The sequence below is a fragment of the Xenopus tropicalis genome, chromosome 4 (genome assembly GCF_000004195.4).
Source record: "Xenopus tropicalis strain Nigerian chromosome 4, UCB_Xtro_10.0, whole genome shotgun sequence".
Lineage (NCBI taxonomy): Eukaryota > Metazoa > Chordata > Amphibia > Anura > Pipidae > Xenopus > Xenopus tropicalis.
Window position 1 is genome coordinate 12,874,041 of NC_030680.2, and position 254,267 is coordinate 13,128,307.

At 46.3% G+C, this 254,267-nt stretch overlaps 9 protein-coding genes and 2 non-coding genes across 29 annotated transcripts; 6 read left to right on the forward strand and 5 right to left on the reverse strand.

The window, feature by feature from the left end:
- The first annotated feature begins 5,761 nt into the window (after positions 1-5,761).
- On the forward strand, positions 5,762-10,699 carry lto1. The gene is made up of 5 exons (NM_001130228.1): positions 5,762-5,838; positions 5,948-6,053; positions 7,625-7,695; positions 8,474-8,591; positions 9,523-10,699. Exons 1-5 carry the CDS (start codon positions 5,789-5,791, stop codon positions 9,589-9,591), a joined length of 414 nt encoding a protein of 137 aa, NP_001123700.1. The 5' UTR covers positions 5,762-5,788; the 3' UTR covers positions 9,592-10,699.
- A 7,055-nt stretch (positions 10,700-17,754) lies between these two features.
- Positions 17,755-55,638, forward strand: ckap5 (cytoskeleton associated protein 5). 6 transcript variants are annotated; one of them, XM_012962119.3, is made up of 46 exons: positions 17,755-17,869; positions 27,186-27,279; positions 27,738-27,931; positions 28,427-28,633; positions 28,730-28,901; positions 29,002-29,131; positions 31,120-31,223; positions 31,315-31,428; positions 31,569-31,673; positions 33,236-33,325; positions 33,407-33,571; positions 34,795-34,923; positions 35,116-35,307; positions 35,391-35,495; positions 35,597-35,707; positions 35,781-35,873; positions 35,960-36,145; positions 37,569-37,663; positions 37,952-38,009; positions 38,091-38,216; positions 38,297-38,439; positions 38,778-38,952; positions 39,280-39,393; positions 39,514-39,642; positions 39,748-39,942; positions 40,807-40,939; positions 41,031-41,116; positions 42,351-42,437; positions 43,000-43,125; positions 43,272-43,421; positions 43,571-43,774; positions 44,192-44,327; positions 45,030-45,223; positions 45,315-45,484; positions 45,595-45,618; positions 46,793-46,966; positions 47,138-47,258; positions 47,420-47,599; positions 48,081-48,268; positions 49,015-49,090; positions 50,480-50,668; positions 51,384-51,521; positions 52,603-52,686; positions 53,133-53,292; positions 53,660-53,814; positions 54,948-55,637. In XM_012962119.3, exons 2-46 carry the CDS (start codon positions 27,223-27,225, stop codon positions 55,185-55,187), a joined length of 6,204 nt encoding a protein of 2,067 aa, XP_012817573.2. In that variant the 5' UTR covers positions 17,755-17,869; positions 27,186-27,222; the 3' UTR covers positions 55,188-55,637. The 6 variants fall into 6 exon arrangements, with proteins under 6 accessions (XP_012817573.2, XP_012817570.2, XP_012817575.2 ...); XM_012962116.3 differs by having other exon boundaries at positions 17,756-17,869; positions 54,945-55,638; XM_012962117.3 differs by lacking the exon at positions 17,755-17,869 and adding an exon at positions 20,358-20,461 and having other exon boundaries at positions 54,945-55,638.
- LOC116410660 lies at positions 42,605-42,713 on the forward strand. Its single transcript, XR_004222574.1, has one exon. It is a non-coding gene; the product is annotated as a small nucleolar RNA SNORD67 (small nucleolar RNA).
- On the forward strand, positions 43,817-43,924 carry LOC116410661. The gene has a single exon (XR_004222575.1). It is a non-coding gene; the product is annotated as a small nucleolar RNA SNORD67 (small nucleolar RNA).
- Positions 55,639-58,859: 3,221 nt separating the features above from the next.
- Positions 58,860-74,499, reverse strand: f2 (coagulation factor II, thrombin). The gene is given in 14 exon segments (NM_001015797.1): positions 58,860-59,157; positions 60,950-61,020; positions 61,097-61,275; positions 61,465-61,638; positions 61,890-62,057; positions 62,485-62,611; positions 62,997-63,101; positions 65,093-65,395; positions 66,234-66,364; positions 66,676-66,787; positions 67,403-67,453; positions 67,899-67,923; positions 72,149-72,309; positions 74,387-74,499. Coding segments are annotated over 14 exon segments (1,824 nt in total). The 5' UTR covers positions 74,460-74,499; the 3' UTR covers positions 58,860-59,013.
- Positions 74,500-79,528: 5,029 nt separating this feature from the next.
- znf408 (zinc finger protein 408) lies at positions 79,529-86,732 on the reverse strand. Of its 3 annotated transcripts, XM_031900475.1 has the most exons (6): positions 86,657-86,732; positions 86,413-86,512; positions 85,274-85,491; positions 85,147-85,184; positions 83,646-84,178; positions 79,529-81,993 (listed from the first exon to the last, which is right to left on the reverse strand). In XM_031900475.1, the coding sequence occupies exons 3-6, from the start codon at positions 85,484-85,486 to the stop codon at positions 80,480-80,482; spliced, it is 2,298 nt and encodes a 765-aa protein (XP_031756335.1). In that variant the 5' UTR covers positions 85,487-85,491; positions 86,413-86,512; positions 86,657-86,732; the 3' UTR covers positions 79,529-80,479. The 3 variants fall into 3 exon arrangements, with proteins under 3 accessions (XP_031756335.1, XP_004913447.1, XP_002934125.2); XM_004913390.4 differs by lacking the exons at positions 86,413-86,512; positions 86,657-86,732 and adding an exon at positions 86,166-86,221; XM_002934079.5 differs by lacking the exons at positions 86,413-86,512; positions 86,657-86,732 and adding an exon at positions 86,085-86,172.
- Positions 86,733-86,785: 53 nt separating this feature from the next.
- On the forward strand, positions 86,786-107,116 carry arhgap1 (Rho GTPase activating protein 1). Of its 2 annotated transcripts, none has more exons than XM_031900037.1 (13): positions 86,786-86,935; positions 91,487-91,630; positions 91,726-91,821; positions 100,481-100,568; positions 100,967-101,098; positions 101,233-101,319; positions 101,770-101,868; positions 101,971-102,078; positions 102,160-102,236; positions 102,669-102,746; positions 102,908-103,036; positions 103,601-103,698; positions 103,931-107,116. In XM_031900037.1, exons 2-13 carry the CDS (start codon positions 91,495-91,497, stop codon positions 104,108-104,110), a joined length of 1,308 nt encoding a protein of 435 aa, XP_031755897.1. In that variant the 5' UTR covers positions 86,786-86,935; positions 91,487-91,494; the 3' UTR covers positions 104,111-107,116.
- Positions 107,117-111,444: 4,328 nt separating this feature from the next.
- On the reverse strand, positions 111,445-116,731 carry LOC100497319 (SPRY domain-containing SOCS box protein 3). 3 transcript variants are annotated; one of them, XM_002934099.5, is made up of 5 exons: positions 116,625-116,731; positions 114,348-114,520; positions 113,933-114,064; positions 112,929-113,119; positions 111,445-112,453 (listed from the first exon to the last, which is right to left on the reverse strand). In XM_002934099.5, the coding sequence occupies exons 1-5, from the start codon at positions 116,660-116,662 to the stop codon at positions 112,220-112,222; spliced, it is 768 nt and encodes a 255-aa protein (XP_002934145.1). In that variant the 5' UTR covers positions 116,663-116,731; the 3' UTR covers positions 111,445-112,219. The 3 variants fall into 3 exon arrangements, with proteins under 3 accessions (XP_002934145.1, XP_004913445.1, XP_031756336.1); XM_004913388.4 differs by having other exon boundaries at positions 116,612-116,726; XM_031900476.1 differs by lacking the exon at positions 116,625-116,731 and adding an exon at positions 114,643-116,134.
- Positions 116,732-123,342: 6,611 nt separating this feature from the next.
- On the reverse strand, positions 123,343-150,018 carry atg13 (autophagy related 13). Of its 4 annotated transcripts, XM_012960476.3 has the most exons (19): positions 149,743-150,018; positions 146,988-147,105; positions 138,857-138,938; positions 135,448-135,528; positions 135,117-135,236; positions 134,173-134,219; positions 133,509-133,649; positions 133,218-133,258; positions 132,343-132,439; positions 131,820-131,918; positions 130,164-130,254; positions 129,284-129,382; positions 128,552-128,662; positions 127,072-127,199; positions 126,872-126,992; positions 126,484-126,561; positions 125,850-125,957; positions 124,572-124,697; positions 123,343-124,249 (listed from the first exon to the last, which is right to left on the reverse strand). In XM_012960476.3, the coding sequence occupies exons 3-19, from the start codon at positions 138,923-138,925 to the stop codon at positions 124,175-124,177; spliced, it is 1,632 nt and encodes a 543-aa protein (XP_012815930.1). In that variant the 5' UTR covers positions 138,926-138,938; positions 146,988-147,105; positions 149,743-150,018; the 3' UTR covers positions 123,343-124,174. The 4 variants fall into 4 exon arrangements, with proteins under 4 accessions (XP_012815930.1, XP_012815931.1, XP_012815932.1 ...); XM_012960477.3 differs by lacking the exon at positions 131,820-131,918; NM_001102950.1 differs by lacking the exon at positions 129,284-129,382 and having other exon boundaries at positions 123,473-124,249; positions 149,743-149,902.
- A 1,960-nt stretch (positions 150,019-151,978) lies between these two features.
- On the reverse strand, positions 151,979-156,426 carry harbi1 (harbinger transposase derived 1). 4 transcript variants are annotated; one of them, XM_004913384.4, is made up of 4 exons: positions 156,337-156,423; positions 155,807-155,920; positions 153,510-154,217; positions 151,979-152,615 (listed from the first exon to the last, which is right to left on the reverse strand). In XM_004913384.4, the coding sequence occupies exons 3-4, from the start codon at positions 154,177-154,179 to the stop codon at positions 152,242-152,244; spliced, it is 1,044 nt and encodes a 347-aa protein (XP_004913441.2). In that variant the 5' UTR covers positions 154,180-154,217; positions 155,807-155,920; positions 156,337-156,423; the 3' UTR covers positions 151,979-152,241. The 4 variants fall into 4 exon arrangements, with proteins under 4 accessions (XP_004913441.2, XP_031756338.1, XP_002934124.2 ...); XM_031900478.1 differs by lacking the exon at positions 156,337-156,423 and adding an exon at positions 156,225-156,288; XM_002934078.5 differs by lacking the exon at positions 155,807-155,920 and having other exon boundaries at positions 156,337-156,426.
- A 53-nt stretch (positions 156,427-156,479) lies between these two features.
- ambra1 (autophagy/beclin-1 regulator 1) lies at positions 156,480-217,835 on the forward strand. 3 transcript variants are annotated; one of them, XM_004913387.4, is made up of 19 exons: positions 156,480-156,717; positions 164,150-164,366; positions 165,516-165,574; positions 166,305-166,488; positions 168,565-168,737; positions 171,261-171,327; positions 173,005-174,497; positions 186,471-186,557; positions 187,679-187,855; positions 190,963-191,043; positions 191,333-191,433; positions 198,054-198,164; positions 198,294-198,482; positions 198,564-198,718; positions 209,053-209,192; positions 211,197-211,286; positions 212,146-212,336; positions 213,327-213,431; positions 214,149-217,835. In XM_004913387.4, the coding sequence occupies exons 2-19, from the start codon at positions 164,232-164,234 to the stop codon at positions 214,520-214,522; spliced, it is 3,912 nt and encodes a 1,303-aa protein (XP_004913444.1). In that variant the 5' UTR covers positions 156,480-156,717; positions 164,150-164,231; the 3' UTR covers positions 214,523-217,835. The 3 variants fall into 3 exon arrangements, with proteins under 3 accessions (XP_004913444.1, XP_004913443.1, XP_002934144.2); XM_004913386.4 differs by having other exon boundaries at positions 156,481-156,717; positions 213,324-213,431; XM_002934098.5 differs by having other exon boundaries at positions 156,481-156,717; positions 213,324-213,418; positions 214,149-214,467.
- The last annotated feature ends 36,432 nt before the right edge of the window (positions 217,836-254,267 follow it).

Below are 254,267 nucleotides of genomic sequence, written 5' to 3' on the forward strand. Positions count from 1 at the left end.
ATAATAATATAATATATTATATATTATATAAATATGATGGTAACTGTCTCTTTAGTTCATTCTATATGGGTTGGCCCATGTATGGCTACCTTAAATTCACAGCTTTTCAGTACATATAAATGGCTTTAAAAACGGAAAGAAATGTAGGAACACGGCATGTACCATGTAACCACGGATATGTATAAAATGGGCCAAAAATAAACAGCCAGAAATTTAGCAGAAACCGGCTTCAAAAGCAAATTCTTCAGCCAACGTCCTGCACTCGGTCTTCAAAGCAGCGAGAGAGTCGTCACTTCTGCCTGTGTGATACCCAAAAGAAGTCATCCAGGTGATTTGACAAATACCTGGCGCTAATGCCTTTTGTAAGGCAGCCTTTTAGCTCTCCTTTATCCTCACAATGCCCCGCATAGTTACGGCAGATTAAGGAAACCAGTTGAGCATTTAAGATATCCACTTGCCGAGCGTTTAGCTCTGAGCTGAGGCCGCCGCGAGATTAAACACACGGACATCTGATCCTGTAATCTGAGGACACCATCTTGGGAGGGTTTGGGCAGATAAAAGGGCTTGCGATTGTTTTGTAAAAGTAATTGTACAATGTAAAGCCGCCCTTAAACGCGTCAGGGTCAGAGAGGACACAAAAGCAAAGAGTATTGACATGTTGAGAACATTCTCTTGGCACCCAAAGGGCTCAGGGCAAAATGTAATTAGGGGATAAAATTGCTTCCTAAATAGAATGTGTTATTAACAATGAATTCCCATTCTGCCGTATGCTAAAGCTTACAATACGCAGCCTGATAACAGGTATCTATACTTTCACACCCAGTTGGCAGCTTTTTGGGCTCAGTATGGGGGCCCTTCTCGTGGTTTAAAAACCCTACTGGACGAGAACTGCATTTGCACGTGGTCCTTATGGGTTGCCATAGGCCCCAATTATGATCCAATCACTGACCTGGCGACTGAATAATCATATCATCCCAATATGGTTTTGCCTGTTGGTGCCTAATTCTAGTCAAGTTCTGCCAACCTTGCTGCTCAAATTGCTGCTGAAATGATTAAAAAATGATTATAAAATAATAGAAATACCAATTTCACATTGTCTGTGGACCCTTTAACCTGTTTCTGGCAGTAATAAGGCTTTTGACAATGGACAGACATACTGTATATTTCCATGCTTCGTAACAACTTTACCAAATCATTTACTTTTTCACCTGAAATAATGATTTTTTCTGCATTTTTCCTTATTTCCTTTTTTCTACAGTCCATTAAAAGAGTGAAGGATGGAGGAGGGGTGGGGGAACCATGATGAAAGTAAAGCCTACCTCTTAAGCTTTGTGCTATTTTTCTTTTGCATTGTTTTGTGTGTGTGGCCGGCATTCCTTCCTTTAAACAATAAACGGCTTAAAAGAGGCAAATTAGGGTTTGCAGCTTACAGCATACCACACTAGAGTCAGCTTGTTATTTCTTTATTTATCGATTTTACCCCCAATTGATATTAGGGCCATGGCAAATGAGGAGGTTTGTCTCCGGCAGGATATAAATCTCCTGAAATCACTATCCTTTTCTCTATCATTTGAATTGCCCAAGTAAAACACAATACTCACAGTAATTTGGCTTAGTCACTGGAAAATGCGTTGTCTCATTTATCCTTCCATTTCTGTACCCATCAAATCCCGAACATGGAAAAAAATAGGTCTTGATCTTCATCATTGTGGATCAAACCTGCAGGGACGACAAGACATTTGCTCACACATCAGGCCGTTATGAATAAGGCAAACTATGAACATAATAATGATAATATTCTCCTTTATTTTGGGGCCCTCCGGACCATTTACCAACTGTGCCAAACAAAAAAGAAACATAAAAAAGTAGCATTTAGGTAATGTATGAACTTAGCCAGAGTTCGCTCTGACCTTTACAGTGATTTCAAGCCACAGAAATACCATGACACTTAATACTTATTTGAAAGAACTGGGGCACCCCCTAGTGGTGACATGTAGTAAGTGCCAGGCTGCAGAGTGTAAACCAACACAAAGACCATTACTTCCAATAACATCTCTTGGTCACTGGGTTGGTAACAGAATATTATTCTGCCTTAGGTGCAGCAAGACAAATAGAATACAAGGTTGCTGTTGCTTTGGACCCATTTGTTAGAATTCTATCACATTGAAACTGAGGGTTTCCATCTTTTCTGTAAAAAAAAAAATACAGGCCTTCCTTTATTTGTATCTTTCTTCCCTATTAATAACATTGGCATCTAGGGTCAGTCTTACAGGCTTGACCTATAAAATAAGAGCTAGGTCAACATTATGTGACACAATAAAGGAGATCAGAAAATGTCTGATCTGCCCCAACCCACAACCTTCTCCCTGGACTTTCCCTCCTTCGCCCAATTTCTGATACACTCAGCCCTGCACTTACCCACATATTTAACTTTTCATTATCCTCCCTTGATCCCAGCTCTCCCACCATATCTACTGGTTCTTTATATTCCCACCAACATCTTCCCCTGAACCTCAGGTTTCACTCACAGTCAACTTACCAATCACCTACACAGGCACAGCACAGATCCAAACCCATCCCAAACCCTGGAGCTTTCATGTTCACAGTGGTGCCTATATACAACCTGGAAAGAGGCTGAACTGATTTTCTTCTGGTTAGGAAAAACATTAGAAACCTCAGATAACTTTTCTCACGCCTTCCCTACCCAGAAGAACATCAGATCAGCCTCTTTCTTTCTCCTGACAACGTCCTCGACTACAGCATGTTCGGAAAGTGACCAGCAGGTGGCGCTGTTGTAACACAATGCATTCATATGAACTGTACTTTTAACCCATAATATCTTGAAATAAAAAATAATAATAATAATAATGAATATAAATTGCAAATGTACTTAGAATAGCACACTCATAAATTTTACATTGACTTATTATAAAGGTTTACTTATCCTTTAACACTAAAGCTCCTTCCTATATCTCTGCTCTGATCTCAAAATACACTCCTTTCCGCAACCTACACTTTGCTTCTGACCTTGGCCTCTCTTTCCCTCTCATCACTTCATCCCATTCCCAACGGTAACACGTCTCTCAAGCTTCGGCCTGTCTCTGCAACTCCCTACTATAAGTTATCGGACTCTCTCCTTTCTTCCTAAACTGCAAATGATCCCTAAAGACCCACTTGTGTAGAGCAGCATAATCAATGCATCTGGATCAATCAGGAATTAACTTATTATTATTATTATTATTAATGACCAATTGTTTTTCTCTTCCTTATGTTTTAGATGTACACTAACACCTTTAGATTGTCAGCTTGTTTTAGCAGAAATAAAAACTATTGATTACATACAACAAAAAGGGCCTCCCAGTCTTTGGGGATCATTTACAGATCCCCCTGACACATGCAAGAACACCAAGGGGAGAAAAAAGGGTGATGATGCTCTAAATGTGACACACAAGTTAGGGGACAGGTGGGGGGCTTAAGACACCTCCTGTCTGCCCCCGCATTAATACATGGTGCATTTGTAGCTGTGCTTCACTTTGGATCAGTGGCAATTCTATCTGCAGAGCAAGGTGCAAAAAACATGTTTTATATTAATGTGTTTATTTCAGTCTCAATGTCCATTTTCAACATTTACAGCCAATATTTGTTCTGTTGAACAGCTTTCTTCTTTAAATCCAAAGAAATGATCTTTAAAGGGTTTGAAATGGAAAGTGCAGCCACTAAGCCTCACCACTAGATGTCAGCGTTGGGGAAAGAAAGAAGAATGCATAAGTCTTGTATCTTTCTATAGGAGACATTTTCAGTTCTTGTATCAAACACATATGGACTCTGCACAAAATTAATTTGATGTAGGGGCAATATTTGTTCCCCAGGTTAAGTACATACCACCTTTTCGGTATAGACAAAACATTTGACCAAACACCTCGAAGCCACGCCCCCAAACACCAAGCACAAATAACGATTGGAATGGCAGCAACAGCAATAAAGAAGCATTTTATGCCTGACCCCGTGGCCCCCCGCACTTCATGGCATTTTTCAAGGCCACATCACGCTATGTGACAATTAATAATTCCAAGATAACATATTCCTGCATGCGTTCCTCCAGCTGGCACAGGGCTTTGCAGGGTCTGATGAGCCAGAGGGACACCGGGAGAAAACCAAGTGGGCCCCACCCATACGGCATGGGCATGCTCATGAGGGGAAGCAAATGTTAAGATGGAGCCCAGGAGGTTGTGAGGGGGTTGCCACCTTTCTCTTTAGATATAGATGGGACATCGGGAGGGGTGTCAATGATATATAGGGGCGGGACATGATGTAGCGAGATGTGATTGGCCATATTTCACGCCAATCCTACCCCGTTTCCAGATGTCTAAAAACCAAGCAGGCAGCTATGAACTGGGCAGCCCATCTAAAAACCGGACCCCAGGCCCTTCCCATTGCAGCCCCAAAGGGCCACTGCTGTCCCAGTCCAATACTGGGGCTTTGGCTGTGGGTGTCCTGGTTCCAAATGCAGAGTTGGACTGGGGGGGTTCAGGGCCCACCAGAGCTGCTGCCCCAGAGGTCCTGCACCCCCCAAGGTGCCCCCACTGGCCACGTCCCCCGCAGGGGCCCCCGTCCGACGTCCTTCCCTGAGCGCGTGTAAAGGTGGCCATACACGGGCCAATTGTAGCTGCCAATATCGGTCCCATAGACCAACTCGGCAGCTTATCGGCCCGTGTAGGGGCACAAACGACAGACCTGCCCGACCGATATCTGGCCTGAAATCGGGCAGATATTGATCGGGTAGGTTAAAAAATTTAGTTGGATCGGGGACCGGCGTTCTAATTCAATTGTCGCCAAACAACTGAATTAGCCTAAATTCACCCGATATCGCCCACCCGTAGGTTTTAACCTGTCGGACTGGGGGGTAAAGGGCCCACCCCACTCCCACCCCAGGGGCCCTACAGGTGCCCCCCTAACCCCCCTTGCAGGGCCCTCCACCTGACGTCCTCCCCTGAGCTCGTACATTTAATGCGTCAGGGGAGGAGCAGTCTGGCAGGGGGGTCGGGTCTGGGCCGCCGGGGCCCACCGTGATTTTTCCCAGTGTCCCGACACCCCAGTCTGACCCTGTTAACCCGTATGGCCACCGTAAGTGAAACATGTTAAGGGAGGACACCCGCGGCTGGGGGAATGGCAACAGGGTCCCGACGGCCCAGTCCAACCCTGTGTAAATGCCCTCTGAATCCCACCATAAGGCCACAGTCACACCTGGAATACCGCCCACTTCTCTCTGCCCGCAAAAACACCACAGACACTGTGCGTCACTATGGCCTCACCAACATTGCGGTCCCACAAGCTGAAAGCAGGGAATTCCCATTTAAACTTAGAAACTCTTTCCAACTATGCACCCACCCTGTTTTCTATTCATAATCCCTGTATATTATCTAACACAAATGACAGGGCAATGGTAGAGTTACATTAAAACCTTGTTAGTGCATTACCCCAGAGCTAATCTCCCATTCGCACCTCAGGTCTTGTAGTTACTCATTATTACTTATTATTACTTATTATCACGCTTTTCCCGCGTTCTAAGACGATGCTGCGTCACAAGCAGTAGCCATAGCAACCTGCGAAACAGGAAGTGCGCTTTACAGGCGCCATCTTGGTGCTCTCACGCAGCGGCTAGGCCAGCGCTCTTCCTATTTGCTTGTGGGAGGCGGATGTGGTGTGACGTAATTCCGGAATTTCTTTCAGAGGCTGATTTCGCTGAGCTAGGGTTGTGTGTGCGGCGTGAGAGGGACAGAGAGCAGTAATGGAAGGGACAGACGACCTGTTTGATGACATTATTATGTGCGAGCAGAGGTGCGGCCTGTGTTATGTTTACTTACCGATGTGCAGCTGCAGGCAGAGGAAGTTCAAGTTTGAAATGTATCATTATGTGGTTGTGCGAGTGACTTGGGTTCCTTTGCAGGTACCGCGGGGAGGGGTATGAGGAAGGGTTGGCGGAAGGAAACAGTGCGGGAGAGTCAGAGGGCAAGCAGTATGGAGCTGTCTATGGAGCAAGAATGGGATCGGAGGTGTGTATAATTATATACTATTAAATATATATATGTGTGTGTGTGTGTGATTCACAGGATACCCCCATTCATAGTGTAAATCGGTGCTACTAAAAAATAAGTAGTGACACTGGTTAAAGGATGCCATGTATTAAAGGAGAAGGAAAGGCTAATAAAGAGTTAATCCCAAGCTGCAGGCATACCTTCAGTTCTCTCAATAGTGCCCTTAAGTCTCCCCATACAGAGAAAAAAAAACGCTGAGCTGGGTAGAGAAGATTCCCATAATGCATCACTCCCTCAAGACTTGGCGGCTTGTTAATGCAGGCGACGCATGCGCACACAGCAGGAGCGGCCGGTTGCCATGGCGACGCAGCGTCGGCGAACTCTGTGACAAGCAGATGGGGGGAGCGGGGCGGCAGAGGGTTTGTGGAGCTTGGGGGGTTTGTGGTGGGAGCGGCGGAAGCTTTGTGGCGGGAGAGGCGGAGGCTTTGTGGCGGGAGCGGCGGGGGCTTTGTGGCGGGAGCGGCGGGGGCTTTGTGGCGGGAGCGGCGGGGGCTTTGTGGCGGGAGCAGCGGGGGCTTTGTGGCGGGAGCGGCGGGGGCTTTGTGGCGGGAGCGGCGGAGGCTTTGTGGCGGGAGTGGGGAGGGGCGGAGGCTTTGTGGCGGGAGTGGGGAGCGGCAGAGGCTTTGTGGCGGGGAGCGGCGGAGGCTTTGTGGCGGGAGTGGGGAGCGGCGGGGGCTTTGTGGTGGGGAGCGGCGGAGGCTTTGTGGCGGGAGTGGGGAGCGGCAGAGGCTTTGTGGCGGGGAGCGGCGGAGGCTTTGTGGCGGGAGTGGGGAGCGGCGGAGGCTTTGTGGCGGGAGTGGGGAGCGGCGGAGGCTTTGTGGCGGGAGTGGGGAGCGGCGGAGGCTTTGTGGCGGGAGTGGGGAGCGGCGGAGGCTTTGTGGCGGGAGTGGGGAGCGGCAGAGGCTTTGTGGCGGGGAGCGGCGGAGGCTTTGTGGCGGGAGTGGGGAGCGGCGGGGGCTTTGTGGTGGGGAGCGGCGGAGGCTTTGTGGCGGGAGTGGGGAGCGGCAGAGGCTTTGTGGCGGGGAGCGGCGGAGGCTTTGTGGCGGGAGTGGGGAGCGGCGGAGGCTTTGTGGCGGGAGTGGGGAGCGGCGGAGGCTTTGTGGCGGGAGTGAGGAGCGGCGGAGGCTTTGTGGCGGGAGCGGGGAGCGGCGGAGGCTTTGTGGCGGGAGCGGGGAGCGGCGGAGGCTTTGTGGCGGGAGCGGGGAGCGGCGGAGGCTTTGTGGCGGGAGCGGGGAGCGGAGGGGGGGCTGGCTTGTGCTTTTCAGCCCATACAGACAAGATGGCGGGCGCCGTTCACTGAAACAAGTATGTAGGTTCTAGTATGTGTATCTCTGTAAATCTTTCATTAGGCAAGCCAGGAATATGGCGTTTTTACACAGCAATAGTAGTACTATTTAATAGCGTGCTTAATAGATTTTGACTTTCCTTCTCCTTTAATGCAAAGGCGATTGCTCCACAAAAAACTCATATAAATAATGATAATAACCATTGCCCCATTTAATTACACTTTTTCTCCTCTTTGGACGCAGCTTGGCTGTTACCTGGGTTTCGCTTCAACATGGAGGCTTCTATTGGTACCTGCTTCTGATGATCGTCAAAGGTTTGTTTTCCTGTGCTTTAATAAGTAACCACCACTGATCCAATCAATCTGAACATTAGGTTCCTGCTTACACTAGCAATATAGCTTATTTTGAAAATAGGACCTCAGGGATGTCATGTTAAACCTTTTCCTGAAAATCCAGTCACAAAAGACTTGTGTAGTTAAATAAGTAGAATAGATGGTTTTTCGTTATGAATAAAACACAATTTTATCCAACGGTAAAATATGCAAACATTTTGTCATTGAGGCCTTAAGGTTATGTATAGTGCTTTCCTTTTAAAGGAGACCAAAGAAACAAAGAACTAGGCTAGAAATGCTGTTTTTTGGGGTTTCTGTGCCAGCTCAAGCCCACAGAAGCCAGTCAAAAATCTCTGTTTTACATTACAAGCTGATTCAGTTTACATGGCAGCTTGGAAACCAGTGTATTCTACATCTGAGTTCATGAATTATCAGCCCTGTTGCATTAGCTTCTGTGACAGAGGTAACCTCCTTTTAAGATTTCAGAAGGTCTGTAAGTTTAGCATCTCAACAGCAACACAGAGCACACAGAGCATGTGCAGCGCCACTGACACTCAAAAGATGGCCTCATAAGATTAGGTCAATAGTGAATGCAGTCATAACTGCTACAATTCTTTGTTGGACTTGTAAGCACCAAGTGATCCAAACTGCTAAAAATTGCTTTGCTTGTTAAGTTTCAATGAAGTGTTTTAGCCTAGTGTTACGATGTAAATCATTACGATAAATGGAAATTGATGTTATTTTTTTTAATTCTATGCAGGCGAAAAATAAAAGCCCTTGATTCACTGATTGCCATGATTCGGAATTTTCATTCAGATGATCCAACTAATCCAAATCTTCAAGAGGACATGGCAAATATCCGTGGGAAGGTAAAACAGGTTAGTGTTGCACAATGCATGTTTTCTATTAAATTATTTTATAATACAAAAGGGAAGGGCCTATTCAGCATAATGTAATTTTATGATTTATGCTGGAAAACTGAAAACATATTGAGAAGGGGTGGGGTTTAAGGTCATCAAATTGCTTACTCAGTGCACAACAGAGTCTTGCTTGGACCCAAACCCACAATACGCATTTTGACCTGTTTGGGCCTGCTACCCAACCCACAACTGCCTTGTCCGCGAGTCGCTGACTGCCATTTAATGGGAAGAACCGTTACTGAAAACCAGAAGTGACGTCAGAAATGAGCAGGGGTAAAAAAAAAAAACAACTCCCCCCAGACAAAAAGCCCCCACCTGCTGCTATCTTGCTCCCTTCCCACAGAGTCTATTTCAGTGAACAGTGTTTCTGATAGTAAAGCTGACCTTTACAAGCAGAATAGCATGTCTTCTGAATCTTCATGTTCATTTTTGATCAGTTTGCCTACACAGAGCTTGCTGGAGCAAACGCAGTTAAACGTAATCACAGAGTATCTTTATCTGTGGAAGAACACGAAGATTCAGAAGATGGTGCCTGCTATCTCTGCTGCAATATTCTGCTTGTATAGGCCAGCTTTACTATCAGAGACACTGTTCACTAAACTAGACTGCGGGGAGGGAGCAGGGAGAGGACTTAGTGGAGGGCAGTGAATGAGAGATTTTTTTTCTGGGGGGGGGGTAGTTCTCCTTTAATCTATTACATTATCATCTCAGAAACTTTTTCAAAATGTAACTTAAATTACAGCTTTTTGCAAGAGCACGTTTGTCACATAAAAGGCCCGTTCTCTCCTGTGCCCCCACTTCTGTGCTTTTATACAGACTTGCCTGCATTTTGTGCAACCAGCAATGAATTGCTAGCTAATCCTATCATTTTTTTCCCATTCTCTTCTAGGTTTGTTCAATGTTGAATATTCAGCCAGATTTTCAAATAAATCCAAGTGCCAAGGGACTTTCTTTCTGAGAAGGAGTAGCTGTTATAATGCGCGGACCTGCAAAACTACTGGTGCCAGGAAGCATATTCAAGATAAACTGCGGCTGCTCTGAGCTAGCCCTGTTACTAGATAAGGCAGCACTGAGGCTTGGGATGAAGAAGAACTTTGATCTTTGTTGGCTTTGTGTGGATTATAACAGAGTGTTTTGCTCTACAAGTCTTAGCATTACACAGACATAGGTTTGAAATGAGAAATGTTTGACGCTGCCTGGTTTGGAGTGATACTGTAGTGTTTTGGGGGTAACATTCCATTATATAAGTGAAAGGATATATCTTGGTTCAGTTTTGACAGTTATAGCCAAGTTACGCTGATCTGGTCTTGTGCCCAGTGAGAAGATGTCATGAGAAACTGGAGGGGGTGCAGCCCCTTTATACTGCAAAGTTGCTTGGTGTTAGCAACTACAGCTTTTAAACAAAATTATTGTGGTTTCTAAAAACATTGCAGCAGGCCCGGACTGTGTTCTGGCCAATGCCTGAGGGGCTGCTGTAAGATGCCATAGACACTCACTATTTATTGGGCTGGGGGGGCTGTTTGTTCCTCTGGGTACTGGGAATGCCAGGGGGGCTGTAAGGTGCCACAGACACTCACTATTTATTGGGCTGGGGGGGGGGCTGTTTGTGCCTCTGGGTACTGGGAATGCCAGGGGGGCTGTAAGATGCCACAGACACCCACTATTTATTGGGCTGCTGGGGGGCTGTTTGGGCCTCTGTGTACTGGGAATGCCAGGGGTGCTGTAAGGTGCCACAGACACTCACTATTTATTGGGCTGGGGGGGGGCTGTTTGTGCCTCTGGGTACTGGGAATGCCAGGGGGGCTGTAAGGTGCCACAGACACTCACTATTTATTGGGCTGGGGGGGGCTGTTTGTGCCTCTGGGTACTGGGAATGCCAGAGGGGCTGTAAGGTGCCACAGACAGTCACTATTTATTGGGCTGCTGGGGGGCTGTTTGGGCCTCTGTGTACTTTGAATGCCAGGGCCTATTTTAAATCCAGGCTATGTAAGGGGTAATTAAGTAAAGTAAAATATTTCTAAGTATTGTTACTCTAATTTCAATAAAGAGCCCACATGTCATGTAAACTCTGTTTCTTTGTTTATAATTACATCGTTATTTAAGATAAACTATTATGCTTTCTCTGCAAGCAGTGCTAAGCCGCTATGCTGGCCTGTTGCTCAGTTGCCAGAAGGGTTAAGTCATTGATGCAGTTTCTCTCTGCCTTGTTTAGACTGAAGTTTTAATAAAAGAGGAAGAAACTAGTGCAGAGTAGCTTCTGGAGACACTGACTGTATCAGGGACTTAAACTTGTGGTGGACAGCAGCATATCACTTCAACTCTGCTTGTGAGAAAGCACAACATTAGCAGCTAAAAATTGCTAATATGATAAAAAGTCATGCAAAACAGAATTCTTTTGGGATGTTTAGTTCCTCTTAAAGGTGAAGGAAAGGCTAAATCACTAAAGAGTGCCAAATATTAGCCTCCCCTCCAGTGATTGTCATCGCTTGCCTGTAACCCCCAGCTGATGCTCCTGTTAGGAGAACACTGCACCGGCCTGGGGTAAATGCAGGCAAGCGATCCTTTTCCTTCCTTATATTATTTTCTTTCTAACCTGAAACATTAAAAGATATTTCTATCAAATAACTACCTCATTTAAATACAATACAATTTTAAATAATATTAAGCATATTAAATTTTACTTTATACTAGGGGAATTCACAAAAGTGCAGTAAAGTAAATTTTTTGGAATGTAATTGTAAAAAGAAAGTTAAATTCACCAAAGCCTAAAATTGCCCATACAAAGGCCCCTGCAGGTTGATATGTGGCAGGTAAGAATATACCAACATGTAAGAAATGATTTGACCAATTAGATGGTCCAGTACTTTGGTGGCCAAATTAGGCAAACAGCTAATTGTATAGTGTTGGGCCACAAGGTAAAGTTATCCTAGGCACATCTCTACCCCTGATCGCCCCTCGTGCCTAGAACCCCCCCTACTGTTGGGCCTACCCCTAGTTCCGGCCCTGTACTTGTAGGGTCACCTCTCCAGTCAAGCAGATCTTTACATGTTTGGCTAGTTTCACTTCTACTTGTTTTTGTGACAAATGTGACCTAAACATTCTCATGTTTATACACATAAATGTTATATGGAGGAGAAATATGGCATGGTGTGATTGTTGAGTGAGTGAATGGGGATACATATGGTAATGGAGTTGCCAGAAGGTTGTAGGTTTCAGATGCAGAGGCTTTTGGAGGGTTCAAGGAACATTAATATTTAAATGTCAGGATGGCTGGATGAAAGTGAGTGCAGGCTCTATGCAGGGTTACTGGAGAAATGAGGGAGAAGTCATGACTTGAGAGAGGCGGATAATGGCAGTATATGTTACAGCAGTGATCCCCAACCAGTGGTTTGTAAGCAACCTGTTGCTCCCAGTGGCCTTAAAGCAGGTGCTTATTTTTGAATTCTTGGCTTGAAGGCAAGTTTTTTTGCATAAAAACTAGGTGTACTGCCAAACAGAGTCTCCTGTAGGCTGCCAGTCAATATAGGGCTACCTAATAGCCAATCACAGCCCTTATTTGGCACTACCAGGAACATTTTTTATGCCTCTGTTGCTCCCCAAGTCTTTTTACATTTGAATGTTGTTCACAGATAAAAAAAAGATTACAGGATAAACAAGGCAAATTGAGGCAGGTTGGAAAAAGGTGTTTAAAGGACCAAGACTAAAGGTCCCCATACACTATAAGATCCGCTCGCTTGGCGATGTCGCCAAGCAAGTGGATCTTTACCTGATATCCCCACCTACGGGTGGGCGATCTCGGGTAGCAAGTTGCTTTAAAAAAAAAAATAATCTGATTGTTTGGCGTTTGCGGCCATGGGCAGTCGGTCCTCGATCCGACTGGATTTTCTCGTTTTTGCCCATACACGGGCCGATTCGGTCCAAGGGACCGATATCGGCAGCTTCTATTGGCCCGTGTATGGGGACCTTTAATTTTGTGAAAGGATTTTTGTGTCAGAATGGATGTGGGATAAAACGTAGTACAGGTATGGGACCCGTTATCCAGAAAGTTCCAAATTACGGGAAGGCCGTCTCCCATAGACTCAGTTAAAAGAAAAAAATTCTAATTTTTAAAAATGATTTACATTTTTCCGGTAATGATGAAATAATACCTTCTACTTGATGCCAACTAAGATATAATTAATCCTCATTGGATGCAGAACAGCCCTATTGGGTTTATTTAATTTTTAAATTATCTTTTAGTAGACTTAAGGGATCTTTCTGTAATTTGGATCTCCATATCTTATCTGGAAAACCCAAGGTTCCGAGCATTCTGGATAATGGGTCCCATACCTGTACTGAATACTTGAGCCAAATTCCTGCGGGCCAAGTGCATGTGGGTGTAGGCAGAATTTGGCACAGACATTTTGTACAGAGTGGATAAAACTGAACCCAGAATAAGTAGATGAGGCCCAAGGGCAGGGGTCCCCAACCTTTCTTACTCGTGAGCCACAGTCAAATGTAAAAAGCAACACGAGCACCATAAAAGTTCATGGAGGTGCTAAATAAGGGCTGTGATTGGCTATTAGGGGCCTCTATGCACCCTATCAGCTTACAGGGGCTTTATTTGGTAGGAAATCTTGTTTTTATATAACCCCTGGGAGCAACATCCAAGGGGTTGGCAAGCAACATGTTGCCCCGAGCCACTGGTTGGGGATCACTAAAAGGCTAAAGGAAAGAGGAGACATTGCGTTGTCCCCTCTGACAAAAGCCATAAATATGGAACTGGAACTAGCCTTGTTAGCTCATTCATACAGCTCTACATACAAACATGTAATCTCCTGTACATTCATTTGTGCGTGTGTAGGTGTGGTGTGTTTGTGGCTGGGTGTGTATATCTAGCTATACACATCCATTACTTTCAGTCTGCCCAGTGCAGGTGATTCATTCAGATAACTGACCCAGTCAAGAACAAACTAAAAGAACATTTCCAGGCTGTCATTACCTAGTTGCTGGATGGATTGTGTATTTAAGAGTCAGCCATTTACTATGAATTTTTATACTCATATAGGCTTATAAAGCAATTTGCTTAATGAAGGTCGCCTGATAGGTTTCTGCTTTTTATTTGGTACCACAAGGATCAAGCAGGGTAAAGCAATTATATAATAGTGTGTTTATAAAGTCCTCATAGTACAAACCGCTGCTCTGCAGATATCAGTCAGAACATGGGTAGTTTTGGTACCATTTACTAGCCAGTTAGCTGCCAACATTGGGGGGGGGATCAGAAAGGATCTGTGCCACTGTGACAGAATGCTCTGGTATACAGATAGCTAGAATCTCAGCCATAAAGCAGGGCAGGACTGCTGCTTACAATGGGGGCGATCAGATAGGATCTGTGCCACTGTGACAGAATGCTCTGTTATACAGATAGCTAGAATCTCAGCCATAAAGCAGGGCAGGACTGCTGCTTACAATGGGGGGATCAGATAGGATCTGTGCCACTGTGACAGAATGCTCTGTTATACAGATAGCTAGAATCTCAGCCATAAAGCAGGGCAGGACTGCTGCTTACAATGGGGGGGATCAGATAGGATCTGTGCCACTGTGACAGAATGCTCTGTTATACAGATAGCTAGAATCTCAGCCATAAAGCAGGGCAGGACTGCTGCTTACAATGGGGGGATCAGATAGGATCTGTGCCACTGTGACAGAATGCTCTGTTATACAGATAGCTAGAATCTCAGCCATAAAGCAGGGCAGGACTGCTGCTTACAATGGGGGGGATCAGATAGGATCTGTGCCACTGTGACAGAATGCTCTGTTATACAGATAGCTAGAATCTCAGCCATAAAGCAGGGCAGGACTGCTGCTTACAATGGGGGGATCAGATAGGATCTGTGCCACTGTGACAGAATGTTCTGTTATACAGATAGCTAGAATCTCAGCCATAAAGCAGGGCAGGACTGCTGCTTACAATGGGGGGGATCAGATAGGATCTGTGCCACTGTGACAGAATGCTCTGTTATACAGATAGCTAGAATCTCAGCCATAAAGCAGGGCAGGACTGCTGCTTACAATGGGGGGGATCAGATAGGATCTGTGCCACTGTGACAGAATGCTCTGTTATACAGATAGCTAGAATCTCAGCCATAAAGCAGGGCAGGACTGCTGCTTACAATGGGGGGATCAGATAGGATCTGTGCCACTGTGACAGAATGTTCTGTTATACAGATAGCTAGAATCTCAGCCATAAAGCAGGGCAGGACTGCTGCTTACAATGGGGGGGATCAGATAGGATCTGTGCCACTGTGACAGAATGCTCTGTTATACAGATAGCTAGAATCTCAGCCATAAAGCAGGGCAGGACTGCTGCTTACAATGGGGGAATCAGATAGGATCTGTGCCACTGTGACAGAATGCTCTGTTATACAGATAGCTAGAATCTCAGCCATAAAGCAGGGCAGGACTGCTGCTTACAATGGGGGAATCAGATAGGATCTGTGCCACTGTGACAGAATGCTCTGTTATACAGATAGCTAGAATCTCAGCCATAAAGCAGGGCAGGACTGCTGCTTACAATGGGGGGATCAGATAGGATCTGTGCCACTGTGACAGAATGCTCTGTTATACAGATAGCTAGAATCTCAGCCATAAAGCAGGGCAGGACTGCTGCTTACAATGGGGGGGGGATCAGATAGGATCTGTGCCACTGTGACAGAATGCTCTGTTATACAGATAGCTAGAATCTCAGCCATAAAGCAGGGCAGGACTGCTGCTTACAATGGGGGGGGGGGGGGGTCAGATAGGATCTGTGCCACTGTGACAGAATGCTCTGTTATACAGATAGCTAGAATCTAAGCCATAAAGCAGGGCAGGACTGCTGCTTACAATGGGGGGATCAGATAGGATCTGTGTCACTGTGACAGAATGCTCTGTTATACAGATAGCTAGAATCTCAGCCATAAAGCAGGGCAGGACTGCTGCTTACAATTGGGGGATCAGATAGGCTCTGTGCCACTGTGACAGAATGCTCTGTTATACAGATAGCTAGAATCTCAGCCATAAAGCAGGGCAGGACTGCTGCTTACAATGGGGGGATCAGATAGGATCTGTGCCACTGTGACAGAATGCTCTGTTATACAGATAGCTAGAATCTCAGCCATAAAGAAGGGCAGGACTGCTGCTTACAATGGGGATCAGATAGGATCTGTGCCACCGTGACAGAATGCTCTGTTATACAGATAGCTAGAATCTCAGCCATAAAGCAGGGCAGGACTGCTGCTTACAATGGGGGGATCAGATAGGATCTGTGCCACTGTGACAGAATGCTCTGTTATACAGATAGCTAGAATCTCAGCCATAAAGCAGGGCAGGACTGCTGCTTACAATGGGGATCAGATAGGATCTGTGCCACTGTGACAGAATGCTCTGTTATACAGATAGCTAGAATCTCAGCCATAAAGAAGGGCAGGACTGCTGCTTACAATGGGGATCAGATAGGATCTGTGCCACCGTGACAGAATGCTCTGTTATACAGATAGCTAGAATCTCAGCCATAAAGCAGGGCAGGACTGCTGCTTACAATGGGGGGATCAGAGAGGATCTGTGCCACTGTGACAGAATGCTCTGTTATACAGATAGCTAGAATCTCAGCCATAAAGCAGGGCAGGACTGCTGCTTACAATGGGGGGGGGGGGGGGATCAGATAGGATCTGTGCCACTGTGACAGAATGCTCTGTTATACAGATAGCTAGAATCTCAGCCATAAAGCAGGGCAGGACTGCTGCTTACAATGGGGGGGATCAGATAGGATCTGTGCCACTGTGACTGAATGCTCTGTTATACAGATAGCTAGAATCTCAGCCATAAAGCAGGGCAGGACTGCTGCTTACAATGGGGGGATCAGATAGGCTCTGTGCCACTGTGACAGAATGCTCTGTTATACAGATAGCTAGAATCTCAGCCATAAAGCAGGGCAGGACTGCTGCTTACAATGGGGGGATGTGACAGAATGCTCTGTTATACAGATAGCTAGAATCTCAGCCATAAAGCAGGGCAGGACTGCTGCTTACAATGGTGGGGGGGGGGGGGGGATCAGATAGGATCTGTGCCACTGTGACAGAATGCTCTGTTATACAGATAGCTAGAATCTCAGCCATAAAGCAGGGCAGGACTGCTGCTTACAATGGGGGGATCAGAGAGGATCTGTGCCACTGTGACAGAATGCTCTGTTATACAGATAGCTAGAATCTCAGCCATAAAGCAGGGCAGGACTGCTGCTTACAATGGGGGGATCAGATAGGATCTGTGCCACTGTGACAGAATGCTCTGTTATACAGATAGCTAGAATCTCAGCCATAAAGCAGGGCAGGACTGCTGCTTACAATGGGGGGGATCAGATAGGATCTGTGCCACTGTGACAGAATGCTCTGTTATACAGATAGCTAGAATCTCAGCCATAAAGCAGGGCAGGATTGCTGCTTACAATGGGGGGATCAGATAGGATCTGTGCCACTGTGACAGAATGCTCTGTTATACAGATAGCTAGAATCTCAGCCATAAAGCAGGGCAGGACTGCTGCTTACAATGGGGGGGGGGGGGGGGTCAGATAGGATCTGTGCCACTGTGACAGAATGCTCTGTTATACAGATAGCTAGAATCTCAGCCATAAAGCAGGGCAGGACTGCTGCTTACAATGGGGGGATCAGATAGGATCTGTGTCACTGTGACAGAATGCTCTGTTATACAGATAGCTAGAATCTCAGCCATAAAGCAGGGCAGGATTGCTGCTTACAATGACAGATAGAATCTGTGCCATATTTAGTAACAAATGAGAATGCTAGGGTGCCTGCTGATAGAAGACATTACCATAAGGGAAGGATGGTAGCAGTATAAGGTGCCACATGTTACAGACACAGTACGGGCGGCCCACCAGCTCCTGCTGAGCACCAAATGCCAGTGCAGGCGGACCCCAGCCTCCCTATCTGGACAGTCCCCTCCCCGCTAGTCCCAGCTCTCCCTCAGTCGGGCTGCCAGGGTGGGAAGTTTAGGGAAAAGCTCTCTCACTTGCCACGCCCCCTAGGTTTAAAATACCCAATTATAGCGCGGCCGCTGCGACAGCGTCTGGGAACCAATCAGATTTAAGAATACTGCGCTGTGAGCGATTTAAAACGACATAGACGTCGGAGGGTGGAAGCGCCCGGAGAACCGGGGCGATAACAATATAAATCGTGAAGGGCCCGGAGCCGGGAAGGAAACAGGTCAGAGGCGCGATAGGATCGGGGGCGCAAAGGGGTGTGTGGGGCTGGTACTGGGGGGGGGGGTCATGGGCTGGATCTGCAGAATCCCAGGGGGGGAGAGAAGGGACCCGGCACTCACACACGGGCGGTTCTGTGGCGTCACAGTCGGGGGGTGACAGCCCTAAGTGAGCGGTTAGCCGGGTTCCAATGGTTCGAATGTGTAGAGAGGCCGGTAAGCCCTGGGTAGTGTCAGTGTGGGGGGAGGCGAGTGGGGCCCTACTTGCTGTCAGTGAGGTAAGAGGGCATGGGGGGGGCTGCATAGGGACAGTGGGTTAAGAGGGCATGGGGGGGCTGCATAGGGACAGTGGGGTAAGAGGGCATGGGGGGGCTGCATAGGGACAGTGGGGTAAGAGGGCATGGGGGGGCTGCATAGGGACAATGGGGTAAGAGGGCATGGGGGGGCTGCATAGGGACAATGGGGTAAGAGGGCATGGGGGGGCTGCATAGGGACAATGGGGTAAGAGGGCATGGGGGCTGCATTGGGACAATGGGGTAAGAGGGCATGGGGGGGCTGCATAGGGACAGTGGGTTAAGAGGGCATGGGGGGCTGCATAGGACAGTGGGGTAAGAGGGCATGGGGGGGCTGCATAGGGACAGTGGGGTAAGAGGGCATGGGGGGGCTGCATAGGGACAATGGGGTAAGAGGGCATGGGGGGGCTGCATAGGGACAATGGGGTAAGAGGGCATGGGGGCTGCATTGGGACAATGGGGTAAGAGGGCATGGGGGGGGCTGCATTGGGACAGTGGAGTAAGAGGGTATGGGGGGGCTGCATTGGGACAGTGGGGTAAGAGGGCATGGGGGGGGCTGCATTGGGACAGTGGGGTAAGAGGGCATGGGGGGGCTGCATTGGGACAGTGGGGTAAGAGGGCATGGGGGGGGCTGCATTGGGACAGTGGGGTAAGAGGGCATGGGGGGGCTGCATTGGGACAATGGGGTAAGAGGGCATGGGGGGGCTGCATTGGGACAGTGGGGTAAGAGGGCATGGGGGGGCTGCATTGGGACAATGGGGTAAGAGGGCATGGGGGGGGCTGCATTGGGACAATGGGGTAAGAGGGCATGGGGGGCTGCATAGGGACAATGGGGTAAGAGGGCATGGGGGGGGCTGCATTGGGACAATGGGGTAAGAGGGCATGGGGGGCTGCATAGGGACAGTGGGGTAAGAGGGCATGAGGGGGCTGCATTGGGACAATGGGGTAAGAGGGCATGAGGGGGCTGCATTGGGACAATGGGGTTATTGGGGGAGCCTGCATAGTACCTAGGGGGGTGAGGAGGGAGCCAATAAATAGTATCAGTGAGGGGGCCTGCATATTACTTGAGTGAGGGAATCCCATAGTATCGGTGCTGAGAAGTTGGTGGGGGTGGATCATGGCATAATCCCTGTGGGTCCTACATAGGGTTAAGCAGACAAGAGTCCCTGCATACTCCCAAAGGGAAGAGTGGGTTTTGGGGTGAGTAGGGTGGTCAGTATGGGGTTAAGGAGACTGGAGACCTTTAGCCCAGGGGTTAGCAATGTGGTTGGGCAGTGTAATTCCCAGTACAATAGAGTTCTGTCAGTTGCCTGACTGCCGCCCTAGTGCCTCATTAGCACTCTCCTGTCACTGGCCCTGAGCTGTGTGACCTGCTGCCTATAGACTGCATTGTAGTGACTGGTAACTAAGGGGGTATCTGCAGTAAACTCAGGGGGATCTTGGGGGGGTCATTTGTTTTATTTTCCTTAAATGTCTTTTACACTAGAATATTAGTTTTGCTTTTACCTGCATATGGGGGGTAATTAATATTTTGTGTAATGATGGGGTTAATCTGTGTCAGTAGACACATAATGTGCAAATGGGGAGGGGCCAGTGGAAAGTGCTTGGAGCGGAGTCATGGAGATGGGGTGGAGCTGCAAACTAAACGCTTTGCTCTCAATGGGTTCATTTAAACTCGGGTTTGGCGACCGTTTCTCACGCTGGTGTCGTACTTACACTTCCCTAGTTATTCTGGCAGACTAGCCAACATTTATGGAGCTGAGGGTTGTAGTTAAGCAACAACCTGGGGTGCATGAAGTTTCCTATCTGTATATATTTAAACCACTGTCTTTAAAAGGGAACTCCCTTGTGTATTTAACTGTGCCACATAGATACAGGGTCTCTGTTTAGTAGCTGGGATTCCGGATAATAGATCCCATGTCTAGCAGGGGGCTGGTGCTGGCAGTTAGTGTGGGATGATGAGACATTGGGATGCAGCGGGCACCCCCTGTGAAACTCTGACATTCAGCGCTCCCCGCTGGTAGAGCTGCCCACCTGGATTAAACCATTTGTAGTTTTGGGGGCGCTGAATCTAAAATTAGATGGATGGGGAAGCAGGCCTAGGCCAGCGTCGGCCGTGCGGCTACCGTGTATGTGATTGGCTCGCTGGTCGGAAGGGGCGTGCCTGTTGCCTAGCTCTGACATCATTGGCTGCGCCGGAGCGATGTTAAAGGTGTGAGCTCCGCTGGATGCGCTTGGGCCCTTTGTGCTTGGGAGAGGGTTAAGGGCCCTGCGGACCCCGACGGTACCGATCCTGCTCCGCAGGTAAAGTCCTGGCATTACTGTCCGGCCGGGGATACAGTGGGTTGTGGTGCTGCCATGGCTTCGGGGCCGTTCTTAGGGCAGGGCATTTATTTGGGGGGGCTCCCTGCATCATCACTTTAAAAATCAAACTTTAAATGGTGATAATGACCCTATTATAGCGCCCCTCCTCCTCAGCCTTGGGTGGGGGGGGCACACAGTCCCATTGCTGTACTGCCCGACCCAGCTCTGACCCATGCTGATGCATGCTAATGGTGCTGCTGATCCTGCTGCGTTGCACACTGCCTGCCTATTATATCTTTATTATCAGAGCCTTCAAACTACAACTCCCAGAATCCCCTGCAAGTCATTAAGATGCCTGCAAGTGATGGGTGTGACAACCATGGGCAGCAGTGGCGCTCCCATCAGCTTGGGAATTCTGGGAGTTGCAGTGTTATGTTTTTTTTTTTTTTGTTTTTTTTCCCCAGACAGATTTAATGTCATTTTGACACCATACCCTAGAAAACCCCTATTAAACCAGGGTTCTGAGTAATGGGTGAGACTAAAGGATTGGATCTGCTGGTTCTGATTACCCCCCCGTGTCACTCGCCGTTACTGAGCGCTCTCTGGGGTATTCCCGAGACAGGAGACCAGTGCAGAATCTATTTATATTCTCACGTGACTACGGCTGGGACTGATGTAATATTCTCATCAAACCCTTCCTACTCCTGCCTCTCCTTCATCTGACATAAAGGGGAACCTCTGTTAGCATGTTGGTACAGGTATGGGATCTTTTATCCGGACTGGGGGTTTTCTTTGATTTGGGTCTCCATACCTTGTTTTCCAAACATTAAAGATTAAATAAACACAATTATTTTGTGCCCCACAAGGTTTATTGCAGTGGACTTTAATCTTTTTGTTTATTGGTATTTGCCTTCAAATACTTGTCTGGTTGCCAAGCTCACCCCACCTAGAAACAGGGCTCTAAAACTCCTCAGGATTGAAAATAATTATTAGGGATGCACCAGATCCACTATTTTAGGATCCGGATGAACCCTGAAAGATTTGGCCGAAAATTATTTTCAGAGAAAAGGGAATCATTTAACCATTAAATAAACCCAATAGGGCTGTTCTGCCCCAATAAGGGGTAATTATATCTTAGTTGGGATCAAGTACAGGTACTGTTTTATTATTACAGAGAAAAGGGAATCATTTAACCATTAAATAAACCCAATAGGGCTGTTCTGCCCCCAATAAGGGGTAATTATATCTTAGTTGGGATCAAGTACAGGTACTGTTTTATTATTACAGAGAAAAGGGAATCATTTAACCATGAAATAAACCCAATAGGGCTGTTCTGCCCCCAATAAGGGGTAATTATATCTTAAGGTGGCCATACACGCACCGATATTATCGTACAAAACCTCGTTTCGTACGATAATCGGTGCGTGTATGGTATGTCGGCGAGTCGACCGATATCGCAGGAAGCTGCTGATATCGGCCGACTCGCCGATCGGACCAGTTGGAAAATTTTGATCGGGCGCCATAGAAGGCGCCTGACCAAAATCTCCCTTCAGATCTGAATCGGCAGAAGGAGGTAGAAATCCTATTGTTTCTACCTCCTTACCTGCCGATTCAGCCCTGAATGGTGTGTGGTGGATCTTACGATGTTTCGTGCGACCGATGGTCGTACGAAACATCGTCAGATCGCCACGTGTATGGCCACCTTTAGTTGGGATCAAGTACAGGTACTGTTTTATTATTACAGAGAAAAGGGAATCATTTAACCATTAAATAAACCCAATAGGGCTGTTCTGCCCCAATAAGGGGTAATTATATCTTAGTTGGGATCAAGTACAGGTACTGTTTTATTATTACAGAGAAAAGGGAATCATTTAACCATTAAATAAACCCAATAGGGCTGTTCTGCCCCAATAAGGGGTAATTATATCTTAGTTGGGATCAAGTACAGGTACTGTTTTATTATTACAGAGAAAAGGGAATCATTTAACCATTAAATAAACCCAATAGGGCTGTTCTGCCCCAATAAGGGGTAATTATATCTTAGTTGGGATCAAGTACAGGTACTGTTTTATTATTACAGAGAAAAGGGAATCCTTTAACCATTAAATAAACCCAATAGGGCTGTTCTGCCCCCAATAAGGATTCATTGTCTGTTGGGACCAAGTACAGGTACTGTTTAAAACAAACAAAAAAAAATTAGGCTTCATTATAATCAAATAATTCTATGGGAGATGAAGTGTCTGTATTTCCTGGATAATGGGTTTCCAGATAAGGGATGCTGTACCTGTACTGCCAAATAGAGCATCCAGTAGGCTGCCATTCCACAAAGCCAAAGCTGCCATACCAATGGCCAATCACAGCCCAAATTTTTTTTTTTTTTTTTTTTTATATATAGATTTCAAAGTGAATTACTGGTTAAAAAAAGGTTGGAAACCCCTGATCTATAGTTACCACTAATAGGGCTTATAATATCCCCTATATAATGTAGCAGTTAGCCCATTAAATTTAATCAGCTGATTGAGACTCTGTGTAACTTAAAGTACTTTTCCTTAATTTTTTTTTCCATTGAACTGTTCATACGCTCACTCAGGAACTTATCATATTTAACTGTTGGCCACAGACGATGGATTACTTTGGTTTTCTGACTGCTTTTGGCTTGCTGACTGTAAATGTAGATAATGGACTATCAAGACTAAATTTCCTGCTCAGGAATCTAGGTATTATGGTGATTAAACCACATTATGCATAATTCATTTTTTTTTTTCCGAGCATGCTATAGGGGTTTGTTCGTTCAGCTTTCAGTTCCAGCCTCAACTAAGCCTTTGTTATACTCTAGGCAGCAATGACTTTCCTTTTCCCCATAACCCTCATATTGTGTTATAATCATGCAAGTTGGTGTGGCCTTTACATTTGTTCAAACAAGTAGGCAACTTCTTATGCACAGTCTGTATAAAGCTAAAGGCACAACACTGGTACCATAGGTATTCTGTAGTTCCCCTGTACGAAGCACAGTTCAGCAGGAACAGCCCCCTAAGTTTGCTCATAGCCTGTACAGAGAGATACCATAAAAATACGGCACATAGGGATTCCCCTGTACTAAGCACAATTCAGCAGGAACAGCCCCCTAAGTTTGCTCATAGCCTGTACAGAGAGATTCCATAAAACTACGGCAGCATAGGGATTCCCCTGTACTAAGTGCAAATCAGCAGGAACAGCCCCATAAGTTTGCCCATAGCCTGTACAGAGAGATACCATAAAACTATGGTGGCATAGGGATTCCCCTGTACTAAGCACAATTCGGATATTGGATATAATTATATAGCTAGGCTATTGCACATGTAGGAAAATAAAGGCAAAGCTTTTGGCTAAACCCCTGCAGCTGAAATACACACTTCAAAGGCTTGTGAGTCATTTATGGGTTTCCTTACAAAACCCAGTGAGTGCGGGTGAATGAGCAGTATCATTGGCTAGTGTTTCAATGCAAGGTTATGTTGGCAAGCGCTTTGGATCATGGGTAATGGGTCTATAAATGGAGCTCTGTATGCAGCTCAAGATTTGATCCTGTCATTTCATTGATGTAACCCTATGTGTCTCGGTGAAACTTCAGTGTTTTGGTGCCTCTCTTTAAAGGGGACCTGTCACCCACAGATAAAAAGCTGTATAATAAGTCTTTTTTTAAAATTAAACATGAAACCCAAATTATTTTTTAATGAAATCATCCGTACCTGTTATAAATGTATTTAAAAATCTAAGCTGTCAATCATATATTGCCTACTCCGCCTCTATGCCTGCGGCATAGAGGCGGGGCAGGCAATATATGATTGACAGCTCAGATTTTTAATTACAATTCAACTTTCCATTCAGAACTTCATATACATCACCTAGATGGCAAATGCATAAGATTTTGGGGGGATACAAAGCTTGCCTTATTAACAGTGTACACAAAATGGCGCCGGCCTGCTGGCTGTAATCATAAATTCCAAGACTGAAGGCAGCAAGAGTTAAATAAATTTATACAGTGCAAGTAAAGTTTATTTTGCTGAACTAACATGATAGAAAAGGATTTGGAATTATTTCTTAGGGTGACAGGTCCCCTTTAAGTGTAATGGCAGCCAGGGCGCAATTTAAAGCATTTTGTAGATCTTCCAACTAAAACAAGTCCCTTTACTATGTGGGAAAACTACCACTTTAAAGGGAAAGTTCAGCTGACTGTTGGAAAGAGTGTGGCATTGAGGTTTCAGCTGACCTTCATTTATTGTCAATGAATTATTCAGCTTCTCTTCCTCTGCCTCCCCAGTTGGAAATTCAGACTGCAAATGGTTATTAGACTCACTGATCCTGTTAAGAGAGTGCTGCTTGGTCTGCTGAGTGTTTTCAGGCTAAAGAGACCGCAAATACCAGAGCTGTTACATGTCTCCCATTCAGTTTAATGGGAAGTAGCAGTGGCAGCTTGGGGCGCATCTCTGCCAGCTGAGATTATCTAACCGGAGAGATACTGTTCAGATTTTCAAGAATTGTTTTGTATGACCTCCTTAGGATTTGGATATCCTGTAAATGAGCCCCTACCTCACACAATAGGGGTTCTCACTGTTTTAGCTTCAAGGGCCACGGAGATGCAGTAGGTTAAGGTCCCCATACACTGGCCAATTGTATCTGCCGATATGGTCCCTTAGACAGACTCAGCAGCTTATCAGGTCGTGTAGGGGCACAAACGACAGGCCTGACCAACAAACATCTGGCCTGAAATCGGGCAGATATCGATCGGGCAGGTTTAAAAATTTAGTTGGATTGGACTACACCTATACCTGTCATTCTAATTCGATCGTTTGGCCCCAGGGCCTGATATCGCCCACCCGTAGGTGGGGATATGGGGAGAAGATCTCGGTGTGTATGGCCACCTTAAAGGAACAGTAACACCAAAAAATGAAGCTAGCGGGCAGCATAGGAGTAAAAAATATATTTAAGGGTTCCATGTGAGTTGGGATTGCTGATGAAAAGCCAAAAGGGCTCTGAACAACATTTGTTGCTAATATGACTCCGCTTGCTCATAAGGAACAAATTAGAACTGTGGTGCTGGCTATAATGGGTTAGGTTGGGCCATGCGAAGTAGCTTGTGTATCTATAGCCCTTGGCTTTAAAGGAGACATATTGGATAAATGGGGGGAAAAAAACAAATTTTGTAGGCAATTATGAATATGTGCTGATTTCACTTTGGGCTAAAAATGAATCCTATCTGTAAAAATGGCCCCTTTATTGGCGCTCCCTATAGATCCTATCAGTTCTCTGTCCTTGTTTCAAATGAGGGGTGGGCGTGTCCTGGACAGTCCCTGCTAGAAGCACAGTAGGAGGGTAGTAGCCAATCACAGCCTTGCACTCACACAAGCAAAGACAGGCTTCATTTCCCTATCGGGTCAGCCTAGCTGCTGATTGGTTCCTGTCCTACAGAGAAGTTTACTGAGAGCCGCCGGCCCCCCTGCACACCCAGAGAATTCAGCCAGCAGGAAGTGGCACAGATGGGCGGGACTAGTGGGGTTTTGGAGGAATTTTTCATTAAATCAATTTGAAACACTTTTTTTAAGCACAATTCTTTTATATCTAAGAGTATAATTCACTGGTACATTCTTAATTTTTATATATGTCTCCTTTAAAGAAAGGTTAGGGGGCAATATTGTATGAATCGGGAGGGGCATCCTGCAGGCCACTACCTATTCTTAAAGGGGTTGTTCACCTTTTGAATTATTTGAGTTATCTTTTAGTATGATGTAGAGACTGCTATTCTGAGACAATTTGCAATTGGTCTTTATTTTTTATTGGTGAGTTGGTGGTTTTTTTTCTGTTCCGCAGTTCTCCAGTTTGAAATTTCAGTAGTTACCTGGTTGCTAGGGTCCTATTTACCTTAGTAACCAGGAAGTGGTTTGAGAGAGTGACTGATATATGAATAGAAAAGGGGCTGAATAGAAAGATACATAATAAGTAACAATAACAATTTCAGCTTTACAGGGCAACCGTTTTTGACGGGGTCGGTAACCCCACCCAACCCTGAATAAGGCAAATTAAACTATAAAACATGAAAAATATAGACCAATTTAAAATTTGCCATTTAACATAAAGGTAAACTGCCCCTTTAAGCAGCTTCGGATGGGATGTTTTTGCAGATCGACAGCAGTTGGTTCACCAACAATTGTATGTCTTGGTACGTTTTATACAATATAAACATCCTTTATGCTCTTATCAATCATCTGTCCAGCACTTGGGGAAAGTGTTTAATATCTGTCTGCCCAAGCCCTGGCTGCTAACTTTATGTTTGGTTCTTTACTGGTTGCCATCATAACCCTGATGGATCTGTATGTGGTGTTACCTGCCATACGTGACTGGTTTAATGCCACACAAGCGCTGGCAGTGACACATGAGTTTTGTTTGTGCGGAACCATTAACAACTTTGGTTTGTTGTCTATCAACACATTTTAAGGGGATGACTTGTCATGTCACACCCTTGCCCCATGCTACCTCTGTCTTATTGTTGCTGCTGTTAAACAGGACACTAAGGCAATAGCCATATTTTGGAGCTGTCTGGAGAACTATAATAGATCCCAATGCAATATTACCTTTGTTATTGGCCCTTGTTATATATGGTGGCTCTGTGCTGTGAGTGCTTGCCAGCCCCCATTCCTTTGTATTTAGCAGGCTGTAAATGTTAATAACAGGTTATTTGTCTGTTACACAGAACATCAGGTTGCTGAAGCAGGGCCGGGGCCGTCACCATGGGGGATGACAGTGAGTGGATGAAACTTCCTGTTGACCAGAAATGCGAACACAAGGTAAGTGCCAGTTATTGTATAGGTTGGGCATGTCACATGTGAATGGGATGTAGGGCCGGAGGGGGCAATTCTTTCATTATACTTGTTATTACTCTGTAGCCTGCAAGTGTGCACTAGAACAGCCAGAGGCCGTCTAAATAATAAATATTGCCTCTACTTTAATTTACGCTGCACTCAGGAACATTATCACTGTGATTCACTCCATTTTAGTGAAAGTTGGGTGGGTGCAGTTGGGGTTCCAGTTCATCCTACAGGTTTTGGGTACAAGCCAGTCAGGGTTTGGCAGACCCCTTACCGTGCATGGGGGGGCATTACTGTCCTGAAGCAGGAAAGGACTTTGTACAAATTGTTGCCGCAATGTAAAAAGCATAGGGTTTCTTAGAATGCGAATGTTTTATGTAGTGTTAAGGTTTGTATTCACTAACTTGAGTTTCCTATGCTTTTTTATTTCCTGGTAGGTTTGGAAAGCCAGGTTAAATGGTTATGAAGAGGCTGTAAAACTTTTCCAGAAGATTGTGGATGAGAAGAGCCCAGAATGGTCAAAATACCTGGGACTCATAAAAAAATTTGTGACAGAATCCAATGCAGTCGCACAGTTAAAGGGCCTGGAAGCGGCACTGGTTTACGTAGAAAATGCTCACGTGGCGGGAAAGTAAGTGACCACCAGTCCTACTCTTGGTCACCTGTGCTAAAACGCAGGTTTGCCTCTTAATTGTTTGTGCTTAGAGGGAACATTGGGATGTCTGTGCCCCTATATAACCTGGCTGATAATTCATATGGCTAAAGGTGGCCATACACGGCCTATTCTAGCTGCCGATATCCGTCCTAGACTGACTCAGCAGCTTATTGGCCTGTGTATGGGCACTAACGACAGGCCTGCCCGACCGATATCTGGCCTGAAATCGGGCAGATCTCGATTGGGCAGGTTTCAAATTTAGTCTGATCGGGGACTGCATCGGCTCATTGATGCGGTCCCTGAACCGACTGCGCCTTTACCCATCATTCTAATACGATCGTTTGGCCCCATGGCCAAATGACTGAATTAGCCAGATATCGCCCACCCGTAGGTCGCCAAGTGAGTGGGTCTTGGCATGTATGGCCACTTTAAGACTGCTTGAATAGGTCCTGCTTCTCTTGCCTTCTGTAGGACAACTGGGGAAGTGGTCTCTGGAGTAGTAAACAAAGTATTTAATCAGCCAAAAGCGAGAGCGAAGGAACTGGGAGCAGATATCTGCCTGATGTACGTAGAGATCGAGAAAGCCGAAGCCGTTCAAGAAGAATTGCTGAAAGGTCTTGATAACAAGAACCCAAAAATCGTAGTAGCCTGTGTGGAAACGCTAAGAAAAGCCCTGAGGTGAGTATGTTCTTTAGCTCGGCCTGGGGAAGGTCGCTGTCTTGTTCTACAACCAACCATAGCCTTTTTATTCTTTTTTTTTTTTTCCCACTTCAGTGAATTTGGCTCCAAAATTATGACCCTCAAGCCAATTATTAAAGTGTTGCCAAAGCTGTTTGAGTCTCGAGAGAAGGCAGTTCGAGATGAAGCCAAATTGCTGGCGGTTGAGATTTACCGCTGGATCCGAGATGCCCTGAGGCCTCCCTTACAGAACATTAACCCGGTGCAGGTGAGAGTTGTGTGTCAAGTGTTTCACATTGTGAACTTTTTCATAGAAAATGCTGTGGAGTGGGGGATTGCTTATACCAATGTGTCCTTTCTCTACTTAGCTCAAAGAGTTAGAAGAGGAATGGGTGAAGCTTCCACAGTCTGCACCCAAACAGTCCCGCTTCTTGCGTTCCCAGCAAGATCTGAAGGCCAAGTTTGAACAGCAGCAGCAGGCCGGAGGGGATGATGGAGGTGCGTGTTTTTGTTAACTTTTCATTAACTTAGATGGGGGCTCTCTGCTTGGGTGCCTATGTTCTCCCCAGACTTCTGTATTGCTGAAGTGCATGTTCCTACCTGTGCTGGTGAAATTTTTTTGTGGTAGGGTCTGGGGCAGGCATTAAAGTATTAATGAGCCCCATTGTGTGTGTGTGTAGAATGCATTTATAACTTTATAATATGCAGTTAATAATTACACAGTACGGTGACATGTTAGAAACAAGTTACTCAGGGGAACATGGGGTTAAGCTCCTCCCTCCAGGAGGCAGGGCACTTAATTGATTAAGGAGGCGTGTCATGCCAGGTGTCCCCTAGGTGTTACCCCTGCACAGTACCCAATCCAAGTTTTTCAAATGTACTGCTCCCAGAAGGATGGACAGCCATGTCTCTAGTGAGACTTACAACTATCACTTCGGTCAATGCTTTGCTCTGACACCCAGGGTGACACCAGGAACGGGGTTGCCTGTATCCTATATGGTTAACCCCCTATGTGGAAAGCCCACCGGGGTCTGCGCTCTAGCCCGCTGTGGGCTATAAAGACCTTCCAGATGTTTTCCTGCACTGCTGAAAAATGTGTACAGTGGCACAGGTGCCATATTTTGGATCACACTGGCCCCCTGAGATCTTCGATTGGCATTTAGTGCAGGCACTCTGCAGGTCCTGTACAATGGGACAAGGGGCATCGCCAGAGGTTACTGTAGCACAGCCCGGGGATCTACCTCTGGAGGGCTATTCCCCCACCCCAGAAATGGTGGCTTGGCAGAGGGGCCAGCTGTCATCTTCACTGGGCAGTTCAGCTATCCCTACAGGGAGGAAAAGCTCTAGCTAAGCTTGGCCACAAACCTGGCTGTAAGCATAAGATTGAAGGGCTCGAGAGGTGATGCAAGCACCCATAATCCCTCTGTTGGTCTGGGCTCCCACCAACTCTCACCATCTGTTGCTTCCTCTGGAGGAGGAGGACCAGGAAAGAATGACACCCCTCAATGTCAACGGCATCAAGGGGGTGCTTGAGGTACTTAATATTACACAGGAATCAGACCAGCAGCCACAGACAACAAGTCTGTTTAAGACGGCAGAGGCCACCGGCTGTATTTCAGTCACACAACCAGCTCCTCAATATAATACAGGAGCGGATCTTCCAAAAGGAAAAATTTCAAGCTACTTAAGGTTTCAAAGTCCTACCCCTTCCCTAAGGACCTGTTGGACAAATGGAGTTAACCCTTCCTTTGTGTATGCCCCGCTCTCCAGTTTATCCTAGTCAACGGCGCAACCAGTAACTGATACCACAGCCTTCGAGGATCCCTCCAACAGATGGCTCAAGGGATTCCTGAAAGCAGCCTGTACATCCTCTGGTTCTGCCCTGCATCTGACTCCGGCTTCTGCATGAGTAAGCGGGGTGATCACCCCACGCTGATAATCGTAGCACCCTATTGGCCACAGAGGACCTGGTTCTCCGATCTCATTGAGATGTCTGTAGCACAACCAGTCCGGTTTACTCGCTGGATGGATCTCCTCCACCAGGGCCCCATAGCTCACCCCAACCCCGAGCTGTTTGTTTTGTCGGGATGGCTGTTGAGGCAGCCATTTGGTGGCTGAAAGGACTAACTGAGGAGGTCATTACCACAATGTTGAAGGCGCGCAAACCAACATCATTGAGATGGTATCACAGGGGTACGGCTTTCCTATTGGGAATGGTGTACGGAATCTGATCTGTTCCCTAAAAGTGCAGGTATCCGCAGTATCCATTCTTTTCCAGTCCCATCTGGCACTTGGTGGATTCCGTCTCAGACATGTGACTACTTATGTACTCAGTGCTGTACAGTAGAATAGATTAATACAAACAGGGTGTTATTAAGATAATAAATACAAAGTATAACAATAAATTGTTGCGAAAAGTTATCTATATAATGTTGACAAATTCTTAGTTTGTTTTTGTTGGCTCACTGTGTAATTAAAATTTTTAGGTGATGAAGGTGAAGAGGAGGTTGTACCACAGGTAGATGCCTATGAGCTGCTTGAAGCTGTTGAGATCCTTTCTAAATTGCCCAAAGACTTCTATGATAAAATTGTAAGTACTCCTTATATCTACATAGATATTGTAAGGTAGAACTACTCGTGACTGTGCCTCCTGACTGGATTTGCTGTGGTTTTTTTTGCAGGAGGCCAAAAAGTGGCAAGAGAGGAAGGAAGCGCTGGAAGCTGTGGAGGCCCTTGTAAAAAATCCCAAGATTGAAGCAGGAGACTTCGCAGATCTTGTGAAAGCCCTGAAAAAGGTAGGGCAGTCGGTTTGTGTTACTGGAGTAAATAAAGTCTTCAGATGTGAGATCAGCAGTTAGAATCTGTATATGAAGTGATTTTGTTTGTGCATATGGATTTGATATTTGTTAAGCAGCCTTCTGTTTCGTTTGTGCAGATTGTTGGAAAAGACACCAATGTTATGCTTGTGGCCCTGGCTGCTAAATGCATTGCCGGCCTTGCTGCTGGGCTCAGGAAGAAGTTCGGATCCTATGCTGGACATGTGAGTTGCAAATAACTTAGTCTTTTGGGGCCCCTCAATTCCATTATAGGCTTTGTATAGAGCAGCAGAAGTCAGACTTCTGTTGAGGCCGACCTTTTGTAGATGAAAATGTTAACAGGGTCTTCTGTTTCATCATAACAAGGTCATTAAAGGAGAAGGAAAGGCATTTTGGCATTTCATTGCCAATAGATTTGCCACATCAGTGCCACTTAGAACACTATTCTGCAGAAAGCTCCATCTATTTGCTTAAGATAGCAGCTGCCATTTTAGCTTGGTTTTAGTAGCTTCCTGCTGCAGCTCTAGCTGTTGGTAACTCAGATCACACATTCTGATGGGAGGGGGAGTGAGGCTTATGATTTCTTATAGGAGGGGGATGCAGGAGAGAGCTGTGCAGACTCTGGCCCCAGGAAATGAGAATTTTTCTGATACCCGAAGAATATGTTTACCCAAAGGAAGAGAAGAAATCCTGTGTTTCTTTTGATAGTTAAGGTCCCCATACACCTTAAGATCCGCTTGCTTGGCGGATCTTCTCCCGATATCCCCACCTACGGGTGGGCAATATCGGGGGAATTTAGGCTAATTCGATCATTTGGCCCTGGGGCCTAATGATCGAATTATAATGACTGGCATAGGCAAAGTCGGTCCTGGGACCGCATCAACGAGCCGATGTGGTCCCCGATCCGACTAGATTTTTTAACTTGCCCGATCGAGATCTGGACGATTTCAGGCCAGATGTCGGGCAGGCCCGTCTGTAGTCCCCATACATGGGCCGATTAGCTGGCGAATCGGTCCAAGGGACCCATATTGGCAGCTAGAATCGGCCCGTGTATGGCCACCTTTACTGTGAGTGCTTATGGCTGTATTTACATAGACCTTTCTGATAAAGCTTACTTAGTTTTTGTCTTTTCCTTCTTTTAAATGTGTATTGTTCTATCATTCACCCTGCTGCGTAGCTAGGAGGGTAAATGTTCACTTCTAATGTCAACCCAGTAGGCCTTTAGGGTGTACTTTTTAGAATTAACCTTTTTAGAACTAACAATATCTGCCCAGTTGTCCTTGATGCTTAGGCCTCTAACTGCTTCAGGATTAGCCTGAGGTACTGAAAGTCTTAGGAGTGGGTTGCGATGTGTCCAAATGCCTTGCCTCAGCTGTTTGTGAAGCCCTAGAAGCTTGCATTTCACTGTAATCTTTGGCTGCCTGTGAATTCTGCATCTTTATCTGGCACCATACATTTGTATTAAGGCCTATTCTTGGCTGATAAAGTTTGGCAATCTGGAGTTTGGTTTCAGTGCCCCTTAGGCTTAGGTGCAAGATACCCAATCGTAGCTTTTAGGAAAGGAAAGTTACCCCTATGTAAATCACTTTGGTTTTGATTTACTACTCTAAAACCCAGGGGCATCCTTTTTATACCCCTTGCACTAAAGAATTTGAACGTCTCTGGGGTACTAGACCTGTATTTGTGTTAACTGGTCCATACTTGGCTTTTGTGGCCTTGCCCCACTTAGGAGCCCTGCAGTTATTTACTTTAAATGGGTAACTGATATCTGTGCATGTTACTGCAGATTGTGCCAACGATATTGGAGAAGTTTAAGGAGAAGAAGCCTCAGGTTGTTCAGGCCCTTCAAGAAGCCATTGACGCAGTCTTTCTTACCGTGAGTAACCCCAGCACCCTCTCTTTTATTTAGAGAACCCATTTTGTGCGTGAAATTTGCCTTATGATCTTTTTGTTTCAGACTACACTGCAAAACATCAGTGAAGACGTCTTGGCTGTTATGGACAACAAGAACCCAACAATAAAGCAACAAACCTCCCTTTTCTTAGCCAGAAGCTTCCGTCACTGCACTCCTTCCACCCTGCCCAAAAGCTTATTAAAACCCTTCTGTGCTGCACTACTTAAGGTAATGGGCTTGTGGGACTGCCAGGGATTTACCAGCTTAAGGTGGCCATACACGCACCGATATTATCGTACGAAACCTCGTTTCGTACGATAATCGGTGCGTGTATGGCATGTCGGCGAGTCGACCGATATCGCAGGAAGCTGCTGATATCGGCCGACTCGCCGATCGGACCAGTTTGAAAATTTTGATCGGGCGCCATAGAAGGCGCCTGACCAAAATTCTCCCTTCAGAGCTGAATCGGCAGAAGGAGGTAGAAATCCTATTGTTTCTACCTCCTTACCTGCCGATTCAGCCCTGAATGGTGTGTGGAGGATCTTACGATGTTTCGTGCGACCGATGGTCGTACGAAACATCGTCAGATCGCCACGTGTATGGCCACCTTAAGGCTGATTAGTAATTAAATCATCTCCTTGCTGGTAAAGTACATAATGGGTGCAAAGTTTGGATTAGAGCTTAGCTTTAACACTTGGTTGGAATGTTTACATTACTTAACAGCCCTTTTAACTGTCCTAAGGGCTGTGACAGACGGGGGGGGATTAGTCGCCCGCGACAAATCTACCTTGGTGCGGTCGACTAATCTCACCAAAATGCCATCCCACCGGTGAAAGTAAATCGCCAGTGGGATGGCATACATGGCACCACGATTTGCCAAAATAGTCTAAGTTGCCTTTTCCCTTTTAGGAAAATATATTTAAGGCTGATGCCACACTTGGCGTTTTTCCGCTGCGTATTTTCTAATTCTCTCGGCGGCTGAAAAACGCCCGATATCATCATCCATAGAAATAGCTTGAAAAGACTCGAAGCAAACCACACAATGCGGAAATACGCTAGAAAACGCCTTAGCACGGATTTTTCAAGCGTAGGCCGAAATACGCCAGTATTTGCAAAGCAAGCTATTCCTATGTATACATAGAGGCAGCTGCCAGACCTAGCGGAAATACGCGGCGTTTTTGCTATTTCACACTATTAGCACCATGGAAACTGGATTTGCTTACGTCACCAGTACAAGGCTGAAAAACGCCATGTGTGGCGTGTGCGGCGTTTTTAGGCCGAGAAAAAACGCAGCGGAAAAAACGCCACGTGTGGCATCAGCCTTAGACCACTTAGGAGATTTATAGGTTTTCCTTCTGCACTTTCTTTGCACAGAATGCCACGTGCTGAATAGGCATCTCGGTACCACTTACCATTCTTGGCTCATTCCACCCATTTTCTCCTTCCAACAGCAAATCAATGACTCTGCCCCAGAGGTGAGAGATGCTGCTTTCGAGGCTCTTGGCACGGCACAGAAGGTGGTTGGAGAAAAGGCAGTCAACCCGTTCCTTGCAGAAGTGGATAAACTGAAGCTTGACCGGGTATGTGTCAGTATAACTGGGGGCTGAGTGGAAAATAATTTGGTTGGGGAATAGGAGCAAGCTCTGGTCTAGTAATCCATAACAGAGATGGTGCTGCTATATGAAAACTTTTAGTTGTTGCTATAGGTAATAAGACCTGAAGCAGACTGCATTTGATGTTATATATTTGATAATGTTATGTTTTGTCCCCAGATTAAGGAATGTGCCGAAAAGGTGGAGTTGGCCAGTGGTAAGAAGGGAGGTGCTGCGGCTGGCGAGAAGAAAGAAACCAAAGCTCCAGCTGCAGCACCTGGGAAATCTGTGCCAAATCAGGGAGCAGCAGAGAAGGACACAAAGGATGCAGGGAAAGCAGCTGCAGCTCCCAAAAAAGGCCCTGCTGGCAAGGTAGGTTTGCAAGAGTATGTGCATACATATGGGCTACATGGGCTTATGTGCAAATGTATGGACGACTTGTGCTTCTCTTGCAGCCAGGAGGACCTGTCAAGAAAGCCAAAGCTCCTGCATCCTCTGGGGCACCTGCAAAGGGCAAAAAGGCTGGGGATAATAAAGAGATAATCGAGCAGGAACTCTCTGTAAGTGGACCTGGCTGGGGTATTTAGGCATGTTGTCCAAAGCATTCGTACAGCTTCATGTTGCTGGTAGAGAAATAACCATTCCATCATATCTCTTGTAGCCAGAGGCTTGTGAAGAAAGGGCAGCTGCTGTGCTCCCGGCCTCCTGCATGCAGCAACTGGATAGCAATAACTGGAAGGAAAGACTGGCCAGCATGGAGGAGTTCCAGAAGGTAACCACTGCCTTCATTGATCTTACCGGACTGAAGAAGTTGGAAGTTCCTAACTTGATTTCTTTTTCTCCAGGCTGTAGAGACTATGGAGAGGAATGACATACCCTGCCAAGCACTTGTAAAGATGTTGGCCAAGAAACCTGGATTTAAGGAAACCAATTTTCAGGTATGTGTCTCTTAATGTTAAGTGCATTGTTACATTTACTAAATCTGCAGAAACTGTTTAATCTGTGTTTTATTTCTGGCCTTCAGGTCATGCAGATGAAGCTGCACATTGTGGCGTTGGTTGCGCAGAAAGGAAATTTTTCCAAGACTTCTGCCTATGTGGTCTTGGATGGACTGGTGGACAAAGTGGGCGATGTTAAATGTGGCGTGAATGCCAAGGAAGCACTTAGTGGCATTGCAGAGGCTTGCAATTTACCTTGGACTGCAGAGCAGGTGAGACTCTGAATGAAAAGTCTGCCTCTGATAGTTATCTGATGTGCCTCTGGTGGAACTAATATTTTATTATAATCAGTAAGTAGCAAAAAGTTTGTGCCATTTAACATCAGCGAAGGCTTATAAGTCTGTCACCCTTTAAAGGAGAACTAAATCTTAACAAAGAATTAGGCTAAAAGTAGTACATACTATGTTCTAGGTTTTAGTACCAGCCCCAAGGTGATCACAGCAATTTGTAAAGATTTGTGCCCCTGAATATGGCCCCAGTACTCCCATCTTTTCTGCTGATTTACAGAGCATGCTCAGGGCTACTTGGTTAAGCTAAGGCAGTGTTTTTCAACCTTTTTTAGGCAAAGGCACACTTGTTTCATGAAAAAAATCACGAGGCACACCACCATTAGAAAATGTTAAAAAATGTAACTCTGTGCCTATATTGACTATATATAAAGTAATTCTCTTGAATAGGAATCAAACACAAAGCTGCCATAGTTTCCACATACAATATTTGTTGTGGCCATAAAGTGTCCGGGTCCCATTGTTTCTCCCAGTTTATTGCAGTTATATAACTAGTGTGCGGCTGGGGGACATAATTAAATGGTAAAGGCCAGCAGCCTATGTATAGCAGATGCTCTCAGGCAAAGATGTCAGCCATCTTAGCAACAGCTTGAATCATTACCTGCAGCAGCTCCAGGCTCATTTATCCCCCCGCTGAGTTATTTAAAAAAAAAAAAAAAAATGTCCACGGACTTCTAGTTACAAATACCTCTTATCTCATCGACACGAAAGGAGAACTCCTTCACAGGGGGCTGTGCGTGCGTGTCTGCTTTAGCACGGTGAGAGCAGAGGGTCAAAGTTTATGCCTGTGTCCAATCGCATTGCAGCACAGCCCCCTGTGAAGAAGTTCTCCTCTGGTGTTGATGCGATAAGCGGTTAATGTAACGAAGTCCATGCGGGTGGAAGGGAGTGAGGGAGGGGGGAGTTAAAGCTATTCTTTTTCAGTGGAGCCCGGGGCCCCCATTGGCGCAGGGCCCGATTGGGCGCAATGTTGCCTGGTGTGCCGTAGGTGCAGGGCCGGCCCTGCACCTACGGCACACCAGGCAACATCTTGAAAAACGCTGAGCTAAGGAACCAACTTGCAATCGGAATTTAACAAATCAGCCCTGTAGCATCGGCTTTTCTGGTAAACAAACCTCATTTCTGCTTGATTTATAAGCGACCCCAAAGCTTAGCTTCTTGACAGCAGCCCAGAACACACTGATCGTGTGCAGTGCCACTGACCTACAAAAGATGACCTAGCAAGATCCAAGGTGGTGAACATCTGTGGACATAATTTAAGGCTAAATTTATCTTTCTAAGGACCCTCTTTGGATTAAATTGTACGGTTCTGAATTACAGACAGGCATTCTTTTTGATTCATCCGTAGGTCGTCTCATTAGCTTTTGCACAGAAGAACCCGAAGAACCAGTCAGAGACCCTTAACTGGCTCTCTAATGCCATCAAGGAATTTGGTTTTACGGGGTGAGTGACAGAAAGCATGTGATACTATTGCCAATTGCTCCCATATTCATGGTAATTCCATAAGTAAAGACGACTGCTGTGATTATTAGCGGGTTGGGTTCTGTCCACATGTAACTGGCAGGCTAGAACAGTACAAGACATGGCCCCATGCGTTCCTTGTACCCTCTTCTTCCTTAACGTTATAGCCTAGCTACCAATCTTTTATTTAAGTGAGGGTTCAGTAGTCTCCCCAGAGTCCTGTCTTGGCCATAGTTTTCTCTGTAGTTCATTAATTTTGTCATTTTGCAGGATTAATGTCAAGGCCTTTATCAACAACGTGAAAACAGCACTTGCAGCAACAAATCCAGTGAGTGTCTTTCTAGACCAACTATTTTATGGTCCTTTCTTTGCCTTTACGGTCTCTTAACTCTGCTTGGTGCTCCCACAGGCCATCAGGACGTCTGCCATTACTTTGCTTGGTGTGATGTATTTGTACATGGGTGCTCCACTTCGTATGTTCTTTGAAGAAGAAAAGCCTGCGCTGCTTTCACAGATTGATGCAGAATTTGATAAGGTAGGGGGTATGCGTGTGTGTATGTAGCAAGCTCTGCTGCTCTTCCATCTGTGCAAACCCTTACTGGTAATCTTCTTTAGATGAAAGGGCAGACTCCTCCACCACCAACAAGAGGCTCTTCAAAGCATGGCTCTGGGGGCGGTGATGAGGCAGAGGAAGGGGAGGAGCAAGATGAAGATGCCCCTGCTGATGTCATGGATCTTCTGCCAAGAACTGAGATCAAGTGAGCAAATTCTGTTGTATCTACAGTTTATTACCTGCAGTTCCTGCTGGAAAAGAAACAAATGTAGATTATGTATTTACTGGCTGTTGCTAGGAATGGTAACTGACAGTGAGCAGCCTTGTTGGGAAGCCCATAATTTCACTGACAATACAGCCAACCTACTCCATGGCACTTTCACTGATCAAGGCCACCTAGGACCCTTTTATGTGTTTATGATCACTCCTCCATGCTGTTTAACATTATATATGTGCACCAATTAAGTAACCAGGAATGTATAATGCTTTTAAGGTGTGTGTGGAAGTGTCTAGCTACTATATAACACCTTTGTCATTTCTCAGTGACAAAATCTCATCCGACCTGGTATCTAAAATTGGAGACAAAAACTGGAAAATCCGAAAGGAGGGTCTAGATGAAGTGACTGCCATCATAAACGAGGCCAAATTTATCCAGCCCAACATTGGGGAGCTACCTAGTGCTTTGAAGGCCCGTCTAAACGATTCCAACAAAATCCTGGTAAGCTCAAGGGATCTTTTTGGGTTGTAAGAATGAAGTTTAGGGTGAGGTGTGGGCTGAAAAGTACCTGTAACTGTACATATGGCAAAAGCCTACTTAGAACTGTATTCGAATGCACCATACACTCCTATAGTGACTTAACTCCAAAAATAGGTGATCTACTTATTTAACAGCACAGTCGTAGGTATTTGCTAATTAGTACTGCTTTTTAAAGCACAAGGAAAGCCTGATTTTGGGGTGGGAGGCCAAGTATAGAATCCAAAATGCTTTCTTTGGTAAGGGTTGCAAATTGGTTACCTTTTGAATTGTCCCTTTTTTTTAATGTAGGTTCAGCAGACTTTGACCATTCTGCAGCAGCTCTCCACTGCCATGGGGCCCAACATCAAACAACATGTGAAGAACCTTGGAATGCCAATTATATCTGTCCTGGGTGATAGCAAGGTGAGTACTGTCTTGGCAGAGACAGGCAGCCATGCTGCCTCCTCTATTACACTTGTGTAAAATCTTTACACATTTGTTTTACTTGCTACAGTGCTGTAAAGTGTTTCCTACCCCTTTCAGGCAAATGTAAGAGCAGCAGCAATGGTAACGCTCAACTCCTGGGTGGAGCAAACTGGTATGAAGGAGTGGCTGGAGGGGGAGGACCTATCCGAGGAGCTGAAAAAAGAAAATCCTTTCCTGCGACAAGAGGTAAGACTCCCAGCACTACCCCTGGGCTGAACTAGTTATGTAATAAAGCATCCCGGGGAGCAGTAATTCAGTTATTTGGCTAACCACTTTTATTTACATTTCCAGCTCTTCGGGTGGCTGGCAGAAAAGCTTCCTTCCCAGCGTACTGTGCCCTCCGACTTGCAACTCTGCCTCCCTTATCTGTACAACTGTCTGGAAGATCGCAATGCGGATGTGCGCAAGAAGTCGCAGGAGGCTTTGCCAATGTTCATGATGCATATTGGGTTTGAGAAGATGTCCAAGGCTACTACTAAGCTAAAGGTGGGTAACAGATGGTGCCGGTTCTTTTACATGTGCATTGTCTGATATTTTTTTTTTTTTTTCTTTGGTTCCCAAATGTTTTTCTTGGCTGTGCTCTGTGCCAAAGTGCTGGCAAAGTTAGGCCCCAAGGCCAACATCGAAGTGCACAGACCTACTGTTCCCATACTGATATTAGCAGCTAGGGCAAAGGTGTATAGGGTGATTCCTATGATTTTATTTATTTTCCCTTCCATGTGATTTTTCAAGCTTAAGGTAGCCATACACTGGTAAGATCTGCTCCTTTGGCGAGGTCGTCAAGTGAGCAGATCTTCTCCCCAACATTAAAATGTTGTGCTTAGGTGCTGTCGGTTTGGGGACTGCATCAAGAGCTGATGCAATCCCCGTTCAGATGAAAAAACCAAACTTGCCCGATTTCAGGCCAGATGTTGGTCAGGGAGGCCCATTGTTGGTGCCCCTACACTGGCAGATAAGCTGCTGCATCGGTCTAAAGGACCAATACCAGCTGCTGGCTCCCCCTTCCAGTGAAGGATCAACAGAGGGATGATTCTGAGGTGAATAACCCTTCATATGCACATTTTTTGCAAACTATGTATATGGCAAAGATTGTTCTATTAATGTGAACGGTTAGATTTGTAAATGAAATAAACAACCCATTTAAACTGGCCCACACAGCTTGACTTCTGTGGCTCTAATGCTTTGCCCTGACAAGTATTTAGAGTGCTGCTGTTTGGTTGCTCATTTAGAAGTTGGTGACCATATTTGAGGTAAATTCAAATTATTATGGATCTTGATTACCGTTACACTTATTGATGGTGGATGCAACTTCATTTCAGTTCTCACTGTAGGTGGTTTTATTCCCTTTAGCCATCATCCAAAGATCAGGTTGTAGCCTTACTAGAGAAGGCAAAGGCCAGCATGCCAGCCAAACCTGCAGGGCCAGCTGGAAAGGCTTCTAAGCAGCCACCCGCAGTTGCACCGGCTCCGCCCCCAGCGGCTGGTAAGTATAATCAGCAGGAATAATAACTATTATATTGGCACCAATAGATGTACATTTCTTGGAACCTAACACATGTCTTTCTCTTCACCAGCTTCTTCTGATTCTGGGTCCTCCACGTCGGACTACAAACCAGATCCTAAAAAAACCAAGCCAGGAGCCCCAGCTTCCAAAGCAAAGGTATGGCTGCCTGATCCAGTTGGGCTAGGGATAGATTTGTACTAAGAATGCCTGGATTAAAGAAATTAAATCTTGACCCTTTAAATGGGTAGTTCACCTTTTTTTAGATTCAGGAGGAAAGTAAAGAACAGGGCCGACTTTAGCACTGGAAAGTTGCTCAGAATTAGGATTTTGGGCTGATTGACGGTTCTTGCCAGTTGGCTTCTTTGGCATAGTGTGGCCCTGTTTCATTACACTATAAGTATATAGCATTTTGAACATTGTTATTCTTTGTATTTTTTTTATATATGGGTGGTGGCTTTTTTTTTTTTTTTTTTTCTTAGTGTAGTATGATGGTTTAGCTTTTATATGCTGCACACTTTCTTTTGTGTATAGCTATCTCTAACCATAGAATGTAACCACCTGAGCATCTGCTAAGAATCACTGTAAAGGCAACAAAATGACAGCTCCCCCTTGAGAGTTTAAACTCTACATCAGGGGTCCCCAACCACCGGGCCGGGGACCAGTGCCGGACCGTGGGCTGTGCTGAACTGGGCCACCTCTGGTCCTAATTACCGGTTATCTCAACTCCCCAATGTGTTACACAGCCATGACAACAGCAATGTGAAGCCCTGGAAGCTTTCTACTGATGGCAACAAGGGCCAAAGTACTTAAAGCTCCATACTAAGGGTCAGGGGATGTCACCACTTGGGAATAAGAAAAGCCACTGATTTTGCATTATGATGAGCTGTATTATTATTAATAATTATAAAAATAATAAAAATAATAAAAATAATTTATTATTAGATATAAAAGTGTATAATATAAAATGTAATTACATTTACATCATATATGTAATATAATTATATACTATGCACTTGTCTGTCTTGAAACCAGTCCATGGTGCCAAAAGGTTGGGGACCACTGCTCTACATGTATTTCCCTTGGACAGTAAATGCTAATGTAAAATATCCCCATTATGGGAAAGATTTAAATCTCATGCTTTATATAATTTGAGTTATTACATTGGCTTGTCTCTGCTTTCTCTATCCCAATGCAGTCATATGAAACTGCATAACGCAGGGGCCCAGAATTGCCTTATCATAGTAATATAACATTTAGCTCAAAGCTGACTCTTTGAATTCATCAGGGTCTCCTGAAAAGATTAAGAACCCTTGGTATTAAATCTGCTGTATTGTCCTCCCCCTAAGATCCCTTCTTTTGGTTTCATGAATCTGGGTCCTTTTCTCTGTAGACCCAGTCTGTCTCATCTGAAGGTAATACTAGTTTGACTCCATCTAAAGCTAACACCAGCCTGAACAAAGCCAAACCAGCTAAACAGGTACTAGTTGGCTATTGCTTAACACTATGGGCTGAACCGCTTACACTGGGTTTCACTATGCACTCTGGGTGTAGAACCACAATGGATGTTTGGCACTTGGTAATGTGTGGTTTATACGGACACGTGAGAGCCAATAGGGGACATGTGTGAAACTTCCCAGAATGCCTTTGGAGTATGATGAGTTGCACTAAAGGGAGAGGCGGTGCTGTGTACTGCCAAACCCGACAGACCCAGACTGGTGACAGAACCATGTGCACAGGGGCCATCTGACTCCATTTCTGCTTTCACTTGTCCAGGCTCTTTGCACTTTTAAAGGGACTAGATACACCTATGTTCAACATGACCCAAGTAAATGGGGCTTGTTCATTTAGAAATGAAAAAGTAGTCAAGAATAATAAATTGGAACCATCACGCTAAAAGCTAGTTAAAACAATAGGCATGTAAAATCTCTAGCACAAAGCGCCACTTACTGGCTTCATTTGCACAGAGGTGTATATTGACCCTTTTAATATTGACTGTAGAATCGTGTTGGGAAGAGACCTAATCCTTTGCTTCCCCACAGATCCTGCCTGGAAAGAAAGCACCGGCCAAGCCAAATGTTAAAGATGAGGAGGACAAATCTGGGCCAATCTACATAATCATTCCGAATGGGAAGGAGCAGAGGGTGAAGGAGGAGAAGGGACTGAAGGTAAGTGATGGAGCCTCGGCAAATCCAATGTATTTGTGCACAACCTTATCTCGGTGCCCTATACGTAGGCTCTTAAGCTACCAATGAGAAATGATAAAACAAAACTACAGGCTTTAGGGCTTATCCTTCAAATGTCGTTTTTTTAGGTCCTAAAATGGAACTTCACGACTCCGCGTGATGAATATGTTGAACAGCTCAAGACTCAGATGTCCTCATGTATTGCCAAATGGCTGCAGGATGAGCTCTTCCATGCCGACTTCCAGCACCACATAAAGGGCTTGGCTGTGATGACTGAGGTAAGAATGGCAGCTTTGCCTAGAACCTTCATCTATACAGTTATTATGCAGAATGATAAATATTATGCACCGCAAGTTTAGTTCTACCCATAGGTGAAAATAAGCTTTGTAACATTTTCATTGCAATTTTTTTACACTCCAACCAACAGCATTTGGAGAGTGAGAAAGAAGGAGTTGTCAGCTGCCTGGACCTCATCTTGAAGTGGTTCACCCTTCGATTCTTCGATACAAACACAAGCGTCCTGATGAAGGGTCTGGAGTATCTGAAGCTGCTCTTCACCATGCTCAGCCAGGAGGAGTACCATCTGACGGAGATGGAGGCCACTTCCTTTCTTCCCTACCTAATGCTGAAGGTCAGTGCTTTATGCCCCAGAACATGCATGTTGTATAAGCTGCTGGAGGATGATTAGTTGCACCAAGGGGCCTGCGGTGCTGTGTACTGCGGAGCCTCACAGAGCAAAAATGGTGACAGAGCCACGTGCACAGGGGCCAGCTGACTCCATGCAGCTTTTCAAAAAAAAAAATTGCCTTTAAACAAATTACCATTAAGCTTTAGCGCTTTCTGGTTGTCGGGATTATTGACCCAGCAACCAAGGATTTATCTGTACATTGGTTGTAGTTAGACCCTCAACTATTTATTGACATTGTTTAAGAACAAACCTATATTGCTAGGTCTGCCTACAGCACCCAAACAGGACTGGAAATGTGTTCTAGAGGGACACAGATTGGCGTCTACCGATTCTTTACGGGTTTATCTTGCTGTTGTGCAGGTTGGAGAACCAAAGGATATTGTGCGGAAAGATGTGCGTGCCATCCTGAATAAAATGTGCCAGGTGTATCCTGCCAGCAAGATGTTTAACTTTGTCATGGAAGGGACCAAATCTAAGAACTCCAAGCAGCGAGCAGGTAGGTATTGGTTTATATATAAAGAGGAATGTTTGGTAAGAGACTTAAAACTGTCTTACCCACATACAAAGCACCTATTGTGCCAAGCGTATATGTGGGCCATTAACAATGTTAAACTGGGCATAGAGCGAGATGCCAAATGAGTTCAAGGTGGCCCAATAGACTGATCCAGTCATTTGCCCCCCTGACTATAATGTGTACCCCTTGGACGGCATGGGATCACTTATGCAGTCTGAGGGTTACACATTATGGTCCAGTCATTTGGCCCCCTGGCCACAAATTGATCAGTCTATTTGTCCACCTTGACCTCATTTGGCATCCTTGCCAAACATTGGATCTTGCTCTATTTAACATTAATGACCCACATATATGCTTGGCACAATAGGTGCTTTGTATGTGGGCATCTCACTGTTTTTCAGACAGTTTTGAGCCTATCTGCAGTCACTTGTTGGTTGGCCCCATAAGCAGCCAACTCTGTATTAAAGGGATAAGTCGGCAGTTAAAATCTACCCATGTAAAAACAGCTTTACAGTGTCTGTCCCATCAGTTGTAAGACAAAAGTACAAGATTGATTCTAGGTAGAAGTTTGGCCATTGGGATGGCAAGTTGTTAGACTATAGTATCTTACTGCTAAATCCCACAAAATAAACCTGATGGGGAGAAGTAACTTAAACTTAAAAACACCCACTTTTTTCTTACCAGAGTGCCTTGAGGAGCTGGGTTGCTTGGTGGAGTCTTACGGTATGAATGTGTGCCAGCCAACCCCTGCCAAAGCCCTGAAGGAGATAGCTGTGCATATAGGGGACAGAGACACAACTGTGCGCAATGCTGCCCTCAACACAATAGTGACCGTGTACAACGTTCATGGAGAGCAGGTCTTCAAACTCATTGGCAATGTAAGTGTGGCTTATTCCTTGGTAGTGCTGTAATGCTGCTCCATGTCACTTTGGGCCTCTCCCCCCTGTAAATATGGTTTTCTCTTCTCAGCTTTCAGAGAAGGACATGAGCATGCTGGAGGAGAGGATCAAACGTGCAGGCAAGAAGCAGGCTGTAGCAGCTCCGGCTAAGCAAGTGGAGGAGAAACCTCAGCGCGTACAGAGTGCCAATGCCAGCATCCTGCGCAAAGCACCCCCGGAAGACATGTCCTCCAAACTGAAGTAGGTTGGAATCAGTCCCTGTGATGGGTGTAGGGAACAGTGTGGGAGGTACTTTGCCCTGTACCACTTCTAAATCTTCTGTCCTTCTTTCACTGCTTCTCATTGGACAGAATAATGTATCGCACTTATAGAATGTAAGTAACACACTTGCTCCTTTACAAACACCTTCCAGTACTACCTGTCCAGTTCTTCCCCTATGTAAAATGTTTGAATCTAGTGACAGTAAGGACACCTTTAGGCATGATCGGACTAGGACACCGGGGAAAAAAAATCTGGTGAGCCCCGGCGGCCCAGATCCGACCCTTGCCTGCACTCCCGGCCAACCGTTCGTCTCCCCTGACACGTTAAACTTGTGTGCTCAGGGGAGGACGTCTAGTGGGGGAACCTTCATGGGGGGGGGGGGGGGGGGTTATGGAGGCAATGCGGGGGGCATCTACACCCCCTAGTCCAGGGATCCTCCAAACAGGGACCCGGCCCCCCGCTTTGTCCTCACCCCTGGCAGTGGGAGGGGGGAGCTGGGAAGACAAAGTGGACAGGAACTGGAAGAGGTAGGACGGAGGGGGGTGGTGATGGCTTAAAGGAACAGTAACACCAAAAAATGAAAGTGTTTTAAAGTAATTGAAATATAATGTACTGTGGCCCTGCACTGGTAAAACTGGGGTGTTTGTTTCAGGAACACTACTATAGTTTATATAAATAAGCTGCTGTGTAGCCATGGGGGCTGCCATTGAAGCTGGAAAAAAGGAGAAAAGGCACAGGTTACAAAGCAGGTAACGGATAAGACACCATTGTATTCTACAGGGTTTATCTGTTAGCTGCTATATAACCTGTGCCTTTTCTTCTTTTGAATGGCTGCCCCCATGGCTACACACCAGGGTTTATATAAACTCTAGTAGTGTTTCTGAAGCAAACACAAAACTTTTACCAGTGCAGGGCAGCAGTACATTATAGTTTAATTTCTTTAAAATATATACATTTTTTGGTGTTACTGTTCCTTTAAGAGAATGCAGGAGTGGGCCACAGTTTGATGGGGGGGGGGGGGTCCAGCCCCCCAACAGTCTGAGGGGCCATGAACTGGCCCCTTGCTTAAGAAGTTTGAGGACCCCTGTCCTTGCATGCTGCAGTTGCTGCATCTGCCATTCTCAGGGCATATTTAGAGCATTTTCATATTCACAATCTGTGCCTGAATTCTATTATCCTACCTTTTTATTACCTTGTTATGGTTGGGCATTTAGGCACCATGATTATGGGGAATATATTTCCTGTTCCTCCCTTCCTCACTTTCCTTACCCTCTGCTTGCTCCCTAGTCAAGCCCGAAACATGGGAGGCCACACAGAGCCATCCCACTCCGTCCCGCGGGAGTTCCAGTTGGACTTGGATGAGATTGAGAATGACAATGGCACAGTAAGATGCGAGATGCCAGCACTTGTACAGCACAAGTTGGATGAGATTTTTGAGCCAGTCCTAATCCCTGAACCAAAGTAAGTTCTGCCAATTAACATTCTTGGTTTATGTCTCTAGCTAATACCCTCCATAATGATTGCACCATTATTATTTTTGCCTGTATGTATAAAACCCAAAATGGCAGCTAATATGCTAGTTTTTTTTTTTGTTTGTTTTTAATGAGCCCCTTTTCTTCCTCCCCAACCCAGGATTCGTGCTGTGTCTCCACACTTTGATGACATGCACAGTACCACTGCTTCCACCATCAACTTTGTAATCTCCCAGGTCGCCAGCGGGGACATCAATGCCAGCATCCAGGCCCTTGCCCAGGTAACTGCCACTTGACTCACTGGCAAGCACAAAACAAGAATGGCCTAGTGAACTGATCCCTATACCCTATGCATTCTGTACCATTGTTAAAACATTTTCCTTTCTGTCATGGTAGTATAGTTAAGGTCTTAACGTAAGATTATATATTTATGTATTAACAGATTGATGAGGTTCTAAGGCAGGAGGATAAGGCCGAAGCCATGTCTGGCCACATTGACCAGTTCCTCATTGCCACATTCATGCAGTTACGTTTGGCGTATAACACCCACATGGCAGACGAGCGACTGGATAAGTATGATCTTGTGCGATTGTACAGCTGCATCATCGGGAACATGATCTCGGTAAGAAGCACATGTATCTTAGACATGGGCTATTTCCTTACTTTTGACTTGGGGCCATGCTGGCACAGTCATTGACCACCTGACACCCCTTCTTTCCTGCCATTGGTTGTTTGCATATAGGTATATCTTCTGTCACAATGAATATTGCAAGATGTGATCCTAGTAGTGGCCATACACCGCCTCACCCTGCCTTGTATTCAACTGGCTAACCTGCAGGGCAAACGCATACTGCAACTGCCCATTCCTGGAAAATATAGGTGCTAGAACAGTTCCTATGCTCCCAGGCAGCTGCTCCGCACCGCCCAAAGGGATTATACTGCCCCTTGTTGGACACATCTGAAGCTACAACAATTATATCACAAATTAATTATTTTGAAAGAAATTGCTTTACAGCAGGCTATGAATGAAATGTTGTCTGGTATATTGTATATGTGGTGTCTGAGCATGCCTTCCCTGTTAACCTGCTTTTGATGTTGTATAGTTATTCCAGATGGAAAGCCTGGTCAAGGAAGCTTCCACGGGAGTCCTTAAGGACTTAATGCACGGCCTAATTACTCTCATGATGGATACTAGAGTAGACGATCTTGAGGACGGGCCGCAGGTTACCCGCTCTGTGAATGTGTTGCTGGTGAAGGTGCTGGAGAAGGCTGACCAGACCAATATCTTAAGGTAGGTGCCAGATGCTTCATAGCAAACTGTAGGGCTGGTTCCCACCCCAGGGGGCATTGAGCAATGGTGGGGGGAGGCTTTCCCTTAATGCTGCTTAGAGTTAGCTTTGGGGAGTCTTTCTTTTAGATACACCCCAAAAACCAGTTTGAAGGTCAGAGTAAGACTTGGAATAAAAATGTATTATCTGCACCGTAACTATGGTTGAATGACTGTGCCACTATTTTTATCTGTAACCTAGTAAATAACTAAGGGGGGCCATGGCTTAAAGGGTTTGTTCACCTTTAACTTTTAGTATTATGAAGAGTGATATATTCTGAAACAATTTGCAATTGGTCTTTTTCATTTGTGGTTTCATTATTTTAACCTTTTATGTAGCAACTCTGGTAATCTGGTTGCTAGGGTCCAAATTATCCCCGCAACCACACACTGATTTGAATGAGAGACTGGAGTAGGAGAGGCCTGAATACAAAAGTTATTAAAAGTAACAATTGCAAAAATTGTAGCCTCACAGGGCAATGATTTTTTCAGCTGCCGGGGTCAGTGACCCTAATATAAAAGCTGTAAAGAAGCAGAAGAAAAGCAAATCCAAAAACTATAACACAGAAAACGAAGACCAATTGAAAAGTTGCTTAGAACTGGCCATTCTATAGTCAAAGGGGGTTAGAACAAAGTTTTGACAGCCCCTGCTTAATAGAAACCCTGGTATCTGGTAAGTCTGCCCAAACTAACTCTGTCTGTCTCTGCAGTGCTCTGCTCATGCTGCTCCAGGATAGCCTCCTTGCTACGGCTAGCTCCCCCAAATTCTATGAGCTGGTTATGAAGGTACGGTGCAATCCAAAAATTGTTCCATTAGTTGATGAATCTTTTATATTTGTCAGTTGTTAATGTTAAACACTTTGGGGTATATTTATCATGCTGTGTAAGAAGTGGTAATTGCCAGTGATGTCGCTCATAGCAGCCAATCGGATGCTTTGCTTTGGTTTTCTGTTAATCTAATAGCTGATTGGTTTCCCGGGCAGTAATGCTTCACCCCACTTTTGCCCGGGAAACCAATCCGCTATTAGATTAACAGTTAGAAAACCAAAGCAAAGCATCTGATTGGCTGCTATGAGCCACATCACTGGTAATTACCACTTCTTACACAGCATTATAAATATACCCCTGTATGTAGTTTCCCTCTAACTTTGTTTCCATGTCATTACATCGCATTCAGTTTTTTTTTTAAAAGATTTTATTTTGCTTTTTTAAAGATTTAACAGCATTAAAGGAACAGTAACGCCAAAAATGAAAGCGTATTTAAACTATAATGTACTGTTACCCTGCACAGGTAAAGTTGTGTATTTGCTAAAGTAACGGTACTATAGTTTATATAAATAAGCTGCTGTGTAGCCATGGGGGCAGCCATTCAACCTGGAAAAAAGGAGAAAAGGCACAGGTTACATAGCAGATAACAGATAAACTCTGTAGAATATAATGGAGCTTTATCTGTTATCTGCTGTGTGCCTGTGCCTTTCCTCCTTTGAATGGCTTCCCCCATGGCTACATAGCAGCTTTGTTTATATAAACTATAGTAGTCTTTCTGAGGCAAACATACCAGGTGTACCAGCACAGGGCAACAGTACATAATATCGTAATTTATTTTTATACACTTTCATTTTTTGGTGTTACTGTTCCTTTAAGGGAACAGTCCCTTTACAGACCAACAAGGGAGAGAGTCGGGGGCAGGAGAAGAAGGGGAAAGAGTGAGCTGGTGGGGGGAGGCAAGTCAAGGGGTTACATTTATATTACTCTCAACACCGCAATACCTCTACATCACATTCAGTTTTACTTGAGCTTCCATTGTTCACTGCGTTCGACTTCCTGAAATGTTATTACTCTTAAGTGAAGTCTTAGCCTGGCAACCAGGTGATGTGGGCCTATGCCAGTGTGGCCTATTGACATTGGCTAGTAGTGCAACTATGCAGCCAAACAATCCCCTATGGTTGCTCACAGCCTAAACATAGTTAACATTATATTATATTAAAAACTATACAAGCCTTTAAAGCTATAGAGCAACTTATAACTCTCTAAAACTTTGCTGGCCATATTGGTTATGTTCCAGGCCGATTGCTAAATTGTATTATAACATGAAGTCCAAACCAAACTTTATTAGACAATCTATTTCTAACGCTGTAGGACTGCATTGCTAATCCTGAGTTTTTGTCTCCGCAGTGTCTCTGGCGAATGATCCGTCTCCTGCCGGAGTCCATAAACAACCTTAATCTGGATAGGATTCTGCTGGATATCCACAACTTCATGAGGGTCCTGCCCAAGGAAAAGCTGAAGCAGCATAAGAGCGAGCTGCCTATGAGGACATTGAAAACTCTGCTGCACACACTCTGCAAGCTCAAGGGGCCCAAAGTAAGCCACTGGGAATATTAATATCGCAGAACTACATATCCCAGAATGCATTACAAGCTGGCCAAAGGAATGTGGGAAATTGTTGCTTACAGAGGCTTGGGTTGGCTGTTCCTCGTGTAAAAAGATGTAAAGGGATTGTCCACCATTGAGTTAACTTTTAGTATGATAAGAGTCGTAATCTGAGACTGGTCTTTTATTTGCAGTTTGTTTGGCAGCTCTCCAGCTTGGAGTTTCAGCAGCTATCTGGTTGCTAGGATCCAAATTACCTTAGCAACCAGGGTGTGGTTTGAATGAAAGACAGTTGCAAATAGGAGCGGAACTGAATAGAAAAATAAGTATTATAAATATAATGATAAAAATGCAGCCTCGGCAATAGTTTTTGGCTGCTGGGGTCAGGGACCCCCATTTGAAAGCTGCCAAGTTAGAAGAAAAATGCAAATAATTCAAAAACTATGAAATACAAATAACGAAGATTAATTGAAAAGTTGCTTAAAATTGGATTTTCTTGAACTTACTAAGTAACTTTAAGGTTAACTTTGGCCGTAACCCCGAGTTAGAAGATGCAATTGACTTCAATTGGTTAATTGTATTCTGTATTCCCCTAAGGCTAAGCAGCGATCTTCAGATTGTGCAAACTAATGTAGCCAATGATCACTTCCATAGATTCCAAGTATCCCATGTAAGTTGACTGTAGCAAACACTTAATGTGTTTTAGATCATGGACCATCTGAGTATGATTGAGAACAAGCACGAGTCTGAGCTGGAGGCCCACCTCCTCAGGGTAATGAAGCACTCCATGGATAGCACTGGATCAAAGGGCGACAAGGAGACTGAGAAGGGAGCATCCCGCATTGTAAGTTTCTAACTGATGGCCCGTTTTCCATTGTGTAGTTGGCCAACAGGGGGCACTAGGAACAATGAGCAAAAGCAGGCAGAAAGAAATGCCTAGTGGCCTTTATAGCCCCCAGTACAATACATAACGGTAAGCATATTCAACAGAGAGGCGGCCATACTCAGGCCGATTGCAGCTGCCGATATCAGTCCCTTAAACCGATTCGGCAGTTTATCGGCCCGTGTGGGGGCAGAAATGACAGCCATGCCGACCAACATCTGGCCTGAAATTGGCCAGACATCAATTGGGCATGTTAAAAGATTAAGTCTGATCGGGGACCGAATCGGCTTGTTGATGTGGTCCCCGAACTGACTGCCATTGCTGCCGTTAGAATTCGATCGTTTGGCCGCAAGGCCAACCGAATTGGCCTACATTTTCCCAATATCCCCCACCCATAGGTGGAGATATTGGGAGAAGATCGCCAAGCGAGCAGATCTCAACATGTATGGGCACCTTTTTAGCCTTGTTAAAGTTGCATGTTTTTAGATCAATAGGGGTAGGGCCTGCTCGCAATCTACATTTGTGATTTATCCATTAGGGCCTGCTCACAGCTTGCAATCTAATGGTTTTTAGTTTCTTTCCCAGGAAGTGACCTGGGCCAAACTGTATTCAGTTGTTGCTGGAACACAAATCCCAGTAGACTTTATATATCGGGGCGATAGTGCATGCTTAGGACTGTAGGGCATCACGGTTGTATTCACTAGTGTATGAGTGTTCCTGCTTTCTGATTAGACCCAAAGCAGGGGTGGGCAAACTACGGCCCGCGGGCCACATCCGGCCCCTTGGCCTTTTTAATCCGGCCCGCCAACGACGCCAAGTCTCATCACGCGAGACTTGGTGTCATTGGCGGGCCGGAATTAAAGAGACTAAGAAGGGCTTAACGCTGGCCTGGCCCTGCCCGCCCTGGTCCGGTCCGGCCCAGCCCGGGGGTAAGTAAATGTGGCCCGTGAGCCCAAAAGTTTGCCCACCCCTGACCCAAAGGAATAAAACATAGGAAAGGTTTTGTACAAAATCCAACTAACTAAGCACTTTCTGTCTGTAGGAAGACAAGGTGTCCAAAGCAAACGTGAGCGACTTTCTTGCTGAAATCTTTAAGAAGATCGGCTCTAAGGAGAACACTAAAGAGGTGAGTGTGGGAACCAGGTGACTGGCCACGTGTGGCTTTATTCAGATTGTTATAAGCCAGGGGTGGCCAATACGTAGATCGTGGTCCACCAGTCGATCCCCCGTGGATTCCTGGTGGACCGTGATCAAGCCGGGGATGCAGAAATGCTGAGTGAATGTGTACGTACGCACACTGCGCTTACGCATTCCATGGTCGCCAGTCGACCGCAGAATGAAAGTCTGCTCACCCCTGTTCTAAGCCCTCGGCAAAGTACTCATTTGTTTCTGCTTGTACTAATGGAACATACATGTGCGTTAGCCAGTATTGCCAATCCATGTGTTTAACTAAGGCGATTCTGATCTTGTTTAGCAGCCTGTGTTAGTTTAACTTCACATTTCTAACATGGCAGCAATATTGAGGTATAAAGACCAGCGAGCGACTCTAATCTTTGCCCCTCACCCTTTTAGGGCCTGGCAGAACTGTACGAGTATAAGAAGAAATATTCTGATGCAGACATTGAACCATTCCTTAAGAACTCCTCGCAGTTCTTCCAGAGCTATGTGGAGCGGGGTCTCAGGCTCATAGAGATGGAAAGGGAGGGCAAAGCCAGAATTGCCCCAACCACAGGTAACTGCTGGCGCTTACGCCTCACAAGGCTGGTCATTATAAGGTGGTGGTTCTAATATCACCCTGGGAGGGGGGTGGGCACAGATTCCACCAAGTCAGGACTTGACTAGATGGCTCTCTCCCCCCTATCTGTACCTCTTGCACTTTTCGGCTTCAGGTTTAGTAGCGATGTCAAGAGCCATGGGCAAGGCCTGCAACTTATAAAGTGAGCTCTCTGAACAGGCCTAGAGTGGGTTTACATAATGTTTGAGGTTTTCTACAGTAAGTACAGGTTGGTATGTTAGGAAAACAGTGGGGACCCCCAGAAGGGAACAGTAATGACTGATTACTAGAGGGCTATGGCTTAACTATATCTTGTGACCCACAGGAATATCATCCCTTGTCACAGAGATCACCCCTCTCCCTACAGTGACCAATACAGCACCCCCTGTTTCAAACTCAAATGGGGAGGAAGTAGGGCCCTCCGTTTACCTGGAGCGGCTGAAAATTCTGCGCCAGAGATGTGGGCTTGACAATGCCAAGGTAAAGTGACCACTTTTGGGTTTTTTTTGTTTTGTTCTTCTCTTCCACTGTCTGCTCTTGTTTTAACATGGGAAAATGCCTTGTATTTGCATAGCTGCCATCTTATCCACTAGCTCCACCCAAGCAAATAAAGGCAACCTAATGGGTGGAAAGTTGTACCTGTGTTTGCAGTATGGCTCAAATTATTTCATCTATTTTATGTCTGGATGTACCAAAGGTCTTTGTTTCATCTGTTCAGGGGGGACCATAAACTGCCCTTTTCCTGCTGGAAAACTATTTACCAGCAAAGGCAAAATAGTAACCTCCAATATACATCTTCTTCTCACCAAGCACTTCCTACAGGTAGTTACTACCCACCTGAGGGATTTCTTTGACCAGTGTCTTCGACACCATCACCTCAAAATACCTATAGTGTAACTCTTACAGGATAACCCAAGTAATCAGGGCAAGCAATCGGTCTACTTGGGTAGCTGTTAGATTTTTGTGGTGGAGACACCATCTCCAATTTGTGCCTTTTACAATTCCCTATGTTTAGGCAGGCTTAGATAAGTGTCTGAGCATAGGGTCCTTAAGGATATTTAGGTCTTTGCTTGAAGTGTTGTGATTTAGAAGCTTTCAGGTTTGCTATAGTTCATTGGCTGTCAAACATTTACAGTTCAAGTTTCCCTTGAAGATCCAAACTTTGGCCAAGGTTCCCCTTAGTTGATGAAATAGAATACAGTCCTAGTTCCAAGAAATATCTAGTGTATCAAGTAAGTCCTTACCCTGGATGTCCTTTAGTGACCATTCTTCTGTTCTTGTCCTAACTGGCCTTCAGACTAAGCTCCTCTTGAGGGGGCCAATTGGGGCACAGCCGTGCATGGCACTTTAAACTATTTTGGTTCTAAACGTTCCAGATGATATGCCTGGTATTCTTTGCTTTCTTCCACTTGATCAGAATGTTATGGCTTTAACTTGTGAAGAAGGCTTACCAGGCATTTGTTTTGGTTAATGCTCTTGCTTGAGGTTGATTAAGTTGGATGGGAAGATGTAACCTTTCAGCAGATCTAGATTTTGAAGTAGTGGATAGGTAGAACCTTGGTTGATAAACTGGTGGTGGTTATTAACGAACTGTCTTCTGTCGTCCACAGCAGGATGAGAGGCCTCCACTGACCTCCTTACTGTCCAAGTCTTCTGCCCCCGCCGTCGTATCCTCCACAGACATGCTACACAGCAAGCTCTCCCAGCTGCGAGAGTCACGGGAACAATTCCAGCACGTCGAACTGGACTCCAACCAGACGCACCCCAGCACAACCACCTCCTCTTCCGCCTCTTCGACAAACATCGACGACTTGAAAAAGAGACTGGAAAGGATAAAAAGCAGCCGGAAATAATGCTTGGCTAATAACCCCTGGCTGTTGTCTTATTACTACTTAAGGCCCCCCATTTAGGAATCCTATTGCCAGCTGGGTGGCCCCGTAATATAGGCCTAATGTAAACTATTGTTTTATGTATCATACTGTGCAATTTAGTCTGGGGGGAGGGAGAGCAACATTTACCATGGCTGAGTTTTTGTACATACATTTGCTGTTCTAACTCCCTAGGTGTTTTAGTGTACAGAATTGTCTGTCCTTTCCACATCCCTTCCTTCAGTCTCCATTTCTTTTCTTTTTTGTCTGGTTTTAATTGTTCTCTCCTATGGCTCTTATATTTGTAACTCTGTGGCTGTTTAACATGCTTTTAATTTAACATAAAGCAGTGGATTGCTGATTCTGTATGGAATCGTACGGCATGGCATGAAGACGTTTTTGTAAATAAAGTTTAAAATAAGTGAGTACTGTGTAAATTGGTGCAGAACATCCGGTTTGTTTTATTCTGCGTATATTTCGCTGTTAAACCGTTTTGGCTTTGGCAGAGTTTATTTTGCAGGCGAGTAGGTTACACTATGTTTCTGTCAAGTAAATCCGAGGCTTCATAGCGTGTGTTGCATTTACTAAAAACTAAAAACCCCTGTTTTTCGTCAATATACTGTATGCACTAGCATGAAACTAACAGACAATTTACTTATGAAACAGGGGACCAGGGAATGTGCATTGATCAATCCCTTTTTCTTTTTGTATGTTTGTAGTTAATTTGGCCAGATCAGTTGCACTTCCATTGTATTTGTATACTTTATATAGCCTTGGAGTGCTCCCACAACCTCTTTTTTTTTTTTTGTGTATTTATGTAGTTTAGCAGATTTAATTCTGCAGGAAGAATGGCCAAACTTCCATGTGGGTTCAGCACCCCCACACCTGTCCCTTTAATGGTGGTCTTATGCCTTTAAAAAGAATGGGTGTTGGTTAATGGGCAGTCTTCTCCTCTACAAGCCGCAAGCGGGGGAGGATTGGGCCTGGGGAACCAGGCGATCTCTCTCTATATAAGCAATAAGGCATGGGAGTGGACTAAGCCCTCTGACTCAAACCAGCCCCCAGGTCAAGAATGGCAATAGTGCACGGGAGTGCCAGCCTTTGAAAAATATGACCAGAGGTAAATAGATAGGACCGCCATACGGGGTTTACCTTGATGTGGTATGGTGGCTTACCAATCTTATGATCATAATTTTGTAACTAAAAACCCCTGTTTTTTGTCAATATACTGTATGCACTAGTATGAAACCAACAGACAATTTACTTATGAAACAGGACCAGGGAATGTGCATTGATCAATCCCTTTTGTCTTTCTGTATGTTTGTAGTTAATTTGGCCAGATCAGTTGCATTTCCATTGTATTTGTATACTTTATTTAGCCTTGGAGTGCTCCCACAACCTCTTTTTTTTGTGTGTTGCATTTAAATGGCAAATGTGTGAATATCTGCTATCCCTACACTGCAAGGCCTGAGGGCGAATCCGAGAACATGGCTCCATCTTGTTTTCGTTCTGCACAACCTGTTTTGGTAATGGTTGGTTCCATAATGGTATCTGTATGTGATTCTTACATGCTGGCATGAGAAGGAAAGGCAGCTGTGCTTTGTTAATGGACTTAATTATGATTCGGGGCACTCTATCAATAGAGGAAGACTCCCATGCCACCGTGGTACTTGTCTGCATTATGGCAGGATTATTGACACAACATGTTTTCATACCTATATGTTTTACATGTGGCCGCTACCTTATCTAGATGGAGATCCAGAAATGAAGTTTGAAGAAAATCCCCAGCCTCTCTGCTTGAGGTCTAGCTTCGGGGTGAGGTGCCCTAAATGTGTATTTAAAAAAAGGTCTTGATGCCAAGAGTTAAGTCCTGCTTGTGGAACCTCAGAGCCAGTGCTTGGACTCGGCGCTCTACATAAGATTGGGCCTGTGTGGCCAGCATAATTACACTGCTTGGTTCCAAAATGGCTGACTCCTGCCTGTCCTACAGTAGCATAAGAAGAACCTTTAGAAAACATTGTAGATGTAGCTGTGTGGGTTGACCTGAAACCCATAGGCTTGGGGGGGGGGGAAAGAGACTGTGCCACCATAGTACTCATCTGCATTATGGCAGGATTAGGTCTGAGGATCTCATCTCGGTACCTTTATAGCAGTCAGGCTACCTCTGGCAAGCACATGGAGGGCTGTGTGGCCCCCCCAAAGAGATACCACCCCACACCATTACTGACCCCCTGCCAAACCGGTCATGCTGGAGGATGTTGCAGGCAGCAGAACGTTCTCCATGGCGTCTCCAGACTCTGGCAAATTCGCCTCTGGCACCCTGTGCTCTTCACAGATGAAAGCAGGTTCACACTGAGCACATGTGACACATCCTGCACGGAATTGGGCTGTAAGCACAACCCCCCCCCACCTGTGGACGTCGGGCCCTCATACCACCCCCATGGAGTCTGTTTCTGACGGTTTGAGCAGACACATGCACATTTGTGGCCCGCTGGAGGTCATTTTGCAGGGCTCTGGCAGTGCTCCTTCTGTTCCTCCTTGCACAATGGCGGAGGTAGAGGTCCTGCTGCTCGGTTGTTGGCCTCCTCCACGTCTCCTGATGTACTGGCCTGTCTCCTGGTAGCGCCTCCATGCTCTGGGCGCTACGCTGACAGACACGGCAAACCTTCTTGCCACAGCTCGTATTGATGTGCCATCCTGGATGAGCTGCACTACCTGAGCCATTTGTGTGGGTTGTAGACTCAGTCTCATGTTACCACTAGAGTGAAAGCACCTCCAGCATTCAAACGTGACCAAAACATCAGCCAGAAAGCATAGGAACTGAGAAGTGGTCTGTGGCCACCTGCAGAACCCCTCCTTTATTGGGGGGTGTCTTGCTAATTGCCTATAATTTCCACCTGTTGTCTATTCCATTTGCACAACAGCACGTGAAATTGATTGCCAATCAGTGTTGCTACCTAAGTGGACAGTTTGATTTCACAGAAGTGCGATTGACTTGGAGTTACGTTGTGGTGTTTAAGTGTTCGCTTTATTTTTTTGAGCAGTGTAAATAACTAAGGCACGATCATCTTGTAGTGACCCAAAGGCAAAACAATCCTATCTCATAGAAGTCCTGGTGTATTCACTGATATTGATTTTAGCACCAAACCAGGCCCAGTGTCCATATTCACTTTAAAGGGCCAGTAACCTCAATAATTAAGCAGTTCGCAGTGTTGGACTGGCCTGCTGGGAAACTGGGGAGAATTATGGTGGGCCTATCCAGCAGCTCAAGGGAAGGTTGGCACCATATAAGACTATACCAGCTTATAGGGAAAACGGGATGGGCCAAGACCTAGGGACTTGAGGGGGGCATTGGCATAAGGGGGAGGAGTTGTGATGGAAAAGGGGCGGATCGGGCACGATTTAAGTGAGTAGGACAGGGTAATAGAGATCTCTAGGGGAGCTGGGGAAGGGAATGGAGCTGATTGAAGGCAAACCATGAGTGCCAGTTAATTTGTAATACCAGCCCTGGTCTTGCTTGGTATTTTATTGGCTTGGCCAAGGGAACAGTGGCTGGGTGGCACCCTGGTGTTTGTACCGACTCCCACGCTGCAACCAGATAAAAATTGCTACTGTGCTGGGTGCACTGGCCCTTTAACAACACAATACACGCAGAAATCTATTTTGAACTTTTATTGAAATGCCATGTTAGCAAATAATATATATATATTTATATGGTGTCTAGAGATGGGTGTATGAGCAACCAGATGGGGGCAGTAATGGGTGCTGGGATTTGGGTATTGTGGGATTCCTTTCTGGCTTCCCCGGGGCCCTAACTGCCAAACTTCTCTACCGTTTTCATAATCCACTTTCTCATGCGATGCACGTGGACGTAAAAGCCGTATTTGTTGTCGCGGTCGCAGCCTTCCCCCCACGATACAATGCCCAGTTGCACCCAACGGCCCGTGTCTGGGTCCTGTGGGAAAGGAATGGAAGAAATAGGTTTAATAAAAAGGTTGTCTTCTGTACGTTCATTACACATTTCCCTTGGCTTTAATGATATGTCTAAATGTAATTCCTGTTTGTATGCCTGACCCTTGTGATTCTCTACACTGCTGGTTCTGACTATTGAACAATATTGAAGAAACCAGCTCTCCCAGACAAGACTCAATTTCCCATAATGCCCAGCATGCTTCTTCACAGCTCATTTCTGCTACATTCTCTAAGTATGGTCTGATTCTGGAGCTGCTGAGTATCCAATTCTTCTGCCTTCAACTTTGGGGGCTGTTCCTGCTGAATTGTGCTTAGTACAGGGGAATCCCTATGTGCCATAGTTTTATGGTATCTCTCTGTACAGGCTATGAGCAGACTTAGGGGGCTGTTCCTGCTGAATTGTGCTTAGTACAGGGGAATCCCTATGTGCCATAGTTTTATGGTATCTCTCTGTACAGGCTATGAGCAGACTTAGGGGGCTGTTCCTGCTGAATTGTGCTTAGTACAGGGGAATCCCTATGTGCCATAGTTTTATGGTATCTCTCTGTACAGGCTATGAGCAGACTTAGGGGGCTGTTCCTGCTGAATTGTGCTTAGTACAGGGGAATCCCTATGTGCCATAGTTTTATGGTATCTCTCTGTACAGGCTATGAGCAGACTTAGGGGGCTGTTCCTGCTGAATTGTGCTTAGTACAGGGGAATCCCTATGTGCCATAGTTTTATGGTATCTCTCTGTACAGGCTATGAGCAGACTTAGGGGGCTGTTCCTGCTGAATTGTGCTTAGTACAGGGGAATCCCTATGCTGCCATAGTTTTATGGTATCTCTCTGTACAGGCTATGAGCAGACTTAGGGGGCTGTTCCTGCTGAATTGTGCTTAGTACAGGGGAATCCCTATGCTGCCACAGTTTTATGGTATCTCTCTGTACAGGCTATGAGCAAACTTAGGGGGCTGTTCCTGCTGAATTGTGCACAAGGGAAATATATATGCTGCCGTAGGTTAATAGAATCTAAGTCTAGAGTTGTTCCTTCTATGGTAAGGGGCATTCATGGCTGGACACGTCACAACAAACACATGGAAAATGATAACACAATAAGAATGTATTTACATTAGGCCAATTAGAAAAGACTTCCAACCAGCAGCAAAAGAGGACTCACTAAAGGTGGCCATACATGCTAAGATCCGCTTGCTTGGCGAGGTCACCAAGCGAGCGGGTCTTTTCCCAATATCCCCACCTACGGGTGGGTGATATCGGGCAACATTAGGCTAACGGCGGGTATGGGCACCCGTCGGTTCAGGGACCGCATCAACAAGCCGATGCGGTCCCCGATCCAATAAAAAAATCAAATCAGATATGCCCAATTTCAGGCCAGATGTCGGTTGGACAGGCCCGTCGGTAGTGCCCCTACACGGGTCACTAACCTGCCGAATCAGTCTAAGGGACAGATATTGGCAGCTACAATGTATGGCCACCTTAAGAGATCCCAATGACTGGAGCAATTTACTCCATTGTGCCTCTCAGAGTTGACAGAACCAGTAACCCCACAGTCTGGGTGCTAGTTTCCGGCCATTTGCCCCTGCTTCTGGTCCAGAAGTTGGTGGGGTTCACGTACTCTGTAGGAGAATATCTATCTGCTCCAGCTGGACCTTTGCCACCCCTTCAGGAGTGCCTTGTTTCCTGGCAGAAGCACCCCTTGCCACTGACAGAATGGATGAGCCAAACCATATAACATGGCTCTACGGACAGAATTGTGTATTATCTCCAACATCTTTACCTTCATGACAAATGGACCTCCGCTGTCTCCTTCACATGCATCTCCCCTCTTGCTGTCCTCTGGGTTGTACCCTGTAATGGGAGCCAGCATACCTTAGTTCATGCTACAATAAATGTGCCTTCCCAGCCCAATTGCTGCTGCACCAACCTGCGCAAAACATATTGTCCGTGACCTTGATGTTGGTGGAGGACTTGCAGGTTTCCTGATCCACAATGGGAAGGTTTATCTGCTGTAAGGCTTGTGGAAGGTTTTGTGCCCCAGAAGTCCATGTCTCTTGGAGATTCCCCCAACCTGTTACCCGGCCCTTGTATCCAGCTGCAAGGAGCCTACAGAGAGTTGCAGAAGGTACAAATGTAAGCAATTATGCATCACAAGCTACCAAGCCATCTTCATTCATGTATGTAGGACCAGCATTGCTGAGAAGGTCCTATCTCTTATCCATCTCCTTGTCTTCCAGACCTACCCATAACTCCAAGGGGAGGGGAAACTGTGAGTAATGTTTAATTTTTCCTTACTTGACCACAGTGTCCTTGGTGGGTAGGCACACAGGGTGGATATAGTTGCTGAAGGCCACTGGTCTCTTGAGTTGGATAAGAGCAATGTCCCTGTCAAGGTTCTCCTTCCAGTTGTATTTTGGATGAACAATAATGCGTTCAAGCTGTGCTATTCTCTCTGTTGCTCTCTCATACCTAGATTTGAGGAAACCAAAGGGTAGAGGATAAACAAATGATAATAAAAGTCTCTTCTCCTCAGTAATTGGTGGACACCAGGTTCTACAACTGTGTGCCGTCAGCCATGTCCATGGGGGAGGACTTAATTTGTGCCAATGAATGAAACACTTAATATTAATAAAGAGCTGAATGATTGGACAAAAACATACACTGAACAAGCCAACAAATATAATGTACCCTCTGGGGGAACTTATTAGGGCCGTACTTACTTCGTACGGAAGTGTTTGCCAATCCGCACCAGGATGTCATCGGTGGTGTAGTTCTTATCCCAGGGAGGATAGAAGATGCAGTGGGCAGCAGACAGCACCCAGCGATCACTCAACAAACTGGCCCCACAGAGCAGTTCCTGAGGGCTTTTCTTAAACAGCATTACCTGCCTGGGTGCAAGGGGACATTTGTCAGTGGATTGTAAGTCACATTAGGGCACCATAACCTTCCATAGCCATGCTCAATCACTGCATTCCATCTACTATTGAAAATATGAACAATGGCCCCGATCTGAACTAATTGTGTCTAATGACACCCTGAGTAGGGTTGCCACTCTGGCTTTCAGCTTGATAGTCAAGTTTTTACATGGACTCCAGTGTCATAGCTCCGCCCTCTGATTTCACCAGCCCATCCCTAAACATTGTCCCACACCAGTTTCATTAGCTCCAGCCCTGGCATCACCCATCGCCCTGTCCATGACCAAAGGTGGCAACCCTAGCCCTGATATATCCTTAATTTACTCGGAACACCCACTTTCATTCCCATGTTTTTTAGCCATTTGTGGAAAAATAAGAATACCATTCCTGTTGGCATTACCATGGTGCACTGCCCGGCTCGGCAGTTTCTCCCTTAACGATCCGGCCCTGCATATAGGACTCCAGCAGTTCTTTTTCACCCTTATCCTCAACGGACTTCTGCTCAAAGAGGGGCCTCAGGCCACAAACTGAAAGCAAAAAAAAGGTCCTTGGTGCTACAAAGAAATGGTCAGAGGATCCAATCATCTAGCCTTGGGTGGCAATGAAATGTCATGTGATCTCATCTCATCTGTTATGGCCGACACATATACGTCTATTACCCTCTCTTTGATTTCCCCTAGCTTCTGGAAAGGCGGTTTTGGCTCAGCATTCACTTTTCTTACCTAAGATTAATATGCCCGGGACTGGATGTTCCTTTTAACCTTCCGTAGACCTTCTGTTGCGTTAACAACACAAGGTCTACGGTCTATACTGGCATTGATTCTAGAGGAATAGGTTAACTCCACAGAAGGCCTACGGAAGGTTCCTATGCATAAATCACACGTTTCACTTCATAAAATCCAAGTTCCTCACCTGCCTCTCCAGATCCAAAGCTCTTCTCATCAAAGAAAGTCTGGTGCTCTTCAGTAGTCGTCCTACCAGCAGGCCTGTTTAGAACCTCCTCGTCTATGGGACTGTCTGCCAGAGGAAGGAAGTGCCAGTTACCCAACAGAGGACCCACGGAACAAAATTACTGATCAGTAAAGGGCAGTTGTATGTCTTGAGCTCAAAGAGAACGTAGGGGCGTGTTTACTAAGATTGGAGATAAATATCTCTGGTCATGTTGCCCATAGCAACCAATCAGCAATAAGAACAGTCACCCACAAGTTAGAAATCAAAGCAAAGATGGGGGGGGGGGCTCATTAGCATTAATTAGCTTGAAGTCAGGTCAAAGGAGATTTGCAATGGATGTGGCTATGTGTAACCATAGTGACGTGAGCATAAAGTCTGTTATTAACCATAATTCCATGCTTATCTGCATCTGTCTACAATTGTAGAAGGGCTGTCTATGCCACTTATATAGAGTTGCAGTTAATTCCCTCTGTTGTCTAAAACATCTAGTCCCACCCACTGCCTGAGTTACAACCTCCTTACCCCTCCCCCTGTAAGCTGTCATCACAGTGGTCTAGTCCCACCCACTGCTTAAGATACCAACTTACTGACCCTCCCCTTGTATGCTGCCAGTGTTCTAGTCCCACCCACTGTTACAGACTTTTTGCCCCTCCCACTGTAAGCTGCCAGAGTGTTCTTGTCCCACCCAATTCTTACAGACTCCCAGCCCTCCACCTTGAAGCTACCAGTGTTCTAGTCCCACCCAGTTCTTGAGTTACAGACTTACTGCCCCTCCCCCTGTAAGTTACCATCACAATGTTCTAGTCCCACCCATTGCTTGAGTTACAGACTTACTGCCCCTCCCCCTGTAAGTTACCATCACAATGTTCTAGTCCCACCCATTGCTTGAGTTACAGACTTACTGCCCCTCCCCCTGTAAGTTACCATGACAGTGTTCTAGTCCCACCCACTGCTTAGGTTACAGACTTACTGCCCCACCCCCTACAACATCACCGGTGATATTTATCTCCATTCTTAGTAAACACACCCCATAGTCCTTTGATGGAAGTGTTGCTCCACTCCAACATACAACTCTCCGCATTCTCCACCATGTTCGACGAGTAAAAGCATGGTGGAAGCTATAGTAGTTCCCCAGCCAGGCTCAGTGGTGGACTTAATGCAAAAGGATCCTCCAATAAAAATCTTGTCTGCTCTGTGAACCCCTGGATCCCTGTTCTTTCTTCATACAATTCTGCTGGGGGCATTAATCATATCTCACCTATTTCAGAACATCTTATCAACGCTATACCGACCCTTCTGATGTTTCAATACTGTGTATTTTCCTCAAGCGATAGTTGCATAATAATCTCACTATGTTACGGAACAGCAAGATTCTCATTTGAGAATTTTCTTGCCCCTTGAGGGGCAAATTATAGATATATATGGTTTAATTTCTCTATTATCCTCCCAACCAGCTCTATATCTGTCATTATAGTTCAATCCAACATAGATTCGGGGGTGGGGTCAAAGTGGGACATGGGAAATAACTAAAAGTTTTTTTAGGAGAAAACATGGGAGAACAGAATGTGTTTCCAGTGGGTGCAAAAAGATGCACCACCCAGAGTTTTTCTTGTCCTTTAAAATCAGACTGCAGGAGGAAAACGTAATATAAAGTCTCTCCATTTTCACAGCATAGGGAATCCAAAATATGGGCTACAAATCACTAAGTACACAGTATTGCACCATAAAAGCTTCTATGAGCTCTCTAGGGCAAGCAATTAACATGCAAAAAAATCCTCCAATGAGAATCCCAGCTGCTCAGTGTCACTCTGACTCCATGTTCTGTGCAACTGGAACCCTATTTTTCAATGAATAAACAGCAGTCTGCCTCCCTCCTGATGTTTCATTCCAGTATCATATCAGGTACCAAAAATAACCCATTACTCTCCCTATGTAAGATAATGGCAAGATGGCTGACAGTGCTGGAAAGCAGCATTCTATCTAAGGATAAACAATTTTTCAGCCTGATGATGCTCCAAGGTGACCTTTTCAGGCTGTGACAGTCAGCAGTGCCTTACCACAGTAGTTCATGGGGCAATAGTCATAGGTTAAATTGGGGTGGGACACATAGCACCACAATCCCTCCCCGTCATTGTCTGGGTTCCGGCAGTAATTTTCCTGCAGTTTGACTTCTTTGATGAAGTCTTTGCGGCTGTGCTGCTGGACACTTGGTGAATCCCAGGGCAGACAGGGAAGGCCGGAGATGGTCACTGCCAGTTTCCCTTCATAATGGAGTCCGAATTCCCGCTCACACGGTTCCTTTTTCACCGACTGATCTGGGACTTTTTGGATTAGAGGTTCCACTGTGGTTTTGTTTGTGCCTGTAGGGAAAGGAATCATTATTGGGGTGCAAGGTAAAGGCAGAGAAATGGGCGGCCATAACTGGCTAATTACTCCTACTCAACCATGCTTTGCCCATATGTTTCTGTTCTCTATACTCCAATAGATGGTTACAGCAAACTGGAAGGTGTAGTCCAGCAACATGGATGGACTGAAGTCTAAGTCACCCCATTTCGCTGTATTATAGGGGTCTCTGCAGATTACAGATAAATACAGTGATTGGCTGAAGGAACATCTCAGCAAAGTCATCTTTAATGGCTCATAATAATTAGCTGCACCTCCCGTCATGGCCGCTCTGCTCTACATTCTGTGTTGGGACATCAAAAGACACTTGTGCCTCACAATTTCTTCATTGGGGAAGTGCTCAGCTTCTCGGCCAATCTGGCCAATGCCATGGAGAAAGGGCTAGTATCTACATAGGGTATTGGAATACTAACATTGAGTAAAGATGGCCATACACAGGCCGACTGTAGCTGCCGATATTGGTACCTTGGGCCATTTGGGCCCGTGTAGGGGCAGGAATGAAAGGCATGCCTGACCGATATCTGGCCTGAAATTGGCCAGATATCGATCGGGCAGGTTAAAGGATTTAGTCGGAACGGGGACCGCATCGGCTCGTTGATGCGGTCCCTGAACCGACTGCGCCCATTGCTCCCGTTATGATTTGATCATCTGGCCCCAGGGCTAAACGATCGAACTAGCCTTCATTTTCCCGATAATGCCCACCCGTAGGTGGGGATATTGGGAGAAGATCCGCTCGCTTGGTGACCTCGCCAAGCGAGCAGATCTTAACGTGCATGGGCACCTTAACAAACATACCACACAAAGGTATAACACACTCCTCCCATTGCTTTTGAGGGTCCTTCGTATAACACCATGGTCCCGTGGGGTTGTCATTTGGATTGCGGCAATAGTTTTTAACGAGGCTGGGGTTAGTGGTGGGGTTAAACCTGAAAAATGAAACGAGAGAAAAGAGAGATATTAGCCATAAGATTTCCTTGGGGTAAATATAGGCGCAGGTCTAATAGGCTTGGGTTGAACCAGTGGGCCAAGGAAATGCCCGAGTGGCAATAGCCTAACAATATACCACAACAGTAGGGAAATATAACTATTAATCAGTGATGCCCAAGCCCCGAGCCCACCCTAAGAACAATCAATCTCAACTGAGGGCAGAAACACCCACATTTATATCAACGCTAACAAAAAAAAGCCCATTGGCTCCACCATATATTATGAAACTTGAAGTCACAATCGGACTCACTTGGTCTTGTGCGGGTAGTTGCTTATCCAGTACTGACATTCTCTGCCAGACCTTGTCACACTGACATTCCCTCTGTAATGGGTTCCGGTTCCTTCAGCGCACGTACTCGTTCCTGTTAACCAATAAAAGCCCAGTGACTGCGGAGCGCTGCCCTGCCTTTCCTATTACATTGTTCCAATACAGCTCAGATCTCTGGGTTGGTGTGATTTCCGCCAAATTGGGCTACTAAGGCGGGTTTTCAAAGTACAAACCCACCAAGGTACAGTTTTGGGCTATTTTTTTTGGAGCCTTGGCGGGTTTGTAGTTTGGAAACCAAGCCAAATTTCTTTCCTTTAGAGTACCTGACATGTCTGTCCCAGTGCATGCTGGATAATGTAGTTTGTATCTAACTATTAGCCTACAGCTGGGATTAATATAAAACTACAATACCCAGCATGCAATTGGACAGTATAGACAGAAGCTCCCTTTTATATTCCTCTTTAGTGTTTCAGGCTCAACCTGAAGCAGCAAAACTACAATAATCTGCCTGGACTGGGCACAGAGGGCCGGGAAACATCACTCATCCCTTTTGGGATACAAATACCAGGTCAGTATAAACCAAACACCGACCACATCCAATCTGGAAATCTGCGGAATTCTGCTCATACATTTATTAAAGGTGCACATGGAAATGAGACCCCCAAAGAAGTGAAAATCCACATAAGACAAGGTAAAAAAACAAACAAACCTTTTAAGCAATCTTCCCGGTCGTTTCTGGTTTTCTTCTCTGGTTCACAATCTGCGAATGAGTTAAATGCAATGAATGAATCCAGAATGGTGCTGTATCATACAAATACTGTGTATTGGACTGCAATGAAGCCGGGAGCTTTAATGATCGGCATAGTTGTGGTTATTCATACGTGTGGAGCAGATCTGATTGAATAAAACACTGCCACCCAGTGAACATGTTATCAGAAAAATGGTGGAATGTTTGCGTGACATTACCATGCAATAACTTTTTCAAGTTTTCCCTAACCTTGTTTTGCTTAGGAACAAATGCTATACAATCCAATAGTGTCAGCAAAATAACATCCCACCTGGCTCCAATGAGAAGAAGCCATAAAGTCTCCCTGCTGCATTTCCCTGTACTCTGGTATATTTCTGTCAGTCATCTCAGCGACTTCTGAACCATGATGTGGGGAAACAGCAAAGGGGCAGATAGGAAAGGATTTGAAATAGCTTACCTTTGTATTTGGCCCAAAAGATATCCTGCAAGGGAGAAAATGGACTTAACAACAGAAACAGACATGTATCAATGCCAACACCATCAACAGCCGCATATAATGTGTAGTGTGTAGATTACAAATGGGAGATATGATAGAGACACTCAAGGGAAAATATAAGTCTTCAGGAGGCAGTGGACAGTGACTGCCCCTCCAGCAACCACAAGATAATAGCCCCTGGGAAGGGACTGGGGCTGTGGGATAGCAGGTATAGTAGGGAGAGATGGTGCCTATAGTAGCAGTGGGGGGATAATAGCCTCTGGGAAGGGACTGGGGCTGTGGGATAGCAGGTATAGTAGGGAGAGATGGTGCCTATAGTTGCAGTGGGGGGGATAATAGCCTCTGGGAAGGGACTGGGCTGTGGGATAGCAGGTATAGTAGGGAGAGATTGTGCCTATAGTAGCAGTGGGGGGATAATAGCCTCTGGGAAGGGACTGGGGCTGTGGGATAGCAGGTATAGTAGGGAGAGATGGTGCCTATAGTAGCAGTGGGGGGGATAATAGCCTCTGGGAAGGGACTGGGGCTGTGGGATAGCAGGTATAGTAGGGAGAGATGGTGCCTATAGTTGCAGTGGGGGGGATAATAGCCTCTGGGAAGGGACTGGGCTGTGGGATAGCAGGTATAGTAGGGAGAGATTGTGCCTATAGTAGCAGTGGAGGGATAATAGCCTCTGGGAAGGGACTGGGGCTGTGGGATAGCAGGTATAGTAGGGAGAGATGGTGCCTATAGTAGCAGTGGGATAATAGCCTCTGGGAAGGGACTGGGGCTGTGGGATAGCAGGTATAGTAGGGAGAGATTGTGCCTATAGTAGCAGTGGGGGGATAATAGCCTCTGGGAAGGGACTGGGGCTGTGGGATAGCAGGTATAGTAGGGAGAGATGGTGCCTATAGTAGCAGTGGGGGGATAATAGCCTCTGGGAAGGGACTGGGGCTGTGGGATAGCAGGTATAGTAGGGAGAGATGGTGCCTATAGTTGCAGTGGGGGGGATAATAGCCTCTGGGAAGGGACTGGGCTGTGGGATAGCAGGTATAGTAGGGAGAGATGGTGCCTATAGTAGCAGTGGGGGGATAATAGCCTCTGGGAAGGGACTGGGGCTGTGGGATAGCAGGTATAGTAGGGAGAGATGGTGCCTATAGTAGCAGTGGGATAATAGCCTCTGGGAAGGGACTGGGGCTGTGGGATAGCAGGTATAGTAGGGAGAGATTGTGCCTATAGTAGCAGTGGGGGGATAATAGCCTCTGGGAAGGGACTGGGGCTGTGGGATAGCAGGTATAGTAGGGAGAGATGGTGCCTATAGTAGCAGTGGGGGGATAATAGCCTCTGGAAGGGACTGGGGCTGTGGGATAGCAGGTATAGTAGGGAGAGATGGTGCCTATAGTAGCAGTGGGGGGATAATAGCCTCTGGGAAGGGACTGGGGCTGTGGGATAGCAGGTATAGTAGGGAGAGATGGTGCCTATAGTAGCAGTGGGATAATAGCCTCTGGGAAGGGACTGGGGCTGTGGGATAGCAGGTATAGTAGGGAGAGATGGTGCCTATAGTAGCAGTGGGGGGATAATAGCCTCTGGGAAGGGACTGGGGCTGTGGGATAGCAGGTATAGTAGGGAGAGATGGTGCCTATAGTAGCAGTGGGGGGGATAATAGCCTCTGGGAAGGGACTGGGGCTGTGGGATAGCAGGTATAGTAGGGAGAGATGGTGCCTATAGTAGCAGTGGGATAATAGCCTCTTGGAAGGGACTGGGGCTGTGGGATAGCAGGTATAGTAGGGAGAGATGGTGCCTATAGTAGCAGGGGGGGATAATAGCCTCTGGGAAGGGACTGGGGCTGTGGGATAGCAGGTATAGTAGGGAGAGATGGTGCCTATAGTAGCAGTGGGGGGATAATAGCCTCTGGGAAGGGACTGGGGCTGTGGGATAGCAGGTATAGTAGGGAGAGATGGTGCCTATAGTTGCAGTGGGGGGGATAATAGCCTCTGGGAAGGGACTGGGCTGTGGGATAGCAGGTATAGTAGGGAGAGATTGTGCCTATAGTAGCAGTGGGGGGATAATAGCCTCTGGGAAGGGACTGGGGCTGTGGGATAGCAGGTATAGTAGGGAGAGATGGTGCCTATAGTAGCAGTGGGATAATAGCCTCTGGGAAGGGACTGGGGCTGTGGGATAGCAGGTATAGTAGGGAGAGATTGTGCCTATAGTAGCAGTGGGGGGATAATAGCCTCTGGGAAGGGACTGGGGCTGTGGGATAGCAGGTATAGTAGGGAGAGATGGTGCCTATAGTAGCAGTGGGGGGATAATAGCCTCTGGGAAGGGACTGGGGCTGTGGCATAGCAGGTATAGTAGGGAGAGATGGTGCCTATAGTTGCAGTGGGGGGGATAATAGCCTCTGGGAAGGGACTGGGCTGTGGGATAGCAGGTATAGTAGGGAGAGATGGTGCCTATAGTAGCAGTGGGATAATAGCCTCTGGGAAGGGACTGGGGCTGTGGGATAGCAGGTATAGTAGGGAGAGATTGTGCCTATAGTAGCAGTGGGGGGATAATAGCCTCTGGGAAGGGACTGGGGCTGTGGGATAGCAGGTATAGTAGGGAGAGATGGTGCCTATAGTAGCAGTGGGATAATAGCCTCTGGGAAGGGACTGGGGCTGTGGGATAGCAGGTATAGTAGGGAGAGATTGTGCCTATAGTAGCAGTGGGGGGATAATAGCCTCTGGGAAGGGACTGGGGCTGTGGGATAGCAGGTATAGTAGGGAGAGATGGTGCCTATAGTAGCAGTGGGATAATAGCCTCTGGGAAGGGACTGGGGCTGTGGGATAGCAGGTATAGTAGGGAGAGATGGTGCCTATAGTAGCAGTGGGGGGATAATAGCCTCTGGGAAGGGACTGGGGCTGTGGGATAGCAGGTATAGTAGGGAGAGATGGTGCCTATAGTAGCAGTGGGGGGATAATAGCCTCTGGGAAGGGACTGGGGCTGTGGGATAGCAGGTATAGTAGGGAGAGATGGTGCCTATAGTAGCAGTGGGGGGATAATAGCCTCTGGGAAGGGACTGGGGCTGTGGGATAGCAGGTATAGTAGGGAGAGATGGTGCCTATAGTAGCAGTGGGATAATAGCCTCTGGGAAGGGACTGGGGCTGTGGGATAGCAGGTATAGTAGGGAGAGATGGTGCCTATAGTAGCAGTGGGGGGATAATAGCCTCTGGGAAGGGACTGGGGCTGTGGGATAGCAGGTATAGTAGGGAGAGATGGTGCCTATAGTAGCAGTGGGATAATAGCCTCTTGGAAGGGACTGGGGCTGTGGGATAGCAGGTATAGTAGGGAGAGATGGTGCCTATAGTAGCAGGGGGGGATAATAGCCTCTGGGAAGGGACTGGGGCTGTGGGATAGCAGGTATAGTAGGGAGAGATGGTGCCTATAGTAGCAGTGGGGGGATAATAGCCTCTGGGAAGGGACTGGGGCTGTGGGATAGCAGGTATAGTAGGGAGAGATGGTGCCTATAGTAGCAGGGGGGGATAATAGCCTCTGGGAAGGGACTGGGGCTGTGGGATAGCAGGTATAGTAGGGAGAGATAGTGCCTATAGTAGCAGTGGGGGGATAATAGCCTCTGGGAAGGGACTGGGGCTGTGGGATAGCAGGTATAGTAGGGAGAGATGGTGCCTATAGTAGCAGTGGGATAATAGCCTCTGGGAAGGGACTGGGGCTGTGGGATAGCAGGTATAGTAGGGAGAGATGGTGCCTATAGTAGCAGTGGGGGGATAATAGCCTCTGGGAAGGGACTGGGGCTGTGGGATAGCAGGTATAGTAGGGAGAGATGGTGCCTATAGTAGCAGTGGGGGGATAATAGCCTCTGGGAAGGGACTGGGGCTGTGGGATAGCAGGTATAGTAGGGAGAGATGGTGCCTATAGTAGCAGTGGGGGGATAATAGCCTCTGGGAAGGGACTGGGGCTGTGGGATAGCAGGTATAGTAGGGAGAGATGGTGCCTATAGTAGCAGTGGGGGGATAATAGCCTCTGGGAAGGGACTGGGGCTGTGGGATAGCAGGTATAGTAAGGAGAGATGGTGCCTATAGTAGTAGTGGGGAGATAATAGCCTCTGGGAAGGGACTGGGGCTGTGGGATAGCAGGTATAGTAGGGAGAGATGGTGCCTATAGTAGCAGTGGGGGGATAATAGCCTCTGGGAAGGGACTGGGGCTGTGAGAGTTTTTTAGACCAAAGCATCAAATACCGTTTCTACTTTAGACTCTTTTATTTCTCGGAGCTCCTCATAGCTACAGATCTCTTCAATGCATTCCCGTTCCATGTTCCCCTGCCGAATTTCTTCCAGGTAACTGTTGGCCCTGCGGGAGCGTTTCAGGACACTCATGGCCTCCTTGCTATTCAAAAAAACTAACACAAATGCCAGACGGTGGATAAAGGGGATCTTTACAGGAGACAGTTATTGTTACCTACACAATTACAGTATACACAGGATTAGAAAGAACATTTGAACTGAGCAAGTTGACCCAGGAGAACACTGGAGCCACCGCCACCTTCAAGGTTCCCACAGTGGCACCAAACAACAGACAAAGGTAGGCATGCTGAGAGCTGTAGTCCAGCAACATCAGGGCTGTATTCTTAAAGCAATATCGCACAATAAAACTTTCCCCCAAATCCCCACAGCCAGCGACCGCTTTAAAATGTGAAAAACCCTCCAATGAGAATCCCAGCTGATCTGTATAAATCCGGCTCCATGTTCTCTGTTCCTGCAACTGGAGTTGGAAGCATTCCCATTGGTTAATTCTTTTGAATTTATAATGAAGTTTTTTTAATGTCAGTAGAATTCTTATTGGTGATTTTTTGGCAACTTCTATAGCAAAACAAGCAGACACAGTGGGACCGCTTACTGTTTACACAGCAAATAACTCCCTCTGCCATTTAAACGTTTATTCTTGAACCAAAAAATGTATTTGTAGCTGTAATATTGGTGTGTAGGCGCCATCTCAGTGCCTTGTGCCTGAGTCTGAGCTTTCAGCCAGCGCTACACATTAGAACTGCTTTCAGCTAACCTATTGTTTCTCCTACTCCCATGTAACTGGAGGAGTCCCAAGCCGGACTTGGATTTATTACTATTGAGTGCTATTCTGATACCTACTGGGAGCTGCTATCTTGCTCCCTTCCCATTGTTCTGCTGATCGGCTGCTGGGGGTGAGGGGGGGGGGATATCACTCCAACTTGCATCGCAGCAGTAAAGTGTGCCTGAGTCTGAGCTTTCAGCCAGCGCTACACATTAGAACTGCTTTCAGCTAACCTATTGTTTCTCCTACTCCCATGTAACTGGAGGAGTCCCAAGCCGGACTTGGATTTCTTACTATTGAGTGCTATTCTGATACCTACTGGGAGCTGTTATCTTGCTCCCTTCCCATTGTTCTGCTGATCGGCTGCTGGGGGTGAGGGGGGGGGGATATCACTCCAACTTGCAGCGCAGCAGTAAAGTGTGACTGAAGTTTATCAGAACACAGGTCACATGGCTGTGGCACCCTGGGAAATGAAGAATATGACTAATTTTGTAGTCCAAAGACATTTGGGTAAGCAATGATTGAACAACAATGGCGTCAGTGGCATCCTTCACCCCCTATTCGTTACCCCCTATTATTGCTCCCAAAGCCCAAGCCTCTGCTGCCTAAACCTAGTTCTGCCCCCCCCCCCCCCTGTCCTCAAAGCAGTTCTGGTCGGGTTGCACCACTGATCCAAAGATCATACATGTAGACATGTCCTGGCCAACCCACCCACAGATCATGGACTAAAGGTCATAAATACAATTCCATTTGTCAGGGCTTCAGGTCTATATTACAGTTTAGAACTTTCTCCTAGAACAACCAGACCCCGATGGGCACAATGCGACCCCCTGAGGGAGTTTTTAGTGCCTCGGTCTCTTTTTATGACAATTTTTTAAATTATATTTGGCCCTCAAAAAAGGCTTCTATCAGGTTATGGGCTCGTACGATGGGCAGCTCAGCCTTAGAAGAATCCATAGAAGGAAATTCTCCGGTAAATATCCATCACGTCAGACAGATATTCTAAACAGAGGGCCTTAGTCTTATGCCCATTTGTATTAACCAATAACAATAACATATCTCGTGGACGCTCCTAGAGACCAGCCCATTGGCCAACGTACCCTGGAATATGGCAGGGCGCTTGCTTGACTTGCTAAAAGGCAATAATAAAGAATAAATGAAAATGTGTTCCATCCGTAAAATCGACCCCCCCCCCACAATCACAATTTAGTTTCCCATAATGCTAAGCGTATACATCGTTCAGGTATGACAACTACAACTCCCAGCATGCCCAGATGGCCTTTGGCATGAATGGACGTCCCTGGTTTAGCCCCTGCCTGTTGCCTCATGTGGATCCGATTTCTCAGTAACTCTTCGTTACCCCAAACAAAAGGAATTCTGGGAATGAATACCCCACAAACCCTTCTTACCATTCTGACAGTGGACTAGAGACAAGGTGGCTGCCAGGAGGAGACCCCCTATGATGTGGTCTCTTGGCTGCATGGTGAGGAGACAGGCGCTAGAGAGATGCAGCTCCCACCAGTGTAGCTTGAATGATGAGAGATGTAGGTCCGGGCTTGAGTCAGGGGCACACGGACCCTCCTCTCCCACCCTCCCCCTCGCTGCTCTCTCCGGCCATCTAACTAGTGGGGTCAGTGCTAGTTACACATTCACCAACAAACACTGAGGCCAAACAAAGGGCCCAGTAAATGCTCAGCACAGCAAGAGGCTAGGGAGGTGGCCATGTACCTACCCACACTGCCCCCTATTAGTGTTCATCAGGCACATCAACTGCCCCTGCAACATTACCTGGAACATCTTACCCCCCGTGACTGCCCAGCACTGCTTTGTTACACTGAGACTGCCCAGCATTGTCATGGTACCTCCCGCCGACTCTCTCCTCATCCTATTGTGACTGCCCAACAGGGTTCCTTTCCCTTTTTGGAAATAAATTTAAAGGGGATATAAACCCTGCAGCACAGCACTGCTCAACCAAACTTTACTGGACTACAAATCCCAGAATAATGTAACATATAATGAAGGGTGAGGCATGCTGGGAGCTGTAGTCCAGCAACATCAGGGTTGTATTCTTAAAGCAATATCGCACAATAAATCTTTCCCCCAAATCCCCACAGCCAGCGACTGCTTTAAAATGCGAAAAATCCCCCAATGAGAATCCCAGCTGATCTGTATAAATCCGGCTCCATGTTCTCTGTTCCTGCAATTGGAGTTGGGAGCATTAAACCCAGTTTCCCAGCACTGAACAAGTCTGCCCTTATCCCCATGTCTGATTCCTGTGCCATATAATGAGGGGAAAATGCCATCATTATCTCTATATGTAAGGTACCAGCAAGGGGCCTGACACAGTGCTGGGAATCAGCATTCTCATTGGTCACTTCTTCTGCATTTATAATGAAGTTTTTTATCAGTAGAATTCTCATTGGGGAATTTTCTTGCATCTATAATTATGTATTTTGGCAGCTTCTATAGCAAAACTAGGGGGCGCAGTGGGACAGCATCATGGCTGGGTTTGTATCCCCTTTAATACATCTATATATAATACGCAAGAGCTGTAAATAGTCTGTAAATTATATTCTTATAAATGATACTTAGTGAAGTCATCAGTTATAATCAGTGCTTAGTGATGTCATTTCTGTCACATGACTCACTGAAACTTGTGTGTTATAATAAATATTGTACCCCCTGTTGTAAACTAAGAAGATATTAGATGTCACCTCTCGGAGTTCTCCAAGAGACTCCTCGTGACTTATAATACCCATATATATTTAAGAGGGGGTACAGGGGGAAGAGCTTATATTACCCACTACCTGGGCTAATGCAGTTCTACACCACACAGTTACATTGTGATTCCCTAGTGCCGCCCTAACTCTAACTCCCAGCACTGTCCTGTTATACTGTAAGTCTCCTGTTACCCCACGAGCTCTCCAGTGCTCTCCTGTTACCCCACGAGCTCTCCTGTTACCCCACGAGCCCTCCAGTGCTCTCCTGTTACCCCACGAGCTCTCCTGTTTCCCCACGAGCTCTCCTGTTACCCCATGAGCCCTCCAGTGCTCTCCTGTTACCCCACGAGCTCTCCTGTTACCCCACGAGCCCTCCAGTGCTCTCCTGTTACCCCACGAGCCCTCCAGCTCTCTCCTGTTACCCCACGAGCCCTCCAGCTCTCTCCTGTTACCCCACGAGCCCTCCAGCGCTCTCCTGTTACCCCACGAGCCCTCCAGCGCTCTCCTGTTACCCCACGAGCCCTCCAGCGCTCTCCTGTTACCCCACGAGCCCTCCAGCGCTCTCCTGTTACCCCACGAGCCTTCCAGCTCTCTCCTGTTACCCCACGAGCCCTCCAGCTCTCTCCTGTTACCCCACGAGCCCTCCAGTGCTCTCCTGTTACCCCACAAGCCCTCCAGCTCTCTCCTGTCACCCCATGAGCCCTCCAGTGCTCTCCTGTTACCCCACGAGCCCTCCAGTGCTCTCCTGTTATCCTACAAGCCCTCCAGCTCTCTCCTGTCACCCCATGAGCCCTCCAGTGCTCTCCTGTTATCCTACAAGCCCTCCAGCTCTCTCCTGTCACCCCACAAGCCCTCCAGCTCTCTCCTGTCACCCCATGAGCCCTCCAGCACCCTTCTATTACACAGTGTGTCCATTTCAGCCATTCAATGCTTGCATTTCCATAGATTTTCATCCTGCTCTATGCCTGTCAGAGTCAATATTTGTTTTGGGACAAGAGGGAACTGACATTTGGGACAGGGGTTCAAAGAGCAGGGTCAGAGCTAAGCCAGTGGGCAAAGCAGAGATGATGTTTAAACATGTGGGATATTCTGCTCTTCTACCCCCCCCCCCCCAGTATAACCACTGCTCCCACAGCACAGCACCCTATTTATACGAATAAGGAATCCATGAGTGCACATTGATATTATTATTATTACGGGTAGCAAGGATCTCAAGTGGATCCCTAGTTTTTTTTGTTTAAACAACCTGTCATGGTGATCTCTGGGAACTGTAGTTGGTCTTGCACTGGGCTGGGAAATAATGGCACAGCTTCCTCAAGCAACGGTCTCTCTGATCTGTGGCAGCCCCCTTATAACAACTAATCTCCCACCCCCTAAACACCCACTTTTTTTTTTTTAATCCTAGCATCAGAGGGCAGTGCTGGCTAACCCACCATGGTCACCAATCTGGCCACTCACTGCCACCCTATTCCTTTCATGACTTCCAGGGCCACCATCATGGGACCCTATACAATGGGGCCCCAATTATAAGCCTACAGTTCACCTGGGTGGTGGGCTCTGCCAACAAGTAAAATGGGGCCCCCATTGGAAAAAAAATTGGATACCCTTAATAAAATCATCAAAAGAAAGCACTGTGTATCCAATGCAATGGTGGATCATGGACATTACCTATTGCAGAGGGGTGGGGTGATAAAAAAAAATATATATATAACATGACTTTGACTTCAGTGGCTGATTTTGTCGAATCCCAAGTCCAATAACAGCACAACGTGAACAAAATGCTGCTACATGTAGGTTAAAGTTGTATTCTCAAGATTAGAATGAGTAGAAGTGGTTTGGCCTGGCCCCTAAATACCCAACACAGAACTAGAAATGATTTATATTCCACGGGAATAGAAGCAAATCATTATTGGCAATGCCAATTGAAAATGCTGACCCCCCCCCCAGACCTCAGAATGGACTGTTCTACAGCCCTGTAAATATTTAGTGAGAACACAATGTTTTGTGCAAAGCGGCGGCGTGGGTGGAAGTATTAATAATAATGTAAACATGGAGGGGAGCGGGCAGGTTTGGATATACAGCTACGCGCTCGCATGTAGGTCTCTTACTCAATCTCTATCCCGACCTCTTGTTGATAAAGAATTTGTACGATGTGATTTGTCCTGAAGAGAGAGGCCGGCTCGGGTGCTACGTGGCCAGACTTTGTAGGGTCCCCATATTTATATAACAGCCCCCCTATTATTCCTATGTAAAACTGTCCCCCTTAAGGTGGCCCATACATGACAAATACGATCTTTCCCATGGCCATTGGTCGCTCATTCCCGCCACTAACGTTCAGGGCTGATATGGAGGTAGAAACAATAGGAAGTCTACCCCTATCTGAAGATTCAGCCCTAAACGCTTGCCTTCGCCCAATCAAAACGGGCGCCTTTAGGTGTCCCAGTAATCAGGGAAGCAGAAAGCAGGACACGGCCTGACAAATAAAAAAAGCAAAAAGAGCCACAAAACAGAATGGAGTTAAAATAGAAAGCATTCTACACCATAACGAGGAGATCATTTATTAACATATTCTTCTTTCAACCATAGGTCACATGTGCTAATTTACTAGAACCGGTTCAACAAATGCAAAGCCCGGTAACAAAAAAAAAATACTTTTAACTGACATGCCAGTTATTGCTGCCGGATACACATGGATGTGGTTTCTTTCCCACTGGCTAGCTTATATTAATTGCACTATGCCTGCTAAACTTCAAAGGATAAGTAAACTTTCAAAATAAGTCCAAGTAAAATTGATGAGAGGGATATTCTAAGCACTTTATATTCATTATTTTTTTTTTAAACCAAGATATTAAGGGTTAAAAGTAATGTTAATATGATTGCATTGTTTTACAACAGCGCCACCTGCTGGTCACTTTCTGAGAATGACTTAGTCGAGGACGTTGTAAGGAGAAAGAAAGAGGACTGATGTGATGTTCTTCTGTTTAGGAAGAACATTAGGAACCTCAGATAACTTTCTCACGTTCCTAAACAGAAGAACATCAGATCAGCCATTTCTTTCCCCTGACAATTTCCTCGACTATGTCATTTGCAAAAGTGCTTAGAATAGCACTCTCATCAATTTTACATGGACTTGTTTTAAAGATTTACTTATTCTCCATAGCAACCAATCAAGTGTCTATCTAGTATTAGTAAATCTAAAGCAACTGGACTTGCTAAATAATTATTGAAGATGTTTCACTACTCATCCGAGCAGCTTCTTCAGTTCAACTGACTGGTATGGGAAGTCCTCAGCATATGTACTCTTCCACTAACCCAATCACAATCACAAGAGTTAAGGTCCCAATACACTATAAGATCCGCTCGCTTGGCGATGTCGCCAAGCGAGCGGATCTTCACCCGATATCCCCACCTACGGGTGGGCGATATCGGGTAGCAAGTGGCTTTAAAAAAAAAAAAAATAATCCGATCGTTTGGCCCATTACATTTGCGCCATGGGGCAGTCGGTTCGGGGACCGCATCAACGAGCCAATGCGGTCCCCGATCCGACTGGATTTTCTAACCTGGCCGATCAATATCTGGCCAATTTCAGGCCAGATATCGGTCGGCCAGGCCGCTCGTTTCTGCCCATACACGGGCCGATTAGCTGCCGAATCAGTCCAAGGGACCGATATCGGCAGCTTCTATCGGCCCGTGTATGGGGGCCTTTACAATGTGCCACTGTGATTGGATTAGTGGAAGAGTATATATGCTGAGGACTTCCCATACCAGTCAGTTGAACTGAAGAAGCTGCTCGGATGAGTAGTGAAACGTCTTTAATGATTACTTAGCAAGTCCAGTTGCTTAAGATTTATATATACTAGATATACCATGACCTGGATGAATGAAAATCTTCATAGTCAATCAGGTGTCTATTTTCAAACAGTACACGCTACCTGCCGATTGGTGGCTATGGTTACTTAACCAGTAACATAATGCACCCATTATTATTATTACTACTTATAATCTTCTCAGTAACTGTTGCAACGTTTGCTTCAGGTTTAGCCAATCAACTTACTGCTTCAACTGTTAATCCTTTCCCCTCTAAATACGAAATCCGTAAGAGGGGGCAGTAGGAGAGTGATTAATGCCCACCAGTGCCCTAAGCACATCTCCCTAGCTTGCCCCCTTTTTAACTCCCATGTACAATACAGTCTATGTGTATTAGTTAGGAGAGCAATACGACACCCCCACCATCCTCTTCAGCTCCGCTGCTGGAATATACAGAAATGTGGTTGGGTGGGGGTAAATAGGCATCCATTGTCAACCCCCTAGTCCTGGGCCCTCAGGTGCTTATATAGAAAACACACCCCACTATAGGAGCCTTTTCTCAGTACTGATGTTTCAGTAAGTGCCATACTGGGCAAAGGGAAAAACGAGTCTCCTGTAATTGGATTGCTCATGAGGTACCGCATACTCCGATACAGTATATGTATGGATTCTGTTTCATTTCTGAAAATAAGGACAGCAATAAAGGAGAAAACAAAGCGAAGCACTGCAGATCTTTCTCTGTAATTCAATAGGCACAAATGCGTTGCACTGCACTGTACCCAGAAGCCATGTCACTACAGTCATCCAAGTAACCATCAACATTATTCTGCAGTGTAGAAAGATCTGGCCCAAAGCTGGGCAGTATCCTGCAATGTCTGACTGGTTGATGCGCCGAAGGCTCTGCACCATGCTGCAGGATCAGAAAGACTGATCTTTATTTAGGTGAATGGGTCAGAAGCTACGGAAGGTCCAATTTCACGTCCCAGATTCCACCTCGACTTCTTCTGCTACAGTGCTGAACCCAAGAGCCTGCGGAACCAGTAGAACTACAGAGCCATTATCCTTCTGCAGGAGGATTCCCTTTCCCTGGCTGGGCTCAGAGGGTACTGCTAGTATGCCAGAGTGCATGGGAAGAAGAACTGCTGGAGCATTCTGGGACAGACCTGATTCTGAATTCTCAGAATATTCAGCAACAAGCACCTCATCCTGGCTAGGAAGTTCCTCTGAATCCATCACCTGTACAAAAACCACCGTGGATTCGGAATTCTCAGTCGCCATTCCGTCGGAATAGCCCGGCTCAGCTTTCTCATGCCCGTCTTTATGGCTGCGTAAGTGGCGCTTTAGGCTCGGCTGTAAGGAGTACCCCATGCCGCATAAATGGCAACGGAATGGCTTCTCCTCAAGGTGGGATTTCAGGTGGCGACGGAGCTTGGTGGCAAGAGGGTAAGATTTCTCGCAGTACTGACACGTGAAGGGGCGCTCGCCAGTGTGCAGGCGCTCGTGGGCTTTCAGCGTGTGAGGGTCCTTAAGCGCTTTGCCACAGACGGTGCACAGGTACATCTCCCCGGTGTGCATGATCAGGTGGCGCCTCAGTTCCGGCTGCTGTGGGAAGGCATCGCCACAATACTGGCACTTGTATGGTTTCTCACCTGTGTGCAAGCGCTTGTGCACCCTCAAACTGCTCTTGTGGCGGAAAGCAGCCCCACAGTCAGAGCAGCTGAACGGCTTATCCCCGGAGTGTATCCGCATGTGGTTGCGCAGTGAGCAGCTGTTGGCCAGCATCTTTTTACAAACCGGGCACTCCAAAGAAGGCTTGAAGTCGATGGTAGCAGCCGAAGTGCAATAGTTCTTCCGATGGATGCGAAGGGTGGGGCGCCGAGTAAAGCTTTTGCCACAGTCCTCGCAGCGGTAGGGGCGCTGCCCAGTGTGCAGAACGGCGTGCTCGCGCAGGTCCCGCTGGGTGCTGTAGGCTTTGTCACAGAGCTGGCACTTAAACGGCCGCAGTCCCATGTGGGAAAGCAAATGGCCTTTAAAGCTCTCCTCTGAACTGTAAGTCTTACCGCAGTCTGTACACAGGAAGGGCTTCAGACCGCTATGAATGAAACTGTGCTTCTTCAGGTGGCCCAGCTGGAAAAAGCTTCGGCCACAATCTTTGCATGGAAACCGCCGCTCAGTTTGAGGTTGGACTTTACACTTTTTATTCTCTGAATTCACTATAAGTGCATTAGGGCTTTCTTGCAATGCGCCTGGCTCACATCTGGCATCCACAGGGGTGTCTGTAGTCTCCGCCCCCTTTTTCCTGGTGGATGCAGTAGATTTCCAGTTGGGGGCATTCCTCTCTTTCTTCCTCTCTCTCTTCTTACCCTGGTCACGAGAAGACTCACTCTGGCCAACAGCGGCCACACCGTGCTGGGAATTATTGGTCTGTGACATCTGCAGTGCATTCTCTGTGACTGACTCAGACCTTACATCAGCAGCATGTGAGCACTCTGTAGGCAAGAAACATACGGAAATCAGATTTAAGTGGGACTGTACTCTTTAAAAACATTATCTTACATTTGAATTTAGAAATTTGACTGGGTCCTTTTGTACTGCTCATCTACACTGGCCTCTAATTGAAATAATTCTGCTTTACTTTCTGGCTCTCACCTCAGACTTGTTGAAACTGTTTCAAGTTAGCCACACACATTTAGTTTTAGCAACACAGAGGATAGAAAATAAACAATCATCTCTCTATATAAAAATGTATAGCTCCATTATTATAATGCTCCCACTGCAGTAGTTCTAGGGGTACTCACCCCATATCTCCCCCTAACTGGCCTTCAGTCTGGGCCCCCTTAGCCCATAACAAGGTTACAGATATATAGAAACATTGGGGTAACAGTCACCCCGCTATAGTTCCAGGGGTACCCAGGGCACAAATAAGCACTCACCCCAAATCCCCCCCTAACTGGCCTTCAGCCTGGGCCCCCTTAGCCCATAACAAGGTTACAGATATATAGAAACATTGGGGTAACAGTCACCCTGCTATAGTTCCAGGGGTACCCAGGGCACAAATAAGCACTCTCCCCATATCTCCCCCTAACTGGCCTTCAGGCTGGGCCCCCTTAGCCCATAACAAGGTTACAGATATATAGAAACACTGGGGTAACAGTCACACCCTGCTATAGTTCCAGGGGTACCCAGGGCACAAATAAGCACTCACCCCAAATCCCCCCCTAACTGGCCTTCAGGCTGGGCCCCCTTAGCCCATAACAAGGTTACAGATATATAGAAACATTGGGGGTAACAGTCACCCTGCTATAGTTCCAGGGGTACCCAGGGCACAAATAAGCACTCACCCCAAATCCCCCCCTAACTGGCCTTCAGGCTGGGCCCCCTTAGCCCATAACAAGGTTACAGATATATAGAAACATTGGGGTAACAGTCACCCTGCTATAGTTCCAGGGGTACCCAGGGCACAAATAAGCACTCACCCCAAATCCCCCCCTAACTGGCCTTCAGGCTGGGCCCCCTTAGCTCATAACAAGGTTACAGATATAAAGGAACACTGGGGTAACAATCACTACACAACCACAGGGGGGCAGCACATCATCATTATCCCACAATCTCACCTTCACTGGTCTTCAGGCTAAACCTACCCATTCACTGTATTTGGTACCCCTAGCAAGGGCAACTCCAAAAAGAGTCAGGTGAGAGTACTTGCCAATGGTAGCAACAGATTTTAAACTCTGCTTTTTCCCCAGGATAAAAAGTGCACCCCTGTCCATTTATTCAGTTACCTTCTGGTCAGCAGGACTCCCTCTCCCAAGTTCCCTGACCAAAGTCTGCACGGTGTGTGTTGCACCCGATGACACCTTGGGCAAATTGACTGGCACTGTTCTATGAGTTAAGGCAGTTCCATTACAAACCGCAGCAGAATGGATGTGAGAACAGAGACGCTGCCAAGGAATCATGGGAGTGTCATACCATTCATAGACGCATTTCACATCACAAAGAAAATAAATAGGGGCCCTAGAGTAATGTACAGCATATGAATAGCCAGGCATTAAAGTGGGGCCACGGTGACATTATGGAGTCCTTTACATGGCCACAAACTCCATTTATTTATACAACCCATAAACGCTGCTCCCAAACGAACCTGTGACTTGTGATTCCCTCTCCGTATTCGGCACAGGCCCCTGGGTGGCACAGCCTGCTGAGCTGTTCATATGATGGAGACCAATTAAGAGCTTGGCTCCTTCTGGTTCTGTTATAACTGGACTTAGATTTTCTTTTTCGGCGGGTTCCGCTGATGCCGTTCTTTCTGTTTCTGGTGTTCCAGCTGCAGACGGCCCATTCGGCTGTGGTGTCACTACAGACATTACGGAGGGCAATGGCACAGTGGGTAGGTGGCTGCTCTCTAACATCTCAGCATCTTTAGTATCCGAGAGCAACTTGCTTTTTTTTCTATCGGCAGGCACCGGGGGGGATTCTAATGGCTCGGGCATCTGTGCCCCTGGCATTAGGTCTGTCTGCTGTTCCCCTGGGATTCCGTTATTCTCAAGTTTGTGCCCTTCCTGGTGAATATGAAGCTCTGATCCAGGATGGATGGTGGCGATTACCTGCAGACGTACCACCCCACTCAGTGAACACAGTTTAACATTCTGTTTCTTCAAGTTGCTCCTTACAAACCTACAAACAGCAGATATGAATCAGGCATCACATCGGAATAACACACAATGGCAACACAGTCAGTGCCACATTGGCACAGCTGGCACAGGACGTTCATTACGAAGGTTTATGTAAAGAAGGAAATGTAAAGGGGACCTTTAGCATTGACTGCAATCACATTTGCTCCTGCCAGGCTGCTAGTGACATGTGTGGCACAAACCATCCCCAGTCCCTGAAGCAGTCGGGCTGAGCAAGAGCTCACTCTAGTGTCCGAAGGTAAACTGACCTGCTTTGCCTGGCTCAGGATCAAGGCCAACCATGGCCGCCCCTGCCCAAACTGGCTTCTTGCCTGGAACCAAACCCTGTAATTCCTTAAAAGGGGTTGTAAACCCAGCCATGATGCTGTCCCACTGCGCCCCCTAGTTTTGCTATAGAAGTTGCCAAAAAACATAATTATAGATGCAAGAAAATTCACCAGTGAGAATTCTACTGATAAAAAAACTTCATTATAAATGCAGAAGAAGTGACCAATGAGAATGCTGATTCCCAGCACTGTGTCAGGCCCCTTGCTGGTACCTTACATATAGAGATAATTATGGCATTTTCCCCTCATTATATGGCACAGGAATCAGACATGGGGATAAGGGCAGACTTGTTCAGTGCTGGGAAACTGGGTTTAATGCTCCCAACTCCAATTGCAGGAACAGAGAACATGGAGCCGGATTTATACAGATCAGCTGGGATTCTCATTGGAGGATTTTTCACATTTTAAAGCAGTCGCTGGCTGTGGGGATTTGGGGGAAAGTTTTATTGTGCAATATTGCTTTAAGAATATAACTCTGATGTTGCTGGACTACAGCTCCCAGCATGCCTCTACCTCCATTATATGTTACATTATTCTGGAATTCGTAGTCCAGCAACAACTGAGTAAAGTTAGGTGGAGCAGCGCTGTGTAGCAGGGTTTACATCCCCTTTAAATATTAACTTACCTTAACCAGCTGGTGGCATTATGTGGAGATGAGGGTTCCTGTTGAGAAATAAAGGATAAGTTAAGCAAATCAAACAGTGTTGATAAACTCATGTGGGCACACGCAATGCACTTCGATTCCCGCTCACCTTCATTTCTGAGGATCCCCCATCAGCGTCGGAGCTAAGGGGGGGAGGAAGGAGCGTCCCACATTGCAGCACCTTACCGACACACCATAGTCCCATCCCTTCACCTTGGGAAAGCGAGGGGCCCAAAGCCAAGCCAGGCGGGAGACTGAGCAGTGCCTGCAAGAGGGCATGTTGTGCGCCTTCCACAGGGTGCGAGGAGGGCGGTATATCCATTCAGCCTGCAGGGTGCAAAGGAGAGACAATAGTACATGAGCATTATACATACACTGTGCTGTGTAGGGGCTAGCGTCAGTCAGCAGTCTGGGTCCCACTGATTTCAATAGGAGAGTAGCCCACAGCCTGGGATTAACTTAAGGGCCACTATTTACAAATAAAGACAAATCTGCCTTATTAATATCGTATTGTGAGAAGCCCTGCTCCCTCCCTTCATGAACCATGATGGGACGCTGTGGCATGGAAGCTGCCGGGGGTTAAATACACCCTATTATATCAAAAGTGGTGCCTCAAAGGTCTATTAACCAGTTGCTTCCTGCGGCGGCCCTGTTTCATGTGCCAGAACCAGCAGTGCAGAACCTACAGCCAGATGGATAGTGCTTGCAATAGGCACATTCACAAATGGCCTTGATAATATTTAATCAATGTTTATATGAATGCTGCTCAGAATTATATTTTCTTTCATTAAAAAAGCAGTTTGTGGGTAAAGTTCCCCTTTAAACCCCTCCCTATGCCTGTAAGTCTCTGTACTAAAGACCATAGCGAGAGGTTGTGCCACACAGTACTGCAGCCTTGCTCCTGTGCAGAGAATACACACCTTTCAGTCTGGGACACCCCTATAGGAACTGAGCCCAACCTGCCCGGCTGCACTCTAGCCTCATAACAATGCTGTACTCACAGGGCCGGCCAGGAAGGAAGATGTAGGGAAGTGAAGACGGGGAAAAGGACTGGGATTGGCTGTATAGCCGGGGGCGGGACGAAACGTCAGTGGTTGCCTTCAAAGTACCGGATGTTGTGCATTTCTAGGCAAAACTATTGGAAAGGCCATTTGTATTAAGGGCAGATATAATGATAGGGAGTGAGGGCATGTTTGTGTGAGTTCTATATCATTAAAAAAAGGAAAGTAGTTAATTTAATGGGCATACTATAATGAAGAAGAAGCATTCATATTTTCAGTGTATAGATTAGGGATTCACCACATTCATCCAGGCGTTTCATTGAATCTCCCCATGTCCTGCCAGCAGCCTAGAAAAGGGGTACAAATAGTGGTGGAACGTGTTAATAAGCAGAAATCATTTTAACATCATCTAAACTGATGCCACTTCTACTTCCCACACCCATTCTAGGCAAAGCTGAGGTGAGAAACCCAGACATTTGTGTTTTGCTCACCTAGTACTACCGCAGTGATACCAGCGCCGCCATGTTTAAAACTGGCGCAGCTGCCCAACACTATCCTTCCGCTTTCCAAAGGCGCTGTCAGGGAAGTTTTTTTTTTTTTGTGAAAGTCTCCTGACAAGGGGGCGGGCATAGTAGTCATGGCGACCGGGCTTCCCTTTCCTCTCCATACCCGGATATTTGTGTGCGCTGGAGAGTCCGGGAGGAGCCGCGGAGAGAGCAGATCGGGTGTGTAGGGTTTCAGCGCTGGTGAAGAGCCGAGGCCACAGGTAGGTAGGTGGGTGGGTAGGTAGGTGGGAGACACAAAGAGTTTTTATTATGAAATTTGACGTCATCAGGCTACTGTGTTCTTGGATTCCAAATGATCAATTTATTGCTCAATTTATTTTTTGTCTAGAACCAACCTAGACTTAAACAAAATCTAGATCCTACCATCATTTTTTTGCTGCCTGTAGGGGCTGCTGGGAATTGTAGTTCTATACCAGTGTGATCTTGGTACAGAGAGACAAGCTTTATCTTATTAAGTGCCTGTCTCTTTAAGACCAGCTGTGTGTGGCTTTACAGCAGGGGTGGGCAACTTTGAGATGTTGTTCAACTGCAACTCACAGTATTCTGCACATTAAATTCTGCACTACTTTGGGTATATGATGTATATGATATATATAATGTATAAACAGGTGTAGGGGAGCATCTTAAGGATGAGGAAAAGCTAATGAACCTGGGGGTGTTGGGGGATTCTGGGAGTTGTAGTTCTGCAATACATTGGTCAGACAGCTGCTTCCTGGATTTGCCTTGACTAACACAGGGCAAAACCAAAAGAATGGGATGGGGGGGGGGGAGGGTAGCTAATCAGTGTATATTACACATATAGGTTTGAGCTTGGGGGGGGGTAGTTAATCAGTGTATATTACACATATAGGTTTGAGCTTGGGGGGGGGTAGTTAATCAGTGTATATTACACATATAGGTTTGAGCTTGGGGGGGGGTAGTTAATCAGTGTATATTACACATATAGGTTTGAGCTTGGGGGGGGGGGTAAGCTAATCAGTGTATATTACACATATAGGTTTGAGCTTGGGGGGTGGGTAGCTAATCAGTGTATATTACACATATAGGTTTGAGCTTGGGGGGGTGGGTAGCTAATCAGTGTATATTACACATATAGGTTTGAGCTTGGGGGGGTGGTAGCTAATCAGTGTATATTACACATATAGGTTTGAGCTTGGGGGGGTGGTAGCTAATCAGTGTATATTACACATATAGGTTTGAGCTTGGGGGGGTGGTAGCTAATCATTGTATATTACACATATAGGTTTGAGCTTGGGGGGGTGGTAGCTAATCATTGTATATTACACATATAGGTTTGAGCTTGGGGGGGGGTAGCTAATCAGTGTATATTACACATATAGGTTTGAGCTTGGGGGGGGGGGGTAGCTAATCAGTGTATATTACACATATAGGTTTGAGCTTGGGGGGGTAGCTAATCAGTGTATATTACACATATAGGTTTGAGCTTGGGGGGGGGGTAGCTAATCAGTGTATATTACACATATAGGTTTGAGCTTGGGGGGGGGTAGCTAATCAGTGTATATTACACATATAGGTTTGAGCTTGGGGGGGGGTAGCTAATCAGTGTATATTACACATATAGGTTTGAGCTTGGGGGGGGTAGCTAATCAGTGTATATTACACATATAGGTTTGAGCTTGGGGGGGGGTAGCTAATCAGTGTATATTACACATATAGGTTTGAGCTTGGGGGGGGGTAGCTAATCAGTGTATATTACACATATAGGTTTGAGCTTGGGGGGGGTAGTTAATCAGTGTATATTACACATATAGGTTTGAGCTTGGGGGGGGTAGCTAATCAGTGTATATTACACATATAGGTTTGAGCTTGGGGGGGGGGGTAGCTAATCAGTGTATATTACACTTATAGGTTTGAGCTTGGGGGGGGGGGGGTAGCTAATCAGTGTATATTACACATATAGGTTTGAGCTGGGGGGGGGGGAGAAATATAAATACAGCACTTAGTGTCATGCTTTACTGTTGATTGAAAGCAGCCATAACTGCCATAAAGGGCGATGCCCTAAAAGGAGTTTGAAGCGACCAACTATAAACAACCTGGTATATATATATTTATATAGGAAAGATGGCTTACTTTCCGTTTAAAGGTTACTGGTATTTATGCCGATTAGACAGGGCTCCTCCAGGACCTGGCTTGGTTAGTGCTTTGCCGTCGGGCTAGAGATTTATTTATTTTTTTTGCCTGCCTTCATCATGGGGCAGCGAAAGGTTGGCCGTGTAGCCGTGTGTCATTGTTCAACCTTAGCTGCAACGATGCACTGTAGGAGTCCCGGGGTAAGGGGTCAGACATGATTTGGCTGAGCAGTAGGGAAAACAAGAAACATTTAGAGTTTGGGGCGCAACCTACATGGGCAACAGCTGCATCATTGGCTTGTATCCTAGCAAGGGGTTGGGAACCAGAGGCTTGTGTGAGTTCATCAGTAGTTGTTTATACAATCACAGAATAAATTAGCCACTCCCAGTTACACAGTGCCCCGCCCCTTTACATGCCAGACACACTGGCCCGGCCTCAGACTGGTATATAGATTGGTATGTCTGTCTGCATGGGCCGATCATTTGTTTCTATACATATTTAATATTCATGCATTTTGTAAATTGGTGATTGTCGGGTTTGGACTGGGATTTAAAATAGGCCCTGGCATTCCCAGTACCCAGAGGCACAAACAGCCCCCCTCCCCCAGCCCAACAAATAGTGACTGTCTGTGGCACCTTACAGCCCCCCTGGCATTCCCAGTACCCAGAGGCACAAACAGCCCCCCCCCCCCAGCCCAATAAATAGTGACTGTCTGTGGCACCTTACAGCCCCCCTGGCATTCCCAGTACCCAGAGGCACAAACAGCCCCCCCAGCCCAATAAATAGGGACTGTCTGTGGCACCTTACAGCCCCCCTGGCATTCCCAGTACCCAGAGGCACAAACAGCCCCCCCAGCCAATAAATAGTGAGTGTCTGTGGCACCTTACAGCCCCCCTGGCATTCCCAGTACCCAGAGGCACAAACAGGCCCCCCCAGCCCAATAAATAGTGACTGTCTGTGGCACCTTACAGCCCCCCTGGCATTCCCAGTACCCAGAGGCACAAACAGCCCCCCAGCCCAATAAATAGTGACTGTCTGTGGCACCTTACAGCCCCCCTGGCATTCCCAGTACCCTGAGGCACAAACAGCCCCCCCCCCAGCCCAATAAATAGTGAGTGTCTGTGGCACCTTACAGCCCCCCTGGCATTCCCAGTACCCAGAGGCACAAACAGCCCCCCCAGCCCAATAAATAGTGAGTGTCTATGGCATCTTACAGCCTCCCTGGCATTTACCAGAACCCACAGATTGCCAGTCCGGGCCTGGGGATGGGGCAAGGTTATGGAGTGTGTACCTAGGGCAGTGCCGTATTAAACAGGAGACAATCCCTGGGCACCATCAGCCTAATATGTTTGTGTTCTATGAATAAAGGCAGCGGTGTAACTAGAAGTTAAGGGGCACTCCCCATTGGGCCCCCATGCAACTCGTAGGCCCCTCAGCAGTCACAGGGCCTGCTCCCTCTGTAGTTACCCCCATGTATAAACTATAAACCGTCTCCTATTTCTTCCCAAACACCCTCTGTTTGCACAAGTTCCGTTCCACTGACCATAAATGAGTTGTTTGCTCCTGCGCCTCTGTCACCAGTAACCAACTGTACGTTATGGCTGCTCCCCCCCCCCCCCAAGGAATCGGTAAATTGACCATGAAGGACACAGTACCTGCCCAGGTATAGGAAACGTTAGATTGCACGGCCGTAGTGACCAGCTATAACCAGCGCATGGGGTTGGATGTACAGTAAAACCTGTTGTTTCTCCACAATGAAAAACATCAGCATCAAGGCCAAGTTATACCTCTTTCTGTTGCTATGGAAACAGGCTACTTGCATTACATGATCTAACAAAACGCTTTATCCGAAATCTCATACATGCCCTGCACAATTGCACAACGATCGCTGATATTATGAGCTGTAAAAAGTACTCGGCTGAGAACTGGCTCATTCACCCCTTTCCTTGTACCCGTGCCAACCCCCCGGGCTCCTTGCCAGCCCTTTGATAAGGATATCAGTGTACCAGCTCAGCGATGCAGAGCCGCACGTTGGCAGGCCTTGTGGTGGGGGTCGTAGCCCTTAGATTCCATTCGGGCAACCCTGGCAGACTCGATACAAATGATTAACCCGGTTTTCAGAAGGGGCAGAAGTACCACAGAACCCTTCTTGCATCTCTAGGTGTTTATTAACCAGCAGGTTTCTCTTGTTTTTCTTGCGTGTGTAATTACAGTGTGACTTCATGGCAGCGTTTAAATTCAGCAGGGGGTTTAAACATAACAGGAAGAGGCGTTAAAGTGGCAATTAACATGTGTTAGTGCCCACCTTTAGCATGGCTACCCTAGCCACCAGGCTGTAAATGTAGCCTCCCACTAATCCCCGATTCTGCTTTATGCTCAATGGGCTTGGTTGGGTTTATGCAGTGTTTATACTGATTGATCAGATGTAATCCTATGCTTAGGGGCAGATAGCAGGGGGTTCTGACTGTGCACGGTCAGCTTAATGTGGGAGCTGAACAGGAGCTTCCCTAGATCTGGACCCATAGTACCCCAGAACTCAAAGCAGTTGCACCTTCTTTATACAGTAGGAAAAAATTTAATACAATTAATGAATGTTCGGTTGCCCTTGTGTAGCTTTATAGTGCTGAACCCCCAAATTCCGCCTAATCCGTCTTCTCCTTGCAGAGATCAGTATGGCGTCCGACCCTCTGTCAGACCTTAACGATGACTTGGATAAGGATGAAACCAACCAGCTGGACCAACTGAAACTGGCGTCTTTGGATGATAAGAACTGGCCCTCGGATGACGTGCAGGATTATCCGAATAACGGTAATGCCTTCTTTTACCGGATTTAAACTAATTGGTGGTAGGTAAACGGCGGTGGCATGGGAAATTCAGTGTTCGTTTTTTTTGTCTTTATTCAGCGAATGATTCGAAGCCTTCCCCTGACCCTGTGACCCACCTACGCTGGGACGACCCATACTATGACATTGCGTGGCGTCAGATTGTAGAGGTAGCAGGTAGGAACTTTCTCTTTTATGTGCTCATCGGACATCCCCCCCCCCCCCGGCATCTCATAAAAGAAAAAAGAAAAAAAACAAGATTCCGAGCAGCTAAAACCCTCCGGCAGCCCCACAGGCTGCTTTACCAACTCCATGTTACCTTTGCCTAGCGTAGGCTGTGCGTGCTGGTTAATAGGTTTCCCTGGGAAGGAAAGGACTTGTCCCAACAGCTCCCAGGGCCTCACCTCAATGCAGTCTATCAGCCATTGTCTAAGGATGGAGGATTCCAATGCAGCAAGTCACACAGAGACCATGGTTTTCATTTATAATTTGCACAGATTTCACCCTTCCAGAGAACTTTCCACGCTAAGTGTTTTTCTTTCTTTTTTTGCCTCTCGTTCTCCCCCGCCCCCCTCCGAATTGGGAAAACCAAATCAGACATTTCTGACATACTTTAGCTGGTGTGTCATGTTTGTGCTTTCCAACCTCTTAGCTTTGCCTTTGTCAGCACCCCCCCCACTCTCAAGCCACAATAAAATGATGCTACTTAAATGGAAATAAACAGATTCAAATATCTTGCCATTTTGGGTAAATGTTGCAGGTCAGGGATGAAATGGTTATGAGATCTTATAGCTGCCTGGAAAGATATCCCATGATTCATCTCTCTGTGGCACCGTACAGCCCCCTGCATTTGATTCGTCAGCTGGGATATCACAGGCAAACCTATTGCTCCACTGGGGCCCTACGGGTGCAGGCACAGGGAAAGGCTGATGCCATTGTAGGGGCTGCGTGTATCCACAGGCAAGGAATTTGCCCAGTGGGGCATTAGCCTTAGGCGGTGAATAAAAGGGCCCAGCCTATTGGTTAGGGTCAGATTGAAAGCTCTTATCTTATTATGAGTTGAAGGGGAAGTCTGACCAAAGGTAGGAAAGGATTTTCCAAGGGACATTAGGTATCACTGCTGAGTGGGTTAGAATGAAGTGATCCTGGCAGTGAGATGTCCATACCCTGTGAGCAGCAGACTTGCAGTTGGTCTCACTGTATGGGAAGCCCTACAGTCTGGGAGGCTGTGCGCTTAAGAACTTGGCTTAGAAATAAAATGAAAGGCCTGGTGTTAAAAAGGAAGTTAAACTTCCTCCCATAATATTTAGTGAGATTTACAGCTTACTGTGTAGGGTGCGTTTCCCCTGTCTCTGTTACAAGGCCAGTGGCACAAAGCACAATTGTGAGCGAGAGTATTGCCCCTAGGCAATAGACTTAAGCAACCTTTTCCCAATAAACCGGTTCTGCTCAGTCTGTGTGCCATGACATCTGTAGTAGAGATGGGCAGGAATAAATCCACTTGGGGGGGGGGTTAAATCCACTTGGGAGGGTGGGAAGGAATAAATTCACTGGGGGGAGGGCAGGAATAAATCCACTTGGGGGGGTGGGAAGGAATAAATCCACTTGGGGGGGTGGGAAGGAATAAATCCACTTGGGGGGGGTGGGAAGGAATAAATCCACTTGGGGGGGGTGGGAAGGAATAAATCCACTTGGGGGGGTGGGAAGGAATAAATCCACTTGGGGGGGTGGGAAGGAATAAATCCACTTGGGGGGGTGGGAAGGAATAAATCCACTTGGGGGGGGGTGGGAAGGAATAAATCCACTTGGGGGGGTGGGAAGGAATAAATCCACTTGGGGGGGTGGGAAGGAATAAATCCACTTGGGGGGGTGGGAAGGAATAAATCCACTTGGGGGGGTGGGAAGGAATAAATCCACTTGGGGGGGGTGGGAAGGAATAAATCCACTTGGGGGGGGTGGGAAGGAATAAATCCACTTGGGGGGGGGTGGGAAGGAATAATCCACTTGGGGGGGGTGGGAAGGAATAAATCCACTTAGGGTGGGGGGGGGTGGCAGAATAAATCCACTAGGGGGGTGGAAAGGAATAAATCCACTAGGGGGGTCCGCAACCTTTCTTACTCATGAGCCACAGTCAAATGTAAAAAGACTTGGGGAGCAACACAAGCACCATAAACGTTCATGGAGAAGCCAAATAAGGGCTGTGATTGGCTATTAGGGGCCTCTATGCACCCTATCAGCTTACAGGGGCTTTATTTGGTAGGAAATCTTGTTTTTATTCAACCAAAACTTGCCCCCAAGTCAGGAATTCAAAAATAACTCCCTGGTTTGGGGGCCCTGAGAGCAACATCCAAGGGGTTGGGGAGCAACATGTTGCCCCCGAGCTACTGGTTGGGGATCACTGTATTATAGGGGCAGACTTTGGATTTTCTATATTCAATGGTACAAGGGAAGTGGTGAAAGCCAAACCCACCTTGGAAGATCTCATTAAAGGGCCTGTAATAGTGATGTGCGGGTTCCACAAAAATTCTCTGATGTCACAAAAAGGTGCGGGGCAGGTCTATAAATAGAGGCCGCTGGAGGCGGAAGCTGGTAGAGTAAGGTAGCAGACAGGGAGAGCGGATAGATAAACCCATGGGTCCCGGGGGTTTCAGGTCAGCCTGCACATCACTGGGGGCAGGGTTAAATAAGGTGATAGGAATATATGGTATGGGATCTGTTATCCGGAAACCTGTTATCCAGGAAGTTATGAATTAGGGAAAGGCCTCTCCCATAGACTCCATTACAAGCAAATTTTTTTTTTTTTTTTTTAAATGATTCCCTTTTCTCTGTAATAATAAAACAGTACCTGTACTTGATCCCAACTAAGATATAATTACCCCTTATTGGGGCAGAACAGTCCTATTGGGTTTATTTAATGGTTAAATGATTCCCTTTTCTCTGTAATAATAAAACAGTACCTGTACTTGATCCCAACTAAGATATAATTACCCCTTATTGGGGCAGAACAGTCCTATTGGGTTTATTTAATGGTTAAATGATTCCCTTTTCTCTGTAATAATAAAACAGTACCTGTACTTGATCCCAACTAAGATATAATTACCCCTTATTGGGAGCAGAACAGTCCTATTGGGTTTATTTAATGGTTAAATGATTCCCTTTTCTCTGTAATAATAAAACAGTACCTGTACTTGATCCCAACTAAGATATAATTACCCCTTATTGGGGCAGAACAGCCCTATTGGGTTTATTTCATGGTTAAATGATTCCCTTTTCTCTGTAATAATAAAACAGTACCTGTACTTGATCCCAACTAAGATATAATTACCCCTTATTGGGGCAGAACAGCCCTATTGGGTTTATTTCATGGTTAAATGATTCCCTTTTCTCTGTAATAATAAAACAGTACCTGTACTTGATCCCAACTAAGATATAATTACCCCTTATTGGGGCAGAACAGTCCTATTGGGTTTATTTAATGGTTAAATGATTCCCTTTTCTCTGTAATAATAAAACAGTACCTGTACTTGATCCCAACTAAGATATAATTACCCCTTATTGGGAGCAGAACAGTCCTATTGGGTTTATTTAATGGTTAAATGATTCCCTTTTCTCTGTAATAATAAAACAGTACCTGTACTTGATCCCAACTAAGATATAATTACCCCTTATTGGGGCAGAACAGCCCTATTGGGTTTATTTCATGGTTAAATGATTCCCTTTTCTCTGTAATAATAAAACAGTACCTGTACTTGATCCCAACTAAGATATAATTACCCCTTATTGGGGCAGTACAGCCCGATTGGGTTGGATATAATTACCTGCAGTATGGGCAGTCAGTGAAACCCCAGCAGTCGCACAGCCGCCCCACAGACAGGCCCTTCCCGGCCTATGAATAGCCGCTTGTTTAGTCAGGCTCTCAGGGGATGGCTGATAAGGGCTGTTTCTCACAACCTCGGGATGCTGGGAGTGCAGATAGGGCTCTGGCGCTTCCTAAAATGGAAAGAACCTACTCCCTGACCCGTCCCCATATCTCAGACCTGTCCCCCGCTCTCCCCAGCAGCTGCATGCCTGTACCTTAATAAATAATAAGGGGGGGGGGGGTAGCAGAGATTTGTCAGTCCTTGCTCAGTCTTTCTTTTTGTGTGTGTATAATATATAATATAAACAAGTTTATGTGATAGAAGTGATACTGAGTAATACTGGCTAATGGCAACACTTGCTTCCTGCTAGTATTTGTATATGTCTCTATTGCGCCCTCCTGTGGCCCCTGCTTTGTCCTGGCAGGTAGCAGTGCCTCCTTTCTGTCATAGCCCATAGTCAGTGCAGGTTAGCTCCACCCCCATCTACTGGGAGTAAAATACAGTGAAGCAGGACTTAAAATGCTTGTAGCGCTGACCTTCCAGACAGGAAGTACTTTCCCTAATAGCCATTGTGCTTCCTCCAGACAGGAAGTACTTTCCCTAATAGCCATTGTGCTTCCTCCAGACAGGAAGTACTTTCCCTAATAGCCATTGTGCTTCCTCCAGGTAGGAAGTGCTTTCTCTAATAGCCATTGTGCTTCCTCCAGACAGGAAGTGCTTTCTCTAATAGCCATTGTGCTTCCTCCAGACAGGAAGTGCTTTCTCTAATAGCCATTGTGCTTCCTCCAGACAGGAAGTGCTTTCTCTAATAGCCATTGTGCTTCCTCCAGACAGGAAGTGCTTTCTCTAATAGCCATTGTGCTTCCTCCAGACAGGAAGTGCTTTCTCTAATAGCCATTGTGCTTCCTCCAGACAGGAAGTGCTTTCTCTAATAGCTATTGTGCTTCCTCCAGACAGGAAGTGCTTTCTCTAATAGCCATTGTGCTTCCTCCAGACAGGAAGTGCTTTCTCTAATAGCCATTGTGCTTCCTCCAGACAGGAAGTGCTTTCTCTAATAGCCATTGTGCTTCCTCCAGACAGGAAGTGCTTTCTCTAATAGCCATTGTGCTTCCTCCAGACAGGAAGTGTTTCCCTAATAGCCATTGTGCTTCCTCCAGACAGGAAGTGCTTTCTCTAATAGCCATTGTGCTTCCTCCAGACAGGAAGTGCTTTCTCTAATAGCCATTGTGCTTCCTCCAGACAGGAAGTGCTTTCTCTAATAGCTATTGTGCTTCCTCCAGACAGGAAGTGCTTTCTCTAATAGCCATTGTGCTTCCTCCAGACAGGAAGTGCTTTCTCTAATAGCCATTGTGCTTCCTCCAGACAGGAAGTGCTTTCTCTAATAGCCATTGTGCTTCCTCCAGACAGGAAGTGTTTCCCTAATAGCCATTGTGCTTCCTCCAGACAGGAAGTGCTTTCTCTAATAGCCATTGTGCTTCCTCCAGACAGGAAGTGCTTTCTCTAATAGCCATTGTGCTTCCTCCAGACAGGAAGTGTTTCCCTAATAGCCATTGTGCTTCCTCCAGACAGGAAGTGCTTTCTCTAATAGCCATTGTGCTTCCTCCAGACAGGAAGTGCTTTCTCTAATAGCCATTGTGCTTCCTCCAGACAGGAAGTGCTTTCTCTAATAGCCATTGTGCTTCCTCCAGACAGGAAGTGCTTTCTCTAATAGCCATTGTGCTTCCTCCAGACAGGAAGTGTTTCCCTAATAGCCATTGTGCTTCCTCCAGACAGGAAGTGTTTCCCTAATAGCCATTGTGCTTCCTCCAGACAGGAAGTGCTTTCTCTAATAGCCATTGTGCTTCCTCTTAAGGATGCACCAAACCCAGCTTTTTGGGTTCAGCCGAACCCCTAAATACACCCTGATGGATTCGGCCAAATACCAAACTGAAGGATTTGGATTCGATTTTGCCCAAAACCAAACCCTGACAAAAATGGCAGAATACCGAACTGAATCCTGGATTCGGTGCATCCCTACGTCCTCCAGGCAGGAAGTGCTTTCTCCCAACAAGAAGATAGCCTATGGGCTTCCTATAAAAGTCAATGGGCTTTCTCCAGAGAAGAATTGCATTTTCTAATAGCCAATGTGCTTTCTGATCTAGGAACACACACCCATGTATTTCAGCCCCTGTGCAGCTCAGAAGTCATTCTTTAAAGGAGAACTAAACCTCAACAAAGAAGCAGGCTTGAAATACTAGTCCCGGGGGGCTCATTTCTGAGTACCAGTGAAGTGTCCAAAGTGCAATTTCAAATGCAAATTGTCATGTTTTTTACCCACAATTCAAGCATTGTTGCGGGCGAGTGAGCTCTGCATTCGCTGCAGTTGCATTTACTATGTCCTGTGGGCAGTTTTGGGTTCATCTGCGAGTTGTTGTTTGATGAGGACATTCTATAACTGAGCCATTTGCTCAGAAACACAACCAGGCAGATAAATATTTCTCCCAGAATTCATTTTTTCCCTTATTGGTTGCTAAATATTCTTAGGAAAAAGTGATTTGTCAGTGTAAATAGCGACTATTTCATGTCTCTCTCAGTGGGCTGGGGAAACCGGTTGACTTGCCCTTATCACTTCCGCTTCTGCTCTGGAAAATTGCTTTCTCAGCTTCCATAGAACAAAAGGGGAATTGCCGTGCAAACAAAAATGCACTCACCGTCACATGACTCTGATTAAACAGGACCATTCCATCCCTAATATCTGCCTCTATATGTGCACAGGAGTTCAGCAGCCTCAACCTCCAAATTCAATGGATAAGTAAAAAGAAAATTCAGCGTGCAGCACCTAATGAATTGCTCATTCTGGGTTGCCCCTATTTAAAGGAACAGTAACACCAAAAAATGAAAGTAAATAGAATATAATGTACTGTTGCCCTGGACTAGTAAAAGTTGTGTGGTTACTTCACAAATACTACTATAGTGTAGCTGTGTAGCCATGGAGCTATCTATTCAATTTGAAATAGGGCTAATAAGGCATAGGTTGCCTAGCAGATCACAGATAAGCTCCATTAAACACCATTGTATTCTACTGTACTCTTATCTGTTATCTGCTATGTAACCTGTGCCCTTTCTGCTTTTTTCTAGCTGCCCCCGGGCTACACAGCAGCTTTGTTTCTATAAACTATAGTAGGGTTTCTGTAGCAAACACCCCAGCTGTACCAGTGCAGGAATGGCTGCCCCCGGGGCTACACAACGGGGTATTTATATAAACTATAGTAGGGTTTCTGTAGCAAACACCCCAGCTGTACCAGTGCAGGAATGGCTGCCCCCGGGGCTACACAGCGGGGTATTTATATAAACTATAGTAGGGTTTCTGTAGCAAACACCCCAGCTGTAGCAGTGCAGGAATGGCTGCCCCCGGGGCTACACAGCGGGGTATTTATATAAACTATAGTAGGGTTTCTGTAGCAAACACCCCAGCTGTACCAGTGCAGGAATGGCTGCCCCCGGGGCTACACAGCAGGGTATTTATATAAACTATAGTAGGGTTTCTGTAGCAAACACCAGCTGTACCAGTGCAGGAACGGCTGCCCCCGGGGCTACACAGCAGGGTATTTATATAAACTATAGTAGGGTTTCTGTAGCAAACACCCCAGCTGTACCAGTGCAGGAACGGCTGCCCCCGGGGCTACACAGCAGGGTATTTATATAAACTATAGTAGGGTTTCTGTAGCAAACACCCCAGCTGTACCAGTGCAGGAATGGCTGCCCCCGGGGCTACACAGCGGGGTATTTATATAAACTATAGTAGGGTGTCTGTAGCAAACACCCCAGCTGTACCAGTGCAGGAATGGCTGCCCCCGGGGCTACACAGCGGGGTATTTATATAAACTATAGTAGGGTTTCTGTAGCAAACACCCCAGCTGTACCAGTGCAGGAATGGCTGCCCCCGGGGCTACACAGCGGGGTATTTATATAAACTATAGTAGGGTTTCTGTAGCAAACACCCCAGCTGTACCAGTGCAGGAACGGCTGCCCCCGGGGCTACACAGCGGGGTATTTATATAAACTATAGTAGGGTTTCTGTAGCAAACACCCCAGCTGTACCAGTACAGCAATGGCTGCCCCCTCGGGTCCCCTATTCCCTGTGGAATCCCAGCACATTACCCCTACCTACTAAACCCAAGCTGTATAGGTTTGGGTTACAGGTTAACTTGAGCTAAAAGTGAGCAGCCTTTGCCCTCCCAGCCATCTGATACCCGGCAGCAGGACTATGACTTGCTCTGCACATGAGACTGGAGGAGGAGGAGGTGTCTCTGTGGGACAAGAGGTGTCGGTACAGGAACCAGAACAGAAACCCAGGACATAGTCCTGCTTGTTCTCTCTGTGTAAAGGAAAAATAAATCCAACTGACAAGCAGAGAAAAACACTATTCATCTTCCTTCCTTCCTTTTCTTTTCCTTCTTACTCTCTCTCTGATTCATTATTTTCTTTCTCTCCTGTTTTCTCTCCGGTATTTGACCGACCAGGCCTGTAACTAACCAGCTAGGGACAGTGTCTGTACTACAAATATACTGGCAATGTACTTGGCAGCAAATTTGTAAGGGTGGCAATCCTATCCAAAAATCCCTCCCTGACCCTCTCGGCTGCTGATCACCGCTTATAAGCAGAGGCCTACCTCTTTACCACCCATTTCCCTGCCCATTACATTATTGCCCCACCCCTAAGTGACATCACTGTTCGCCCCAGAACCAGAAAGACCGTATCGGTGCCAAAAAAGGTAGAAACCCTATGTCCGATCCAAATCGGACCCTCCCACCCTGGATCCAGCCTAGTCTGCCATGATTTATAGACATGTGCCCAACCCACCCCATCTGGTGACATTAGGTTTGTGGAACAGGGCAGACATCTTGCTAAAGAGCTTGGGAAAATGGGTCCTGATGCTATTTAGAGAGGGTTCCCATGATTCTCTTTAATAATGTGAAAGTTTCTTGTTCTTACAGGTGATGACAAGTACGGGCGTAAAATTGTGGTGTTCAGCGCCTGCCGTCTGCCGCCCTGCCACGAGATTGACCACGTCAAGCTGTTACAGTAAGTCCCGGCCTTCTCCTGGATTTGCCTGGTCTGTAAATAACCAGTGCAGTTAGAGAGAACTGGAAATGCAAGCCAACGTCTCTGGGAAGGGAGCCATGTTTTGTTTTCATGGAAACCCAATAAAAAGGTGCTCCCTGTGGGCTTCAGGTACCAGATTCGCTTCATTTCACTGATAAGATCCATTCTGTCTATAGCAGGGCAGGGATCCGCCCATCTCCCTAGGGATACTATGGGCACGCAGAACACTGTCTTGGTCTATTTGCAGTGTTTGAATCATCACTTGTCTAGCTGCACAGTTGTACGTGGGAAACACTGCTGCTACTGACAATCCCCAGACGGAGCAAAAACATCCCCAAGAAATATGGAATCTTAATGGGATGTTATTCCACCCCCAGGTACCTGAAGCATACGCTGGACCAGTACGTGGAAAGCGACTACACATTGGTTTACCTGCACCATGGCCTTACCAGTGAGAACAAGCCTTCCTTGGGGTGGCTTAGAGATGCCTACCGGGAGTTTGACCGCAAGTGAGTCTGTAGGGGGGTATGTAGGGGGCAGAACTCCCCTTGCAATGCCACTTAGACTGTCCCATATTGATTCCTATAGGAAATAACAGGCTGGACATTTTTTTTTGTAACTTCTCCCATTATATTTCATGCAGATACAAGAAAAACATCAAGGCCCTTTACATTGTTCATCCAACGATGTTCATCAAGACTCTGCTGATTCTTTTTAAGCCCATCATCAGGTACAGTCTAGGGCAGGGGTCCCCAACCTTTCTTACTCGTGAGCAACAGTCAAATGTAAAAAGACTTAAGGTGCAGTCCAATCCAGAGTGAGTAGGAATTGTCATCAGCAATCTCACTGCAAGGGAATTTATGGTTAGGTTGCTGCGCATTGAGGAGATGTGTAGTAACACAGGCCATTTGCTGAATGAAGGGCAACCTATCAGCAGCTAGCTTTCTTTGTTCTAGTGCCATTAGAATGATAAAAGCAAGCTTCTGACTGGTTGCTATGAATCACTCAACTTAGTTCTTGACCAGTGTTGCTGTATTATTCCCCCTGTCTGTCTTTATCTATCGCTATGAGCTTAATACACATTGTTGCTATCAATGCGCACTGTGTTCAGAGGATAAATAACTAGAATTATATGTAATAGCTTTTTATTCTTTTCACCCCGTCTCTCTCTCTCTTTCAGCTTCAAGTTTGGCCGGAAGATTTTTTATGCCAATTACCTGAGTGACCTGGAGGAGCACATGAAGGTGGAGCAGCTGGGAATCCCCAAACAAGTACTCAAGTAATACTGGAGCTCGATGCTTAAGTAATGGCACAGCGGTACCGACAGAGCGATGGGGGAAGTGGGATATTCTCACCTCACCGTCTCTCCCTTCTTCTGTAGGTATGATGATCTTATCCGCTCTAATCTGAAGACCTCAGCAGCAACTCAGAAACCCGGCCCACCCCGACCTCCACTTCCAAACCAGCAGTTTGGCATCTCCTTACTGCAGTGAGTACCCAATACTACTCTGTTGTGCTTCGTCCTTTTCTATTGGCCGGTCCTTATACTCGCCTTACTTACTGCTTGCAGCCTGAAAGAGAAGCACCCTGAGAATGACAAGATACCCCTAGTTGTACGGGACACGGTGGCCTTCCTGCAGGAAAACGGTAAGGATCAGGGATCTGATGCCAAGGGGCCAAACAACTTAATTACACAGCAGTTGGATTGTGTGTTTGGGAGCCAACTGGGGCTGTAGCTATTGTGCGCCTACTGGGAAGGTCAAAGCTTGGGTTATTACTGTATTATTATGTGCAGCAGTGAAAACGCTGATAACAGTGTTTGCAGTAGTAATATCATGGGATTGCACGCTTGGATTCACGCGCTGTCTTCTTGCTGCTGACCTGTGGCGTAACAACATCGTGCCAAGCTCTAAAATGATTTGATTGATTGGCCCCTGGACCAATGCACTGATCATAATGGGGCCTATGGAGAGACGTCTGGAGAGGACCCCATTGATGCAACAATTTGGTCATCACCCAACAAGAGAGGCAGGCCTTCGATATTAATTTAGGTGGTGGTTTTCTTGTGTTTGTTTGCAGCTCTGAGCACTGAGGGAATATTCCGGAGGTCGGCCAGAACCCAGATAGTCCGGGAGGTCCAGCAGAAGTACAACATGGGTGAGTACAGTTATCCCTATAGTAACTCATTAGGCTTTGCACAACTCTGTCCCTCCAGCTTTGGAACTACAAAGAAGTTGGGGCACCCATTTTAGGTGCCACATGGGCTGGCCCCATTGGCTTTGCTCGCTGCCCTTCTCTAACTGTAGATTGTTCTATAGGGGTCCAGGTCACGTTCCAGCAATACGATGATGTTCACCTGCCGGCCGTCATCCTGAAAACATTCCTGCGGGAGCTTCCCGAGCCGCTGCTGACGTATAACCTCTACAGCTTTGTCGTTGACTTCTCCAGTAAGTTGGCAGCCCTGTTGGGATAGCTCATAGAGCAGTCGGTGTCACTCACACAGGATAGACGCCTACAGTGTAGCTCCCCCTATCCATGTGGATGACCAAGTATCTCTCAACTGAGAAACCTGTGGTTGTTGTATTCTTAGTAACCCTTGTTGTTCCCCTGGGAAAGGCAAGTACTCTCTTTGGCTTGTGGGCCGTGATGATTATACTCATCATCATCATCAACATCATTGTGTCCATAGGGCTTGAACTAGGGGTGGGCAGAAGAGGCACCTGCCTAGGGTGCAACACTGGGTGCTAGGCAGGTACTTATTCTGCCCACCCCTAGTCCAGACTGTATTGCCCCAGCCACCACCTGACACCACACGCTCCCCCATGCAATGACACCCAATGTGTGCACGTGTTGGTGGTGGAGGGGGCGAGGTGGCTTGGCCTGGCTTTGCTTCTCCCTATGAGTTCAAGGTAAAATCAATGCCCTGAAGAGCTCACGATCTAGTGGATGAAGTGCTTTTAGGGCTTCTGCCTGACCTCTGTATTGTTCTCTCCCACTGTGCCCACATCCAGAGCAGGAGCAGAAGATTGAATCTACTCTCCAAATCCTGCAGACTCTGCCCAAGGAGAACTATGACGTCCTTCAGTTTCTTACAGCCTTCCTTGTAGAGGTCAGTGTTTGGGTGGGTGGGGGGTGTTTAAAGGGCAAACAAAGCCCCAAAGGCTTCTTCCTCTATATTTGTGCTCCATTGCATTGATCTAGTTTTTCATGTAACTCTGGGTGACTTCTTTCAGTGCTCAGGGTTGCTGTACATGAAGTTGCCCACAGCAGCTCTACACATGGTACAGTAGCCATAGAGGAAAAACACATTCTGACTTTGGCTCATTTCCTTTGATTCTCAGGTATCTTCCCACAACGAACAGAACAAGATGACGACCACTAACCTGGCCGTGGTGTTCGGCCCGAACCTTTTGTGGGTAAAAGATGCCGCCATGACTTTAAAAGCCATTAACCCTATCAACACCTTCACCAAGTTTCTGCTGGACAACCAGAGAGAGCTGTTTGGGGACCCCGAGCCTTGAGCTTATTCCACTCCCGCAGCAACACTCGCCACACTGCCAGTCACCACACAGCCGCCTCTCCCATGGTGCAGTGCGTTACTTGCCCCCCCCGTAAGCGTGCGTCTGTGCTTTCCTGCCACACGTTGGAGCGGGCATCTCCAATACAAGTGATAGCACAAAGACTCTTTCAATGCGGACACCCTGCGCGGTTAGCTTTCTAGTGCTGCTCCGAGACAGCCGGTGCCTCTGGCTGGCGAGAGGCACTTTTGTTACCTGTGCCATGGTTGTGTAAGGGCAAGTGGTTGGGCTAGAGGTGACCTACTGTGGGGTGTGACCTTTATTATATATCTATATATTTGGGCAGGAGGGGCTTTTAATTCTGATTTAGCCTCTTATTTTCTGATTCCTTCTACCCCCCCCCCTCCTCTCTATGGTGTGCACCTCTCATTGCTTTGGTACAGAAGGAGGATAACTAACAGTGAGTCACAAGCAATCTGATTGGCTGTGTATAAAGGTTTATTATCCCTTTATGATTAGTATTTGGGCTGTTCATGATTTGGGTAAATAGATACCCAAGCTCCTAAGCTGCTGAACAGATAAAGGTGGTAAATCAGGTTACTGTAATGATCAGGTGTAAGCAGCAGGGGGCAGCACTAGTGTTCAGCCTACCTACCTAGGTTGTAGGTTCTGATTGGCTGGTTGCCTCCAACAGTGTAGCAACAACCAATAGATGAAGATAATTATGTCCCGTCACTCATCTCTTTTCTTTTTTTTTTTTTTAAACACGTTGGATTTTAATGAATGTAAATAAGAGCAGAGGGCAGAATGGGGGTGTAAATAAGCTGGGCACTGGGTATCTGACCTCTGTAACCCCCTGAGCTGTGACACCTTTTTATTCCTGTCGTTTTGAGTGCCAGTGCCATTCCTGCACCATTCCCCCTTACTATCAATATGCAGCGTGTATGTCTCTGTATACATTCCATGCTCTGTAAGGAATTGTGCCCCCTTGTGTCTGAGTTCTGTACTAACACTCCTTGTTGCTTTCCATCTGCCTGCCATTGGTGGAAGCAGCTAATTCTCTGCATCAGTACTGTATATGGGAGAACTATAACTCACCACCTTCTCTGTACTGTATAAACCTTCCTGGGCTGATGTTACACTGCACCCCTAGTAGCAATGGCTCCCATAAAGGAAACGCACCCATACCACCACCCAAGATAAACTACAGACAAAGCAAATCTGATGCTGAATAAATGCAGCCTCTGGCACCCCCCTTTAAACAACAGCTGGGGGGGGGGGGGGGGACGCTGCAAAGTGAGAGGTGTAGTTGTGTTGCACAAGAAGTGCAAGTGTGTCCGGCATAATAGAACTCAATGTTATAAAGTTACTTATAAACTTCAGCTCTGAGGGCAAGTCCTGAAGTACAACTGCCAAGTTCCATGGATCTCCATGAAGTTACAATTTTTCAGTTGGTCTTTATTTTTTTAAATGAAATGACATATGCCTTCCTCTTCCAGTTTCCAAATGGGGGTCACTACCAATAACCATTTGCTCCCAGAGGCTGCAGTTTTATTGCTATTGTTACTTTTAATTCAGGCCTTTCCTTTTCATTATCCAGACTCTCATTCACACCTCTGCCTGGTTGCTAGGGTATACTGGACCCTAGCAACCAGATATCAGCTAAACTGGAGAGCTGCTGTTCTAAAAGCTGAATAAATAAATAAAACAAAGACCAACTGCAAATTATCTTAGTATATATCATGCTTTCATGTAAAGGTGAACTATGCCTTAAGATGTGCTACAGGCATTTCTTGAGTTGTTTATAACCCAGGATAAAGAGGTTTTTCTTTCATTAAATGACGGATTTTAAAACAGAGGTTTTAGTTATTTGTGCTTTTATTTTTTAAGATAAACTCTAGGGAAGGGGCATTTATAAACACTAGGGACACAAAGCCATGCCCCTTAGCATTCATTTAATAGGCACTTGCACCTTGTACCCCATGTCTGGCAGTGCCCCCCTAACTTGCATGTCAGAATGAGGTGCAGGTTAGGGGGGACAGCCGGGCAGGGTGCAAAGTGCAATAAAACATGGCGGCTTGCTCCTGTTCTTGCACTTTGCACCTTGTGCGTTAACCCACGATGGATCCTCAATTTGCCCCCAGTGTCACATTGGGTTTTCTTGGGCCAACGTGGCACCCTGAGCCCACTCTCACAGGAATTCTATATATAGTGCCAAGTGCTGTAGGGTTTTTATATAGACCCACAGTGTAAAGCAGGATGGGCTGATGGGAATAGGGCCCACTAGGACCACGGCCCATCAGGAGAACCTCTGGTTCTGAAGTTATTGCCTTGTTTGTAGCTTCTTCAGCCTGTGCCAAGAGTTGGTGGTCCCAGCTCAGCCATAGAGATGCATTGCTCCCATTGGTTGGGTCCCCCCCTTGGTTGGTATTGGTTGGTACAACTTCACTGCATGAGGATTAAGAATTAAATGAAATTGTACAGAATTTTTGCATTTAAGCTGCGCTTTTATTTTGGCCCGAAGGAGCATAAACACGGCCTTCACCAACTGCCACTTGCTGCTATCCTTCCCTATAGATGATTGGTATGAAAGTATGGGCTGATGGTGCATGCTGGGAATTAAAGAGTGCATGACTTTGGCCATGATGGGTTTTACTCTATTCTCACATCTGAAGGACTTCTGTCTGTCTGTCCCTTTAGACACTGTTGGGTGCTTGACTTGCTAAACTGCCACCTTGCTTTGCAGCCCAGCCTGGCAGTAAGACATGTACATATCTGAGATTTTCTCATTTTTAAAAGAAAATCACCATTGGATGGATGTGAATCATGACGTCACAAGTTGACTTGGTCAGCTTTGGTTTGGGTACAACTACAGACAACGCCCCCTGCTGGTTGTGATAATATGGTACAACTGTGTAGCTCATTGTATTTTTACTCTGCTTGTGATTTCACATTTTGTACTTCAGTTTCAAATAAAAAAGAAACAGTGAAATAAAAATGGAACCAAAATACAATTTGTGGGTATTTTATGTTGCCATGTTCTCACCTTGGTGTTAGTATTCTGTCTGTATGAAACTATAACTCCCATTATCTCTTATTTTGAATATACCCATTATACTTGCTGGGGCTATCCCACAGCCCCAGTCCCTTCCCAGAGGCTATTATCCCCCCCACTGCTACTATAGGCACCATCTCTCCCTACCATACCTGCTATCCCACAGCCCCAGTCCCTTCCCAGAGGCTATTATCCCCCCACTGCTACTATAGGCACCATCTCTCCCTAATATACCTGCTATCCCACAGCCCCAGTCCTTTCCCAGAAGCTATTATCCCCCCCACTGCTACTATAGGCACCATCTCTCCCTACTATACCTGCTATCCCACAGCCCCAGTCCCTTCCCAGAGGCTATTATCCCCCCCACTGCTACTATAGGCACCATCTCTCCCTACTATACCTGCTATCCCACAGCCCCAGTCCCTTCCCAGAGGCTATTATCCCCCCACTGCTACTATAGGCACCATCTCTCCCTACCATACCTGCTATCCCACAGCCCCAGTCCCTTCCCAGAGGCTATTATCCCCCCACTGCTACTATAGGCACCATCTCTCCCTACTATACCTGCTATCCCACAGCCCCAGTCCCTTCCCAGAGGCTATTATCCCCCCACTGCTACTATAGGCACCATCTCTCCCTACTATACCTGCTATCCCACAGCCCCAGTCCCTTCCCAGAGGCTATTATCCCCCCACTGCTACTATAGGCACCATCTCTCCCTACTATACCTGCTATTTCACAGCCCCAGTCCCTTCCCAGAGGCTATTATCCCACTGCTACTATAGGCACCATCTCTCCCTACTATACCTGCTATCCCACAGCCCCAGTCCCTTCCCAGAGGCTATTATCCCCCCCACTGCTACTATAGGCACCATCTCTCCCTACTATACCTGCTATCCCACAGCCCCAGTCCCTTCCCAGGGGCTATTATCCCCCCACTGCTACTATAGGCACCATCTCTCCCTACTATACCTGCTATCCCACAGCCCCAGTCCCTTCCCAGAGGCTATTATCCCCCCACTGCTACTATAGGCACCATCTCTCCCTACTATACCTGCTATCCCACAGCCCCAGTCCCTTCCCAGAGGCTATTATCCCCCCCACTGCTACTATAGGCACCATCTCTCCCTACTATACCTGCTATCCCATAGTCACAGTCCCTTCCCAGAGGCTATTATCCCCCCACTGCTACTATAGGCACCATCTCTCCCTACTATACCTGCTATCCCACAGCCACAGTCCCTTCCCAGAGGCTATTATCCCCCCACTGCTACTATACTGTAGGCACCATCTCTCCCTACTATACCTGCTATCCCACAGCCCCAGTCCCTTCCCAGAGGCTATTATCCCACTGCTACTATAGGCACCATCTCTCCCTACTATACCTGCTATCCCACAGCCCCAGTCCCTTCCCAGAGACTATTATCCCACTGCTACTATAGGCACCATCTCTCCCTACTATACCTGCTATCCCACAGCCCCAGTCCCTTCCCAGAGGCTATTATCCCCCCACTGCTACTATAGGCACCATCTCTCCCTACTATACCTGCTATCCCACAGCCCCAGTCCCTTCCCAGAGGCTATTATCCCCCCACTGCTACTATAGGCACCATCTCTCCCTACTATACCTGCTATCCCACAGCCCCAGTCCCTTCCCAGAGGCTATTATCCCCCCACTGCTACTATAGGCACCATCTCTCCCTACTATACCTGCTATCCCACAGCCCCAGTCCCTTCCCAGAGGCTATTATCCCCCCACTGCTACTATAGGCACCATCTCTCCCTACTATACCTGCTATCCCACAGCCCCAGTCCCTTCCCAGAGGCTATTATCCCACTGCTACTATAGGCACCATCTCTCCCTACTATACCTGCTATCCCACAGCCCCAGTCCCTTCCCAGAGGCTATTATCCCCCACTGCTACTATAGTTTCTGCCTGCACAGTCAAGTCAATACATGGTTTATTATTTATCTTTCCTTACTGGGAACGTTTTATTTACTTTGTGGCTGTATAATATATTTCTCTAGGCAAAAGTCTGTTTTTTGTCTTTTTGTGACAAATCTTTGTTCTCTGTCCAGGATTTCTAGTGTCACAGTCGAGTAAAGGTTTTGATTTAATAAAACTGTTTGTAGGAGGCAGCTAAAAGCTAATGGAGCAGACAATGTTTAGAGAAAAACAAAGTTATGAGCTCTAAACAAAAGTCATGTTTAGTGGGACAATAGTATAAATGTAGCTGCCCTGTTAGTATGCATGGCGCCTGGGGTGCCCAAGCCCGGTACTGTTGGGCAAAGGTTGTGCTGGGAGTTCAGAAACAGACGCTGACAGGTTGTATATCCCTGATACAAAGGGTCGCTAAAAATTTTATATAATATATTATATTATAATTTTTTTTGGGCTGCAGGGATTAGAAACTGATTGCGTATTACTTATGCAATATTTTTAAACCAACTAATTGTATTTTGTAGAAAGTCCAAGATATTTGAAACAATTTGATAGTACATATAGTACATATAGTGTTACAATGCATGCTGGGTAAAGAACGAGATGAGAACAGGAAAGGTCTAATAAGAAACTATTTATTTTGTATCAAAACGTGAAACAAAGGTGCAATTTATGATTTAAAAAAATAATAAAAATCATCCACAGAGAAGAACCTGATTTAATATACATTATTATGGGTGATATTCACCGTTATTAAATAATAATTAAGGGAGCTAGGCCTATATCACAGCGTATTTGGGTGTTCCCACCCACTACTATCACATACAAATGCTACCACTGGTGAAATATGCCACGGGAAGAAACACCGTGGATTTAGCACCCAAAATCACTCATGAATCTTGAATACTGAGCTCTGTAGGAATAAACTACTTCCTTTCCCTAACTGCCACCTGTGTCTCAGACTTGCAGATAAGGGGGAGTTCATTATGACTATGAATTAACTGGCAATGTAAAAGAAGAGCACCTTTGATTTCTCCTTTCTGTACATTTCAACTATCATATTAAACATACATTTCAAGTATTTCCAAGTGTGTATGTAAGGACTATACAATGTAAAATAATGCAGTTTTAGCAAAAAAAAAGTAGTCACTTTTTGGTCTTCCATGAGGCGGTGTATTTTCTTGTGAAAGAAAATAGCAAAAAAAAAAAAAGTTGGTTGCTTTATGTCTGGCATTTTAGATGTATATGGTCATTATCAGTTATGTCTCATATGAAAGGCCCATTAGCAGCACTGCTGAGTGGAAAGGCCTGAGACAGAGGTAACTGCAAGAGGTGGTTAGCAGGCAAGCTTAGCCAGGACCAATATTATTAATAGGAAAAAAACATATAAATAATGGAAGGCCTGTATTTTTTTTCCACAGGAGGTGGCAGCCCTAACTGACCCATGCCTTGGGTTGAACTGACAGCAGATCTGCGGGAAGGCAACTTACCTCCATTTGCTACCTGAAAGCAGTGATGGAAAAAACTGCCATAAAAAACAACATTTTTGGTGTTCTCCTATGACTGTATAACAGTAGTTCCCAAACTGCGCCTCTCAGGTGAGATATCAGGATGATGCTCTCCTATGGAAGCATGAAGCCCACATTGTAGTTCATATTAAAGTGAGTTTTGGAGTGAACATGTATTTGCTAACCTAGATTTTCTTAGAGCTACAGTATGGCCAGGGGTGGGCCAAGCTCACCAGGTACCATAGGCAATCCGGGCGGCCACCTCGCCCCTGCACCTTCTTTGCCCCCGACCAGGGCCGGAACTAGGGGTAGGCAGAAGAGGCAGCTGCCTAGAGCGCAACGATTGGGGGGCACCAGGCAGGTACCTCTCCTGCCTACCCCTAGTGCTACTTTGTCATTGCCTCTGCCGCTTGTCATTAGCGGTGGAGGCAATTACCGATCTAATCGCACCACCCCCCCTGTACCTCCTCCTGTGCTTTGGTGCGCAAGCGCCGTTCGGGGGGAAGGGAGGTGGGCGGAGTTGGCCGACCGGGTTGCCTAGGGCGCCCGGTCGGCTTGGCCTGCCCCCGACGCTTATCATACTTGACAAGGATACGCAAAGTAGTGGTAGCTACCTGCCTGGCGCCCCCTCATCATTGTACCCTAGGCAGCTGCCACTTCTGCCTACCCCTAGTTCCGGCCCTGGCTATAGCTGAATGACTGAATGACCCCCATGTGTTCCTACACCTGTCACCTTGTTATGAGCTAAGGGGGACCTGACCAGGGTCGGACTGGGGGTTGCAGGGCCCACCGGGGCTTCTGCCCCAAGGGCCCTGCAGGTGCCCCTGCTGGCCGCGTCCCCTGCCCTCCCCCGCTGGCGCCCCCCTAACCCCCCGCAGGGTTTCCTACCCAACGTCCTCCCAGAGCGTGCATAAACGCATCAGGGGAGGAACAGTCGGGCAGGGGGGAGTGCTGCCAAGGGCCAGGTCTGGGCCGCCGGGGCCCACTAGGATTTTTTCCGGTGTCCCGGCGGCCCAGTCCGACCATGGCCCTGACCATAGGCTGGACTTCCAAAATAGGACTGGAACTAGAAAGTTCTGACAGACACTGCTGTATAACATTGCAGCAACACCATTATATCTTCATATCCAAAGGGTTACCGACCTCCCTAAGCCCAGGGAATGCACACAGCCCAGTTCCCAGTATCCGCCTGAGGTAAAATGTCACTCTCCCTCTTACAGAAGTAGCAGAGGTGTGTATAATTGTAATATAGGACACTGCCCTGGATATAGCGTTAACCTTTGTATGGAAAGTCCTGTGTGCTTTATATCATATATAAATACTTCTCTCCTAACATGTCTTAAATAATTCATTTGAATTATCGATAGGATTGTCCGCTTCTCATCTCACAGCCTGGTAATCCAGGTATTTGCCTACAGTACATAACCTGAGTGAATGTATAATCAGCAGCTAAAGGAAGATAAACCAGTATTATGGTAGATAGATACGTGCTGCCCGGAATCAGATATTCCTCTGATCCATGGGGCACTTCCTGTTTTTACTGCAGCACTTCCTGTTACAGCCATAACTAAACCATGTCGGTCATAGTTCCACTCAGTTTTGCGGGTTACATCTCAGGGCCCTGGACGCTCTGGGTTTTGTGATCTTTCCAGCTTTTCAGTAGCCACCTAACAGCGGCAGGGAGTGGGAGGCAGTCCACCATGTCCTTTTGTGCCAGGCTGTGGGCCAGGGTGCTGAGGCATCGCTCCTGCAGGGAGGGGAGAGTGGAGCATTGCAATCCCACGGCCAGCTCTGTGCCTGGAGAGGTGGAGGAGACCATAGGATATAATGGGGATTGTACCTGTTAATAAAATAGATTTGGTTCTGTAAATGCCATGTTTGGGCAATCATTAGACAAACATGAATGAATACCCTGTCAATTATAACGGAGCTTAGTATATCATCAGTTATAATCGTAGTGATGTAATTTCTGTCATGACATGACTGACTGAAACTTGTATATTATAATAAATAAAGTATTCCCTGTTGTAAAACATGAGAATATTAGAAGTGACCTTGAAGTTCCATGACCTGTATAAAAAGCTCGGCCTTTGTCTTTGTGCTTATATATGGTCATAGAACTCCTCAGTGACTTATAATATCCCTATATTTTACAATAGGGGGTGCTTTATTCACTGTGTGTAAAGTATTCAGCATTTTAATGCCCCTACAAAAACAAATGGCCCAGCGAGTCCTTCTCTCTTACGTGTGGTTGTGCACAGTGGGGCCCCACTAAGATTCTGAGGCCCTGCGCTTATACTGCTAAGGGGGGGTACCTTCTGCAGCCCTGTGAATGCCACGCCCAGGCTCTGCCGGTTCCTATAGAAGGCCAGCGTTCCTTCATCAATGTTCAAGTGCACTCCAATCACAGTCCCTTTCTCATAGAATGGCTCCGTGTATCGACGGCTGGTTCCCCCGTGCCAAGCGGTGCCTTTATATGACAGTCCCCAGCTTTCCGTATCCATTCCTGATAGGAGAAACATTAACTGCCAAATACAGTGCGTTTCGGGTCACTCTGTCTCATTGCCGAACGGCTGAGGATTCTGGTAGTTGTGGTTCAACCAGCAGGCTGCTAATCCTAATGCTGCTGTTGTTTGGTTTCAGTCCCCACAATGTTATATGTTGCTTTATTTTGCTATCTGCTGGTTAGTTGCTATGGATAACAAGACCTTCACAAACATTTTTAAACATTGTGCCATGTTTAGGTATTATTAAGTAGGTGTAATAAAGACACAGATTTCTGTCCTCTCACAACAACATTTCTTTAGTTAGCGGGAGGTTGTGATTTTAGAGATATGATGTTAGAGCGCCACCAAGTGTTTACAAAGGCCTGTGATCAACCCTAATCCACCACAGTTATGCCCAATTGCCCCCCTAATCCATCCAAATAAGAAGCCACCATTGGCACAACCCTCTCCATCAGTGCCAGTTTTGCCATAGTATTAATATTTGTATATATAGTTATGTATCTGTTGGTATAGATTGGTAAGTATAGGTTGTGTGTGCTGGGTTTACTTGGAAAGGTTGAACTTGATGGACTCTTTTTTCAACCCTATGTAACTATGTAACTATATAAAGCAATGTACCAACTGTGCCAATTTTTTTCCAGAATCTGCTGGTATTGGCCCCACCACTCCCAGTCACCTTTAGTGGTATTCCAGTTAGGAATGTAGTTGGGCCATGACTGGGTATGTAATTAGGCACGGCTGGGCATACTTTTAAATGAGTGCAATTAGGGCTTAGGCATTTGGCTAAACATACCTAAAAGGGTCATTCTTACCCAGTAAATTGACGAACTGAAAGTCCCCAGCATGCAGTGCGGCTCTGCCAGTCCCAACGCCAACCATGACTGAGAGTCCCGAGGGTGGTTCCAGGAACTCAATCTCCCAGTAGTGCTCTCCATGTAGGAACCCTGCTGGCAGAATACTTATATAACGGGGGTGCAGGAGAATATAAGGGCATATAAGGGAGAAGATCTATGGAGCCTCTGTATAGGGATATGTACCCAAAGGCTGTAGAGCAGTGTAGCCCAGAGGTCTCACATAATCAGGTCCCACTCAAATGAACTGAGCACAAAAGATTTTATTAGCCTCCATTGGGTACATATACAACTTAATGGGATCTATTTATATGTGCCAGCATGGTGTTAAGCCCCAGGATGGCACAGCACCCACACACCTTCAGATTTCACGCACCTGTACTCCCACGCATGCCAGCGGTGCCGCAGCTCTCCAGGACCGGGTCAGTATGGAAGTAGACCACTCTGTGGCAAGGAGATAGCTCAGTACCTGGGGTCTGGCAATGAGCATCCCACACCCATCTCCTGGGCACACACGTCCTGGGCATTGGAAGATCCAAGGATTCAGTCCTAAGGGAACAAAAGCAATTTGACAGTCAGTCACTGACACTCTGGGCCCCCCCAACCACATTCTGGCCCCCCCAACCACATTCTGGGCCCTCTAGAAGTCAGTCTGTTTGCTCTATAGTTACTTCTCTGGTTAAGTCTCTGCTATTATACCCCATAGCAGCTGTCTATGGCACCTTACAGCCTCTTATGTTGTTGTTGTTGTGGTTCAGCAGCAGGGAGGCGGCTGATTGGACGTCCCTGCTGTAGGAATGTGTGTGTCTGAGTGTTTGTTTGTCAGGCTAATCAGTGAAATGACGCATAGGGGCAGATGATGATGAGTCGGATTCCCTTAAACAGAGAGGAATGCTGACAGGGCTTGAGGCTGTGGGGGCGGCAGAGATTCTAAAGAAAAGTCAAAGTCTTGTTTATAGGAGTTGGAGCGAGAGAGAAAAAGAAGATATTTCCTAACATGAAGTATCGCAGAATTCATATTCTCTCTAGGATGTAATTGTAAGCTCTTGGGGGTAGCTCCTACCTTCATATGTCTGGTATTATATAATGACTGGCACCTTAGGAATAAAGGGATAAGGAGACCAATAGCTCAGGGTGCCAAGGAGGAGGATACAAAACCTGGGGCCGCCCAGATGGTTTGAACTACAACTCCCATTTCCATCCCAAGGGGGTTTGACTCCCAGAGGGTGTTGAGAGATGTAGTACGGCAGCTGGGGGCCCAGGAGAGAGATGTAGTACGGCAGCTGGGGGCCCAGGAGAGAGATGTAGTACAGAAGCTGGGGGCCCAGGAGAGAGATGTAGTACAGAAGCTGGGGGCCCAGGAGAGAGATGTAGTACAGAAGCTGGGGGCCCAGGAGAGAGATGTAGTACAGAAGCTGGGGGCCCAGGAGAGAGATGTAGTACAGAAGCTGGGGGCCCAGGAGAGAGATGTAGTACAGAAGCTGGGGGCCCAGGAGAGAGATGTAGTACAGAAGCTGGGGGCCCAGGAGAGAGATGTAGTACAGAAGCTGGGGGCCCAGGAGAGAGATGTAGTACAGAAGCTGGGGGCCCAGGGGAGAGATGTAGTACAGAAGCTGGGGGCCCAGGGGAGAGATGTAGTACAGAAGCTGGGGGCCCAGGAGAGAGATGTAGTACAGAAGCTGGGGGCCCAGGAGAGAGATGTAGTACAGAAGCTGGGGGCCCAGGGGAGAGATGTAGTACAGAAGCTGGGGGCCCAGGAGAGATGTAGTACAGAAGCTGGGGGCCCAGGAGAGATGTAGTACAGAAGCTGGGGGCCCAGGAGAGAGATGTAGTACAGAAGCTGGGGGCCCAGGAGAGATGTAGTACAGAAGCTGGGGGCCCAGGAGAGATGTAGTACAGAAGCTGGGGGCCCAGGAGAGAGATGTAGTACAGAAGCTGGGGGCCCAGGAGAGAGATGTAGTACAGAAGCTGGGGGCCCAGGAGAGAGATGTAGTACAGAAGCTGGGGGCCCAGGAGAGAGATGTAGTACAGAAGCTGGGGGCCCAGGAGAGAGATGTAGTACAGAAGCTGGGGGCCCAGGAGAGAGATGTAGTACAGAAGCTGGGGGCCCAGGAGAGATGTAGTACAGAAGCTGGGGGCCCAGGAGTTTAGTGTCCCATTACAATACAGTGAGTACAAGTGGCCCTACTGGGATGACTGGTTGCAAGACTGACAATAGAAAGTGTGTGTGGGGGGGGCGGGGGGGGCAGAAGCTGTAGACACCTTTGTAGTGCAGATATTGTGTAGGGTGGGTGTTGGGTGCTGCAGGGGAAGGTGCAGTTGTTTGCATTGGAGGAGGGTGAGGCACAGGTAGCTGTTAAATCACTGATAAACAGGAAAGCACATACCTTGCTATTAATATCACTTTATAGCGCCAACAAACTCCGCAGCGCAGTACAATATATATAAATCACATACAGATCCGCACTAACACAGCGGCTAAAGGGAAGACTTACATACATACAAGGCTGCGCCACAGAGCTGACAATCAGCAAGCCAATGTAAATGCCCGCAGCTGACACAGTGCATATTCCCTATGTAAGCCCCCCCCCCCAACCGACAGTTCCATTTGTAGGGCCCCCCCCCCCCTGATCAGCTGACCTGCCGGCGTTACCTGGGCTCAGTACGGGGGGCTCCGCTCCTGCCTTTCATCGGGGCTCTGTTCCTGCCGCTGCCGCCGGGCACTATCCCCAGAGCTTGTTATTCGCTTCTCGGGGTGAGTAGTTCTCATTGGTGGAGGCGTCGTTGGCCTTAGCCAATAGAATGCGGCATACAACCCAGCCCCCGGAGAGAGAGCGCTGATTGGCTACTGGTACTGCCTGCCACCGGTAAACAAGACAATATCCCAGAATGTGTACTGCACTCCTTGTTAACCCTTTCCCTGCCGCCGACCTCTGCCTTATTAACTCCTACCCTGCTTCACTGTACTTTGTCATGGAAAGTTCCAGTTGTAGTGCGCTCCTCCATTAACCCCTCCCTTTCTACTGCATTATTCCCCTCCATTAACTGCTTTCTGCCATCAAGCCACCTTGGTATATTTTACTCCTTTATTAACACTTTCCCTCCTGCCTACCTGGTTATACCCTATTAACCTAATCATCTCTCCTTTCTGTACAGTACCCCTCTGTTAAACAATTCCCTCCAGCAGGCCTGGACTTGCAATCTGTGGATTCTGGCAAATGCCAGGGGGGCTGTAAGGTGCCACAGACACTCACTATTTATTGGGCTGGGGGGGCTGTTTGTTCCTCTGGGTACTGGGAATGCCAGGGGGGCTGTAAGGTGCCACAGACAGTCACTATTTATTGGGCTGGGGGGGCTGTTTGTGCCTCTGGGTACTGGGAATGCCAGAGGGGCTGTAAGGTGCCACAGACACTCACTATTTATTGGGCTGGGGGGGCTGTTTGTGCCTCTGGGTACTGGGAATGCCAGGGGGGCTGTAAGGTGCCAAAGACAGTCACTATTTATTGGGCTGGGGGGGGCTGTTTGTGCCTCTGGGTACTGGGAATGCCAGGGGGGCTGTAAGGTGCCAAAGACAGTCACTATTTATTGGGCTGGGGGGGGCTGTTTGTGCCTCTGGGTACTGGGAATGCCAGGGGGGCTGTAAGGTGCCAAAGACAGTCACTATTTATTGGGCTGGGGGGGCTGTTTGTGCCTCTGGGTACTGGGAATGCCAGGGGGGCTGTAAGGTGCCACAGATAGTCACTATTTATTGGGCTGGGGGGCTGTTTGTGCCTCTGGGTACTGGGAATGCCAGGGGGGCTGTAAGGTGCCACAGACAGTCACTATTTATTGGGCTGGGGGGGGCTGTTTGTGCCTCTGGGTACTGGGAATGCCAGGGGGGCTGTAAGGTGCCACAGACACTCACTATTTATTGGGCTGGGGGGGGGCTGTTTGTGCCTCTGGGTACTGGGAATGCCAGGGGGGCTGTAAGGTGCCACAGACACTCACTATTTATTGGGCTGGGGGGGCTGTTTGTGCCTCTGGGTACTGGGAATGCCAGGGGGGCTGTAAGGTGCCACAGACACTCACTATTTATTGGGCTGGGGGGGCTGTTTGTGCCTCTGGGTACTGGGAATGCCAGGGGGGCTGTAAGGTGCCACAGACAGTCACTATTTATTGGGCTGGGGGGGCTGTTTGTGCCTCTGGGTACTGGGAATGCCAGGGGGGCTGTAAGGTGCCACAGACACTCACTATTTATTGGGCTGGGGGGCTGTTTGTGCCTCTGGGTACTGGGAATGCCAGGGGGGGCTGTAAGGTGCCACAGACACTCACTATTTATTGGGCTGGGGGGCTGTTTGTGCCTCTGGGTACTGGGAATGCCAGGGGGGCTGTAAGGTGCCACAGACAGTCACTATTTATTGGGCTGGGGGGCTGTTTGTGCCTCTGGGTACTGGGAATGCCAGGGGGGCTGTAAGGTGCCACAGACAGTCACTATTTATTGGGCTGGGGGGGCTGTTTGGGCCCCTGGGTACTGGGAATGACAGGGTCTATTTTGTATCCCAGTCCAGACCTGCCCTCCTATCTACACTATTCTACCCTTTTAACCCAAAAATCTTTCCTTTCTGAACCAAAACAGCAGCTGTGTAACTTGGTCGTGCTGGGCCCCCTTCAGAAAAAGCTTTTAAGAGGGCCCGGTGCGACCAGTCTCTGGCCCTGACTGTGCTGCGCCAGTATATTTAAGGTAGGAGAGAGGCCAGGGAGGGGGGACTAAAGCTGGCCATACCCGCACTAATGATGTTTCGTACGATATTCGGTGTGTGTATGGCGGCTCAACGAGGCGACCGATATTGCAAAAGGCTGCGGATATTGGTCGACTCCTCGATCGGGTGGGTTAAAGGAGAAGGAAAGGCTAAGTCACTTAGGGGTTCCAAAATGTTAGGCACCCCCAAGTGACTTAGATCACTTACCCTTTACCCCGGGCTGGTGCCCCTGTACAGAGAGAACAGCACCAGCCCGGGGTAGCAGCGATCGCTTCCTCCTTCCTTTTCGCTTGCGCACACATGCGCAGTAGAGTGAATAGTGGAACTTAAACATTTAAGTCGGCTTTTCACTCTACTGCGCATGTGCCAGCCCACGGATTTCGCCGGCAGAAGAGAAAGGAAGGAGAAAGCGCTCGCTACAGGTACCCCGGGCTGGTGCTTTTTTCTCCTAACAGGGGCACCAGCCCAGGGTACAAGGTAAGCGATCTAAGTCACTTGGGGGTGCCTAACATTTTGGCACCCCCAAGTGACTTAGCCTTTCCTTCCCCTTTAAAGATTTTGAATTTCTATTGTTTCTACCTCCATATCCAGCAATTCAGCCCTGAACGTCAGTGGAGGGTGAGAACGATCGTAGATCGAAATTGCTATGTGTGTGGCTGCCTTTATGTACAGCAGATACTATAGCCCAGGCTCTGCTGCATATATATAGTTACACCACTGCAAAACAGCCCAAACCCCCCCTGTATAACACCCCGGTCCCACCGCAACAGTGACCCGCCGTGACCCGAGGCACAGAACCCCCTCCCTATGTGCAAACGGCTCAGTATCTGCCCCGCTGGGGAGCACTGGGGCACACCCTCATGTCTCATCCCAGTGTTTGTCCATCCACTACTCCCCCTCAGGCACTAGCGCTCGCACACTCCCTGCACGTTCCCCTTCTCCCCTTTCATTAAACCAGACATGAACCAGAGCCAATGAGTGGGGTCATTCCAGGCTCCCGTAGGCAGGCCTAGCCCAGACACTGCTGTAAGAGCCCAGACCCCCACAGTGATACAGCACAGCTGCTCTACTGCCTGGCCTGCCCCTATACAATTGCAGGGCTACCATCTCATACATAATCTCACCTTGGACACTTGTGATTATGAACTGTGCATGTGGGGGTTGCTCTGCCTCCTTTGGGGGGTACATAATGTTTCTAGCAGACACACAATCCTTTGCTCATAGCTTGTACAGAGATATACCGTAAAACTATAACAGCATAGAATTCCTCTGTACTAAGCACAATTCAGCAGGAACAGCCCCCCAAGTTTGCTCATAGCCTGTACAGAGGGATACCATAAAACTATGGCAGCATAGGGATTCCCCTGTACTAAGCACAATTCAGCAGGAACAGCCCCCTAAGTTTGCCCATAGCCTGTACAGAGAGATACCATAAAACTATGGCAGCATAGGGATTCCCCTGTACTAAGCACAATTCAGCAGGAACAGCCCCCTAAGTTTGCTCATAGCCTGTACAGAGAGATACCATAAAACTATGGCAGCATAGGGATTCCCCTGTACTAAGCACAATTCAGCAGGAACAGCCCCCTAAGTTTGCCCATAGCCTGTACAGATACCATAAAACTATGGCAGCATAGGGATTCCCCTGTACTAAGCACAATTCAGCAGGAACAGCCCCCTAAGTTTGCTCATAGCCTGTACAGAGAGATACCATAAAACTATGGCAGCATAGGGATTCCCCTGTACTAAGCACAATTCAGCAGGAACAGCCCCCTAAGTTTGCTCATAGCCTGTACAGAGAGATACCATAAAACTATGGCAGCATAGGGATTCCCCTGTACTAAGCACAATTCAGCAGGAACAGCCCCCTAAGTTTGCTCATAGCCTGTACAGAGAGATACCATAAAACTATGGCACATAGGGATTCCCCTGTACTAAGCACAATTCAGTGGGAACAGCCCCCTAAGTTTGCTCATAGCCTGTACAGAGAGATACCATAAAACTATGGCAGCATAGGGATTCCCCTGTACTAAGCACAATTCAGCAGGAACAGCCCCCTAAGTTTGCTCATAGCCTGTACAGAGAGATACCATAAAACTATGGCACATAGGGATTCCCCTGTACTAAGCACAATTCAGCAGGAACAGCCCCCTAAGTTTGCTCATAGCCTGTACAGAGAGATACCATAAAACTATGGCACATAGGGATTCCCCTGTACTAAGCACAATTCAGTGGGAACAGCACCCTAAGTTTGCTTAGGAGGCAGCTATTCAAGTTGAACAAAGGAGAAAAGACACAGGTTACATAGCAGATAACCAAATCTTGGCTCCCTCTTTAAGCCAATGCACCAGACAATGGTTATTTGGGAAGTGGAAGAGACAGGACACACGTTGGAAAGACATAGATTTATTATATAGTACATATCTGAATTACATCTCTCTTCCCAGTGGATGCAATGGGTGTGAGTAGCAGCATAGAAACCTCCTAAGGTAGTGTATACTGAGAGCCAACCTGTAGCCTGCGGCTGAGCTGCTGCAGAACATCTTTACCCTCCTGTCACATCTGCAAGGGGCATATGCTGCTTTATTGAACTACAACTCCCATCAGCCTCTATGCAAGCAATAGTTCTCTTTTACACAGTTACAGTACCAGTTCCACCAGGGCAGGGTTATGAAACGGACCAGGAAGGAAGGGCTACTCGTTAGCTAACGAGGCTGCACAGTTCTGCTTTTGCACACAGGCAGGGTGGGATGGACTGGGCACTAATGCACAATATGATTTGTATGGGGATAGGGATCTCTTTCTATCTGACACCCACAAGGCCTATTCTTATACAGACTAGGGGCCAGCACAGAGACAGCTTTTGCCCGGAGCCCTCAGAAGGGGCCCCTTCATTAGAAAATGATAAATGTATATACAACATAGTGCAATTACTATTCATTTGTACTTGGGATAAGAAATTACATAGCAATCATACAGCAGTTCAACTACAACTTCCAACACGCCACATCGTTAACACTGAGGGTTGTAGCCCAACATTTTGGGGGGGTCCTAAAGTCCAAGATATGTTATTGTAGAAGAATACCTTTTGCTTGTTTCAAGGATACTGGTTCCGGCGGAGGAAATAGAAATCATAGAGCTGGTGCTTTTGTGCCAGCGCTGTAGATTCTATGTGCACGGCCCATAAAGGGTTAAAGGGGTTGTAAACCCAGCCTAGATGCCAAAAACATATATAGATGCAAGAAAATTCACCAATGAGAATTCTACTGATAAATAACTTCATTATAACTGCAAAAGAACTGACCAATGAGAAGTGTCAGGCCCCTTGCTGGTACCTTACATATAGAGATAATGATGGCATTTTCCCCTCATTATATGGCACAGGAATCAGACATGGGGATAAGGGCAGACTTGTTCAGTGCTGGGAAACTGGGTTTAATGCTCCCAACTCCAATTGCAGGAACAGAGAACATGGAGCCGGATTTATACAGATCAGCTGGGATTCTCATTGGGGGATTTTATGCATTTTAAAGCAGTTGCTGGCTGTGGGGATTTGGGGAAAAGTTTTATTGTGCGATATTGCTTTAAGAATACAAACCAGATATTGCTGGACTACAGCTCCCAGCATGCCTCACCCTTCATTATATGTTACATTATTCTGGGATTTGTAGTCCAGCAACAACTGAGTAAAGTTTGGTTGAGCAGTGCAGCAGGGTTTACATCCACTTTGACAACTGCTGCTCCCAGATGATGAGATTGCTCTCAAATGTTAATCATTGTTCCAAATCAGGGGCACACACATGGGGCAGGCAACTAGGAAACCCATGAATACTTGCAAGCCTGGAAATGGCAGGTTTGGGGTTAGTAAGCAACTGACCTGTGCCAAGTGAGTGGTGCCATTAACCCGTCCCCCCCACTTTGACATCAGCAGCTGCAACTTGTGATTAATACAAGGGGAGCTTATTTGCACATATATTGGCAGTTTAGTGGTGCAGTGGGTGACAATGTTGCCTTGCATCGCTGGGGTCCTAGGACTGATTCCAGCCAGGGCTCTATCTGCAAGGAGTGTGTGTATGTTCTCCACATGTTGGTGTGGGTTTCCTTTGGGCACCCCTATATTGACCATAGTGTGCTTGAATGTGATAGGGACCTTTTACTGTAAGCTCCACTGGGGCTAATGGTAATGTGACAGCGCCTTAGATTGTAAGCTCCACTGGGACAGGGGCTGATGGGAATGGGATAGGGACCTTAGATTGTAAGCTCACTGGGGCAGGTACTGATGGGAATGTGACAGTGCCTTAGATTGTAAGCTCCACTGGGGCAGGGGTGACAGAAAGTAAGTATAGTCTCTATACAAAATGTCAGCACTATGGAAATAAATAAAAGTAACTGTGTGCAAGTTGCAGCGGATGCTACTAATGCAACTGTACAAATTCTGGGGGGCTGAATTATGAGTAACAAAAACAAAACATGGTGATTAAGAGAAAATTGCACTTACACTGAATTCATTATCAGGCCACAATTGTAGTTGTAGGGACAGTGACCCTATAGCAATTTAAAGTCCTAATTAAGGAGAAAATCAAATTAAACAAAAACATCAGCAGCAGCAAAGAAAAACAAAAAAAACCCATATTGCAGAATATCACCATTTACATGATATCAAAATTATAAGGGGCATTTTACCCGCTTTTTAACATTGGTTAATGAACAGCCCCTGGGGCAGAGCATACTTTTTGCAAAAAGTTTCCAACTTCCAGGTTCGTATGAGCTGTTAACTATGTATTACCAGCCTACTGAGAAGCCCTCTGTAAAAACAAACCCCCTCCTTTCCCCCAGCTGTAGTCTTTTTTAGGCTTTGAGACAGACAGTGGCTCATACACAGAGTGAAAAACAGCCAGCATTCTATCATGGTGTAAAAACAAGGCTATCTTTGTAGGAAAAGCTTAACTGTGATGATCCCCCCTTATTATGGTACGGTCCATTCAGCAGGTAAGGAGTCCTGAAGGTCAGCAAGCAGCTCAGCAAGTGGGACAGATAGACGGGTGTCTGACACGTTGATGTCCAAAACTCAGAGCAAAAGATTCTATTTACAGCAGAAAAACAGGTTGCGTGAGGTGCAGCCGAAGGCTCGAGGCCTGTGAGCACTGCCGACTTACCCAGGGCCTAATGACAAATCCAGCTTCTTATGTCTGAAGAACAACTGGGCCAGCCCTGAATTCAGGTCCAACAGTAGAGTAATGGAGAGCTGTAAGGTGCTATTTAGCCTTTATAAAGGCAGGTATTAGGAGAGACGCCCCCATTTGGGTCCTGTAACAATGGCAGCTGGGCTACTTGAATAGACAGGTGTTTGGCTGGGGTTGGGGGGGGCATAAATAACAGATCCAAGTGTGGTGTCAGTATAGGGAGCGGCAGACAGTTCAGGATTGAGGGGAACAAGTTTATACAGGCTGTAGCCCCCACCTGTCTACAGAGAATCAACAAATGCATCAAACTCTTTCATGTTCTTTTCGTGCATGGCCAGTTTCTCCGGCAGAGAGTCCTGTGGGGAGAAAGGAAAGGCAAAGTGCTAAGGTGACACTGGCTTTAGACCATCATCATCATCAGTTCTGTGGTTCTGGCATCCCTGCCATTCAGTTTAACCCCTTTGACCCGCCCAAGTCTGTGTTATTACGAACCAAGCCAGCTGGCCTGAACTCAAATCTGAGTTAATGGGGATGTGGCTTTCTGCCCAAGGAGGTACTGAATGGGACCATTGGGTCAGGCAGAGCCAAGTTGAGGCCAAATGACTGATGCTGTAATGACCCTGAGGCCTTGCTGTTAATCTATTATTTATTAAAAAAGCGCTTTATAGAGGTCCTTACCAAGTCCTCTGCCATCGACTGCACAGCGATATCTATGGATAAGCTGCTTAGCTGTGGGGGGTTCTGGAACTCCCGGTAGAAGGTCCCCACATCCATGGGAAGGTCGTCTTTGGAGAAGGCAGGTTTCTGAGAGTTGAATAGAGAAATGAGCAAAAACAACACTTAGGGGGATGACTTATGTCATCATACTGTATGATTCAATAATCCAATCTCTGAATGGCTTATTGTACAGCGTGTATAAAAGCTAGAATGCCAGCTTTGCCCAAAGAGATAGCCAGGACCTGCAATACCTAGAATCAGGGATCTTGTGTTTGCCGGCAACATCTGGCTAAGCCATAGGAGGCTGCGTGTGATTTTTGTAATCAATGTTGCAGACTCATCACTCTGCCTTTGCCTTCCTAAAAATCTGAAATCTATCAAGCCCAGCTTCAGGGACTATTAAAGGCAGTCTCTTCCTTCACCCTTGCTGGATTATTACTTCCCTTGGAAATGTAGTTCCGTTCATATCCTCCATTATTTGATCTCCTGGTTTGACCTATGGCCTGTTCTACAGACATGTATGGTCTGCTGCCTGCACTGACTTCTTGTCTGCCTTACGGATTTGTTTTTGCCCAAACTTCTTGTCTCCCTTATGGATTTGTTTTTGCCCAAACTTCTTGTCTGCCTTATGGATTTGTTTTGCCTGCTTCCTGTTCAAACCTCTTGTCTCCCCTTATGGATTTGTTTTTGCCCAAACCTCTTGTCTGCCTTATGGATTTGTTTTTGCCCAAACCTCTTGTCTGCCTTATGGATTTGTTTTTGCCCAAACCTCGTCTGCCTTATGGATTTGTTTTGCCTGCTGCCTGCCCAAACCTCTTGTCTCCCTTATGGAACTATTTTGCCTACTGTCTGGCCAACCCTCTTATCTCCTTTATGGATTTGTGCTGCTTGCTGTCTGCCCAAACATTGTCTGCAATATGGATTTGTACTGCCTGCTGCACGACTTGACCCCTTACAGACAAGTTATTGGCTGCTGCCGGCTCTGATCCATTTAAGCAGACGAATGTCTGTTTTATTTCAGTTTATCATTATTTTAACTCTTTCTATTTCTCTTTTTCACTTTGGTTTTGGTTTTCCTCAAGCCCCTAACAGACACTAAGGGTAACACTGCACACAGGCTGCAACCTACCATTTCCTCACCGGTGCTGAATCCTTACAGGTACTCTAGAGGCGACTAATTAGTAGATACCTCAAATATAAAAATGAAAACTTTTGTTTAAGGCAAGGTTGGCCACTTACAAAGTCGACCATCACAAAATCATCTTGGGGTGTCCCACTGCTGGAACAGGAACTGTGCAGGCTCCTGGCTTCAGGCGACTCCTCTTCGGGGGTCTCAGGGTAGACAACCTAGAAAAGAGAAACATGACCAGTATGTAAGGGGGAAATTCCTGCAGAGCCGCACTCCATGTTTTCAGGAGAACAGTTTTGTCAAGGGGTCAAAAATTCAGTAACTGTGTTGTAATAATTGAAATCCCCGTAGTTCAGCCAAAGGGAATACTGATCCTTTAAAATGTAAAGCCTGAATGTCTGCAGAATTTTAGCAGCTATATGATTGCTAGGGTCAAAATTTCCCTAGCAATCAGGCAGTGGTTCAAATGAGAAACTGGAATATAAACAGGAGTGGGTCTGGATAGAAAGATACGTAATAGAAAGCAACAATAACAATTAAATTGTATGGTTTTTTTTTTGGCTGCCGGGGTCGGTGACCCCTTTTTGAAAGCTGGAAAGAGTCAGAAGAGGAAAGCAAATAATTCAAAAATGAAGATCAATTAAGAAGTTGCTTTTCAATGATCAGGCGACTAATCTCCCTATGGGACATTACCCTTAAGGTGAACCACCCCTTTAAAGGCCGATTGGCTATGAATAAACATACCATAGGGTCAGTGTCCTCATTGTCTGCAAGCTTTGGCACAAACACGGCAAACGGTATATCAGTACTGGCATAGGTGACCTGTTAGTAAAGCAGAAGACTTACTGAAAACAGTATCACAGATAAGACAGAGCACATAAAAGGTGAAGTCAGACTTACATGCACTGCTGGAAGCTACTAACAAGATGGCTATGCAGATAAAAAGAACAGATGGAACTGGAGGTGCAAAAAAAAAGGCTGTGTAGAGACAGACATTATTGGTCTATGACAGACCAATAAAATGGGGTACAGAGATGGGAATACAGAGAGGGTAACAGAAAGTAACACAATTCAATTCATAACAGTCCTGTATAATCTACATTAATGATAGAAGCACTAACTTGCGGCTCACCTGGGGGGAAGGTTTATCAACAAAAGCTCCCACTTTCCTTGTAAATAGTACATGGGTGTTCTTGTTGGGCGAGCTTTTTGCCCCAGTGGTGCTGCTACCTGAGGGGGAGTCTGCTTCCTCGCTGTGGGGGGAAAAATGATAATTAAATGCATTAAACATTGGGTTCTGGATCACTAAACGGTAAAGAGTAGAGGTTTTACCTGCTGGATGTTGTCCCTGCTACATTGGCGGGAGACACAGACAGGGTCCGGTCATGCTCTGCCTGGTTTCCGTGGGCAGGCTGAACACTAACAGCAGGCAAACCGCTTTCTTTTCCTGGTGCCATCATCTACAGAGACACAAAACCAACACCGCAGTTTCACATTTCTATCATGAACAACGTCTTAAAGAAGATTATCTGATTAGCATGCAATTGGGATAGGGAAGCAAGGATTTAGACGTGTGCTTAGTAGCAGCACTGTCAGCCCATAGAATGGCAGAGATGTTCCAGACGTCAAAAGAGAAAAAATATCCTTCAGTATTTTTGCAGGCCTAGTGCTTGCCAATATTTGTCCTGATCCAAAACATTTCGTAGGGAAAGTATGATATGAAGTGTACGGCTACACTGCCACCAGTAGGACCTTTGTGTACCATTAGCCTCAGGCGCTGTTGTTACATATGTCGGTCTAGGGTAGAGACCTGCATTGGTCTAGTCAGCAGACCTGTACCTGACCCACTTAAGCTGGGTACCTGAGGACATTTCGCCCGAAAACCAACTGCTTTGTGCCTATTCCATGGGTACTTGACCCAATGCAGGGCTCTAGTCTAGGACTATTGAGGGCCCGTAAGACAGGGCTATATATATATATATATATATATATATATATATATATATATATATATATAAACTTCCAAGTAAATGCCGGCACTCACGTATAGATAAGTTGCTGTTGCCTGGGTGCAGGTCCAAATAATGTTGAAGGTGCTTGAGAGAGGGTCAGCACTCACAGGACTTATACAAACAAATTATTTTATTATATATATATATATATATAGCGAACCCAGGGTGGCACTCTGCTTCAGCTCTTAGCTTGGGTGCAAGGTAAATGATTTAAATATCCAAAAAAGACCAGCAACACCGAGTTCTATTCCAAAAACAATCAATTGTGTATTTAATACACAATGTTTATGCATTTTTAATACACAATTGATTGTTTTTGGAATATAACTCGGTGTTGCTGGTCTTTTTTGGATATATATATATATAATAGTTCTCATATAGGCATATGGTAGAAATAAGAAAGGGCTGATAGATATTGCCTCTGGCCGGGGGTCACTGGGAGATCTTCTGGTACTCAGGCCAGTCCAACCTTGACTTTTACTGTAGGGCAGTCTGGGAATGAGAGATACAGCAATACAATACAAGCAGTGGACACATTCAGCAGTCGTGACTCTTGGTAAGACTTAAGGTAAACAGGGTGACATTACCGGTGCAAAGGCTGTTCCAACTCGACTAGCTAAACAAAGCCCAAGATTTACAAAACACTTATTTGCAAATATAAACAAAATACTATCTCCCATAGACGCAACATGCACCTTTGTGTAAACATAACCAGATCCCTAAGCATGCACTTCATCGAGGGCACAGAATAGAGTAGGGTTCCATATAAACATACGGGTGCTCCTTGGTTGGAGGAGTACCTGGTGCGGATGGCCTGCGCTCACTCCAGTAGCCAAGGCCACTGGGTAACCCAGTTCGGAGGGTCCTGCTCCTGGCACAGCTGGTTGATAGGAGAGGCGAGAGCTGCAGAGCTAGAGAGCGAGAGTGAAGGAGGGAGGAGAGAAGCTGATGTAATAATAACAGAATGGAAGAGCTGCAAAGGTTAATAAGCACTTACTGCCTGCCTTGTGTGCCAAGATCGTTTAGCCATGTCTGCAGCCAATAGGATGCCGGATAGACTGACAGAATCTTGGCCCAGTACAGTCCATTGTTACGGGTAAAGGAAATAGGGCACCAGGTAATTTCACTGGCTCTAATCTAAATAATCTGTAAATAATGGACAATAAAATGAGCAGCAATGAGGCTGCATTTCCACCTAAAAATTGTATAGAAACACTGTGAAGTGTTTTGCAGCCTTTTCCTGTTAAATGTAAGGATAACGGAGAATTATAAATCCTGTGCATGTCGCTTTAAGATCCTAAAAGTATGTTAGTGTCCTTTGAAAGCAGAACTGGGCAATTGGTGGCTCTGCAGCTGCTGCAGAACTACAACTAACGGGTCACCCATAGCCTTGTAAGACAGAAGGTGGGAGCTGTAGTTCAGCAAACAGCTACAGAGCTATAGGCTGCAGAGATGTCCCTTCCTAAAGTAATTGCCCTTCCCTCCAGTCTAACGACACACACACTTTGTTAGTGGGGTAAGTTTAAACTCACTTGATGTGAGAAGGCTTGTCCCATCGTCAGGACCCTGAGAGAGTCCGTCACCACAGGAGTAACTGTCTGACACTGTGCCTTACTTACAGTGAACACACACTACACACACAGACACGTACAAGCCACAGAGAGAAAGAGAGACAAGACATGAGTGGCAGGTAGCAAGTCAGCTCTTCTCTTGCCTTATTCAGCAGGCAGCTATCCAGCATGTCTTATAGTCTTATAATACACCAGAGCCATAGATTGCATGTAAAATATACCCTTATATATGGTAATGTCACTGAAACTTTATCCCTTATAATACATGAGTGATACTCAGAGTTCCCTGTATAACTCAGCCTGCAGCCTTGTGCCTTTATATGGGCACAGAACCCCTCAGTGACTTCTAATATCCTTATCATTTACAGTAGGGGGTACATTATCCCTTATAATACATGAGTGATACTCAGAGTTCCCTGTATAACTCAGCCTGCAGCCTTGTGCCTTTATATGGGCACAGAACCCCTCAGTGACTGCTAATATCCTTATCATTTACAGTAGGGGGTACATTATCCCTTATAATACATGAGTGATACTCAGAGTTCCCTGTATAACTCAGCCTGCAGCCTTGTGCCTTTATATGGGCACAGAACCCCTCAGTGACTGCTAATATCCTTATCATTTACAGTAGGGGGTACATTATCCCTTATAATACATGAGTGATACTCAGAGTTCCCTGTATAACTCAGCCTGCAGCCTTGTGCCTTTATATGGGCACAGAACCCCTCAGTGACTTCTAGTATCCTTGATCCTCTTGATCCTGGGGACTGATACAGTGGAGCGGGTCAGGAAGTTTTGAAGCCTACACTAAAGGGCAATATAAAGAGGGGAGAGTTTTTACCTGTGAAGGAGGGGAAGTGGAAAACGATGTTGTGCAGACTTCTTGAGACTCCTCCACTGCAGGGTAGGTAAGCACTTGCTCTTCAGCGCCCCTGTGAGGACATTTCAAACAAGCGCCAAGTAAGGAGATTAATGCAGAAAAAACGGGGAGAGTACATGAAAATGTAAACAACACAATTCTCGCAAATCAAACAGAAAGTTTAACCTGGGAGGCCATAGTTACCATGCTAGCATTTAGTAGTGCAGTGGAAGCATAGCTGTGCCTGCAACAACTGTGATTTGTTTTCCAAGACACTGATCTGAACACATACCCTTTGGGAAATGCAGTGGCTATATTAAGCAGCGGGCAGGCATAACATTAGTGTGCAGGTATGAGTGGGTGGGGAGGGGTGGTGGCTAGGTACCTGGGCCCCTCTAAAGATTTTTTTTGCAGGGGGGGCCAGCATGTTCTGGGTACACCGCTGGGGAAATAGCTGCATGGTACTAATCTACCTGAAGTACTTACCTGCTTCTGACGGTCTGCCTCTATCTGTACTGACCTCTGACATTCTGCTGCAGGTGGGGAAGGTTACTAGCTTGTTGGCACTGGCCATAGAACACTCTCTAGTTCCTAAAGGGGTTACAAACCCAGCCATGATGCTGTCCCACTGCGCCCCCTAGTTTTGCTATAGAAGTTTCCAAAAAAAACATAATTATAGATGCAAGAAAATTCACCAATGAGAATTCTACTGAAAAAAAAACTTCATTATAAATGCAGAAGAACTGCCCAATGAGAATGCTGATTCCCAGCACTGTGTCAGGCCCCTTGCTGGTACCTTACATATAGAGATAATGATGGCATTTTCCCCTCATTATATGGCACAGGAATCAGACATGGGGATAAGGGCAGACTTGTTCAGTGCTGGGAAACTGGGTTTAATGCTCCCAACTCCAATTGCAGGAACAGAGAACATGGAGCCGGATTTATACAGATCAGCTGGGATTCTTATTGGGGGATTTTTTGCATTTTAAAGCAGTCGTTGGCTGTGGGGATTTGGGGAAAAGTTTAGGAAAAGTTTTATTGTGCAGTATTGCTTTAAGAAGACAACTGCTGGACTACAGCTCCCAGCATGCCTCAACCTTCATTATATGTTACATGATTCTAGGATTTGTAGTCCAAAAACAGAAAATTTGGCTGAGCAGTGCAGCAGGGTTTACATCCCCTTTAAAAGTCAGTAATGATGCACCACCTAGTGGTCAGCACAACAATAGTCTGTGAGCAGCATGGCAGCTTCTTTCTCGAGAGAATTATATACACTACACACAGCTGCATGGGTCTGTTTCAGCTTAACTGTAGCATGAGATAGCCTTCCCCCTTCTAAAATCCTAAAATCTGGTCTTAGATCCTGCAGTCCCTGCAGACCCAGCGATGCACTGCCCACACAAAAGGAAAAAAATGACAATTATATATTGAGTTATCCAACCCGTGATACATCAACTATTGCTGAACTACACCCCTACATCAGCTTTAAACTGGTTGTTAGTTGCCCTGTTCTGTGATGGGAAAAGCTCTCTACCCAACTGCAAAGCACTCTCCTGGTTAGCTTTCAGTGTGCCCCTAGTGCGTCAGTGAGGGCAGGGATGCCATGGTCTGTGTGCATGCTAACTTTGTCCTCACCTGTAGTTGCAGGGATGCATGTGTGAGGTGCTGGGGAAGGGTCGGTCAACAAAGTGATCAATTATAATCCCCATGATGGGCTGGGTCCACTCATACTGCCTGCAATGCAACAAACACATTTTGTATTATTTACCTACTGGGCCTAGCTGTGCTGCACCCCACCGACACCCCATCTGCTGGTTAGTGTAGGGAAGCATATGGCTTGTGTAGGCATAGGGAAACCAGCAGCCTTATCCCATGATCCATGTCAGTCATGGTCTTTACCTTGCTATGTGCATGAGAATATCCCATGTGACATGTGTTGGCTGCTATTCCTTTGGTGACAGTTGATGATGGTCTTGGTGCAGAAGTCAGTAGTGCTGCTAGCTCCCTTTTACTAAACATCTTGCATATCCAATCCGCATCTGTTTACATGCTGCTTACCCACAATTCCCAGGCATTGGGTTCTGCAGCTTAGAAACACCCGAAAAACCACAATTTGGCTATCTCTGGGTTAATATAAGATGGCTAACAGAGGCCTTACCTGGTTGACATAAAAGCCAGGTTGGTTCTGTAGGCACATGTAAGTGTGAGTGTTCCGACTGGTGTTCCAACAGTTCCAACCCGTACAGCCTGGAAACCTGGAACAGTAATGGAACAAGAACATGAACCACTTTATAAATATTACCATGGCTACATCATGCCCTGCTAGGCAACAAAATCTTCAGTTATTCTGCCATTTCTAAATGTTTTTTCTTAGTTAAAGTTCAGCTACAACATAACAGCATTAGTGTGCAAACAGCCAGTCAACACAACACATTAAAGAAGCAGCAGGACCTGGGCATGGATCACATATATATATATATATAAATATATATAAATGGATATAACAATATTTGTAAATAAGGACATTTTCACAATAGAGCAGCATACAGCAGTGTATGATTAAATTGGTTATATTCTGTCATGACTTTGGTTACATAGCAAATAATTCCCTCTGCCATTTAATATTTTATCCTTGAACCAACAAATGTATTTGTAGCTGTAATATTGGTGTGTAGGTGCCATCTCAGCTAACCTATTGTTTCTCCTACTCCCATGTAACTGGAGGAGTCCCAAGCCGGACTTGGATTTCTTACTATAGGTATCTGATACCTACTGGGAGCTGCTATCTTGCTCCCTTCCCATTGTTCTACTGATCGGCTGCTGGGGGTGAGGGGGGGGGGGTATCACTCCAACTTGCAGCTCAGCAAAGTATGATTGAAGTTTATCAGAGCACAAGTCACATGGCTGTGGCACCCTTACGAAATGAAGAACATGTGAAATATTCCAAAACGCAGATAAATAGTGGTTTCAATTACTGGTCTAGAAACATTAGAACTATACAGAGGTTGCAAAACTCCATTTAATACAACTTACCTTCCTTAAGTCCGAGGAGCTGAACGTCTCCAAAGTAAATCCTGAAGAAGGGAAGAAGGAAAGTTGAAAAAGTTTATTTACGGATCTGCACCGGAATATGTAAAGGGTGCTCTGCAAAATGTGCCTGTAAAGGCAGGGTTGGATAGCATGAATTCATTAAGCTTTTGTGGAAACAGCTCTACCAGGGGGCACCAGGAGTATACAGTGCTCTAGGCTCTACAACCAGCAAAGATGGCCCAGTTCTGGATATCCACCGACACCACTAACAGACCAAACTTTTAATTTTTTTACCTGTATAGAATGACATATTCATGTCCTTGCTTCCTGGAGAGTCTGTAAGCTGGGGTCACTCTGGTGACAGCAAGTAATGACTTTAGCAGCAATGACAATCTGTTATATACAGTATAGGAGACCTTAATGTCTCGGTCACACCTACAACACAGAGAGTGAAGAGTTAATAAGCAGAGAGGTTCAGTGCCTGCAGCAATGCACACAACCAAGTACAGCCAGTGCTAGAACTGAACAACCAGTCCTGTCTGTGAAATTAAAAAAAAGCACATGTATTGTGTTATAAACCCCAGCTTAAAGGGGAAGTGCATCTTTATATAAAAAAAAAAAAAAGAGAAAAATGTAAAATGATATTACTATTTTATAATTTGCACCTTATTCTGACACATCTGCACAGAAGCAACAGCAACAGTAACACATTGCTAAGGGGTGGCAAACCCTAGCAACTAGAAAGGATGAGAACACCCAAGTACTAAAAGCCAGCAAGAAGTAAAAAAGTTTTTTTCAATTTCATTTTTTTAAATGTTATTGCAGAAAACGAACTTATTATCCAAGGCTGCTGCATAAATAAATAATTTATGCCAAGCCGATATTTTCAGAAAAGCCTCGGAATTATTTAAACTCCCCCCCCTTTACCCATTTAGAAAGAAAACAATTTGGCGCTTACTTTTCATTCATTTCCAGACACCAGACTTCAAGCTCCATGGAATCTCCCTGCAAATGAAAGAGACAATCTTAACATAAGCAGGTTGGGGGGTCCCATTGAGCTACAGTATAAAGCAGGCTTTCCCTGGCCCATAAAGATCAATATAATTGAAAAACCCCAATCAGTTCTTTCCTTTGGCTCAAAGCATCACCCTATTCCTGACCATGGAAAGAAGGTGGTACTGGGTGAGGGACTGGATTTATTTGCCTAAGAGGACTAATGCAAAAGGGCTAAGGTATCATCCCAATTGCACTTACCCTGTAGGCTAATACCACACAGAGGCTGATTATAGGCCTAAGAATAAAGCAGGCTAAGAATCTGCCCCTATGGTTGCATCAGCTTTTGCTGATGCAACTATAACCAAGAAATCTTTAATTAGGTTTTGTTCAAAGGGGAACTCAGCCTTCCAAATCAAAATCTGTTAAAAAGCCCCACACAACAGACAAATCCCTAATACACCTATCACTGTAATCTGTTCCTTCAAAAAGTATGAATGAATCCAGCTGTGAAACTGTTCTCTTTCTGTATCATTTGAAATATCCTGGCAGGGGAGGAGGGGCTTAAACACCGATGTTACAAATTGTAACAACTTCTCCACAACTTGCATGACATGACAGCATGCAGGAACTACATAACCCACAATGCATTGCACTGTGATGTTCCTTTCCTTACTCACATCACATTTGCAGGGAGTGGAGTTCCCCTTTAATGTTTCAAAGAGTATTAGTGATCAGTCCATGACCCTCCAACCTCCAGCACACCCAAAGAGCCTTTGGGAGATTGTGTGAGTTCCACCACAGATTTGGAGGTCACAGGATGGATAACCTCAACAGAACTTTCTCTCAACCCTATTTTTGTGTAGTGTTTGTGCCATAGACTGACCACTGGTTGGAAAATGATAATACCTCTGATGTCTTCAGAGAAATCTCCACACACATGGAACGTCCCACTGCAGGCAGCTGCCCTGATAGAGCTTTCTTTGCTTCATGGGTCACCTCTGGGATATCCTTGATGGCCAAGTTGAACTACAAAAGTCATAATTACATTATGTATGGCAAGCATATATATGTATATTATCTATACATATATAAATATATATATATATATATATATATATATTTACACACACACACACACACACACACACATATATATATATATATAAATATATATAATGAGAGATCAAATCCTAGTTCACAACTGATTTGCCTTCACACACTGAATGAGCAGCCTTACCCAGTCCGAGCCTGTAGGAGATGAGGAGGAGCGAGTGCAGATCTTATCTCCGAGTCGAGCTTGTACAATCACCTGAACGCTCTGGGGAATTGATAATGGAGAGAGTTAGCATGGAGTTAACTTAAATTGTTGTTTAAGTCTATTTGCCTGGGGAGATCCCTTGTGAATTGGATATAATAAGCTCCTTGCTGATCGCTGCCGTACACCGTGAGACTATCAGTTTAAGGCTAATGCGACACACGGATTTGTTGCTGAGAAAATGGCAGAGAATGCTCAAGTAAGTGGAGCGGTAGCAGCTGTATCAAGTTTTTCCCTGCCAGACAAGGGCAGTGGCACATAGGCCATTTGCGAGCACTCTGTCCCTCAGTGGATGGGAGGAAAAATGCTCACAATTGACCCTCTATTCATTAAACATGGAATTGCCTGAAACTGTCACAGTCAATTTTCCTTGTCCTTCCATTTACTATGTGGTTTCCCTAGTATGTCCTTGGCACGTTGTCCAAATTCCGTGTCTGCTGCTTGACTTAACCATGGGCCTGTTTCACCATTAGTCCAAAGACAAAGATGGGCATGTGGATTAGGAAAAGAATAGAAGTAGGTTACATAGTTACATAGGGTTGAAAAAAGACCAGTGTCCATCAAGTTCAACCCATCCAAGTAAACCCAGCACACCTAACCCACACCTACCAATCTATACACTCACATACATAAACTATAAATACAACCACTAGTACTAACTGTAGATATTAGTATCACAATAGCCTTGGATATTCTGATTGATCAAGAACTCATCCAGGCCCCTCTTAAAGGCATTAACAGAATCTGCCATTACCACATCACTAGGAAGGGCATTCCATAACCTCACTGCCCTCACCGTGAAAAACCACCTACGCTGCTTCAAATGGAAGCTCCGTTCCTCTAATCTAAAGGGGGGGCCTCTGGTACGCTGATTGTTTTTATGGGAAAAAAGAACATCCCCCAACTGCCTATAATCCCCTCTAATGTACTTGTACAGAGTAATCATGTCCCCTCGCAAGCGCCTCTTTTCCAGAGAAAACAACCCCAACCTCGACAGTCTCACCTCATAGTTTAAATCTTCCATCCCCTTAACCAGTTTAGTTGCACGTCTCTGCACTCTCTCCAGCTCATTAATATCCTTCTTAAGGACTGGAGCCCAAAACTGCACTGCATACTCAAGGTGAGGCCTTACCAGGGACCTATAAAGGGGCAAAATTATGTTTCATCCCTTGAGTCAATGCCCTTTTTTATACAAGACAGCACTTTATTTGCTTTAGTAGCCACAGAATGACACTGCCTGGAATTAGACAACTTGTTATCAACAAAAACCCCTAGATCCTTCTCCATTAAGGATACCCCCAACACACTACCATTCAGTAGATAGTTTGCGTTTATATTATTTCTACCAAAATGCATAACTTTGCACTTATCAACATTGAACCTCATTTTCCAGTTTGCTGCCCAGTTATCTAATTTTGTCAAATCGCTCTGCAAAGCGGCAGCATCCTGCATGGAACTTATAGTTTTGCACAATTTGGCGTCATCAGCAAAAATAGACACAGTACTGTCTATGCCCACCTCCAGGTCATTAATAAACAAGTTAAAAAGCAAAGGCCCAAGGACTGACCCCTGCGGTACTCCACTAACCACACTGGTCCAATTAGAAAATGTTCCATTTACAACCACTCTTTGTACTCTATCCTTCAGCCAGTTCTCTATCCAATTACAAATATTATGTTCTAGGCCAATATTCCTTAATTTGATCATTAACCTTCTGTGAGGTACTGTATCAAACGCTTTAGCAAAGTCCAAGTAGATGACATCAACTGCCATTCCAGCATTTGTACCATGCTGGCACAAACTAATAGTATTGTGAACTGCAATGTATTCAAGTACCCTATCTCTTATTACCCCTTCCAAAAGTTTTCCTACTACTGATGTCAGACTAACAGGCCTATAGTTTTCAGGCTGAGAACGGGATCCCTTTTTAAATAACGGGAAAATACAGAGAAAAGGGACTATTGAGAGGATGGAAGAAAAGGACTGGGAATACAGTGAAAACTTGGATGGATAATACAGAGCAGGTCTGGACTGAGATTCAAAAAAGGCCCTGGTATTTCAAGTACACAGAACCCCAAACAGCCCAATAAATTAAAGCAGCCCCTCTGGCATTTGCCAGACCCACAGATTGCCAGTCCAGGTCTGAAACAGAGTAGTGGATTGTAGAGAAAGAATGGAAGAGAGGGATCAGGATTAGGGCATGGATGACAGAAGGAGAAGGGAAAACAGGAAACAGGGACAGGTAATAAAATAAAGATGAAGGGAAACCAGGGGGTTGAGGTGAAACAATAAAATTAGAGTCAAAGATTCAGGAATAGACAGAAGAAATGGATGAGGTAGGAGAATTAAAAAGTAGAAGAGAGATTATAGAAGGGGATGACATCCAGGGAATGGAGAGAACAATCATGTATATAAAACAGGGATCCCCAACCTTTTATATCCATGAGCCCCATTCAAGTGGAAAAATTTGATATTTGATAGCCCCAATGTGGACTGGCAGCCTATAGAAGGCTCTGTTTGGCATTATACTTGTTTTTTATGGCTCCAAAACTTGCCTCCTTACCAGAAATTCAAAAATGAGCACCTGGTTTGAGGCTACTGGGAGCAACATCCAAGGGGTTGGGGAGCAACATGTTGCTACTGGTTGGGGAACACTGATATAAAGGATAGAAAAGGGCAAGGGGTTAGAATAAGGATAGAAGAAGGAGCTGAGGAATAAGGAGTGGATGGAAGAAAGGATGAGAATTATGGAAATCACAGAAGACAGGGGTGGGATGAGGAAAGGAAAAACACACACTGTGTCTTGGATAGAACGGAAAAAGGTGTGTAGGAAGCAGTGAAAGGTGAAATGTGATCTTAACTTTTAGCATAATGTAGAGAGAGTAATATTCTGAGACAATCTGCATTTGGTCTTCATTTTTTATTATGTGTAGTTTTTTCAATTTCAATTTTAGTTCAGAAGCTCTTGAGTTTGGTGTTTCAGCAGCTAGTTGCTAGGGTCCAAATTACCTTAGATACCAGGGAATGGTTTAAATGAGAAACTGTTATATAAATAGGAGTGGACCTGACAATAAAACTGGAGCCTCACAGAGCAATAGTTTTTTGGCTGCCGGGGTTAGTGACCCACATTTAAAAAGGTGCAAAAAGTTAAGAGAAGAGGGCAAATAATTAAAAAAAACTATTTAAAATAAATAATCAAGACCAACTGAAAAGTTGCTTATTCTATAACATACTACAAGTTAACCTGAAGGTGAACAACCCATTCGTGCAATTCCTATATAAAACGACTGTAGAAACTCATGACAAGTCATTGCAGACACAATATCCTGACCTTTAGCGCAAAGAATTTGATAAACTTGTCCAAGTCCTTCCGGTCCTGGGGGCTGAGGTCGGTATCCATTGTGTCTGTGTACCTACAAAGAAGGAACAGTAGATATCAGCTAATGATTAGCTTTTTAATGGTAGATCCTTAGCACAAAAAGATTTGACTACCAGAAATGATGCCCTCGTTCTCCTCAAAAGGCTTGATCAAACCAGCCCGGTGCCTATAGCCCAGAGCCAATTATACTGCAGCTCTGATTTATAACCCATAGGCCCTACTTTCTGTCTTGCTCTTTAACATTTTTCTTTCTGCACCGGATAATCTGATCCCTGATACTGAATTTGCTTTTGACAGCTAAACAGAGTCCCATTGGGTGGCAGACTGGTCTTTGAGGTATACAAAGAGACAGCTGGAAGCGCTAGGTACAGCTAAGTAGAAAGTGCATGCCAAAGCTTTATAGAACATTTAAAATGTTTGATAAAAAGTTGCACAGACACACTGGGATTACAGGAACTCATTAAATCATCTATGGCCTTGAGCCACGTTCCTGAGAGAAGCACTAACAGGAAGGCAGCACGATGGGAGCCATAGGAAGAGAGCAGCCTCCGGGCACATCCATCTCTCGCTAGGTGCTGCCTCCTGCCAAACTCAGCGTTTTGGTGGCATCCGTACCAAGCTCAGCACTTTCAGCAGTTACATCTCTGAGGTGCAAGGCAGCCTAAAAATACCATTAAGCATTTGAAGTTACGTTTAGCAATGGATCCCAGAGGTACTTAGAGCAAATGCATTCATCCTTCATTCATGCAAAAGCAGCAGTTTTGCCTTCTGACAACTTAGCACACACAACGCACAGCTACGAACTAGACTCGCAGAAGAGACAAAAGTCAAACTTGGCCATTTGACTTGTGTCAGCCATTGTTGAACTTCCATTATCCCTTAGTGCTGGGTAAACGCTTCTGCTTGTTCTCAGACCGGACCTTCACGTTTGACACTGACCCAGTTAGGTAGCCATTAGTGTAATATTCTGGCCATTTAAACCCAAATAGAAAGTTACCCACCTTATCGTTGGGACACAGAAACTAATTAAAGATTAATTTAATTACTAGAAAGTCAGTGAAGGCAGGCTCTAACCAGAAGAAGGAAGGCTCTGGTCAGAAGGAAGCCTCTAGTCACAAGAAGGAAGCCTACAGTCACTAGGAGGCTCTTGTCACAAGAAGGAAGGCTACAGTCACTAGGAGGCTCTAGTCACAAGAAGGAAGGCTACAGTAACTAGGAGGCTCTAGTCACAAGAAGGAAGGGCTCTAGTCACAAGAAGGAAGGCTCTAGTCACAAGAAGGAAGGCTACAGTCACTAGGAGGCTCTAGTCACAAGAAGGAAGCGCTCTAGTCACAAGAAGGAAGGCTACAGTCACTAGGAGGCTCTAGTCACAAGAAGGAAGGGCTCTAGTCACAAGAAGGAAGGGCTCTAGTAACAAGAAGGAAGGCTACAGTCACTAGGAGGCTCTAGTCACAAGAAGGAAGGCTACAGTCACTAGGAGGCTCTAGTCACAAGAAGTAAGGGCTCTAGTCACAAGAAGGAAGGCTACAGTCACCAGGAGGCTCTAGTCACAAGAAGGAAGGCTACAGTCACTAGGAGGCTCTAGTCACAAGAAGGAAGGGCTCTAGTAACAAGAAGGAAGGGCTCTAGTAACAAGAAGGAAGGCTACAGTCACTAGGAGGCTCTAGTCACAAGAAGGAAGGCTACAGTCACTAGGAGGCTCTAGTCACAAGAAGTAAGGGCTCTAGTCACAAGAAGGAAGGCTACAGTCACCAGGAGGCTCTAGTCACAAGAAGGAAGGCTACAGTCACTAGGAGGCTCTAGTCACAAGAAGGAAGGGCTCTAGTAACAAGAAGGAAGGGCTCTAGTCACAAGAAGGAAGGCTACAGTAACTAGGGGGCTCTAGTCACAAGAAGGAAGGGCTCTAGTAACAAGAAGGAAGGGCTCTAGTCACAAGAAGGAAGGCTACAGTCACTAGGAGGCTCTAGTCACAAGAAGGATGGCTACAGTCACTAGGAGGCTCTAGTCACAAGAAGGAAGGGCTCTAGTCACAAGAAGGAAGGCTACAGTCACTAGGAGGCTCTAGTCACAAGAAGTAAGGGCTCTAGTCACAAGAAAGAGAAGAGGCTGGGCACAGCAAGGGTCTAGTGAGGATAAGATATAAGCATGCTCTGGGCATAGAAAGGAAAATGGCACACAAAGACTCTGTCAGGATAAGGTTTGAGCATACTCTAGGCAGAAGGGGACTATAAATGTAAACTATCAACAAGCTTCAAGCACAATTAGAGTGAAGACACGGAGCTACTAGTAGCAGCTACTTGTCATAGACAATGTTGATCAAATAGTGATAATTGTCTCTACGTGTGTTTTAGCAGAGGCAATTCTCAGTATTGCCTATGGCAGGGGATTTTCTTGCCTTTAGTAGTTGTGACAAGTAGCTGCTACTAAGCAGCTCTGTGTGTCTTATGCTTTGGACAACAGAAAGGTCAAGTCACTGCCATACATTCTGGCATGCTAAGGCTCTGGCTATAAGCAGGCTATAGTGAGAAGAGTGGGTCTAGTCTTTAGTAGGCTCTAGTAGGTTCTAATTAAGTGTAAGAAAAGGAGGCAATTAAGTGAATCATTATTATACTTTATTCATATAGTGCTGACATCTTTCTACCTCACCTTTTAGAGTTCATCATTCACATCATTTAATGTGTCAATACCATTCACACACACTCGGGTCAGTTTTATCTGAAGCCAGTTAATCTGCCTGTCACCAGAAGAACCCAAGCAGAATGAGACATAGAAATGTCTTGCAGATAGGTAGGTGGCCACAGAGGGCACTGTCTGCCACTCACCTAGTGGGGTGGTGACACCTCTTCAAATGTAAACCTTACTATTATGTAGACTGTGTTATGACTCTTTCTGCATTCAGTTGTAATTCTGCAGTCTTCAAGCTTGGAATATTAACAGTTAACTGTTTGCTAGGGTCCTATTTACCATAGCAACCAGCCAGGGGTTTGAATGGATGACAAAAAGATAAGCAAATCAGTAATTAGTTTTGTCCAGCCGCAGGTAGAAGAGTAAAAGGAAAAAGTTGAATTGAGTGCCGTGGATCACTAGCCAGGAGCAAAACCTACCCCATTGGCTAGAGCTTACTTATATATATAACGATTATATACTTTATAAAAAGGTGCACTGCCTTAGCATATGCAGGTCTCTAAGTGGTTAATAGTCACTGGATACAGTTCTGGCTGTTTAGACCTGCCCAGTGCCCTAGAGGGGAGCATCGGTGCCAGCAATGATCTGTTTTGGACCAAAACGGCTTCTCTAAGCTGCCTCTTCTATTTCAAAGGTTGGATGGGGACAAGGGAAGTTTGATCGTGGGCTGAGTGTTCACATAAGGTCAGAATCCCTGTAGCGCAGGCTAAACCGTTAACCCCTTGGTGGCACTTTAAACCCAAATTTAGATGTAAAAAGTGTACATTGCTGCAATTAGAAAACATAAATTGTTAGATAAATTTATATATTTTATTAACACAAAAGTTTCAAGTCTATATTTTCCAGTGCCTCAGTGGGTTTACACTGGGGTTCCCTCCTACCAACAAACTACAGGCAGGTTAAGGGCTGATAAAGCTGCATATAGTGTGTGTGTGAATGTAAGCTCCACTGTAGCAGTGACTGATGTATAATAGCTATACAGCTCTGTGCATTAGGTGTAGGTGCCCAAAAAATAAGGTTAATTACAATAATGAACTTCTTGTATATTCTCTTTTATGCTTTTGTCAGAACAACAACATGTATTCAAAGTAACATTAATGGTGTTGTAATTCTATTATTATCACTAACACCATTCAAATATGCCTATATTGGATCCCGCCAATGGAAGCAGGGTAAGATTAAGGCGGGACCTATCACTGGAAACAATAAAGGAATCTGACAGGGGGAGCACTGGAAAAAAGACAGGGTCCTGCCAGTGGGAGGGGTGACTTTCTGTCCAATCAGTGGGAGTACAGTGAGGGGGATAAAGAATCTTGCCAAATGGAGGATGAGATAAAGGATCCTACCAGTCGAAAAGAAATGGAGAGGAGGGATGAAACAATCGTGCCAATATTGGACTATATTGGGAATGAAGCACCCTGCATGTGGGAGTATGTTGGGAGATGAAGGGTCCTGCCAGTTGGACTATACTGTGGATAAAGGGTCCTGACAGTGCGAGTATGTTGGGGGATAAAGGATCCCGCCAGTGGGAGTATGTAGGGTGATGAAGGATCCTGCCACCAGTGGGAGTATAGTGGTGTTTTGGTGGTGGAATATGTTGGGGGATGAAGGATCCTTCAAGCGGGAGTATGCTGGGGGATGAAAGACCCAACCAGTGGGAGTATGTTGAGGGATGAAGGCTCTCGCCAGTGGGAGTATGTTGGGGGATGAAGGATCCTTCTGAGTATGTTGGTGGATGAGGGATACTTCCAGTGGGAGTATGTTGGGAGATAAAGGATCCCAGTGGGAGTATGTTGGGAGATGAAGAATCCCAACAGTGGGAGTATGTTGGGAGATGAAGAATCCCAACAGTGGGAGTATGTTGGGAGATGAAGAATCCCAACAGTGGGAGTATGTTGGGAGATGAAGAATCCCAACAGTGGGAGTATGTTGGGAGATGAAGAATCCCAACAGTGGGAGTATGTTGGGAGATGAAGAATCCCAACAGTGGGAGTATGTTGGGAGATAAAGAATCCCAACAGTGGGAGTATGTTGGGAGATAAAGAATCCCAACAGTGGGAGTATGTTGGGGGATGAAGGATCCCGCCAGTGGGAATATGTTGGGGGATGAAGGATTCAGTCAGTGAGAGTATGTTGGGGAATGAAGGATACTTCCAGTTGGAAAATGTTGGTGGATGAGGGATCCCTCCATTGGGAGTATGTTGGGAGAGGAAGGATCCCGCCAGTGGGATTATGTTGGGGAATGAAGGATCTTTCCAGTTGAAGTATGTTGGGGAATAAAGGATCCTTCCAGTTGGAGTATGTTTGTGGATGAGGAATCCCTCCATTGGGAATATGCTGTGAGATGAAGGATCCTGCCAGTGGGAGTATGTTGGGGATGAGGGATCCCGCCAGTGGGAGTATGTTGGGGATGAGGGATCCTGCCAGTGGGAGTATGTTTGGGGATGAGGGATCCCTCCATTAGGAATTTGCTGTGAGATGAAGGATCCCGCCAGTGGGAGTATGTTGGGGGATAAAGGATACCGCCAGTGGGAGTATGTTGGGGGATGAAGGATCCCGCCAGCGGGAGTATGTTTGGGGATGAGGGATCCTTCCAGTTGGAGTATGTTGGGGAATAAAGGATCCTTCCAGTTGGAGTATGTTTGTGGATGAGGAATCCCTCCATTGGGAATATGCTGTGAGATAAAGGATCCCGCCAGTGGGAGTATGTTGGGGATGAGGGATCCCGCCAGTGTAAGTAAGTAAGTTGGGGGATGAAGGATCCCACCAGTGGGAGTATGTTGGGGGATGAAGGATCCCACCAGTGGGAGTATGTTGGGGGATAAAGGATCCCGCCAGTGGGAGTATGTTGGGGATGAGGGATCCCGCCAGTGTAAGTAAGTTGGGGATGAAGGATCCCACCAGTGGGAGTAAGTTGGGGGATGAAGAATCCCATCAGTGGGAGTGAGTTGGGGGATGAAGAATCCCGTCAGTGGGAGTGAGTTGGGGGATGAAGAATCCCGCCAGTGGGAGTGAGTTGGGGGATGAAGAATCCCGCCAGTGGGAGTGAGTTGGGGGATGAAGAATCCCGTCAGTGGGAGTGAGTTGGGGGATGAAGAATCCCGCCAGTGGGAGTGAGTTGGGGGATGAAGAATCCCGTCAGTGGGAGTGAGTTGGGGGATGAAGAATCCTGTCAGTGGGAGTGAGTTGGGGGATGAAAGATCCCGTCAGTGGGAGTGAGTTGGGAGATGAAGGATCCAGTCAGTGGGAGTGAGTTGGGAGATGAAGGATCCCGTCAGTGGGAGTAAGTTGGGAGATGAAGGATCCCATCAGTGGGAGTAAGTCGGGAGATGAAGGATCCCATCAGTGGGAGTAAGTCGGGAGATGAAGGATCCCATCAGTGGGAGTAAGTCGGGAGATGAAGGATCCCATCAGTGGGAGTAAGTCGGGAGATGAAGGATCCCATCAGTGGGAGTATATTCAGGGATGAAGGATCCCATCAGTGGGAGTATATTCAGGGATGAAGGATCCTGCTTGTGAGAGTATAGTGGTGCAATGCTTGCAGATTGAAATAATGAAAGAGTGCTTGGCAATGGGAGAAACTAAGGTATCAGGTTGGTGGGAGGGAAAAGGGTGTCTTGCTGTTGGGTAGGATGAGGAAGTCCTGCTAGAGGAAGTAAAGTGGAAGGGATGAATGAATCCCCTGGGTAGCGGCATGGTGGTAGAGATGATGGAGTTCTCTCACTGGGAGCAAGGTGGGTAATAGCCATGCCAGAGTGCATTTGGCACAGGGATAATGGATTCCCGGCAGGACTAGTATGGCAGGTGGCATGAAAAGGCTCTACCCCCATGTAACATGGATGGGGCAAAAGATCTTGCCAATAGGAGTTTAATGAGAGAGATGAGTCAGTATCACTTATTAGAATAAGTTGTATATAGTATTTCTATCAGTACTTTAGCCACTCACAGCCTTGTACACAAAAACAACAGTGTATCCTGCAACCAACCAGTTCATGAGTAGGTGCTGCCAAAGCATATATATTTATCATCCCCCCCAAAAAAAATTGCCATTAACAAGACACAACTATGCTTTGCCCAAAATGGAGCAACTACTCATGGGTAAGATTCACTCAAGGATTCAAGAGTAAGATCTGCTAGTGGCTTAAAAAGAATGCCCCTATCCCATTACACTAGCCAGTGGCCGTAAGAGAACAGTGTTGTTAGTGGGTACCGCAGGGGTCAGTCCACAGTCCTTTGCTTTGTAACTTTGTTTATTAATACCCTGGAGGTGGGCATAGAAAGTACTGTTTCTATTTTTGCTGACGACACAAAATTTTTTTTTTGAAAGTTTCATTTTTATTGTTTTTTAACACAGAAAAGTGGGAAGAGAGGGGAAGGGGAAGAGGGATCAACGGAAATACATAGCTTTATCACGTTAGACGACACAAAATTTTGCAGAACTATAAGTTCCATGCAGGATGCTGCCATGTTGCAGAGCGATTTGACAAAATTGGAAAACTGGGCAGCAAACTGGAAAATGAGGTTCAATGTTGAAAAGTGCAGTTATGCACTTTGGTAGAAATAATATAAATGTGAGTTATACACTAAATGGTAGTGTGTTGGGGGATCCTTGATGGAGAATAATCTGGGGGTTTTGCAGATAACAAGTTGTCTAATTCCAGGCAGTGTCATTCTGTGGCTACTAAAGCAAATAAAGTGCTGTCTTGTATAAAAAGGGCATTGACTCAAGGCATGAAAACTTAATTTTACCCCTTTATAGGTCCCTGGTAAGGCCTCACCTTCAGTATGGGGGGTAGATTTGAGCTCCAGTCCTAAAGAAGGGTATTAATGGCCTGGAGAGAGTGCAGAGACTGCAACTAAACTGGTAAAGGGGATGGAAGGGTTAAACTATGAGGTTAGACTGTCAGGGTTGGGGGAAAAAGGCGCTTGTGAGGGGACATGGTTACTCTGTACAAGTACATTAGAGGGGATTATAGGCAGATAGGGGGGTTCTTTTTCAGATAAAAATGATCAGCAAATTACAAGGCCCCCCCCCTTTAGATTAGAGGAACGGAACTTCCATTTGAAGCAGCGTAGGGGGCTCCTCACGGTGAGGGCAGTGAGTTTGTGGAACACCCTTCCTAGAGATGGGGTAATGGCAGATTCTGTTAATGCCTTTAAGAGGGGCCTGGATGAGTTCTTGAACAAGCAGAATATCCAAGGCTATTGTGATACTAATATCTACAGTTAGTATTGATGTTTGTATATATGGTTTGTGTATATGAGTGTATAGATAGATAGGTCTATGTGTGTGCAATGGGGTTTGCTTGTAAGGGTTGAACTTGATAAGACTTTTGTCTTTTTTCAACCCAACTTAACCATGTAACTATCCTCTCCACGAACCTTCAGGCACACTTACCCCCTTCTTTAGGCTTATGGCATGTGGGCAGCTTGGATTGCCACAGCCTTATTTCTCAGGGTGAATTGCAGCCAAAACGTTTCTTTCTGCCGGTGGTTTCTATTGGCCTTTCGTGTATCTGTATGAAGAAAGAGGCAAACAAAAAATATAACCTGTGCTAGGTCACCTGTATCACATAACTAGTGCATTCTAAAAAATAATATTCTCCAGTAAAAGATAAGAATTAGAAGCTTGCCTATACAGACATGAAAATGCTTGGGCATAAAAGAACCCATATGCAGCCTGCCTTAAAATCTCTTTAAAGGAGAACTAAAGCTTAACAAAGAATTAGGCTACAAATGGTGCACTTATGTTTTGGGGTTCTGTACCAGCCCAAGGCCCCCACAGCCCTTTAGCAGGGAAGAACTGTGCCCCTGAAGATGCCCTCAGTAGCCCCCATCTGCTTTTCTGCTGATTCCCAGCACATACTCTAGGCTGCTGGCATTTACCTGCATTTAGGGATCCACTCACTATATACAGTATATATACACTATAACTCACTATATACAGTATATATACACTATAACTCACTATATACAGTATATATACACTATCACTGTCACTATATACAGTATATATACACTATAACTCACTATATACAGTATATATACACTATAACTGTCACTATATACAGTATATATTCACTATAACTGTCACTATATACAGTATATATACACTATAACTCACTATATACAGTATATATACACTATAACTGTCACTATATACAGTATATATACACTATAACTGTCACTATATACAGTATATATACACTATAACTCACTATATACAGTATATATACACTATAACTGTCACTATATACAGTATATATACACTATAACTGTCACTATATACAGTATATATACACTATAACTCACTATATACAGTATATATACACTATAACTGTCACTATATACAGTATATATACACTATAACTGTCACTATATACAGTATATATACACTATAACTCACTATACACATTATATATACACTATAACTGTCACTATATACAGTATATATACACTATAACTGTCACTATATACAGTATATATACACTATAACTGTCACTATATACAGTATATATACACTATAACTGTCACTATATACAGTATATATACACTATAACTGTCACTATATACTGTATATATACAATATAACTCACTATATACATAATATAAAACCCACAATACAAGACTAACTAGTGCCCTCTGCTTCAGAATTTAATAATCAGCCCTGTGGCTTTAGCTTCTATGACAGGCCAACATCATTCCCACATTGCAGAGTTTTTCCCCTCAGTAATCCAGTGTAATTAGTGTCACATTCCAGGGTTCCCCTGTGTCAATAGGTGCAGCAGTGCTCAATGCAAGTACCATATTTTGACGCAAGTAGTTTTACTGAAAGTAGTTTTATCATGGGAAAAGTATTGGGACCGAAACTGTACTTGCGGAAATACATGTGCCCTCACATCTTTATGTTTAGCCAGACTATAAATTATAAGGATATCAAAAATCACTGTGACCATATAAAGGCACAAGGCTGCAGGCTGAGTTATACAGGGAACTCTGAGTATCACTCATGTATTATAAGGGGTAATGTACCCCCTACTGTAAATGATAAGGATATTAGCAGTCTCTGAGGGGTTCTGTGCCCATATAAAGGCACAAGGCTGCAGGCTGAGTTATACAGGGAACTCTGAGTATCACTCATGTATTATAAGGGATAATGTACCCCCTACTGTAAATGATAAGGATATTAGCAGTCACTGAGGGGCTCTGTGACTATATAAAGGCACAAGGCTGCAGGCTGAGTTCTACAGGGAACTCTGAGTATCACTCATGTATTATAAGGGATAATGTACCCCCTACTGTAAATGATAAGGATATTAGCAGTCACTGAGGGGTTCTGTGCCCATATAAAGGCACAAGGCTGCAGGCTGAGTTATACAGGGAACTCTGAGTATCACTCATGTATTATAAGGGATAATGTACCCCCTACTGTAAATGATAAGGATATTAGCAGTCACTGAGGGGTTCTGTGCCCATATAAAGGCACAAGGCTACAGGCTGAGTTATACAGGGAACTCTGAGTATCACTCATGTATTATAAGGGATAATGTACCCCCTACTGTAAATGATAAGGATATTAGCAGTCACTGAGGGGTTCTGTGCCCATATAAAGGCACAAGGCTGCAGGCTGAGTTATACAGGGAACTCTGAGTATCACTCATGTATTATAAGGGATAATGTACCCCCTACTGTAAATGATAAGGATATTAGCAGTCACTGAGGGGTTCTGTGCCCATATAAAGGCACAAGGCTGCAGGCTGAGTTATACAGGGAACTCTGAGTATCACTCATGTATTATAAGGGATAATGTACCCCCTACTGTAAATGATAAGGATATTAGCAGTCACTGAGTGGTTCTGTGCCCATATAAAGGCACAAGGCTACAGGCTGAGTTATACAGGGAACTCTGAGTATCACTCATGTATTATAAGGGATAATGTACCCCCTACTGTAAATGATAAGGATATTAGCAGTCACTGAGGGGTTCTGTGACCATAAATATTACATTGCAGCAGTCAGAATTAGAAATGTTGCAATATGTGTAAAAGAACAAACATATATAATATATTCAGATAATCATAAGCTCATTCATACCAAGGGGAACATGCCAGCTGTACTCTCCCAGTGCTACCCGAGCCCATACACATACGCACCTATATAGCCAGCTGGATAAGGCCTGAGCTCCAGCCCGTATGTGGGAGTGAGGCCTGTCAGGGCCGCGTCAGGTCCCAGTGTGTGAGAAAAACTAGCGTGTCCCGGACTGAGTAAGTACAGCCGAGCGCTACAAACAAAATAAACAACAGATAATCCGGTACGAAGTCAGACTATTGAAGCAAAAGGGGAAATGACGGCCGCCAGACAGAAGCAAGCGAAAACCGAAAATAAAAACAAAAACAGGTCCCTTTTCAGTGCGCATCGACTGGGCTTCCAACTAGGAACGGAGTCAGCCAATCAGAGGGCAGGGTATTGAGAAGGCTAACAAGCGGAGCGCCGAGAGAACTGTCAGGAGAAGACGTCATTGTGGGGTCGCCTGAACTACAATCTCCTAGCAACCGGTCCAGGGTCCCATTATGTAGTGGGATCATGGAAGGGATAGTCTAACCGTAGTATATAAGCCAAATAATCATTTATGTCTGACAATGTATATCTGCCTGGTATCGTTTATTAAATTAAAGTGTTTTACTGATGTTATTTGTGATGATAAAACCGACTACAAAGGAATGGGAGTGTTATCTGAGTAAATAAAATCGCTGGTTGGTACAAGCCCTAATGGGGTTATTCTCCTTTTCATCAACTTGTAGGGCGCCACTTACTAACTTGGAATTTTTAGCACTAAAAGTTGCATTTGGTCTTCATTTTTTATTTGTTGTTTTTGAATTATTTAGCTTTTTGTTCAACATCTCTTCGGTTTGTCATTTTTAGCAGCTATCCTGTTGCTGAGGTCCAAATTACCCTAGCAACCAGGCAGGGGCGGGCCAAGCCGACTGGGAGCCCTAGGCAACCCGGTCGGCCAACTCCGCCCACCTCCCCGCCCCCCCAAACTTTACTTGCTTTTGTTCAGACTGTTTGTGCCAACCAACTGAAAAATGCAAAAGTGGCCATACACATGTATAGCCCCTCATATATCATTCTGTTTTGTTTACTGGCCGGTTTCGCCTTTATATGGCCACCTTCCATTTATTATGCTGTGTATCAGGGTTGGACTAGGGGGTGCAGGGCCCACTGGGGCTTCTGCCTCAGGGGCCCCTGCACCCCCCAATGTCCCCCGCCGCCTTCGCCTTCCCCACCGCAGAGGCCCCAACACCCTCAGTTCGCCTCCCCTGAGCAATCCTAAAATAAACTTACCTGCAGGAGAGGTAGACGGTGGATTGCGGGAGTGCCCGGGGGGGAGGGGGTCAGATCTGGGGCCCACTGGGTTTATTCCCGGTACCCCAGCAGCCCAGTCCGACGCTGCTATGTATAATGAAATTTGGTGAAAAAAATTAGGAATCCACAGAATCCAGGATTCGGTTCAGGATTCTACCTTTTTCAGCAAGATTCGGACGAATCCACGCTTCGGACAAAAATCACATGACTTTTTGTCACATAAACACAGATGTTGAACATTTTTGTCTTTACCCCTTGCTTTATTTAATTTGCATTTGTAAATTAAGATTCAGATTCGGTTCAGTATTCTGCTGAATATTTCACAAAGGATTCGGGATCCTAAAATATCGCATCCCTAAAATTTTGTGGGACACATGAATTACACATCAGACCCTAGCAAATTCTTTGTATTCCAGAAATGACAGACAGAAAATAAATCTTGGCCAGACTGTTTATCCAGAATTCCTCCTTGTTGATTTGCTAGGAGCCAAACAGAAATAAGAGCAGAAAGACAGTAATTACACTAAACCAAACAAAAGAGAGTAAACAGTTTAACCACCATGCAAAAAGCTGTGATAATCTTTTATTCAGGGAACATTATGTACAAAAATACATGGCTGGTGCTTGGCAGTTCTCGACTGAGCACTGCCTGACCATCACTGGCAGTCATAAAAAGTAGCAACCAATAAACAGTTACCATTAGGGTGAAGACACACGGAGCTACTAGTAGCAGCTACTAAAATAGACAATGCTGATCATTTACTGATAATTGTCTCTATGTGTATTTTAGCAAAGGCAATTCTCAGTATTGTCTATGGCAGGGTATTTTCTGGCATTTAGTAGCTGCTACTAAGTAGCTCTGTGTGTCTTCACCCTTACTGATTTATTCCAGTACTACTGTAGTTGGTCACCATTGGTTACTAGACTGGTAATCAAATTTTTCATCTTCCTTGTTGGGCTGGGAGCATGGGCAGTACCATCTGACTTCCGGAAAAGGTCACTGCTTATGTTTATTGCGGGTGGCAGAAATGTAAGGTTTCGATATCCCTAACATAATAAAAGAAATAGTGGCACTAACAAAAGCTCTGCCAATTGCATTTGTTGGGAGCAATGGAAACAGTACATTTGGGGGCATATTTATTATGGTGTGTAAGCCAACATCAACGGTGATAATGCCGGTCACCTACAATTTAGAAACCAAAAGCAAAGATCTGATTGCTATGAGCAACATCACTGTTGACGTTGGGTTACGCACTATAACAAAATATGCCCCTTGGAGTTCATCATCAACTAAAATGTGTTAGGATGAGCTCCTGCCTCATGCGGTAAGCCTCTGACTCTAATGGTTCCATGTGGACACATTCTTCATCGGGTTCCAGACTGCTTGTCCCAGACTCACTGACAATATCCAGGTCGTGCTGCAGAGCAATATTATGCAAAATACAACATGCCAATACAATCTGGGCAGACTTTTCAGGGGAGTACTGCAGGGTGGCCCTGGACCCATCAAGGCAACGAAAACGGAGCCGAAGGGATCGCTGTGTACGTTCCATTACACTATGCGTGGCGGTGTGTGCCATATTGTAGCGATAGTCTGAGGGGCTTTCAGGTAACTGCACCGGTGTCATCAGCCAAGGTCGTAGAATGAAGGCGTTATCCGCTGGAAAACAAAGTAGCCATTAGTGGTATCAGCAATCCTTCCCACAGCTATGGTTCAAGAAGCATAGTTTAAAGCAGGGGTCCTCAAACTTTTTAAACGGGGCCAGTTCATGGTCCCTCAGACTGTTGGGGGGCCAGACTATAGTTAGTCCTCAAACTACGGCCCACCCCTGCCCCTGCTGCATCTTCACCCCTGGCTACTACCTGTCTGCCTCACCGAGGTCCTTGGCCCCACTGCATCATGTCACTGTGTCACACCAGCTGATGCTAAGAACGCTGCGCAGAGACGTGATGCACTGGGGCTGAGGGCCAGGTAAATGACCTTGGGGGCCCGTATCCGGCACGTGGGCCGTAGTTTGAGGACCCCTGGTTTAAAGCTACAGAGCAGAAAAAAAAAATGTGAAACTTAATATAAATGCCAATAAATGCTCACAAAAGAAGGATTTATTTTACATTAGTTTTTTGTTTGGGTTTAGATCCCCCTTAAGAAAACAGTTGGAAAAAATGAAACAGGGATATTTGACCTAAATGGGAAATTTGAACCATTTTTGCAATTATAAGCAGTTTTACACTGCTAATACCTTGCTTCTGGCAGAGCAGCTCTGAGCTGCTGTGTGGGCAAGCCATGTAGCTGCCAGAGGGTTAAATGACTAATACAGGCAGCATTTCCAGGTTCTCTACCTCCATGTCAGCCTTAAAAATTAAACTCATTGACAAGGAGAGAAGAAACTGTGCTGAGTAGCGAGTGCAGGGACTGCCTATCTGTCATTGAACCCCCTAGCAGCCGAGAAGCTCAGAGTTACTCTAGCAGGAGCAAGGTATTGCCCCCCTATGAGTGTAAGAAAATAAAGGCAATAAATATTGAAAAAACAAAACCTGGTTATTGTTGACATACCTAGTAGCCAGCCCTGTTTGTGCATTTTGGTTTCAAACCGGCTGTAGAGTTCTGATTGGTGAAGAACGGCATTATCCTGCATGCTTCCCAGGCGACTGGTCTCAGCCCATAACAGAGAGCCCCGGGCATCACACACGAGCAAGCAGTTTAAGGAGTGAAGGCCTCTGCGGTTTACATAGGACAAGTCCTCTGAATTTGAGGCTTTAATATTCACTTGAGTGCAGTCTACCACCCCCAATACTCCAGGAACCCCTGCCAGATTGTAAAATTCATCCTTCAGTCTTTGCACTGATCTTTCATCTCTAGGGAAGGAGATGAACTGGGAAGCCCTCTCCACCAGAGCCTCTGTGACATTAGTCACGCAGCGACTCATGGAAGCTTGACTGATTCCTATTGTATCCCCCATGCGAGTCTGGAAGGATCCAGAGGTATAGAATCCAAGAGCAGCCATGATCTGAGTCTCTGGGCTGATTGCACGAGAACGCTGTGTAGGTCGAGATAGACTGCCCCCCAACAAATCAACAAGGTAATCAATAAATGGCCTGGGAAAGCCATAAGTGGTTACCAGGTAGTCGTCAGTGACATCATCAAGCCGAAATCGGTCAAGTGTTCGATGCCCTCGGCCGTACAGAAGCAAGTCACAATCCAGGACAGTGATGGGTACAGCCATATCTGTGCAAATGCTTCCCCCTCACGATGCTTTGGCTGCTGTAAGGATGTGCGGAAGGGAGGCAAAAACAACAAAGTAAACATGACGTTCTCCTATTCCCAAGCTATACCCTCCCCTGACATCTCAATTTCATATGATTTGTAGTTTTTTGGTTTCTAAAAGGTGTATTGTCCCAATACTACACCTAGCCACATAACTGACATCTACTACCCATTAGACCTTAACACTCACCTGGCACCCTTATACCCCAACACCCTGCCCATATTTTCCCAAACACACTTCCTATATTATACCTACACATTTATCCCCGGCATACACCCCACACTTTCCCAAACATTCAACCACGTACAATTTTTTGTACTTAGCTATTCCCACCACACACTGCCCATATTATATTATGCCTATCCATACAGCCCATACACTCTGCCCATATTATACCAATACAGCCCTCACACTGTACCTATATCTAAATATAAATCCTTCACTTACTGCCGATATTATATCCAAAAATACAGCCCCCACACACTGCCCATATTATACTCCCTCATAAATCCCCACATTCTGCCCTCATACTGTGTCTAAATATAAATCCATCACTTACAGTCGATTATATCCAGCCCCCACACTGCCCATATTATATCCCAGCATACAGCCCCCACACTGCCCATATTATATCCAAGCATACAGCCCCCACACTGCCCATATTATATCCCAGCATACAGCCCCCACACTGCCCATATTATATCCAAGCATACAGCCCCCACACTGCCCATATTATATCCCAGCATACAGCCCCCACACTGCCCATATTATATCCAAGCATACAGCCCCCACACTGCCCATATTATATCCAAGCATACAGCCCCCACACTGCCCATATTATATCCAAGCATACAGCCCCCACACTGCCCATATTATATCCAAGCATACAGCCCCCACACTGCCCATATTATATTCTATCATTAAGGCCACACATACTGTCCATGGAATACCCATTCAATGCACACACATATTTATCCATACAATGCCCATACTAAACCCAAACATACAGCCCCCGCACCCTTCCCATATTATACCCAAAGACTACAGCCCCATACACTGCTCATATTGTAAGCTCTTTTGGGCAGGGCTCTCTTCACCTCTTGTATCGGTTATTGGTTGCTTTATATGTTACTCTGTATGTCCCATGTATGAAACCCACTTATTGTACAGCGCTGCGGGATATGTTGGCGCTTTATAAATAAATGTTAATAATAATAATACTATTATACCCAGTCGTAAGGCCCATACATACAAACTACCCATTCGGGACAAACACATATCTAGCTGTAAAGTTTGGGCACACTGCCCATATTATACCCATACATGACTGCCCATATTATACCCATACACTGCCCATAATATACCCATACACTGCCCATATTATACCCATACACTGCCCATATTATACCCATACACTGCCCATAATATACCCATACACTGCCCATAATATACCCATACACTGCCCATAGGAGATCTAAATATACAGCCACAACACACTGCCTATATTGTCCCCAAAATAAAGCACCCCCCCACAGCCCAAAAACACACTCCCCATATTATTTTAAGACACCAAAACCCCACTGACCCTTTATTAGCGCCCCTCTTGGTAGCGCCATGGGTGAGCTGAGGGCACAGACTCTTCCTATACTCATGGTTACAGTTACTTTCTCTCCATGGAAGTCCTTGTCAACTTCACTATCTGAAAAAATATTTCAAAACACTTGATTTTCCCTTGAATCTTTACAAATATATCAGTACATGCTGATCATGTGATCAAACCTCATGGGTCAGAGCTTCTCACCCCTCCCCTCCCTGTATTTGGTAGCTCTCCTATCCCTTCTGTGTATGTATTTCAGACAAACTGCTACTTGTACCCAAGGTGCGCCCCGTCCATGATTTATTTATAACAATAAAGTGTTTAATATACTCGTTAAGCCTACGGGACGAATAGTATCATGGGACAGATTGCACCTTTATTATAACATTAACCCCCGATCTCTTACAATCAGTACAAATAATATCCCGGCTGGACCCCCCGCCCGGCCTGTTCCCCGCTAGTTCCGCCGCTGGCCGGTTGCTAGGAGATTGTCTCTCACCAGCGGAACGCACAATTACCTCTTCCTTCTCCTGACAGCTCTCTCGGCGCTCGGCTAGTTAGCCTTCTCCATGCCCCGCCCTCTGATTGGCTGACTTTTGTTCCTTGTTGGACGCCCAATCGATGCGCTCAGAAGGGATCCGTTTTTGTTTTCGGTGGTCGCTTGCTTCGGTCTGGCGGCCGCCATTGCCCGGTTCGCTGCTATACTCTGGCTTCGTCCCACCGGATTATCTTTCATTTATTTCCTTCGTAGCCCTCGGCCGTGCTTGTTCAGTCCGGGGCACGGTAGTTTTTCTCACACTCTGGGACCCAGACGCGGCCCTGACAGGCCTCATTCCCACATACGGGCTGGAGCTCAGGCCTTATCCGCCCGAGAGGCGATTGCCCAGCTGGCTTTATAGGTGCGTATTTAGCCCGGGCTCATGTAGCTCTGGGCACAGGGGAGGGAACAGGTGGCATCAGCGCCATGTTACCCACAAGCAACTATATGTCTCTTTATATATATATATATATATATGTGTGTGTGTGTGGCTCTCATATGGGAGCCTTTCTCTGCCTTCATAATATTGTGTATACATTGCTATACTGTACTTATATTATTATTACTACTACATAGGAATTCAGCATTAACCTAAAGTATGTGTGTAATGTGTCTGCTACATTCTAATACTTAGCTTTGTGAATATATAATACACACAGACCATACCCTGGAACCTATATACTTATTATTATTAATTATATTATTATTATTATTATTAATTATATATATAAAGCGCCAACATATTCCGCAGCGCTGTACAATAAGTGGGTTCATACATTGGACATACAGAGTAACATATAAAGCAATCAATAACCGATACAGGAGGGGAAGAGAGCCCTGCCCAAAAGAGCTTACAATCTACAAGGAGTGACATATAAAGCAACCAATAACTGATACAAGAGGTGAAGAGAGGTGATGTGTAACTGGGGATTTAAGATGTAATTTGTATTCTATGATTTTAGAAGTAAGGGTATAATGTACCCCCTACTGTAAATAATAAGGATATTAGAAGCTACTGAGGGGTTCTGTGCCCATATAAAGGCACAAGGCTGCAGGCTGAGTTATACAGGGAACTCTGAGTATCACTCATGTATTATAAGGGATAATGTACCCCCTACTGTAAATGATAAGGATATTAGCAGTCACTGAGGGGTTCTGTGCCCATATAAAGGCATAAGGCTGCAGGCTGAGTTATACAGGGAACTCTGAGTATCACTCATGTATTATAAGGGATAATGTACCCCCTACTGTAAATGATAAGGATATTAGCAGTCACTGAGGGGTTCTGTGCCCATATAAAGGCACAAGGCTGCAGGCTGAGTTATACAGGGAACTCTGAGTATCACTCATGTATTATAAGGGATAATGTACCCCCTACTGTAAATGATAAGGATATTAGCAGTCACTGAGGGGTTCTGTGCCCATATAAAGGCACAAGGCTGCAGGCTGAGTTATACAGGGAACTCTGAGTATCACTCATGTATTATAAGGGATAATGTACCCCCTACTGTAAATGATAAGGATATTAGCAGTCACTGAGGGGTTCTGTGCCCATATAAAGGCACAAGGCTGCAGGCTGAGTTATACAGGGAACTCTGAGTATCACTCATGTATTATAAGGGATAATGTACCCCCTACTGTAAATGATAAGGATATTAGCAGTCACTGAGGGGTTCTGTGCCCATATAAAGGCACAAGGCTGCAGGCTGAGTTATACAGGTAAGGGAAAAGGGGAGAATGGTTATTCTCTATATGTAACATCTTTATAAACATACAAATATGAATGTGTATAATTTAGGGGTGCACCGAATCTGGGATTCAGGGTTCGGACGAATCCTAAAATAGTGGATTTGGTGCATCCCTAGTATATTTTCATTAAAATACGATCCTTTGCGTCCATATAGGGCTACATACAGACGGGCACTTATTAATGCCTTTAATGTATATAAATGGGTCCATTGCATTAGTCATAGATGTGTTATTTAAACAGCACTTGCCCCTGAGCCCCTTTTCCCCCATATTAAAAATAATCCCACCCATGTTGGGTGCTTGTGCTTGAATCCAACCCACCTTGAAGCCATAAGCTGTTAGTATTGGGACCTTACATATTGTGTAGGATGAGCTATCTCCCTATTAAAGTTATCGTAGGTGATCGTTCAAGTGTAGGTATGGGACCTATTATCTGTAATGCTCGGGACCTGGGGATTTCTGCAAAAGGGACCTTTCCATAATTTGCCTCTCCATACCTTAAGTCTAGTAAGTCATTTAAATGTTAATCCCAACAGGATTGCTTTGCCTCCAATAAGGATTCATTATATCTTAGTTAGGATTAAGTACAAGGTCTTATTATTACAAAGGAAAAGGAAATCATTTTTAAAGACTAGAATTATTGAATTAAAATGGAGTCTATGGGAGATGGCCTTCCCGTAATTCAGAGCTTTCTGGATAATGGATCCTATACCTGTATTAAAAAGAATTCATTGGAACCCAACTCCAAGCAGCATGGATCCTGAAGTACAGTTACAAAAAACTGACTGTATGCTAAAATATATAGCTATCAATATATAGAAATAATAGCCAGAGGGGCCATAGTGTCATCTTACTATGGAAAATATTTTCTTTGTGACACTGGGCAGCATGGGTAATAGTAGAAGTTGCAGTGATGTCTCATTTGCCGGAAAATCACAGCCAAGGTAATGCTCACTTGAACCCCATTTTGGTACCCAAACCCCTTGGGTTTACCTATGCCTTCCTGGTATTCCTCTTACAGCTTATTATAAAAAAAAAGCATGCTATAATTGATGCAATATCCAGGGCACAATTGCCTAAGCATCCATGATTATTTTTGGGGGACATTTGTACTTTTACCTTATACAAAAGTAAACCCAATCAGCTGCCAGGAGCTTGGATACACAGTCTTGGTTATTATAAGAAGACTTTTGACCAACTCTCAAAGCGACTTTTAAAAAATAAATATACATATACTAGCAAGAAATGACAAGACTTCCATCACTCCTTTGTTAGTGTATTTGCTCTCAGTGTAAAGGTGCCCATACACGTTAAGATCCGCTCGCTTGGCGAGGTCGCCAAATGAGCAGATCTTCTCCCGATATCCCCACCTACGGGTGGGTGATATTGGGTGAATTCAGGCTAACTCGGTCGTTTGATGGTAATTGGCACAATTGGTTCGGGGACCGCATCAACGAGCCTATGTGGTCCCCGATCCGACTATATTTTTTAACCTGCCCGATTGATATCTGCCCGATTTCAGGCCACATGTTGGTCAGGCAGGCCTGTCGTTTGTGCCCCTACACGGGCCGATAAGCTGCCGAAATGGTCTAATGGACCGATGTGTGTGTGTGTAAATATTAAGGTAAGTTGTAATAAATACTTTATATGGGGTGTTGCTGCCCTCCAGCTGCTGTTGTGCTGCCTTCCTAGACAGCTGAATACCAGCCCTGTACATGGCAGGGGGATCTATGTAGGTTGCACAAGCCTGTCGGTCAGTTTTGCAATGTGGCTCGTATTGATATCTCCTATCTCTAATTCTCCAAGGGAATATGGGAGTTTTAGCTGATGTCACACAGTTCCTTGGAAGCTCTTCAGGGAAATGAGCTCTGTATTTTAGCTACTAGTAGCAGCTACTTGTCACAGCTACAAAAATAGACCATGCTGATCATTTACTGATAATTGTCTCTACGTGTGTTTTAGCAGAAGCAATTCTCAGTATCGTCTATGGCAGGGGATTTCTCGCATTTAGTCGCCTTGAAAAAGAAGCTGCTACTAGTAGCTTAGTGTGTCTTCACCCTAAAGGCTGCCATACACGTGCCGATTCTAGCTGCTGATATTGGTCCCTTAGACCGATTCGGCAGCTTATCGGCCCGTGTATGAGCACTAACGACAGGCCTGCCCAACCAATATCTGGCCTGAAATCGGTCAAATCTTGATCGGGCAGGTTTAAAAATTAGTCGGATTGGGGACCACATTGGCTTGTTAATGCAGCCCCCAAAGCGACGGACCCCTATACCCATCGTTCTAACAGGGCCAAAAGACCAAATTAGCCTGATATCACCCACCCACAGGTCGCCAAGTAAGCGGATCTTAGTGTGTATGGCCACCCTTAGGGTTAAGACACACAGAGCTACTAGTAGCAGCTACTTGTCATGGCTACTAAAACAGACAATGCTGATCATTTACTGATAATTGTCTCTACGTGTGTTTTAGCAGAGGCAATTCTCAGTATTGTCTATGGCAGGGGATTTTCTAGTGTTTAGTAGCCATGGAAAAGTAGCTGCTACGAGTGTGTCTTCATAAGGGCTCTCATTATGGGAATTATTTATAGGGAAGCTGTGTTTTTGTTTGTTTCAGCTTATTACAAATAGGTTTTAATTCAAAAAGTGGTATTTTTTTTTAATGCTTGGAAATAGTTGAGATTGCCTAAGCAGCCATTGGCCTGTGAATGTAGCCGTTTTAACTCTGTATCTGTATTCTCCTGCCCCAGACCCTACAGTCTATAGAGTCAATGTGCTTGTAGTTCATATGGAGGAAAGTGACTGGGTTGGTTTCTTTTGATGTCTGGAACCTTTGCAGCAATGCCAGTTTCCAAGGATTTTAGCCAAGTGCTTTCTCTGTGGAACGCCAAATCTTTAAGCAAATATTAATATTCAGCAGCTAAAGGTTGGGCTAAAAGTAAGCAGAAAACGAGATCATTCGGGATTAGACAAGCGTCGGCTTCCAGCAATGTCAGAAATTCGCAGGAGGTAAACGAGAAAACATTTTTAGGTATTTATGTGGTTGCAGGGGCAAAATATCCCACTAACCCATAGCAACCAATCAGCAGTCCTTTTTGTTTGTCTAGAGGAAGTAGATTGGTTGGTCATGGCTTTTTCTTGGGTGTTAAGGTCCCCATACACTATAAGATCCGCTTGCTTGGCGATGTCGCCAAGCGAGCGGATCTTTACCTGATATCCCCACCTACGGGTGGGCGATATCCGGTGCCAAACGATCGGATTACAATTGCGCCCATGGGGCAGTCGGTTCGGGGACCGCATCAACGAGCCGATGCGGTCCCCGATCCGACTGGATTTTCTAACCTGGCCGATCGAGATCTGGCCAATTTCAGGCCAGATATCGGTCGGCCAGGCCGCTCGTTTCTTCCCATACACGGGCCGATTAGCTGCCGAATCGGTCCAAGGGACCGATATCGGCAGCTTCTATCGGCCCGTGTATGGGGGCCTTAAGTCACATGACTAAAGGTAATGCCCCACTGAACTATAGTTTGTTTAATTGCCCCTGACAAACTGTTGGTCCTCCATAGACTTTCATGGTAATCGCCTGGATCCTGCAGGTAAAATTGTGAGTTTCATCTAGTCTATAATTCTCTGTTTAGTTTATTATCATTTTGTAGAAGGTCTAAATCACCTGCAATGAAACTACAACTCCCAGCTGGTTGCGTTGTTGAACACAGGGAATTGCGGTTTCTAATCCAGTCAGGGCGTTTTCATTGTGTTTCTCCTTGTCATGTGGCTCTGCTCCCCCCCACTTGAATGCAAAATGGTTAAATCCGTAATGGCCCCGGCTGCGAATCAAAATATTGTCCTGCCAATAAATTCTGTTTGATATTTGTACTCTGTGTACAGCGCGGCTGCCAATGTTTTTTTGTTCTTCCTTTTTTTTTTTTTTTTTTTTTCACGGCCCTTAAATAAGAAAACATTGCTGCTTCTTACTTAAAAAGGGGGAAGTATCATCCATCAAGTAAGAAGTTTGCGCTTAATTACTTTTGGCAGAAGCATTGAATGTTATTGTGGTTAAACATTAGTTAGATGGCCAGTCCAGCCGGACCGTTCCCTCTGTGCTTTCCTTTCCTAGATTTCATGTGCATTAGCCATTATCTCTAGTGTTTGTACAATCTCTGTGCTATTATTAGTTACCGTGTCTTCCTTAAGTGTAGTCCAACTCTCTTCTAGTGCTGTGGCCCTTCGTTTGCTTACTAAGAATGCTGGGAAAAGTAGTCGCCTCAATATTTATCATCCACAGCCCACTATGTGGTTCAGCTTGTTTGGAAAGCAAAACATTGCTGTGTATCCAAATATATTTATGACTTCCATGTTATTAGAGACGCACTGAATCCAGTATTCGGTTTGGGAATGTGAAGTGTTTGGCCGGATTGAATCCAACGTCTTAAAATCATGTGACTGTAAAGGAGAAGGAAAGGCATTTTGGCATTTTACTGCCAATAGATTTGCCACAATATTGCAAACTATATTGTTTCCGGAGAAAGCTTTACCATACCTGAGTAAACAGCCCTAGAAGCTCCCTCCATTTGTTTAAGACAGCAGCTGCCATTTTAGCTTGGTCTCAGTAGCCTCCTGCTGCAGCTCTAGCCGTTGGTTGCTCAGATCACACATTCTGATGGGAGGGTGAGTGCACTCTTCTGAATTCTTATTGGAGGGGGAGAGAGGAGAGAGCTGCGCAGGCTCATGCCCCAAACCTGAAGGAGCCCTAAAGGAGAGGAAGTCTGATACTGAAGAACATGGGTACACAAAGGAAGGCAAGAAATCCTGTTTTTTTTGACTTTTTTGATAGAAGAAGTGCAGTGTTTCTGTGAGTGCTTATGGCTGTATTTACATAGGCCTTTCTGATAAAGCTTACTTAGTTTTTACCTTTACTTCTCCTTTAAAGCTCTGAGCAACTGAGTGTAGAGATGCACGCAGGTCCGGACTGGGATTCAAAATGGGCCCTGGTATTTCAAGTTCTCAAAAGCCCAATAAATAGTGAGTGTCTATGGCATCTTACAGCAGCCCCTCTGGCATTTGCCAGAACCCACAGATTGCCAGTCCAGGTATGCATGCACTGAATCCATTCTGATTAGGCTGAATACCGATTTCCTTGGGCCAATCCAAACCCTAATTTGCACATTAGTGAAATTCCCGGGGAAAAAAAATTAATCACGCAAGAAGAAAATGTTGCCTTCCTTTGTGGTGTCATTTCAAGGGTTTGGATTTGGTTCTGCCAGGCACTTAAGCTGAATCCTGCTGTAAAAGGCTCCAGTTCGTCCGAATCCGACAGGGTAATGTTAGGGTAATGTTTCAGTCTTTTGTCCAAAGTCTATGGAATTTTTAGATTTTCCATCAAACTAAGGGGGTAAGTGTGCCTAAAGGTTCAAGGAAAAAATGCCTTTACAGCCACTGGCTAGTGCAGTGAGATCTGACTCGTGAATCCTTGAGACGGCAAATGAGTTCCGTTTGGGGCAAAGCTTTGTTGGGACTTTTAAATGGCATTTTTGCAGGGGGGTGGTGTTAATGAAGATACTTTTTTCCAGCCTGCATTAAGGCTACCGTTGCCTCCCAATACAACTTAATGAATAGTTGGCTCTGTCCCCAAGTGCCATTTTATCTACAGAACACAGCTGTGCCCTGAGTAGTGCCCAAAGCAGCGAGTCAAGCTGACAGTTAGAGATCCTCTTTAACGGACAAAGCGCTACAAGTGTTCAGGGTACAACAAGTGTCCTAATCTTTAGTTAAAATATTATTGCTTGGTAAAAGCAAGGCAGCATACACACGGGGGCTACTGACCCAACAAGTGAGCCAGAGATGTATTATAGTCACTGCATGTACCATAGAGCATTGCATGTATTATGTTGCACCCTTATTGGTAAACTACACCATTTGGTGAGGCCATATTCCTCCCCCCAACAAAGTAAGTAGTTTGGGGTGTCTGTTGAGGAGATAAGAAATGTTTTGGTACATACTGTTCTTATCAGGCTGTGCATTCCTTTCCCTGTACACTACTAGGCTTCCATGAAGTCCGCCTGCTCCTGGATGTCAGCTCCTGCATCTAGTTCCAAGAGCTTGCTGTGACGGCACTGGTGGTGTCATGAAGGTAGTGCCTGAGAAGAATGCTGTCCGGATCCTGGCTGGACGGGAGAGGGGATTGCAAGCTCAGGGAGCCCAACGTCTTCTCCAATGCCTGGTGGAGGATAAGACTCGGTTTATGAAATGGGAGGGCAAGGTGAGACGTTTAAGGGTAACTGCACCCTTACAGATTCTCTGTATTTCAGAAGGGTTTAGGATGAGAATGATGCAATAAAATATTGCTGATGCAGGGCTTATTTTTGTTTTTATAAAGGTGTTTATACCCTGACACTCTCAGCTTTTTTACCTAGATTTCCATTGTTCTGATTTCATTTTATAATGCATTTTACCTCCTGTAAAGTGCCTAGGGCAAAAGATTGAATTGAAACAGCAGGCATAGGTGCCATTAGTTCAGGGACCGCATCAACGAGCCGATGCGGTCCCCGATCAGACGGAAAAATCAAACCTGCCCATTTGAGATCAGACGGAAAAATCAAACCTGCCCATTTGAGATCAGACTGATTTCAGGCCAGATGTCTGTTGGGGAGGCCCATCATTGGTGCCCATACGCAGGCAGATCAGCTACCGATATTGGCAGCTGAAATTGGCCCGTGTATGGCCACCTTTAGCTAGCCATACACAGCCAGATTATAGCTGCCAATTCGGTCCCTTCAGACCTGATAGCACCCACGTAAGGTGGGAATATAGGGGGAAAAAACTGCTTGTTTGCCAAATGAGTGGATCTTATAATATATGGCCAGCTATACATGGGCTGTGTTGGCTAGTTATTGTGTTTGGGACCCTCCTGACAGCCTGTTTGGCCTATGTCTGGGTGAAAATCTGCCATATATCTTTTGATTAACAAATCTCATCAGACTTGGCACGATGATGTGGTTTCACTAGGCCCCTGTTATGATCCAATCATATTAGTCCAATTTGGCCCAGAGCATTGGTAGCCAAATGGTATAAAGATCCACTTGTTTGGTTAGGATGAGTGTATGCTGAGCAATAGATCTGCTGTGCCATTTCCCTGCTAATAATTATACTCCTGTATGTAATGTCAGGCACGTACCCATAACTGGTGTTATATAACTGGCCTACCTAGTTAATATCAAATTGCACTTGTGCTCATGTCTTCGCTATTGTAGTTTGTCAACAGGCATAAAGTAGCCCAAAGGTGAACTCTGACAGGAGCTCTCTGAAGAGACTTTCCCCATCAATGTGCTGGTGAATCAGGGCACTGATTTTGTTTCTGCCTTGTTTATTTCCAAACCTGTGACCTTGCCATGTCTTGTTTATCTTGCAGAAGGTGGAGCTTCCCGACAGCCCGCGTTCTACATTCCTACTGGCTTTCAGCCCAGACAGGTAAGTTCCCTCCCCCTGTGCCTAGTGGCACCCGCGATAGCATGCAGCTGCTTTGCCACCTGGCAGAACACGATCAAGATCATCGCCCTTCTTCCATGGGTTCTGCCAAGAAAGTGCACGCTGAGCATAATGATTAGGGCCTAACAAGAGCAGCATTCACTCTGTGTCTGCTCAAGGGCTTGACTCAGAATTTATACACAGACATTACACGCCCCGGCATTTTGCTTTGCTCTCATTTGGAAACAACAAGCATGCCTTGGCCAAAGTTTCACAGAAGTACTTGTTGGCCTAGGAATTAAAGGCGTAACAAAAAAAAACAAAAAAAAAAAGATGAATGTTGAGTTAATAAGAGTGTGAAAAAAATAAAAGAATGATATAATTTGTTAAATTGGTATTTTAGATTTGACAGAATATCAGGTCAAGGTGATAAGTGAAGGATAAATACACTGGTTGGAAAATGGCTCCCACAGAAATGCATACAAGGCCCTGACCCCTAGCATTAGAAGTGGAAGGTATATAATGTAGAGAACCCATGAATGGCTCAATTCAGTTAACTGCAGTCAGTGCCGGTGAGGTCTGTGCTCAGTTGTAGCAATTGGCCAACCCTGGGCACATAGTGTCTTTTCATTTCTGGCAAGTGACTCTAGGGGTAACAGCAGATTTTACTTGGCCTTAGGAGCATTATAGGCTGCATTTCCTAACCTATTTGATACCATGTTCTCCTTTTCAGGACTCTGCTAGCTTCCACCCATGTAAATCACAACATTTACATCACAGAGGTTAAGACTGGGCGCTGCATCCATTCTCTCGTGGGGCATCGGCGCACTCCATGGTGTGTGACTTTCCATCCCACCATCCCAGGACTCATTGCATCAGGGTGCCTTGATGGCGAGGTTCGAATTTGGGATTTACATGTAAGTAGCTGGTGTACTTTGTGTGTTCTATCTCTTTACATTGGTTCACATTTCAGACCCTGGAACTATTTCCTCATTCTGCTGAATATACAAAGAAGGCAGCTTGGGCTCCTCCTTCAGGATTACACTTTTAAGGCTCTCCTCAACCAAGCAGTCTCAAGGTCGGGGGGTATCTTCTGGATAAAGAAACAGACCCAAATAAAGGCTAAAGAGAATCCTGGATCCTTCAGTGGAGTCTGAAAAACACTCTCAGTATATATTTGAGGAGGAGCAGGATAATGGAAAGTTAGATTCCATTTCTGACCCTTGCCTTTCTTACAGCCTTTTTTTGGTGAGGCGAAGCATCCTATCATTGATGGCAAAGACACCTAAAACAGCAGCAGATAAGCCGTTCCCATCTGTGTTGAAAATATTTATAGGTTCCTCGGTGCACACAGCTATCACGGTTAATATGGTGTACAGTGAGAAAGAGAGTACAAAGAGGAATGATAAAGAAGTTTCTAAGTTGTGGGGTAATCCACAAAAAAAAAGCTCAAAGTGACTGCTGCAGTTTTTAGGGAGTTTAGTTTGGCGGAAGAAAAACAAATATGGCATCAAAAGCAACACGTAGCCATTGGTAGCCTAAACTTGAGTGTATAGGTGCTTAAAGGTATTGTCTGAACTGGAAGAACCAGTAAAAGGTGCCCTTCTGTTAGAGGTGATAGCAGATTAGAAGCATAATTTATGGCCAAAGATGCAATAGACGTGGTCCATCTGTTAGCTCCTTCTGTGGCACTATCAGTAGCCTCTTGTATAAAAGTGTGGTCAAGGCTGCAGATGGTGGGCACAGCATCCAGAGCCAATTTATGGTAGGCACCTTTCAAAGGTGACCTGGAGTTTTTCCGCACAGTTCCCTTGTTTGTAATGCTTTATAGGATAAGTCAAGTACCAGTGGGCAGTGAAACATGGCTGTTGGCCAGAGCAGGTGTACCAGATGCACAGCAAGAAAACAAGGGGCATCCAGGCACTCAAGGATTCCACAGGGGCCGCAAAAATCATGGCTCGCCAGATGGACTGATGATCCAAGCCAAGAAAATGCATAATGGGATAATTTTGGTATACAGAGGCATTTTTTTTAATTTTTCCCTGGGAAAAGCTGGTTATATTTTTGTCGGTTTCATCTAAATGGTGACACGCTGCTAAACACACGTGGGACCTGGTGCTGGGAAGTGACCATTAAAGCCACGAGCCAATCAGGAGGACTGTGATAAATAACAATCTATTTCAAATGCACATCCATCCTAAACAACCTCCACATGAGTATAGATGCCATCTACCTGTAACTTATGGAACATAGACCGCGCTTAAAGACCAAGTAAAGCTGTGATAATGTTATAGATCTACTCTCCCTCTTCCTACTGCTAGTAACCTTAAGTTACAGCGCTTCTTCGTCTGGCCTCATTTACCCTCCAGATTCCTTCCTTCTCCACTCTGGGCATTGTGGATGTGTAGTACTCTGCCCCATGGTACCCGATGCACATCTGCCACACCCTGAAATACTATAAGGAGCAGAGTTGCCATGAAAAAGCCCATAGTTTGTGTGGGGTGTGCATGGGGAGCTGGCATAGGGTTGCTTGCCATTAGAAAAGGCATTGGAACCCTGTTCCATAAGACATTAAAGTGTGATGTAAATCTGGGATTTATGTGCCTGTTTATAGTAGAAGGAAAGGTAAAAATCACTGGGGGGATCTTCAGAATCCTGGGGCTCTTGCACAGTTAATTGAAAAAGCTGGCTTTTTTGTTAAAGTTCAGCTTTTCACTTTTCTGCGCAGAAAAAGAAAGAGAATCACTCTCTCGCAGCTACCCCGGGCTGGTGTGGTTTCTCCTAACAGGAGCACCAGCCTGGGGTATAAGGTAAGCGATTTCAATCACTGGGGGGGTGCCTGATATTTTGGCCAGTTATTGTACCTTTCATTCTCCTTTAGTTGTTATTGTAATGAATTGTATTTAGAATGTTTTCTATTTATCCCCGGCATAGATTGTATTATTGTCTCTTTTTCCAGCAAATGTCCGATCGTAATTTGAATTATTTTTCAGGGCGGGAGTGAAAGCTGGTTCACGGACAGTAACAATGCAATCGCCTCCCTGGCTTTCCACCCCACAGTACAGCTGCTGCTTATCGCCACCGCCAGCGAGATTCACTTCTGGGACTGGAGCCGGCGAGAACCTTTTGCTGTGGTAAAAACGGCCAGTGAAATGGAGCGTGTACGGTGAGGAGCTTTTCCACTGTCTGCGAATGGTAGATAGGGCGTGTACATGTGCATTCTGCCAGGGACCTATAGATTGTTCTCTATCTAGCGGATGCCATACACTTTTTGTCAGTTCTCAGGACATCATGGAACTAGAAGATCCACAGGGAGTGCTCTTCTGCTTTTACCCTTTGATCTTTATACATTAGTGCCAGACAGGACTGTGGCTACACAGAGGCAGAGAATCCGCTCCTACGCTGGCATCAGCCTTCTCTGTGGCCAAACCCGGAGTCATTGTGTTGGCCTGGGTGCAGGCACATGGAGCGGATTTTGGCACAGAAATACTGGGTTCCGGTTGCAGGCACAGGGAAAGGCTGCCCCTAGCGTAGGAGCTTATCCTCGGCCTATGGATAAACACAGGCCGACAATTACCCTTATCTGGCATTATCCTAAGGGGAACACTAGACTCCATTCTATAGAGAAGCTAGTTTATCAATGCAAAACCCCTGTTACCTTCTTACAGTTGCTGGGAGTTTTGCCAGATTGTTGGTTAGAAATTTGAGATTAACATGACAGTTATAGTCCGCAATTTGTCACAGGCCCCAACTTCCTGTCATACATCCGGTGTTCAAGGCTACCACTCTGTGTTTTATACAGAGTATTTTTATACTACACCATTTATAGGGATCTACAGCTTACTGAATTCTCTCTAGTTTCTGTTCTTCTTTTACCGCCACCAAGGATTGTTATGGTCACTTTGTTACCGTGCTTGTGCATTTATCTCTAGGGACAGGTTCTTCTGTTTTAAAAACACACAGATGATAATGGGAAATAAAAAACATAAAACATATATACTTTTAAGATCAAACAATCAAGATCAATGCTGTAAGTGCCATGGGTTTTAGGTCAAACTGGATAGCAAGCTGCTAGGCATCTTGCATGTCTGCGTCTAAATAACATGTAGGAAATTTCCACTAGAGATGCACCAAATCTACTATTTTGGGATTTGGCCGAACCCTGAATCTTTTCTGAAAGATTTGGCCGTATACCGAACCGAATCTCAATTCTAATTTGCTAGGAGACCCAGTCCAACACTGTCAAAATCAACCAACTTAGTAAATTTAAACATTCAATTTGCCAAAGACCCAACCAGCACAAACTGTCGGCTGTGTTCCTTGGTGCTCTTGGTCAATTGGATAGCCCCACACTCCAGATGGTCCATACATGTGCTAAATGACTGTATATGGCAGGCCTGAACTGTAAATTTGCACCATAGCATATTTTGGTCATATGGTTCTTGGCAATTATTGGTACAAGCGCACTTTGGGCAATTACAATATTCGCTTATGGAGGGTTATTTTAGTTTGTGCCTGAAACAGTTTGCATACACCCAAGGGTAATGGCACATAGGGCATTTGGTGCCCACCCAAAGGTGGCATATATTATAGGTTTAGCGATGCCCAGCCTTGGGATAGATTTGGAATTTAGGAGCAGTTTGTTGCCCCCTTGATTTCATACTGGCATTGAATCGCCCAGTGTGCCATTTCCCTAAGGGTAAAGGCAAATGAGAAGGATCATCTCCTGATAACAAGTCTATCTGCACTACTTCTACCCAGACTTCTAGCTCTTAATAGCAATTTTCTTCATTGAGTGCTTGGCTGAAGCCTCACCTCTGGGGCATCCCTTCAGCATGTGGGATACAGCTGGCAGCTCCAAGGCTTATTTATTCACTAATCACTTTGTAAGCTGGATATGTGAAAGGGAATCATGCCTTAGCTGTCATCTAAATTGCCATGGGTTTCTTCCAACTCCCTGACCAGATGCCATCACTCACACCTTCCCTGTGAGGGTTCAGTTGTCAGTTCCACCGAAAAGGCTCAATACAGTGGTGATTTAGTGTTTGCAATGGGAAATGCTGAGTGGCTCTCCCTTGTACTCCATTCAGCCGAGAAGGTAATTGGAAAATAATGAGTGATTAAAAGGGACACCTATTAATAGCCAACTGAATAGATAAAATAGACGCTGGCAGACAAATAGATCCTATTGTCCTGAGAGTTAGCATTGATTACCTCTCCAGTGAGCCATTAAAGGTAAATAACTGCAATTTTGCTCCTATTATAATGCATTAAAGGTATATAACATTGACTGCCTTCCTGTTACAGAATGTTTATACCCTTCTCACGTTATATGCCACACAGTGGCATTCTGTCTGTGGGTCAGTAGGGCGTTCCTTGAAATCATACAATAAGATAAGGAAATCGGCCAGTTTGGATCAAAACCTTGAATTTTGCATAATAACTGCCACATGCCTGGCAGATGTGACATGAAGATTACATGCATTCTGGCTCAATGACACAAATGGATCCACCCTAAGCACTAACCTGACCCCAGGAGCCATGAACAGGGGGATTGTTGAGGGGCTGCTGCACCCCTGTCACCTAGAGCAGCATTGTGATAAGACAAGTGTTTGGGCTTAGTTTCATTTGGTGCTTTTATTGTGTTTGAAAGGAAGTTATATGTGTTCTCTCTGTCTCTCCTCCACAGATTGGTACGATTTGACCCCCTTGGGCATTATCTTCTTACTGCTATTGTAAACCCCTCTAACCAGCAGGTAAGCTTTCTGACTGTCCTTATTGCTCTCAGATATTAATGGAAGCACATTCTGTTTGGAAATTTCTATATTTAAGTTTTACTATGTGTAAAGGGGGCCATACACAGGCCGATTCTAGCTGCCGATATCAGCCTCTTAGACTGATTCGGCAGCTTATCGGCCCATGTATGGCGCTAAGGACGGGCCTGCCTGACCAACATCTGGCCTGAAATCGACCAGATCTCTATCAGGCAGGTTTGAATTTTAGTTGGATCGGGGACCACACTGGCTCGTTTATGCGGTCCAAGAACCATCAGACCATTCAATTGTTTGGCCCCAGGGATCTTACGGATCTTAGCGTATATTGCCACCTTAAGCTGGCCATACACGGGCCGATAAAATCTGCTGACACACTTCCTCCAGAATTGACATCTTATTGTCCTGTGTATGGGCAGGGGTGGATTCAAAGTGATGCTTCCCTGGGCCACCCCTCCCTGATTCAGCAGCTCCAAGTCCTTCCCAGCTCACAACCTGAATGGAATCACACTGGGGACTGGGCAGTTAAAGGGACCTGTCACCCTAAGATATTAACTCCAGTCTTCATTGGTCCAGTTTGTGCCAGCCTGTCTTTTTTTTTTTAAGAAGATATATGTGGTTACTCCCCTTAGCCTATTGTTCCAATTGGTGAGTTTTACTGTATATGGGATATTAATTGTTTACTTTAGGTAAACAAACCTCCAGCAACCCGAAAGCTGCTGAAATGCCAAACAGGAGAGAGGCTGAACAAAAAGCTAAATAACTGAAAAACCACAAAAAATATGTTTGAGGGTGTGGCTAAATGTGCATACAGAATATCCCTTCCCATTATTATTCTATTAAAATAAGATGGAGTTATTTTATTGCATTAGGGACATAGCTGGTAATGCTTGTGCAGTAAGTACTGTTTACAAAATAAAGCATTTCTAGCCATAATCCTTTTAGACTTTAGTTCTTGAAAGGAAATGTAAAAAGGAATGATAAATGATTCTTAGTTACACAGTGTGGTCTCTTGTTAAAATAGATACTTGCTATATTTTCCACCTTTTTAAAGCAGTTGTTCACCTTTGAGATAACTTTTAGTATGATGTAGAGAATGCTATTCTGAGACCATTTGCAATTGGTCTTCATTTTTTATTAGTATTTGTTTTTTTTTAATTATTTTATTTTTGTTCTGCAGTTCTCCAGTTTGGAATTTTAGCAGTTATCTGGTTGCTAGGGTCCAATTTACCTTAGTAACCAGGGAGTGGTTTGAGAGTGACTAATATATGAATAGTAGAGGGGCTGATTTAAGTAAAAGTAACAATAAAATCGTAGCCTCAAAGAACAATAGGTTTTTGGCTGCCGGGGTCTGTGACCCCTGTTTTAAATCTGGAAAGAGGAAGAAGAAGGCAAATCATTCAAAAACTATAAATAGTGAAGACCAATTTAAAAGTTGCTTAGAATTGGCCATTCTATAACATATTAAAAGTTAAGTTAATGGTGAACCACCCCTTTAACTGAACCATCGGGTTAGGGGGCTTTGAATAAGACTGATCGAGAAATGATTTGCCCAAGGAAATAGATAGTAACATGGCAAAAAGAAACAAATGATGTTTGGAGCCGACACCAGGAATGGCATGTTTGTAGCAAGGTAATTCGACATCTTAATCTTTTTTTCAGAGTGATGAAGAGTCGGAGATCCCCCTGGACAGTGCAGAGATTCCCATATACCGGCAGCGTTCCCTGCTGCAGACTCAGCCAGTGCGCAGGACTCCTCTGCTACACAACTTTCTGCACATGCTCTCCTCCCGATCGTCAGGTACCCAGGCAGGAGAGCAGCCACCTGTGCAGGATTCTGCCACGCCGTCTCCTCCACCCCCTCCACCTCCACCACTGCCTCCCCCATCAAATGACAGCAACCAGCGGGTTTTGTATACCCGCATCCGAGAGCGATCCCCAGGAGTCAGTACTCCCTGCTGCCAAGACCCCAGTATGTTGTGCCTCTGTATCCGCTGCTCCAGTGCACGGCTGTCTTCTCCTCTCTTCCCACACCCAGAAGCACCAGGGGCTCCTTCTACCTCTTCAGGGGTTACTTCCACTTCTTTCTCCCCAGTGCAGACAGAACCCTCGCACTCCTTGGAACGGCAGCAGCAGCAGCACCAGTCCTCCGCTCAACACGATCATGGTCTTCTGAGCCGCCCTTCTGCCTTCAGCAGCGTGCACAGCAGCACAGCCGGCAACACACTGCGTAACCTGAGCCTGGGGCCTACCCGCCGGTCACTAACAGGGCAGCCTTCCCGCTATCAGCAACCATCCACTGATTTGGCTGGTTCTGAATGGACTCGCACTGTGCTGAGTATGGGACCTCGACCGGAGATGGAACCCATGCCGCCACCCAGGACGAGTGCCTCTTCTGTCAGCATCTTGTCTGTTCTGCGACAGCAGGAGGGAGAAACGTCCTCTTCTGTATACACCTCAGCAACAGAGGGGAGAGGATTCTCTAGCTCTGAGTCTGACAGCTCTGCCGCTCCACCACCTGTTCACCCCACAACCACTCGAACTGAACTTCAGTGTGACCTGAGACGCTTCTTCCTCGAGTATGACAGGCTTCATGAACTGGAGCCAGGAGCACCGGGAACAACACAGGGACAGACTCACGAGATGCTTAACAACAACTTAGAACCTGAGCAGCCTGGGCCATCTCATCAACCCCCACAAGCTCATTCAGGCGACAGCACCTCCAACCAGCCCCGTGGACACATTAATCGCTGCCGTGCGTGCCACAACCTGCTGACCTTCAACAACGACACACTGCGCTGGGAAAGGACACCCCCAACTTATCCGGAGACAGCAGGAACCTCTACTTGGCAGCCTCCACCCATTCCTCCCCCAAGCTCTTTCCAGGCCGGTCTCGCCGCTGGCAGCACAGATCATCCTGGAACGCCCAGGGTGGAGAGAGTGGACCTAGGAAGCATGGCAGCAAGCAGTAACCGTCTGGAAAATGGGACTACACAGGAGGAGAGAACAGTAGGCGTGGTGTATAACCCAGAGACTGGACACTGGGAACGTGTCTACAGCCAGCCAGCATCTGTTAGCAGAGCTCCGAATGTATCCCAAGAGGCCTTACCACAAGATCTGCAGGAGGAGAGCACAGAGGAGGATTCTCTCAGAAGGTAGGACGGGGGTTATGGGGCGGGACATTGCTAATTGTTTTTTATGTGAAATAATGGCCTTTGATGCTGGTGTCAACAATCCATTGTTAACTCCTTTCTTGAGACAAAACTAGTTCAGGATTGTCCACTCGAGGCCCATAAAGTGGCCATACATGTACCAATTACAGCCTTTCCTGGGACCATTGTGTTCAGGAAAGATTGTTCATTCCCACCACTGACGTTCAGGGCTGAATCGCCAGATGTGGATGTAGAAACAATAAGGATTCTACCTCCACCTGAGAATTCAGCCCTTAGCGCAGATTTTGCTCGGGAGCATCAAAATCTTTTGTCTTGCCTGATCGATGAGACAGCTGATATCTGAAGCTTTTGCAATATTGGTTGTCGAACCGCCATACATGCACCAAATATCGAGCAATAATATTGGTGCGTGCATTGCCAGCTTAAGCCAGGTGTGGCCCTCCAAGGGATTGTTATGGGCCACAGCAGCAAAGTTTTAGGTAACACTGATCTAGAATTAGATCCTAAGCTCCTAATTTACTTATATAAAAAGACAGTTCTTCTCTTTACCACATGGTGGCGCTGCAGGGTAGCAGTTTTCCATTTTGCACTGAATTAGCCATCTGTAGAGCAGGACCAGCCACTGACTCAAGGGGATTCCACTACAACACTCTGGAGAAGAGATTTTATCTAGGACATCTGAAATTTCTGCAAGGACGAGGAAACACGTTTCCCAGAAACGCAAGCTTTAGTCGCTGACCCCAAGCCCTGTAGCATGGCTATATCCGTGCAACCGTGGGTTGTACTATTTACATATAGGCTAGTATGTCCTCTTAACAAAAAAATATGGGGTTTTGGAAATGTATATGTTTCAACCCCTCCTTCTCCCAGAGACCCACGAGGAGGCCGCCCCACGGCATCATTTTGTGAAGCCATACATGGGGACCCATCTGTCAGTTGAATTACATGGTCTGCTGCCGTATGAAGTTGATCTGCAATTAGCAAATCCTGACGGTACCCCCCTTTGAAAGATATCACTTTAGACAGCTCATAATGCTGACTTTGTGCAGTCTGAATTAGCATGAGAATTCCGTTGATTAGATTATCTATGGAATTAATTAATCTGGGACAGTATTTACCCACGCTGCAAGATTTTCATTGCTACCTTTATTTAAAGGGATACTGTTCTTCTTCCAACCGAAGCAGAGCCGGCAATTAGCCCGGGACTGCTTTTGCAGCCTCGTTACAGAACGGCTGTTGTCAGGATCATTAAGTGAACCAGGCAGCAGCAACACGTGGGTAGTCCTAAAGGTGGCCATACACGGGCCGATTCTAGCTGCCGATATAGGTCCCTTAGACCGATTCGGCAGCTTATCGGCCCGTGTAAGGGCACTAATGACGGGCCTGCCTGACTGACATTTGGCCTGATATCGGGCAGATCTCGATCCTGCAGGTTTAAAAATCCGTCGAATCGGAGAGCGCATTGGCTTGTTGATGCAGTCCCCGACCTGACGGACACCTATACCTGTTGTTCTAATTCGATCTCTTGGCCGAATTAGCACGATATCGCCCACCCCTAGGCGGAGATATTGGGAGAAGATCCGCTCGCTTGGCGATCTCGCCAAAGGAGAAGATCTTAGCGTGTATGGCCACCTTAAGAGAGCGTGATATCTGACACCCCCCCCAAGCTTCTTCAACCAATCATCTAAAGGTGGCCATACAAGGGCAGATTTCGGCTTCTGCAGACCAGTTTGACAGCTTATCTGACAGTGTACAGGGACCCCGATGGGCCTACTCGTCCGATATCTGGCTTAAAATTGGCCAAATGCTGATTGGGCAGGTTTGATTTTTCTAGGGATGCACCAAATCCAGAATTTGGTGCAAGATTCGGCCCACAGAGGGGGCACCAAAATGGTAGGCACCCCCCAGTGACTGTAATTGCTTCCCTTATACCCCTTGTTGGTGCTCCTGTTAGGAGAAAACCTGGGTAGCTGCGAATGGGCGATCCTCTTGTTCCTGTCTTCTTTCTTCCCGATCCTGGGGCTGACATTTGCGAAATAGAGTGAAAATGGTGGCTTTTTTGTTTGGCTTTTTGTTTTGGCTACCCCGGGCTGGTGCGGTTTGCTCCTAACAGGAGCACCAGCCAAAGGTATAGGGTAAGTGATTACCATCACTGGGGGGGTGCCTAACGTTTTGCCCAATTATTGTACCTTTCCTTCTCCTTAAAAGCTCTTGCTGGTGTAGGGGACCGGACTGAAGACCTCACTCAGTGTTGGTCATTGGGGCTTGTTCAGATATTGCCGTTGGAAGCTGAGATATTCTATTGGGTGATTGCTACCGTAGCCAAATGCCTTCTGTTTGACACCGCGATGACTCACAAGGTTTAAATAAAATTAGAATGAAATCAAAGGCGAAGGATAGGGTAAGAATCCAACAGTGCAGCGTGAGCTCATATACATACATTCATATATCTTACCCTATAGCGGGGCTTCAGGCAACCTGTAGCACTCATACCGCAGAACTGCAGCTCTCAGCATCTTTCCTTTTGCTGATGCAGAGATATTAAGAGCTATTTTTGCAGCAGCTATCGTTCTGATGGTTCTTAACACCTGACTGATGTGTTTGATCTGTATATATCTTGGGGTATATATGGGACTTTGCGCTGTGCATCAGACAGGAGACTGAAAGAGAAGCCACGTGTGCATGGTTCAGTGTGTGTGACCCTTGCTACAAGTAATTGGCTCTTAAAGGGCACCTATCACAAAAATTCAGATATCTGATCTCAAATTAATCTTAAGGCTATTGGAAAGGCCAATAAACAGCTTACTTGGTTTGGCGGGGCCTAATCAGCAGCTTTAATCAACCCTTGTATAGCCACTTTATAAGTTAGCTTTTAGTATAATGTAGAGCAGGGGCCCCCAACCTTTCTTACTCGTGAGCCACAGTCAAATGTAAAAAGACTTGGGGAGCAACACAAGCACCATAAAAGTTCATGGAGGAGCCAAATAAGGGCTGTGATTGGCTATTAGGGGTCTCTATGCACACTATCAGCTTACAGGGGCTTTATTTGGTAGGAAATCTTGTTTTTATTCAACCAAAACTTGCCCCCAAGTCAGGAATTCAAAAATAACTCCCTGGAGAGCAACACCCAAGGGGTTGGGGAGCAACATGTTGCACGTGAGCCACTGGCTGGGGAACACTGATGTAGAGAGTGCTATTTTGGGACAATTTGCAATTGGTCTTAATTTTTTATTTGCTGGTTGGATCTTATACACAAGTGATACCACTATATAAACCAACTTATATGAGATGTAACTTCCTTGTTAGGTTCTACAAAGTCTTGGGGGACTGACTTCCCTAACCCTGAAGTGCCTGGTCCCTCCCCAAGCACTGCTCCCCCACACACAAACCCCATTGATAATCCCCCCCCCCCCCCCCGCCCTCATCACCATCAGAGACATTCTTAAAGATACCAGTCAAATGTAAAGTCATTCCTCTGGTCCGTCTGCCCCGCTGAATTAAAACTCCACATCAAGTATTTCTGCATTATCTCCAGTTATTGTTGTATGTACCAATCTCTTGTTCAATTTGTACATTTTGTAAATTGCTGCCGTACCATTGTAATGATACTCCGTGCTCATTTTGTAAGGTGCCATTGTATAAAATACTAACCCCCATATGTAATAAAAGGCACTAAGATTGCCCAGGAGCTGTAACCCATAGCAACCAAATACAATGTTTTTTTTTAAACAGGTGATTGGTTGGTATGGGTTACTGCTCCTGGGCAAACTTAGAGCCTTATTACATAACCCGATAAAAGTTAATTTGACAGTGAACCCACCCCTCTGGAACCAAGCTCCTAATAATACTTTTCTCCTGAGGTTTCCATAAATCTTATTATTTACTAAAAGTTTCTCATTTAACTGGGTGTTTTTCCGAAGCTTCTCTTCCGCCACGTTCTCCGACTCGTCCGTTCCACCAGACTGCATGTTGTACAGAAGTCTCCGTGTTTGGGGAATTGCAGGAGTCAGGCCCTCGCTGTACTGACACACGGGGTACAGGTTTATTGAAGGATTCCGCCGAAATAGAAAGGGAGAGCTTTGCACACAAGGCTGATTAGAGGTGCGAGGTTAATGGCGGCTTAATGAGCTAAGCCCCTCTGGCTAATGGCTCGTGGGAAGGCATCTTGGCTTGTTTGGGTATATATCATATATCTGATAGCAGCTCTCATCCTGGCTGCAGTGTGGATTCAACCATTGAATAGGATAGTCTCTAAGGATTGCAGATTTAAGAAAAAAAAGTAAAAAAGATACCTCCCTGATTAAACTCATTAAATAGGGCTTATATAGAAAACAACACAGAAACACTATAAACTGCCTCTATATATGTGTGTTTGTATATCAGGGATGCACCGAATCTTGTCTGAATCCTGAACCAAATCCTCGATTCAGTGCATCCATGGTTCTAGCCGAACCGAATCCTTAAAATCATTTGATTTTTCGCCACATAAACTCGGAAGTTGTAAAGTTTTTCGCCACGCACTACATGCATAGACACACACTTTCCTGAAGTCTCACTGGGGCAGGGGCTGATGGGAATGGGATAGGGACCTTAGATTGTAAGCTCACTGGGGCAGGGACTGATGGGAATGTGATAGGGACCTTAGATTGTAAGCTCACTGGGGCAGGGACTGATGGGAATGTGATAGGAACCTTAGATTGTAAGATCACTGGGGCAGGGGCTGATGGGAATGTGATAGGGGCCTTAGATTGTAAGCTCCACTGGGGCAGGGGCTGATGGGAATGGGATAGGGACCTTAGATTGTAAGCTCACTGGGGCAGGGGCTGATGGGAATGGGATAGGGACCTTAGATTGTAAGCTCACTGGGGCAGGGACTGATGGGAATGGGATAGCGACCTTAGATTGTAAGCTCACTGGGGCAGGGACTGATGGGAATGGGATAGCGACCTTAGATTGTAAGCTCACTGGGGCAGGGACTGATGGGAATGGGATAGAGACCTTAGATTGTAAACTCACTGGGGCAGGGACTGATGGGAATGGGATAGGGACCTTAGATTGTAAGCTCACTGGGGCAGGGACTGATGGGAATGGGATAGGGAACTTAGATTGTAAACTCACTGGGGCAGGGGCTGATGGAAATGTTATAGGGACCTTAGATTTTAAGCTCCACTGGGGCAGGGACTGATGGGAATGTGATAGGGACCTTAGACTGTAAGCTCCACTGGGGCAGGGACTGATGGGAATGGGATAGGGACCTTAGATTGTAAGCTCCACTGGGGCAGGGACTGATGGGAATGTGATAGGGACCTTAGATTGTAAACTCACTGGGGCAGGGACTGATGGGAATGTGATAGGGACCTTAGATTGTAAGCTCCTCTGGGGCAGGGACTGATGGGAATGTGATAGGGACCTTAGATTGTAAGCTCCACTGCGGCAGGGACTGATGGGAATGTGATAGGGACCTTAGATTGTAAGCTCACAGGGGCAGGGACTGATGGGAATGTGATAGGGACCTTAGATTGTAAGCTCCACTGCGGCAGGGACTGATGGGAATGGGATAGGGACCTTAGATTGTAAGCTCCACTGCGGCAGGGACTGATGGGAATGTGATAGGGACCTTAGATTGTAAGCTCCACTGCGGCAGGGACTGATGGGAATGTGATAGGGACCTTAGATTGTAAGCTCACTGGGGCAGGGACTGATGGGAATGTGATAGGGACCTTAGACTGTAAGCTCCACTGGGGAAGGGACTGATGGGAATGTGATAGGGACCTTATATTGTAAGCTCCACTGGGGCAGGGACTGATGGGAATGTGATAGGGACCTTAGATTGTAAGCTCACTGGGGCAGGGACTGATGGGAATGGGATAGAGACCTTAGATTGTAAACTCACTGGGGCAGGGACTGATGGGAATGGGAGGGACCTTAGATTGTAAGCTCACTGGGGCAGGGACTGATGGGAATGGGATAGGGAACTTAGATTGTAAACTCACTGGGGCAGGGGCTGATGGAAATGTTATAGGGACCTTAGATTTTAAGCTCCACTGGGGCAGGGACTGATGGGAATGTGATAGGGACCTTAGACTGTAAGCTCCACTGGGGCAGGGACTGATGGGAATGGGATAGGGACCTTAGATTGTAAACTCACAGGGGCAGGGACTGATGGGAATGTGATAGGGACCTTAGATTGTAAGCTCCACTGCGGCAGGGACTGATGGGAATGTGATAGGGACCTTAGATTGTAAGCTCACAGGGGCAGGGACTGATGGGAATGTGATAGGGACCTTAGATTGTAAGCTCCACTGCGGCAGGGACTGATGGGAATGGGATAGGGACCTTAGATTGTAAGCTCCACTGCGGCAGGGACTGATGGGAATGTGATAGGGACCTTAGATTGTAAGCTCCACTGCGGCAGGGACTGATGGGAATGTGATAGGGACCTTAGATTGTAAGCTCACTGGGGCAGGGACTGATGGGAATGTGATAGGGACCTTAGACTGTAAGCTCCACTGGGGAAGGGACTGATGGGAATGTGATAGGGACCTTATATTGTAAGCTCCACTGGGGCAGGGACTGATGGGAATGTGATAGGGACCTTAGATTGTAAGCTCACTGGGGCAGGGACTGATGGGAATGGAATAGGGACCTTAGATTGTAAGCTCCACTGGGGCAGGGACTGATGGGAATGTGATAGGAACCTTAGATTGTAAGCTCACTGGGGCAGGGACTGATGGGTATGTGATAGGGACCTTAGATTGTAAGCTCCACTGGGGCAGGGACTGATGGGAATGTGATAGGGACCTTAGATTGTAAGCTCCACTGGGGCAGGGACTGATGGGAATAACATATAATCTCTATAAAGAACAATGGAAGCTGCATCTCCTGCTGTTTGTCACCTTCTGACATCTTCATGACGTTCTCCTCTGCCGATTCCTTTACACGCGGTACCTTCTCCCCATATATAAAGGCCTAGCCTCCATGTACCCTCTCTTTATCCCCCTTGCTCATTCTGTCTCGCTCATCCATCCCCGTGCCCTCTCCTTCCCTTATCTCCCCCTGCTTTCTCTTCTCTCCCTTTATCTGTCCCCCTTTCTAAAGAAGCTTAGCTGACGGCACCATGCAGTCGCAGGCAAGTTGCATTTTTCACGCGGTGCCGTATAGAAACCTGCTGTCGCTGATAAGTTTAGCAGAGTTAAACACAATTCAGCATCTTCCCTTGGCCTCAATTCCGTTCTTCCGAAGAGTCGCCCGCATCTCCCATCCTTTCAGAATTTGGGGGGGGGGGGGGTTGGGGGCTCCTTCCAATGCAGACGAGGCTTGCCAGTGCTGCCGCTTCTTTTGTTCGCCCTAATAGGATATGTAAATTCCAGTCTCGGGAAAATGGAACATTTAATGAGAGGACGAGTACAAAAGCCGCCTAAATCAAAAGGAAAAACCCATGGCTTGTGAAAGAGCGGCTGGATTGGAGACTGCTGAAGAAAAGAGTTTCTAGCACTGAATGGCCTCCATTTCCCAACTATTCATTGGGCCGAACATTGACTTTACTCTTGGGGAGAGAGCAGGGAAGTTTGTGGGCACTTTGGGTATTATCCAACGTACGGGTCAAAGTTAGGGGGTACCTTCAATGGACTTGCCTAATACTTTCATGGTTGCCCGGTACTCCACAAACGATTCTGCCGAATTCGTAGCCCAGTCTAATCCCTCATTTGAGAACAACTTGAATACTCTTAAAAACAAAATTGCCCCATCAGCTGTCTAGTGCTCTAAAGCGGCCACCAGGCGGAGATGTTGTTAAGATGGCCGTATAGAGGCTGGACATTTCCCATGGTTGATCCTAAACAGGTGACAGCAAGAGAACACTGCAGTGCATTGGGCACAATCTTTGTCCCGTCTCCATATTGTAAATGTCCAAGTTCATTATATATAGTTAATAAAGTACCCCCTTTTGTATAATATCAGGATACTATAAACCACCGATGAATCCCGCGACCATATGGAACTCCAAGGTGACTTCTAATATCCTCATTTTTAAACAGGGGGTACTTTATTATAATATAAAAGTCTTAGTGATGTCATTTGTTATCACCAATGATAACTGATGACATCACCAAGCACCGTTTATAAGCATATAATTTACAGGATATTCATGGCTCTTGTGTATTATATAAATATATATACAGTGGGGGTTCATAAACCCTGGGAGGTGGAGGCCACACCATTCCACTATTTTTGGCCATCGACCTACCCCGCTTCAATCATATACATTGATTATCAACCTTTATTCCACTGGAGACCAATAACTTTTTGGTTGGGCATCTGAATGACAAATCACGTGCTTGCTGCCCTTACGCGGGCACGGAGGCTTCTTTTACACTGGATAGAAGTTGCATCTTATTCCACCTTTCCTCCGAGCTTTTGGCCTGGCGCCCCCCCCCCCTTGTGGGTTTTTGGCCGAGACGTATGGAGCTGGCCCGTGCTATGATTGGCTCATACATGAGCGCCAATGTAAACTTGGCAACCTCCGTCCCTTCTCATTTTATCCATCGGCTTTTCTGTGGGCGAGAAGAAATCGTGCCAGTTTCCAACATCGGCCCCCTACCCCCACCCCCCCAAGTCCTTCCAATGCTGCTTCCCTCATTCCTCCCCTGTGTCTTGTCTACAGGCGGAAAAATCTGCAGCAGAAGCTTCTCCATTTAATAGAATTAAAAAACTTGGCACTCGGATGTGCAGAAAGACTTGAGTGGCTGAGATCACCGAGAGCAGAGCCCCCTAACAAATTCCATTTACCCCCCCAATCCAGAGTGGTATTAGGCGTCCCTCAGTCCGGCTTATCTTTCCTTCCCTAATGGTATTTCCCGCTGGAGCGGCATAGCCATATAATTCAGCGCAAAGGGGCTCTAGACTATGACTAAGCTGCTGGCTAGTTCCCATTGCTATATAGCCTCTTCAATAGAGTTACTTGCATTCTCAGTTTAAAGGGAAATGTACCCTGTTTGGTCATGGAGTTCAATGAGTTCTGCTCCAACCTATGGCTATGAAAGCTATATGTGACTATATTTTAAAGGGGAACTCCACCCAAACACGGTTTTTTGAAAAGTAAACTGTGTACTTGCAATGCCAGGGCCTTGAACCTCAGTCCAGACTTGGTTGTGTCAGGTTTTTTCCAGTTCAACAACTCATTCTGTATGGACCTGGCGTAATGCATGGAGGCCACGTTGTACTGAAACAGGAAGGGGCCTTCCCCAAAACTGATCCACAAAGTAGTGGGGTTTCTATTCTGTTGAGCTGTATTGTCCCTGTAAAGAAGCTGCTGGTAGTTTGTCATGCTGACACAGTTCTGCCAGTGACAGATAATCAGTTCTGTAAGTCCATTCTTATGTTGGGAACACTCAAGGTAAGAGAATGACGGAGCGTGCTATATAGTCGGCTTAGGACTGGATGTACGGTATTTAAATAAGCTTGGGGGGGGGGGGGTTGTTTATACTTCCACAGAATGTGGCCAAGCAGAGAGAATCATGGAAGAGCAATGACAAATCAAGGGCAAATGTAGAACATTTGGGAATGAGAAGAGTAAAGCAGAATGAAGTGAGATTGGCCATTCTCGCTCTGAAGTGTCCAAGTCGGCTTTTATGGCGCAGGGCAGGTTCAGACAGGTTGAAAACAGGCCCTGGCATTTCAAGTACCCAGAGGCCCAAACAGCCCCCCTGTCCGCCCAATAAATAGTGAGTGTCTATGGCAGGGGTGGCCTAAACGTTGACTGCGGTCCACCAGTCGATCCCCCGTGGATTTCTGGTAGACCATGTCGAAGTCAGAAGTGCGGCGGTTCCGTGTTTTTTTGGGGTGTGTGTACGTATGCAGGGAGGGGCAAAAAGTCGACCACGGGGGGAAAAGTCTGGGCACCCCTGGGCTATTGCACCTTACAGCAGCCCCCCTGGCATTTGGCAGAACCCACAGGCCGGGCCCCTGGGCAGACCGACTGGATAAGTCCTGTTTTTAGCCATATACAGTTGTTTTTAGGCAAACTCGAGGCCTGTTTGTTTGGATAATTGCCCCTTAAGCTTCAGAAGAAAATAGCTTCTATGCGGCATCTGTGCTGGATGAACAAAATGCATACCAAAAAAATATAATTAACATTTAATTATTTGTAACGAGCCGATCCTGCTATTTAACTGTCAGTATCCCTGAAATTAAGCAGGCGCAACCCTTGCCTCCATAGCTGCTCTCGGATTTGTTAGTGGCTCTAATGTGCCGTTATTTCACTCTGTTATGATGCAAGCGCCTCTCGTTAAAAAGCCCAACATCAAAGGGAAGGCAATTATGGATGATACCCCTGATTATAGAGCATTTAGTCCTATGGGGTCACCACGTATCCCTGTCTGCCTCCCTTCTTGCTGTACCTGCTGATTACATCGTAGGCTGGATGGGGCAGGGGCCTTCTTAAAGGCACAGTAACACCAAAAAAGTGTACAAAAGCAATGAATATAATGTACTGTTGCCCGGCACTGCTACAACTGGTGTGTTTGCCACAGTAAGTCTACTATAGTTTATATAAACAAAGCTGCTGTGTAGCCATAGGGGCAGCCATTCAAAGGAGGAAAGGCACAGTATACGCGGCAGATAACAGATAAAAGCCCATTATATTCTACAGAGCTTATGTTATATGCTATGTAACCTGTGCCCTTTTTGGCAGCTTGAATGGATGCCCCCATGGCTACACAGCAGCTTATTTGTATAAACTATAGTAATAATATTGTAGCAAACACACCAGTTTTACCAGTACTTTATATTTGAATTACTTTAAAACACCTTCATTTTTTGGTGTTACTGTTATTTTAAATGAGAACAAAACCCATTTATACATTCTTGGTTTCCCTGCAGAGTGGTGTCTTTCCCAAAATGTTCCACAGACACGCCCCATATGTGGCTCCGCCCATACCTCGTTAAGAGGCAGCGGGCCTACACAGGCCAATTCTAGCTGCCGATATTGGTCCCTTAGACCGATTCGGCAGCTTATCGGCCCATGTATGGGCACTAACGACAGGCCTGACCAACCAATATCTGGCCTGAAATTGGCCAGATCTTGATCGGACAGGTTTAAAAATGTAGTCAGATCGGCGTCGGCATCGGCTTGTTGCCAAGCGAGTGGATCTTAGTGTGTATGGCAACCTTAAAGCTGGCCATACGTGGTTAGATCCGCTCATTTGACGGTGTCGCTGAATCAGCTGATCTTTCTCTCACTATCCCCACCCAAGGTGGGCAATGTCGGAGTGATTTAATAGTTTGGCCCTAGGGCCATTAAAACACTGGTTATAGAAGCCTTTAAAGCTGATGTGGTCCCCGGTCTGATGGGAAAATCAAACCTGGCCAAGATATCTGTCGGGGAGGCCCCTTGGGGGACCCCATACATGGGCAGATAAGTTGCCCAACCGATCTTAAGGACTCAAATTGCCATCTTAAATCTCCCTGTGTGTGGCCACCTTAAGCCATTGTACTTGTGTGTGTGTGTATAAATGAGGTAAACTAAAAATGACTGATATACAAATGTATGTAGCAGAATGGAACATTTTAATTGGCCCTTCAGAGAAACCAGTCAGATGCAGAAAAATACTTTGGGTTGTTTCCCATTGCCAGTGCTAAGCTCTGTAGTTAGGGTGACAAAAGTGGGCCTAAGGCTAATATACCCAAAAGCACCTTTATCCAGTGTCAGTCAGGGAGAACCTTCAGACAATAGTAAGGGATAGAAAGAGAATATAGAAAGAGAAAGGAGTATTGCTTATTTCTTTTTTTTTTTTTTATTCCAAGGAAAGAAATGCTTTATTGGCTTCCCATAATATCCCTCTTCCCATAATACATTCTGGCAACAGTGGGGCTTTTGGCTGTATAAATGCCCGGAGCAGGGTATGTGAGTTTGCTTAGTGTCTTGACCTTTATTATTTTTATTTCTCCGCTTTCCAGGAGGCTTTTGGAGTCTTCGCTGATCTCTCTATCCCGATACGATGCCACCGGCTCTCGAGAGCATCCAATCTACCCTGACCCAGCCAGGTAACAATAAAAAAAAACCTCTTGTGTTATTTAACTTTTAATTGAAGAATGCAAGACAGTACAGGTATCGGATCCCTTATGCAGAAACCCATTATCCAGAAAGCTCCGAATTACGGAAAGCCCTACTCCCATAGACTCCATTTTAATAAAATACAGAATTTTAAAACTGATTTCCTTTTTCTCTGTAATAATAAAACAGAACCTTGTAATTGATCCCAAATAAAATATAATTACCCCTTATTGGGGCAGAACAGTCCTATTGGGTTTATTTAATGGTTAAATGATTCCCTTTTCTCTGTAATAATAAAACAGTACCTGTACTTGATCCCAACTAAGATATAATTACCCCTTATTGGGGGCAGAACAATCCTATTGGGTTTATTTAATGGTTAAATGATTCCCTTTTCTCTGTAATAATAAAACAGTACCTGTACTTGATCCCAACTAAGATATAATTACCCCTTATTGGGGCAGAACAACCCTATTGGGTTTATTTAATGGTTAAATGATTCCCTTTTCTCTGTAATAATAAAACAGTACCTGTACTTGATCCCAACTAAGATATAATTACCCCTTATTGGGGCAGAACAGCCCTATTGGGTTTATTTCATGGTTAAATGATTCCCTTTTCTCTGTAATAATAAAACAGTACCTGTACTTGATCCCAACTAAGATATAATTACCCCTTATTGGGGCAGAACAGCCCTATTGGGTTTATTTAATGGTTAAATGATTCCCTTTTCTCTGTAATAATAAAACAGTACCTGTACTTGATCCCAACTAAGATATAATTAATCCTTATTGGATGCAAAACAAGCCTATTGGGTTTAATGTTTTATTGATTTTTAAGTAGACTTAAGGTATGGAAATCCAAATTACAGAAAGACCCCTTATCCAGAATACCCTTGGTCCCGAGCATTCTGGATAACGGGTCCTATACCTGTACTAGGGTATAACATGAATAATGGCTGTAGGGGCATCACTACTGCTCCTTTTTGTATTCTTAATAAAAAATATTAAAGGCAAAGTAAAGTCTTTAACACATTGGTTATGTTAAATCTGTATGCCAGTCTTTGTTGGTGGTGACAGCTAACCATGCCTGTTTATTTCTTTATTTCCAGGTTGTCTCCAGCTGCCTACTACGCACAAAGAATGATCCAGTACCTGTCACGGAGAGACAGCATAAGGCAACGCTCTATGAGGTACCAGCAAAACCGCCTGCGCACCTCTGCCGTCTCATCCTCCAGCGAGGCTCAGGGAGCAGTAGAGACTGGAGATTTAGAGTACGAGGAGTTTGAGTGAGTGTAACCTCTTTGTAAAGGTTATTCCTAAAATGTTATAACTAGCGGGGCAATGGGCTCCGCTATGCACATCTCTCTGCTCAGCTGATTATCAGAGCAATATGTCTGTTTTGGACATCTTCAGGATATTAGGGCAATAATCTTGGCATTAACTGTTGGAAACCACCTGTGGATGTGCAAATCGCATCTCCTAGAGCAGTAGTTCTCAACCTTCCTAATGCCATGACCCTTTAATACAGTTCCTCATGTTGTGGTGACCCCCCAACCATAAAATTATTCCTAAGCCCATCGGAAATATGTGTTTTCCGATGGTCTTAGGCGACCCCTGTGAAAGGGTCGTTCGACCCCCAAAGGTGTCCCGACCCACTGGTTGAGAACTGCTGTCCTAGAGTGACGTTTCTTATGTTCATTTTTGACAGGCAGCCTGGTTCAGCTTGCAGTCTCATTGGCCGCCTCTGGTGTTTGACTGATCATCTTGTACCCATGTACAAGGGGCACCAATAGGGTGACATGCAATAAGCACCTACTCTCTAAGTGACCCTCCTTAGCAGAGTAAAGGTGGCTGTAAGCTGGTGCCAAAAGCTTCCAACATGGTAGTGATGTGTGGGCCGGCCCGATAACTGCGGGGACCTTTGCACAACATTTTCTGGTCGCGGGTGGGTTTGGGTCAAGCTCTTCTGCTTGCCCTACCCGCCCACGACCTTAACTGTCAGCTTTCCTTTTCTGGCACTCTTATTTATAGGCCCGCCCCCACTCCACCCTCTTTTGTGATGTCAGCGGTGGGCGTGTCGCGAGTCTATAAATAGAGGGGACTAGCCGGTTCAGGTAGTGTTTGGGCTAGGAGCGGACAGTTTAGGTTTGAGAAAAACTCGACCCACGCATCACTTCGACACGACCCCACAAGTGAGTGAGTAGCTTATTGGTCCATGCAGTGCTGTCCAGTTTATTACATGTAGTGGGGAAATATTATTGCATATCTAATGCTGGAGGGCCAGATTCAAGTAAAATGATGAAGTCTATGGAGCCTCTTAACAAACTGGGGGCCATGAAAATCATTTAGAGGGCCACATGCGGCCCTCCAGTTGGACAGCACGGCACCTATCGGGCCCCCCTGATTGGCTGCCTGTTACCTTGAATACTGGAACTCAAGCAGCACTTAATTCTATTTTCCCCTCTTACATTATGAGGATCATTGGCCTGGGCTGTGACTATCGGATCGTCCTATTTTGGCCCAGCGTATCCGTGGCCAGTTTGGGTAGGCATGCACTTACTTGTCGGCTTCCCCATCCCTCGCCTGGAGAATACTCCTCGACTGCAATTAGCTTGGAGAAGATATTCAGCTCTTTAATCAGATAAGAGAAGGAGAAGCTGCCCGAGAGCTGGTTTGTATCTCGTCGGATCATGCGTTTCCTTTTGTATCTCAGATATTTCCTTTTACTCCCAGGGATTACCAGGGAGCAGGGACTTTTCTGCAATATAAATGCGACCGCTGCGTCGCATGAATGTTTGTGCGGGCTAAACAGGCACGCTATTAATAAATGAGCATTTCTGCCTCTTGTGTTCGTCTCTTCGCCTCTCAGCGTGTAATCTGTATTCCTGATGTAATAGGGACAGATGAAAAATCCAATTCTGCTGGCCCAAAGCAAGTCCTTTGTACGCCCGTGCCAGTTCTCTTTCCTTTTCATGACACGATAACGCTCTCCCTTGAATGCTCGGCTTGTAAACAGGACAAAGATATAACAGGCGTCTCTGCTTTACTTGTGTCATTTAAATGGCGCTCACAACACTACTTACAGCAAGAGAGCGGATGTATCAAAGGGATTCTCTTCTGGCTTAGTTTGTATTCTATGTACTCATCCTTCATTCTTTAAGGCTTCCTATTCATTTGAATGCTTGCCAGAGTCAGTGACCCCCCCCATTTTAAAGTTGGGAAGAGGTGCAAACTCTTATAAACAGAATATAAATGTGAACTTCCCCTTTAATCAGTTGGCTTGGAAGAGGAAAAAAGAATGATTCCATATGCCTGGGTGTACAGGGGGCTCATTGGTCCCTGAAGGTAAGCAGAAGGGTGTGGGGTGTGGGAAGGTGAATGACGCCGCTACACGGCACAGTTGTCAGCAAGGGAAGATGAGGTGTCGGCGTTGCATTGTCAGATATAAGCCCTGATGTGTAAAACCGCAGGGTGCTGACAAGTCTGCTCCGACCTCTCTTCTCCTCACTCAGCAGCCGCCGGCTCCTTTACAACATCGCAGTGTGCGGCATCTATTTGTCTGTACACCTGGCGACTCTCAGGGCTCACTAACAGCCCTCCCATCCCTTAACTGCTTCACTGCCGCAGGGCGTAATGTTTCTCACTGCTTAACTCGAGACCGCAACACGTTGGGGGGAAGGCAGCCTCTAGTTGCTTTCAAGCAAGAAACAGGTCAGACTTTCAAACAGGGGAGAAATGAACAAATAGGACACAGTCGCAGCTACTACTGGAGGTTATTTAAACTGAGTATGCGCCAAATCCACTATTTTGGGGTTCAGCTGAATCCCAAATCCTTTGTGAAAGTCCAAGTCCAAGATTCTGTTCTGGATTCATCCAAGATTCCTTTTTCAGCAGGATTTGGATCCACCCGAATCCATTTGCCTGCCCAACCCGAATCCAAATCCCTAAAGGGGACTTGTCACCCTACGAAATAGTTCCAAATCCTTTTCTATCATGTTATTTGAGCAAAATAAACTTTACTTACACTGTAAATTCATTTTTTTCACCTTCAGTCTTGGAATTTACAGTCACAGCCAGAAGGCCGGGGCCATTTTGTGAACACTGTTATTAAATATTAGAAATCTTATGCATTTGCCATCTAGGGGATATCTAGGAAGTGCTAGATGGAAAGTTAAAGCAATTGTTATTAAAAATCTGAGCTGTCAATCATATATCGCCTGCCCCGCCTCTATGCCTCAGGCCTCAGGTATAGAGGCTGGGCAGGCAATATATGATTGACAGCTTGGACTTCTGTGCTGAAAGTGGTGAGACATGGTACTGCAACTACTTACCTTTATGTGTCTGGCCCTGTCTGGACCAACATTATTTAACTGATTTGAATGTTTTTTTGCAGGGACAATGGGGACCGCTCCCGGCACAGGACTACAAGGAATGCTCGCATGTCGGCACCATCCCTGGGGCGCTTTGTACCTAGGTACGTAACAAGGACCCTCCCTTCAAACATGTATATGTGGGCTGCATATTGGGCATTTATTAGAACTTCTTTGTCTTAAACCTTATTCTTTGTATTATTAATATATAGTGTGTCCAGGCTCGGGCACAAAAAGTCCCCCTGTGCTACAATATCCTGACCAAAAATTCATTGTACCCCCCTACAGCAATGCCAGCTTTACCCCCCACCCCTCTTGCACCGCGGCCCTGCTTCCTTACAGTCTGCCATACTTTCTCACATATTTTACCCCTTTGTTTTGCTGCTGCTACAGGAGGTTCCTGCTTCCGGAATACCTGCCTTACGCCGGCATTTTCCACGAGCGGGGTCAGCCAGGACTGGCCACACACTCCTCTGTCAACAGAGTTCTGGCAGGTAAGTGTGCGTTCCTTATTCCGCCTACACTTCTATGCCCCGTCATATGCTTAATACACATTGTTGTGACCCCCCCAGGACATTACCGACATTAAGGTTTGAGTATTAGAGTTAGGGGTTAAGGATACTGGCGTAAGGATACTGGCGTAGTCTCTTTTCCTTGCTCTTTTTCATGCCTCCTATGGTGCCCCTTGTATTTCCAGGCCACCCAATCAGTTTTCCTTCCCACAGTAGGGAATGTTTTGTTCAGCAAATTTATTTTACCGTCCCAGCCACATGAAGCAGAGGGGGGCACCATCCAGGTGGGTTTGTGCCTACGGTGACATAGCATTTTGCTTTTGCAGTCGTTGCATCTTTATCCATTCCAGCCTGCCTCTGAATGGGTGCGTCAAGAAACCTTTCTGCCAGGGGATAATTAACCCAATTACCTCTCGCTCTAACGAGGAAAAAGCAAGCCAGTGATACGGTTGTCATGACAACATCAGAACCAGGGGGAGCTATATGCCATCCGCAAAAGGCTCGGCGTGAGCAGAACTCTGGCATTTAATTCTTGTGCCCCTCGTGAAGGGTCCAGCTTTTACAGCGGGTTGCTAACCCACCAAGTTATTGTTGCCGTAGTAACTGGCTTTCTGTCCCATGTGATGGGCAGTCATAAGAAGCTTTTAGTGATTTTCAGCGGTTTAACTTTTCCTTTTTACTAACAGTGCCAGGCAGAATGGGTTTGGGTGTGTCTGTGTGGGGTTTTATAGATTCTGTGGGTCAGTTGGTTGCACCTGATATTTTTTTCAGGCAAAGAGATCAGGTTCATTGAATGGAGATGCATCTGTAGAACCAAGGCAGCTGAACAGGAGGGGCCCAATAGCAAGGCCTTAATTGTCATTATTTGTTATAAAGCGGCTCACATAGGTGACATGTGATGCCGGCCAATGTCTTTATAAAATGGATAGCGGCCAGTTCAAAAATGGGAGCTGTACAGCCAATAGTATTGTATATATTTAGAATGTGAGCCAATCAGTCATCTCTAAGCTTATAGGGCCACACTGAAAGTTTACCAGAAGTGCCCAGGGTAAGTGATTTTTAACTATCCAGTTATGTAGTTTACCTTTACTTCCCTTTTAAGCTCTGCATGAACATCTCTCATGTGGAGCTACCCCAATATTTACCATTACCGTTTCCAAATTATGTTGGTTCCATCAATCATAGCGATCAGGTTCCACCTAAAATCGCAGTCATTTCGCGGTCCCTAAGATGCCTGTGGCACTATACCTTTCCAGAGCTTAGCGAGCTCACGTGCCCAATCCTCGCCGCCCTTTAATATACCCCATTGAGCGTTAAATAAACCGCGGGATTGTTTTCCTAAGATAATTTGGAAATGAATTCCTCTGCAGATGAGCCGCCAGCCTCTGATTTTTATTTCTAAATGTCAGCTCGGCGCCGGTTATCAGTGCAGGGTCAGCAGACTTTGGTTCCGCTCCTTCCAAAACAGCGAGCAGATGGCTTCCAATTCACCTGGTTTTGCCTTCCCCGAGAACAGAAAGAACTGCAAAGAAAACACACAATTTTCTATCTTTGCTTTGTCACGGCACTTTCCCCCTAGAAATTTTTGGCTTCTCACTAAGCTGGGATTATCGCACAAGTAGTCGATATAAACTCTCAGTGAGCCGGGTCATTATTTCCTGTGATGTTAATGCCCTAAGCCACCAAGTGACCCTCACTCCTTATTCCAGTTATATCAGCAGGTATCTCGTACTGAGATATATATATATATATATATATATATATATATATATATATCTCAAATATTATTCGCCTTTGTACCGTATACAGTGTTTGACTGATAGGTGGTGTGTCCTAGGATTATGGGAGTGTGATAGGGACCGTAGATTGTAAGCTCCACTGGGGCAGGGACTGATGGGAATGTGATAGGGACCTTAGATTGTAAGCTCCACTGGGGCAGGGACTGATGGGAATGGGATAGGGACCTTAGATTGTAAGCTCCTCTGGGGCAGGGACTGATGGGAATGTGATAGGGACCTTAGATTGTAAGCTCACTGGGGCAGGGACTGATGGGAATGGGATAGGGACCTTAGATTGTAAGCTCCTCTGGGGCAGGGACTGATGGGAATGTGATAGGGACCTTAAATTGTAAGCTCACTGGGGTAGGGACTGATGGGAATGGGATTGGAACCTTAGATTGTAAGCTCCACTGGGGCAGGGACTGATGGGAATGGGATAGGGACCTTAGATTGTAAGCTCCACTGGGGCAGGGACTGATGGGAATGTGATAGGGACCTTAGATTGTAAGCTCCACTGGGGCAGGGACTGATGGGAATGTGATAGGGACCTTAGATTGTAAGCACCACTGGGGCAGGGACTGATGGGAATGGGATAGGGACCTTCGATTGTAAGCTCCTCTGGGACAGGGACTGATGGGAATGGGATAGGAACCTTAGATTGTAAGCTCCACTGGGGCAGGGACTGATGGGAATGTGATAGGGACCTTAGATTGTAAGCTCACTGGGGCAGGGGCTGATGGGAATGTGATAGGGACCTTAGATTGTAAGCTCCACTGGGGCAGGGACTGATGGGAATGGGATAGGGACCTTAGATTGTAAGCTCCACTGGGGCAGGGACTGATGGGAATGGGATAGGGACCTTAGATTGTAAGCTCACTGGGGCAGGGGCTGATGGGAATGTGATAGGGACCTTAGATTGTAAGCTCACTGGGGCAGGGGCTGATGGGAATGTGATAGGGACCTTAGATTGTAAGCTCCACTGGGGCAGGGGCTGATGGGAATGTGATAGGGACCTTAGATTGTAAGCTCCACTGGGGCAGGGGCTGATGGGAATGCTGTACACACTGTACAGTGCTGCTGAGTCTGTTGGTGCTATAAGATTCAATAACAGCCTCTCTTAACATTGTAAGCTCTTCAGTTTGATATTTGCTGTATTATTTATTTTTGTGCTCTTGCCTTGTAAGGGAACTGAGTATATATATATATATATATATATATATATATATATATATATATATATATATATATATATATATATATTATATTATATTCAAACAGCTAAGTGGGAGCTGCCATTTTACTTGCCTCAGCTAAGGTGTCGTCCCCAGACATCCCAAAAGCAGCATTAGCAGGGTACCAGTAAGGAGCCCGTTAGATACCACCCATCTCTCTGTCATCTTCTTTCCCATCGTGCATTTGTAGGGAAGATTCTACATGCCCCCAGTGCGTTTAATTGAATGAGGGCTGGTAAGTTAGTGAAGGACGGATCCATTTCCTCCCGAGACTCCAATAAAAAATGCCTGATTTTCTACCTATATTGAAGCAGCAGACAGTTAATTATCCGACTGTGCAGCTCAGGGCTAACATCATGGAAGGGGCCGCTTTATACAGCCGGCTGACCAATCCTTTTTCCGCCCGGAGGGAAATCGGAGGGGGGCATCATGGGAACTACAAAAGTTTCTTTTTATCAGCAAGCTAATTACATGGCAGACTCGTTATGGGCACTGGAAAGCAATGCAGCAAGGATGCTTCCTGGCAGAGCTTCCCCCTAGAGTATGCTGGGAATCCTTACTCAAGCTGTTTGGGGGTAGAGACCTTCAGCTAACCCATAGCTGCCCTTCCCACCTAGCGTAAGGTTATCGTGTTTTTGCATTGCGTGTTTTTATCCCTTCCCTGTAATTGAAATCCTTTGCCAAACGAGGTCACGTAAATACAAGCCAATTAGGCTGGAAACAGAAAGGCTGAACAGATCTTTTGATACTAATAAGCAGCCATGGTCACAGCGTAGAACTGGAAGAACTTCACGTCTGACACGTAGGCGTATTGTTTGTGTTGGAAATTGGGCTGTGGAGTTTGCTTTGTAACAGGAGCACTGATTGGAGCAGGGCACACATGTGTGGTTGTGGGAGGCCACTCTAGCTTTCTGGGGTAAATATAATAACAAGTGGTTCCAGTACATGTAAATCCAGCAGTGTGAAGTTCCTCAGGGGTGGGACCTCTAGCTCTGCATTGGCTAATTTTATCACATAGACTCCTCTCATTCGCTTGTGATATATTGCACTGCCCCCTGCAGCTAGGCTTTGAAATAAGAGGGACTGTAGGTCCCTTGCTGGGGGTGCGTAGGGGGAGATATAATAATAAGTGGTTCCAGTACATGTAAATCCAGCAGTGTGAAGTTCCTCAGGGGTGGTACCTCTAGCTCAGCATTGGCTAATTTTATCCCATAGACTCCTCTCATTCGCTCTTGATATATATTGCACTGCCCCCTACAGCCAGGCTTTGAAAGAGGAGGGACTGTAGAGGCTCCATCTAAAGGGGGCAGCTCCTTAATGGCTAATGGCTTTTGTAGGGTTCCGCTGGTGATAATGTTGCATTTAAACCTGTGTTAAAAGCTAAATAAGATCCTCCAAGTGCACTTACTGTGCTGCCCCTCAGGCACCCTGCCGATTAGCTGCCCAATGACTGTTGAGCGGGCTGCGGGCACTGTTTCCTGCCAATGGAGTCCTGCCCGTAATTAGCCGGAGCCCGGCCGCACGTTTGGAAACTGGCTCCATTAAGTCCATCCTTTTCAGGCATCTCGAGCAAATGATGAGCCGCCAGCCTCCCGGGGGCCCAGACTAATGGGACCTCCATTAAACTGTCTCACCCCCCAGCCCCTTCCTGCCATTAGCATGTATGGCCCAGGGGCAGTGGAAGGCTGTGGGCTTGTTTCACTGACCCTTCCGTCTCCCCGTACTTTGCTTTTTAGAATTTTCAGGGCATGAAACTCTCGGGTGCATTAAGGATACTGCTAGAAAATGTGAGTGATACCGTTACCCAAGACACCATGACACCAGAATGTACCGCAGGATTATAACTGGGCGGGGTATTTATTAGCCGCTTCCAGACACACGGGATTGGGCGGATCCTGCTATTTTCCCCATCAGTTGCTCTGCTTTTGTGGCTCCGCCGAGCTGTAGATGCAGCGCAATGCTAATCCCTGGGGCTGCTCGGGGGGATGCACACCAGTGATCTTTTTGGGTTTTTTAGCATATCCCTTTAACCCATCCTGTGCCAGTATGTTATTCCGCTTTCCGTCTGTCTGGCCAGTGTGTGTGGATACTGTTTGTAGCACTCACTCGTTATGTATGTCTCTTACCTTTTACATCTCTCTGGGCAGGTTATCCTGTGCCAGTATGTTATTCCGCTTTCCATCTGTCTGTCTGGGCAGTGTGTGTGGATACTGGTGTTTGTAGCACTTACTCGTTCCTTATTACCTTCTCTCTGGGCAGGTACATCTGTGTTTGCTCATTGTTATGTACCCGGCAGCTTGCACTCTATCTCCATAAGGCACATGTATGGCTACTGATGTTTATTGTCCCTTTCTCAGTGCTGTCTCTCTAACCAAAGATGAACTTTCCACTAGTCATGTAGCATCTCCCTCTCTTACTACCATCTCTCAGGGCAGGCTCCATCTGTGGTTACTCATTCTGCATAAATGTTATATAACCATCTCTCAAGGCAGGCTCCATCTGTGGTTCTTTATTTAGCATCTCCCTCTCTTACTACCATCTCTCAAGGCAGGCTCCATCTGTGGTTCTTTATTTAGCATCTCCCTCTCTTGCTACCATCTTTCTGGGTGGGCTCCATCTGTGGTTACTCATTTAGCATCTCTCTCTCTCTTGCAACCATCTCTCTGAGCCGGCTCCATCTGTGGTTACTCATTTAGCATCCCTCTCTCTTGCAACCCTCTCTCTTGCAACCATCTCTCTGAGCCGGCTCCATCTGTTGTTACTCATTTAGCATCTCTCTCTCTTGCAACCATCTCTCTGAGCCGGCTCCATCTGTGGTTACTCATTTAGCATCTCTCTCTCTTGCAACCATCTCTCTGAGCCGGCTCCATCTGTGGTTACTCATTTAGCATCTCTCTCTCTTGCAACCATCTCTCTGAGCCGGCTCCATCTGTGGTTACTCATTTAGCATCTCTCTCTCTTGCAACCATCTCTCTGAGCCGGCTCCATCTGTGGTTACTCATTTAGCATCTCTCTCTCTTGCAACCATCTCTCTGAGCCGGCTCCATCTGTGGTTACTCATTTAGCATCTCTCTCTCTTGCAACCATCTCTCTGAGCCGGCTCCGTCTGTGGTTACTCATTTAGCATCCCTCTCTCTTGCAACCATCTCTCTGAGCCGGCTCCGTCTGTGGTTACTCATTTAGCATCCCTCTCTCTTGCAACCATCTCTCTGAGCCGGCTCCATCTGTGGTTACTCATTTAGCATCCCTCTCTCTTGCAACCATCTCTCTGAGCCGGGTCCATCTGTGGTTACTCATTTTGTATGTCCCCCTTACCTTACTATCTCTGTAGGCAGGGTATGTTTGTGGTTTCTCAGTTAGCATGTACCTCTCTTGCTACCATCTCCCTGGGAAGGGCTCCATCTGTGCAGTGGTTGCTGGGTAGCATTTATCAGAATGTTGGGAGTGCACTAGCCCTAAATCTATAAAATAACTGCTTTACAGAATGATTGTAGGCAAAACAAATCATGAGCACTTTGTACTTTAGAATGAAAAGAATCCATTTTGTTGCACTATATTTTAACTCCTAACGTGCTGTTTTCCTTGTGCCCAGGTGCTGTGATAGGAGACGGCCAGTCTGCGGTGGCCAGTAACATTGCCAATACGACGTACAGACTGCAGTGGTGGGACTTCACCAAGTACGACCTGCCGGAAATCAGCAACGGTGAGCGTCTAACTCCTCTCTTCTAGGAATATAACTATATATATATATATATATATATATATATATATATATATGTAGCAGATAATGCTATAACTTGTGCAACTTTGTCTTGTTGTGTTTTCCCCGCAGCCTCCATCAATGTGTTGGTTCAGAACTGCAAGATATACAATGATGCCAGCTGTGACATCTCCGCGGATGGGCAACTCCTCGCAGCCTTTATCCCAAGCAGCCAGCGGGGCTTCCCTGATGAAGGCATCCTGGCCGTATATTCCCTGGCACCACACAACTTGGGCGAGATCCTGTTCACCAAGCGTTTCGGTAAGATTGTCGGCGCTCTGGTGAACTACGAGTGCTGATTTTCTATTGGAGCACTCACTCGAGCTTTTCCCTCTTGTGCAGGCCCGAATGCTATCTCAGTAAGTCTGTCCCCGATGGGGCGATACGTCATGGTTGGTTTGGCCTCCCGTAGGATTTTGCTTCATCCCTCCACGGAGCATATGGTGGCTCAGGTCTTCCGCCTTCAGAAGCCTCATGGAGGAGAAACATCTATGAGGGTAAGTGCTACAAACTGTGTTAGGTTACTCACCCCAAACCTGTTTATTGTTTTGTTTTCGTTCTTACAAATAACTCACCATAGTTGGTTGCGTGTGTCTCAGGTTTACAGAGAAGGAGCTGTTAGTTATACTGAAGGTTTATTGGGCCATATGTTTAAAGAAATACTGTCCTTTTTTCAAAACCCATCAGGTAATAGAGCTCCAGCAGAATTGTGCATCAGTTTTTCCCATAGGGCTAGCCATATTCTTCATTTCCCAGGGTACCACAGCCATGTGACCTGTGCTCTGATAAACTTCACTCACACTTTACTGCTGCGCTGCAAGTTGGAGTCATAACCCCCCCCCATCACCCCCAGCAGCCGATCAGCAGAACAATGGGAAGGGAGCAAGATAGCAGCTCCCAGTAGGTATCAAGTCACAATAAATAAAACTGTAGCGTCATCAAGCAATAGGTTTTGGCCCCCCATTTGCAAAGTGATCTCCATGCTGGGAATAAACTGGCAGTTGGGATGGGCAGCGTGCATGGGTGGATGGGGCCGTATGTGCTTGCATCTGAACACGTGCCAAGAATTGGTCGGCGAATGCCTCCCGCGCCTTGCTATATTCGGAGAGAATCCACTTCCTTGTTTTGACTCATCCTCCCACCCCCTTCGCAGGTGCCAGGCTCTGAGCTGGCAGTTGGGAGTGAGCTGCCGGCCTGACACCCCCACTAGCAAAGAGCGATGGGACAGTCTATTTACAATATAAATGCATCTGGCTCTTTCCGGCTACTATAAAGCCCAAGTTCTGCCCGTGTTGCCGGTATCCCCAGCGCCGGGCTGCTTAATGAGCAGGCAGCGCCCCAGCAATGTGCTGCCTGTCACGCTAATGGGACTCTGCTCGTCTCCCAGAACCATGGAAACTGACATTTAGGCAGAATGCTTGGCCTGTCACTTGTTGTCTTTTGGCAACTGATTAATCCCCCAGATACCATCAGATCATTTGCCCTTTCCGTATTGCGGAACATTCTGTTTCAGCCCCAGGCACTCCAGTATTTTCTGACAGTATTAGCCGGTGTCGTTTTGCAGAGGCAACACCATCAATTACTAAAAACTGTCCCCTTGTACCTGCCAGACCCCACTTGTCTTTATCTGTTCCTAGAGAAGGCGTGGCTGCTTATTATACTGTCTCATTCTAAATTCTACATATCTGTAGCTGTAGCGCCCCTTCCACTCTAATATGGTTAAAGGAGAACTAAAGCTTAAGGAAAGACTAGAAATGCAGTATTTAATATGCTGAACTTACTGTGCCAATGGAGATGTACAGCAGCCCTATAACAGTAATGATCCAGGCCTTGAAAGTTGCCCCCAGCAGCTCCCCATCTTGGGTCTGGTTAGGCCTGTCCTTTGTGTGTCAGTGGCACTGCACATGCTCAGTGGGCTCTGGGCTGCTGGGGCGAACTGAGCTTAGGGGGAGTGGGAAATCATCAAGCAGAAAGAGGGTCCAGCTGCCATAGAAGTTGATGGTACAGGGCTGATTATTAAATTCGGGTACTGACTGCACTGGTTTCTGAGCTGCCATGTAATGTGACTGAATTAATTATTAATCAGCCTTGTGTTGTGCCTGTGATATTGTATATATACTGTATATAGTGACAGTTATAGTGTATATATACTGTATATAGGGACAGTTATAGTGTATATATACTGTATATAGTGACAGTTATAGTGTATATATACTGTATATATAGTGAGTTATAGTGTATATATACTGTATATAGGGACAGTTATAGTGTATATATACTGTATATAGTGATATATAGTGTATATATATATAGTGTATATAGTGACAGTTATAGTGTGTATCTACTGTATATAGTGACAGTTATAGTGTGTATCTACTGTATATAGTGACAGTTATAGTGTATATATACTGTATATAGTGACAGTTATAGTGTATATATACTGTATATAGTGACAGTTATAGTGTGTATCTACTGTATATAGTGACAGTTATAGTGTGTATCTACTGTATATAGTGACAGTTATAGTGTATATATACTGTATACAGTGACAGTTATAGTGTATATCTACTGTATATAGTGACAGTTATAGTGTGTATATACTGTATATAGTGACAGTTATAGTGTATATCTACTGTATATAGTGACAGTTATAGTGTATATACTGTATATAGTGAGTTATAGTGTATATATACTGTATATAGTGACAGTTATAGTGTATATATACTGTATATAGTGACAGTTATAGTGTGTATACATACTGTATATAGTGACAGTTATAGTGTGTATCTACTGTATATAGTGACAGTTATAGTAGTGCTGGGCGGTATGACCAAAAATTTATATCACGGTATTTTTTTTATTATATCGGTATCACGGAATTTGACGGTATTTTTTTTCCCCCATGCATGATTAGGTGACCACCCCAAACACCCCCCCCCAACCCCAACCACCCCCCCCATCCGCACCCCCCCATCCCCTTCACATAAATATAACTTACTGGCCAGGCAGCCGCAGGCACCCCCGACAGCTCACAGAGCCTCCTGGCAATTTTTCTTACTATTTCCGGGTTGCGCGCGTGACGTCAGCGCGCAGAACCCGGAAATAGTAAGAAAAATTGCCAGGAGGCGCCCACACCGGTATGCCAGTAAGTTAAAAATTTTTATCATTTTTTTTAAAAAAAACGGTGTTCGGTATATACCGATATACCGCCCAGCACTAAGTTATAGTGTATATATACTGTATATAGTGACAGTTATAGTGTATATATACTGTATATAGTGAGTTATAGTGTATATATACTGTATATAGTGACAGTTATAGTGTATATATACTATATATAGTGAGTTATAGTGTATATATACTGTATATAGTGACAGTTATAGTGTATATATACTGTATATAGTGACAGTTATAGTGTGTATATATACTGTATATAGTGACAGTTATAGTGTATATATACTGTATATAGTGACAGTGATAGTGTATATATACTGTATATAGTGACAGTGATAGTGTATATATACTGTATATAGTGACAGTGATAGTGTATATATACTGTATATAGTGACAGTGATAGTGTATATATACTGTATATAGTGCCTGTTATAGTGTATATATACTGTATATAGTGCCTGTTATAGTGTATATATACTGTATATAGTGCCAGTGATAGTGTATATATACTGTATATAGTGACAGTGATAGTGTATATATACTGTATATAGTGACAGTGATAGTGTATATATACTGTATATAGTGCCTGTTATAGTGTATATATACTGTATATAGTGCCTGTTATAGTGTATATATACTGTATATAGTGCCAGTTATAGTGTATATATAGTGACAGTGATAGTGTGTATATATACTGTATATAATGACAGTTATAGTGTGTATATATACTGTATATAGTGACAGTTATAGTGTGTATATATACTGTATATAGTGACAGTTATAGTGTGTATATATACTGTATATAGTGACAGTTATAGTGTGTATATATACTGTATATAGTGAGTTATAGTGTATATATACTGTATATAGTGACAGTGATTGTGTATATATACTGTATATAGTGACAGTGATAGTGTATATATACTGTATATTGTTATAGTGTATATATACTGTATATAGTGACAGTGATAGTGTGTATATATACTGTATATAGTGACAGTTATAGTGTATATATACTGTATATAGTGACAGTTATAGTGTGTATATATACTGTATATAGTGACAGTTATAGTGTGTATATATACTGTATATAGTGACAGTTATAGTGTGTATATATACTGTATATAGTGACAGTTATAGTGTGTATATATACTGTATATAGTGACAGTTATAGTGTGTATATATACTGTATATAGTGACAGTTATAGTGTGTATATATACTGTATATAGTGACAGTTATAGTGTGTATATATACTGTATATAGTGAGTTATAGTGTATATATACTGTATATAGTGACAGTGATAGTGTATATATACTGTATATTGTTATAGTGTATATATACTGTATATAGTGACAGTGATAGTGTGTATATATACTGTATATAGTGACAGTTATAGTGTATATATACTGTATATAGTGACAGTTATAGTGTGTATATATACTGTATATAGTGACAGTTATAGTGTGTATATATACTGTATATAGTGACAGTTATAGTGTGTATATATACTGTATATAGTGACAGTGATAGTGTATATATACTGTATATAGTGACAGTGATAGTGTATATATACTGTATATTGTGATAGTGTATATATACTGTATATTGTGACAGTGATAGTGTATATATACTGTATATTGTGACAGTGATAGTGTATATATACTGTATATTGTGACAGTGATAGTGTATATATACTGTATATAGCGACAGTGATAGTGTATATATACTTTATATTGCGACAGTGATAGTGTATATATACTGTATATTGCGACAGTGATAGTGTATATATACTGTAAATTGCGACAGTGATAGTGTGTATATATACTGTAAATTGCGACAGTGATAGTGTGTATATATACTGTAAATTGCGACAGTGATAGTGTGTATATATACTGTATATTGCGACAGTGATAGTGTATATCTACTGTATATAGTGACAGTGATAGTGTATATATACTGTATATAGTGACAGTTATAGTGTGTATATACTGTATATAGTGACAGTTATAGTGTATATATACTGTATATAGTGACAGTTATAGTGTATATCTACTGTATATAGTGACAGTGATAGTGTATATCTACTGTATATAGTGACAGTTATAGTGTGTATATACTGTATATAGTGACAGTGATAGTGTATATATACTGTATATAGTGACAGTTATAGTGTGTATATACTGTATATAGTGACAGTTATAGTGTATATATACTGTATATAGTGACAGTTATAGTGTATATCTACTGTATATAGTGACAGTTATAGTGTATATATACTGTATATAGTGACAGTGATAGTGTATATATACTGTATATAGTGACAGTTATAGTGTATATATACTGTATATTGTGACAGTTATAGTGTATATATACTGTATATAGTGACAGTTATAGTGTATATATATACTGTATATAGTGACAGTGATAGTGTATATATACAGTATATAGTGACAGTTATAGTGTATATCTACTGTATATAGTGACAGTTATAGTGTGTATATACTGTATATAGTGACAGTTATAGTGTGTGTATATACTGTATATAGGGACAGTGATAGTGTATATATACTGTATATAGTGAGTGGGTGCCTAAGCTCAGGTAGGTGCCAGTAGCCCAGAGTATGTGCTGGGAATCAGGAAACAATGTTAATAGGGTTAGTTAGGACTAGTTCTTTGTTGCCCTTTAGTTCCCCTTTAAGTACGTCAGCAAAGCAGAATAAAGTATAAACATTACAACGCAAATTACAGATTCTCGTAGCAGTTGCCGTCAATGGGGCACTGTGTAAAAATAAGTGATTATTGTACCCCCGCAGGAACTAGGAAATGATCAGCGTTGTATCCGCCCCTCTATCAGAATGCGGCAGTCTTGCCATGGCTTCAGGTGGCTGCCAGGGATCACACACAGGATCTAGGGATACATCTGCAGTTGCAGTAGAGCACTGCTATTGGCTGTAGCCAGGACCTCCGTCAAAGGGGAGTGCATTCAGGGACCCTACGGCAGAGAGGGGTCCCAGGGGACACACAGGTTTGGGGTGGGTAATTGGGCAGGGGTTGGGTGGATTGTGGCTGTGTTATTGGTGCTGCTGAGACAGATTTAAGGGGATGTCGGATTTTGTTGGCCACATTTTTGTTTATTGGGCTCAATTCTACTTAGCTGGCAGGTACCACCAACCCCAGGTGGGCATTGGACTTGCAACTGGGGCCCCCAAGAGAATAGAGCCTTGCTAAGTAAACCGCATGGGGCCCCATGATTCCTGCTGGCATCTTTCGGTGTTAGAGGAGTAAGTGTAGGTAAGGCACCAACTCAATTGCCTTTTGCTAAAGCATTTGGTATGGTCCAGGTCAGCCTTATAGTTGAATAACGCAAGAGTTAGGGTATGAGCCAAAGAGAATAGTGCGAGAGAGAGATTTTCCTTTAGAGAGGGAGTTCTGTGAGTGTGTGGGGGATGAAAATTAAGTAACGTAAGGTTGGGCCTTGCAAAGCATTTGGTATGGTCCAGGTGAGCCTTATAGTCACCAATGTGGAAGGAACCAAAAGTCGAGGAGGTTATTAAGTTCTAAGGAGAGTAGTACAGTATATAGAGAGAGGAGCCTGTAGGGAAGGAGTGCTAGTAGTAGTATTTGTCTGAGGGGGTAAAGGGAATATTGAGTAGGGTAAGGTTGGGTCTGGCACATATTGGTATGGTCCAGAACAGCTTTATAGTCAGCAGTATGGAAGGAACAAAAAGAAGTAGGAGGTTATTAAGCTGTAAGGAGAGTGGTACAGTACATAGAGAGAGAGCCTGTAGGGAAGGAGTGCTAGTAGTATTATTTGTCTGAGGGGGTAAAGGGAATATTGAGTAGGTTGGGTCTGGCACATCATATTGGTACGGTCCAGCCTTCTAGTCACTAATGTGGAAGGACAAGGAGACCATTAGGAGGTTGCTGAGAGCCAGAGAGAGTGCTAGAGTAGATAGAGAGATGTTCCGGCTGTAGAGGGAGAGCTGCGAGCGTTATGCGTGCGAGGAGGTGCCGGGAATATTGAGTAGGATTAATTGCACAGGCCGTCACTGCTGATTATCTCTTCTCAAGATCCAATCTTGTTAATTTTCTGCAAAACAGTGTCATGCGATTAAAAGCAACTTCCCCCGTAATTATGACACATGCGACCTCGGCAGTTGGGCTGTTTGGATAGGGCTTTATTGGCAACGCCAGCCTGAAAGCTCCCCGGGGAGCGCGCGTTTGTGAGCGGAGAGCGAGCCGAGGTTACAGGCTGACGGCAGTTACAGACTCTGGCTTTTAATGACAGTTTTACTAAAGTCTTTCTAGCAAAGCACAAGGGAGCGGAGAAGAGAGGAGTCTGTAACCTCTTCATAATGAAACCCAAACGCTCCAGGATTCCTGCGCCGGCTGCTGCTACATTTCTCCGCTTTAACCCTTGCACTAAAACTTTCTAACGTTCAAGTTTGCCTTTAAAGGGTTTTATTAAATTGGGACAGTGGGACTGGGGCACTTCGGTAAACGGGCATCTTGGCCTTGATAAAGAAACATGGCACTCGGAATGGGGCATTGGAGTGGGAGTGGGACTGTACTAAGGCACATTTGGCCGGGAAGGGGGGTGCTAATGAATTGGGCACCTTGGAGTGGGACTGTACTAAGGCACATTTGGGATGGGGGGGGGTGCTAATGAATTGGGCACCTTGGAGTGGGACTGTACTAAGGCACATTTGGGCGGGGAGGGGGGGTTTCTAATGAATTGGGCACCTTGGAGTGGGACTGTACTAAGGCACATGTGGGACGGAGGGTGCTAATGAATTGGGCACCTTGGAGTGGGACTGTACTAAGGCACATTTGGGCGGGGAGGGGGGGTTTCTAATGAATTGGGCACCTTGGAGTGGGACTGTACTAAGGCACATGTGGGACGGAGGGTGCTAATGAATTGGGCACCTTGGAGTGGGACTGTACTAAGGCACATGTGGGACGGAGGGTGCTAATGAATTGGGCACCTTGGAGTGGGACTGTACTAAGGCACATTTGGGACGGGGGGTGCTAATGAATTGGGCACCTTGGAGTGGGTATGTAGTGAGGTGCATTTTGGACCGTGGGGGGGTGGTGCTAATTAATTGGGCACCTTGGAGTTGGGAAGGGGGGGGGTGTCTGGGTTTGACTCAAGGAACCGGACAAAGGGGTGGGACTCAGGGAAGGAGGCAGGACTTGCAGGGAGTCAGTGGGCATTGCAGATATCTTCTGGACATAGCGGGTTGATGGTCATGCATGGAGTGTGGTTTGCCATTTTATTTTACTTTTTCTGCTACATTGGCACGGTTCATCAGCCAGGTGGGGACAACCTAATAACTACCCCCACCCGAATATCACCAACTCCCTTCAAGCCCATCTTCCTTCTCGGCTCCAAAAATTGGACCTTTGCTGCTTTTGGGGTCCCCTGACTGGGCTTCCGTCATGCAATTTCCATACTGGCAATGCCCTTGGCTGTTCCAGCCACATCTCAGCATGCCCAGATTATGGGCACAGTCCACCCAGACCCCACCCATTCCCCCCAAGCCCTGCACCCATCTCAGCCTACACATCCTCAGCTTTCAGGGGTCCCTCTCTGCCTTGGGCCCCGGACTCCCCCATTGAATACATTTGCTTCATATCCAAATCATCAAAAAATAAAATAAATAAAAGTGGGTTTTCTGGAATCTTAAGGTTCGAATTTGATTTGACTGACCCCTTAAGGCCCGTGGCTCCGGCCAACTGAATGTGAGCACAGGATCCTGTCGCTTGTGGTTTGTGGCTGAATGATAATTATCGGCCGCACTAAATGCGAGTGCGGGCAGGTTATGTATTGACCCGCCGAGCCCATTAGCACCACATCTGTTTTTCTAATATTGATCCGTCATAATAAAGTCTTAACGACTTACCTGTCACTTGGCCAGCGTGTATACAAACTCCTGATAGATAACAGCAACGTGTAGCGGCGGCCGAAATGTCACCGGCTTTGGCCAACGTTGGCCCCTTATTGATTCTACTCGATGGGGAGAACAGCGTGCCGGGCATCCTAGGGTTAACGTATAGATCTTTCATGTTGTAAAGAAACTTTAATGTTGTAATTCGGGCAGAACAAAAGGAATAGGTAGGCACCGCTCTGACTGTATGTAACTCGGCCGGTAATTAGGCCGCCCGCGAAGCCCACCGCACATCAAGGGCTATTGCTTTCAATTAAATAGTATTCTCTCTTTAATGAAGTGTATATGGCTTCCCATGCCTTTTGAAGCTCTGGAAGAGTCTGCTCTAACATATGCTCATCTCTTACACTCATCCTTATATTAGTCTTGTGATTTAAAGGGGAAGTTAAGGGGGAACTCAATTGCCTTCTCTAGACTTTTCCTAAATGCAACGGCTGCTACTGTAATATGTATACTAATAAGTCATGATTCCGTTCCTATGTACTATATCTGCCGAAGTGATTGTTCTAAAATAAGCCATGGAGATAGCTTAGCGTATACTGGCCCCATGGAGCTGAGGGGGTTAAGTGGGGCGCACTTCACAGTGTGGAAACAGGCACTTTTAGGTTAGGGCTGAGATGGGAAACAAAAATAAAAGTAATAGGGATCAGCGTTGGCTAATTGGAGTCGGATGTCCATGAATTGATCGCCGTGTCTCTGATGCAGAAACCTGACGCTCGGCACTGGCGATTAATTTGCTTTGTGGCGCTACAGTGTGGGTGTCCGTGGCACCTTCACCTCTGTACATTGGGTTTCTCTGTCTGCTGGGGAGGGGAAGCAACTTATGGCGCGGGCTGTGCCGGCCTCACGTAGCTTCAGCCGGGCAGGAAATCTTGTAGTGATGCATCTAGCTTTGTTATATAGATAGTATCTCAGCCATAAAGCAGGGCAGGACTGCTGCTTACAATGGGGGGATCAGATAGGATCTGTGCCACTGTGACAGAATGCTCTGTTATACAGATAGCTAGAATCTCAGCCATAAAGCAGGGCATTACTGCTGCTTACAATGGGGGGGGGGGGATAGGATCTGTGCCACTGTGACAGAATGCTCTGTTATACAGATAGCTAGAATCTCAGCCATAAAGCAGGGCAGGACTGCTGTTTACAATGGGGGGATCAGATAGGATCTGTGCCACTGTGACAGAATGCTCTGTTATACAGATAGCTAGAATCTCAGCCATAAAGCAGGGCAGGACTGCTGCTTACAATGGGGGGGATCAGATAGGATCTGTGCCACTGTGACAGAATGCTCTGTTATACAGATAGCTAGAATCTCAGCCATAAAGCAGGGCAGGACTGCTGCTTACAATGGGGGGGATCAGATAGGATCTGTGCCACTGTGACAGAATGCTCTGTTATACAGATAGCTAGAATCTCAGCCATAAAGCAGGGCAGGACTGCTGCTTACAATGGGGGGATCAGATAGGATCTGTGCCACTGTGACAGAATGCTCTGTTATACAGATAGCTAGAATCTCAGCCATAAAGCAGGGCAGGACTGCTGCTTACAATGGTTAGAGGAGTTAGGGTGCTGAGAGCTTTAGTTTAATAGTATCTGTGGGGCTGCTAGTACATTCTGGGTGTCAGTGTGTCATAGTGGGTTCCCCTTTGTCTCTTGGCCACTCTGGTCCATGTTTTTATTTAATACTTTTTTTTCTGTCTTTTTCAGCGTGTGTTCAATGTGCTGTACCCGATGCCCGCTGACCAGAGGCGACATGTCAGTATCAACTCTGCCCGCTGGCTCCCTGAGCCAGGCCTTGGATTGGCATACGGTACAAACAAGGGAGACCTGGTGATTTGTCGGCCAGAGTAAGTGTTTCTGTATACCCCTGTGCATTGTGGGCCTCAATCAATAACTGGCAGCTTCTCGGTGGCTACGGTTGCTACGCTAGTAGAAGCCTAAAGGTACCTGTACCCTGCTCAGTGGGGATGCCCAGGGGGGCAGGTGAACCCACAAGATATACCCTTTATAATGGCATCTGTAAATTACAACTGTGGGGTTGAAATCAGGGCAAGATATCCAGTACAGGGCCTCTATATTGACAGGGCAATCAATACGCAGGCTTTTCTGCAAACAACGCAAGAGCCCCCCCTGTTGTCCTTCTCAAACTTAGGGCAACTACCTCTATTTAACACCCCTGAACCAAGGCTCCAGCTGCTGACCATGAGAATTGACAAGTTCCATAGAACTGCAGGTACTATAGATTCTGGAACAATGTGAATCCTAAAGGTCCCCATACACGGGCCGATTCTAGCTGCCGATATTAGTCTTTTAGACAGATTCGGCAGCTAATCGGCCCGTGTATGGGCACTACTGACGGGCCTGCCCGACCGATATCTGGCCTGAAATCGCCCAGATATCGATCGGGCAGGTTAGAAAATCTAGTCGAATCGGGGACCGTATCGGCTCGTTGATGCGGTCCCCGGATCGGCTTCTCCTATGCCCGTCGTTGTAATTACCATGGTTTCTCCCGATATCGCCCACCCATAGGTGGGGAATATCGGGAGAAGTCGGAGCTTAAGGGTAAAGACACACGGAGCTACTAGTAGCAGCTACTTGTCACAGTTACAGAAACAGACAATGCTGATCATTTACTGATAATTGTCTCTACGTGTGTTTTAGCAGAGGCAATTCTCAGTATTGTCTATGGCAGGCGATTTTCTGGAGTTTAGTAGCCGTGACAAGTATCTACTACTAGTCGCTCTGTGTGTCTTCACCCTAAATCTTTTATTGTAGGTGATCCCAACCTATGAGTCCCGAACCAAAAACTGGTTGCTATGGTGTTTAGGGTGGGTCTCCATCCTGTTTAATAAAATAAATGCTGTATAGCTATTACAGTATCAGTGGGTCACTGAGTCTCCCATTAGACAGAGTGGGTTTGCTTGTGGCCCCTTTAAGTGGGTACCAGCCCCGCAGTTCCGTTCATGTTGCCCTTCAAGGCTGCTTCTCTTGCTACAACATTCATTTATCACGGAAGCAGTGGCATCAGGAAGGGGCACACTTTATAACTATCCGCTTGTCTCCGGTGAGTGAGATCGCCGCCGGCACAGTGTGTTTGTATGATGGATGGGGCTCATTTTCTTACAGGATAGTTTGCCGCTGTCATTGATGCTTCTAAAAGCACCAGAAAGCATAAAAAAACAGATGTCCTGTCCTTCGTCTAAACGGACGAGCAAGCAAAGTGCCACCCCGCGCCACGTTCCTTTAGATATCAGCCAGTCGTGCACTGCACCTTATTTGCTTCATCTGGATCCCCGGTGCTGCCGACAGCGCGGTCTATTAAGGGAAGGCGGCTAATGATCCGTATGAGTCAGTTTACTGCTAGGAAAGTGACTGATTAGTGCTAAATCAGATTTTCACCCTGTCACCGTCGCAAGCTTATCACTTCTGCCGCGTATTGATCAGCCAATCAATGCCGCTGATTAACAGAACTTGCCAAAAGCGTCCCTGCATTGCTCCGCGCGACGTCTGTCTGCCTCCCTCAGAATGAAAGAATGAGGGTAATATGGTGCCGCGGCGGGGAATGGGGGAGCAGCCCACACTGGGTTATTAGCACAATGGTGTGTGTCCTTTCCATCAATTCAACGTTGTTTTAGGGAATCGTTACCTAAATACTCGCACTCACAGGGTCATACCTGCTATATATGTATTATAGATAAAGCTCCACTCAGAACAATGGGTCTGAGGGTCTATATGGGCTATAGAGTTTTCTCCCACAGTGTAACCCAGAAACCATTCCCACTAACCCATTCTGCAATATGTGTTCCTTATAGGGTACAGGGTTCCTTTACCGTCTGTGTTTCTTTTTCCAGGGCATTTGACAATGTGTGCGATCAGTTCTGGGAGCAAATGAATGAGGCCATCCTGCAGCATAACACTCCCCGGAGCAGCGAGAGGCCTGGGTAAGGAGAGCTTCATGGTCCACATATGCCACAGGGTTGGACAGGGCCAGTAACCTGACATCAAGGGCTTAAGGTGCCCATACACGCTAAGATCCGCTTGCTTGTCGACCTCGCCAAGCAAGAGGATCTTCCCCCGATATCCCCACCTACAGGTGGGCGATATCGGGCTAATTTGGTCGTTTGGCCCTGGGGTCAAACAACCGAATTGGAATGACGGGTATAGCCGTAGTCGGTTCGGGGACTGCATCACGAGCCAATGTCGCCCCCAAACCGACTAAATTTTTTAACCTGCCCGATCGATATGTGGCTGATTTCAGGCCAGATGTCGGTCGCGCAGGCCCGTTGTTTGTGCCCCTACACGGGCCGATAAGCTGCTGAGTCAGTCTAAGGGACCCATATCGGAAGCTAGAATCGGCCCCTTTATGGGCACCTTAACCTTGCCTAGGCATTGCTAATGTAACAGGTGTTGAATTAGGCGCTGATGGGAATTGTCCATGGCTGGGGTCCATCAGGAGATCTCCCAGTACACTGGCCAACCTGTCCAGCCCTGAACGAGAAGCAAACATGCAAGCACTGGGCAGTTTATTGATTAAACACATAGTAGGTTTCCATTTCCCGAAGTGGTGACCAAACCAAGTGAGTTCTAGGGGGGTGGTATGGGATGATTGATTCATTTTTCCCTTTGCTATGGTACTGTAATCCCAAGATGGGCCCCTGTAACATGGTCTCAAGTAACCCCACTATATACCAGCTTCTAGGATCAGTGCTTGATTGGTTAATCTGAGTGTAATGTGCAAATACTTAGGTTTGGCCGGGTTGGACCAATGTTATATTTAATCTCTTTGGATTCTTTCCTCAGAACCAGTCGTGCTTCTTGGAGATCAGACAGAGACATGGGTCTGATCAATGCCATTGGCCTTCAGCCTCGTAATCCTACCACCTCGGTGACCTCGCAAGGAACCCAGACCCCTGCTCCCCAGCTGCAGAATGCAGAGACGCAGACCGAAAGGGAGGTGCCTGAGAGCCGCCCTGCACCCCCAACTGCTGAGGGTAAGGATTGCACTAAAATCATGCCAGCTTGTATGTATCTTCTCTCCCACGTTCTTAGCTCTTCGTCCTCCTCCGCTTGGTATAACGGAGGCTTGTGAGTGTTGTTGCAGGGTTCCATTTTTCATTCTGGAGACCTTGAAATCTCCCAGCCAGGTAAATACCTTCTGAAGATCCCTGAGTTTGCCAATTGGGATTGTAAGACTGCACAGAGAGGCTGGAGATGCGACTCCTGATCAGCAGGATGTAGAACTCACACTGCTGCTCTGTCTCTGCAAAATACTGGCAATAACAATGCCCTCTGGGTCACCTGACTGACTCCCCAAATGCAGCAACTGGGTGGTAAAGTGACTCAGTGGTTAGCATTTGTGCCTGGCAGCACTTTAGGAACTTCCACTCCAAAAGCATCCGATTTCAGATGAAACCAAAAAATGAGAGTGGATGTGATAGATATGGTGAGAGTTTCTTACAGATGAAGGTAAAAGCAGCCATCTTATTGGTTTCTTTAGATTATTGCACTTGGACACTTTTTTTTTTTTAATATATAGGGTTTAAACCCCTTGTGAGGCTGCATAGATGGCTTTAGCCAGGTCACAGCACTGATAGGGCTAAGGTCAGAGTAAGAATTGGTGCTAGTATCTCTTTAAACCTGGGCTGATAAGCTTTTTACATGATGATGCTGATCTGTTATTAATTTTGAGCCCAATAATAATTTCACAGGCCAGTAAGCTGCGCAGGCATTCCATCATTTTTCATAGCAGTTTGGCCACCAATTCCCCGGGGTTTTTATGGATGAGATTTACTGTAACCGCCCGGGTTTAGCTCTGTGAAGCTCAGATAAATAAGCTTCCCTGTCTGTTTGTTTAATTGCTTACTGAAAATGCACAGAGCAGAGAAACAGCCAATTTAACATTTCTTGTTTTTTTTTTTCTTCTTTGTGCTGTTAATGCCAAGACAACTCACAGCAGCCTCCCTTCTTGTTAACCCCAGCAGGGCCCAGCGGCACAGCAGAGACCCCTTCCAGCAGCTCCGAGGGGGCGCCATCTTCTGGAGAGTCCCAGGAAGGAATCCCCTCATCATCGGAGGTACCTGGCTCAGGTGGGTGGAAAAGGGAGTTGCTCAGTGCTGCCATATTTAAAGGGAACAAATGCCACCATCAGTGGCATAACTATATGTGGCTGTCCCACCCCCCTGGGCCCAGCACGCACATCCATCCCAACCATATACCTGCTCTGGGGCACTGGGGTATATTTATCATGCTGTATAAAAAGTGGAGTAGGACATTATCAGTGATGTTGCTCATAGAAAACCAAAGCAAAGCATCTGATTGGCTTCTAACTGTTGAAATCTAATTGCTGATTGGTTGCCCTGGGCAACATCACTGTTAATGCTTAATTCCACTTTTTACACAGCGTGATAAATTTACCCCTAAGTGTAACGGGATGTTAAGTGGCCAAGGAAGTCGGGGAGCTCTCCTGTATCCCTGCCGTGTATCCCTTGCACCGTGTTGGCACAGTAACCGCCTGTCGTGCCAGCCCTTTCCCTTCCTAACCCTACTTTTTCATGGCATATTAGAGGCAGCCAGCTTGTCACGTCGGCTCACATGAAAGCCGATTTGATATCTTTGTAGTTCATTATATTCAGGAGAAGCAAATCTGATGAATTCTCTTCTGCTGGGTCAGAACCGGCCGTCCTCCCGTGCACTCCTCCCTGAATACTCCCAGGCTGAGTGTATAACCCGCTCCCCTCAATGTGAATTCCCCCTGTATTTGTCTGCTCTGTTCTTTTCCCTCACTGCTCCTTCATGTCCTACAGGAGAGGGCCAGGAGGATGCTCTGAGCAGGATCCAGAGGCTTATGGCTGAAGGAGGGATGACGGCCGTGGTGCAGAGAGAGCAGAGCACAACTATGGCATCCATGGGAGGCTTTGGCAACAACATCATAGTCAGCCACAGAATCCACCGCGGCTCCCAGACTGCGTCTGACCCGGCCTCCCGCGCTTCTGCCCCACGCTCCCCACAGCCCTCCACCTCCAGAGAGACGGTGGCAGAGCTAGAACGCCTTCTTGCCCCGCCCCAAACGAGTCAATTACTCCTCCCCGAGACGCAGTTGCTGACCAATAACAATAATGATGGTGAAGTCAATGTGCAGCCTCTTAGTAGTGGCACCTTTCCTGGGGTGGAGAGGTAGAAACACGGACCTGTGATCCTGGTACTGCTGTAAAGACTGACCCCCCCCCCACCCTGCCTACTATTGCTGGTGGGGATTTCAAGCTGAGGACAATGGTGCTATAGACTTGGAGGGGAGTCCATTTGCTAACTGGCCCTCCAACAAGTCATGGGGAAGTATAAAGCTTAAAATGAGAAATCTCATTTTGTCTCCTCCCTCTCCCCCACCCCCTCTCTCTCACCCCCTATGCTCACTTTGCCCTGCTGCCAGCTACGCCAGGGTAGTTAAGTGAAGCCACTGATGCTTACAGCAATGGGGTAAGTGTTCCTGCTTCACCCTGATTAATATATATATATATATAATATGTTACAATGTGAGCAAAGAGCCTTAAAGAGTAGCGAGAGGAGGATCTACGGCTTATTGCCCCCCCCCTCTCCTTACTGCCTAGTGTGCGTTTTATTGCATCCAAAGGAAGACGGGGAGGGGGTAGCTGGCACTAAATTTCCCTCTGGGTCAGTTTGATGGCAAGTACAGGGAGCTGCTATGAGACTGTTACTGCCCTTCTTGCTTTGGCTGAACTCAAGGAGGGATGCATGCACTACAAGAAGGGTGGTGGTGGGATAGGGCCCCCCCTGTCTCTCCGGCGCATGTGAGTGTGGGTGCCCCGGCCTGCCTCTTCTACATCTCCACTCAGAGGAGCCTTCGAACTCAGCCTGCTCCCCCCCCATCCCTGAATGAACCCAGTGGGCTGAGGGCTGCTGCACTGCGGGCCTAGGCTGTGTGCTGAATGGGACATGTGTTGTTTCCTACAGGACGTGAGGTCGTTCTCTTCCGCTCTCCGTAACCAATAACCAGCCGCATCACACGCCTGAGTTCTGTTCAGGTTGCCAAATCCAGAGATCACGCTGCCAGTGAGACTTTTCGGCGCTCTGCTTCTCAACTTTGGTTTTTTTTCGTTAGTTTTTTTTTTTTGCAATGGCTATATCTTTGTACGCGTACAGGTCTAATTACCCCCCCCACTTACGGCGAATATGTCTACATTGTATGTATGATTATATTGGATGAAATGTACCCCCCACCCCAGTCATCTGTGTATACAGGTATCGTTCTGCCCCCTCGTGTGAATCTGTGAGCCCAAATGACTTTATACCTTGCTAAAGGCCAGTAGAGCACCACATGTGTTAACACTTTCCCTGCCAGAGCTGATCAGCTGCTTATAGCCCCCCCCTGTGGGTTAATACGGGGGCCAACACACCCCCCCCAGGTGTATCATGGGCAGTTGGCGCTTTGGCTGACTCGCCTGGGGGCGGGGCCCTCTCAGTGGCACGTGCATTGGCCAGTGCTTGTAGGCTTTCCCATGGTTGGCCAATAAACAGTATTAAGGGTAAATGTTACAGAAGGGGCCAGGTTACATTACGCTCTTGCTTATACACGTGAGCAGGTTGCCATCCATTCCCGATCTCAGGGCTGTCTCAAGTGTGGGTGCTGCCGGGGGCAAAGCAAACTGCCCACCCTGTGGCCCTACAGCTGTCAAGTTATAACACCCTTTCAGCCATTTTGGGTGCTGCACTTTAACAGCCGCTGGTTGGGCAACACCAATATAAAGCGTTGCTCTTACCATTGCTCCTATTACCTGCACCCCATTTGAGCAGATCCTTATTTGCACCCACTAACGACGGCTCTGACCCTCTCCCATGATGCCCTTTGAGAGCCCTGCCTATGTAACGTTACCCAGGAAGGTCCCATTGGGGCGGGGGTGTGTAGCTAAAAAGCTCAAGCACATCAGGCATTTGTTGGGTTAACTCACCCACATTTTAGGGGATACCCCCATTCCTGGATAGACCCAGCCCTGCTGTTACATGGCACTGACCCCCCTGTGAGAAGAGCGAGGCTCTTGCGCTTGTATTAGTAGCACTGCAGAACTTCGCCCCCCCACTTCATGGCTTTTACTGCAAATATTCCAGAGTGTTGCTTTAAGACCTGCTGTACCATTAGTCTGAGCTCCTCATATACTCGCCATCAGCGGGCACTGCTGAGAGGCCAATGCTCCAGTATTCCAACTTACCCCCCGACAGCCCATGTTGCGTCTCAGAGCATCACTCCGGCGCCCCCTGGAACACTTCTAAGAACTGCAGAGCGCTACGCCAGTAGTCTTCAATGCTTTGTTGGTTTCTTGCTCTTACAGTCTGTGCGACACATAACAGCGCTGTTGAAGGCATCATTCCAGTAACCCATTGTGACCTGTAGGGCATGACTCAATCCATGTAACGATTTCAGAGCATTGCTCCAGTAAACCCTGTGACACCAGTTACCTTGTGTCAAGCCTCGTTTTGTTCCCCCCCCCCCCCCCCCCCCCCCCCCCCCACGTTAGTGTTGTGGCTGCTGTGTGCGTCTGGATGCATTGATGCCCCTTTGACTCCACCATTATTATAGTCTCAGCGCTTGTCCAAGGCCTTCAGTCCATGAGCTGACACTTCACATTGGCCTTTGCCTTGTTTTAATTGGCACCCCATTCCTGCCTACCCCTGGGGGGGCGCTGATTTCTTCAGCCGCTGCTGCCCATACAACAACCGTTTGTTTCTGGCCTCTCGAGCCTCGATAATTGGTCTCAGTTGAGGGATCTGGCAGAATGAGGGCAGCCAAGACAAGGCTCATCGAGCCTACAACCTGTCTGAATTATGAGCCTTCTGACAATGACAATAGCCAAGCGTTCTTACAGAGCAACTGATATACAAGCCCATGGCTTATGTTTGCTGCTCCTTTAAGTAGGGTTCATTCATTCTTAGTGATCCCTATTTAATGGAAATGGCTTACCTAAAATTGAGCTCTCCGCATTCTCCACCAACTTTTCACTGGGATTTGTAGTTTAAAAAAGGCTGCAAATTTCTCATCCCTTGGCCATTGGTTCATGTACGTGGACATCACTTCTAATAGGGCAAATCGCCTTGCTCTAGGTTTATTTATTCTTAGTGATCCCTACGTAATGGCAATGGCTTACCTAAAATTGAGCTCTCCGCATTCTCCACCAACTTTTCACTGGGATTTATAGTTTAAAAAAGGCTGCAAATTTCCCATTCCATGCCTATCCGTTAATGTACGTGGACATCATCCGTAATAGAAAAGAACCGCCACGTCAGGGTATATTCATTCTTTGTGATCCTAGCTCCTAGAGTTGGACTGAAATCGAGCTCTCCGCATTCTCCACCAAGTTTTAAGGGAGACTGGGATGTGTAGTCTAAAAGACTGCAAATTTCCCATCCCATGCCTATTGGTTCATGTACATGGACATCATTGGTAATAGGGAAAACCGCCTCGTCCAGTCTTGCTTTTTTATTATATAATAAAATGATCTGATTGGTGACTGCATGGCAAGAGTGTGTTCTGTCCATTTGCTCAATGAGTCCGGGGTGCCTTCCAGTTTCAGTAATGAGGGTGTGAGATAAAGTTCTCAGCAGCTTTCAGGTCGGGGGTGGGAATATGGGCAGCTAATGTTTGTTGATATGACATCTCCCAGCATCCTTTGCTGTTCAAGGCTGCTACCAGGCAAGCCCCACCTGCTTCCTTTTCCACGATGCCATGGTATAAAAGCATCAAGTTTATTGTGGATTCAAAGGTGTATGAAGTTTCCTACTTGAGTCGAGCTCTATTTCAATAACCGTCAGCCGGTTGTGCTGATCTAAGGGCGATACCGTTTATTTGTCTGCAGCCGAGACTCAGAACCGGTCCTCTGGTCGATTCAGTGTCAGGCCTAGTGAGTTAAAGCTTTTCTGTAACCCTGGTAACTGGAGAAGAAACATTATGAGATGGCTTAGCTTCCCCCCGGTGCTTACTATAAGGAGCTCAATGCTGCTATAAGGAGACAATATCACTGACACCCAGTGCTGAATTGGGCACGGTCCATCCAGGCCTGTTCTGTTTTTGGCTGATTTCAAGGTTCAGTAACTAACTGTCACCCTGTACATTATTTCCTCACAGCCAGGATGGGATCTAATGAAACTGGGAAGGAGTCGATAGCCGAGGAGTCAGCGCTGGCATTGCCTTGTGCCCCGGGGAGCTGTGCCAGCATAGAGAGAGCCAGCATAACCAGTGATGGCTTCTGTCACCCCATTACAGAGTATACAGATTCCTTCCTCTGTAGCCTGGCATCACAACTAGTCTTTAAATTGACACGTAAAGCAGCAGTCCTGCCCTGCTTTATGGCTGAGATTCTAGCTATCTGTATAACAGAGCATTCTGTCACAGTGGCACAGATCCTATCTGATCCCCCCATTGTAAGCAGCAGTCCTGCCCTGCTTTATGGCTGAGACTCTAGCTATCTGTATAACAGAGCATTCTGTCACAGTGGCACAGATCCTATCTGATCCCCCCATTGTAAGCAGCAGTCCTGCCCTGCTTTATGGCTGAGATTCTAGCTATCTGTATAACAGAGCATTCTGTCACAGTGGCACAGATCCTATCTGATCCCTCCCCCATTGTAAGCAGCAGTCCTGCCCTGCTTTATGGCTGAGATTCTAGCTATCTGTATAACAGAGCATTCTGTCACAGTGGCACAGATCCTATCTGATCCCCCCATTGTAAGCAGCAGTCCTGCCCTGCTTTATGGCTGAGATTCTAGCTATCTGTATAACAGAGCATTCTGTCACAGTGGCACAGATCCTATCTGATCCCCCCATTGTAAGCAGCAGTCCTGCCCTGCTTTATGGCTGAGATTCTAGCTATCTGTATAACAGAGCATTCTGTCACAGTGGCACAGATCCTATCTGATCCCCCCCATTGTAAGCAGCAGTCCTGCCCTGCTTTATGGCTGAGATTCTAGCTATCTGTATAACAGAGCATTCTGTCACAGTGGCACAGATCCTATCTGATCCCCCCATTGTAAGCAGCAGTCCTGCCCTGCTTTATGGCTGAGATTCTAGCTATCTGTATAACAGAGCATTCTGTCACAGTGGCACAGATCCTATCTGATCCCCCCCATTGTAAGCAGCAGTCCTGCCCTGCTTTATGGCTGAGATTCTAGCTATCTGTATAACAGAGCATTCTGTCACAGTGGCACAGATCCTATCTGATCCCCCCATTGTAAGCAGCAGTCCTGCCCTGCTTTATGGCTGAGATTCTAGCTATCTGTATAACAGAGCATTCTGTCACAGTGGCACAGATCCTATCTGATCCCCCCATTGTAAGCAGCAGTCCTGCCCTGCTTTATGGCTGAGATTCTAGCTATCTGTATAACAGAGCATTCTGTCACAGTGGCACAGATCCTATCTGATCCCCCCATTGTAAGCAGCAGTCCTGCCCTGCTTTATGGCTGAGATTCTAGCTATCTGTATAACAGACCTGCAGATCAGTCATTGCTGGGTTGTTGGCCTGACTATTGGGCCACAATGATGGCATCTCTAACATAACAGGGTGCTTAGAGCTTAACGAGACAGATGGATAATAATCCCATAAGGATCACATTGGGCTGTTTATGGTTCTCTCGCCCCGGGGGGGGCTGCTCGGACCCTTTGGCTGTAGACAAATCTATAAAACAAAATACATTGAGAGACAGAAGTAAAATGAATATTGACATAATTCTGCTCTTAACGGCACCAAAGGTCCATGTTCTGTTACTTAGGAAACTGATCTTGTAGAACCGAACCTTTCTGCTGCCCCGGGGCTCGTCCTTTGTCGCTAGAGGGAAAAGCTTTGGATTAATGATCTCCCCTTCTCCTCACACTCCCACTCTCCATCTTGGCAGCGAGTGCTACAGGCAGCTCTAATTTGGGCCCTACCCATCATGCCTGTCAGGCTTATGTTGGAGTGAGACGACACGGATGTATTGACATTGTTCTCGTAGTCTCAGAGAGGACTTGGGGAAGAACATTGGCTGCTTCTATATAAAGTTGCACCAAAATAGGTCTTTGTTTTCACTTCCGTCTGTGCATATTTGCCTTAACGCTCTTCCCCAGCCCTGTCATTTTTCGCCACTTAAAGGGCCACTGCGGATTCATTTTTTTCCTTATCTTATGGATTTGTCTAAAAAAAAATATTAAGAATTCAACGTATATTCCTTCCATTATCTTTCACTGCAAGATTCCACAAAGGCATAAGTGGCTCTGCTTGGCAGCCATTATGGCTCGTGTAATAATGCAAGGTGATGCAAAGCACAAAATTGAGTCTATTAAAAAGCTATTTACAAAGGCAATTTTATCTAAACGCAGTGGGTGTCATTCATGCTGTTTAGGGGGTGCTGCAATTACATGGGGTTTCTGGAAAATAATGCTGCATTGTGGGTAAAAACCATGGTGATTGGCCTTTGCTGGCCACAAGCTCCTATAAGGGTTTAATGTGTGTTTACTATAGATAGGGAGATAGAGAATATTGTAATATTGATGTCAGGAGGGGCATTGCATGCTGGGAATTGTAGTCCAGAAACAGCCAAAAAACTATAAAACATAAGTCTTGAAACAGAGGTGGCAGTGAGTAACGGGGCGACAGTCGGTGCTTATCATGCAGGGAAATGGCCTCATTAGCGGATTCTCCTTTTGAACAGCACAATCGCTTCTCACTGAAACTTCAGATCTTCCGGCAAATGTGTCTGACAGCGGCTCCTTGTCCCTGCGCCTCCGCTCCGTCCTCCCCGGGCGCCATTCATTAGGCTGAAAAATCTTATTCCTTAGGGGGAAAAGGTTACAGAGATGTGAGGGATTAACAGCGTAAACAGGCTCCGGCGCGGGAGGCGGGAGAGGCGCAGAGAATAAGCGAATATTTACAGGGAAGGCCGAAATTAGGCAGAAAATTGTCTTAACTCCTAGTGGTAATAGCCTCTGGCAAGGGACTGGGGCTGTGGGATAGCAGGTATAGTAGGGAGAGATGGTGCCTATAGTAGCAGTGGGGGGATAATAGCCTCTGGGAAGGGACTGGGGCTGTGGGATAGCAGGTATAGTAGGGAGAGATGGTGCCTATAGTAGCAGTGGGATAATAGCCTCTGGGAAGGGACTGGGGCTGTGGGATAGCAGGTATAGTAGGGAGAGATGGTGCCTATAGTAGCAGTGGGATAATAGCCTCTGGGAAGGGACTGGGGCTGTGGGATAGCAGGTATAGTAGGGAGAGATGGTGCCTATAGTAGCAGTGGGGGGATAATAGCCTCTGGGAAGGGACTGTGGCTGTGGGATAGCAGGTATAGTAGGGAGAGATGGTGCCTATAGTAGCAGTGGGGGGATAATAGCCTCTGGGAAGGGACTGGGGCTGTGGGATAGCAGGTATAGTAGGGAGAGATGGTGCCTATAGTAGCAGTGGGGGGATAATAGCCTCTGGGAAGGTACTGGGGCTGTGGGATAGCAGGTATAGTAGGGAGAGATGGTGCCTATAGTAGCAGTGGGATAATAGCCTCTGGGAAAGGACTGGGGCTGTGGGATAGCAGGTATAGTAGGGAGAGATGGTGCCTATAGTAGCAGTGGGATAATAGCCTCTGGGAAGGGACTGGGGCTGTGGGATAGCAGGTATAGTAGGGAGAGATGGTGCCTATAGTAGCAGTGGGGGGATAATAGCCTCTGGGAAGGGACTGGGGGTGTGGGATAGCAGGTATAGTAGGGAGAGATGGTGCCTTTAGTAGCAGTGGGGGGATAATAGCCTCTGGGAAGGGACTGGGGGTGTGGGATAGCAGGTATAGTAGGGAGAGATGGTGCCTATAGTAGCAGTGGGGGGGATAATAGCCTCTGGGAAGGGACAGGGGCTGTGGGATAGCAGGTATAGTAGGGAGAGATGGTGCCTATAGTAGCAGTGGGGGGATAATAGCCTCTGGGAAGGGACTGGGGCTGTGGGATAGCAGGTATAGTAGGGAGAGATGGTGCCTATAATAGCAGTGGGGGGATAATAGCCTCTGGGAAGGGACTGGGGCTGTGGGATAGCAGGTATAGTAGGGAGAGATGGTGCCTATAGTAGCAGTGGGGGGATAATAGTCTCTGGGAAGGGACTGGGGCTGTGGGATAGCAGGTATAGTAGGGAGAGATGGTGCCTATAGTAGCAGTGGGGTGATAATAGCCTCTGGGAAGGGACTGGGGCTGTGGGATAGCAGGTATAGTAGGGAGAGATGGTGCCTATAGTAGCAGTGGGGGGATAATAGCCTCTGGGAAGGGACTGGGGCTGTGGGATAGCAGGTATAGTAGGGAGAGATGGTGCCTATAGTAGCAGTGGGGGGATAATAGCCTCTGGGAAGGGACTGGGGCTGTGGGATAGCAGGTATAGTAGGGAGAGATGGTGCCTATAGTAGCAGTGGGATAATAGCCTCTGGGAAGGGACTGGGCTGTGGGATAGTAGGTATAGTAGGGAGAGATGGTGCCTATAGTAGCAGTGGGGGGATAATAGCCTCTGGGAAGGGACTGGGGCTGTGGGATAGCAGGTATAGTAGGGAGAGATGGTGCCTATAGTAGCAGTGGGATAATAGCCTCTGGGAAGGGACTGGGGCTGTGGGATAGTAGGTATAGTAGGGAGAGATGGTGCCTATAGTAGCAGTGGGGGGATAATAGCCTCTGGGAAGGGACTGAGGCTGTGGGATAGCAGGTATAGTAGGGAGAGATGGTGCCTATAGTAGCAGTGGGGGGATAATAGCCTCTGGGAAGGGACTGGGGCTGTGGGATAGCAGGTATAGTAGGGAGAGATGGTGCCTATAGTAGCAGTGGGGGGATAATAGCCTCTGGGAAGGGACTGAGGCTGTGGGATAGCAGGTATAGTAGGGAGAGATGGTGCTTATAGTAGCAGTGGGGGGATAATAGCCTCTGGGAAGGGACTGGGGCTGTGGGATAGCAGGTATAGTAGGTATAGTAGGGAGAGATGGTGCCTATAGTAGCAGTGGGGGGATAATAGCCTCTGGGAAGGGACTGGGGCTGTGGATAGCAGGTATAGTAGGGAGAGATGGTGCCTATAGTAGCAGTGGGATAATAGTCTCTGGGAAGGGACTGTGGGATAGTAGGTATAGTAGGGAGAGATGGTGCCTATAGTAGCAGTGGGGGGATAATAGCCTCTGGCAAGGGACTGGGGCTGTGGGATAGCAGGTATAGTAGGGAGAGATGGTGCCTATAGTAGCAGTGGGGGGATAATAGCCCCTGGGAAGGACTGTGGCTGTGGGATAGCAGGTATAGTAGGGAGAGATGGTGCCTATAGTAGCAGTGGGGGGGATAATAGCCTCTGGCAAGGGACTGGGGCTGTGGGATAGCAGGTATAGTAGGGAGAGATGGTGCCTATAGTAGCAGTGGGGGGATAATAGCCTCTGGGAAGGGACTGGGGCTGTGGGATAGCAGGTATAGTAGGGAGAGATGGTGCCTATAGTAGCAGTGGGATAATAGCCTCTGGGAAGGGACTGGGGCTGTGGGATAGCAGGTATAGTAGGGAGAGATGGTGCCTATAGTAGCAGTGGGGGGATAATAGCCTCTGGGAAGGGACTGGGGGTGTGGGATAGCAGGTATAGTAGGGAGAGATGGTGCCTATAGTAGCAGTGGGGGGATAATAGCCTCTGGGAAGGGACTGGGGCTGTGGGATAGCAGGTATAGTAGGGAGAGATGGTGCCTATAGTAGCAGTGGGGGGATAATAGCCTCTGGGAAGGTACTGGGGCTGTGGGATAGCAGGTATAGTAGGGAGAGATGGTGCCTATAGTAGCAGTGGGATAATAGCCTCTGGGAAAGGACTGGGGCTGTGGGATAGCAGGTATAGTAGGGAGAGATGGTGCCTATAGTAGCAGTGGGATAATAGCCTCTGGGAAGGGACTGGGGCTGTGGGATAGCAGGTATAGTAGGGAGAGATGGTGCCTATAGTAGCAGTGGGGGGATAATAGCCTCTGGGAAGGGACTGGGGGTGTGGGATAGCAGGTATAGTAGGGAGAGATGGTGCCTTTAGTAGCAGTGGGGGGATAATAGCCTCTGGGAAGGGACTGGGGGTGTGGGATAGCAGGTATAGTAGGGAGAGATGGTGCCTATAGTAGCAGTGGGGGGGATAATAGCCTCTGGGAAGGGACAGGGGCTGTGGGATAGCAGGTATAGTAGGGAGAGATGGTGCCTATAGTAGCAGTGGGGGGATAATAGCCTCTGGGAAGGGACTGGGGCTGTGGGATAGCAGGTATAGTAGGGAGAGATGGTGCCTATAGTAGCAGTGGGGGGATAATAGCCTCTGGGAAGGGACTGGGGCTGTGGGATAGCAGGTATAGTAGGGAGAGATGGTGCCTATAGTAGCAGTGGGGGGATAATAGTCTCTGGGAAGGGACTGGGGCTGTGGGATAGCAGGTATAGTAGGGAGAGATGGTGCCTATAGTAGCAGTGGGGTGATAATAGCCTCTGGGAAGGGACTGGGGCTGTGGGATAGCAGGTATAGTAGGGAGAGATGGTGCCTATAGTAGCAGTGGGGGGATAATAGCCTCTGGGAAGGGACTGGGGCTGTGGGATAGCAGGTATAGTAGGGAGAGATGGTGCCTATAGTAGCAGTGGGGGGATAATAGCCTCTGGGAAGGGACTGGGGCTGTGGGATAGCAGGTATAGTAGGGAGAGATGGTGCCTATAGTAGCAGTGGGATAATAGCCTCTGGGAAGGGACTGGGGCTGTGGGATAGTAGGTATAGTAGGGAGAGATGGTGCCTATAGTAGCAGTGGGGGGATAATAGCCTCTGGGAAGGGACTGGGGCTGTGGGATAGCAGGTATAGTAGGGAGAGATGGTGCCTATAGTAGCAGTGGGATAATAGCCTCTGGGAAGGGACTGGGGCTGTGGGATAGTAGGTATAGTAGGGAGAGATGGTGCCTATAGTAGCAGTGGGGGGATAATAGCCTCTGGGAAGGGACTGAGGCTGTGGGATAGCAGGTATAGTAGGGAGAGATGGTGCCTATAGTAGCAGTGGGGGGATAATAGCCTCTGGGAAGGGACTGGGGCTGTGGGATAGCAGGTATAGTAGGGAGAGATGGTGCCTATAGTAGCAGTGGGGGGATAATAGCCTCTGGGAAGGGACTGAGGCTGTGGGATAGCAGGTATAGTAGGGAGAGATGGTGCTTATAGTAGCAGTGGGGGGATAATAGCCTCTGGGAAGGGACTGGGGCTGTGGGATAGCAGGTATAGTAGGTATAGTAGGGAGAGATGGTGCCTATAGTAGCAGTGGGGGGATAATAGCCTCTGGGAAGGGACTGGGGCTGTGGGATAGCAGGTATAGTAGGGAGAGATGGTGCCTATAGTAGCAGTGGGATAATAGTCTCTGGGAAGGGACTGTGGGATAGTAGGTATAGTAGGGAGAGATGGTGCCTATAGTAGCAGTGGGGGGATAATAGCCTCTGGCAAGGGACTGGGGCTGTGGGATAGCAGGTATAGTAGGGAGAGATGGTGCCTATAGTAGCAGTGGGGGATAATAGCCTCTGGGAAGGGACTGGGGCTGTGGGATAGCAGGTATAGTAGGGAGAGATGGTGCCTATAGTAGCAGTGGGGGGATAATAGCCTCTGGGAAGGGATTGGGGCTGTGGGATAGCAGGTATAGTAGGGAGAGATGGTGCCTATAGTAACAGTGGGGGATAATAGCCTCTGGGAAGGGACTGGGGCTGAGGGATAGCAGGTATAGTAGGGAGAGATGGTGCCTATAGTAGCAGTGGGGGGATAATAGCCTCTGGGAAGGGATTGGGGCTGTGGGATAGCAGGTATAGTAGGGAGAGATGGTGCCTATAGTAGCAGTGGGGGGATAATAGCCTCTGGGAAGGGACTGGGGCTGTGGGATAGCAGGTATAGTAGGGAGAGATGGTGCCTATAGTAGCAGTGGGGGGATAATAGCCTCTGGGAAGGGACTGGGGCTGTGGGATAGCAGGTATAGTAGGGAGAGATGGTGCCTATAGTAGCAGTGGGGGATAATAGCCTCTGGGAAGGGACTGGGGCTGAGGGATAGCAGGTATAGTAGGGAGAGATGGTGCCTATAGTAGCAGTGGGGGGATAATAGCCTCTGGGAAGGGATTGGGGCTGTGGGATAGCAGGTATAGTAGGGAGAGATGGTGCCTATAGTAGCAGTGGGGGGATAATAGCCTCTGGGAAGGGACTGGGGCTGTGGGATAGCAGGTATAGTAGGGAGAGATGGTGCCTATAGTAGCAGTGGGGGGATAATAGCCTCTGGGAAGGGACTGGGGCTGTGGGATAGCAGGTATAGTAGGGAAAGATGGTGCCTATAGTAGCAGTGGGGGGATAGTAGCCTCTGGGAAGGGACTGGGGCTGTGGGACAGCAGGTATAGTAGGGAGAGATGGTGCCTATAGTAGCAGTGGGGGGATAATAGCCTCTGGGAAGGGACTGGGGCTGTGGGATAGCAGGTATAGTAGGGAGAGATGGTGCCTATAGTAACAGTGGGATAATAGCCTCTGGGAAGGGACTGGGGCTGTGGGATAGCAGGTATAGTAGGGAGAGATGGTGCCTATAGTAGCAGTGGGATAATAGCCTCTGGGAAGGGACTGGGGCTGTGGGATAGCAGGTATAGTAGGGAGAGATGGTGCCTATAGTAGCAGTGGGGGGATAATAGCCTCTGGGAAGGGACTGTGGCTGTGGGATAGCAGGTATAGTAGGGAGAGATGGTGCCTATAGTAGCAGTGGGGGGGATAATAGCCTCTGGGAAGAGACTGGGGCTGTGGGATAGCAGGTATAGTAGGGAGAGATGGTGCCTATAGTAGCAGTGGGGGGGATAATAGCCTCTGGGAAGGGACTGGGGCTGTGGGATAGCAGGTATAGTAGGGAGAGATGGTGCCTATAGTAGCAGTGGGGGGATAATAGCCTCTGGGAAGGGACTGGGGCTGTGGGATAGCAGGTATAGTAGGGAGAGATGGTGCCTATAGTAGCAGTGGGGTGATAATAGCCTCTGGGAAGGGACTGGGGCTGTGGGATAGCAGGTATAGTAGGGAGAGATGGTGCCTATAGTAGCAGTGGTGGATAATAGCCTCTGGGAAGGGACTGGGGCTGTGGGATAACAGGTATAGTAGGGAGAGATGGTGCCTATAGTAGCAGTGGGGGGATAATAGCCTCTGGGAAGAGACTGGGGCTGTGGGATAGCAGGTATAGTAGGGAGAGATGGTGCCTATAGTAGCAGTGGAGTAGAACAGCAAATGGGTGCAGAACTTAAGGTCTGACTGTTATTACTTGCCCTTCAATTTACACTCGGTGTTTGTTCTATATAATCCATGAGGAGGGCTGCCAACACCGACTGCTTTAATACCTTTAGCCTTTCCCATGATGCAGTGCTTCTGCTCCTAACAAGCCCATCATCAGATACATGACGCCTTGAGAGGACAGCTGAAGTCCCCAAGGGACCCTTTGCCGGATCAAATTATATGATTAAAAGTTCCGCTAGAGAAAGCAGCCTATTTATATCCTACTCACATGAAATGATCACCCTTCATGTCTGTGCTGTGACCGGGTTCCAGTGCCCATTGTACAGATATTATCCAGATATTTAATATGGGCCCATGTGTGAAACTGCTCTTCATGGACAAATTGTGGGTCCAAAATTCACCATTTTTGTGATTGGAAATCACGTGACCAAAACGGGGTACAAAGAGATCAAATTTAGGCTTTATGACCCTGTGCATTGGGTTATTGCCCTTAGAGGGCGCTGTGCTCAGAGGCTGCTCCGGCAGATACATTAGATAGATTTAAGGAAGGGCTGGATACATATTGAAGCAATAGATTCATCCAATCAGGGCTGCTTTAAGGGGGCATAAGGGGGCATAAGGGGCAATAAGGGGGCATAAGAGGGCATAAGGGGCATGTGTGCAATATATTCTAAAAGAAGCCTCACCCATAAGGGGCAAACCATCTATTTAATAAGCTGACCAGCCATATAGACAATTGGGCCTTTATCGCCCCTCAGCACAGGAGCCTTTGGGCCAGTTGCCCCTCTATTCAAATAAAGTCTCACAGGGGCAAGAAAGGGAGGTGCAGTTCTGCGGTGGTTGCTAAGGGGACTTCTGGGAGATGTAGTTCTGAAGCCTGTAGCATAATGAGTGCGGCCACTGCAGCCTGGGAGGGAGGGTTGTTGTTTGTGCTTTATTTCTGCTCGCTGCACACCCATTCCTGCAGGCTTGGCGAGCAATTCATAAAGCCTCAGTGCATTGCACCGTATGTATTCTGCCCATTAGGCACCCATCCACTAAATGATCTTCATCTCCCACACTGGAATCACTGAAGCCTGACACCCATCATTAACTAAACCATCTCCCTCATTCCTTGTCCTCACTCTTTATTGTCCCTGCCACCCTTTTCTGTAGCCTTTAGGGAAGCACTCAGTGACTTCTAATATCCTTATCATTAACAGTAGGGGGTACATTATCCCTTATAATACATGAGTGATACTCAGAGTTCCCTGTATAACTCAGCCTGCAGCCTTGTGCCTTTATATGGGCACAGAACCCCTCAGTGACTGCTAATATCCTTATCATTTACAGTAGGGGGTACATTATCCCTTATAATACATGAGTGATACTCAGAGTTCCCTGTATAACTCAGCCTGCAGCCTTGTGCCTTTATATGGGCACAGAACCCCTCAGTGACTGCTAATATCCTTATCATTTACAGTAGGGGGTACATTATCCCTTATAATACATGAGTGATACTCAGAGTTCCCTGTATAACTCAGCCTGTAGCCTTGTGCCTTTATATGGGCACAGAACCCCTCAGTGACTGCTAATATCCTTATCATTTACAGTAGGGGGTACATTATCCCTTATAATACATGAGTGATACTCAGAGTTCCCTGTATAACTCAGCCTGCAGCCTTGTGCCTTTATATGGGCACAGAACCCCTCAGTGACTGCTAATATCCTTATCATTTACAGTAGGGGGTACATTATCCCTTATAATACATGAGTGATACTCAGAGTTCCCTGTATAACTCAGCCTGCAGCCTTGTGCCTTTATATGGGCACAGAACTCCAGTTTGGTTGATGGGAATATATATGTTTTTTTTATTTTTTTATCTTTTTCCCCAACTCTTTCCCTTCTCACCTATCACATTCACTGTTTCTCCCACAATCCACCTCTCCCTCTGCCTTTTTAGCTTTGGATTCTCTGTTGTTCCTTTAATCCTTACATTATGTTCCTTCTCTCTTTGTTCCTCTGTTCCTGGAGCTTCTCACACTCAGAGTTAATCCTGTGGCCCCTGGAACAGGCGTCCGGCCCCCCAGAGCAGTAACGAGCACTTAATGCAGCTCCAATGATATCATAATCAGCCCTGAGCAGGCAAGGTCAGACATTGCGCTGATAAATCCAAAGAGACAGACTATAAAACATTTCATCCAGCAGAAGCCAATAAGTAAATCCCCGGCCATTATCCCCGGCAGCTGAGATCTACAGGAGAACTTTATATGGGGGCCGCCGAGCCGAGGAGCATGGGGGCAATGAAAGGGATGATTGAAGGTTTTAAATTGGTCCAAAATCAGAAGAAAGGGAGAAAAGAGGAAGGGAATGAAGAAAAGACGGAAGGAAGGAATGAAGGAGGGAGGGGGGAGGAAGGGAGGCAGGAAGGAAGGGAAGGAAGTAAGGAATTAATGAATAAATAAATGAAGGAAGGAAGGAATGAAGGAGGGAGGGAGGGAGGGAGGAAGGAATGAATAAATAAATGAAGGAAGGAAGGAAGGAAGGAATGAAGGAGGGAGGGGGAAGGAAGTGAAGGAAGGAAGGAATGAATAAATAAATGAAGGAAGGAAGGAAGGAATAAAGGAAGGAAGGAAGGAATGAAGGAGGGAGGGAGGGGGGAGGAAGGGAGGAAGGAAGGGAAGGAAGTAAGGAATGAATAAATAAATGAAGGAAGGAATGAATAAAGGAAGGAAGGTAGGAAGGAAGGGAGGGAGGGAGGGAGGGAGGGAGGAAGGGAGGAAGGAAGGGAAGGAAGTAAGGAATGAATAAATAAATAAATCAAGGAAGGAAGGAATAAAGGAAGGAATGACGGAGGGAGGGGGGAGGAAGGGAGGGAGGAAGGAAGTGAAGGAATGAATAAATAAATAAATAAAGGAAGGAATGAAGGAGGGAGGGAGGGAGGGAGGGGGAGGAAGGGAGGGAGGGAGGAAGGAAGGAATGAATAAATAAATGAAGGAAGGAATGAAGGAGGGAGGGAGGGAGGGGGGAGGGAGGGAGGGAGGAAGGAAGGAATGAATAAATAAATGAAGGAAGGAAGGAGGGAGGGGGGAGGAAGGGAAGGAGGAAGGAAGTGAAGGAAGGAAGTGAAGGAAGGAAGGAATGAATAAATAAATGAAGGAAGGAAGGAAGGAAGGAAGGAATAAAGGAAGGAAGGAATGAAGGAGGGAGGGAGGGAGGGAGGGAGGGGGGAGGAAGGAAGGGAAGGAAGTAAGGAATGAATAAATAAATGAAGGAAGGAATGAATAAAGGAAGGAAGGTAGGAAGGAATGACGGAGGGAGGGGGGAGGAAGGGAGGGAGGAAGTGAAGGAATGAATAAATAAATAAAGGAAGGAATGAAGGAGGGAGGGAGGGAGGGAGGGAGGGAGGGGGGAGGAAGGGAGGGTGGAAGGAAGGGAAGGAAGTAAGGAATGAATAAATAAATGAAGGAAGGAATGAAGGAGGGAGGGAGGGGGGGAGGAAGGGAGGGAGGAAGGGAGGGAATGAATAAATAAATGAAGGAAGGAAGGAAGGAATGAAGGAGGCAGGGAGGGAGGGGGAGGAAGGGAGGGAGGAAGGAAGGAAGGAAGGAAGGAAGGGAAGGAAGGAATGAATAAATAAATAAATGAAGGAAGGAATGAATGAAGGAATAAAGGAAGGATGGAAGGAAGGAAGTTTGGAAGGAAGGTTGGAAGGAAGGGGGGGAGGGAGGGAGGGAAGGAAGGAATGAATAAATAAATAAAGGAAGGAATGAAGGAGGGAGGGAGGGGGGGAGGAAGGGAGGGGGGAGGAAGGGAGGGAGGAAGGGAGGGAAGGAATGAATAAATAAATGAAGGAAGGAATAAAGGAAGGAAGGAAGGAATGAAGGAGGGAGGGAGGGAGAGGGGGAGGAAGGGAGGGAGGAAGGAAGGAAGGAAGGTAAGGAAGGAATGAATAAATAAATGAAGGAAGGAATGAATGAAGGAATAAAGGAAGGATGGAAGGAAGGTTGGAAGGAAGGGAGGGAGGGAGGGAAGAAGTAGAAAGGAAGGAATACAGGAGGGAAGGACAAAACAACAGGAAAAGGGATAATAGAATAGAGAAGGGTTGAGGTTAGGGCCCCTGTGCCTAAGGTCACCTATTCCGCACCCCATCCTTGTTGGTGAGTCCATATTGTATGGCCCCAGAACAACCAAGAGCTGCTGAGAGAGTGCTGGGAGTTGTAGTGTAGCACTACGGGCTCTAGGCAGCACCCCCAGCCACCAACACAGAGGGGGGTACATCTCCTGCCCTCCTCCCCCGAGCTTATTGCATGTATCAGTAAATCAGCCATAGATCCATGAATATTTAGGGAGGAAAACAGGTTTGCAACCCATATCTCACCCTAACTCAAAGAGCAAATAGGCATGCTCCCCAAATCTCCCCTAAATTCAGGCTAAGCTCCCCTGCCAATGCTCCAAGCCCCCCATTGGGGAGCTCCACAGTTTTCCTACATCCCACATGCTGATTGGTTGCTATGGGTTACTTAACCAGTTGTAAATGTTGCACCTTTTGTTTGGTTACCCCTAAGCCTTAGGGTGAAGACACATTGGGCTACTTAGTAGCAGCTACTTGTCACGGCTACTAAATGCCAGAAAATCCCCTGCCATAGACAATACTGGGAATTGCCTCTGCTAAAACACACGTAGAGACAATTATCAGTAAATGATCAGCATTGTCTGTTTCAGTAGCTGCTACTATTAGCTCTGTGTGTCTTCACCCTTAAGGCCTAAGCGGCAGTGTCCATATTCCACCACTGGGGGTTGCGCTAACCTGCTCTCCCTACCAGGAAACACTTTTACCACGACTGTAGGTTCAAACTCAAGGTGATCAGTGGGGAAAAAATTATACTATAAAAATTCATTTTCTAAAAAATAAAGGGAAACTTGACCTTCAATAAACCTCTTTCCTTGCACTATAAAGTAGTCTGACCAAACTGGCAAGATCAGGTGAGAATCCCGCCTACTGGTACTACCTCACACTGCTATGAAACATAGGGAGACTAATGTGCAATGAATCAGAAGGGCAGACTTAGCGCAGTTTAGGTGATTATAGCCCCAACTCAGTGACCAAAGAACTGGCAGCCAATTATTAGTTACAATTACAAATAACTGTGTAATTAATGATATTGGTGGAATTTCCGTTAAAGGTTTGTGATCCCTTTAAAGCCCGAATTCTTCTGATGATGTTGCAGCCCATTCTCTCCCGTACGAGCAGCTGTTTTCATGCATCGCTTCCCCTTTAATCCTTATATAACCTGCTCTGAGCAGCCCGGCACTGGGTTATACTGAGGGATAGGCAGGAGCCCTGAGCAGAATCAGGTTCTGATGGACCTACTTGACTTGACTGTATCGCTGCCGTTTAATTCACGGGTCGATGGATTCTTGAGACCCCATTCCATGTGCCGGAGGGTCGGTTATTTGGTATTTTGCTTGTTTTGTTCTCAGTGTAACATGACAGGTTGCTGTGGGGTACAGAGCATGATGCCATGTGAGCCATACTGTATGTGTGTGGGGGTTATACTGCAGATCTCCTGTAAGTGCCATTCATATGGCAGGTAAAGATAGGGACAGAACTGAAGCAGGAGCAGCTAGTAGAACCCACACTGACTGGGGGGGACACGTAATTAAAGAGATTAAATAGAAAAGGAATAATGATACCTCTTAGCTCACAGCCCCAGTCCCTTCCCAGATGCTATTATCCCCCCACTGTTACTATAGGCACCATCTCTCCCTACTATACCTGCTATCCCACAGCCCCAGTCCCTTCCCAGAGGCTATTATCCCACTGCTACTATAGGCACCATCTCTCCCTACTATACCTGCTATCCCACAGCCCCGGTCCCTTCCCAGAGGCTATTATCCCCCCACTGCTACTATAGGCACCATCTCTCCCTACTATACCTGCTATCCCACAGCCCCAGTCCCTTCCCAGAGGCTATTATCCCCCCACTGCTACTATAGGCACCATCTCTCCCTACTATACCTGCTATCCCACAGCCCCAGTCCCTTCCCAGAGGCTATTATCCCCCCACTGCTACTATAGGCACCATCTCTCCCTACTATACCTGCTATCCCACAGCCCCAGTCCCTTCCCAGAGGCTATTATCCCCACTGCTACTATAGGCACCATCTCTCCCTACTATACCTGCTATCCCACAGCCCCAGTCCCTTCCCAGAGGCTATTATCCCCCACTGCTACTATAGGCACCATCTCTCCCTACTATACCTGCTATCCCACAGCCCCAGTCCCTTCCCAGAGGCTATTATCCCCCCACTGCTACTATAGGCACCATCTCTCCCTACTATACCTGCTATCCCACAGTCCCAGTCCCTTCCCAGAGGCTATTATCCCCCCACTGCTACTATAGGCACCATCTCTCCCTACTATACCTACTATCCCACAGCCCCCAGTCCCTTCCCAGAGGCTATTATCCCCCCACTGCTACTATAGGCACCATCTCTCCCTACTATATCTGCTATCCCACAGCCCCAGTCCCTTCCCAGAGGCTATTATCCCCCCACTGCTACTATAGGCACCATCTCTCCCTACTATACCTGCTATCCCACAGCCCCAGTCCCTTCCCAGACGCTATTATCCCCCGCTGTTACTATAGGCACCATCTCTCCCTACTATACCTGCTATCCCACAGCCACAGTCCCTTCCCAGAGGCTATTATCCCCCCACTGCTACTATAGGCACCATCTCTCCCTACTATACCTGCTATCCCACAGCCACAGTCCCTTCCCAGAGGCTATTATCCCCCCACTGCTACTATAGGCACCATCTCTCCCTACTATACCTGCTATCCCACAGCCCCAGTCCCTTCCCAGAGGCTATTATCCCCCCACTGCTACTATAGGCACCATCTCTCCCTACTATACCTGCTATCCCACAGCCCCAGTCCCTTCCCAGAGGCTATTATCCCCCCACTGCTACTATAGGCACCATCTCTCCCTACTATACCTGCTATCCCACAGCCCCAGTCCCTTCCCAGAGGCTATTATCCCCCCACTGCTACTATAGGCACCATCTCTCCCTACTATACCTGCTATCCCACAGCCACAGTCCCTTCCCAGAGGCTATTATCCCCCCACTGCTACTATAGGCACCATCTCTCCCTACTATACCTGCTATCCCACAGCCCCAGTCCCTTCCCAGACGCTATTATCCCCCCACTGTTACTATAGGCACCATCTCTCCCTACTATACCTGCTATCCCACAGCCCCAGTCCCTTCCCAGAGGCTATTATCCCCCCACTGCTACTATAGGCACCATCTCTCCCTACTATACCTGCTATCCCACAGCCCCAGTCCCTTCCCAGGGGCTATTATCCCCCCACTGCTACTATAGGCACCATCTCTCCCTACTATAACCTGCTATCCCACAGCCCCAGTCCCTTCCCAGAGGCTATTATCCCCCCCACTGCTACTATAGGCACCATCTCTCCCTACTATACCTGCTATCCCACAGCCCCAGTCCCTTCCCAGAGGCTATTATCCCCCCACTGCTACTATAGGCACCATCTCTCCCTACTATACCCGCTATCCCACAGCCCCAGTCCCTTCCCAGGGGCTATTATCCCCCCACTGCTACTATAGGCACCATCTCTCCCTACTATACCTGCTATCCCACAGCCCCAGTCCCTTCCCAGGGGCTATTATCCCCCCACTGCTACTATAGGCACCATCTCTCCCTACTATACCTGCTATCCCACAGCCCCAGTCCCTTCCCAGGGGCTATTATCCCCCCACTGCTACTATAGGCACCATCTCTCCCTACTATACCCGCTATCCCACAGCCCCAGTCCCTTCCCAGGGGCTATTATCCCCCCACTGCTACTATAGGCACCATCTCTCCCTACTATACCTGCTATCCCACAGCCCCAGTCCCTTCCCAGAGGCTATTATCCCCCCACTGCTACTATAGGCACCATCTCTCCCTACTATACCTGCTATCCCACAGCCCCAGTCCCTTCCCAGAGGCTATTATCCCACTGCTACTATAGGCACCATCTCTCCCTACTATATTTACACAGTCCCTTCCCAAAGAATATTTATCCCATTGGTTCTGGCAGTGCAGTCCAACATGCTCATCCATTCCTACAGACAGTCCGGGTATCATTATGTTCAATAACATTTTATTGATTTTGTTTTTACTAACTGCCGGTTTTTATCCCAACACCAAAGCCAGACAACCTTTATATGTACAATCTGTGGCTGCCAAATGGGGTATAAGGTCATTTGAGACATCTTTTAAAGGGACAGACACAAAAAATTGAGGTCACGCACCACTTGATTGGCAATCATTGGCGCACTCCAAATGGATGGGATAAATCATTGCCATACGTAAGTGGGCAGTAAATTACCAGATGTCCCCAATGACAATGCAAAGGCTAATGAAAATAATTAATACACACTTTGGTCAGACACTGATCTATCGGACAGGATCTAAAGTGTTACATAGCAATGATTTTTTTTTTTAAAAATGGAGTTACTCTTGCGCGAAGGATCCCGTTAGTATTAGCAGCCCGAGCCCTGGGAAAGCTGCACTTTATAACATTTTATTGTGACCTTTGCAGCAACTCGGCAGCCTGTTTGTCTTACTGATGAGTAGCCGCCCCCACATTCACCCAATTCTCCTAAATACAGACTCAGCCTTTATATAATGCAAAGGTAACCCCTTCCCAAAATGTGGGCAGGCAAGGGCTTATTTGATCCACTGTTTATGGAGGTGCCCATTTACACAAAGGTTCCGGATTCAGATAGGGGATTTAATGGTCTGGCATTTGGTCAATCCCCAGCCTGGGCACTTTGGGGCATACGGACCAAGCCCTAGGCAACCTGTCTGGCCTGTCTGCCCAACCCCAGCATATGAGAGAGTGGGGCCATAGTAAAGACCAGAGGAGGGACCTGTGGGTGATGTGGAGACAAGGGCCTGAACTAGGGGTAGGTGGAAAGGGGGTGCCAAGCCCATACCTCTTCCACCTACCCCTAGTTCAGGCCCTTGTCTCCTCATTGCCCGCAGGTTCCACCCACTGCCTGAGTGCCCATATTATCTCATTCCTCTGGTCTTTACAATGGCCCCACTATTGTCCCCTAAGCACTCTTCTGCGTATCCCTTGTTCCAGCCCTGGGGGCATGATTCTTATGTCCAGGGTTGGACTGGGGTGTCCAGGGCCCACAGGGTGCCCTCACCCCCCAAGTGGCCCCCGCTGTGGCCCCACACAACCCCAGATGCCCAACCAACCACCTCTCCCTGAGCATCCCAAGGGCCCCAAGATCAAGGGGGATTCCAGGTGGGGATCTGGTCTGGGACAGCGGAGCCTACAAGGGCAGGATGCCCACCAGGTTTTTTCCCCACTGGCCCACTCTGACCCTACTGGTACCCACATTAAAATGAATAAGGGAGCTAAAAGAGTGTTACTAATAACAATTTTTTGCAGGGGCAAAATCAATAGTGTAGGTATGGAGCCTAGACAGGGTTGGACTTGGCCGCCGCGACACAGACCTGACCCTTTCCGGCACTCCCCCTGCCGACTGTTCCTCCCCAACGCGCTACTCTTAAATGCACATGGAGGAGGACGTTGGGTGGGGGTCCCTGTGGGGAGGGGGGTTGGGGGTTAGGGGACACGGCCGGCGGAAGCCCCAGTGGGCCCTGCACCCTCCAGTCCGACCCTGAGCCTAGATACCCCACCGACCCATAAAGGGGTTGTATCCCTTTCAGTTAACTTTTATTATGATGTAGAGAGTGCTATTCACAGACAATTTGCAATTGGTCTTTATTTTTTATTATTTGTGTTTTATTAATTATTTCACTATTTTTTTAGCAATTCTCCAGTATGAAGTTTCAGCAGTTCTCTGGTTGCAAGGGTACAAATTATCTTAGCAACCAGGGAGTGGTTTGAATGAGAGACTGGTATATATATGTAGGAGAGGGGCTGAATAGAAAGATATGTAATACAAAGTATTAATAACAATAACATTGTAGCCTCACAGAGCAATAGTTTGTATGGCTGCCGGGGTTTGGTTTGTACTCTGTATGGCATAGAGTTTCTGAACCCTTGTTCCATAATAATTCAATAAACATCCTCTGCTATAGGGTTTGTTTGCCCTTTAATACACAGATTCAAGTGGTCCCATTGTTCTTTGGACTTGGACTGGGAAAGAAAAACAATTACAGACTGATCTGAAAGTAGGAAAAATGGTTTAAAGTAAGATAAATTGGTTCCATTCGGACCATTATGCGCACATTTCCTGGAACGCCATCTGCGCCCGGTATTTATAGGCCGAAAGTGGAGCGAATGAAGCCGTCGAGTGCTGGTGATTGCCCCGTGTTTATTGCGGGCGGATTTGCCAGTGGGGCCACTCTGCATGCGCGGGCAGCCATTGTTTCCTTCCGGGAGCTGTTCGGATGTTTTATTTATTTGTTTCTTGTTAATGGAAGTAATAATGGGAGTAATAAAGCAAATATTTACTATCCGCTGGCTTTATAATGCGGAGAGTTCATTAGGCTTCATAGTAAATTAGTCACAAACAACAGCGCAGAGGGTCCCGGGCAGCTCCCATTGTTCCCCCTTCTTGTTTAGTTAATAACGTGTGCGGTCGCGGCCCGTGGCGGTGATACAAAAAAAAATGCAAAATACAAGACTCCGGGCGCTGAGAGTCGGCTTTCTGCTCTTGTTTTATTGCTAGGGCTTTATGTAGAGGTAAAAGGACCTGAGCAAAACAAACTCCGCAGAGTCCCATTATTTATATCAATCCAGCCTTGGGCCCTTCTTCTGATTTTGACCTAAATTCCCAACTACTACTACCTGCTATCCCACGGCCACAGTCCCTTCCCAGAGGCTATTATCCCCCCCACTGCTACTATAGGCACCATCTCTCCCTACTATACCTGCTATCCCACAGCCCCAGTCCCTTCCCAGAGGCTATTATCCCCCCACTGCTACTAAAGGCACCATCTCTCCCTACTATACCTGCTATCCCACAGCCCCAGTCCCTTCCCAGAGGCTATTATCCTCCCACTGCTACTATAGGCACCATCTCTCCCTACTATACCTGCTATCCCACAGCCCCAGTCCCTTCCCAGAGGCTATTATCCCCCCACTGCTACTATAGGCACCATCTCTCCCTACTATACCTGCTATCCCACAGCCCCAGTCCCTTCCCAGAGGCTATTATCCTCCCACTGCTACTATAGGCACCATCTCTCCCTACTATACCTGCTATGCCACAGCCCCAGTCCCTTCCCAGAGGCTATTATCCCCCCACTGCTACTATAGGCACCATCTCTCCCTACTATACCTGCTATGCCACAGCCCCAGTCCCTTCCCAGAGGCTATTATCCCCCCACTGCTACTATAGGCACCATATCTCCCTACTATACCTGCTATCCCACAGCCCCAGTCCCTTCCCAGAGGCTATTATCCCCCCACTGCTACTATAGGCACCATCTCTCCCTACTATACCTGCTATCCCACAGCCCCAGTCCCTTCCCAGAGGCTATTATCCTCCCACTGCTACTATAGGCACCATCTCTCCCTACTATACCTGCTATCCCACAGCCCCAGTCCCTTCCCAGAGGCTATTATCCTCCCACTGCTACTATAGGCACCATCTCTCCCTACTATACCTGCTATCCCACAGCCCCAGTCCCTTCCCAGAGGCTATTATCCTCCCACTGCTACTATAGGCACCATCTCTCCCTACTATACCTGCTATCCCACAGCCCCAGTCCCTTCCCAGAGGCTATTATCCTCCCACTGCTACTATAGGCACCATCTCTCCCTACTATACCTGCTATCCCACAGCCCCAGTCCCTTCCCAGAGGCTATTATCCCCCCACTGCTACTATAGGCACCATCTCTCCCTACTATACCTGCTATCCCACAGCCCCAGTCCCTTCCCAGAGGCTATTATCCTCCCACTGCTACTATAGGCACCATCTCTCCCTACCATACCTGCTATCCCACAGCCCCAGTCCCTTCCCAGAGGCTATTATCCCCCCACTGCTACTATAGGCACCATCTCTCCCTACCATACCTGCTATCCCACAGCCCCAGTCCCTTCCCAGAGGCTATTATCCTCCCACTGCTACTATAGGCACCATCTCTCCCTACTATACCTGCTATCCCACAGCCCCAGTCCCTTCCCAGAGGCTATTATCCCCCCACTGCTACTATAGGCACCATCTCTCCCTACTATACCTGCTATCCCACAGCCCCAGTCCCTTCCCAGAGGCTATTATCCCCCCACTGTTACTATAGGCACCATCTCTCCCTACCATACCTGCTATCCCACAGCCCCAGTCCCTTCCCAGAGGCTATTATCCCCCCACTGCTACTATAGGCACCATCTCTCCCTACTATACCTGCTATCCCACAGCCCCACTCCCTTCCCAGAGGCTATTATTCCCCCACTGTTACTATAGGCACCATCTCTCCCTACTATACCTGCATTTATAGAGGGTTCCTCCTTTACTTGAAAAGAAATAGTAACTGTGCCAGCAGTACTTTGATATCAGGTGCTATTAATACCTATATGTGCATTGGGGTTGAAAGCAGAAGCCCCTTTCTATTGGGAAGATGCTAATTTGGCTGGAAGAAAGAATGGAGTTCCCTTGAGCACGGATGATAAAGGAAAGTAATTTTAGTGCATAAATAAGATAATATAAAGAATTGTGGCCTTATGATTAATATCATTAAATAACCTGACTTCGCATTTCTGTGTGCTTTAAAAAAATCTCTTCTTCTATAGAAAAAAAAAGTTTTTTTTTTCAGTAGGTTAAATGTCCCTTTTATTTGACATTCTCTTTTGCACCTCTACCATTTTGTTCCGTGACTAAAGAGGGAATAAAATCATTTTCAGCCCAGAATAGAGGCAAAGTGGATGAGAAGAAAGTTCCCCTTGATGGAACAGGATTTGAGAAATTCTGCTAACAAGACAGAACAGGGAAAATAAAACTCACCACATTTCCTATTATACTTTGGTTTTATCCAGACATCAGCTTCCCGGCAATGAAAGGAGAAGACGTTCCCTGTACCTGGGATCAGAGACCCGGCTCCTTGCGAGGGATTTCAGAGACACCATCAAACACGACTCGGATGAGACCCGGCAGAGATAGGAGAGCATTTTGGAGCGCACAGATATATATTTATTTAATCTTCTATCGACCCAATCTCTTCCTACATAGAAAGAAGGGGGGGGGGGGGAGATTAAAGCAGATATTGAATGGAAACTTTTAAGATTTTGATGCTGTATTTTTGACTTATTTATTTTCTAAATCGCTGCAGAGTTAGACACAGATGCTCCATTGGAAAGACATGGGCGGGGGCGTCTTTGTTGGTGGTAGGGCTCTTTATTGGTATGGACTGTCTATCTGATGGGCCCATGGGGGGTTCTGGGAGTTGAAGTTGAAGGGCTGCAGGTTGGGAATGAAGTTCTACTGTCGTCTTATTCTTCTGCTATTGCCAGGGCTGGATTGGGGCACCCAGAGCTCAATGGAGAACTTGCTCTCAACGGGCCCCCCCATATACACATATTACTTGTAGATTGTAAGCTCTTTTGGGCAGGGCTCTCTTCACCTCCTGTATCGGTTATTGATTGCTTTATATGTTACTCTGTATGTCCAATGTATGTAACCCACTTATTGTACAGCGCTGCGGGATATGTTGGCGCTTTATAAATAAATGTTAATAATAATAATAATAATAATAGTTCTTTTGGTTTTACCCAGATGTAATGTGCAGTGAGAGAGGCTCAGGTTCTGTGAGTAGTGAGTATGGGTTGGTAGATTGGGTAGTCCTGGGGCCACCGGGACTGCAACTTTGGGGGCCATTCTTGTATACACAAGGGCCCTCTTCCCATTGTCTTTGTGACCACCTTATCCATACCACATAACTCTATTCCATTCTCATTTACTTTGCGGCTGTGATGGGGTGTGGGATTGGGTCCTGGAGGAGGAGCAGACCTGGGTCAGTGGGGACCACTGGGTTTTGTCCCTCCGGTCCAGACCGACACTTTAGGAGGCTGACTCTGATGGTATATACAGAGGCCCATTAGGTAGCAGTGCAAATAGTGAAAACTATGAAGGTCTCGAGTGAACCGTCCCAGGGCCCATTGGCATTTCCCAGGTACCCCAGTGGGTCAGTCTGACCAGGTCTATACCTGCAGTTCCATAACTCTCATACCTCACTTGATATTGAACTGAAGGCCCAGGGCAGCCCATCTGAGGTTAAAGTATGAGTCTGAAGTATGGCAGCTGCCATATCCCCATTGCACTGCATTTTCGGCAGGGGTAGGGCCATTCTAGGGGGGTGTTCTTGCTGGGAGAAGGAAGAAAGGCCAAGGCAAGGGACCCCTCATTAAAGTTTGCCTTTTTCTCCTTTTCAAAGGGATTTACCCAATTAACGAATACAGTTTATCCTTCAGTGGTTTTCAAGCCAATAAACCCTTGTTTTGTAATAGTGCCATTGGATTGGCCCAATAGAAATATAAAGGCTTATGAATGTATAATAATTCCCTCTTGCTTTTCCTCCTCCCCCAGCTCCCATGATGTGTAACTGTCTCAATTACCTTTTCTCTGCTTCCATTGCCTAACCTTCCTTATTACTTCCCAGAACCCTCCTATTGTGTTACACTCCCAATGCAATAGAGCAAGGGAACAGGAACAATTATCCTAGGAGAGGGAGGTTTGATGGCTATCAGAAATGGCCAGTAATGGAATACTCCAGACATAACAGCTACAGAAACAACCCTATTCATTTCCTATACCAGTGATAGACAGCATGTAATGATTTAGGGGCATTCAATGAACCCCCCCCACTAATGAAATGGGGCTCACAATTTACTTACAACACTGTGACTCTGTTTCTTTGTAAATACATAGAGACATCTAAGTAGCCCATTAATTCTGTGCAGATAAAGCCTTCCCGGGGGGCTTCCTAACAAGGGGCCCCATGCTGGGCATCACCGGCCAATACAGAGTTATCACAAATATATATTCTCTTTTCCCCCATGATGCTAAATGTGAATTAATTCTGAGCCGAGCTTTCTCTTTAAGAGGAAGAATAAATGAATGATATGCTTTCCTTATAAATAGGGCATAATATCCCTCCGCTGTACTATTATTTGGTTATTGCTTTGATCCTCGGGGCTCTTGGGGGAATGTGCCGGGCTACTAATTTGTATAAAGGATAACAGATTCATGCTGTAGCCTCATTACAGAGATGATAAGGTGAAGTTTATACAGTAATGAGAAGCAACGATGCACAGAATACACAATTTTCTTAGAAAACCAAGAATGATTAACATAATAAAAAAACGGTAACAATAAAAGCCGGCTAAGGAGATGGCGCTAAATCTGGCACAAAATAGCCTATAAAGGCTAAAAACCATAATATTGTTTGACCAAAACTTCCATTATTCCTTCCATCACTTTTGGGGCAAACACCTAGTGGGCCTTTGGCTGGGTGCGATCTTCCAAGTCCATTTGGCACCTATCTACTCAGGGGATCCTTCATGGTAGTGGGAAATTAAGACACATGTACAAATGTTTCTCTACCTAATGGGTTCCAATGGATTCACCTTGGAGAGAACCAATATATATTAATATAATAACATACAAATAACTGTAATGATAACCTTTATGTAGGGGCAATTCCTTAGGTGGAATGGAGTGGCCACTTTATCCAGGGATATTTACTGCCCTTGGAAAGAAGGTTCTACTCGTACCATTCTATTAGTGGCAGAACTACTGTGCACCGGACCCCCCTGCAAAAATAAAATCTTCAGAGGGGCCCAGCTCTATTGTTACACCACTGCATCCTATTGGTGGTTACACACTGCGGCATTCTCAGTCACCTTCAGCTTGGTTGGGACTTCATCATAATCTGCCAAGGTCCAAGTCTCTCTTCTGGCTGAGCTAGTGCCTCCCAATGATGGTTACTGGGGGGGTTCTTTATAACCACACACTTTTTATTGGCTACCAAACACATGTTCCACCAGTCTTTCTCTTCTACTAGCAGTCTCCGGGGGCTGTAAGCCTACCCTGGGATATCGTGCCACCCTCTTTGGGGAATCTGAATTTCCCCCTTCCAGTAACACTTCCCGATGATGTCCCCTTTAGGTGGTGCCAAGTTGTGGTGGTGGTTGTCAGACCCCTTTGGAAAGGGCCCCCTTAGCTCATACCATGGTTAGATATAGGAAACTATTGGGGTGATAGCCATTCAGCCATAGTTCCAAGAATATCTAGAGAAGCGAATAGGGGTTGATTATGAATCTCACCATCCACAACTTTCCAACTTGGCTTTTAAGAGTATCTATGGCAGCAAATAGGCTTTCTACCTAAAGCTACTCAAATTCTCCTGAAGGCTCAGCTCCCCAGGCCACTTCTTGAAGTGCCTTGGGCAGGACCTGCCATCTTGTCAATATATAATGACAAGTGGGACAACTCAAGTCCCACCCAGTACTGTATTTAGTTCCACAGCAACCCTAGGCACCTGACCTTACTGTGCCTCTAGTCTGTGCAAGTGACATCATGCACCATATGTCCAGGGCCGCCATCAGGGGGGCACAGGGGGGACTGTTGTCCCGGGCCCCGATGATCCTTCGCTTTAAAGGGGGCCCGGCCGTGAAACCGTTTTTAAGCTCGGGCCCCCTTTAAACAATTACGGGCCCTGTCATTGGTGGCCAGTGGGGATTTCAATTGGTGGCGCCCCGTGCGTACGTCAGTACGCACGGGGCGCAACTATATAAAGCAGTGGATGCGGCAGCAGGGCGAAGCAGGCGCTCAAGTGAGACGGGTGATGAGGGCAGCAGGATGATCCAGAGGAAGCAGGCGAACGCTGGCGGTGGGAGCTGGAAGATGTTAAGGGGTAGCTGCAGTACGCTGGGAGGGAGCTGAAGGATGCTAGGGGGGAGCTGAAGGATGCTGGCAGGGGGAGCTGGAGGACGCTGTGGGGGGGGGGGAAGCTGGGGAAGATGCTAGGGTGGAGCTGGAGGATGCTGGGAGGGAGCTGAAGGATGCTAGGGGGGGAGTTGGAGGATGCTGGGGGGGAGCTGGAGGATGGTTGGGGAAACTGGAGGAAGTAGGGGGAGCAGGAATCACCGGGGGTGGGTCATAGTATGAGGACACTGGGGGGGGCAGCAAAGTTTTAGGGGGCCCTGGGCTGGCTACCAATGTTTTAGGGGGGCCCTGGCTACCAATGTATGTGTGTCCTTTGTACTGATGGGAGTGGTCACTGGCGGAGGGGCCATTGGGAGGAGGAGGGCCCAGAAAATTTTATTGTGAGGGGCCCCGTGATTTCTGATGGCGGCCCTGCATATGTCACATCTGGTGTGCGTGACATCATATCCAGTGGCCGTGATGTCACATCAGCCGAAAATTGCCTACTGACCCACTCTGCTCCGCTCCCGGATTTACATAGGACTGTCTGCCAACATCCTTGGAAACCCCCCTAAGGCTGCCGCCATAGGCACAGGCCCTCAGGTGTAGGGTTGCCTTCTGTCTGGTTCTGATCCAGTTCTGGAAGGGCTGTCTGGGTCCAAACTGATTGCCCGGTTTTCCAAAGTAGGAAAACCAGGAAAGACCCTCTGAGATTGACACAATTTTTTCTCCAGGCATGGATTTGCAGCGAATTTCCGCATTTCGCCATTGGCGAATTGTTTCGAGAAACTTCCGTGAATATTCGACGCAGAAAAATTTGTTGCGCAGAATTTTTTTTGTCGTGTGTCAAATTGGGCGTGGTTGCAGCAAATCGGGCACGGTCGTGTCAAAAAAGGCGCGGGTGCATCAAAATGGGCGTTGCCATGTCAAATCGGGCGCTGTCACTTCAAAAAGCACGGGCGACAAAAAAAAATTGTGCACCAAATGCGTTTAGCGAATTTTCTTGCCGTTTTGCGAATTTTATGGGGAAGCTAAACGGGACAGATTCGCTCATCACTAGACACAATGATCGGTCAATCGCTGATCCTCACGTCATAGCCCCGCTCTCTTGACCACCCCACCCACGTGGTCACTGCCCAGTGATGTCACGTCCTGTGCCCCAGTCTGGAGTAACTGATGGGGAAAGGTGGCAACCCTACGTGGGTGCATATATACAAATATGGCCCTGGTCCCACCTACCCCCTCATAGTCGTATAAGAGAAGACAGAGCTCTAAGCAAAACTATCAGGTTTATTATGGGCTAAAATATTTCTTTTTAAGGACCCTAGAAGACATATTATATCCAAGTCCTATGGTATCATTACTTTAATAGCGTCAGTGCCCCTGGGAATATTCCCGTGCAATAGAGAGCAGCGTGGCACAGTAAATACAGGCCTTTGTTTGATGCCAATAGGATGGGAGGAACCGACTGATCCAAGGAATTATTCCTCGGTTTCCGTTTTGTGCAGCGACGCGGCAAGAATTACCCGAATGCCATCACGTTTCCCATTAAATTCCGCCCTTCATTATCTGCGGCGGAGAGAAAGGACATCAGGTGAATATTATCGCCTCCGTCTGATCTCTCCCCGCGTCAGAAATGAATAATAATTCTGCAAATCGAATTGTGAAAGCTGGAAAGGCGCGTTGCAAGATTAAATAAGGCAGAATTTACAAACACGCCGGCATCTCATCCATAATCTACATGTTCCCCAGATCTCCAACGTCTTTTTAACCTTTTGTTTCCTTATTTGTAAGGGCCATGAAAGACGGATGTGGGAATGGGGGGGGAAAAACGTATTTTCTAATAGTGACGGATAAGCCGCCAATGTTGGTCACACCTTCGGGCAAATTGCTGATGGTCACAGGATTTACTAACATGTTAGATTGTCTTAGTTTGATAATAATTTCCTAAATTAAGGGTTTTTTTGGGTAATCTGAGGCAATTAAACCCAATAGTGTCACCATTGGGCTAGGGGTTGTTCACCTTTAGTATGATGTAGAGCAGCGGTCTTCAAACTACGGCCCACGGGCCGGATCCGGCCCCCCAGGGAAATTTACCCGCCCCCCCACTGCGTCCTCACCCCTGGCATCGGAGAGGGAAGACTCAGTGGGGAGCGGGACGGGGGAGCTGAGAGGGAGGACGGACAGCAGGTAGGACCGAAGGGAGCGCCGGGGGGAGGGGTTGGGGGTAAATGCAACAAGTTTGGGCCACATTTTGCCGCCACCGATGGGGGGGTGGTTTGGGTGCTGTTGATGACGGTCCAGCCCCCCAGCAGTCTGAGGGACCCTTGATACGGCCCCTTGGGTCAGAAGTTTGAGGACCCCTGATGTAGAGAGTGCTATTCTGAGACAATTTGCAGTTGGTCTTCATTTTTTATTATTTGCGGTTTTTGAATGAATTAGGTTTTTGTTCAGCCGTGCTCCAGTTTGGAATTTTCAGCAGCTATCTGGTTGCTAGGGTCCAATTTAACCTAGCAACCAAGCCGTGGTTTGAAAGATAGACTGGACTATGAATAGGAGAGGGGCTGAATAGCAATAAAAAGAATAGAATTGTAGCCTCGTGGCGCAATGTTTTATTGGCTGCCGGGGTCAGTGACCCCCATTTGAATTCACAGGAAAATAAGTCTGGGGGGGGGGCTGGCGGGGAGCAGGGGCTCTATAACATATGATCCCCCCAAACGCAGCCTGTAGAGACATAAAGACTGGATCAAACCTTCCGAGCACGGGCGCGCCTGTGTTTTCCATTCCCCTGTTGCTAATTACCCAGTTAATGAAAGATCCGTCATTAAGACATAACCTTCCTTAAAATGGTCGGCTGTTGACATCAGTTGTCATTAAGCGGAGATTATTTTCCGAGCTGTATTCTGGCCCAATAATATGATGACCTTTAAATGCTGTAAAATGGGCAGGAGTCGGCCGAGGTATTGGCTCCTCTGTTCCCTCTGCTGAATAACAAGGCCGCGGCGGCTCATCCCAATGCTCAAGGCTACTTCAAAGCCCAAATACCAATTATAGGCAATGTGTTCTTTTAACCAAGGCTCAGACAGGTGGATTCTGTTATCCATGTAGTTAGTGAAATATGATCCAAAGTACCCTCATTAAGCAATTAGCTGCTTTGGAACCCGATTTAAGGGCAAGGACATACCTAGGCAGTATGGGAATTGGCACCAGTAAGGCCTTCCTTATACACACAAATAAGCACCCCTAATCCCCCCCTAACTGGCCTTCAGGCTGGGCCCCCTAAGCCCATAACAAGGTTACAGATATATAGAAACATTGGGGTAACAGTCACCCTGCTATAGTTCCAGGGGTACCCAGGGCACAAATAAGCACTCACCCCAAATCCCCCCCTAACTGGCCTTCAGGCTGGGCCCCCTTAGCCCATAACAAGGTTACAGATATATAGAAACATTGGGGTAACAGTCACCCTGCTATAGTTCCAGGGGTACCCAGGGCACAAATAAGCACTCACCCCAAATCCCCCCCTAACTGGCCTTCAGGCTGGGCCCCCTTAGCCCATAACAAGGTTACAGATATATAGAAACATTGGGGTAACAGTCACCCTGCTATAGTTCCAGGGGTACCCAGGGCACAAATAAGTACTCACCCCAAATCCCCCCCTAACTGCCTTCAGGCTGGGCCCCCTTAGCCCATAACAAGGTTACGGATATATAGAAACATTGGGGTAACAGGCACCCCCCTATAGTTCCAGGGGTACCCAGGGCACAAATAAGCACTCACCCCAAATCCCCCCCTAACTGCCTTCAGGCTGGGCCCCCTTAGCTCATAACAAGGTTACAGATATATAGAAACATTGGGGTAACAGTCACCCTGCTATAGTTCCAGGGGTACCCAGGGCACAAATACCCACTCACCCCAAATCCCCCCCTAACTGGCCTTCAGGCTGGACCCACTTAGCCCATAACAAGGTTACAGATATATAGAAACATTGGGGTAACAGTCACCCTGCTATAGTTCCAGGGGTATCCAGGGCACAAATAAGCACTCACCCCAAATCCCCCCCTAACTGGCCTTCAGGCTGGGCCCCCTTAGCCCATAACAAGGTTACAGATATATAGAAACATTGGGGTAACAGTCACCCTGCTATAGTTCCAGGGGTACTCAGGGCACAAATAAGCACTCACCCCAAATCCCCCCCTAACTGGCCTTCAGGCTGGGCCCCCTTAGCCCATAACAAGGTTACAGATATATAGAAACATTGGGGTAACAGTCACCCTGCTATAGTTCCAGGGGTACCCAGGGCACAAATAAGCACTCACCCCAAATCCCCCCCTAACTGGCCTTCAGGCTGGGCCCCCTTAGCCCATAACAAGGTTACAGATATATAGAAACATTGGGGTAACAGTCACCCTGCTATAGTTCCAGGGGTACCCAGAGCAGAGTCAGTGGCACTGCACATGCTCTTGGCTGCTGTTAGGAAGCTTAGGGGTTGTCTTAAATCATCAAGTTTCTCTGCCATATAAGCTGAAGCTACAGGGCTGATTTCTGCATTCTGATGCAGACTGCACTGATTTCTGAGCTGCCATGTAATGTGACTGTCCTCAGCAGGACAGAAGATGGGGGGATATGGGGACATGACGACACACCCAGGGGCCGGCCCTGAATACGGCAAGTCATTGGGATATTAGCAGTTTAGTCACAGTTGTTTTAAAAAGAGGGGGAGGGTAAGATTTATTTTCCCATCAGCTGAGAGTTTATTTCTGTTGGATATAATGGAGCTGCCATTGTGTCGCGTGGTCTTACAGCGGTCGCTGATTGCGACTTCATTGAGTCTGTCCGGTATTGAGCGCAATGATGGATGAGGGGGACACACAATTGCTTTACACAGTGTGGCATTTTGTATCATTTCCATCCTAAATTGGACCTGTCCATTGGGAATCACTGGGAAACATATAGGGAACAAGATAAATATGTGTAGAAAGCCCCGCGTCCCCACCTGACGCCATTTAAATACAAATAAGCTCTTTGCTTATAATTAGGAATAAAAGGGCAAGTAAAGCCCAAGGGAGATATAAGTCAATGGAATGGCTATAGCTTATATTACCTTTGATAAATACAGCCTTGGAGGTTTCCACCATGGGCATTAAATTGCCATTAATCAGGGTTGTGCTGGAGGGACCCAACATATAAGTGGAGGCAAAGGGACTAACTTGAAAGGAATTGGGCTGCTGGCCTGTGCCCTTAATCACTTAATAACAGTTTACATAATCTAAGGGCTTTACTTGCCCTTTAATTGCTTATTTGTACGCTGACATGTTTTTGTTTTTCCAAGAGGGCTGCTGTAAATGATGGGATGACTTACCCTTTCCCCCCCATTCCAATGGCTCCTATTAACTCAAAATCTAGACAGCCGCCATCGTTTTTCATGGCGAAACAATAGGAATACGTTCAGTTTCAATCCGAGCTGCTAAATGTCGGCTAATTCCCGAATTCACTTGCAAATGAGTTCGGAGAATATTTTGAAATACGGTGGGATTTAAAGCAACACTGACACATTTTTAATAGTAATATTGCACTACTATTGGATTACATAGGTTTTTTCAACTGGTAGCACAAGGTAGGTACCTAATATATAGGGGCAGAGACAGGGGAAAGTGTTGGAAGGGTTACTGCCTGCTCTGCTCTTATTTCCCTACAGAAATAGGGGTTGGTAGCACTAGGTAGGTACCTAATATATAGGGGCAGAGACAGGGGAAAGTGTTGGAAGGGTTACTGCCTGCCCTGCTCTCATTTCCCTACAGAAATAGGGGTTGGTAGCACTAGGTAGGTACCTAATATATAGGGGCAGAGACAGGGGAAAGTGTTGGAAGGGTTACTGCCTGCCCTGCTCTCATTTCCCTACAGAAATAGGGGTTGGTAGCACTAGGTAGGTACCTAATATATAGGGGCAGAGACAGGGGAAAGTGTTGGAAGGGTTACTGCCTGCTCTGCTCTCATTTCCCTACAGAAATAGGGGTTGGTGGCACTAGGTAGGTACCTAATATATAGGGACAGAGACAGGGGAAAGTGTTGGAAGGGTTACTGCCTGCCCTGCTCTCATTTCCCTACAGAAATAGGGGTTGGTAGCACTAGGTAGGTACCTAATATATAGGGGCAGAGACAGGGGAAAGTGTTGGAAGGGTTACTGCCTGCCCTGCTCTCATTTCCCTACAGAAATAGGGGTTGGTAGCACTAGGTAGGTACCTAATATATAGGGGCAGAGACAGGGGAAAGTGTTGGAAGGGTTACTGCCTGCCCTGCTCTCATTTCCCTACAGAAATAGGGGTTGGTCCAGAATGGCCTGGACAAAACTATGCGCTCCTCTAGCTGAAGGAGGCCTAGCCCTCCCGCACTTCTATCATTACTTCTTAGCCTCACAAATACACTACCTACACTGGTGCTTCATTCATGACCCTTACAACCCAAATCTGCAGCTTCAGGCAACAATACTTGGCTCCCTGGAAGGATTGAGCAACTTTCCATACCGACATCTTAAGGATACAGCCCCACTGCCAACAACTCTAACTATCCCGCATAAAGCCTGGACCATAGCACTTACACTGCTCAAACACCCGCCACCCCTACTTACGTCTAGACTTCCACTCTGGGGCAATCAATACTTACCACAATTTAGGTCGCTACCCGACTTCATATATTGGCCTCGCCACAACATTAAATATCTGGGAGACCTCACAGAACACTCAACCTTCCCAACACATGCACAAATCCGAGAGAAAGCTCAACAACCTACTCTCCCCTTTTATAAATATTTGCAGTTACGATCAGTGTTCAGGGACCAATTTGCCACTCTCACCCCCCAGCTCACCTCCTTAGCAGTGGAGGCTACTCTACAAACTAGCAACCCAGTAAAGATTACCTCAACTCTATACCAGAACCTACTCTCAACAGGCCCCAAACCCTTTCACACCACACAAATATGGTGGACTTCGCAAATACCAGCACTCACCCAAGACGATTGGGAAGAGGCAACAGACACAATGTACAACTATCTTATATCTACCAGAGATAGGTTAATACAGTACAAAACCTTTCACCACCTATATATTACACCACTAAGGTTACACCAGATGGGCCACACCCCAACTGCCAACTGCCCAAGATGTGCAGCAAACCCAGCTAACTTTTTTCACATGATCTGGTCATGCCCCCACATCGCCAAATTCTGGTCAGCAGTAATTAAACATCTATCAGATAACTTAGCCTTCCCTAAAGTGACTGCTCCTGAAACCTGCTTGCTAGGAGTCCTAGACAGTATAATTGCTCAAAACAACTCCCGGATACGTTACAGAATACTACTGTTCTATGCAAAAAAATGTGTTGCAATGCACTGGATGGGCTCTACCCTCCCTACTGTTACAGCCTGGAAAAATCTAGTGAATACCGTTACTCCTCTCTATAAGCTCACATATGAGAACAGGGGCACACCCGACAAATTTGATAGAGTTTGGGGCCCTTGGTGCGACCTAGAGGGAAATTAGAGGATTTCACTCCCATGTACACTGTAAAACCCCCGGTGTCTCCCCACTTCCCTCTACCACATCTTGATCACCTCAGCTCAGTAGAATGATGGATTCAATATCCCGTAACTGCTGCCAGACTCACGCTCATACTTTGTAATGTTGTGCCTACTCTAATGTCTGTAACAAACCTTAAAGATAGACCTGAATAAGAAAGACCAGCATAATTTTTTATTGTAATGTTAAATGTGTTATTTTATGTTTTTGTTTGTATGAAAATCAATAAAATACACCTTTCAAAAAAAAAGAAATAGGGGTTGGTAGCACTAGGTAGGTACCTAATATATAGGGGCAGAGACAGGGGAAAGTGTTGGAAGGGTTACTGCCTGCCCTGCTCTCATTTCCCTACAGAAATAGGGGTTGGTAGCACTAGGTAGGTACCTAATATATAGGGGCAGAGACAGGGGAAAGTGTTGGAGGGGTAACTGCCTGCCCTGCTCTCATTTCCCTACAGAAATAGGGGTTGGTAGCACTAGGTAGGTACCTAATATATAGGGGCAGAGACAGGGGAAAGTGTTGGAGGGGTAACTGCCTGCCCTGCTCTCATTTCCCTACAGAAATAGGGGTTGGTAGCACTAGGTAGGTACCTAATATATAGGGACAGAGACAGGGGAAAGTGTTGGAAGGGTTACTGCCTGCTCTGCTCTCATTTCCCTACAGAAATAGGGGTTGGTAGCACTAGGTAGGTACCTAATATATAGGGGCAGGGACAGGGGAAAGTGTCGGAAGGGTTACTGCCTGCCCTGCTCTCATTTCCCTACAGAAATAGGGGTTGGGAGCACTAGGTAGGTACCTAATATATAGGGGCAGAGACAGGGGAAAGTGTTGGAAGGGTTACTGCCTGCTCTGCTCTCATTTCCCTACAGAAATAGGGGTTGGTAGCACTAGGTAGGTACCTAATATATAGGGGCAGAGACAGGGGAAAGTGTTGGAAGGGTTACTGCCTGCTCTGCTCTCATTTCCCTACAGAAATAGGGGTTGGTAGCACTAGGTAGGTACCTAATATATAGGGGCAGAGACAGGGGAAAGTGTTGGAAGGGTTACTGCCTGCTCTGCTCTCATTTCCCTACAGAAATAGGGGTTGGTAGCACTAGGTAGGTACCTAATATATAGGGACAGACAGGGGAAAGTGTTGGAAGGGTTACTGCCTGCTCTGCTCTCATTTCCCTACAGAAATAGGGGTTGGTAGCACTAGGTAGGTACCTAATATATAGGGACAGAGACAGGGGAAAGTGTTGGAAGGGTTACTGCCTGCCCTGCTCTCATTTCCCTACAGAAATAGGGGTTGGTAGCACTAGGTAGGTACCTAATATATAGGGGCAGAGACAGGGGAAAGTGTTGGAAGGGTTACTGCCTGCCCTGCTCTCATTTCCCTACAGAAATAGGGGTTGGTAGCACTAGGTAGGTACCTAATATATAGGGGCAGAGACAGGGGGAAGTGTTGGAAGGGTTACTGCCTGCCCTGCTCTCATTTCCCTACAGAAATAGGGGTTGGTAGCACTAGGTAGGTACCTAATATATAGGGGCAGAGACAGGGGAAAGTGTTGAGAGGGTGGGGCTGGTATTACAAATTTACCTGCAATGTATTTACTGGTAAATATGTAATAACTAAATAATCCTCCCGGCCTGCCTCTAATCCGCGCTTTTATAGGGGGATAAAGGGGTGGATCAGAGGTGGACACCGCTACTTTCCAATCCCTTGGCCACGGATTGGTGATAGCAGTGTTGGACTGGCCCACCAGGATACCAGGAAAACTCCCGGTGGGCCCAGGTACCAGTGGGCCCTCCTGCTCCTGAGTATTTGGCCTGTTTCATGGTCATTCTCTATTTCTGTATGGGGACAAAGAGGAGAAATAAATGCTAGCATGTAAATAAAAGAGACTAGGAGAATAAAGAGGTTGGGTGAGGAAAGGAGAAAAAATAGTCTAGAGAATGGGCCTAGGTCTAAGGTTTTCTGGTGGGCCCCTGAGGTCCCAGTCCGACACTGGGTGATAGGAAGGGGGGCCAGGCACTTATACTCACCAAACCCCCAGCTGATCCACAGTTGGCGATACTACTCTTCCCCATTAACATCACAACCCACTCCCTTACTGACCCGCTAACCAGCCCGGGTATTGTTGGGTCCATCACACAGCGCTGATACCCAAACAGTAGCCATTTCCCCTCTCTGCACCATGATTGTATCTATGTCTCATTATCC

What these genes read in the sequence shown, in the direction of transcription:
- ambra1 (XM_004913386.4), top strand. Translation starts at nt 164,232, where the DNA reads ATGAAGGTAGTGCCTGAGAAGAATGCTGTCCGGATCCTGGCTGGACGG. An exon ending in TTATGAAATGGGAGGGCAAG is followed by an intron (nt 164,367 to 165,515) that starts GTGAGACGTTTA and finishes TTTATCTTGCAG; the next exon opens with AAGGTGGAGCTTCCCGACAG. An exon ending in ATCTACCCTGACCCAGCCAG is followed by an intron (nt 186,558 to 187,678) that starts GTAACAATAAAA and finishes CTTTATTTCCAG; the next exon opens with GTTGTCTCCAGCTGCCTACT.
- lto1 (NM_001130228.1), top strand. Translation starts at nt 5,789, where the DNA reads ATGGAAGGGACAGACGACCTGTTTGATGACATTATTATGTGCGAGCAG. An exon ending in ATTATTATGTGCGAGCAGAG is followed by an intron (nt 5,839 to 5,947) that starts GTGCGGCCTGTG and finishes GTTCCTTTGCAG; the next exon opens with GTACCGCGGGGAGGGGTATG. An exon ending in GAGCAAGAATGGGATCGGAG is followed by an intron (nt 6,054 to 7,624) that starts GTGTGTATAATT and finishes CTTTGGACGCAG; the next exon opens with CTTGGCTGTTACCTGGGTTT.
- arhgap1 (XM_031900037.1), top strand. Translation starts at nt 91,495, where the DNA reads ATGGCGTCCGACCCTCTGTCAGACCTTAACGATGACTTGGATAAGGAT. An exon ending in TACCGGGAGTTTGACCGCAA is followed by an intron (nt 101,099 to 101,232) that starts GTGAGTCTGTAG and finishes TATTTCATGCAG; the next exon opens with ATACAAGAAAAACATCAAGG. An exon ending in CTTTGTCGTTGACTTCTCCA is followed by an intron (nt 103,037 to 103,600) that starts GTAAGTTGGCAG and finishes GCCCACATCCAG; the next exon opens with AGCAGGAGCAGAAGATTGAA.
- atg13 (XM_012960476.3), bottom strand. Translation starts at nt 138,925, where the DNA reads ATGGATACCGACCTCAGCCCCCAGGACCGGAAGGACTTGGACAAGTTT. An exon ending in GAATATGTCATTCTATACAG is followed by an intron (nt 133,259 to 133,508) that starts GTAAAAAAATTA and finishes TCCCTTCTTCAG; the next exon opens with GATTTACTTTGGAGACGTTC. An exon ending in AGTCGATGGCAGAGGACTTG is followed by an intron (nt 124,250 to 124,571) that starts GTAAGGACCTCT and finishes TTCTCCCCACAG; the next exon opens with GACTCTCTGCCGGAGAAACT.
- LOC100497319 (XM_002934099.5), bottom strand. Translation starts at nt 116,662, where the DNA reads ATGAAAGGCAGGAGCGGAGCCCCCCGTACTGAGCCCAG. An exon ending in GCCCCCCGTACTGAGCCCAG is followed by an intron (nt 114,521 to 116,624) that starts GTAACGCCGGCA and finishes TTGTTCCCTTAG; the next exon opens with GACTGAATCCTTGGATCTTC. An exon ending in TCAGTTCGTCAATTTACTGG is followed by an intron (nt 113,120 to 113,932) that starts GTAAGAATGACC and finishes TTCTCCTATCAG; the next exon opens with GAATGGATACGGAAAGCTGG.
- harbi1 (XM_002934078.5), bottom strand. Translation starts at nt 154,179, where the DNA reads ATGGCTGTACCCATCACTGTCCTGGATTGTGACTTGCTTCTGTACGGC. An exon ending in CAAACAGGGCTGGCTACTAG is followed by an intron (nt 152,616 to 153,509) that starts GTATGTCAACAA and finishes TTTGTTTTCCAG; the next exon opens with CGGATAACGCCTTCATTCTA.
- ckap5 (XM_012962116.3), top strand. Translation starts at nt 27,223, where the DNA reads ATGGGGGATGACAGTGAGTGGATGAAACTTCCTGTTGACCAGAAATGC. An exon ending in GACATGTCCTCCAAACTGAA is followed by an intron (nt 45,485 to 45,594) that starts GTAGGTTGGAAT and finishes CTCATTGGACAG; the next exon opens with AATAATGTATCGCACTTATA. An exon ending in GTGGGCTTGACAATGCCAAG is followed by an intron (nt 53,815 to 54,944) that starts GTAAAGTGACCA and finishes TGTCGTCCACAG; the next exon opens with CAGGATGAGAGGCCTCCACT.
- znf408 (XM_031900475.1), bottom strand. Translation starts at nt 85,486, where the DNA reads ATGGATATACCGCCCTCCTCGCACCCTGTGGAAGGCGCACAACATGCC. An exon ending in AATGCCACCAGCTGGTTAAG is followed by an intron (nt 84,179 to 85,146) that starts GTAAGTTAATAT and finishes TGCTGTTTGTAG; the next exon opens with GTTTGTAAGGAGCAACTTGA. An exon ending in GAGGGAATCACAAGTCACAG is followed by an intron (nt 81,994 to 83,645) that starts GTTCGTTTGGGA and finishes TCTTGCCTACAG; the next exon opens with AGTGCTCACATGCTGCTGAT.